General features: G+C 34.8%; 34 protein-coding genes, 4 long non-coding RNA genes, 6 other non-coding genes and 3 pseudogenes across 65 annotated transcripts; 20 read left to right on the forward strand and 27 right to left on the reverse strand.

Moving 5' to 3' along the window:
• Positions 1-1699: 1699 nt before the first annotated feature.
• Positions 1700-2776, reverse strand: LOC125585621. Its single transcript, XR_007322611.1, has 3 exons — positions 2638-2776; positions 2178-2547; positions 1700-2088 (listed from the first exon to the last, which is right to left on the reverse strand). It is a non-coding gene; the product is annotated as an uncharacterized LOC125585621 (long non-coding RNA).
• Positions 2777-6744: 3968 nt separating this feature from the next.
• LOC125586219 lies at positions 6745-9557 on the forward strand. The gene is made up of 5 exons (XM_048756064.1): positions 6745-7035; positions 7078-8276; positions 8392-8484; positions 8580-9112; positions 9160-9557. Exons 1-5 carry the CDS (start codon positions 6745-6747, stop codon positions 9555-9557), a joined length of 2514 nt encoding a protein of 837 aa, XP_048612021.1.
• An 18748-nt stretch (positions 9558-28305) lies between these two features.
• Positions 28306-30581, forward strand: LOC106447304 (novel plant SNARE 11). The gene is made up of 9 exons (XM_013889200.3): positions 28306-28699; positions 28808-28994; positions 29087-29124; positions 29203-29297; positions 29410-29489; positions 29586-29642; positions 29722-29814; positions 29941-30015; positions 30128-30581. The coding sequence occupies exons 1-9, from the start codon at positions 28626-28628 to the stop codon at positions 30215-30217; spliced, it is 789 nt and encodes a 262-aa protein (XP_013744654.2). The 5' UTR covers positions 28306-28625; the 3' UTR covers positions 30218-30581.
• Positions 30582-31909: 1328 nt separating this feature from the next.
• On the forward strand, positions 31910-34076 carry LOC106450193 (ADP-ribosylation factor GTPase-activating protein AGD10-like). The gene is made up of 7 exons (XM_048755017.1): positions 31910-32104; positions 32249-32367; positions 32468-32882; positions 32969-33247; positions 33447-33572; positions 33643-33744; positions 33832-34076. Exons 1-7 carry the CDS (start codon positions 32036-32038, stop codon positions 33916-33918), a joined length of 1197 nt encoding a protein of 398 aa, XP_048610974.1. The 5' UTR covers positions 31910-32035; the 3' UTR covers positions 33919-34076.
• A 410-nt stretch (positions 34077-34486) lies between these two features.
• LOC106450378 lies at positions 34487-36013 on the forward strand. Its single transcript, XM_048755018.1, has one exon. It carries the CDS (start codon positions 35129-35131, stop codon positions 35429-35431), a length of 303 nt encoding a protein of 100 aa, XP_048610975.1. The 5' UTR covers positions 34487-35128; the 3' UTR covers positions 35432-36013.
• On the forward strand, positions 35852-35936 carry TRNAM-CAU. Its single transcript is given in 2 exon segments — positions 35852-35889; positions 35901-35936. It is a non-coding gene; the product is annotated as a tRNA-Met (tRNA).
• Positions 36014-37060: 1047 nt separating the features above from the next.
• Positions 37061-38771, forward strand: LOC106447305 (protein HAIKU1-like). Of its 2 annotated transcripts, none has more exons than XM_013889202.3 (2): positions 37061-38463; positions 38541-38771. In XM_013889202.3, exon 1 carries the CDS (start codon positions 37420-37422, stop codon positions 38461-38463), a length of 1044 nt encoding a protein of 347 aa, XP_013744656.1. In that variant the 5' UTR covers positions 37061-37419; the 3' UTR covers positions 38541-38771. The 2 variants fall into 2 exon arrangements, with proteins under 2 accessions (XP_013744656.1, XP_013744655.1); XM_013889201.3 differs by having other exon boundaries at positions 37062-37221; positions 37408-38771.
• A 232-nt stretch (positions 38772-39003) lies between these two features.
• On the reverse strand, positions 39004-40273 carry LOC106447307 (multiple organellar RNA editing factor 6, mitochondrial-like). The gene is made up of 4 exons (XM_013889203.3): positions 39849-40273; positions 39648-39745; positions 39503-39568; positions 39004-39313 (listed from the first exon to the last, which is right to left on the reverse strand). The coding sequence occupies exons 1-4, from the start codon at positions 40229-40231 to the stop codon at positions 39168-39170; spliced, it is 693 nt and encodes a 230-aa protein (XP_013744657.1). The 5' UTR covers positions 40232-40273; the 3' UTR covers positions 39004-39167.
• A 118-nt stretch (positions 40274-40391) lies between these two features.
• On the reverse strand, positions 40392-80373 carry LOC106363055. 2 transcript variants are annotated; one of them, XM_048755020.1, is made up of 7 exons: positions 80262-80373; positions 80104-80175; positions 79740-79886; positions 79428-79592; positions 79258-79311; positions 79022-79168; positions 40392-40936 (listed from the first exon to the last, which is right to left on the reverse strand). In XM_048755020.1, the coding sequence occupies exons 1-7, from the start codon at positions 80331-80333 to the stop codon at positions 40565-40567; spliced, it is 1029 nt and encodes a 342-aa protein (XP_048610977.1). In that variant the 5' UTR covers positions 80334-80373; the 3' UTR covers positions 40392-40564. The 2 variants fall into 2 exon arrangements, with proteins under 2 accessions (XP_048610977.1, XP_013658316.1); XM_013802862.3 differs by lacking the exon at positions 40392-40936 and adding an exon at positions 78407-78855.
• Positions 41021-51575, reverse strand: LOC106448880 (the record flags this gene model as incomplete). Its single annotated transcript, XM_048756542.1, has 7 exons — positions 41021-41025; positions 41093-41234; positions 41484-41537; positions 41669-41679; positions 41881-42040; positions 51118-51264; positions 51498-51575. Coding segments are annotated over 7 exons (597 nt in total), but the record flags the coding sequence as incomplete, so codon positions are not given.
• Positions 55458-57590, reverse strand: LOC106447308 (annotated as a pseudogene).
• Positions 66381-76729, reverse strand: LOC106450195. Of its 3 annotated transcripts, XR_002658127.2 has the most exons (4): positions 75306-75599; positions 67315-67700; positions 66889-66980; positions 66381-66617 (listed from the first exon to the last, which is right to left on the reverse strand). It is a non-coding gene; the product is annotated as an uncharacterized LOC106450195 (long non-coding RNA). The 3 variants fall into 3 exon arrangements; XR_001289389.3 differs by lacking the exon at positions 66381-66617 and having other exon boundaries at positions 66627-66980; XR_001289388.3 differs by lacking the exons at positions 66381-66617; positions 66889-66980 and having other exon boundaries at positions 67147-67700; positions 75306-76729.
• On the forward strand, positions 72715-72821 carry LOC125586597. The gene has a single exon (XR_007323134.1). It is a non-coding gene; the product is annotated as a small nucleolar RNA R71 (small nucleolar RNA).
• A 2897-nt stretch (positions 80374-83270) lies between the features above and the next one.
• On the forward strand, positions 83271-84834 carry LOC111205821 (UDP-xylose transporter 3). 2 transcript variants are annotated; one of them, XM_048755021.1, is made up of 4 exons: positions 83271-83412; positions 83743-84018; positions 84307-84405; positions 84575-84834. In XM_048755021.1, exons 1-4 carry the CDS (start codon positions 83344-83346, stop codon positions 84593-84595), a joined length of 465 nt encoding a protein of 154 aa, XP_048610978.1. In that variant the 5' UTR covers positions 83271-83343; the 3' UTR covers positions 84596-84834. The 2 variants fall into 2 exon arrangements, with proteins under 2 accessions (XP_048610978.1, XP_048610979.1); XM_048755022.1 differs by having other exon boundaries at positions 84578-84834.
• A 157-nt stretch (positions 84835-84991) lies between these two features.
• TRNAG-GCC lies at positions 84992-85062 on the forward strand. Its single transcript has one exon. It is a non-coding gene; the product is annotated as a tRNA-Gly (tRNA).
• Positions 85063-85066: 4 nt separating this feature from the next.
• Positions 85067-85151, forward strand: LOC125586808. Its single transcript, XR_007323336.1, has one exon. It is a non-coding gene; the product is annotated as a small nucleolar RNA snoR114 (small nucleolar RNA).
• A 5266-nt stretch (positions 85152-90417) lies between these two features.
• Positions 90418-92621, reverse strand: LOC106450198 (annotated as a pseudogene).
• Positions 92622-94227: 1606 nt separating this feature from the next.
• Positions 94228-95332, forward strand: LOC125585622. The gene is made up of 2 exons (XR_007322612.1): positions 94228-94816; positions 94933-95332. It is a non-coding gene; the product is annotated as an uncharacterized LOC125585622 (long non-coding RNA).
• Positions 95333-115969: 20637 nt separating this feature from the next.
• LOC106448881 (glutathione S-transferase T3-like) lies at positions 115970-116497 on the forward strand. Its single transcript, XM_013890706.2, has one exon. It carries the CDS (start codon positions 115970-115972, stop codon positions 116495-116497), a length of 528 nt encoding a protein of 175 aa, XP_013746160.2.
• A 2647-nt stretch (positions 116498-119144) lies between these two features.
• LOC106364512 (AT-hook motif nuclear-localized protein 21) lies at positions 119145-120575 on the forward strand. The gene has a single exon (XM_022718861.2). It carries the CDS (start codon positions 119634-119636, stop codon positions 120495-120497), a length of 864 nt encoding a protein of 287 aa, XP_022574582.2. The 5' UTR covers positions 119145-119633; the 3' UTR covers positions 120498-120575.
• A 3473-nt stretch (positions 120576-124048) lies between these two features.
• Positions 124049-124871, reverse strand: LOC125585623 (auxin-responsive protein SAUR77-like). Its single transcript, XM_048755023.1, has one exon. The coding sequence runs from the start codon at positions 124591-124593 to the stop codon at positions 124225-124227; it is 369 nt and encodes a 122-aa protein (XP_048610980.1). The 5' UTR covers positions 124594-124871; the 3' UTR covers positions 124049-124224.
• A 379-nt stretch (positions 124872-125250) lies between these two features.
• On the reverse strand, positions 125251-128116 carry LOC106447309 (protein phosphatase 2C 29). The gene is made up of 4 exons (XM_013889205.3): positions 126323-128116; positions 126128-126241; positions 125754-126009; positions 125251-125664 (listed from the first exon to the last, which is right to left on the reverse strand). The coding sequence occupies exons 1-4, from the start codon at positions 128009-128011 to the stop codon at positions 125537-125539; spliced, it is 2187 nt and encodes a 728-aa protein (XP_013744659.1). The 5' UTR covers positions 128012-128116; the 3' UTR covers positions 125251-125536.
• A 10107-nt stretch (positions 128117-138223) lies between these two features.
• On the reverse strand, positions 138224-138310 carry LOC125586780 (annotated as a pseudogene).
• A 90-nt stretch (positions 138311-138400) lies between these two features.
• LOC125586778 lies at positions 138401-138492 on the reverse strand. The gene has a single exon (XR_007323309.1). It is a non-coding gene; the product is annotated as a small nucleolar RNA Z101 (small nucleolar RNA).
• Positions 138493-138552: 60 nt separating this feature from the next.
• Positions 138553-138631, reverse strand: LOC125586791. The gene has a single exon (XR_007323319.1). It is a non-coding gene; the product is annotated as a small nucleolar RNA snoR14 (small nucleolar RNA).
• Positions 138632-138971: 340 nt separating this feature from the next.
• LOC106447311 (28 kDa ribonucleoprotein, chloroplastic-like) lies at positions 138972-140429 on the forward strand. Its single transcript, XM_013889208.3, has 4 exons — positions 138972-139368; positions 139441-139539; positions 139625-139924; positions 140167-140429. The coding sequence occupies exons 1-4, from the start codon at positions 139015-139017 to the stop codon at positions 140320-140322; spliced, it is 909 nt and encodes a 302-aa protein (XP_013744662.2). The 5' UTR covers positions 138972-139014; the 3' UTR covers positions 140323-140429.
• A 34-nt stretch (positions 140430-140463) lies between these two features.
• Positions 140464-142949, reverse strand: LOC106447310 (RING-H2 finger protein ATL28-like). Its single transcript, XM_013889206.3, has one exon. The coding sequence runs from the start codon at positions 141469-141471 to the stop codon at positions 140464-140466; it is 1008 nt and encodes a 335-aa protein (XP_013744660.1). The 5' UTR covers positions 141472-142949.
• Positions 142950-143183: 234 nt separating this feature from the next.
• Positions 143184-143996, reverse strand: LOC106450199. The gene is made up of 3 exons (XM_013891851.3): positions 143639-143996; positions 143507-143551; positions 143184-143427 (listed from the first exon to the last, which is right to left on the reverse strand). Exons 1-3 carry the CDS (start codon positions 143913-143915, stop codon positions 143288-143290), a joined length of 462 nt encoding a protein of 153 aa, XP_013747305.1. The 5' UTR covers positions 143916-143996; the 3' UTR covers positions 143184-143287.
• Positions 143997-145405: 1409 nt separating this feature from the next.
• Positions 145406-147702, reverse strand: LOC106450200. Its single transcript, XM_022701418.2, has one exon. It carries the CDS (start codon positions 147404-147406, stop codon positions 145550-145552), a length of 1857 nt encoding a protein of 618 aa, XP_022557139.1. The 5' UTR covers positions 147407-147702; the 3' UTR covers positions 145406-145549.
• Positions 147703-147916: 214 nt separating this feature from the next.
• LOC106450201 lies at positions 147917-151111 on the reverse strand. The gene is made up of 2 exons (XM_013891853.3): positions 148594-151111; positions 147917-148467 (listed from the first exon to the last, which is right to left on the reverse strand). Exons 1-2 carry the CDS (start codon positions 148829-148831, stop codon positions 148007-148009), a joined length of 699 nt encoding a protein of 232 aa, XP_013747307.1. The 5' UTR covers positions 148832-151111; the 3' UTR covers positions 147917-148006.
• On the reverse strand, positions 149993-151446 carry LOC111205822 (glutathione S-transferase T3-like). Its single transcript, XM_048756065.1, has 5 exons — positions 151384-151446; positions 151178-151278; positions 150527-150786; positions 150384-150478; positions 149993-150334 (listed from the first exon to the last, which is right to left on the reverse strand). The coding sequence occupies exons 1-5, from the start codon at positions 151444-151446 to the stop codon at positions 149993-149995; spliced, it is 861 nt and encodes a 286-aa protein (XP_048612022.1).
• Positions 151447-152229: 783 nt separating this feature from the next.
• On the forward strand, positions 152230-154246 carry LOC106447313 (probable inactive shikimate kinase like 2, chloroplastic). The gene is made up of 7 exons (XM_013889210.3): positions 152230-152496; positions 152775-152965; positions 153055-153249; positions 153324-153385; positions 153473-153658; positions 153744-153920; positions 154003-154246. Exons 1-7 carry the CDS (start codon positions 152251-152253, stop codon positions 154110-154112), a joined length of 1167 nt encoding a protein of 388 aa, XP_013744664.1. The 5' UTR covers positions 152230-152250; the 3' UTR covers positions 154113-154246.
• Positions 154247-154279: 33 nt separating this feature from the next.
• LOC106447312 (probable inactive poly [ADP-ribose] polymerase SRO1) lies at positions 154280-157870 on the reverse strand. Its single transcript, XM_013889209.3, has 7 exons — positions 157679-157870; positions 157174-157298; positions 155596-156697; positions 155260-155507; positions 154906-154985; positions 154679-154828; positions 154280-154591 (listed from the first exon to the last, which is right to left on the reverse strand). Exons 3-7 carry the CDS (start codon positions 156585-156587, stop codon positions 154448-154450), a joined length of 1614 nt encoding a protein of 537 aa, XP_013744663.1. The 5' UTR covers positions 156588-156697; positions 157174-157298; positions 157679-157870; the 3' UTR covers positions 154280-154447.
• Positions 157871-158007: 137 nt separating this feature from the next.
• On the reverse strand, positions 158008-160542 carry LOC106450202 (bZIP transcription factor 16-like). The gene is made up of 10 exons (XM_048756066.1): positions 159966-160542; positions 159758-159891; positions 159448-159537; positions 159312-159371; positions 159091-159236; positions 158935-158989; positions 158758-158814; positions 158647-158727; positions 158453-158576; positions 158008-158372 (listed from the first exon to the last, which is right to left on the reverse strand). Exons 3-10 carry the CDS (start codon positions 159529-159531, stop codon positions 158245-158247), a joined length of 735 nt encoding a protein of 244 aa, XP_048612023.1. The 5' UTR covers positions 159532-159537; positions 159758-159891; positions 159966-160542; the 3' UTR covers positions 158008-158244.
• Positions 160543-160567: 25 nt separating this feature from the next.
• On the forward strand, positions 160568-162173 carry LOC106447314. The gene has a single exon (XM_013889211.3). It carries the CDS (start codon positions 160568-160570, stop codon positions 162026-162028), a length of 1461 nt encoding a protein of 486 aa, XP_013744665.1. The 3' UTR covers positions 162029-162173.
• A 221-nt stretch (positions 162174-162394) lies between these two features.
• LOC106447315 (serpin-ZX-like) lies at positions 162395-164055 on the reverse strand. Its single transcript, XM_013889212.3, has 2 exons — positions 163606-164055; positions 162395-163269 (listed from the first exon to the last, which is right to left on the reverse strand). The coding sequence occupies exons 1-2, from the start codon at positions 163996-163998 to the stop codon at positions 162538-162540; spliced, it is 1125 nt and encodes a 374-aa protein (XP_013744666.1). The 5' UTR covers positions 163999-164055; the 3' UTR covers positions 162395-162537.
• Positions 164056-173851: 9796 nt separating this feature from the next.
• Positions 173852-175604, forward strand: BNAC04G44480D. Of its 2 annotated transcripts, XM_013891854.3 has the most exons (4): positions 173852-174000; positions 174097-174230; positions 174941-175099; positions 175226-175604. In XM_013891854.3, exons 2-4 carry the CDS (start codon positions 174165-174167, stop codon positions 175478-175480), a joined length of 480 nt encoding a protein of 159 aa, XP_013747308.1. In that variant the 5' UTR covers positions 173852-174000; positions 174097-174164; the 3' UTR covers positions 175481-175604. The 2 variants fall into 2 exon arrangements, with proteins under 2 accessions (XP_013747308.1, XP_022557142.1); XM_022701421.2 differs by having other exon boundaries at positions 173854-174230.
• A 6-nt stretch (positions 175605-175610) lies between these two features.
• LOC106450204 (protein Brevis radix-like 1) lies at positions 175611-179075 on the reverse strand. The gene is made up of 5 exons (XM_013891855.3): positions 177675-179075; positions 176475-176869; positions 176265-176394; positions 175858-176126; positions 175611-175736 (listed from the first exon to the last, which is right to left on the reverse strand). Exons 1-5 carry the CDS (start codon positions 177789-177791, stop codon positions 175658-175660), a joined length of 990 nt encoding a protein of 329 aa, XP_013747309.1. The 5' UTR covers positions 177792-179075; the 3' UTR covers positions 175611-175657.
• Positions 179076-179900: 825 nt separating this feature from the next.
• On the forward strand, positions 179901-180999 carry LOC106447318 (uncharacterized protein At1g43920, Chloroplastic-like). The gene is made up of 2 exons (XM_022701422.2): positions 179901-180602; positions 180712-180999. Exons 1-2 carry the CDS (start codon positions 180447-180449, stop codon positions 180997-180999), a joined length of 444 nt encoding a protein of 147 aa, XP_022557143.1. The 5' UTR covers positions 179901-180446.
• A 170-nt stretch (positions 181000-181169) lies between these two features.
• Positions 181170-183516, reverse strand: LOC106447317. The gene is made up of 2 exons (XM_013889213.3): positions 181578-183516; positions 181170-181502 (listed from the first exon to the last, which is right to left on the reverse strand). The coding sequence occupies exons 1-2, from the start codon at positions 182894-182896 to the stop codon at positions 181274-181276; spliced, it is 1548 nt and encodes a 515-aa protein (XP_013744667.1). The 5' UTR covers positions 182897-183516; the 3' UTR covers positions 181170-181273.
• A 1180-nt stretch (positions 183517-184696) lies between these two features.
• Positions 184697-188420, reverse strand: LOC106447319 (arabinosyltransferase XEG113). Of its 2 annotated transcripts, none has more exons than XM_013889216.3 (11): positions 188001-188420; positions 187245-187544; positions 186955-187160; positions 186780-186885; positions 186251-186507; positions 185928-186158; positions 185791-185844; positions 185605-185718; positions 185322-185528; positions 185152-185238; positions 184697-185055 (listed from the first exon to the last, which is right to left on the reverse strand). In XM_013889216.3, exons 1-11 carry the CDS (start codon positions 188173-188175, stop codon positions 184888-184890), a joined length of 1905 nt encoding a protein of 634 aa, XP_013744670.2. In that variant the 5' UTR covers positions 188176-188420; the 3' UTR covers positions 184697-184887. The 2 variants fall into 2 exon arrangements, with proteins under 2 accessions (XP_013744670.2, XP_013744668.2); XM_013889214.3 differs by having other exon boundaries at positions 187245-187550; positions 188001-188418.
• A 2534-nt stretch (positions 188421-190954) lies between these two features.
• Positions 190955-192534, reverse strand: LOC111205462 (precursor of CEP4-like). The gene has a single exon (XM_048755026.1). It carries the CDS (start codon positions 191557-191559, stop codon positions 191299-191301), a length of 261 nt encoding a protein of 86 aa, XP_048610983.1. The 5' UTR covers positions 191560-192534; the 3' UTR covers positions 190955-191298.
• Positions 192535-195624: 3090 nt separating this feature from the next.
• LOC106448884 (probable aspartic protease At2g35615) lies at positions 195625-198149 on the forward strand. Its single transcript, XM_013890709.3, has one exon. It carries the CDS (start codon positions 196725-196727, stop codon positions 198057-198059), a length of 1335 nt encoding a protein of 444 aa, XP_013746163.2. The 5' UTR covers positions 195625-196724; the 3' UTR covers positions 198060-198149.
• A 27-nt stretch (positions 198150-198176) lies between these two features.
• LOC106447320 (LRR receptor-like serine/threonine-protein kinase FEI 2) lies at positions 198177-202165 on the reverse strand. The gene is made up of 14 exons (XM_013889217.3): positions 201980-202165; positions 201332-201549; positions 201104-201239; positions 200944-201015; positions 200789-200860; positions 200508-200579; positions 200304-200375; positions 200141-200212; positions 199915-200003; positions 199642-199794; positions 199220-199552; positions 198903-199148; positions 198694-198827; positions 198177-198609 (listed from the first exon to the last, which is right to left on the reverse strand). Exons 2-14 carry the CDS (start codon positions 201426-201428, stop codon positions 198391-198393), a joined length of 1767 nt encoding a protein of 588 aa, XP_013744671.1. The 5' UTR covers positions 201429-201549; positions 201980-202165; the 3' UTR covers positions 198177-198390.
• A 2306-nt stretch (positions 202166-204471) lies between these two features.
• LOC106447321 lies at positions 204472-206196 on the reverse strand. The gene is made up of 9 exons (XM_022701423.2): positions 205955-206196; positions 205822-205856; positions 205633-205738; positions 205529-205555; positions 205323-205450; positions 205198-205243; positions 205061-205116; positions 204818-204950; positions 204472-204728 (listed from the first exon to the last, which is right to left on the reverse strand). Exons 3-9 carry the CDS (start codon positions 205675-205677, stop codon positions 204687-204689), a joined length of 477 nt encoding a protein of 158 aa, XP_022557144.2. The 5' UTR covers positions 205678-205738; positions 205822-205856; positions 205955-206196; the 3' UTR covers positions 204472-204686.
• A 9844-nt stretch (positions 206197-216040) lies between these two features.
• On the forward strand, positions 216041-220665 carry LOC106448885. Its single transcript, XM_013890710.3, has 10 exons — positions 216041-216162; positions 216297-216354; positions 216425-216459; positions 216542-216647; positions 216735-216761; positions 216840-216970; positions 217064-217109; positions 217195-217250; positions 217335-217494; positions 217578-220665. The coding sequence occupies exons 1-10, from the start codon at positions 216080-216082 to the stop codon at positions 217602-217604; spliced, it is 729 nt and encodes a 242-aa protein (XP_013746164.1). The 5' UTR covers positions 216041-216079; the 3' UTR covers positions 217605-220665.
• Positions 220666-223781: 3116 nt separating this feature from the next.
• On the reverse strand, positions 223782-236285 carry LOC106409339. Of its 15 annotated transcripts, none has more exons than XR_007322627.1 (14): positions 236158-236285; positions 236010-236055; positions 235837-235924; positions 235592-235748; positions 234188-235503; positions 234017-234124; positions 233591-233654; positions 232368-233424; positions 231632-231875; positions 230934-231544; positions 230785-230842; positions 230572-230708; positions 229689-230466; positions 229353-229616 (listed from the first exon to the last, which is right to left on the reverse strand). It is a non-coding gene; the product is annotated as an uncharacterized LOC106409339 (long non-coding RNA). The 15 variants fall into 15 exon arrangements; XR_007322625.1 differs by having other exon boundaries at positions 232368-233476; XR_007322614.1 differs by having other exon boundaries at positions 230934-230963; positions 231411-231544; positions 231632-231708; ... (1 more) ...; positions 232368-233654; positions 234017-235503.
• Positions 236286-249366: the final 13081 nt, after the last annotated feature.

Consider the following 249366-nt stretch of genomic DNA (forward strand, 5'->3'; position numbering starts at 1 on the left):
CAGGCACTATCAAGGTTTCTAAGATCCATACTTCTCTAAACCCAGCAGACATGCTAACTAAAGGAGTACCTGGAAACAAGTTTGATGTGTGTCTGGGTATCCTTAACGTGATATGAGGAGACAGGGACCTGCGGAGCACTCGGAAGTAGAAGCCAACACCTCACAATCAAAGCAACAAGGACTCGTTAGTATCAATACGGTGGAGTTCTAGGGAGTGTGAGATTCTAATAAAATTATATAAATCAAAAGGATAAGAGCAAGTTTGATTGAGTAATTACCGAGTGTTCTGGAGTAGGTGGAGTATCCGAAGCCGAAGAAGTGAGCATCGGAGGAAGGTTCTGAAATTTGTTGGAGTTTCAGGGACAAGTGTGTAGTCTGGAGCAGAAGAAGTTGTTTCAGACATATAAGAAGCTTGTGGGAAGTATGATATCATCTCGGTAGAAGCTGTAAAAGGCCAAGAGTCAGAAACTATGGTTTTCTGAAAGTTGGGGAAAGATCAGCAAATTGAGAAGGAATCAAAGAGAAAAGGAAGCTCAAAGGTTACCTGAGCTATATGGTCGAAGCCGGAGATAGGCATCGAAGGAGTTTCGAAGCCGGAGATAGGCGTCGAAGGAGACTCGATGATGTTGCTCGTGTTGACGCCGACGAATTATGGAGGCAGAAGCGATCGATCTAGACCTCAGAGGGGAGAGAAATGCGGTTCCTGGCCAGAATCGAAGCTCGTTTCGTCAAGCCTCATCGAAGACGTCAAGATCAGTCTGCACAAACGAGGAAGAGAGATGACGGGTTCAACATGGATCCATCTAGTCTTGAGAGATTCCTCGCAACACAGAAGATGGTGGAGCTCTGAAGAGAGGAACACCGCCGGAGCAAGCTCGAGAAGATCGAGACTTCACAAGGATTGAGAAGAGAGAGAAGACTGCGAGTGAGAATCGCGTCTTCGGACAAGAGAGAGAGAAACACGGAGATGGCATTAGGGTTGGTGGAAGTTGGGCTCAAGCCCACAAGGTGGAGATTGTTGGTTGTAGGCCTAAGCCCAAGTCTAAGTGCATGCTGCATGGGATGGGCCTGTCTCCGTTGTCACCTGCAAAAGCCCAAAAGCAAGAAGTTAGGGTTTATTGTTGCTAGCTATATAAACACCTGATAGACTTTCTTGTGCCGTAAGGTTTTACGTTTACTCTCAGATACAGAGCTTGCATATACACAAGCTTGATCACAATTGTGATCCATTGTACTCTCTTATTCATAGTGAAGTTTGGGAGGACAGTCTCCCACGAGACGTACCAGTTTGAGGCTGGGAACTCGTTAAATTCGTGTGTGTTCTTATTGCTTAGTTTAATCTCTTCTTAAACAATCAACAAGCAGATAAGTAACGTGTTAACGAACTAAGGTTATAAGGAGTTAAACCTTACAAACTTAAACGAGATAGTCTCTCTTGTATGTTGTGTGATCAGGAGAATAGATTTTTCTGGAAGGACAATTCATTACCCAAATAAAAAAAGATCGTAAGACCTCACCTAACTTTGATTAATCGAATAAAAAAGGAAGAAATTTAGCTGCTAAAAATCACAGATCCAAGCGAATTAAGATCGTCCAGGATCCAATGGTTAATCATCGATCACAATATATAATTACAAATCAGCATAGCTCGGAGAAAAAACAAAAACAGTCTGAGATTTCGATCGAGAGAGAGAGAGACCTTTCTGTGGCGGGCATTAAGCTCCTTGGATACGTTGGCCTTCTCGTTCATGGTTGGATAACGGAGGCTAGGAGGAGAATCGCCAAAGACGAGGAAGAGCTGAAGAAAACAAAACAAAATCTGCTCGAAGAGGCGGAGGATATACACGTATGAAGCCAGGGGGATCGAGAATGTCGCGGGAAGATGGAACGGTGGATTGATCGGAGAAATCGACGGCCCATCTCCGGCCAGTACCCATCACTGCTTTGCCTTTGTCCATTCGCTTTAGTTTTTCGATCCACGAGACAGAGATGAACAGCCAAGCAGCAGAAGAACGAGAAGGCGAAGAAGAGAAGGAGAAGAACAACCAATACACAACACCCGTCTCAGAAGACAGTATCTTCTTTCCCCTAATTAAAGATACGTTTCCTATTAATTATGCTAATTTTCTTCTTTTTTTTTTTAATCCAATTAATGGTAAGAGACGGGAGTTGCATACCCAGTTAATGATGCTCTTATTATATCCAAGCTCCAAGATAGAACCCAAGAACTCTAGGCGGCGCCACATCATCTTGAGATAGTCCGGTGTCATGAAGTTCTTCTGGCCGGAAAAGAAAAATCAATAGCAACGGCGGGGATGGATCTCCAAGCACCTTGAGTAAGCTTCCTCGTCCATACATACAAACCACTACAAGGTGGCGGAGCAGTCGCTTAGTCCCTACTCCGACGTGGAAACCCTCCAGAAACAAATCGAACGTTGAGTTAGGCTCAGCCCAAGCCTGGTATAAGGTCGTTAGTATCACCGTTTTCTCCTCCGTCGATGCTTCCAGCAAGACTCTCTGCAAAGCTCCCACATCTTTCGCCATACTCTGGCAAAAAGAAAAATTTTAAACATTAAAAACAATGATTTTGTATATTATAAAATATCTTATACTACTTTAGAAAAAGAGTTAAAATACCTTCTCAGCTTAAGAATATAGCCCAATTTCTTCATAAAGAGTTGTTTGGGATCGAATCCCAATCAGTGTGATTCCATTTACACACTATGTTCTCGACAATTCTTCCTAAGAAACGCATACACGTAGTACTGATCAATGGCTATCTTCTTATAGAACCTTGCTTCCCTCCTAGCTCGGACACCGTGTTCCCCATTATATGCACCACTCCTGCTTGAACTATCTCCCGATTACTATCTTGCTGATGGCTGAACAATTTACCAGTGACCTCCAAGGCTTAAAACTTTACAAAGAGTATGATATTGTGTTGTGACCATATGTAGAGATGCAGAGATGCAGAATTTCTTATTGGTAAAAGATTCAAAACGGGACACTTAAATCAATTGTAGAGTTGCAGAGATACCATATGAATACTCTTCCGGTCTTTTCACTCAGTCAGAGAAATTTATTTTAGAGCAATGGCTTCAAGGTGCTTTGACGTATTTGAAGCTACAGATTTCAAAGAAATCATACTTGGTTGGAGATTTTGTACGCGTCTAGCTGATTCAAAAAGAGTAATACCCAGTCTACCTTTTTGAGAAAAAAAAACTAGCTGATGATGAAAACTAAGGTTATTTTCAGTTAATATTTTTGTTTTAATAGGGGATAGATATCCAACTTAATAATTTATTTACGATAGAATTGCTTCTTGCTTACTTCATCTATTTTGGAATATAAAGATTTTATTTTTAAAAGGAGTGTAAATTAAGACTTATTAAAATGATTTTTATATTATATGTGTTATTTTGATGATAGATAGTATCGCTACGACTAGTGATTTCTTGGACTTGGGTATGATTTTCACCTTGAACTAAATTACTATTGATTGGTCAGTTTGAGTTCGGGTTTCAACCAATAATTAATATGGTGGATTATAACAAAGATCGATTTAATATTTAATAGATTCTAAACTTAAATCTGATAGTGTAGTAACAATTCACTTTTTATCACTAAGTGCTACCGGAATATATGATGTATAAAAAAAAGGTATCGTATCCACGTGAAGGCTGCAAGATGCAGGCATGCACATGTCTGTTGCGTTAAATAATATGATTTTAGTGATTCGAGTGAGTACAATATTAAGATTTTAGTGATTCGAATCAATATACAATATCGAACCTGATATTTTTCGAAAACAGATCCATCAATAGTATTAAAACATAAAGAAGATTTGTGGGACCCAATTTGATTTTAAATAAAAAACTTTATATAAATATATCAACTAAATTTTGTTAAACTTTTAAATATCTATGTTTATGTTTTTTCAATATCTTAGATGTTTAAAAATTTATCACTGATATGTTCAATTTTAAACACTTTTTAGGGAATGCACTGAAGAACAAACTCGTAATTACTAACATGTTCAATATTATGTGTTTTTTTATAAATAAATTCATTTAAAAAATTTGCGTTAAACTCTTTAAGTTCTTCGTACGGTACTGCTCACTATCTACTTGGGTAACATATATATATTTTCTCATCTGAGGGTATCTCATCTGTTTGGAAGAAGAGGTGCATCTCATAGATGGATCTTTTTTGGATATTTAAATTTTGTCTAAAACATAATTATATATATGCATGGCTACACATGGGGTTAATTCGAATCCGAATCAATTAGCTTCCTAGAATATGTCACCAATAAATCATTCATGTGCGGTTGGACAACATGCATATACATTATACACACGTGATGATAATCTCTTCTTGTACTAATTAAGAAACAAAGCCCTCAAAAAAGAGTATTTGGTGTAGTGAAATCAATGAAGTAGTTTGGGATTTATGAAATCAGAATGGACTGCTTCACTGTTTTTATGTGTGGGAGTTCGTTTTGACATTTATGTTTAGTTTTAGAGTTTATGATTATTTAGCCTTTTTCTTAATTTTTTGAAAATTTTTCCTTGTATACTATTTTGTGATAAAAAGTAAATTAGTGATATTGATGAAATTTGCCATTCATATTATTTTATTTGTATTTATAAATAATTAAAATTTACATTAAATATCCAATTATATAGACAGTGTAACTTACTGAAATATGCACACAATTTTATATTATGTACAAGTATTCAAAGAAAACTGTATAAAAGATGATATCATTAGTGGAAGCTGCGGTCATTTTAATAAGTATTCATTAATGTTTATATATCAAGAGGTTTTGATTTCGAGGTCTTTGACGCAAGAAGTACCGTTAGAACTGGATTTCATAAAATAGCTTATGGTGATGTAAATAGACGTGAATCTTAATGTATGTAAAATTGTTGGCTGTATTTTGGTCTATGTAATGTTTTTTATAGTTTGTAATAGTGTAATGTTTTTTATAGTTTGTAATAGTATAAATTACCAACGTTTAAAATGATCAAATTACTTTTGAAAAGGTATTAAAGAAAAACTAGCAGAAATTTGCAATTTTGCATTTATGGTATAACAGAATGATGTTTGTATATATGATTATCAAAGGCAAAAAGTTATATTTAGAACACGCTTATAATATTAACTTTCTTAACATCAAATATCAACTGGCCTTTTTTCTAGAAAAGAACACTCCTGACTAAAATGTTGCAAATCATAGAAATACATAAATTTTACGTTAACTAGTGTCAAGCTCAAGCCATCACTCATTGAATCAAATGTTTCTAACCAGTATCATATAATTTTAAAGATTCCATACAACTTTTTATAAGACATAATGGGGTCTACACATGATGGACCCGAGACTAAAGGTTATGAAATCTCAATGCCAGAAGAAGAAGATAGAGCCCATCCGTCAATCAGCTCTCTCTGCTACTAAAGTAGCCAACATTCAAAATATCAACCAATACAAAAGGCGTGAACAATGTACGACGAAGCCAGCTCATCAAATCTCTCTGTACAACGGATTTGGTTGTCTCAACCTATATACTGAACCAAGTTGCTTTGGTCTAGTGGTATAGGAGCTCCAGCTGGAGTGTCCGCCCCTGGGTTCGAGTCTTGGCCACTGCGGAATTTATATGTGGGCTGCAGCACCCGAGACCGAAGACCGTTACACGGTGAGCCACATGGTGACGCCCTGGCAGCGTCCATGCTCACTTCGGTCTCTAGTCTGGACCACCTCGGTGGGGCCAGAATACTCGGTCAGCAAAAAAAAAAAAAAAAAAACCTATATACTGTCATGTACTGATGCTCACAAAAGATAGGATTTAGGGTTTTAGTATAAAATTATGTAAAGTGATGTACTGAAACGTGTGAGAAAAGAGTAATAACAAATTGTTTTCTTCTCTACCAACTTTTCTTCTTTTGGCTTCTGTTTTTACCTATAAATACACATATATTATAACGACATATTCTCATTGCAAAACAATTTCCTCATAATCCTCAAATAAAAATAAAAATATATTTATTCTTCTCTCCTACGTATACTCATCGTTATGGCTTCGTCGCTTCTGGCATCTCCCCCAATGATCCCCACCATCAGTTCCGCCGTGGTTGTCCGATCAGGCTTAACATGTCCCGTAAATGGGGCGACTATTGACCTCAAACCCGTCGTGGAACGGTGGCCGGAGTACATACCACACAAGCTTCCCGACAAGAATTACGTGCGTGTATTAGACACGACGCTCCGTGACAGTGAACAATCTCCCGGTGGGGCTCTTACTCCACCTCAGAAGCTTGAGATTGCAAGACAGCTCGCAAAACTCCGAGTAGACATCATGGACGTTGGTTTTCCGGTGTCGTCTGAGGAAGAGTTCGAAACTGTCAAAACCATCGCCAAGACCGTGGGAAACGAGGTTATTTCTATCTTCCTTCTATTTATTACATAAAGATTTTTATGTTCAAATATCAAACTATGTAGTTAACGTTTTTTAGGACACTGAATAACGTTGGAACGAATATTAGCATGTTTTACGCAAAAAATACAAGACCCAATGGAGAAATTATCAAAATACCATCAAAAAGATACTATATTAAAAAAAAAGACTATATACCAGACCCAAGGCAAAGGCCCCTTTCAAATTCTTCTCAATGCTTAATGATAACCCAGATTTTGCGCCTCTTATAGCTGAGTGCTGGTCTTCCCTGCCTTTCTATGGCACGATGATGCTTAGAGTTTCAAAGAAACTCAAGGAACTCAAGAGAATTATTAGAGCTTTCAGCCGAGAGAATTACTCGGGAATTGAAAAAAGAGTAACTGAAGCTTTTGAAGAGCTCTCTCAGTGTCAACAGATTGTTTTGTCTTCTCCAACGCCAACGGCGAGCTTAAATGAGAGAATTGCTCATGACAAATGGGTCAACCTTGCTCGGGCGGAAGAGTCATTCTTTTTCCGGCGGTCTCGTGTAACATGGCTTGACAAAGGAGATGCTAACACTACCTTTTACCACCGCCAGGTCAGAACAAGACTATATCAGAATCATGTTATTTTCTTGCAGGATGATTATGGTAATGTGGTTAATTCGAAGGAGGATATTATGAACCTGGTTGTGTCGTATTACGAGAATCTATTTGGCGGTGTCTCTCCTTCCACTGACTCTTCTCTGGAGGACTTATCTCAGTTAATCTCCTACAGATGCTCCCCTTCAGTTAAGGAATCGCTGGAAGCTCCGTTTACAAGCTTGGACATCCAATCAGCTTTTTTCTCTTTACCGAGGAACAAAGCGCCGGGTCCGGATGGCTATCCAGCAGAGTTTTTTACTCATCATTGGAAAGCAGTGGGGCCTGACTTGTTTATGGCTATCCAGGAATTCTTCTCCTCAGGGAAAATGTTACAGCAGTGGAATGCAACCATTCTAACTCTCATCCCCAAGAAGAAAAATGCAGTGCTTGTCTCTGACTTTAGACCAATTTCATGCTGCAACACGGTGTACAAAGTCATTTCCAAGCTACTTGCAAACCGGCTGAAACAAATACTTCCGTCAGTAATCTCGAATACTCAATCTGCATTTATTCTGGGAAGACTACTGGTGGAAAATTTTCTTATGGCCACCGAGCTTATTCAAGGTTACAACTGGAAAAATATTTCCAAGCGCTCTCTTCTCAAGGTTGATCTGAAGAAGGCATTTGATTCTCTTAATTGGGACTTTATTTTGATGCTTCTCAAGGCGCTTTGTTTCCCTGAATCTTTCATCAACCTGATTGCTCAGTGTATCACAACAACCAGGTTCTCAGTTTCGGTAAATGGCGAGCTAGGGGGATATTTTAAAGGTTCTCGCGGCCTGCGTCAAGGTGACCCCCTCTCCCCATATCTCTTTGTCCTAGCTATGGAAGTGTTCGCACAGCTCCTGAACAAGAACTTTGTAAATGGTGACATTGGCTACCATCCATCAGCGAATGATCCGGCTATCTCTCATCTAGCATTTGCGGACGACATAATGGTTTTCTTTGATGGAGAACAGAGCTCTCTTCAGCAAATATCAGCAACCCTTCAGAGCTTTGCTTCTTGGTCGGGCTTACATATGAACAGGGCCAAAACTGAACTGTATGTGGTGGGGTTGAGCCAGACGGAAACCGCAGATTTGGCAAGTCTTGGCTTCTCTCTGGGATCACTTCCTGTCCGCTATATTGGTCTCCCTCTAATGCATCGAAAGCTCCGTATCTGCGACTACATGCCACTTATGGACCAGCTTAAAAGGCGCTTCTCCTCCTGGACCTCCCGTGCTCTTTCCTTCGCAGGGAGACGCTAATTACTTAACACTGTCATTGCTGGTACCCTAAAATTCTGGTTTTCATCCTTTGTTCTTCCGAAGGGCTGTATTAAGGCTATTGAATCCCTATGTTCTCGGTTCCTCTGGAATGGAAACATCACTAGTAAAGCGGCAGCAAAGGTTTCTTGGAATGTGGTATGTCTCCCTCGTTCTGAAGGTGGTCTAGGACTTCGAAACCTCAGCATATGAAACAAAACTCTTTCCCTTAAGCTGGTATGGCTTCTTCACAGTGAGTCTGAGTCACTTTGGGCCTCCTGGACTAAACACCACCGACTTAAAGGACTCAGCATTTGGAGCTTAGATGAAAAGAAGCAGGGGTCTTGGATCTGGAAATCTATTTTGAAGCTCAGGCCACTTGCTGAAAATTTCCTAAGGTGTGAAGTTGGCAATGGGGAGCAAGCCAGTTTCTGGTTTGATTTTTGGCTACCGATAGGCCCTCTGATTAACTTGCTGGGTTTTGACGGACCGCGGCAACTTGGTGTCCCCATTCATGCCAAAGTGGCAGATTGTTGCTCCAACACTGGTTGGATTCTGAGACCAGCAAGGTCTCCGCAGACAGAGCAGCTCCATATCATCTTGTGCTCCGTCCAGCCTCCTTCACATTCATCAGTGCGAGACTGCTACAAGTGGTACGTTGATGACCTCTACTTAGACTCTTTCAACACTGCTAGAACTTGGGAATCTGTTAGAGATAGGTCCAGTACTGTTGATTGGGAATCAGTGGTTTGGTTGGTGGCCACGTTCCAAGACATGCCTTCCACATGTGGGTTACTCACTTAGATAGGTTGCCAACAAGATCTCGCATTGCAGCTTGGGACCACAACGTTGAGAATTCTTGTCTCCTCTGCAACGGGCTGGACGAAAACAGAGACCATCTTTTCCTCCGCTGCAGGTTTAGTGAGCGTCTTTGGAAAATGATCATTCGAAGGCTTGGCTATCAACCCTTCTTATTCCACACTTGGACATCGCTTATAGAATGGCTTCGCATGAAGGATTCTACTTGCCCTCAGACTCTGCGTAAGCTGGCTGCTCATGCAGTCATCTATCACCTGTGGCTTGAGAGAAACAACCGTTTGCACAATGCAGTCTTCTCGTCTACAGACCGCATCTTCAAGGACATAGATCGTCATATCAGAAACACGATCCTAGCAAGGAAGGGGAGGAAGAAGTTCCATTCTCTTATGTGCACTTGGCTGAAATTCTCTTAGCTATGTGTTAGTGCTGTTGAGTTTTTATAAACTCTCCTAGAAAATCCTGTGATGTTTTTTATCTTTTTTTGGCATCATTTGATTTAGTAGCTTTAACCTTTTGTACATGTACAAACAATGTTTCATTTTTATGATAATTCACATACTTATCAAAAAAAAAAAAAAAAAAACCTTTGTTTTGCTAAGGTGGATGAGGAAACAGGTTACGTCCCGGTGATAAACGCCATCGCACGAAGCAAACCAAAAGACATTGAGGCGGCCTGGGGAGGCGGTGAAATACGCGAAGAGACCTAGGATACTCATATTCACATCTACTAGTGACATTCACATGAAATATAAGTTGAAAAGGACTAAAGAAGAAGTCATCGAGATGGCCACGAGTAGTATTAGGTTTGCTAAAAGCTTAGGCTTCGTTGACATCGAATTTGGTTGCGAAGATGGCGGCAGGTCCATGTCTTTATAAAACTCTAATCTATCTCGATAATTTGATTACACCTGTTTTACGGTATAAAATATTAGTCTTACGTTTACATCTACATTTGACGTTAGCGTTTATATTTGGCAAGAATATATATTTTACAATTGAAAAGTGTTTGTTATTTAAATGTTTTCTCAACCAACTTATGGACCTCGTTAGTTGTTACATTTATATTTTTCTATATCATGTTAATGTTACACAGATTTTTTTAAATACTATGTGTCTTTTTATAATCAAGTAGGTTTGAGTTTCTATGCAAGATTCTAGGAGAATCGATAAAAGCGGGTGCAACCACGGTGGGCATCGCGGACACTGTAGGAATCAACATGCCGCAAGAATTCGGCGAACTTGTGAGCTACCTCAAAGCAAACACTCCTGGAATTGATTATGTTATCTTCTCTGTTCATTGTCATAACGACCTTGGTGTTGCTACCGCCAACACAATAACCGTACTATTTTAAATTCCCCCTTTTTCATTTAAGTACAAATATCTATCTAAAATACGTGTAGAACAATTAGTTTACATTATAGTAGGGTGTATGTGCGGGAGCACGACAAGTCGAAGTAACGATTAACGGAATAGGCGAAAGAAGTGGGAATGCACCGCTTGAAGAGGTAAGATATACCAGGAGGTCCATATTGAAATGGAAAATAAGATAATATTTAATGGTTTCGACAGAAGGATTTGATGGATGTGAATTGACTTTTTAATCTTTTAGGCTTTGAGTTGAAAATCCATGACATGCTAGTAGTAGTCTTCATCATCAATTCATCATCAACATTAATATTTCTTTGTTATGTAGGTCGTGATGGCTTTGAAATGCCGAGGAGAATATCTGATGGATGGTGCCTACACAAGAATAAACACACGCCAAATTATGGCTACTAACCAGATGGTAACTTCTTATATATACTAGAGTAAAAAAACGACCAAGCTATATATATATTGCCTTTATATATATCATACTAACTAATAGGCGTAAACTATATATTGAGTAGGTTCAAGAATATACCGGCTTATATGTTCAACCACATAAGCCCATAGTTGGAGCCAGCTGTTTTGTTCATGAGAGCGGCATTCACCAGGTTTGACATATTAAATTAGCTAAATGCCTAAATGTGACATAAAATAAACATGTGATGATTTTTTTAATTAATGATGATTTGTTTAAACATTTGCAGGATGGAATCTTGAAAAACCGGAGTACATATGATATCTTATCGCCAGAAGATGTTGGGGTTGTAATATCTCAAAGTTCCAGCATTGTTCTTGGAAAGCTTAGGTAATGAATGATTCTATATATTTCCTAGTTTTACATATTGTTTTCTTTTTCATATTGAATTATGATTCATATGAACAACAATGGCAATATATATGCAGCGGACGTCATGCTGTGAAAGATCGACTGAAAGAGGTATTTCTTGTGATTTCTTTAATCGTTAGTTACATGTACAACAGTCATACATATATTAACAAGATTACGGGTGTGATTGAAAGGCACATGATAAATTATTAAGAGAAATTCTTGGGTTCACCCCCTAGGTGAACCTCTAGATTCACCTACCAATAGTGTTTGAGTATTTGATATTTGATATCTTTTAAAAAAGGAAACAAAATTGAATTTCCAAATAAGATTATATTTTTGAAATAAAACAATAAAAATACATAAAAATAGTTACAAAAAATAAATAAATAAATATTGATAAACTTTTAGCAAAATACTAAATCCTATACCCTAAATCCTAAACTCCAAACTCTAAATTATAAACCTTAAATCTTGGATAAACCGTAAACCATTAGAAAATTTTAAATTCTAAATCATACATTAAAAACTAAATCTTAATAACACTAAACCCTAAACCCTAATCACTAAACCCTAAACCCTTGGATAAACCCTGAACCCTTGGATAAATCATAAACTCTAAATCAAAAATATTTAAAATTAAACCCTAGAGTTTATGATTTATCCAAGGGTTCAGAGTTTACCCAAGGGTTTAGGGTTTACCCAAGGGTTTAGGGTTTACCCAATGGTTTAGGGTTTACCCAAGGGTTTAGGGTTTAGTGATTAGGATTTAGGGTTTAGTGTTAGTAAAATTTAGTTTTTAATGTATGATTTAGGGTTTAAGATTTTCCAACGGTTTAGAGTTTATCCAAAGTTTAAGGTTTAACGTTTAGGGTTTAGGGTTTAGGATTTAGGGTATAGGGTTTAGTATTTTGCTGAAGATTTAACAATATTAATTAATTTATTTTTTGTAGCTATTTTTATGTATTTTTATTATTTTATTTTAAAAATATAATCTAATTTGGATATTCAATTTTATTTCCTTTTTTAAAAGATATCAAATATCAAATACTCAAACACTATTGGTTGGTGAACCTAAAGGTTCACCCTAGGGGGTGAACCCAAGAATTTCTCAATTATTAATCAAAAATTCTAAAAGCATACCTATCTATCAACAAAAACTCTTGTTATCCTAATTTCTAAATCACAATCTCAAATCTACAATATTTATCAACAAAATGACAACTTTCCAAAAATAGCAGGTTTTGGAAAATTTATTTAAAAACTCTTAAACCATACATACCTATCTATAACCAAAAACTCTTGTTATCCTAATTTCTAAATCACAATCTCAAATCTACAATATTTTCTCTACAAAAATAATAACTTTATAAAAATAGCAGGTCTTAAAAATTTTATTTATAAAACATAACCTTTAGATCAAAAATTACAAAAGAAAACCCATCTATCAACAAAAAATCTTATTATCCTAATTTCTAAATGGCAATCTCAAATCTATAAAATTAATCTACAAAAATGACAATTTTCAAAAAAATAGCAGGTTTTGAAAAATTTATTTAAAAATTATAACATATTGATAAAAAAATTATAAAACCATACCCAACTATCAACAAAAACTATTATTATCCTAATTTCTAAATCACAATCTCATATCTACAATATTTCCCTACGAAAAATGATAAAAAAATTTTCAAAAATAGCAGGTTTAGAAAATTTATCTAAAAGTTATAACATATTGATCAAAAATTCTAAAAGCATACCCATATATCAACAAAAAATCATGTTATCCTAATTTCTAAATCACAATCCCAAATCTATAAAATTTCTCTACAAAAATGATAATTTTCTAAAAATAACAGGTTTTGGAAAATTTATTTAAAAATTATAACCTATTGATAAAAAATTATAAAACCATATCTATCTATCAACAAAAACTCTTATTATCCTAATTTCTAAATCATAATCCAAAATCTACAATTTTTCTCTAGAAAAATGATAACTTTCCCAAAATAGTACCCAACTATCAACAAAAACTTTTGTTATACTAATTTCTATATCACAATTCTATATCTACAATATTTCTCTACAAAAATGATATTTTTTTTTCTAAAATAGCAGGTTTTAGAAAATTTATCTAAAAGATATAACAAATGGATCAATAATTCTAAAAGCATACCCATATATCAACAAAAAATCTTGTTATCCTAATTTCCAAATCACAATCCCAAATTTATAATATTTCTCTACAAAAATGAAAATTTTCAAAAACTAACAGGTTTTGTAAAAATTATTTAAAAATTATAACCTATTTATAAAAAAATATAAAACCATATCCATCTATCAACAAAAACTATTGTAATCCTAATTTCTAAATCACAATACAAAATCTACATTTTTCTCTCGAAAAATGATAACTTTCCCGAAATAGTAGGTTTTGGAAAATTTTATTTATACATTTAAAATTATTGATCAAAAATTCGAAAAGCATACCTATTTATTAACAAAAACTTTTGTTATCCTAATTTCTAAATCACAATCCAAAATCTACAATATTTTTAAAGAAAAATGATAACTTTCCCAAAATAGCAGGTTTTAGAAAATTAATTTAAACATTATAAATTATTGATCAAAAATTATAAAATCATACCTATCTATCAACAAAAACTTTTGTTATCCTAATTTCTAAATCACAATCCAAAATCTACAACTTTCTCTAGAAAAATGGTAACTTTCCCAAAATATTAGATTTTGGAAAATTTATTTAAACATTACATATTATTGATAAAAAATTATTAAACCATACCCATCTATCAACAAAAACTCTTGTTATCCTAATTTTTATATCATAATCCAAAATCTACAATGTTTATATAGAAAATGATAACTTTTCCAAAATAGTAGGTTTTGAAAAATTTATTTAACAATTATAAATTATTGATAAAAAATTCTAAAAGCATACCTATTTATCAACAAGAAATCTTGTTATCCTAATTTCTAAATCACTATCCAAAATCTACAACTTTCTCTAGAAAAATGGTAACTTTCCCAAAATATTAGGTTTTGGAAAATTTATTTAAACATTATAAATTATTGATCAAAAATTATAAAACCATACCTATCTATCAACAAAAACTCTTGTTATCTTAATTTCTAAATCACAATCCAAAATCTACAACTTTCTCTAGAAAAATGGTAACTTTCCCAAAATATTAGGTTTTGGAAAATTAATTTAAAAATTACATATTATTGATAAAAAATTATTAAACCATACCCATCTATCAAAAAAACTTTTGTTATCCTAATTTCTATATCACAATCCAAAATCTACAATGTTTCTATAGAAAATGATAAATTTCCCAAAATAGTAGGTTTTGAAAAATTTATTTAAAAATTATAAATTATTGATCAAAAATTCTAAAAGCATACCTATCTATCAACAAAAACTCTTGTTATCCTATTTTCTAAATCACAATCTCAAATCTATAATATTTATCAACAAAATGACAACTTTCCAAAAATAGCAGGTTTTGGAAAACGTATTTAAAAATTATAACCTATTGATCAAAAATTATAAAACCAAAACCATCTATCAACAAAAACTCTTGTTATCCTAATTTCTAAATCAAAATCCCAAATCTACAATATTTTTCTACAAAAGTGATAATTTTTAAAAATGAGGTTTTGGAAAATTTATTTGAAAATTATAACCTATTGACCAAAAATTCTAAAACCATACCCATCTATCAACAATAGCTCATGTTATTCTAATTTCTAAATCACAATCCCAAATCTATAATATTTCCTTACAAAAATAATATTTTTTTAAAAAATAGCAGGTTTTAGAAAATTTATCTAAAAGATACATATTGATCAAAAATTCTAAAAGCATACCCATATATCAACAAAAACTCTTGTTATCCTAATTTCTAAATCATAATTCCAAATCTACAATATTTATCAACAAAATGACAACATTCCAAAAATAGCAAGTTTTGGAAAATTTATTTAAAAATTATAACCTATCTATCAAAAATTCTAAAACCATATCCATCTATAACAAAAAACTCTTGTTATTCTGATTAATGAATCACAATCCCAAATCTACATTATTTCTCGACAAAAATGATAACTTTCCAAAAAATAGCAGTTCTTAGAAATTTTATTTATAAAATATAACCTATTGATCAAAAATTACAAAAACATACCCCATCTATTAATAAAAAATCTGGTTATCCTAATTTCTAAATCACAATCCCAAATCTATAATATTTCTCTACAAAAATGATAATTTTCCAAAAATAGCAGATTTTGGAAATTTTTTTAAAAATTATAACCTATTGATAAAAATTATGACCTATTGATAAAAAATTATAAAACCATACCCATCTATCAACAAAAACTCTTGTTATCCTAATTTCTAAATCACAATCCAAAATCTACAATTTTTCTCTAGAAAAATGAACTTTCCCAGAATAGTAGGTTTTGGAAATTTTATTTAAACATTACATCTTATTGATAAAAAAATATAAAACTATACCTACCTATCAACAAAATCTCTTGTTATCCTGATTTCTAAATCACAATCCAAAATCTACAATATTTCAATAGAAAAATGATAAATTTCCCAAAATAGAAGGTTTTGGTAAATTTATTTAAACATTATAACCTATTGATAAAACATTATAAAACCATACCCATCTATCAACAAAAACTCTTGTTATCCTAATTTCTAAATCAAGATCCAAAATCTACAATATCTCTATAGAAAAATGATAACTTTCTAAAAATAGAAATTCTTAGAAATTTTATTTATAAAATATAACCTATTGATCATAAATTCCAAAAGCATACCCATCTATCAACAAAAAATCTTGTTATCCTAATTTCTAAATCATAATCGCAAATCTATAATATTTCTCTGCAAAAATGATAATTTTCCAAAAATAGCATGTTTTGGAAAATTTATTTAAAAATTATAACCTATTGATAAAAAATTATAAAACCATACTCATCTATCAGCAAAAACTTTTATTATCCTAATTTCTAAATCACAATCCAAAATCTACAATATTTGCATAGAAAAATGATAATTTTCCCAAAATAGTAGGTTTTGGAAAATATATTTAAACATTATAACCTATTGAAAAAAATTATAAAACTATACCCATCTATCAAGAAAAAATCTTGTTATCGTAATTTCTAAATCACAATCCAAAATCTACAATATTTCTATAGAAAAGTGATAATTTTCTAAAAATAGCTGTTCGAAGAAATTTTATTTATAAAATATAACCTATTGAGCAAAAATTCTTAAATTATACCCATCTATAACCAAAAACTCTTGTTATCCTAATTCCTAAATCACAATCCCAAATGTACAATATTTTCTCTATAAAAATGATAACTTTCTAAAAATAGCAGTTCTTAGAAATTTTATTTATGAAATATAACCTATTGATCAAAAATTCCAAAAGCATACCCAACTATCAACAAAACATCTTGTTATCCTAATTTCTAAATCACAATCGCAAATCTATAATATTTCTCTACAAAAATGATAATTTTCCAAAAATAGCAGGTTTTGGAAAGTTTATTCAAAAATTATAACCTATTGATAAAAAATTATCGAACCATACTCATCTATCAACAAAAACTTTATTTATCCTAATTTCTAAATCACAATCTAAAATCTACAATATTTCCACAGAAAAATGATAACTTTCCCAAAATAGTAGATTTTGGAAAATATATTTAAACATTATAACCTATTGATAAAAAATTATAAAACTATACCCATGTATCAACAAAAACTCTTGTTATCCTAATTTCTAAATCACAATCCAAAATCTACAATATTTCTATAGAAAAATGATAACTTCCTTAAAATAGTAGGTTTTGGAAAATTTATTTAAACATTTTAAATTATTGATCAAAAATTCAAAAAGCATACCTATCTATCAACAAAAACTCTTGTTATCCTAATTTCTAAATCACAATCTCAAATCCACAATATTTATCAAAAAAACGACAAGTTTCCAAAAATAGCAGGTTTTGGAAAATTTATTTAAACATTATAACTTATTGGTCAAAAATTATAAAAGCATATCAATCTATCAACAAAAACTCTTGTTATCCTAATTTCAAAATCACAATCTCAAATCTACAATTTTTATCAATAAACTGACAACTTTCCAAAAATAGCATGTTTTGGAAAATTTATTTAAAAATTATAACCTATTGATCAAAAATTCTTAAACCATACCCATCTATAACCAAAAACTCTTGTTATCCTAATTTCTAAATCACAATCTCAAATCAATAATATTTCTCTAAAAAATGATAACTTTCTAAAAATAGCAGTTCTTAGAAATTTTATTTATAAAATATAACCTATAGACCAAAAATTCCCAAAGCATACCCATCTATCAACAAAAAATCTTGTTATCGTAATATCTAAATCACAATCGCAAATCTATAATATTTCCCTACAAAAATGATAATTTTCTAAAAATAGCATGTTTTGAAAAATTTATTTAAAAATTATAACATATTGGTAAAAAATTATAGAAACATACTCATCTATCAACAAAAACTTTAGTTATCCTAATTTCTAAATCACAATCCAAAATCTACAATATTTCCACCGAAAAATGATAACTTTCCCAAAATAGTAGATCTTGGAAAATATATTTAAACATTACAGCATATTGATAAAAATTATAAAACTATACCCATCTATCAAGTAATACTCTTGTTATCATAATTTCTAAATCACAATCTAAAATCTACAATATTTCCATAGAAAAATGATAGCTTTCCCAAAATAGTAGGTTTTGGTAAATTTATTTAAATATTATAAATTATTGATCAAAATCTCTAAAAGCATATCTATCTATCAAGTAAAACTCTTGTTATCCTAATTCTAAATCACAATTCCAAATCAACAGTATTAATCAACAAAATGGTAACTTTCCAAATATAACAGGTTTTGGAAAATTTATTTAAAAATTATAACTTATTGATCAAAAATTCTTAAACAATATATACCCATCTATAACCAAAAACTCATTTGATCCTAATTTCTAAATCACAATCTCAAATCTACAATATTTTCTCTACAAAAATGATAACTTTATAGAAATAGCAGTTCTTAGAAATTTTATTTATAAAATATAACATATTGATCAAAAATTACAAAAGCATACCTTTCTATCAACAAAAAAAACTTGTTATCCTAATTTCTAAATTACAATCCCAAATCTATAAAATTAATCTACAAAAATGACAATTTTCCAAAAATAGCAAGTTTTGGAAAATTTATTTAAAAATAAAACCTATTGATCAAAAAAAAATTAAAGAATGTCTCCTATCAAAAAAGCTCTTGTTATTCTAATTTCTAAATCACAATCTAAAATCTACAATATTTCTATAGAAAATGATAACTTTCCCAAAATAGTAGGTTTTGGTAAATTTATTTAAACATTATAAATTATTGATCAAAATTTCTAAACGCATACCTATCTGTCAACAAAAACTCTTTTTATCATAATTTCAAAATCACAATTCCAAATCTACAATATTTATCAACAAAATGATAACTTTCCAAAAATAGCAAGTTTTGGAAAATTTATTTAAAAATTATAACCTATTGATCAAAAATTCTTAAACCATACATACCCTTCTATAACCAAAAACACATGTTATCCTAATTCTTAAATCACAATCCCAAATCTACAATATTTTCTCTCCAAAAATGATAACTTTCTAAAAATAGCAGTTCATAGAAATTTTATTTATAAAATATAACCTATTGATCAAAAATTCCAAAACATACCCATCTATCAACAAAAAAATCTTGTTATCCTAATTTCTAAATCACAATCGCAAATCTATAATATTTCTCTACATAAATGATAATTTTCCAAATATAGCAGGTTTTGAAAAATTTATTTAAAAATTATAATCTATTGATAACAAATTATAGAACCATACTCATCTATCAACAAAAATTTATGTTATCCTAATTTCTAAATCACAATCCAAAATCTACAATATTCCATAGAAAATGATAACTTTCCCAAAATAGTAGGTTTTGGATAATATATTTAAACATTATAACCTATTGATAAAAAAATATAAAACTATACCCATCTATAAAGAAAAACTCTTGTTATCATAATTTCTAAATCACAATCCAAAATCTACAATATTTCTATAGAAAAATGATAACTTTCCCAAAATAGTAGGTTTTGGTAAATTTATTTAAACATTATAAATTATTGATCAATAATTCTAAAAGCATACCTGTCTATCAACAAAAACTATTATTATCCTAATTTGTAAATCACAACCTTAAATCTAGAATATTTATCAACAAAATGAAAACTTTCCAGAAATAGCAAGTTTTGGAAAATTTATTTAAAAATTATAACCTATTGATCAAAAATTCTGAAATCATACCCATACATAGCCAAAAACTCTTGTTATCTTAATTCCTAAATCACAATCTCAAATCTACACTATTTTCTCTGCAAAAATGATAAGTTTTTAAAAATAGCAATTCTTGGAAATTTTATTTATAAAATATAACCTATTGATCAAAATTTACAAAAGAATACCCTTCTATCAACAAAAAAAAACTTGTTATCCCAATTTCTAAATGACAATCCCAAATCTATAAAATTAATCTACAAAAATGATAATATTCCAAAAATAGCAGGTTTGAAAAATTTATTTAAAAATAAAACATATTGATCAAAATATTTAAAAGAATGCCCTCTATCAAAAAAACTCTTGTTATCCTAATTTCTAAATCACAACCCAAAATCTACAATATTTCTATAGAAAAATGATAACTTTCCCGAAATAGTAGGTTTTGGTAAATTTATTTAAACATTATAAATTATTGATCAAAATTTCTAAAAGCATACCTATCTATCAACAAAAACTCTTGTTATCCTAATTTCTAAATCACAATTTCAAATCTACAATATTTATCAACAAAATGATAACTTTCCAAAAATAGCATGTTTTAGAAAATTTATTTAAAAATTATAACCTATTAATCAAAAATTCTTAAACCATACATACCCATCTATAACCAAAAACACCTGTTATCCTAATTCCTAAATAACAATCTCAAATCTACAATATTTACTCTACAAAATGATAACTTTCTAAAAGTATCAGTTCTTAGAAATTTTATTTATAAAATATAACCTATTGATCAAAAATTACAAAAGCATACCCATCTATCAACAAAATTTTTTTGTTATCCTAATTTCTAAATGACAATCCCAAATCTATAAAATTAATCTACAAAAATGACAATTTTCCAAAAATAGCAGGTTTTGAAAAATTTATTTAAAAATAAAACATATTGATCAAAAAATTTAAAAGAATCCCCTCTATCAAAAAAGCTCTTGTTATCCTAATTTCTAAATCACAATCCAAAATCTATAATATTTCAATAGAAAAACTTTCCCGAAATAGTAGGTTTTGGTAAATTTATTTAAACATTATAAATTATTGATCAAAATTTCTAAAAGCATACCTATCAATCAACAAAAACTCTTGTTATCCTAATTTCAAAATCACAAATCCAAATCTACAATATTTATAAACAAAATGATAACTTTCCAAAAATAGCAGGTTTTAGAAAATTTACTTGAAAATTATAACCTATTAATCAAAATTTCTTAAACCATACATACCCATCTATAACCAAAAAGCACCTGTTATCCTAATTCCTAAATCGCAATCCCAAATCTACAATATTTACTCTACAAAAATGATAACTTTCTAAAAATAGCAGTTCTTAGAAATTTTATTTATAAAATATAACCTATTGATCAAAAATTACAAAAGCATACCCATCTATCAACAAAAAAATCTTGTTATCCTAATTTCTAAATGACAATCCCAAATATATAAAATTAATCGACAAAAATGGCAATTTTCCAAAAATAGCAGGTTTTGGAAAATTTATTTAAAAATAAAACATATTGATCAAAAATTTTAAAAGATGCCCTCTATCAAAAAATTTCTTGTTATCCTAATTTATAAATCACAATCCAAAATCTACAATATTTCTATAGAAAATGATAACTTTCCCAAAATAGTAGGTTTTGGTAAATTTATTTAAACATTATAAATTATTGATCAAAATCTCTTAACGCATACCTATCTATCAACAAAAACTCTTGTTATCCTAATTTCAAAATTACAACTCCAAATCTACAATATTTATCAACAAAATGATAACTTTCCAAAAATAACAAGTTTTGGAAAATTTATTTAAAAATTATAACCTATTAATCAAAAATTCTTAAACCATACATACCCATCTATAACCAAAAACACATGTTATCATAATTCTTAAATCACAATCCCAAATCTGCAATATTTTCTCTCCAAAAATGATAACTTTCTAAAAATAGCAGTTCTTAAAAAATTTATTTATAAAATCTAACCTATTGATCAAAAATTACAAAAGCATACCCATCTATCAACAAAAAAAAATCTTGTTATCCTAATTTCTAAATGACAATCCCAAATCTATAAAATTAATTTACAAAAATGACAATTTTCCAAAAATAGCAGGTTTTGGAAAATTTATTTAAAAATAAAACATATTGATCAAAAAATTTAAAAGAATGCCCTCTAACAAAAAAGCTCTTGTTATTCTAATTTCTAAATCACAATCCAAAATTTATAATATTTCTATAGAAAAATGATAACTTTCCCAAAATAGTATGTTTTGGTAAATTTATTCAAACATTATAAATTATTGATCAATAATTCTAAAAGCATACTTATCTATCAACAAAAACTCTTCTTATCATAATTTCTAAATCACAATCTTAAATCTAGAATATTTATCAACAAAATGACAACTTTTCAAAAATAGCAAGTTTTGGAAAATTTATTTAAAAATTATAACCTATTGATCAAAAATTCTTAAATCATACCCATACATAGCCAAAAACTCTTGTCATCCTAATTACTAAATCACAATCCCAAATCTACACTATTTTCTCTGCCAAAATGATAACTTTTTAAAAATATCAGTTCATAGAAATTTTATTTATAAAATATATCCTATTGATCAAAATTTACGAAAGAATACCCTTCTATCAACAAAAAAAACTTGTTATCCTAATTTCTAAATGACAATCCCAAATCTATAAAATTAATCTACAAAAATGACAATTTTCCAAAAATAGTAGGTTTGGAAAATTTATTTAAAAATAAAACATATTGATCAAAAAATTTAAAAGAATGCCCTCTATCAAAAAAGTTCTTGTTATCCTAATTTCTAAATCACAATCCAAAGTCTACAATATTTCTATAGAAAAATGATAATTTTCCCGAAATAGTAGGTTTTGGTAAATTTATTTAAACATTATAAATTATTGATCAAAATTTCTAAAAGCATACATATCTATCAACAAAAACTCTTGTTATCCTAATTTCTAAATCACAATTCCAAATCTACAATATTTATCAACAAAATGATAACTTTCCAAAAATAGCAGGTTTTGAAACTTTATTTAAAAATTATAACCTATTGATAAAAAATTCTTAAACCATATATACCCATCTATAACCAAAAACACATGTTATCCTAATTCTTAAATCACAATCCCAAATTTACAATATTCTCTCTACAAAAATGATAACTTTCTAAAAATAGCAGTTCTTAGAAATTTTATTTATAAAATATAACCTATTGATCAAAAAATTACAAAAGCATACCCATCTATAAACAGAAAAATCTTGTTATCCTAATTTCTAAATGACAATTTTCCAAAAATAGCAGGTTTTGGAAATTTTATTTAAAAATAAAACCTATTAATTAAAATTTTTAAAAGAATGCCCTCTATCAAAAAAACTCTTGTTATCCTAATTTCTAAATCACAGTCCAAAATCTACAATATTTCTATAGAAAAATGATAAGTGTCCCAAAATAGTAGGTTTTGGTAAATTTATTTAAACATTATAAATTATTGATCAAAATTTCTAAAAGCATACCTATCTATCAACAAAAACTCTCGTTATCCTAATTTCTAAATCACAATCTCAAATCTACAATATTTATCAGCAAAATGACAACTTTCCAAAAATAGTAGCTTTTGGAAAATTTATTTCAAAATTATAACCTATTAATCAAAAATTCATAGACCATACCCATCTATAACCAAAAACTATGTTTATCCTAATTTCTAAATCACAATCCCAAATCTACAATATTTTCTCTACAAAAATGATAACTTTCTAAAAATAACAGTTTTAGAAATTTTATTTATAAAATATAACCTATTGATCAAAAATTTTAAAAGAATGTTCATATATCAACAAAGCTCTTGTTATCCTAATTTCTAAATCACAATCCCAAATCTACAACATTTCTCTACAACAATCCCAAATCTACAATATTTTCTCTACAAAAATGATAACTTTCTAAAAATAACAGTTTTAGAAATTTTATTTATAAAATATAACCTATTGATCAAAATTTTTAAAAGAATGTTCATATATCAACAAAGCTCTTGTTTTCCTAATTTCTAAATCACAATCCCAAATCTACAACATTTCTCTACAAAATTGATGGCCTTCCCAAAATAGCAGTTTTTATATAATTTATTTAAAAAATGCAAGCTATTGATCAAAATTCTAAAACAATGTTCATCTATCGACAAAAACTCTTGTTATTCTAATATTTAAATCAGAATCTCAAACGTTTATTATTAATTAGCATCAATTATTTCAAGATGTTTAAGAAATGATGGACGAAAAAATAGGATGGACATAAATGATATATGAACTATGAATAGTACTTTATAAAGCTGACTTAGATAACACATCTGCATATCCATTCCCAGATCTTTTTGATGCCTAAACTCAATTTATTCAGAGCAGTTATTCCACAAAGAGATTGTATGAGATATTGTTTTGATATTCAGATTTGTTTTTTTGACTGTTAAAAAGATTGATAACTGTAAAAATGTCTCATATATATATATATATATATATATATATATATATATATAATACTAAAAGGCAAATATAAGCCATGGAGAGGGTGTCCACGTAGGATAGGAAAATCAACCAATCAGAGAGCCCGAAGTTGCCACGTCATCTCATTTATTATTTTTTTGTAAAAATTGAAAAAACAATGAGAATGAAAGGATCGAACCCAGGTTAGTATGACATTCATATAGGGCAGTTACCACTAAGCCATTGAGACTTTCTTGGACACAATACTAAAAGGAAAATATAAGCCATGGAGAGGGTGTCCACGTAGGATAGGAAAATCAACCAATCAGAGAGCCCGAAGTTGCCACGTCATCTCATTTATTATTTTTCGTAAAAAATGAAAAAACAATGCGAATGAAAGGATCGAACCCGGGTTAGTATGACATTCATATAGGGCAGTAAGCCATTGAAACTTTCTTGGACACATATACAAGAATCAACTCTTATGTACAGTTACAATAATATGAATTCAACTTTCAAGACTCCGATACTTTGTTTTGTAAAAAAAAATAAGTAAGTGACTAAGCTAAAATATTCTTTGAAAGTGTGAGAACATTGACAAATATTAAAAAGCATAGATTTTTGTTTCCGTGACAAAATTAAGATTTTTGTAAAAGTCAGTTTAACATATAAATTTTCGTGACAAATATGAAAAAGTATAGATTTTTGTACAATTTTGACAAAACAACTCAAAACATAGTTCTCTAATGTCCTAATAAAATATTATTTAAGGATGCAATAATTAAATATATCAATTCAATAAATTTTGTAATTTATAGACAAAACAATAACACAATAAATTTTGAAACATTTGTTTAACATATCGATTTCTTTTCATGAGAATCCAACTAAACAAGATAAAAAGCAATTAGATTTACAAATATTTAATTACCATTTTATTCAATTTTGATTAATTTCAAATTGTAATAATGTATCTTTTTGAAGTTACAAAAAAAAATAATGTTCTTTCTTTATTACACTAGCATTATATATATATTCTATATACACAAATAAATATAATATAACAACTTAATCTTGTTTTTCCCGATTCATATGAAAACTTTTTAAGTTATCCACCAAAGCAAATTAATTAAATCAATCAAATTGTCAGAATACAGCAAATTAATATATAATTTTATTTTTAAATTAACTTATTTAAAAATTGTATTTTCATTAAAAACAAAATAATAAATAAGTAATACTGATTTGATGGTAATTTTCATGGCATATATATACATATATGTGTGTATATATCAATTATGTGAAAGAAATAGAAGCTTAATATGAAAAAAAATCTTAAATACAAAAAACTCTAAAAATTAAAAAAAAACCAATAAAAATTAAACTATGATATCACTTGAAAGCTTCTTAGAAAATATTAATAAAATATTTAACCGATAATTAGACAAATTTGATTTTTTTTGCCAGCCAAAAGTTTATTATTAATTAGTATGAATTATTTCAAGATGTTTAAGAAAGGATGAACAAAAAAATAGGATGGACATAAATGATATATGAACTATGAATAATACATTGTAAAGCTGACTTAGGTAACACATCTGCACATCCATTTCCAGATCTTTTTGATGCCTAAATTCAATTTATTCAGAGCAGTTATTCCACAAAGAAATCGTATGAGATATTGTTTTGATATTCAGATTTGTTTCTTGACTGTTAAGAAGATTGATAACTGTAAAAATGTCTCCTTCGAATATGATATGTCTATAACCGAGTTCGCAACATGAGACAAGTTTGTTTAAAAAGTAAATAATTTCATTTTTTTATATTATATAATAAATATAAATTATTTATTGATAATAAAAATATAGTTATTCATCTATCACAAATATCTATGCAACGTAATGAATCAAGTACAACAATTAAACAACGTAATGATTTCCACAAAGAATTTTTTTTTAAAAAAAATTATGTTATGTAGTTTTATTTTATATTCTTTAAATAATGTAATACAATATTATACATTATTCTTTTTAGAATTAAGAAATACATATAATATCTTATTGGCTGGACTTTTAAGTTCTTTACAAAAGGAGGAAAAGAGGTGATCATCAAATCAGTGATTACAGCTTTGCCAAATCATGTGATGTCTTGTTATCGTTTACCTAAAGCTACCGTAAAAAAATTGACGAGTGCGGTAGCACAGTTTTGGTGGAGTCCTGGCGGTAGCACAAGAGGAAGGCATTGGAAATCATGGGATAAAGTATGTGTCAGTAAGGAAGATGGAGGCTTAGGTTTTAAAGATATCACTGATTTTAACACATCGATGTTTGGTAAACAATTATGGCGGCTGATAGAAAAGCCAAATACTTTATTTTCTCGAGTTTTTAAAGGTTGGTATTACAGGAATGCATCACCCCTGGAACCGATTCGCTCATATTCTCCATCATATGGTTGGCGGAGTATAGTTTATGCTAGATCTCTGGTAAGCAAAGGACTAATCAAAAGGGTGGGAACAGGATCTTCTATATCTGTATGGAATGATCCTTGGCTCCCAACCACTCGCCCGAGACCAGCCAATAAAAATCAACACAATCTTTACCCAGACCTTACTGTGGATTCGCTTATTGATCCTCATTTGCGAAGATGGAATTCGCCGGCGATTCGGGCTTTGGTGGACCCACAAGATGTGAAATTAATAGAAAGTATATCATTGAGTAGAACTCGGATGGCAGACAAAGATGGATGGCATTTCACAAATAATGGGAAATACACGGTTAAATCTGGATATCAGGTTGAAAGGATATACCCAGATAAAGAAAAACCACTAGTAGTGTTTGGACCCACAGTGGATATTTTGAAGGCATATTGCTGGAAATTACGATGCCCACCTAAGATTAAGCACTTTCTATGACAATTGGTGACAGGGTGTATAGCAGTCAAGAAAAACTGCATAAGCGAGGGATACCCGGCGATATCGTTTGTGCAAGATGTGGTGCTGAGGAGGAATCGATCAACCATGTTTTTTTTAATGTCTTCCTGCACTTCAGACAAGGGCTCTTTCAAAGATTCCAACAAATCCAGCTATGTTTCCAACAAGTTCTCTCTTTGTGAACATGGATCATCTTTTTTGGAGAGTTGTTCCACAGATGGAGGATCATCAATTTGCATGGATACTATGGTATATATGGAAGGGAAGAAATAATAAAGTCTTTAGTAATATAGATGTGGATCCGTTGGACACCCTTAAACTGGCTGAAACGGAATCAAAACTCTGGGCTGAGGCACAAATATTGAATGATAACAAGAGGATCCCACAGGTAGAGGCAACAAATCTTCTGTCAATTCCAGGAAGATGGTGTTTCACGGATGGTTCATAGAAAGAGAATGATATTTTTTCAGGACAAGGATGGTATAGTACTCTAGAAGGATTTGCGGGTTTGATGGGTGCAAAGAATGTTCGGGCGTCCTTTTCTCCTTTTCATGCAGAAATAGAAGCTTTGTTATGGGCAATAGAATGTATGAAAAAATTACGACAATTTCAGGTTACGTTTGCAACAGATTGTTCTCAATTGGTGAAGATGGTTTCAGCACCAGAAGAATGACCAGCATTTGCAAGTTATTTGGAGGATATAAACAGTCTGAAGGAGAGTTATTCCAGAGTAGAGATTATCTATGTACCAAGAACGCAGAACAAAAATGCTGATAGCTTAGGCCGCAGTGCTAGGAAGGAAACGTCTTTTGTAGTTCACATGGATCAAGATCTCTCAGTTTGGTTCACAGAGTCAATATGAATCTGTAAAGTTGATGAAAAAAAAAACTAGATTTATGTTGGGGAGATTTACATAGGATAATAATAGTATTAATATTTGTTTTAAAAATTAAAATGATAGAATTAACTCTACTGACAAACGGCGTCGTGGGCGGGTCCCACTGCTTATCGTTTTTCAAACCTCTCTCTCGTGTCTTCAGCTCTGAGCCAAATCAATGGCAGAAAAAGAGGCGAGAAACTCCCCCAAATTAAAAAAAAATAAAAAACAATAAAAAAATGTCCGAAGGATAACCGGTTTTTGATTTTTTAATTTCTGTCTCTTTGTTGTCGATTTCGGACATCCACATTGGTCGTAGATCTGTAAAAATCTGCGTGTTTCGTTTTTGTGATTTTGCAATTGAGATTCCGAGTTGATTTCGATTTGGATCGTCTTGCTGTTTTTTGCATTCCGGATCTAATCTGAGAGATTCGATTCGTGGTCGACATTGTTTGGTGGTGGATCTGAAGAAGAAGAAGAGATGGATCTATCGGCGGTTAGCGAAGAGCTTGCTGAGATCGAGGGACAAATCAATGACCTTTTCCGCGCTTTGTCGTCAGATTCTCTTTCCCATTTCTTGATCTGTGTCTTTTTTTTTTTTTTTTTTGTCGTGTTCTTGTCCGTAAAGTTTGTATCTTTTTTTTTTTTTTGGGTTGGGACCAGAAATGGATTCCAGAAGCTGGAGAAGATCAAAGATGCCAGTAGGCAGAGCAGGCAGCTGGAAGAACTCACTGACAAAATGCGTGACTGCAAGAGCCTTATTAAAGATTTCGATAGGGAAGTCAAAAGCTTGGAAAGTGGAAATGACGCCAGCACTAACCGGATGTTGAACGATAGACGACAGTCTATGGTACCCTTTTTATTTTTTTACCTTCACTTTGTTTGAATTTTCAATTATTTTTCCGAGTTTTATAATTGTCAAGTGATGTTTTTTGTGTGCAGGTTAAGGAACTGAACTCATATGTTGCTCTTAAGAAGAAGTAGGTGGACACCTTTTTGCTTATTCTTTGTTTTGTGGTGATTTGATGATTAACGAGGGATGATTTGATTGTGCTCAGATACTCATCCAATCTAGCGAGCAATAATAAGCGAGTAGATCTTTTCGATGGTCCTGCTGAAGACCACATGGAAGAGAATGTCTTATTAGCTTCAAGTAACGCTCTTTTTAACTCCATCTTTCTTTCTTTCAAGGATAACAACAAACATAATGTTTATTAATTAGCACATTCCTAGAGTATATTTAATGGGAGCTTAATCATTTTCAGATATGACCAATCAAGAACTTGTGAATAAAGGGAACTCCATGATGGATGACACTGATCAAGCCATTGAAAGAGGGAAAAAGGTCACTACTACTTTTACATATTATCTCTATATCATTGTGCCTCGCCTGTTTGCCATAGCAAAGGAAAAATCTCACTTCCTTTTTTTTTAACAACAGATTGTTCAAGAGACTATAAATGTGGGAACAGATACTTCAGCAGCTCTCAAGGCTCAGGTTTGTATGAATCTCAGTTTTTCTTTACAATATTCCTGGTTGTGAAAACCTAAGGATAGTTTACCTTTTAATTGTTCAGACCGACCAAATGAGTAGAGTTGTCAATGAACTCGATTCTATTCATTTCTCACTCAAGAAAGCCTCCAAGCTGGTCAAGGAAATTGGTAGGCAGGTCAGTCCCCAAGCTCTTCTTATTTCTTCTTTATACAATTCAAATATATCTGCAGCGTCCTCTTGTGTCTTCTTTTGTACTTACTTTCTGCTCTTCTTCTTCTTCTTCTTCTTCTTCTTCTCTCAGGTTGCCACAGACAAATGTATTATGGCGTTTCTTTTCCTTATTGTCATTGGTGTCATAGCAATCATCATCGTCAAGGTACACCTCTCAACTCCTTTCTTCTTCACACTTGCATACTTGTTGTCTTTTCATATTCTTCTATGCTTCTATCGATATCATACTTGTAACTTCGTCTTCTCTTTTGGATTAGATTGTGAACCCAAACAACAAAGACATCCGGGACATACCGGGCCTAGCTCCACCAGCCATGAACAGACGTTTACTCTGGAACCATTACTGAAGACATGTTTCTCATTTCAATGCATTCATTGTTGCTGTAGATGAAACCGCCTCACTTAACCAGTTTTCATTCCCATGGCTCCTGTCTGCTGCGCGTTTGAGAAGTCGCAGAAATCAAATTCCTTTTCATTACAGTCCCAAGATTCAGAAACCATTTTTTTTTTGTCTATGTGCTTGTATAACGAAGACTCTTCTTTGTTATATCATATGTGTCTGTCTTTTTTTAAATGTCGTCTCTGTTTCATGTTATGGTAATAATTTAATCGTTCCTCTGTTTATGTTGAAACTCAGTATGTATCATATTCGATAACTTGTACGACTAGATGACTCCCATGATTTGTGTCTGTGGAAAGTGTATTTGGTTCCTTCCAAGAGCCAAGAGAAGCAAAGGTGTTGAATTAAAAAATGACATGGGTATATGTGTGTGTGTGCTTCTGTGTTTATAAACAAAATGACAAGGGTTTATTTCATACATTTCAATCATTCTCCCTGTGTTTCTTCTTTAAGAGCTATGGACTACAATATATTAACATTTAGCAAGGACATACAAATTTAAGCAGTTTAAAAAGTACACTGACCTTAACTTATACCATCTTATCTTCTGTGGCTCTTGGCTACAAATATTGTTACACATTTTATAGGTTGTTCAGTCTCGAACCAACTCTAGAGTTTTCTTTCTTGTTATGGATTGGGCCATATCATCCGAAGACATTGCACCCGCCTATTGGATCCAACACTCAATCATCATCGACATAGAATTATCCACTCTTCTTTAGCTCCCTTTCCAAGCAACCTCTTACATGGTTGGCACAAGCGAAGCTCATGCATCTTCAACAATTAAAGCTACTCCCTACTGGATTTTTTAGACTTTTCACACATATAAAAAAATAATTAATGCAGCAATACATATTTTGATTTGTGTGTAAAAATTCAGTTTCCTATAATTTTAAACCAATAGTTTTAAAAACCTTTTTTGAATTTAACAATTTGTTCTTTTAACTTAATAAATATGCGTTGGAAACCTAAAAAAATCTAGCTTTGTGAAATTTTTTTTTCTAAAACATTCAATTGATGGAGTATATTTATTTTGTGCATTTACACGGGTATTTGTCGTAAAAATGATGAGATGCATGTATTTTTTTATGAAAGGTTTTGATATATAGAGATTAGTTAGTTGACAACAATCTAGCTAAGGCTCTGATTAATACAATATCATGGGATTTTGTGTTTATTAATTTGTTTTTTGAACGGGGTCGTGCCTGACTATAGGCTGATCAAACACATGCTTGGAGTCCTGACGTGTATAAGTATTTTAAGGGCCAATTTTTTAACAAAGTGTGGTTAGTTTTACTGGTATTTGTCCAATTCTTTCCTAGAAAGGGTTGGAGGTTGAATTTTAAATTAGATTTTTTTAACTACTGATTTCGGAAAGAAACAAAAAAATTAAAGGTAGAAAGCGTTGAGCTCCACGGTTTAAAACAAAACAAAAAGAAAAAAGAAACAAAATGTACAAGGGTTGATTAACTACCTCTCGTAATGAGGTAAATGCAAAAATGGCTCGTTGAGTTAACAACCTCTCGTTACCGTTAAGACTCCTACAAATTAAAACGCGCGAGAGATGATTTTAAAAAGGTTATTTCGGTCATTTCACAATTCCCACATGTCACGCAACGTTCTGTATTTATAAACCCATCGATTTCTTCCGCAACTCTCCAAAACATAAATAAAATAAAATCACTCTTCCTCTTCTCATTAGATTCAAAAAGTTTTCAAATCTCCGGAGCTTTATTTCTGGAGAATAAATAGTTTCCTCCTTACAATGGCGTCAGAGAATCTGAATGATAAGGTTGCTGTCTTCAAGAAGCTAAAATCAAAATCTGATAATAAGGTATCACGTATTCTTTGATCCGATTAAAATCTGGTGCTTGGTCAATTTTTTCTCGCCCAAAATAACACCATTTAATATTTGTTTCGTCCTAAACTGTCACTCCATCATATTTATACTTGGCGCCTTTTTTTTTTATCTTTGCAGATTTGTTTCGACTGCAATGCAAAGAGCCCAACATGGGCTTCCGTTACTTACGGGATCTTTCTATGCATCGATTGCTCTGCTGTTCATCGCAGTCTTGGCGTCCACATCAGCTTCGTCAGGTCATTCATTTGTAACAATGTTCTTAGGCTGTGTGTCATGTGTTCCTTTTGATTTATTCTAGACTTGTATTGAAAATGTAGATCTTCCATCTTTCTTTAGGTCTACAAATTTAGACTCATGGAGCCCTGAGCAGTTGAAGATGATGGTGTACGGAGGAAACAGCAGGGCGCATATCTTCTTCAAGCAGCACGGTTGGAGCGGAGAAGGTAAAGCCGACGCTAAGTATACCTCCAGAGCTGCTGAGTTTTACAAACAGACTCTTGCAAGAGAAGTTGCCAAAAGCAACGCCGAGGAACTTCTTGATGTGCCTCCTTCTCCTGATTCGACGACGACGACGCAAGTGCCCAATGGGCTCTCCACCATCAAAACCACTGAAGAAGCTTCTAAAGAGAGTAATAATAATAATACTAAGGTTCCCGTCTCACCGAGAGTCTCTAAGTCCGTTAAGAAACCTCTTGGTGCTAAGAAGACAGGAAAAACAGGAGGGCTTGGTGCCCGGAAGCTAACTACTAAGGTCAGTAACGTGCTTGACACTCCATAGATTATCTTGTGTGTTTGAGAACTTACATAAGGTTTTTTTTTTTGTTGGGAAAATTGTAGTCGAGCGAGACACTTTATGATCAAAAGCCTGAGGAGTCTGTTGTTGTACAAGCGGCTTACTCATCAGCTAACAGTTCACCATCGGCTAAGTCAGCTAGGTCATCGTTTTCCTCTCGTTTTGATTACGCGGACGGTGTTCAAACAAGAGAGCAATACATGAGCAATGGACCTCAAGTGTTTGGTCATGTAGCTCCACCGAAATCAACAGGCTTCTTTGAGGAGTTTGAGATGAACGGAGGAGGCGGGTTTCAGAAGAAACCAATCACAAGTTCCTCAAGAGTACAACACTCCTTCTTCCCTCTTTTTTTTTAATAAAATAAATTTTATAAAAACAACCCTAAACGGGAATAACAGTTTCGATTACAAACCGACTCGAACAAAATTACTCAGTTTAAAAAAAGAGGAAAATTCTTCCCTCTTATGTCATTAGTCTTAGTTAAACCGTTTGTACTTACCTTCTCTAGCATTTATACCACAGATTCAAGAGACAGATGAAGCGCGGAAGAAGTTTTCAAACGCGAAATCAATCTCCTCCGCTCAGTACTTCGGTAATGAGAATAATTCCATGGACCTTGAGGCCAAGAGTTCATTAAAGAAGTTCCATGTACGTCTCCTCATTTGCCTTAGATAAACACTCATCAGTACTAGTTGTAACAATCTCATTTTAAAAACAGGGTTCAACAGCAATCTCTAGTGCTGAGCTGTTTGGAGATGATGATGGAGATTTTCCTCTGGATCTCTCCGCTGGTGATCTTATCAACCGCCTCTCTCTCCAGGTCTAGCCTCACTTCTCTATCCTTTTAAGTTCAGGCTTATTTTGTAGGTATCAAGTAATGAAACCATATTGTTTTATATTGTGTCAGGCTCAGCAAGACATGTCGTCGTTGAAAAACATGGCAGAGGAGACAAAGAAGAAGCTCAGCTCTGTTGCTTCCAGCTTATGGGTCTGAAAGGTTTATGTTTTAATTATCTTAAGACCCAATCCAGTGCACATTCATTTTCTTTTTCTTATACCCTTTACCATTTCCAAGTCATTTGATTCTATTCTTGTACTAGGGGGAAATTATAACGTAAACTATGTTTTGTTTTGTTTTGTTTTATTGAAAATATCAATATTTTGTACAAATGAGATTATGTTTTTGTAAAATTGTCATTAAATAAAAATATGTGGTGTACATGAACAAAAGTCTTATGAGATTGATGAAACTAAACGTGTTTGACGTTTTTTCTTGGATGTATTATACTTTATTCGGAAATGATTCTTTATTACTCATGTCCAGCACTAATTATAAGCTCCAACTAACATGTCCTTGACCTCTTACAAGGAGTTTATGTCAGCCTTGCCACGCACTAGAATCTTTACCACGGCTCAAGTCACTTTTAAGCTTAAGTACTGACCATCAGTAAAAGTTGTAAAACTTGTTGAAAATGAAGAAACCATGATGTACAAACTCAATATGTTAGATTACTCTTAACTAGTAGACCATATATTTTGCTAAATTCTAAGAAAAGTATGAACGTTACGTCACTAAGTGAACAAGAAGATTTTCAACGTGAACGAATGTAGAGCCATGAAGATATTTCGAAATAAGATAAGATATGAAACATTTAACATTACGTTGTTTAAGAAGGAATAACTCACAACAGCAATAAAAAATTCTTGTTAGCTTTTCAAAGGAAAAGAGGAACAAATCTCTAACATAAAATGAGAAATCATGAGCGATAATACATTTAAATGTTTTCAACAATTAAATTTTTAATAACAAACAAACAAAACATGCTAATGTGTCTCTTGCATATTGATAGTAGGGATCTTTTTGTTAAAGAAATAGAAATCTAGGGTTAAACTTTAAGCTGTAAGATAAAAATAGAATCACCAACAAAACTTCTTTTTGTCCACCAAACGATTAAACACTAAAAATAAGCAAACTCCGACCCAAAAGGCTACATTTGTTTCTATTATCTATCTTTATTTACAACCAAAAAAAAATCTTGTCAACCAAGCAACCAGAAGGTCCAGAACCCTAGAAGAAACATCACCAAAAGGTTGTCATTTAGAATTTTCCCCTTTTCTTATCAATACACAAGCAAATCAAAAACCAGAAGATAACACCTTTCGAAAATCTCATTGTCGATTCTATAACGGCAAGAAACAAAAATATGAGCCTAAACTGCCTTGCCTGCCACATCCTGCAAAGATCAAACTCGGACATAGATTCAAACATTACTGAAAACTTCGTAATTCCAGGATATAAAAAGATGGGAAGGAAAAGACCAACTTTGCCCGTAGTGAGACGGGTCAAAACGGGACATCGCAGGCTACATAGTGCGGAGGCCATTGTCTGTGGGGATCTTGACGAGCCGAAGCTGGTCAGAAGCAGTGGGATCAGAAGGGATTGGAGCTTTGAGGATCTAAAGAAACAAAGAGATCAGATAAGAATTGTAGAGACAATAAAGGAATAAGACAGATATCATTTCCTACGTTTCTTCTAATTAATGTTCTTCTTGTTGTTAACTTGTTCTATTCCTTTCAAATTATAAGGACAATCCGCAAAACGTAAGATTTTGAAAATTGATGTTCTGTTCTCATCCATGATCAAAAGTATATGTTTTAGCGCAAACACTCGTACGGTAAATACTAAACATATGTTTCTGTAAGGCTTTTGTACACGTTTAGCTTCTTCCTCAATTTCAACACCATAAAGGGTCAATGAAATTCTAAAAGCTAAAACACAGTAGCTTTCTCCTCAAAGTTTCAATACCATAGATTGATTTTTTGCAGACCAAAACATTGCCAATCAGCAACAGAAAATAAATACAGATTATTAGCGTAAATGTGTACATGTATTATATATTAGGAAAAAGATAACTATATCATCAAATGGGGTGGTGGCGCAGTTGGCTAGCGCGTAGGTCTCATAGCTATTGAGTGATCCTGAGGTCGAGAGTTCGAGCCTCTCTCACCCCAATTTCATTTTAGTGTCAGCGTTCAGTCAATCATGTTGTGTTAACTGTTCAAATAGAGAAAGTTATGCTAATCTTTTTCCTGTGAAACTCATTTAAAGGGGGATAAAGTTTTCTCTCAGCAAAAAGCTATAAAGCTGTTTTCTGTTTCGTTATTATTTTTATTTTAAAATAATTTCTATTTATAAACCAGAGCATTAATTTAATCAATCAAAACGGTCAATTTCCGTTGCAATAAAGACTGGTATGCAATTATGCATTACTCTCATTTTTGTTTGTAAATGCATCATACATTGTTGTCATATCTAGGATTGGACAAATATTGGTAACTTTTGATTCGATTTGTTATTTGTTTCTGTTCGATTTTAAAAATTCGGATATCAATAATTTTACGAAACAAATCAAATATTAATATACAATATTCATTAAAAGAAGTAAATCAATCCTATTATTTTTAGAAACGAATATCCGATCTTTTATATGCGTATATATATATATATATATATTATTTGAATAATATATTTTATATAAGTTTTACAATTTTTTATTGATTAAAATTATTATTAGTTATTAGAATTTAAAATTAAATAATATGTTTCTAATAAATATTATTTGGATTATTTATTTATTTTTTAATTTTATTTTATTTGTACGAATCGAATCAGATATTCGGTTAAAAATATAAAAAATTTTGGATATCCAAAACATCGAATAGTTATGGATCAAATTGGATCAGATGATAGTCAAACAAAAAGAATCGGATCAAGAATACCTTCAATTTGATCTGTGTCCATCCTTTGTCATACCCTAAAAATAAATTTTAATGAACAGAAAAAGAATTAAAATTTTGAAAATAAAACTACAATAACTGCAAAACCTGATATGGTTTCCTCATAATTTACCTTCTTAAATAGGAATCGAATATTAATTTCATGAAACGAATATATACTTTCTAGATTAGGAGAACGCTCTATTTGAATGTAAAAACAACCTTTATACTTTGGATTTTTTCGTTTGACTTTTTTTTTTTTTGTTAAAGCCAATTAAAAACACACACACACATTGGGACGATCTGGACACGTCAGATCCACGTCACTCCAGACAGAACACGAATTAAAAAATAAATAAGACACGACCAAGTGGAAATCTCAAAATTTTCAATCTCATTTCTTCTTCGTTGACAGAAATTAGGGTTCATTTGAATTATCCTTCTATCCCTCTCTGCTCTGAAGATCTGATTGAAATCAGGCTCCGACCTCTAGTGGGTCTCCTCGGATCCGAATACTAAGGTGAAAGACCTGAACTTTTTTGCTCGTTATCACTTTTCTCTTGGGCAGAGCATTGATAGAGTATCAGAATTGTAGTTCTTTGGAAGTGTTATGCTTTAGTGTCTGCCAAAGGTTTGGACTTTAGCTGATTAAAGATCATTATCCGATCATATTTGGTTTTCTGTTGGATGTTTTGTGGATTGGTAGTGAGGTTTTAAGATGGATAGGCCTCGACAAACTGATCATTTGGGTGTGAATAAGACTGGGAAGAACATCAGAAAGAGTCCCATCCACCAACCCAACTTCGCTGCAAATGCTAATGCCACGGTCCATGCCCCTGCAAGGCCTCAAGCGCAGCCTCAGGTTTACAGCGTTAGCAAGAACGACTTTAGAAGCGTTGTTCAGCAGCTTACTGGCTCTCCTTCGCGTGAAAGCGTTCCTCGCCCTCCTCCTCAGAACAATAACTCACCGAGGCCTCAGAATACTAGGTTGCAAAGGGTTAGACCGGCACCTTTAACGGAGATCAACCGTCCTTCGCTTCCTCTCCCTAACATGCCTTTACAGCATCGTCCTCACAGCTTCGTCCAACCGCCTGTCCCACAAGGCACACAACAACCAGTGATGGGTCATGGGGACCTGTCTTGGTCTAATACAGCTGAGTCTCCCATCTCAGGGTATATGCGTTATCTTCAAAGTTCACTTGGAGATCCAGGTCCCAGTGGTAACCATATTCAGCCAGGTCATGAACAAAGACCATATATACCAGCTCAGTCTCAGCCTCCGCCTTCGCCTCAAACTCAGCCACAGCCACTACAGTCTAGTCAATATCAACCACCACCAGGGTTAGTTCCTAGCCCCGTGCCGCGGAATCTTCCTTTCCCTCAGTTCAATGGTCCTGTACCTGGCACGCCCACTCTTCCCTCTCCAAGGTTCAATCAGATGTACGGTGGCTTTCCTTCTCCTCGGTACGACGGTGGTTTTCCTTCTCCTTGGTATAACAGTTTTGGACCATTACCCTCTCCTACTGGTTACCCGAACATGTTCTCTCCTAGATCACCTTACCCACTGCTATCACCGGGAGTTCAGTATCCACAACCACTTAACCCGAACTTCTCGTTTTCACAGCTAGCTCAACCAGGAAGTCACGGACCCGGTGCAGGTGCAGGTCCTTCTCAGCCACCTCCATCTCCAGGGCTCATGTTCCCGCCATCTCCATCAGGGTTCTTCCCAATCCCAAGTCCAAGATGGGGTGGTGGTTACTAGGTACTCTCTCTCTTCAGGCTCTTGTCCGGTTAATTGAGTTACGTAAATCACTTCATGTTTTTCTCATCTCTCCCTAGGTTAGTAGTCTGTACTATGAAAGGAGCTTAATCTTCAGAGGCTACAGTAGAATAGACACAGCAGCTGCATAGATGTGTAGATCGCTAAAAGGTGATCTTGTAGGGATTTTGTTCTTTTTATAGGTAAATGCTTTACTTGAGAACCTTGGGATGATGATGGTTACTTCTTTTATTTTGTACACACTCTTGGACAAAAGTCAGTTTATATGATTTTGGGAATTTTTAAAGCAAGTTATCTCTGTGTTTTCACTCTAAAAATCATTATTAATGAACTTTCATTCGTCAGAAGAATACTTAATGTTAATGACAAAATAAAATGAGTTAGAATCAATTAAAAAATATTTGGATATAACATTTTTAACTCCACTCGACAATACTCAGCATTTACTATTTTCTAAGTAGATGAAGAAACAGACGATTGATAAATAATACTAAGAGGTACTATTGAATAAGCTTAGCGCGATCGAACAGAAACAACATAATCCATAATACCATCATCACCATGATCACAATTTACATTATTCGTATAGAGTGGAGCAAATAACAAACACCAAGAAAGGCAATACGAACGAAGTTCAAAAGGGAAAGGAGATGTTTAGCAAAAGACTCTTGAGTACTGAAGGTCTCTTAACGCATGGTATCTCTCCGTCGAACATTTCTGGTTTTGTCATTGTACCTCGGTTTATCAGAGCTTCTTTGAGTCGTTAACTCCAGTATCTTCCTCTGTCTCTCTGGTGGTCGCGGAACTACTTCTCCATTCACAAACAACTCAGCTGCAGATTTGATTTGATTAGCTATTGGCTAGAGAAAGCACTTAACAAGTTCAATCATTCATACACATGAACAATGTTTTGCGTGAAAAATAAAAGAGTTCAAAGTTTCATTTTTTTTTTAATGCGATCCGACAAATCTGATGGATTATGACACAGGAAATAAAAGAAATAATCTTTCGATGAACTTACCTCCGTAGTCTTTGTACTCTGGATCAACATAAGAATCCGGAAGCACGAAGAGAACACCAGGAATCCCTGAAAACTCACAACAACCAAGATACATCAATAACACAATCATCTCGCTCCCAAGTTGTGTGTCGGAAATGAGACATACCTTCGAGTTTATTTGATGTCTCCTCATCGATCTCACAACCAAACCCAAAGTACCTCTCGCACGAGACATTATAGATCTTCCTCTTAGCTTCTTCCTCACTAATAAACCAAACCAAAACAAAACTCAAAATGCATTAGTTACTTGTAGTGAATTCTAACGAAACAAAGGATTGTAAGAAGATGGGCAGAAACAAAATCTTACCTTCCGACAATTTTGGCAAGTGTCTGAACATAACAATCGATCATCTGCTGTCTACTCGCGTTTTCGCCGCCGGGCTTCTCCATGACGATGAGCCAATGCTCGTAGTCGCAGCCGGGAAACAGCGGCGCCATCTCCGTAGGTGCTCTGTCGCTGAAATTGGATCCGGATTTGAGCGGGGAATACGATCCACCGGACCTATCCATCCGGGTCCGGATCGTCGTCAAACGGGTTGAAGCATCAGGGATGAATCCCATGGCTTGGAACAGCGCCGGTGAGGATCGACGGGAGATGAGGTTAGAGCGAGAAGGAGCGGCGGCTCTGGAGGTGGAGAAGAAACGATTTGCGACGCGCGAGGCGGTGGAGCGGGAGAGGAGCTTCGCCATTGAGACCGGTGACCTCTCGGTGATGGTGGAGACTAGGGTTTAAGGGAGGGGATACAACATTGTGGGCCTGAAGTTTTTATTAATGGGCCTTATCATCTCTATATATAAGGCTCATTTAAACGAGACAAATATCAAAGTTAATGTATATACAGTATTCGTTTTATGATTTTCCTGTGATGGTTTTGTTTTGTTATTTGGTTACTAATAATGTTCAATGTTTAATAGTTAAACAAAATTTCATTAAGAAAGCAAAAATATTTTAGATGGCTTTTATTATTTATGTTTTAAAAAGTTGATATAAATTGGTTGGTACATACACATATATAGAACTCGTCAATAGCTACATCTGCCACCTGGTCCTCCATAAGAGAAACACATTCCATTAGATCCGATATAACCTAAATATGTAACCCTAAAGCATTCAAAGTAATCAGCGTAAAGTCTTAGCTTTTTTTCTTCAATATAAGCTCTTTTGTAGTTAGAGTCTATAATGAAGACATTTTTAAAGTGCGCCGTCTTTAGAAAATCTGCAACTGGAAAATATCCATTTCCCATCGGAGGGCTTATCTCAGCGGTGGACATAAATGTATTTCCTCCATATATCACCTGAGAAGCTCCTTTGTTTAACTCTGTAAACAGTTCCTTGGGCCAGTAACCAATTACTTCATTATCTAGTTTAAGTCCCCAGTTTCCTGTGGAGATATCCTATTATATATGAAGCAATAACAAACTATTTCAAAAAGCATCACAAAAGTCAAAACAATTGTACAATAGTATGATATAATCTATTCACCCTAAAAATATATAAAAATTAATTTAAAAGTCTATTTAACATCCTATACGAAACGAAGAGAAACTGACCCGAAATATGTGCAGTGTAAAATAAAAGTTTTCCATAGACAGATGATCCCGAAAACTGATTTCCAATTATGGGATTTCGACTTAAAACAACAAAACCAGGACATTGTGTGTTGTAGCACCCAGTTTTACCATAGCCATCTCCCTAAAATGGAAAAAGAAATACATTTGTAATACTATTTGGTCCGTGAATAAAATAGCAAAGACAATCATCGACAGAAAAAAAAAAAGCCGACCAAAAAAAAAAATAGTAAAGACAATCCGGTCATAGTCATCTTGGACTATCTAGGTGTTGATATTTTAATTCTATGTAGGCTAATTATTATTGTCGACAAAAAAAAATGTAGGCTAATTATTATTCATATATGAATAGCAATAACTATAATTTACTCACAGTCCAATATATTGTAAACCGTGTGACACTGTCACCGTACAATCTTGCATGCACCTAAAAAGTAAACATATAATTAGATATGCATGGAAATTTTAAAATATAAATTTTATTGAAAACATATTTCTTATTTCCAGCTTATTTTCATTAATTATTTTATGAAATATAAAAATAATAAGTTTACTTACCGCCCAACCAGCTTGTATTTTTTTTTTTTTTTTTTTTTTTTTTGATAACTCTTGTATCTGGGCAGCCACATTCCCAACTATCCCCGTAGAGGATCCAGCGCCCCAACGGAAGGGATGTTAAATCCGATGTGGCCGGGGCTCGAAGTCGTGATGGCGGGCACCTCAGCCGAGGTTCCTTTACCACCAGACCACGAGGCCCGGTTCCAACCGGCCAGCTTGTATACTATTAAGTTGACCTAAATATCCATTTTCTAACCAGATTTGACCTTTACTATATTGGTTATCTTGCAAATTTAAAGAATGAACACTTATTTCAGCCTCGGCTCCTCGATAGATACTTCCATCTAACATACTGGTCTCCATTGTTGCAAACTGTTAGAAACATATGTAAGTCATAAAATAAATATATTATTAGAATGTCTTAAATGAGAATTTGTTACACTACAAGAAAACAGCGGTATTCTGACGGACATTCCGACGGAAAATGAAATCCTCGGAATATCCCGAGGAATTTCCGAGGAAGCACAAAATTGGGTTTCTTCGGAATTTCCTCGGAATATACCGACGGAATTCCGAGGAAATATCTATCCGTCGGAATATTCCGAGGAAATTCCGAGGGAAAATGGGTTCCTCGGAAAAAACCGATGAATTCCGAGGAAATATTATAGCCGTTGGAGAGCCGTTGGGGGAGTTTACAAAATTCCGAGGAAATTCCGACGAACTAGCCTTTTCCGTCGGAATTCCGTCGGAATTTCCTCAGTCTGTCGGCAGGATTTAAACTATAAATACAAGCACTCCTCTTCCTCTTCATTCACTCCATATCTTCATCCTCCCTCTTACTCTATTTACACACGAATTTGATTCATAAAAAATATGTATTCTTCAAATTATTTTCGTTCTTGGATCGATCGACCTCATTTGGATCCGAACACGAGATTGCTTACGGAAGAATACCAACGAGGTATAACCGAATTCATGGGGTTAGTTCATCGACAACCGGAAGAAAAAACAGGTATGTTAAGATGTCCTTGCTCTAATTGTAAAAATAGAAAGGTTATAAAAGAGTGGGATGTTTGGACTCATCTATATTTGAGTGGGTTTACACGAAGTTACAAAATTTGGTATCATCATGGGGAAACTGATTATGAACATGGTAGTACTAGCGAACCTCAGCCAGCGGTTAGATTAGAAGAACCAATTAGAACGGATGTAGATTATGGTGTAGGTACTGAGCAGATGGTAAATGATCATTTTAGAGGGGAAGATTTACCCAATGCAGAAGCTAGGAGATTTTATGATATGTTGGATGCTGGAAAGCAACCATTGTACGAAGGTTGCAGAGATGGTCATTCAGCTTTATCATCTGCTACAAGATTGATGGGCATTAAAACAGATTATAATTTGGCTGAAGACTGTGTGGATGCGATTGCTGATTTTGTAAAAGGTATTCTACCCGAGGATAATGTAGCTCCTGGTTCATACTACGAGGTTCAGAAACTCGTAGCTGGTCTTGGTTTATCGTATCAGGTAATAGATGTATGCAGCGACAACTGCATGATTTATTGGAGGGCGGATGAACAGCGGGTTACATGCAAATTTTGTGGAAAGCCTCGTTATAAAGATACGAGTGGAAGAGTTCCAGTGCCATATAAAAGGATGTGGTATTTACCTTTGACGGAAAGGTTGCAGAGGTTGTATCTGTCTGAACGCACAGCGCAACCAATGAGATGGCATGCGGAGCACTCAACAGATGGTGAGATCAGACATCCTTCAGATGCAAAAGCGTGGAAGCATTTCCAATCAAAGTATCCCGACTTTGCGTATGAGAGAAGAAATGTCTACCTTGGATTATGTACTGATGGTTTCAGTCCGTTTGGCAAGAGTGGAAGACAGTATTCTCTATGGCCCGTCATTCTTACACCATACAACCTACCCCCAAACTTGTGCTTGCGACGAGAGTTTTTGTTTCTCTCGATTCTTGTTCCCGGACCAGAGCATCCTAAGAGATCACTTGATGTGTTTCTTCAGCCACTAATATATGAGTTGCAACAACTATGGGCTCAAGGTGCTGAAACATACGATGTTTCGTGTAAAGAAAACTTTCAAATGCGGGCAGTACTAATGTGGACAATAAGTGATTTTTCAGCATATGGTATGTTGTCTGGATGGACAACGCATGGAAGGCTATCATGTCCATATTGTCAAGATAACACTGATGCTTTCCAACTAAAACACGGAAGGAAAACGTGTTGGTTTGACTGTCACAGGAGATTCCTACCACCTGATCATCCATATCGTAGAAGTAGGAATTTGTTTACGAAGAACAAGAGGGTGTTTGACAGTCCACCTCCGGAAATTTGTGGGAAAGATTTGAAGATACAACTAAGAGATTTTGGTGCAGAAAGGACGCCAGACGTCGGTGGACATGAGCGTTTTCCGGTAGATGCTGTTGGAGAACTACATAACTGGCACAAAAAAAGTATTTTCTGGGATCTGCCATACTGGGAGGATCATCTGCTAAGGCATAATTTAGATGTCATGCATATTGAGAAGAACTTTTTTGACAATCTCATGAACACGATCCTTAATGTTCAAGGTAAAACAAAGGATAATTTGAAGTCAAGACTGGATTTAGTCGATATATGTGCTCGTTCAGAACTTCATGTTGATGAGAATGGTAGGGCTCCTTTTCCCATATACCGACTTGATGCAGAGGGAAAAGATGCGTTCTTTGATTGGATTTCAAACGATGTGGAATTTCCAGACGGTTACGCATCAAATTTGCGTAACTGTATCGACAGAAAGGAAGGAAGGTTTACTGGCTTGAAAAGCCACGATTGCCATGTAATGATGCAGCGCCTCCTTCCGTTCGCCTTACAGGAACTATTACCACGAAATGTTCATGAAGCAATTGCAGGGATAAGTGGTTTCTTCCGCGATTTATGCACGAGATCAGTGACTCTTGAAGGTATTGAAAATTTGAAGACTAACATAGCCGTGATTCAGTGCAACCTTGAGAAGATATTTCCTCCCTCATTTTTTGATGTTATGGAGCATCTTGTTATTCACCTGGCAAGAGAATTGGAACTTGGTGGTCCTGTGCAGTATAGATGGATGTATCTGTATGAGCGGTATATGTTCCATTTGAAAAAGATGGTGAAAAATTTAAGTAGGGTGGAAGGTTCTATAGTCGCACAGATGATCAATGAAGAAACTTCAAACTTTGCCGAGTACTACTTTCCAGCAGAAGTTCAGACCAAAAACAGAAGACCTGCTCGGCATGATGATAGAGGCGAACGGGCAACATATCATGTTACGGTTCCAGACATTTTCACAGACGTTGGACGACTTAGCGGAAAACCAAAGGACCGTCGACTTACTGAGCAGGAGCGCAGTCATTTGCTAACATATTTGGTCACCAACTGCGAAGACGTTCTTCAATATGAGAGGTAAATAAATGAGCTTACAAATTTTTATTTTAACAAGTTGAAATTTAAATCTTAATTAATTACATTATTGTCATCATATACAGGATTTTCATGGCAGAAAAGCGGTTCGAGTATAGATACGCCACAGAGGACGAACTAGAAGAAATGAAGCAGAGATAATTTACTGGATGGATGTTTACTTATGTGAGTGCTTTAAACAAATTAAAATATATTTTATCACATATTTATACTAATTCACATTTATTGATATAACATATATATATGTGCTATTAATAGGTGTCTGCTGGTTTGGCCAGAGGTGAAACATTTGACGATTGGATACGTGAGATGGTCGTTGGACCAAACTTTGTTGTGAAGTCATATCCGAGATTTTGTACTCGAGGATATTCATTCACAACTCAGAAGAGGAGACGTTCGAGTACGACTTATGATGCTGGCGTTTGTTCTGCATCAGGAGATGATGTATACAACGGACACATACATGAGATTTTGGAAATCAAGTATTTGGGCATGGTTGGATTGCGCTGTACTGTTTTCTATTGTGATTGGCACGACAACACTCCAGATCGAGGTGTGAGAACAGATGCATTTGGTGTTACATCAGTAAATTCGAGGCGAAAGCTGCAATATTATGATCCTTTCATTCTTGCTTCTCAGGCCGATCAGGTATTTAAATGTTAATTATTCAGAATGATTCATCATCATGTGTATTAATTTATAATTTTTTTAAATGTTACAGGTTTGTTATATCAAGTACCCCCGGGTGAGGAACAGAGATGATCCATGGGTTACTGTTACAAGACTCAACCCGAGAGGCCGAGTTCAGGGAAGTTTTGAGCTGGAAGACCCACTACAACCAAGCACATCCGGCAACTTAAGTGCAGCAGAAGATTTAGCTGGAGTTGGCCTTGTAGTCGATTTAACCGACTTTGGAGAGGAAGCCGTCGTTCACGTAGAGGATGAACCAGTGATTGGAGAGTTTCACCAAGATCCAAATTCAGATTCATCTGGTGATGATGACTCGGAAACAGACTACCATTGATTTTTTTTTTTTTTTTTTAAGAAATACCGAGGAAATTCTGAGGGGATGAGAGTTGGCCTAGACCCATGTTCTGGAATAGCCCTTCAATGTCTGCTTTGATTCCCAATATTTTCATCGTCTCAGGACATGCTAGTTGTGTAGCCGGAACGGCTACCTTCTTCATGTTGTTATAGTGGGTCGTATCAGACTTATCTCACTTCTTTGGCCTTTGCGTCTCTCGCTGAGACGAACCCTCTTCTTGTGTGTTCTTCTTTGCTGATGTTTTCGTGCGCTTCATTCTCTACAAAATAGAATCATTGCTCTCAACATGGTTATAATCAATTAAGAACTCAATCCCTAAATCATCTCAATTGTGTTCCAAACTCGTTGATCACAGACAATTGTGTTCTATTCCATGTTTAAACATCTGTTTCATGCATATTTGATCAAGGAATCAACAAGGAAATAAGAAATTCACAAAACCCAAATATTGCTCAAGAACACGATTCCAGAATGTGGAGATTCGCGGAGTATACCTGTCTTAGGGTGAAAACGAGTGTAGGAATCAGGTAGAGCTCGAAAAATCAAGGGGAATAGAGCCCAAAATTGTTCAAATCGGATGATTATAGAGAGAGAAAGGGGGGCGAATTATAGGGGAAATCGGAGGGGATGAGAGTTATGAGGTTTAGATCCAAAAAAGGTCGGGTTTTGCCTTATAATTATGTTTCCCGTACACGCATCGATCGATGCGTTTTTGTCCAAAAACGGATCGATCGATCACATTCTTACGCTTTGGTCCATCTTAGTGATCGATCGATCCGTTTTTGGACATATATCCATCGATCGATCCGTTTATAAAAAAACTTACAAGATTTTCCGAGGACATTCCGAGGAACATTTGAGATTCTCGATCGATCGATGGGATAATCTCATCGATCGATCACATTCTTACGGTCCGGTGCATCTTAGTGATCGATCGATGCGTTTTTGGACATATATCCATCGATCGATCCGTTTATAAAAAAACTTACAAGATTTTCCGAGGACATTCCGAGGAACACTTGAGATTCTCGATCGATCGACGGGATAATTTCATCGATCGATCACATTCTTACGGTCCGGTGCATCTTAGTGATCGATCGATGCGCTTTTGAACATATATCCATCGATCGATCCGTTTATAAAAAAACTTACAAGATTTTCCGAGGACATTCCGAGGAACACTTGAGATTCTCGATCGATCGATGGGATAATCTCATCGATCGATCACATTCTTACGGTCCGGTCCATCTTAGTGATCGATCGATGCGTTTTTGGATATATATACATCGATCGATCCGTTTATAAGAAAAATTGACGTATTGAAACCCCAAACACTAGTTCCTCGGAATTTTCTCGGAATATTCCGAGGAAATTCCGAGGAAGAAGAGGGTTTCCTCGGAGTTCCCTCGGAATAATCCGAGGAAATTCCGAGGAAATATGGTTTTTAAACCGAAAACAACGTTTTGCGGTTTGAATAACACCTATATAACCCTTATTAAGTGTCTTACGTTCATTATGAAGTCAAATATTTGTTCCTTACCGTATAATTAACACTTTTCCGATTGTATGAACGAAATCCCACAACATAAGAGAAACACTTATACCTTTTAATGAACGGTAAAGGGAATACTTTCAATAAGTTTTGAAATTTGTTATTTCATGGTTTATGCTCATCTATACAAAGAATCCTCAATGGTATGCATTACAATTGTATAAGAAATGAAATACGGCAAAAAAAATTGATGTTTTGAAACCCCAAACACTAGTTCCTCGGTATTTCCTCGGAATATTTTCATTTTACCGGGCAAATATTTCGCGAAAATTGAAATTAGAATTCCGACGGAATTCCGACGGATATTATCCGTCGGACCCTAGGTTTTATAACCACGAGCCGCTTCTTCTTCCCCATTTCTCTCTTCTTCCTCTGCGCGACTCCTCTCTCCTTTCCGGCGATTTCCCCCTGAAATCCGACGATATCTCCGGCGATCTCCCCCTTCTCTTACACAAATCATGTAAGGACCCTATCCCACTCTCTTAGGTTCTATTTGTTAGGTTTTTGTGTAGTTTTGATAGATTTTTGTTAGGGTGATTGGTTAGGATTGTGATTTGGTTGTATAATAGGTTTATAATTATGATTTGGTTGAATAATTTGTTTTGTTGAATTGATGAAGAATTTTTTTATAATTGTTTTATTTTTTTGTATTTATAAAATCGATTTTTGTATATAAAATCGATTTTTGTATTTTGCAAATCGATTTTTCTATATAAATTCGATTTTTTGGATTTTACAAAAAAAATTTGGTATACAAATTCGATTTTTTTGGATTTTACAAAACATTTTAAATATCTATAAAACTTTTTTTGTGATTAAAAACTATTATTTGGGATTTAAAAATATTTTTAATATATATATATATTATTAAAACTATTTTTTTTTAATTATTAAACTATTTTTATTTATTAAAACTATTTTTTGTTTATTAGAACTATTTTTATATATTTATTAAATATTTTTAATATATGTAAATCTTTTTTGTCACTATATTATTTGGGATTTTTTTTAAAAACAAAATTAATTTATATATTTCTCTATTTAGTAAATATATTTTTTTAATTTAGAGGTCTCATGATGATCAGACCCGGCCTCGACAGCGTCGTAGTCGTGGTGGTACGGGGAGCCAGTCTCGGGATTCCAGCCATTTTCAGGATTCCCCTGCGCCCCACAGCTCCAACCATACATCTCCCTCTGCTGCACCCGCTCCTGCTCCTCTCGCTCCCGCTGTTGCATCCGCTCCTGGTCCTCCGGGAGTGATGCGTGTTGCGGAGTTGGTTCAACAGCCCGGTCGTGACCATCTTCCGTATCTCACTCCGTATCCACATGGACGGGGTCAAACATGGTAATTAAACATTTTTTTCTTTAAATTTGGATTCATTATTAACCGTTTATTCTTTTTATTAGGTTCAACCGATCCGGGAACGGGATCAGCGCATGGATCAACCGTATGATGTACTCGGCCCTCGACAGTGGACATCCGACTTTCACTCACTTCCCTACCGAGAAGAAGGTTATGTGGTTTCGTCAGTTTGCGGTAAGTATTCTAATTTTTTACTTATATTTTTAATCTTTAATATAATTTTTCTACTAATTGTGTTTTTTTTTCAGCAAGAGTTCAACTGGAATTCCGATGAGACGCTCTTTATCTATCACCACTTCGTCCATAAAGTAATGGACAGCTATGGGAAGCAGATCCACGAGTGGAAGAAGAAGTGGGAAATCAATAAGGTTCGATTTAATTTATTAAACAATTTTTAAATTTATTAAACTATTTTTTAATTTATTAAACTATTTTCTTTTCTTTTTTATTAAAAGGTCCCAAAGTCGATGAACGACACGGTCTGGAAGGAGTTGTGTGCGCATTGGGATAAAGAAGAGACGAAAGAAACTTCTTCCACCAACTCCACCAACCGCAGGAGCGACCGTAAAGGGAAGGGCATCTACAAGCATAACTTGGGTGCTCAATCTATTGCCACTCTGGGAGATCGCTTGGTAAGTTCAACCGTTTTTTCTTCAATTATTTGAGTTTCAGAATTTTAATTTATTGTGCATTTCTTCTAATTTCTAATGTTTCTTTAATTTATGTTTTTTTTCAAGGCGGAAGAAAATGATGGCGAGCCGGTTGATGATCTCGCCCTAATGAGGAGGGCGTATACCAACAAGAAGACCGGCCAGATTGATGACGGTCTTGTGAGGGACGTGGTCGACCTGGTCCAAACTCAGGTGGTAGACGAAGTGTCTCAGCTTCAAACCGAGGATGACGCTTCGACGGCTTCGACCAACTTGTCCCGGTTTCGAATCAACGAAATCGTTGAATCCGTAAGTTCTTTTTTTTTTAAAGTTCAATTCATTTATTTCTTGGTTTAAATTTGTAAATTTGGCTATTTTCTATTCAGTCGGTTCCAAAGAAGAAGGGACATTTGGTCGGTTTGGGTCGTCGCACCCGGTCGGTTCCTCCTTTTTCTGCACCACCGCCCTTTGTTGATCCAGAAGTGCTTACGGCTCAGTTGAAGGACAAAGATGATCGTATATCTTTGTTGGAGACCCAGATGGCGGCTCAACAGGCGGGCTATGAGGCACAGAGGAGGCTGAACCAGCAAATGATGGAGATGATGCAGAGGATGTACCCGAACGAGGTCTTCCTGGACGTGCCAGACCCGTAGTTTTTTTTTTTTTTCCAAAAACTCGGAATGTTTTATTTTTATTTGTGAAACTTTGAATATTAATTAATATGATTTCATTTTTAATTTTAATTTCATATTTTCGAATTTAAATTTCAGAAATTTTATTTTTTTAAAAAATTAATATTTTTTACATTCCGAGGAAATTAATTATATTTTTTACTCGATCGATCGATGCGTTTTTGGACATAAATCCATCGATCGATCTGTTTATAAAAAAACGTTCAGAATATACCGAGGGAAACCTTTCCTCGGAATATACCGAGGGAACGGTTCCTCGGTATATACCGAGGGACAAATCCCTCGGTATATTCCTAAAAACGCATCGATCGATGTATATATGCCTAAAAACGCATCGATCGATGAACGTCCGAGGAAGTATCCCGACGAAGTTCTCCCTCGGTATATTCCGAGGACCTTTTCGACAAACTAGTGATCCTCGCAATTTCCTCGGAAGTTTATTTCCTCAGAATTCCGTCGGAAAATTCCGAGGAATTTCCGAGGAAAGAAGAAATTTCGAGGAATTATTTCCGACGACTTGTTTCGTCGGTATGTCGTCGGAATAACGATATTCCGACGAAATTCCGACGATTTTTTCCCTCAGAATCCTTGCTGTTTTCTTGTAGTGTTAGAAGGAAAAAAAAACGTAAATGAGACTTGTGTAACTCTTTACAAAAGCAAATAAGAAGTGGAAAATATACATGTTGACCCAAATGATCGGATGTGTTCAAATGAAAGCTCTCGGATCCATTTCGTTGTCTTAAGATTGGAACCGTTCCCTTTGGACAATGGTCTTTCTTTTCATAGTTGTCGCTTTTTTCATGATCCTCATATGAGCTGAATGTTTCCTATATATAGTATCCCAGAAAAAAACAAAAGAAAAATAAGATTCTTAACAATTGATATTTCTAAAAGGCCTATAAATCAAATTATTTTCAACAAAATTTTAAAACTTCTTTGTATGAAGGCGGATCCAGACTCTTAGATCTGAATAGTAAAACTTTCGTATTCTATCTTTAACTGGAACAAGTTTCGTATCTCAATCTCACATATATTTACCATGCATAATTTACTATCCCACCTGAATCTTGTGATTTTTCAACAATGGATGTTGGAAAGCCGGTTGTTTGTATATTTCAACACAATCAAAATCCTGCAAAACACAATTAAAGAGAAATTATTAAATTAAAAAAAATGAAATTGATGATAGAACAAACAAAAAGTTGGATTCTCACATTAATACTTCCTTCTGCACCTTGAGTAAACAGCAGATAAACACATAGACATAACGCTAGGCGTAATGCCATTGATAAATTTTCCTTATTTGATCTCAAATTATATCTACGTTACTTTTCAGTGTATATATAAGCCAACTGAGGTCAACATTAAAACACTTTAGTCATTCTTACCAAAAATTGATATGCGTTTTTTTGGTCAATATCTTTAGTTACCAAATGAATAGTAAAGAATAAAACCAATTTTGTTTATTTGTTAACTATTCATCCAGAAATAGTCAACTCACCTAAATTGGTGAATAAATAAGATATGTATTGTAATTTTAAATAAAATTATTTTAGCGAATTAACTAAAACAATATATATTGGCTATTATATCATACTATTATTTAAGAACACGCTTAAGTGAAAACATTATAATTTGATTGGATCACTATTTCACAATGGTGACTCAGATAATTTCACAATAGTTATATGACTTTAATCATTATGCATCCCTAAACTTGCTGACATGACATGTGATTAAACAAAAGCTTTGATTTAAAAATAAATAAATAAACGTCAACTAAATCTAACTCACTTTCATAGACAACTCAATATATTAGTCAATACTATAAAATAGTCAAATCACTATACTATTATTATATACAATCTTATCGCTACTTTTATAACATTATTAACAAGCAATTTTGTACTAAAATATGATTTTATACAATTTTATCATATTATAAAGTATTATATGATATTTTATATGTGAGAAAATAACAAATTTATATAAACTATATAGTTTTATGTCAAATTATATAATAAATAACTTTATATTGTAAAGTTTAATATTACCAATTTATCAATAATTATCATATGATTAATCATATTATAAATTGTATATACAATATATATATACATATATTAGATTCATAAGTTATAGTTTTAGAAATTTTAGTCAATGTATTATATTAAGATATGATATTTGTAAAAAAAACTTTATATGATTATTTTGTTAATTCAAAAGCATGTATTTAATATTTAAATATTTATAGTTGTCAATCAAAGGTTGTTGCAATTTAATCCCTATATTTATTTTCCTTATTATCAATATTTAATATTTGAATCTCTATAGTGGATTTGTCTTATCAAAAATCAGTTGCAATCAATTGACGAGATATCTTCTCTCTTAAAATTATGCATTTAAAATTTAAATATTTAAATTGAAACTTGTCAACAAAAATTCTGGTGAAATCTATATACGAAATATTCTCATTTAGCTTTATCAACAAGATATTCCAAAAATAATATTACATTATAAGCATAAATGTTTTTGAGAATTTATTAGAAAATATTCTACTTATTAGCTTATCATGCAAGCTAAATCATTGAGAAACGTTAACCAATTCACAGTAGAAGAAACGAAGTAATTGAATTTTCTATTCTGAACTTTTTATGTTGATATTTTTTTTATTATTTTAGAACATTAAGCTTTTATATATATACATATTTCACGAGAGCTGATTTTTCTTTTGGTTTATATGCAGATGCTCTGTTATAACGATTCCTCCGCTGAAGATATATATGATTTGATCGTACATTTCAATAACATCTTTTGTTCCTCAATCTGGTAAATAGTTGTGTCACTCTCAACAGAAACTAAGTTTTTTTATGCTCTGAAATGTTTGTTGCTTTTGATTTAGCTTTATACTAGAGCTGGATCCGCGCAACCGCGCGGATGTTTATTTTAATTTTCTTTGTGTTGTACTTATATGTTTTTCAACATGATATACTATATACTTCATTTGTTTCATAATAAGTGTCATTCTAACATTTTTTCTTGTTACACAAAAAGTATCACTTTACAATTCCAATGCAAATTATACTTACTTTCAGCTGAAAATTAATTGCAAACTGCATTGATTTTATAAATAATGTTATTTATCTCAAATATTATTGGTCAGAGAGGTGCAATTAATAACAACTTACATATATTTCAGCAACTTTCTTAATATGTGTGAAAAATGTCATTGTGACACTTATTCAGAAACGGAGGGAGTATAAATTATAATACAAATTTATATATTGTCATTATATATAAATGAAAACAATTTATTTTCTATATTTACTAATATTAATATTCATCTGTAACTGTCAATTGTATAATAAAATTTACTCAATTAAAAAATGTCATATAAACAACTATGAGTTTGTATTTTTTTAAAAAATTATTATAAAATTATATTTTAAATTTAAAATAAGCACAAAACAAAATAATAAGAAAAACTAATTCTGAATTCTCACAATATTTTTTTTTTCTGTTATCATTCTCTTCATTTTCTTTAAACAACATAGTGAAAGTTCATTAAAAATACAAATTTGTAGTTTATTTAATTTATGTATATCAAAAGTTTAATTATTTTATTAAAAATGCAATCAGTTTTTCTAGATTTTTATTAGGTCAACAATATCGTATCGTGGGTTAATAACGATTTTTTTTTTGTTGGTTTTTATCATGATTTTTATGAATAATTTTTTCATTAAATCAAAACCAGATTATATTCGGGCACCAGCTTTACCGAGGATTGGAACGGATATGAAAACATTAATTTTTACCTATCACACTATTACACAAAAACAAAAGAACTACAAACTGAAAGATGTAAACCTTCCAAAACACGATAGTAAATACAAGTGAAAATCATTCATTCATGAAAGAAATATACTACAATATTCTATAAAAAAAAATTGACATCTTCTTCTCAGATGAGAATGTAAATGTTTATAACTATAGAACTAAACGTTTGTTAGCATATATGTTGGTTAACATCCGATTTTTAGTTATATGATCTAACGTTTATAACTTTTATTTGCAAGGTGATTAGATACATACTTTCTGTAAAAAGACTTACATGGACAGTTTAGCAAACATGGTTCCCATTGGAGAATGGGAAATATGTCGAGAGTATGACTACATGTGGAAGTATATACAGTAGAACCTCTACAAATTAATAATATTAGGACTTTGAAAATTTATTAATTTATAGATATATTAACTTTCAAAAAAAATTTTATTTAGATTTCTTATTTTAAGATATATTTATTTCAAGATAAGAAAAATATTCGATTTTAGTGTATAGACATTAATTGTTATTTTTTGAAATTTGATATTTATAGTAATTTTATTATATTATTTGGTGTATATAATATAAATTGCATAAAACTTAAATGACGTTTTAGATATAATATTACTAATTCTCATAAAAAATATATTAAGTGTTAGGACAATATAAAGATAATTTCATTGTGAATATAAAATAAATAATATAATAATAGGTTATTACTTATATAAAAATATGTATTCATATAAATTATTAATTTATAATTTTAATGGGACCATATATTTACATAAAAATTTATAAAAAAAATATTATCTTATTATTTTATCGATTTGTGTCAAATTTTGAACTGGTCCAAATTGGGACCGGTAAGATTTATTAATATATAGAGTTTATTAATTTATAGAAGTTCTACCGTATAGTGGAGATTTGAAATCCTAGAGTAGAGAGTATCTATTTAACCACCTTTGCAAGGCATATCACGATTGCTTTAATATATAGAATATTCTGACTATTTTTTTTTTTTTTGACAAAATAGGAAAGCTTAAGATTTTACAGTTGTTTTTTCGAATATTCTGTCCCTTGATTTATTCCTTAGCTGATTTGAATATGATATATAAAATTGTTTGTTCCCCAATTCAAGGGAAAAAAATTATAAACAAATTATCTGATTTAGGAGTTATTGTTGGTTTTTTTTTTTTAACCGTAAGAAAATATTATTCATTTGAACAATTCTTACATAGACTTGTAATGTATACCCAGACAACTCCATTACAGTCTAGGGTATAGGATCTGGTCTACACATAATAAATTTGCCTATCGGTGTAGCTATGAGAGCTCAAGTGCTCGAATAAACGGAAGAATGGAATCAGGATCAGATGATGAACAGAAAGACGCCGAAAGGTCCGAACAAATGTTGTGAACAAGAGATGGAGACACCTCTTTGATCCATTTCATATGTTTGATTCCAACCTCAACCTCTTTCGCATCAGCCACACATTTCAACAACACTACATGTGCACTTGTGTGTTCCAAATGTTCTCTCTCGCGCAGCAGCTGAGACGCCTCACCAAAATGGCCGTTGCTGCATAGATTTAAAACAAACGTGATCAATACCCTTCTCGCAACTATTTGATCCCTCTCCATACACTTTCTGAAGACTTCCAAAGCATCCTCAAGTTTTGTATCCTTGCATAGGCCTTCGATGAGAGACGTATAAATTGTTTCATCTAGTTCTATCCCTTTCTCAAGCATCTTCCGAAACAGCCTCAAAGACTTATCTACCTCGCCTTCCTCCGACAATTTCTTGAAAAGTACATTATACGTCGTCAGATTCATTCTGCATCCCTCTACGAACATCTCATCCCACAGCTTCTTTGCTGGCCGGATCATTTCCGCTTTGCAACAAGCTTCGATGAGAGCGTTATAGAGTGAAACGTCTGGATCAAGCCTTTTCTTCTTCATCTCGTGCAGAGCACTGTACCCTTCTCTGACTCTCCCTGCCTTGCACAAGAACGATATCATCAGACTGTAACTTTCAGGCTCTGAAAAACATCCTCTGCTTGATAAAACCTCATAAGCCTTTATCAGAAGGTCCCCCTTCTCGTGCCTGCAAAGATTCTTGCTCAGAGTCCGAATCGCAGGCAGTTTCCCTGTGTTTATCACCATGTAATTCAAGAATCCAACAGCAGAATCTGGATCAACCGCAGAGACAGATCCAATCAACGCGTCTAGGACATCATTATCAATGGGGAAGTTTCCACTCACAATCACCTCAGCCACTTCCTTAGCCTCAATCAAACGTTTAGCAGAGATCAAACCCAAGATAAAATCTCTGTAATCACTACTCCTCGGTGCTACTCCGAGCTTTCTCTTCTTCTTTAAGACAACCTGTCTCTCGTACAGATTCCCAGTCGCTACAAACGCTTCAGCTATGATTCTATACGCCATAAAATCCGGTTTGCAATCAATGTTTCTCAGCTCTTCCAAAATGTAAAAAGCATCCAATTCTCTCGAACATTTACAAAGACCATGGAGAATCAAAAGCGCGACAATGGATCCATTGATGTTAAAGTTACTCTTTTTAACCTCACCCACAAGTCTCAATAGCTGATCCGTATCGAAACTCTTACAGAAGCTTCCTATATAAACACCAAAGCCAAGTGTATTGAGAGAAACACCTCTCTCACGCATTTTAACGAACAGCTTCTGGGCATAATCAGGATACCCATCAGACGTTAACGCAGCCAAGAGACGGTTGCACACATCGTGATGAATCTCCCGACCCGTCGAAAGAGCTTCTTCCAAAACCCAAAACGCGCTCTGAGCTTTCTTACCCAACAGAAGCGCGTCGATGAGGGAGCGAGGAGGATTCTATGGGTTTTGACCTGTTTGAAGAGAGCGTCCATGGCGGAGAACTGTCTAGAGAGCGAGAGGGTTTTGGAGATGGAGTCGTGGGAGTAACCGGGCTGCTGGGCGGCCCAGTTGAAGAACCCGAGTGCTAAGGAGGAACGGGTCGATGACTCGAGAGACGAGCGAAGGGCTTATTGGGTGACGAAAGCCGAGACTGTGAAGAGTTTGGTCCATCGATGGACTCCATGTCAGAGGTGACCGAGAGGTTGCGGAGACCTTGAGGAGCTCACGGCCGATCCTGACCGCAGGTCTCATGACCTTGAGGAGTTATTGTTGGTTTACCAAATAGTTTTTCGAAGTCTAAATAATTTTAAGGTTAAATTAATATTTTTTTTATTTTGTGTGGCTTCAAAGTGTTATGAAAAAGGGTTGTTACAGGCTATTACTGCATGAGGTGCATTCTTCATAAAGGTAATATAACCTTGCGTATGATGCATGTTAATTCAGCTAATGGTGAGGAATAATATATTGTGGACTACTTTTTTTGAAGATGCGACGATGATTAAAATATAAACTCTTGTGGTGTTGATTAAAGACTTTCTCTTTTTGCTTTTAAAGTTACTACATCTTTTAATATATTTAAATTTGTTACATTTATCATTTTTATTTGTATGTGAATTTTGTATATTAAATTATATATAACTAATTTCTAAATTTGATTTTTTTTTTATATTTTTAGTTTGAAGTAAGTATTTCCATTATATGTAACACAATTAACTAATAAAATATGAAGAATCAAGTTCGAGATTTTAGAGTTATGTAAAAAAGATATAATTATGTATAGAACATAAATTATCTTAGTTTAAAAGATCGTAATCTCATCTCGAATAAATTCACGGAAAGAAAAAATACTCCAATAACCTACTTAAAATATAAAACCCCATTTTTTTTAAAAAAACGTACTTAATAATATTTTTTTACGTGTAATAGTTGAAAACTGACAATTGAATATCGATTTAGAATATTATTCTAATATATCTAATGGTAAAATATTAATTGTAATAAACAAATTTTAAAATTTGTAATATTACATGAATTAGAAGTCTTTAAAATCTAAAATCTATTTTATTAACATAAAATATTTTTTATTCATTTATTATTTTGACATTACAAATATTGCTTTAGTTTTATTTGTATATTCATTTTTTAATAATTTAGTTTCTTTTTAAGTAATTTTAAAATTATCAAGAATATAATATATTTAAAACTATTTATTTAAATATATCCAAATATGATGTCTCATTTTTATGTGTGTTTGCGTTGAGCATATTTAATTTGTAGTTTGTATATTTAATAACACCTTGTTGCGTGCCGTTCTATGATTTTAATAAATATGTTGTCATTTCATTTTTATTATTACTAACATGATTTTTTAGTGATCAGTGATAATGTATTTTTAACGTTATGTATTATATTTTATCGTATATTTTCTAACTCTTCATGCTGACACTTTTTTAAAAATCATTTTAATTAGATAATAGGTTTAAAGATGTAAATAAAACTGTGTATGTTGTAAATTTAGACTTTAAAGTGTAATTGAGCACTATCAATTATGGAAATAATATTATGATTTTATTTTACTAAATCTTTCTTTCTCTGTATTTTTTTGTTTTATTTTGTATTTTTACAATTTTATTGTCATATTCTTTAATTGCAAATAATTGTTATTTACAATTTTTATTTCATATACCTTAAAAGTCTTCGGTTGATTTTTGTTTGTTTTCTTTCTCCAAATATAATGTACAGTTCGACTGTTTCTTTTTTTTGGATCAAACTACTAATATCATCAGATAGAAAAGCTTAAACTCCAATAATCGAATGAGTATTTGTGCTAGAGAAAACTGATTTAGCCACTAATATAGTGAGATATTATAATATTAGAAGGTATGGAAACTTTTCTCTGTTGTCCTACGCTAGACATAATTAAGTTGTTGTCAATTGATTCTATATTTGTGATAACTGGAAATACATCTTTATGTCTTCCTTACATTTTTCTTAATTGGTTTGCGGTTCGACCATTTCTAATATACTGAGAGTAACATAATATTAGATGTTGATTATCTCCTTCCAATTAGGAATGCACAGAATGAGAGAAATTCAAGGTGATACCACTTTACAATTTTGTCCTCATATCTATATATAGTTAGTTTATAGATTACTCTATCTGTTTTAAAATGTAATCAGGTTTAACTAAAATCTGTAATATTTAAAAGTTATTATTTTAGAAAACTGTCATTTAATATATAAATTTAATCAATTACACAGTAATTTACATAATTTAATTGGTCACACAATATCCAATAAATATAAAGCTACATTCAAATATAAAAACAATTTATATAGTGAAACAAAAAATATTTTTAAACCATTATATTATAAAACAAAGGGAATATTCAAATTATTTTGAAACATTCAAACACTAAGAATCAGAAAAGCTGAAATCTCAACGTCGGCCATGCCTTAGACCATCTCCAATGTATTCCTCTATTTTTTTTTTCTAAAATAGAAGAATTTCATAATAGAGATGGATTTGTCTCCGATGTATTTTTCTATTTTCTCTCCTAAAATAGAATATTCTTGATATATTCTTTTCTAAGTTTACAAATAATATTTTTTATTTGTGAAAGTTGAAAACCAGCCCAATTTATTTTAGTATTTTATAAAATTATGATATTATTTACACTAAATAATTATTTACAAACTATTATGTAAATAAAAATAATAATTATATTTATATAAATAATATATTTCACTTAAAAAATATTTCGGTTATAATTGTTTAAGTAAAAAGTTGACGGATCATTTTGTGAAAACAAATAGAGGAGGCGACATGGCAAAAATATAGTTTCCCATTGGCCAATTATTTTCGCATACGTGGACACTCTATCTGAGGCTTATATCCTCCAGTTTTAATTAAAATCTGTAATTTTTAATAGTTATTACTTTAGAAAACTGTCATTTAATATATAAATTTAATCAATTACACAATAATTTACATAATTTAATTGACCACACAATATCCAATAAGTATAAAGTTACATTGAAATATAAAAACAATTTATATCGTGAAACAAAAAATATTTTTAACCCATTATATTATAAAGCAAATGGAATATTCAAATTATATTGAAACATAAGAATACTAAGAATCAGAAAAGCTGAAATCTCAACGTCGATCATTTACGTCGGTCATGCCTTAGACCATCTCCAATGTATTCCTCTATTTTTTTCACTAAAATAGAGAAATTTCATAATAGAGATGAATTTGTCTCCGATGTATTTTTCTATTTTCTCTCCTGAAAAAGAATATGCTTGATATATTCTTTTCTAAGTTTACAAATAATATTTTTTATTTGTGAAAGTTGAAAACCAACCCAATTTATTTTAGTATTTTATAAAATTATGATATTATTTACACTAAATATTTCTTTACAAACTATTATGTAAATAAAAAATATAATTATATTCAGATAAATAATATATTTCACTAAAAAATATTTTCGGTTATAATTGTTTAAGTAAAAAGTTAAAGGATCATTTTGTAAAAATAAATAGAGGAGGTGACAAGACAAAAATATGCCGATTATTTTCGCCTACGTGGACACTATATCTAATGCTTACATCCTCTTTTTATTACTTGTTTGATGTTTATAATAGCACTAGGTGTTTTCCTGCACCTTGTGCAGTAAAAAAACTTAAAATATTTTTTAACAGATAAATATAAATTATATTTTAAAATAAAATTTTATTAATATTGTAAATTTTCTCTTTCGTATCAATATTTTATAATAAATTTGATTTAATTAAACATAAAAATTATATTTAAGAATATGCATGTATATATTTGAAATTATAATCTTAGATAGATTTTTCTATCTATTTATTTTAATTAGATATATTAAATAAATTTGTAAAAGTTGCATAATTACCAAATATTAAAATTAAACAATATTTATAAAATTTGTAGATATATATGAAAATAATGATTTTACGATTAAATTTTTCTATTTTTCTAAAAAAATTGTATAAATATTTGAAGATTTTAGTAATAAAATTGCATAATTTAAAAATATATAATTAAATTATATTTTGAAATTTATAATGCCATATTTGAATATATTTATTTTAATGATGATTTATGAGTTATTCTCATACTCTAAAAAAATTTCCAAAAATATAAATTGACATTAAATGTAATATATGAGTTATTATCATATTTTAAAAAGTTTACCGAAAATATAAATTAACATTAAATGCAATTGTCCATATCATATTAAACTATAAGATATGTCATCAATTTCAGTAGTCGTGTCATATTTGTTTTGTGAAATTGATCGTAAAAATGACATGTGGCAAAATCACTTCGCATATATAATCTAGGGGATTGATAATGACAGACGAATTCTCGCTGAAATGCAAATTGAGGAAAATATATAGTATATATTATTGTTGACGAAATATTTATTAGTTATAATTAATTTAGGAAATGATTAAATATAGTAAAAAAGACAAGAATTATTTAATGATAGGATTATTTAATCCTTTAGTAGCATTGAATTATATGTTTTAAGATTAGATTGTTTTGAAGTTATGCTTTGCTGATTTTGATTTTGTTTTATACGCAGATGAACTGTTATAAATTCAAACCTCTCTCTCCCTACGAAGGTATTTATGAATTGATCAGTGTTTCTACGAAGGTATATATGAATTAAATCTAATCTTACTTTAGTTTTCATTGTTGATATTTGTTGTAGATTTACCTAAATATTATAGCATGGTACATATGATTATTTTGTTACTTCGAAAAGTTGTTGCAGTATATATTTTTAGATTCTTTTTTTGTTTATTATTATATTTAATATTTAAATAGATATAGTAGCATTTGTCAATCAAAATTTTGTTGTAATCAAATCACGAGATATCTTCTTCCTAATATCATGCATTCGATATTTAAATATTTATAATAAAATAATTCAATCAAAATTCTGCTGCAAGTTACTTCCGAGATATTCTTTTTACCTTAAAATCATAATATTCTTTTAATATTTATTAGAGAGTATTTTACTTCATAGCTTATCATGAAAGCTAACTTCCACCCGTTTCAAAATGTTACATATTTAAAAAATTTTACACATTTTAATAAAACACATTGAATTTACCTTTTTTGTGATTTTCTTTGTTCCATAATTTTAAGCCAATAAAAATCTAATAAGTGCAATTAAGTTTTTTGAAGTTTACAATTAGTTAATAAAATATGCATTGAAAATGCAAAAAAAAAATAGATTGTTTGAAACAATTTTTTTTCTCTAAAATATGTAACTTTATGAAACGGAGGGAGTATATAAATAATGCATTCTCAACACAAAACGAAGTGACTGAAGGGATGCTCTGGACAACCAAAATTTAGTCTAGAGCTATATATGTCAACCAATCGAGCTTTTCTTTCCTTAAAAAACTCACAGCAAAAAAATCCCTGAAAAATCAAAATATGGCTGTACAAAGCTTTATTTTCAGAGCAAAAAATTAGTGTTTTTGAAAACTACAGCAATGAAAGTTACAATAAATAAATCTACACGTTAAATTTTACAGCAAAAAATATAAAGCTACAGCCCTTATCAATCTTCCGCTGAGTTTTTTTTTTGTGCTGTGCATACTTGTCTTGCTTTTGATTAGTAGATTTCTATTATTTTTTTTGAATGTTAAGCTTTATATATATATATATATATATATTTGGTTTGCTGATTGTGATTTTGTTTTATATACAGATGAACTATTATGAGTTTTTTTCGGAGAAGAGATTTGAGGTATTGTGAGATGTTGTTTTGATGTTGTTACTGTCAAAACTGAATTATAAAAAGAAAATTCAGAACTTTTAGTATCATTCTCTCTTTCCAATTTATTTTCTGTTTTGTATATTATATTCCTTCAGTTTCAAAAACTAATGCAACCAATAATCAAACTAATTATAAAACATAATTGGTCACATAATTTATAATAACACAAAATTAATATAAAAATACCAAAACATCTTGTATTTTAAAACATCAAAAACTTTTCAAAACATCAACTATTTTAGAACAAGAATATTATACGCAGAAGATCAAGGTCTGAATGTTACTTTCCGGTAATTTAAAAAAGGAGTCGCTCAGTTTCCGATATGTTCCTGTTGCCTTGATACCGTCAACTATAGATGTTTGTAAAGACTTTGCAATTTTTTTTTGAAACTGTAGACTTTGCAATTTCCTATAATGATTAAATTATTTATGCACAAAGTTATGGTTTTGGCTTCTTATGCTTAAAGTAAGGCCGATGATGGTAGGGAAAAAAACCCCCTTCTTACCATCTACTCATATTATGTATTTTCATTTGTAAATTACATTCTCGAATAAGTTTATTATGAAAACCAAACTCGACATGCGATTTAAGAGCTATCATAAATAACTCGCCTAGATATAAAATTTAAAGAATCAAATAGCCCATGTTTTTCTTAGCTTTACTAGCCTAGATATAAAATTTAAAGAATCAAATAGCCCATGTTTTTCTTAGCTTTTCGTGTAAACACATATGTATTGGATTGACTCATGGTTTACACGAGTTCTTTTTACGCAAGCATTTTTATATTTATAAACTAGGATCGGCCTGCCCTACGGACGAGAAGTTATTATAAAAATTATTTTTACATGAATTTATATTAACTTATGAAACATTTAAAATTATTATGTATTAAAAATAATATTATAAACAAAAAAATAATGGAAATAGTTCTGAGATCATATTGTTATTGTTAATAAATATTTTTGATTTGAATTAAAACGACAACAACTTTCATTATTCTCTATCGTTAAATAATACAATATTAACAAAAATAATTAAAAAAATGTAATAATAGAAATATTCTTATTATTTCTATTTCAATTTGACATAGTAAAAATATAAAGTTTATACAAATAATACTATATTTATTTTAAGAAGCTTCAAATTTTTAAAAACATTAACATAATTTTTTTTCTAAAGAACCCACAGTCCAGTAAGTAAAGAGCGTCGTACTGCTGCTGTATTTTTGGCTCCCACACATTTATAGTTACTTTAGTTCCATAGTATTTATTTTTCCCCTTCCACATAAGATATAACATTCTACAGTTCCAAAAACCAAAACAAATAACACATCTCAGATTAAGAAACCAAAAAAACTTTTAACTCTTCTGATGACCACTTTGGTTCATGAGGACACGTTCCTCAGATTTAGGAAACGGGAAACTTTTATACTTTTTCATGCCATATTTTTTGTTTGAACTTTCTCTCCAGACAACATTTTCCTCTGTCATGGTTCCTTCAGCACATTTACCATATCAATGACATAACTGAGGGATATGTATGTCCTTCTATTTTTGACTTCGTAAAGACACTTTGTTGTTATCAAAGAGTCCCTCATTAGGATACAATTTTTCAATTTTTTTTGAGATTATACAACCTTCTTCGCAAAGACAAATTATTTCAATACTAAGATATGTTTTAAAAACAAAATATCTTAGAATCAATAAAAAGCATGTCAATTTTCCAGAAACTGAGCAACCTCGCCTCTAAGGTGGAAGAACAACCCATAATTCAGATCAGTAAGTCGAACAGAGGAGTTAACTATTATAATGAGAAAATATCGAATGCTATTGGATTTGTGAGGATGATTTTCAAGAGATGAAGTTTTACCTTTTTATAGGTGGAGATTCATTGCTAGGAAAAAGGGATAAAGCAAGATACAATGAATGAGAAATCATGGAAGCATTTATGAAGGTTGTTTCGTAACGCTTCAGAAGATTACAACAGAAGACGAAAAGACGCAATTAAAGCTTGGCACAGAGGTTTTTCACGTCGATTTGATTCACTCAATTTATCATATATCCTCCATAGCTGGTGTAGATCGAAGAGGACACGAGCCTTAATTTTTGGTCACGCCATCGGGGAAGACAACCTCTCTCCGTTAGGCCAATTAAATGTTTAGAAGCCCATTAACATGTGAACAAACGAAACATAACTCGATTAAATGAAACGCAGAGTTTTACTTATATGAACACGTGTCAGCTCCAGAACGCATGACTTTCTGACGTGGCATCCTAGGTGGCAGCATAGGAGAGAAGCAAACATATATATATATATATATACTAGGATCGGCCCGCCCTACGGGCGGGGTGTGAATTATAAAATGATCTTGAAGCTAAAGTATTAATGTATTTAACCTTGGTTGTTCATATGTCTCATGATTTTTTTTGTGGTTGGAGGGAGGAATGCATGAGAGTTTGATGGTTTGTCTGATTTTTGTTATACGTTGTTAAGTAATTGGTAGATATATTAAATTTAGGATTATGGATGTCTGGACAATAATAGCAACTACTGCTTCAGTTGTACAAATTAAATAGTGTTTCAATGGTAATAACTAAGGAACATATACTATGTGTTTTTTTTTCTCCTCCGGATGAAATAATCTAATTTTAATTGTTTCGTTGGAATGAATTGTTTAATGATCTATGTATCTATCAATATTATGTGTGTACTGTTTAGTGTTCTGTTCAGGAAAATTGCTACTATATTTATCCGTGTATGTAACATACCAGTTGCTTTGTCTCATTTTAAATATTAGGTTAGTACATAGATCACAAAGAACCGTGGATAGGGTCAGAGGACGGGCGGCGGTATATAATTTAGTTGTGATATAGTTATATATAAAGATTAAATAACACATATTCTTCATATAACAGATAAGAATCACAAAATAAATATTACTTTTTAAATTTAACATTAAGTTGTTATATATAATAAAGATATTGTATATTAATGAAGTTTATTGTATATTTTCATTGAAAACCTTTTTGTTTTATTTATTAGATTTTATTATTTATTTTAGATAAATTTCTTTATATATATAACATGTTAAACTATTTTTTTACTATAACTTTAGATTAACAATATTTACTCAACAAAATTAGTTATCATGCAAAAAAACTAACCTTGAAAATATGAAAGCTAAATATATTCTTACAACCAATTTGTTTATAACATAAAATGGCAAATAATATTTTATATTTCTTTAAATTAATTTTATGTAAACTTAATTATTTAGAGCTAAAGAATATATATATATATATATATATATATATATATATATTTTTTGGACCATATATATCTTATTATATAATGTTGATAGAGAGCCGCTAACATTTGCAGACTTAATTATCTATGTTGGTTACAATATCCTTCCTTTTCTTCAACTATAACAACTAACAGCTTTGAGTGTCAAAGATCATTATATTTTTGGTAATTACATAGTTTTGTAAAAGGCTATAATTCAATTTTAAGAAAATGTATGAATATGTTTGATAAAATGTTGACCGATGGCGCCTAGTCTTTACAGATAATAGATTTAGAATTTCGTTTGATGGGGGTACCATCAATCCTTCACTGCCAAAAAAAAGAATTACAAATATTTATTTGTATGAATAATTAGAGAATGTAGTATTAATTAGCAAAAAGTCAATAGCAAGCAAAGGACCTGAGAGAAAATCATGAGAAAAAATGAAGATGGATGACAAAGGAGATGCCAAAAAATATAAAGGGAATTTCAGTTTTTGATCACTCTTTTATCTCATTCCAACCATGCCGAAGATCATTAAAATTCACTCACAATAAACATATGTCACAGTAACAGCTAAGCACATATTAGTGAACTCACCAACTCAACACTGAGATCTCCATGGATATACAAAGTACAGCATAATCTTCTTCTTCTTCCTAATCGACGTCCACCTCACGACGTCTCTGGGTCTGTAAACACGTTCGAGACAACTTAATGGTATCGTTAAACTCTGAGAGCAACTCTTATTGCTTTAATAACTTGAGATTTCTGGAGGATAGTGTGACAGCGACTTTGGTCTGGTTGATAGTTTGTTTTTTTTATTTGTTCCAGCATTGTTATATAAGCCGCTCCTCAGAACCAGTAAAAACAATGCAATAACTTTCAGATGTTTAACATTCATATAGTGTCAGCTAACTGAGCACAAAGCTATGTTTTGTTTTGCTCTTGGTCTTCTACTTAGAATGAAAAGAGAAAAATGTAAATGTATGTCTGAATTATAAAGTCCATGGCATAGGTCAGTACCTTTTCGTGATTTTTTTTAGGATAAACTACACGATGTTGTTTACGTTGATCCTCTGAAAAAATTTCCGCTTCATCTCATCCTTCTCACAAAAATTGTGCTGCTTCGTTGACTTCCTAAACTTGCTCACATACTTACTGCCTTTATTTTCTTGTAGATTGCAGTAAACTATCGCTTCGTTGTTCTTGGATTGTGATCCCTCCCATCCTTACTGCCTTTATTTTCTCATCCTTCTGCTTCTACTTATGTGTGACCCACCGCTGCACCTCTCTCTTGGTCATTTTGCCTCATGTCCAGGCTCAACAACTTCCTATGCCCGGCTTCCTATATTGCATTTGCAAGTACACTTTTTTTCGTCTCTCTGTTATTGACTATGCGTTGCGACTGCCTGAATCAATGAGAATTTTAAAAGATTTAAAAACGTATATGAGTCTTGAGTTATGAAAAATACAAAGATGATGAGAACAGAATAGCTAAGTCGAGGATGACTGATTGTATAATTTTGAAAACAAACTTAAAATTACCTGAAATTAAGAAATGAAATTGATGTTAGGAGTTTTCAAGGCTCCTAAGACAAATGTTATAGTATAGTGATTGTCGAACCAGTTCTGAGGGATATCAAAGCACTGAGAATGCAAGTACTCACTTAATCTAAGTGCAACCAATGATTTAGATGGGTTTTAAGCTATGACTAAAACTAGAAAGCAATAACAGAATGATACTTCTTGACTAAGAGAAAAGAGAACTCATGGGCATAGGGATTAGACCTTGGGTGATCAAGCATCGAACTAAGGATGGCAAATGATCAATCAAACTATCAACCTTAAGCCTAGACACAATTCTAAGCAAGCTCTATGTCTAGATGAATGCTCATTTGCTAACATATCTCAAACATCAAATGTCTTTGGTTGAATAATATGAAAGCAATCATTACGAGCAAGTCTATTAGCTATCTTAGCATCTTTAACAACAAATGTCTTTGGCAAAGTATACTAAAAGCCTAGGAGAGTTGTCTCAGGCATTTCATCAAACACCTTTTGGGTGGGAAATGCCTATTGATCAACTTTTGAGTGGCCAACTCAGAAGATGCATTATGAATACTCTACTAGCAAGGAACAAGAATGATCTACACTAAAACATCCTAGAACTAACCTAATCACCCTTGATCTCCCTAACCCATGAATTCAAAAGGTGATTACTCACTAATCTCCATGATTCCTCTTAAACCCATATTGGATTTCAGATTAATCATGTAGAGAAATAGATAAGAAATCAACAAGAACACAAGAACATAACAATCAAAATCCAAGAGATGAACTTCTCAAGAGAGTTTTTGTGTATTTCTCAATAGATCCAAAGATAATCTCTCTGGTGGCTACCAAAGATGTTTAAAACATAGGTTTTAGAAATGTAAAACGTCCAAAATAAATTGCAAAAAGGTCCTTGAGAAGTCATGATTTTCGGCAGCAAAATAACGCGGAGCGACTTGCAGGTGTCGCTCCGGAAGGTCGCTCCAGGGCCGATTTTTGGTGTCTCCGGGCGAGAGGTCCCGAGCGACTTTGGTGTGTCGCTCCAACGGGTCGCTCTGGATCGGGAGCGACCTTGATAGGTCGCTCTGAGAGGTCGCTCCAGGGTCATCTAAGACTGTTCGGAGTGACGAGAACGCGAGCGACTTCATGGCGTCGCTTTAGGAGGTCGCTCCGAGAGGTGTGTGAGATGCGAGCGACCTCGGCGCGTCGCTCTGGGCAAGTCGCTTCACGGGGTGAGTATGGCGAGCGACTTCACGGGGTCGCTCCAGCTAGGTCGCTCTGAGAGGTGCTTTGGAGCGACCTCATGACGTCGCTGCGGAACCTCGCTCCCCTGCTCTGCTCGTCCAATGATCACATATATCACCTCCTTTGAGCTCCAAATGCATCCAAATAGCCCCAAGAACTCCATGTGGCACTCCAACACCTGATAGAGACTCATGTATGCAAAATGTAACCTAAACATGACTAAATCCTAGTCTATATGATCAAAATGCACATGGATGAATGGATAAGATAATGGAAATATGCAAGATATCAACTCCCCCAAACTTGTTCTTTTACTTGTCCACAAGTGAACTTTCTAGAACTCATAGGGAGAGAGGTTTGAAGGTGGGAGCTCATAGCCAAAAGAAACACAACTAGTACTCGATTCAACATCTAATCCAGCATGAGCACACTCTCTTATTACACTCTAGCTTCTCTAGGCCTATCTCAACTCTTTTTGCCCTTACACTCATCATCAAGCATCCACACATTCAAATCAACCAACTCTCACATTCATTAAGCACAAAACATCAGGTGAATTCTTGCAAATGGTCAGTTGGTCCAAGTCATTTGGTTGGGTGAGGGAAGGCTTTTATTCAAGTGATTCAAGAGGTTTGAAACATAAAATCTTTAAGGTGGTTTACTCTCGAAACAAGTAGCCTTGACATTGCACATAATATATCTAAGAAAGGGATCAACTCATGCATACAATGCTCAATCTCCATTGTTCTACCCTTTTCCCAAACATACAATTACACAATCATTCTCAAATGTCAAACCCAACTCACATCTCTCACCAAAAGATCCTAAGAACATTAACTCCTTCTCTTTGAAATCTACAAGGGATTTTTCACAACCTCAAAACATTACTTAGCTCCTAACAACTTTGCTAGCCCCCTTTTTCTTTCTTTTTCTTTTCTTTTCATATTTTATTTTTTTTTTTTTTTTTTTTTTTTTTTTAAATGGGGGCCAAGACTTTTCATAACTTGAGCTAGAGGTTTTTCTACTTATCCCAGTAAGACAATTCACTTAAACACAAAGAGTCATTTCTTTTCCTTTTTCATTGCTCCCAAATCATAATCACAACTCTCACCCCCCACCTATAGCTAGACAATAGAGTGCCCAATCTAGCAAGAATGAAGATCAAGCATTGTCGTTCCCGATACTCTCAACATTATGCACATGTAAGACTTTCCGAAGAAGGCCTCACTCATCAAACAATGAAAGCTTAAAAGAAGGGAAAGGTTTTGGGAGTGGTCTACCACTAGAGTTTGTCAAAATAAGATTGGCATAAAGGATGTGACAACTCAAGTGTGTATAGCCATGACTCAGTACACAAGGGACCATGAGCAAGAAGCATTAAGTTCGTTCAGTTCAAATAAGGTTGTAGTTGGCTTCAAAGACTGAGTTTCAGCAATCAACAAGTTTCAGGAAGAGTCTTCAAGGCTCGAAGCATACAAGTGTTTTTGAGAGGTGCATAAGCTATTCAGGTGCAAAGTAATGTTCTTTACAAGGCATTTCAAATCATTGCTCCCAATGCAAGTAAATGCAACCTATATGCTCTAGACTCTCCTAGAAATGCCAATGATGCAAACTAAATGAATTTTTTTTTATGCAAATATATATGTATAATGCAATGCATGAGACTCAAAATCATCAAAGCAAACGTGATCAAATACTTGGTACCTCCCCCAAACTTAAATGACACAGTCTCTGTGTTGTCAAGGAGAGAGAGATACCCAAAAAGAGAAAACTAATATGCAAAAACGAAATGGTATATACAAGGGAAAGTAGTGGGTTACCTTCTATGGAGAATGAGTAGAGGGAGATGCTCCCTCCTCGTCGTCCTCAGGTGGTAACTCTTCAAGGTGCTCATCAGCAAGAGTGCCCATCTCTTCAATGTAGAAGGCTTGCCCGAACACAGTTGGTTTCTTCATTTTCTCCTTGATGTCAAAGTGGAGAACATGCCCTTTACCCAAATGGAGATCAATCGTGCCCTCTTTCACCTTAACAATTGCTCCTGCTGTAGCTAAGAATGGCCTTCCAAGAATCAATGGGTCTTGAGCCTCCTCACCCATCTCAAGCACCACAAAATCTGTAGGTATCTCATATTTTCCAATCTTCACAGGTAGGTCCTCTAAGATGCCCACAGGGTACTTCACTGAACGATCAGCTAACACCAGAGAGAGTTTACACTTCTTGTACTGAGTGAATCCAAGCTTCTTTGCAACAGACAAAGGCATCACGCTGACACTAGCTCCCAAATCGCAGAGACATTTCTCAAATACCATAGGTCCAAGAGCACAAGGTAGTGTGAAGCATCCTGGATCCTCTAACTTCTCTGGAACATCAAGCCTTTGGATGATGGCACTGCACTCATGGGTAAGAATCATCATGCTTTCCATTTCCTTCTTCTTTGCAGCTACAACATCTTTCAGGAACTTGTTGTATTGAGGAATCAACATGAAAGCATCGATGATGGGCATTGCAACCTGAGCTTCACTCATTTGCTTGTCAAACAAAGCCTTGTACTTCTCTAGCAGCTGCCTCTTGAATCTACCAGGGAATGGTAGTTTGGGTTCATAGGGAGGAGGAACAAAAGAATTCTCACTTGCTGGAGCAAGAACTTCACCATCTTTCACTGTTTTCTTCGCTTCCCCAACCTTTCCTTTACCCTTGGCTTCCACAATCTTCTCCAAGATTTCATCATTGATTTTCTCATCAACAATCACCACTTCATCATCTAAGTTGATGGCCACCTCTTCACCTAGTTTCTCAGCATCCCTGGTGAGGGTTGTAGGAGGTAACTGCTTACCACTCCTAAGGGTGATAGCTTTGGCCTCCTTGGGGTTTTGGTCAGATTTTCCAGGTAGAGATCCTTGCTGGCGAGTCTGGTGAGTGTTCATGGAAGCAAACTGATTCTCTAAATTCTTGACTGTAGAAGCAAGATGTGAGAACTTGTTGTTGAGCTCATTGTAGCTCCCATCAATCTTGGAATGAAGGTTTTTCAACTCATAACCAACATGCTTCTCACTTCTAGTCTGAGACTCCAAGATTTGTTTCAGCAGGGTGTCAGTGCTGCTCTCTTGAGGAGCAGAGGAACCAGATGAGGGGTTTTGATGAGGTTGATAGCTGCCTTGCTGGTTGTTTCGAGGCGGATAACCACTCTGTTGGTTGTTGGGATAGGATTTCTGTTGGTAGTTGTTGTACTGAAAGTTGGGCTCTTTTTTGTACCAGCTACCATTGTTGTTGATGAAACACAGCTCTTCCTGACCTTCCAAACCCTCAACCTCATGGACAACAGGTGGTGTATCTTGGCTTGGGTTACCAACAAAGTGCAGCTGCTCTTGTGTGGCTTTATCAGCAAGGAGGATGTCTATCTTATCCTGTAGAGCTTTCAACTCCTTCCTCGTCTGCTTATCATCTGTTCGACTGCTTCTGTCGTGGTCTCCACTGTAGACTGCATCACTCTTTACCATGTTGTCAACCAGCTCCTCTGCATCTTCCTCAGTTCTCCCCAAGAAGAACCCATTGCTAGCTGTATCCAGTCTGGCCCTGTACTTAGGAAGAGCACCACGGTAGAATGTGCTCAGCAAGCTCTCCTTAGAGAAACCATGGTGTGGGCATTGAGCTTGGTAGCCCTTGAATCTCTCCCAGGCTTCACTGAATCCTTCCAAGTTCTTCTGTTGGAAACTGGAGATCTCATTTCTCAGCTTAGCAGTTCTTGAGGATGAGAAGAATTTCTCCAAGAATGCTCTCTTGCACTCATCCCAAGTGGTGATAGAGTGGCTGGGTAGAGACTTCTCCCACTGACGTGCCTTATCCCCCAAAGAGAAAGGGAATAGCTTGAGCTTTAAGGCATCTTCGGACACACCATTGGTTTTTGACAACCCACAGTAGCTGTCGAACCTATCCAAGTGATCAAATGGGTCCTCCAGAGCCAAGCCATGATACTTGTTGTTCTCGATCACGTTGAGGAGTCCTGACTTGACCTCAAAGTTGTTGGCTGCCACAGCTGGTGCTCGGATTCCGAATCTATGACCATGTATGTTGGGGCGGTCGTAAGTGCCAATGGGTCGAGCTGCCCGCGGTTGGTGTTCTGCCCCTTGCGGTGGATCTGCCATATCAATATCCAAGTGGGCCTGGTGTTCTTCTTCTCTTCTAGCTCTAGCACACTCCCTCTCAAAAGCTCTGATGTCTGCTACTATTGGAACTAGGTTTGATGGACCCCTGCTCCTCAAGTTCATACACCTGAAAGTGAAAGGTAGGTGAAGAAGAAGAATCAGTAACAAAACAAAATTAAAATGACTTAGTCTCAAGCAAGTGACTAAATCTCAATGTTTAAATCTACTCAGAATTTGGCAACGGCGCCAATTTGATGTTAGGAGTTTTCAAGGCTCCTAAGACAAATGTTGTAGTATAGTGATTGTCGAACCAGTTCTGAGGGATATCAAAGCACTGAGAATGCAAGTACTCACTTAATCTAAGTGCAACCAATGATTTAGATGGGTTTTAAGCTATGACTAAAACTAGAAAGCAATAACAGAATGATACTTCTTGACTAAGGGAAAAGAGAACTCATGGGCATAGGGATTAGACCTTGGGTGATCAAGTATCGAACTAAGGATGGCAAATGATCAATCAAACTATCAACCTTAAGCCTAGACACAATTCTAAGCAAGCTCTATGTCTAGATGAATGCTCATTTGCTAACATATCTCAAACATCAAATGTCTTTGGTTGAATAATATGAAAGCAATCATTACTAACAAGTCTATTAGCTATCTTAGCATCTTTAACAACAAATGTCTTTGGCAAAGTATACTAAAAGCCTAGGAGAGTTGTCTCAGGCATTTCATCAAACACCTTTTGGGTGGGAAATGCCTATTGATCAACTTTTGAGTGGCCAACTCAGAAGATGCATTATGAATACTCTACTAGCAAGGAACAAGAATGATCTACACTAAAACATCCTAGAACTAACCTAATCACCCTTGATCTCCCTAACCCATGAATTCAAAAGGTGATTACTCACTAATCTCCATGATTCCTCTTAAACCCATATTGGATTTCAGATTAATCATGTAGAGAAATAGATAAGAAATCAACAAGAACACAAGAACATAACAATCAAAATCCAAGAGATGAACTTCTCAAGAGAGTTTTTGTGTATTTCTCAATAGATCCAAAGATAATCTCTCTGGTGGCTACCAAAGATGTTTAAAACATAGGTTTTAGAAATGTAAAACGTCCAAAATAAATTGCAAAAAGGTCCTTGAGAAGTCATGATTTTCGGCAGCAAAATAACGCGGAGCGACTTGCAGGTGTCGCTCCGGAAGGTCGCTCCAGGGCCGATTTTTGGTGTCTCCGGGCGAGAGGTCCCGAGCGACTTTGGTGTGTCGCTCCAACGGGTCGCTCTGGATCGGGAGCGACCTTGATAGGTCGCTCTGAGAGGTCGCTCCAGGGTCATCTAAGACTGTTCGGAGTGACGAGAACGCGAGCGACTTCATGGCGTCGCTTTAGGAGGTCGCTCCGAGAGGTGTGTGAGATGCGAGCGACCTCGGCGCGTCGCTCTGGGCAAGTCGCTTCACGGGGTGAGTATGGCGAGCGACTTCACGGGGTCGCTCCAGCTAGGTCGCTCTGAGAGGTGCTTTGGAGCGACCTCATGACGTCGCTGCGGAACCTCGCTCCCCTGCTCTGCTCGTCCAATGATCACATATATCACCTCCTTTGAGCTCCAAATGCATCCAAATAGCCCCAAGAACTCCATGTGGCACTCCAACACCTGATAGAGACTCATGTATGCAAAATGTAACCTAAACATGACTAAATCCTAGTCTATATGATCAAAATGCACATGGATGAATGGATAAGATAATGGAAATATGCAATATATCAGAAATACATATAGTTCATATAACTCAATGGTCTATTTGGCTGGTGGGATCTCCACACTATGAATTTGATTAATGGAATTCTGAGAATTGCTCTGAAATATAATAAAAGCTGAATCCTCTAATTACTTTATCTATCTGAATCTGATTCATGGAAGTGGAGACTTCACAAACCCTAAAACAATCAATTCTTGTCTCTAGCCCTCTCTTGTAAATAGAGAATAGTCGCTGTTCGAATAAAAAAAAACAAATCTGGAAATATATGAACTTTAAGAATATGTAAAACCACAGGTTTAGATCTCTTACCAGTTCGCCGAAGAAATCTCCAGTGATGATGAAGGAGACGTAGACGGAGTAACGGAGGCAAAAGGTAAGGATGAAACCGCTGAGGACCGCCTGTAGCTTCATCATGGATGCCCCTGGGAAAAAAGAAAGAGACTTTTAGGTTCGTGTAGATCGAAGATTGTTTCAGGATAATGAAAAAAAAACGCATAAGAAGAGTTGTTCATATTCTGTGGTTCTTTGTATCGATTTATCAAATTTGAGGAAGTAGAGAAGAAGTCTATAATAGCAATATTACGTTTTCAATTTTGTTTCAAAGATTTCAACTTCTTCTACTTAATATACAACGCCAATCGAACAAAACCCATTATGCCATCAGACTTAATAAAACGGTGTGTTTAGTATATGGGGAGACGTGTCACGACGTGGTGAACTAAATTTGTGACATGGACGTTGATGTGTCTCTCTAAGGAGAGAGCAAACTCTTTTTTATATAATAAAATATGTATTGGATATATACATATTAGCTACTAAGATTGACTCATGGTTAGACGAGTATTTTTTATATTTGTAAATGTATTGGATTATAGTCATATTAGCTTTTGTATCATTTTATCAATATTTGTGTACACGATAAAAAAACGGGTGGAAGCAGCGTAGCCTAGTGGTTAAGGTTTAAAGGCTTCTACACCCAGGTATGGGGTTCGAACCCCAGACTATGCAATTTCTTGCATATTACAGGAAATCCAGGTTTCAAGTTTCGGAGAGAGTGATTTATTAATGCAGACTATAGAAGAAATATTTACAATAAATCTTCAACATGGTGCAAGTAAATCTGGTCAGGAATGGATCTTCATAGGACGACTCAGATGATGCAGTTAGGCGTAGATCTTCATAAGGCAGGTAGTATTATCAGTTGTCGAATCGTCTATGTAATCTTTCTTATAAATGTAATGTCATAATAAATCAGCGTTATAAAAAAAAACGGTTGCAGTAAAAAAACCAGTTGCAATTAGTTGACGAGATTTCTTATTTCATAATATCATATATTTAATATTTAAATATTATTAATAAGATTAGTCAATTAAATTTTTGGTGTAAACTACTTTCTGGATATTTTTCTCTTTATTATTCAAATATACATTTAATAACAAGACATTCCATTTATAATCTTAACTTATAGGTATAATATGTCTTATAATTAATTAGAGAATATTCTGTTAAGCTTGTTGTGAAAGCTAGATCATTTAGTATATTCTTCTGAATGTTAAGTTTATGTATATATTTTTTTTCTGTTTGCTGATTTTGATTTTGTTGTATATGCATATGAACTATTATATGGTTAGTTACTCATTTGAAGCCATATATGATTTGATCAAGGTGACATACAATTTATAGTTGTTTAGTTGACAATTATAGTTTTGTACCTATTTATGATCTTCAGTTTCAGTGAATCTGAAATTATAAATTATTTGTACAAATTAACCTTCACTTGAGAGAGAGAGAGAGAGCTAGGGAGACTAATAGAGACGAAATGAGTGAAGTGGAAAGAGAGTAGAGGTTGAGGTTGAGAGAGAGAGAGAGAGAGAGAGAGAGAGAGAGAGAGAGAGAGAGAGAGAGAGAGAGAGAGAGAGAGAGAGAGAGAGAGAGAGAGAGAGAGAGAGAGAGAGAGGAAATGAGTGAAACAGACAAAAATTAAAGGTTAGGAGAGAGAGAGAGGGAAAAAAACTAGATGAGTGAGATAGAATGATACAATGAGAATGAGAAAAAAATACTCTCTATGTTCCTAAAAGATTCATATTCTAGTTTTTTCACACATTTTAATAAAACACATTAAATTTGCATAATTTTTTGTGTTTATCTTCTTTCCACAATTTTAAACCAATAAAAAATTAATTAGTGCAATTAAGATTTTTGAAGTTTGCAATTAGTTAATAAAACATGCATTGAAAATGTAAAAAATGAATCTCTTAGAAACAAAATTTTTCTCTAGAATATGTATCTTTAAGGAACGGAGAGTTATGATCTACTTATACACTTATAATAATAACTATACATACAATATATGAATGATAATGGCGGTCCACCTAGTAAAACAATATATGCGATCTTGGTCTGGATCTTCACCTCCCACAACGGACAGGAGATGACCCGAGGATCTCTGTTTCAGGAACATGTCTCATCGGCTTACTTGGCTGAGGCGTTAGCGATAAGGAGTGCTCTCCAACACGCGATCGATCTCAACCTCAATTTCATCTGGCTTCGTTCAGATTCACAAGTGCTCATCGGAGCTATTTCTGCGGGACGTACTCCGACCGAACTCTACGGAGTGCTTTCGGACATCGTCTCGCTCTCCCGATCACCGTCTTTTGTGTCTTGTCATTTTTCTTTCATCAAAAGAGAGCTTAATGGACCCGCGAACTTATATGCTAAGGCTTGCTTGCATTCTGGCCCAGACCCATGTATCTCTCGAACATTATCCTTTAATATATCTCTTGAGTTGACCCAAAGAAAAAAGTAAAACAATATATGCAATTAATTTGCATGATATTAAATTTGTGAATCCTTTAGGTTGTTAAAAAAATATTAAATTATTTTTTAATATATTCACCAACCATAATATATTACATAGATATTTACATATAAACTAAAAATATGTACTTTTATATATAATATACTAATAAATAAATTTATGGTAACATACACCAACAATCATAAATTATGTGACATACCATAACATATGAAACTATCTTTGATATCTTATATTAGTATTTAATTAGAAATAGGAGTGAAAAGATTTATGCGAATGATGAAACATATATGAAATTTGTCTTCTTAAAAAAGCATAGGCATATTCCTTCTATCAATTTTAAAGACTTCTTCTTTTTATTATAAAATGTCTAATATCAATTAATATTTGTTAAAAGCTTTCCTCTATAATATAAGCTTGTCATTTTGTTGAAAAGGCATAGACTTCAATTATTTACTATTGCTGCAAGATGTGTCCTTTTATTTTATGTTTGATTAAAATTCACAAATAATACGATAACGTATGCTTTGTTATTTGGTTAGTAATAATGTTCAATGTTTAATAACTATACAAATTTTCATTAAAATTAAAAAAATATTTTGAATGACTTTATTATTTATATTTTTAAAAGTTTACATAGTTTGGTTGGTATATATATATGCATAGACCTCATCAAACACCACATTTGCCACCTGGTCCTCCAAAAGAGAAAGACACTCCACTAGATTTGCTATAACCCCAATATGTAACCCTAAAGCATTCAAAGATATCAGCATAACGTCTTATCTTTTTATCTTCAACATAAACTCTTTTGTAGTTAGAGTCTATAATCAAGACATTTTTAAAATGTGCCGTCTTTAGAAAATCTGCGACTGGAAAATGCGCATTTCCCATCGGAGGGCTTATTTCATCGGTGGACATAAATGTATTTCCTCCATATCTCACCAGAGAAGCTCCTTTGTTTAACTCTGTAAATAGCTCTTTGGGCCAGTAACCAATTACTTCGTTACCTAGTTTAAGTCCCCAGTTTCCACTGGAGACATCCTATTGCACATGAAACAACAACAAACTATTTCAGAAAGCATCCCAAAAGTCAAACAATTGTACAATAAAATGATATAACTATTCACCAAAAGTATTTATAAAAATATATAAAAACTTAATTTAAAAGTCTGTTTAACATTCTTATAAGGAACGAAGAGAAACCGACCTGAAATATTTGCAGTGTAAAATAAAGGCTTGTTTTTCCATAGACAGATGATCCTGAAAACTGATTTCCAATTCTGGGATTTTGACTTAAAACAATAAAACCAGGACATTGTGTGTTGTAGCACCCAGTTTTACCATAGCCATCTCCCTAAAATGGAAAAAGAAAATTTATAATACTACTTGGTGCGTGAATAATTATTATTCATATATGAATAGCAATAACTATAATTTACTCACAGTCCAATATATGGTAAACCGTGTGACACTGTCACCATACAATCTTGGATGCACCTAAAAAGTAAACACATATAATTAGATATGCATGGAAATTTTAAGAATATAAATTCTCCTAAAAACATATTTATTATAATAATTTTATGAAATATAAAAATAATAAGTTTACTTACCGCCCAACCAGCTTGTATACTATTGAGTTGACCTGAAGGTCCATTCTCTAACCAGATTTGACTTTTACTATATTGGTTATCTTGCAAATTTAAAGAATGAACACTTATTTCAGTTTCGGCTCCTCGATAGATACTTCCATCTAACATGGTCTCAATTGTTGCAAACTGTAAGAAAAAAAATATGTTAGTCATTAAAGAAATATATTACTAGAAGGTCTTAACAACTAAATGAGAATTTGTTGAAAGGAAAAAAAAACGTAATTGAGACTTTTGTAACTATTTACAAAAGCAATTAAGAAGTGGAAGATATACATGTTGACCCAAATGCTCGGGTGTGTTCAAATGAAAGCTCTCGGATCCATTTCGTTGTCTAAAGATTGGAACCGTTCCCTTTGGACATTGCTCTTTCTTTTCATAGTTGTCGCTTTTTTCAAGATCCTCATATGAGCTGAATGTTTCCTATATATAGTATCACAGAAAAACAAAAGAAAAATAAGATCCTTACATTTGATGTCTCTCAAAGGTCTATAAATCAAAGTATTTTCTACAAAGATTTTAAACATTTTTTGTATGAAGGCGGATCCAGACTCTTAGATCCGAATCGTAAAACTTTCATATTATATCCGAACAGGTTTGTATCTCACATATATGTACCATGCATAATTTACTATCCCACCTGAATCTTGTGATTTTTCAACAATGGATGTTGGAAAGCCGGTTGTTTGTAAATCTCAACACAATCAAAATCCTGCAAACACACAATCAAAGAGAAGTTTTAAATTAAAAAAAAATTGAGTTGAGGATAGAACAAACAAAAAGAAGTTGGACTCTGACAGCAATACTTCCTTCTGCACCTTGAGTAAACAGCAGATAAACACATAGACATAAAACTAGACGTAATGCCATTGATAAATTCTCCTTATTTCTCTCAAATTTTATCTAATTATATCTACGTTACTTTCAGTGTATATATAATCCAACTGAGGTCAACGTTCAAACACTGCAATTAATTCAACTTTGTATACATACCAAAAGTTGATATGCCTTTTTTGGTCAATATCTTTAGTTACCAAATCAATCAATACAATAATGACACAAGAAACTCTGCAAAGATTGACACATAAGATTTTAAAATGATTGTGGCGGTTGCCATGCTAATTAAATGAAAAAACTTTAAAAGCCAATAAAAACAATTTAAGTTTACAAATAAATTTTAACCATACGATAATCCGAGTTTTTATAATAATGTTTGTTTATGAAATGATTTTAACATTTTGCAACACTACAAACTTTATCGATTATAAAATGATGAATACAAATGTTGGTCTCTTAAATATATCTTCGTTGTTGAAGAGTTAACGTACTACATCTCATTTTAATTATTTTTAAGATTTCATATGCACAAAAGGAAATTAAGTTTTCCGGCTGACACAAATCACCAAAACCAAATAGGCAACATCGATTGTATAATGACGAAAGGAGATTATATTTTCTGCTCTCAATTTGTTTACTATTGACTCTCCGTAAATGATTTCATTTTCTACCTCTATAGAATTGTGCTTTCGTTTCGTTCTCGTCTTTGTTTCATTGATATGAGTTAAGTTTCTTTTTTAACTTCTTTTATGAATTCAGTGAATTAATAAGTGTCAATTAAAAAAAATGGACATCTGTAAAAATTAGTTTCACTCCATATACATATCTAAGAATCAATATTTTGAAAAAAAGCCACCGGCAAACTATATTAACATGTTAGTGTTCAAATCTAATATATCAAGTTGTTATAGAATATAAGTGCAGACTCGAAATATAAATGTTTGTCTAGTATATATTCACCAGCTCGGTCTAAAAATCATCTAATTAGAACAACAAAACAAATTACTTATTTCACCAGTTCGGGTAATATCTGAATCCGAACGGGTAATATCAGAACCCGAATGGATATCCGAAGATAACCAAACATAAGTATACTTAACTCTATATTTCTAGTTTATTTCTCTCATTTTATTCAAAATATTTATATTAATGATTCTTATTGCTCAAAATTAGAAAATATACATATATATAATTATGGATAATGCATTTGCTACCCACTTAAAATACATATCAAGTTCTTGTTTCTTGCATTAACAAAAGTTGCATCTAAAATTTCAAAACAACAACTAAATTAGTGTCTTTCTATTTTTTAATTTTTTATCTCCAAACCTATTAATAGTTTAATCTTTTAAAAAATTTTAAAAAATAGTTAAGTTAAAATATATTTTAAATACAGAAAACTTAAACAATGAATAATTTATTTATTTTTTCTTCAAAATTTAAATATCCAAACCCGACCCAAAATATCCGAATCCGAATATAAAATACCCAAACCCGAGTCGAAGTGTAGAAATACCCGAACGGGTTCTATACCTTTATACTGAAATATCCGATACAAACCCGAACGTGTATCCGAATGCCCACCCCTATGATATATGATCATTTGTATCTTGCTTGAACAAATATAAAAGTTAAACCATTGATCACAAAATTTTTAATGTGAGACTTTTACCATTTTTAGTAATTTATAGTCGTTTTTAAAAATTCAAAATATAACATATAAGAAAAAATCTAATAGTTTTTATTATATGTTTAATGTGATTATTTAATTTCTTTTAGTGGTACAAAATTAAACAAAAAAGATAGAGGTTATAATTTTTTTATCAAATATGTATTATTCATAACCATTAATTGTCATATATATTTTAACCATATTAGGTAATTCCGTAGCTTTTATTTAAGGAAATAAAAAATATTTTTTTGTCTACTATTAATTAATTTGATAGTTAGTTTAATAAAAAGCATAGTATATGTTATATGGACTAACTTATTATTCTAACAATTCTAAGAATCATTTTCGTGATGACACGTGGCTACGAAAATATTTTGTAATGTTCCATGATTAATATATAGGGGATTTAAACATCACCGGTAATCAATTTACTTGTTCCCTTATGTATTCTCCCTTCGGTCAAACGTAATCAATTTCAATCAATGGACTATGCTAAAGCGTTTACACAGAAATCCGTTCATATAATCATTTTGTTTCATTGCGAGACATCCGGTGGAGTATAATTGGATAGACGGAAGCTTTAGAGAGACATAATAGAACTTATGATTCGTACCATTGTCAGATTTATCGTCCATGTGATGCCTTATTAACCTTCAGTGGAGAACGATTGGGATCTCCTTTTTAATCACTGCTAAAGTAACTCTTCCAACAATATTCTTCATTAGATTTTTTGTTCATTTGAATCTCGCAATTGATAAAGAGATCAGAATTTCAGTTCTTTTATTATTTTGTTTTGAACAGATCCGGGAGGAACAAACAACGACGCTACGCATCAAGATCATCTCACTTCTTCGACGACTCGAGAATGCGTTGCTGCTCATACTCACCATATCCATACTAGCGGTTCATACTCATCTCCACCATACTATCACCGTATTTATTCAAATAGAAAAAATATAACATATTCCAATATGTTTGGAGAGTAACTAAAATGATATGGCTAAGTTGTAAAATTCATCAACCGTAAATAACGTCGGTCTTGCCACCGTGGCTGTAGAATGCTAAAATAACAAAACGATGGCGAGAAATTTGTAAGTTTTACTGGCAAAGAGCTTGAACATATTAAGAAAACAAACATGTATGTTAGAATTGAACTATATTTTTTGTAAATCGTACTAAAAATATAAAGTGCTATCAAATTTTTCTTCCAAATATATGAAATTGTTGGAAGAAACAATGAAGAGTTAGATGATATGTGTCTTTTTATTAGATTTTCCTTTGGATGCTTATAGCTTCTGTTTTTTTTTTTAATTTATATTTGGTTGAAGAAGACAGATGAGTGTAAAAAGATGCCGACTTTAGCACACTGGAATGAGCATTACTGTTCTGGGTTTTTGGTCCAGTGACATTGATGAATTCAGCTACAACCATTTACACAAGGTTGGTAGTTCTCCAATTTCTTATTAGTAGATTTTCCAAATGTACAACATTGACATTCACCTCTGATTGGATCACTGCCTTTGAGCTTTTCCCAAATGAGTGTTTAAGTACTTATTATAGTTGTCGTTGATTTGCTAGAATATATTTTGCTTGATTTTATCTAGAAAGTTTTGATCTTGGATTTTATTGTTATATGCTGTGGACTCGGAAAAGACCCAAAATATGTGTATTTGTAATGATATTTGATTCTAATTCAAGATAGGTGCTTAATCACTGGTCTTCTTGCTTCCGTGTACATATATTTACACGTGCTTCTTTTGTTTACTGCAGTTCTTCATCGTCCTGTCCTGCCTCATATCAGTCTCTGTAAACTTCAGCACTTTTCTAGTGATTGGAAAAACGTCTCCGGTCACATATCAGGTTCTTGGACATCTTAAGACATGCCTGGTTCTAGCGTTTGGCTATGTGTTGTTGAAAGACCCATTCAACTGGCGCAACATTCTCGGTATTATGGTGGCGGTGATTGGAATGGTTGTGTATTCCTATTTCTGCTCGATTGAGACTCAGCAGAAGGCAAGTGAAACATCTTCAACTCAGCTGCCTCAGGTATATTTCCTCAAGCTAATTAGGAGTAACCTACTTTCTCTCGTTCGAAACCATCTTCTCCTTAAGAAAGTGGTTTCAGTCTTGTTGCTAAATCAATGGTACAATAAAAGAGCTGTGTTATGATTTGCCTAAACAAGAATTCTTGAACAGCGAACAACCAGAATAAACAACAGAATCTTAGGCATTGTTTTGGTTGGTAAAAAGGTCTATGCTGAATTTGTGTGATGTTATTATTGGTGTCCTTAAGTAAAGAAGAGAGAACAAAAACTAATGTTAGTTTGGGTTTAGCAAATGAAACAGAGCGAGAAGGATCCGCTAATAGCAGTTGAAAATGGAAGCGGAGTGTTATCAGACGGTGGTGGTGGTGTGCAAAAGACGGCGGCTCATGTATGGAACTCAAATAAAGAATTTTAAGCCTAAAATCTGAACATCGTTATATTTTTTTATATATATGTCAACTCTCTTTTGTATCAGTTTTGTCAGAGAGATTTTTTTTTTTTTTTTAACTTGCTTAATTCTCTCTTTTGTTTGTTTGTTCACTTTTACAATCGCATAGCAGAGAATTAGGGGAGACTGAAAGAAAACAACAGCTTTCCACACCGTATGGGAAAAGGAAGAAAGCAGAGTGAGAGGGCGGACACAGCTTTGATGATCCAACTTTACTATACAGAGCAGTTTTTTTTTTGTCATATTTGGAACTAGTGATACAACTGTATACCAAGGTTGTGGCTATATTCACCAATACTGGAATTTGGATACTTGTGTTTGATTTTCATGCTCCTTTACATGGATTATATACACTCCTCACTTCTTGTTTTCTTTTATCTCATGTTTGATGTTGTGGCTGTATTCATCAATGCCGGAAACGTGTGTTTGATTTCGGACTCCGTTACATGGATTATATACCGAGAATCCCACCCTTTTTTTTTCTTTCGTTTATGTCATTTTATATATAAATATATGAAACAACAAAGCACCAGTGGTCTAGTGGTAGAATAGTACCCTGCCACGGTACAGACCCGGGTTCGATTCCCGGCTGGTGCATTCTGAGCTGTGATGAAATTGTGGCTTAAGCGATGGTTGGGTCCTTCGCAATCTTCTGATTTCCAGATGACATCGCCGCACTTGAGCTCTTCTTTCTTTTTGGTCAGGGGCTCAGTGCATGAAAACACTTTTAGTTGCTCTTTTGTCACTCTCTATCTAGTTTGTTGGAGACACTGACATGAAACTAAGCTTTTCTAGCTTATTTGCCGGTTTACTACTTACTTTACGCCTTGACGACTGTCATTACAATGATTAGGTTGCACTTTTAGGTTTCATTTTATAGGACCCACATTGTCAAACCATCTTGATGAAATCAAATATTCTGCATGCATGCTGAGCTAGCTCGGTGACAATGAATATGATTTTATAATCTCGAAATTGAAAACCAATTTTGTTTGAACTCTTATATACAGTTTTAGAGGTTGTTTCCCAAAGCGAGACAGGAGCTCCTCAAGGATTGACAAGCCGCTCTGTTTGAGCAAGCTCGCAAAAACATGCGCTGTAGAAACCCATAAAAAAAAAAAAAAAAAAAAAGAGAATGGTCGAGTATCTTTTGGGTGGTCGAGTCGCGGATGATCATATTGTTCTTGTCTGAACCAAGAGTCAAGTATGCCACTAGACAATGGTTAGCCAATGTGGTAGATTTATTCAAAGGACGTTTGAAGCATGACACTTTTGGAAGCACAACAGCAAGACCGGAAATTGGGCGAAAAACCCTAAATTTCTGTATTATGGAATTTTTCGAAGAAGCCGGAAGCTCGGGAAATATTTTCCCTCAGGTCAGGATTCATTTGGAGTTTATTAAAAATACTCAGAGCATCAGAACGGACGTAGAAAAATATTTGAGATTGATCGCGGGACGAAAAATTCACCGGAAGGCCGATATCGAACAAATGACTGAGAAGCTCGAGGTGGCTTGATGAGTGTGTGTTCAGGACGTGGTGGCAAGCTCCTGGCATTGTGTGTGTCAAGGGAATCATGAGGTGCTGCAGTACATGCAACCTGTACATGCAAGCAGCCATGTGGAGCACGAGGTGGATCGGCCAAAGCACGAGGTGTTGCGATGCATGCAACCAGGCCATGCGGCCAGACATATGGAGGATGTGGTGTCTCCTTGCATGGAGCCAGGCCTTGCATCCAGACAGGTAGAGGGCATGGTGTCATATTGCATGTGAGCAGGTCATGCAACCAGCCATGTGGAGCACGAGGTATCGCCGCGCATGCGTCCGGAGCCATGCGAAGCGACACACGGGCTGCCACACAGCTTGTTTCTGATTGGTTGCTGATTATTATAAATATCCCACGACCCCCTCCCATTTCTCCTCATCCAGAACATATCAAAGTCAGTTCAAAACGTGAGAGAGAAAGCAAAGAAAGAAAGATCGAGTTTCGATAGTTTTCGAGCGATTTAGGCAGTTTTCGAGAACAGTTACTCTGCCGATTTTGAGTCAGCACCTGGAGAAAGTTCTGTTCAAGTGAAGAGAGATCAGTTCTAGTGGAGACCAGTTCAATATCAGTCTAGACGTGGGTCTACTTGAGAAGGTCGAGGAAGGGTTCGGATCGTAGAAGTCGGGTTTGGGGTCAAGGCCACGGTCAACCAAAAACAGTGAGTTATAATCAATTGATTGCTTAGTTGTTTTCATGCAGGATCCCGTTACTTGGAAGTTGGATCATGGCAGGAGGCCGGGTCTAACTGAGTAACGGTTTGACTAGTTAATAATTGAGGTTATGTTGATTGAGTTGATGGCATGCTTGTTATTGCTTGAGAACCGTAGTAGCATGCTAATGGTTAGGTTGATTGGTTAGTTAGCGAATGCGGAATCCTTAGATGATATCGCTAAGTTGTGGATAGTTAGGTATTCTGGAATTAGTCTTTATGCTAGATTCTGGAATATGATGGATTGTGTTAATTTGCGATTAATACTAGGAACCTTGTGTTATTTTTACCGGGTTAGTATTAATCATATATTGGCCATATAGCATTTGTGTAACCCACAATGCTAGGCATGTTTGAGGTGAAATGTGTTGATTGTGTGGAGATTAATACTAGGAACCTTGTGTTATTTTTACCGGGTTTAGTATTAATCATATATTGGCCGATAGCATTTGTGTAACCCACAATGCTAGGCATATTGGGGTGAGTTAGTGTTCCTTCAGACCTCGTACCCGGCGGGTTCAAGGAAACCCCTTATTCGCTGGATCAGGAAGATTCAGATAGACGGGGTCATGGCCTATGGCTGAGTGATTACACGACGGTGTAATGTGGCAGTGACCCGAAGGACTGTGGGCTGTCTCGCGGTGACCCGAAGGACTGTGGGCCGCGATCGGTTGAAAGTTCCTTCTTCCGGCCTTTGTGGTAGGAAGATAGGATATTGCCGATAGTGAAGGAGGAACCTAATGTCACCAGGGCCCGAGTTTGTTATATATATATTATATCTTGTTTTGGGTTGTTAAACCCTGGTTTATGTCGAGGTTGAGTTTGGTGATGAGCTAGTAATTAGCATATTGCTAGTTATCATGCTATCGTTTACCGCTGCGTATTTCTGATATTGCTTATGTTATTGTATTGTGCTATTAGGTGAACCTCTCGCTTTAGATTGTTTGGGGTGGGATAGCGAGGGGTTGTATTTGTTAGTTGGGGACTGTAACTCGCTGAGTATTGCTTATGTTATTGTATTGTGCTATTAGATGAACCTCTCGCTTTAGATTGTTTGGGGTGGGATAGTGAGGGGTTGTATTTGTTAGTTGGGGACTGTAACTCGCTGAGTAATGCTAGATTACTCACTCCTCACTCGTTGTTGTTTCAGGTGACCAGTAGCGAGCTTGTAGAGGTCGCGGGAGGCTAGGCTGGCTGGTGTAGATTTGCATCTTTTTGCTTGTATAATATTTTGTGTATTGTAAACCAGATATTATATAAATAAAGCGAATGTTTTGTGCAAATGCCTTGTTGTTCTGATATTAGCTTGTCTGAGCTAACACAACGTCAGATTGGAGTACGGGTTGAGAAGCCTTAGGCTTTGGTCTGACGGGACGTGTTAGTGAGCGGCCTGGCCTAGTCACGAATTGCACTTTTTGTAACTTTGGCTGGATTGCCCGTTAACCCGTCTTATAGCGCTCCTGGACCTTGGTAGACGGTCGGGCCGTCGGTCATGTTCTTGTTTGATTATTGGCCGGTGGTTCGACCTATGCTTAGAATGGTTCGGGGGTGTTACATGCGCAGTTCCAGATACAACGACCTACTGCTTGAAAGCTTCTCGCAGATTGTTTCGTATGGGAAGTCCTTCCAACAAAAATGATCCACAGGAAGTCTTACATGCAACAGATCAGCAGCCTCAAAAGTTTAAAATAACTGTAAATCAGTTGTTTGGAACATATGTATACGTGAGTTGCAAGAGCCCTCCGTAAATCAAAAGATTTAAGTAACTATAAAATTAGCTTTTTGGCTCTTGCAAGTATTTGAAACTCCGTGCTCGAGACAGGGAACGTGAGTTTAGGATGAAAATTGTTCTTCCTTCAAGCTTCATGCAAGCTTCGCTGAAGCGAGACAAAATTATAATTCCACTTCTTCTTTCGCTATTAAACTACTCTACAGCTGATGTGTAAACCGCTGGAAGAAGATAGTTCCAAGCGAGAGTCGAAGTGATCTGATTATATATGTGGTGGTGATAGTTAAATAGATCTCGTGTTAAGAGTTTTGCTGTCATCGGCTTGATTTGAATTTGTGCTATATCGCTAAATATAAACATATCATAGGCTTAAATCTGAGCTTTAAAACAGGGGGCTTAATAGCCGTAGCAGCACAACTTTCGTTTCTCTAGCATTCCGTGTTTTTTCTTACGCTCATTGAATATGGATCAACAAAATTTACAGCTATAATACGTGAGTTTATCTTCAAAAGTCTATAAAACTGATTCAAAATATTATTGAATTATATGAAAACTAATGTTTTTATAATAAAACAATTTAAAATACTAAATAAATATGTAAGAATATTTTAAAACATATATATTATTAATTAATACATATCACATATAACTATTTTCTGATAAAAGAGTGACACGAAAAATTGTATAAAAAATTCCAAAATGATACCAAATCAAAATAGCAAATTCTAAAACAAACCCAAATTCAAAAATAACCGAGTTATTACTATATTTCTTGAATTGAAAACCAAAACTCGCAACCGAATCGAAACCAAACCAATAGTCAAATACAATCTGAACGTGAACCAAAATTTATAAAATATCATCAAATCATAAAATTTTAATTTAAAAATATAAATTATATATAAATATAAACAATCTCGCGCAATCGCGCATGTTATAATCTAGTAATATATTAAATTAGAATACTCTTACATTTCCTCCCACAATCTACCAACTACAATCTAACGAAAATAAGTTATTAAGATGGGCATCACTAAAATTTTCAGTTGTCAAGAAAATAAAAAATCTTCTAAATATATGCTTTTGAAGCGTGTTTAAAGAAACATTGCCTTTTTTAAAATACCGAAATCAGATAAAAAAATTAATGTCACAAAGAAATAATTTTATACAAAACTTACGACTAATGTTCTCTACTTTTTAATAATTTTTCTATATTTTTTAAATTGTAAATATATAAATACAAAACTTACGACTAATGTTGATATATTTTTTATTTACATAATAAAAATGATTTATCATATCAAACAATATATAAATTAAAGAAGAAATCCGGCAGCGTAGCGCGGGTAATTTACTAGTGAATAGTAAAGAACTAAAGACCAATTTTACTGATTTGTTAATTAATCATCCAGAAATAGTCAACACACCTAAATTGGTGAATAAATAAAATATGTATTGTAATTTAAGATAAAAGTATTATAGCAAAATAACTAAAACAATATATATTGGCTATTATATAAAAAAATATATGAAATTATTTCTTTATGATATTAAATTATTTTTTAAAATGATAAATATATTCACCAACCATAATATATTACATAGATATTTACATATAAACTAAAATTATGTACGTTTATATATAATATACTAATAAATAAATTTATAGGATAACATACACCAACAACCATAAATTATGTGACTATACCATAACATATGAAACTATCTTTGATATCTTATATTAGTATTTAATTATATATAGGAGAGATGTGAATGATGAAACATATATGAAAACGGTCTTCTTAAAAATGCATAGACATTGGGTTTGATCACAAATATGGAGGTCTCCAACAGAGATGATCAGATATTTTTTTCTTTTATACCATAGAGTATAAAGTTTATAGTCTAGAGGTTGAGTTTGTATATAACAATTTTTAACTGATCAATAAATTTCAAATTTCATCAAAAAAAAAATGCATAGACATTTTCATTCTATTAATTTTAAAGATTTTTTTCATTTTTTAGTATAAAATGTCTAATATCAATTAATATTTTTTAAAAGCTTTCCTCTCTAATATAAGCTTGTCATTTTGTTGAAAAGGCTTAGACTTCAATTATTTACTATTGCTGCAAGATGTGTCCTTTTATTTTATGTTTGATTAAAATTTACAAATAATACAATAATGTATGCTTTGTTGTTTGGTTAGTAATAATGTTCAATGCTTAATAACTATACAAATTTTTATTAAAAGTAAAAACTATTTTGAATGACTTTATTATTTATATTTTTAAAAGTTTACAAAGTTTGGTTGGTACATATACATAGAACTCATCAAACACCACATTTGCCACCTGGTTCTCCAAACGAGAAAGAATCTCCACTAGATCTGCCATAACCCCAATATGTAACCTCAAAGCAATCATAGACATCAGCATAACATCTTAGTTTTCTATATTCAATACTATAAACTCTTATGTAGTTGGAGTCTATAATCAGACATTTTAAAAATGTGCCGTCTCTAAAAAATCTGCTACTGGAAAGTGTCCATTTCCCATTGGAGGACTCATTTCATACGTGGACATAAATGTATTTCCTCCGTATCTCACGATAGAAGCTCCTTTGTTTAACTCTGTAAACAGCTCTTTGGGCCAGTAACAAATTACTTCATTATCTAGTTTAAGTACCCAGTTTCCACTAGAGACGTCCTATTACATATGAAACAATAACAAACTATTTCAAACAGCATCCCAAACACAATAATATAATGATATAATTTATTCACCGAATTATTTGTAAAGAAAAATATAAAAACTTAATTTAAAAGTCAGTTTAACATCCTTACAAGGAACGAAGACAAACTTACCTGAAATATTTGCAGTGTAAAACAATGGCTTGTTTTTCCATAGACAGATGATCCCAAGAACTGATTTCCAATTCTGTGATTTCGACTTAAAACAACAAAACCAGGACATTGTGTGTTGTAGCACCCAGTTTTACCAAAGCCATCTCCCTAAAATGGAAAAAGAAATACATTTGTAATACTATTTGGTCCGTGAATAAAATAGTAAAGTCAATCCAATCATAGTTTCTTATTTTAATTCTACGTAAGCTTAGTATTATTCATATATGAATAACTATAATTTACTCACAGTCCTTTACAAAAGAAAACAAAATTACTCAGTCCAATATATTGTAAATCGTGTGACACTGTCACCGTACAATCTTGGATGCACCTAAAAAGTAAACATATAATTAGATATGCATGGAAATTTCGAAAATATAAAATTTCCTAAAAGCATATTTATTATTTCCAGCTTATTTTCACATAATTATTTTATGGAATATAAAAACAATAAGTTTACTTACCGCCCAACCAGCTTCTATACTATTGAGTTGACCTGGAGGTCCATTCTCTAATCAGATTTGACTTTTACTATATTGGTTATCTTGTAAATTTAGAGAATGAATACTTATTTCAGCTTCAGCTCCTCGATAGATACTTCCATCTATCATGGTCTCAATTACAGCAAACTGTTTAAAAACCAAATGAGAATTTGTTAGAAGGAAAAAAAAAACGTAAATGAGGCTTGTGTAACTCTTTACAAAAGCTATTAAGAAGTGGAAGATATACATGTTGACCCAAATACTCGGTTGTGTTCAAATGAAAGCTCTCGGATCCATTTCGTTGTCTAAAGATTGGAACCGTTCCCTTTGGACATTGCTCTTTCTTTTCATAGTTGTCGCTTCTTTCAAGATCCTCATATGAGCTGAATATTTCCTATATATAGTATCGCAAAAAAAAACAAAGGAAAAATAAAATTCTGATCCAGACTCTTTGATCCGAATCATAAAACCTTGATATTCTATCTTTAACCGGAACCAGTTTTGTATCTCACATATATGTACCATGCATAATTTACTATCCCACCTGAATCTTGTGATTTTTCAACGATGGATGTTGGAAAGCCGGTTGTTTGTATATCTCAACACAATCAACATCCTGCAAACACACAATGAAAGAGAAGTTCTAAAATTAAAAAAAAATGGAATTGAGGACAGAACAAAGAAAAATAAGCTGGACTCTCACATCAATACTTCCTTCTGCACCTTTAGTAAACAGCAGATAAACACATAGACATAACGCTAGATTTAATGCCATTTATAAATTCTCCTTAATTTCTCTCAAATATATCTACATTACTTTTCATTTTTCAGTATATATAAGCCAACTAGGGCTGGGAAAATTTTCCGTAAAATTTGATCCGATTTGTTATTCGTTTCGATTTGATCTGAATATTCCGGATATCCGTCAAGGTTCGAATCAAATCAAATAACAAAATGTGATATCCGTACAAAACAAAGCAAATCACAAATATTATTTTTTGGAAAGCCGGATGTCCGATCCGTATATTTAAAAATATCTAATGTAATTGTATATACAAACTATTATATCTATACATATTTTATGATATAATTTGGTTAATTTTTTTATTTTAAGTTGTTTTTAAAAAAAAATGTTTTGAGTTATTTCATATCCAATTTAATTTTATGTTGACTCAAATTTTAACATATGAGTTTTCTTATTAGGCTTGTTAATATTGAATTTTTCTTTACAATTTCCGTTAAAATGTTAATTTATTCGTATGATATTATTATTTTTATTTTAAATTGATATTTACATGTTTTTATTATTTAATTTTAATGTTATATATATATATATATATATATATTTAATATAATTGGCGGATCGAATCGAATAATCTGCAAATATTTTTAAAAAATTCAGATATCTGAAAGTTCAGATATCCATAATTTTGTGGATCGAATCAAATCACAAACATATATATTCGTCTGGGACAGACGGATCACGGATATTGCGAATTTTCCGGATAACCGCTTCGTGCTGAAGCCTAAAGCCAACGGAGGTCAACAACCATATGTAATGCCACTGCAGTTCATGTCTTTAATTATAATCTTACCAAATTTTTATATGCGTTTTTTGGTAAATATCTTTAATTTTTATTTTGTCAACGGTCAATATCTTAATTTACTAAGTGAATAGTAAAGAACTAAAGACCAATTTTGCTGATATTTTTTTTTTTTTTGATAACTCTGGTATCTGGGCAGCCACATTCCCAACTATCCTCTCGAAAGGGGTCCAGCGCCCCAACGGAAGGGATGTTAAATCCGTTGTGGTCAAGGCTCGAACCCGGGTGGCGGGCATTACAGCTGTACCTCCTTTACCACCAAGCTACGAGCGCTTTGTTAATTTTGCTGATATGTTAATTAATCATCCAGAAATTGTCAACACACCTAAATTGGTGAATGAATGAAATATGTTTTGTAATTTTAAATAGAAGTATTTTATCGACTTAACTAAAACAATATATATTGGTTATTATATATAACGATATATGCAATTAATTTTCATAATATTCAATTTTTATAAAATGATAAATATCTTCACCAAACATAATCTATTACGTATGTACATATAAACTAAAATAATTGACTTATATATATTATACTAATAAATAAATTTATATGATACCATACACAACCATAATTTTGTGACCATACTATATAACACATGAAACTATCTTTGATTTCTTATATTTAGTATTTAATTAGCTATAAGAGTGACAAAAATATGTGAATGATAAAACATATGTGAAATTTTTCTTCTTAAACAAGAATACACATATTCCTTCTAGCAATTTTATAGACTTATTTTTCGCATAAAATGTATAATATCAATTATATTTGATAAAAGCTTTCCTCTATAATATAAACTTGTCATTTTGTTGAGAAGACAGAATTCAATTATTCACTATTGCTGCAAGATGTGTCCTTAATGTTTGATTAAAATTTACAAATTATAACGTATGCTTTTAAATTCATTTATTATTTTAAATTACTAAAATAAATAATAATGATTTTTTATAAAAAATACACGGCCGTTACTTCCGTTGGGAACAGTTTTTTATCCCGCCCAATGTTATCTCTATGTGTCAGAGACTGATTGGTTACAAAGATATGCTTCATCTACATCTGAATCCTCCTATCATGCCTCTAATGGTTTTTTTTTTTTGCTAAAATATCATGCCTCTAATGTTGTTAAGAATTAGTTTTTTTTTTTTTAAATGATGTATCTGACTAAGGATGAAGTTGTGAAACTATCACCGCATGCACGGGCATCAGAGATGTGGAAGATGAGGAACTAAGATGCTTTTTCTTCGGAATGTCACCTTGACATCTTTCTTTTGTGATTGCTTTGTACACAGCTTGGTACGAGAAGAGACAGATGAAAAATATGTACTCTCCCCTCCTAGAAGGACTATTGGCCCTCAGTATTGAATAGGTTCAGGTAAAATCTTCGGTTCGCTTTGGTTTGGTATGCAATGGTTTTGGTTTCAGTTGGTGGTGATATGCTTTGATAGATTTAAAGTGTTTTCTGCCTGACTAAATTCTTGATGACGCAAGGTATATACTCACGATCACCGAAGAATGTTACGTCGGAGAACCGAACGGATTAGATCGAAGACCACTGATGAACAGTTTTAATCATCTCTAGATTATTAATTGATGGGGATAGTTTTGTGTGTATTTCTTTGGTATGGGGTCGTATAGTAATTAAAGAAATTAGGTAAGACCACTTCCTTAAAAATTAGACAGCTGCCACATTATACAGTAGAGATCTTACATATACATAAGCCTGTAATTTGTTCCTCACGTAGTCCTAGTGAAGTTTAATTAAGATCAATAAAAAAATTTCCGATAAACCTTATCGGATCCGGTCGGTTCTGAGAGGAAATGTAATTAGTGATACAAAGTGGACTATTCCGAAAGCGTACCACACTGCATAATCTGAATTTGAAATATCTTCTCACTCTTTCCACGGAGTGAACGAATCGTCTGTTACATGATATTAATAATCAAAGCTTGAGTCTCTCTTCTTTGACTCATGTTTGTTTAAATGGAAAAAGCAAGAAATCAGAAGACCATGAAGCCTTCCTCCTTTTTAGCGTGTATGCCTTTAGTCACAAATATTTAGGGTTTAAGATAAATGTTGAAGTGTTAATATATCTTGTATATTAAAACAGAAGTCACAACCTTGATTCATGTGTCATATTCCTAGAAAGTCATGTTACAATTAATATATAATCTTATCATTTAAATTTTGGGCATACCAGAAATTTTTATTGGGCTATCAATAATATTAATTGGATTTAAACAATAGATGATCCATTGGATTTATAGATAGTATAAATTAAATAGATATAATTTAATGTTGTAATACTATACCTCTATATGCTAAATATTTAAATGTTTGTCAATGTTAACTTTTAAAATTATAATTTTTTTTAAATAACAAAAATCATATTATATAACAATGATTAATCTTTTACTACCTTAAACCAATGAAAACAAATTTTAAACTATATAGTTTATTTTAAAAATTAAACAAAAACTAAATGTTTAATTATTTACTCGATAATATAAATCTATGAAACGAAAAGTTTAACTTTTAAAAAAAATTTAAATTTGTGAAATGTTACAATATCTTTGAATATGACAACAAAACAATATTTTACTAATATTTATATATATAGTTACGATTTTAATAATAAAATAATAATCCGAAAAAATATATATATATATATAGAAGAAGATACAAATACATGTGAAAGTTTGAAACAATTTATTCAATGAAAAAAATATACAGTAAACTTATTATGTTTTAAAAATTGATAAACACATGTATATTATAATATATACCAATTTAGAATTGAAAACAAAACATTTATATAAAAATAAATGAAAACAAAAATCCGCGCGGTTGCGCGGATCGAGATCTAGTTTAAGGTTTAAGATAAATGTTGAAGTGTTTACACTACCCGCTCGATACTTCGAGTATATAGCGTAATTTGCAAATAATATTCTTTTGTCGAATATCTATCCATGTTCATTTATTTTTATCAACAGGTTTTCGGATCACTTTAACGAAATGAAAAGCTTTTCAAATAGAAACAAGCTACAAGGGAATATACGGACGTAAATATGAACTCGATGCAATTAATCAATAATTTTGGAGTCCGAAGATTGGTCGACCATCGGCATAGAAGGTTTTAAACTCAGGTTCACACGCTTCCCAAAACGAAAAAGGTGAACTCAGGGTTTTGCAGGTTCACGCGTAAGAGACGGATTCATAACTATTTCGCGGGCCCCACGACGCGTAGCGGTCCGCGATTGGTTGGATTTTTTTTTTTTTTAAGAAATCAAACAAAAAAAGAAAATAATAATAAAAAATTAAATTGGTGAACTCCTCTAAAGTTTCACTAATGCAGATGCCCTAAGCCTCCAGTGAATAATAATATAAAGTTTATGAACCCCGAATGGAAGGGAAATTGATAAATTAAATATGGACTTCAGACTCCTTGACCATGTCATTTTATTTTGTCAATTGAATATGTAGGCTTTGGCGTTCGGATACCCGTTGACATTCGGGTCAGATTTTTTGGGTTTTCGGATTTTCGGGTTTACGCTTCTAGGTCCCATACTAAAATTTTATTAGTACGGTTCGGGTTCGGATAATAACACTTCGGGTTCGGTTCAAAATTGTATTGCATCATAAAACCCATAAAGTAATCATATATCGTACGGATTCGGGTTATATCGGTTCGGTTCGGATATAACCAAAGTAAAACAAATTTTTTGAAGTAAAACATAAAGAAAAACATCTAAATTAAATAAAAATTAATCTATCACATATAAAACTGATAAAATAACAACAAAATATTAAATCAAGCATGAAAACAAACATCATTTGTAAACAATACACTACAAGAAAACACATGCTTAACGACGAAAATTAACGAGGAAAAACAATCCTCGTAAATTTGCGTCGAGTTTACGACGAATTTACGTGAAAAACTAAAGTCATCGTTATTTCCTCGTAACGTAACGACAAAACTGTTTCGTCGTAAAGTGGATGTAACTTTACGAGTATTTTACGAGGAAAAACAATTTCCTCGTAAATACGACGTAAACTTTGCGTGGTATTTACGAGGGAATAGTTTACGTGTATTTAGCGAGGAAATTTTTGAATCCACCAACTTTATAGGTGTTACACGTTTTTTTGGCCCACCTAATTAATTTTCGTCGTAAATATATAGCAAAATTACAACTACCAGATTCGAAGAAACATTTCCTGGTATATCCACAAGTGACGTAGACAAAAGGAAAGATCATCACTTCATTAAGTGGTTGCGGAATCAGGTATTAACTAAAACTTTTTTTTCATACATTATCTGTATTTCATTAACATTCTCTTTATTTTTGCAGGTTGATTATGACGACGACGATGCAGATTATCCTAAGTGGTTACACGAAGTAATTCAATCTCCACTTGTAAAGGTCACCACATCACAGATGTATTTCACACGAGGCTATACTTTTCATACATATGACTATGGTAGACAGCGGGCGACCAGTAACTATGGAATATGTGTGAAAGGGGAAACAGATTTCTACGGGATCTTGACGGAGATTATTGAAGTCGAATTTCCAGGGATACTGAAGCTGAAATGCGTCCTCTTCAAATGTGAATGGTTCGACCCCGTCGTCAACAGAGGTGTTCGGTCTAACAAATTCGGTGTAGTTGATGTCAACGGTGGAAGAAGGTACAACAAATTCGAGCCTTTCATCTTAGCTTCACAAGCAGACCAAGTTAGCTTCCTTCCATACCCTCGGATGAGAGATTCAGGTATAAATTGGTTAGCAGTGATCAAAGTTACACCTCGAGGACGAATCATCAGTGGAGAAGAACCACCATTGCAAGAAGAACAGATAAATGAAGTCGAGGAACCTGAACAAGAAATTGATGACATCCTTCTCATTGATCCGCATAATCACGAGTACGAAGATCTTACCGATGATGCCACAGACGAAGCTGTTGAAGACGAGTTTAATGAAAATGATGATGTTTCTAGTGATGACGAGAATGTCGATGTATCCGATTGATGTATTTGTTTTATGAATAAGATGAGGGAGTTTGTTTTATGAATAAGATAATGTGGGGTTTGTTTTATGAATAAGGTAATGCCGAGAGTTTGTTTTATGAATAAGCAAATGTGGGAATTGCGGTTTGGAATGGAAATAAAGATGGAGTTTGGAATATATGAAGTAGAAAATAAGGAATATGGGGTTTCGGGTTTTTGGTTTCGGGTTTCGGGTTTTGGGTTTTGAGTTTCGGGTTTGGGCTTTCGGGTTTCGGGCTTTGGGGTTCTAGGGATATATATATGAAGTAGAAAATTAAAGATGGGGGTTTGGAATATATGAAGTAGAAAATTAAAGATGGGGGTTTGGGTTTCGGGTTTCGGGTTTCGGGTTTCGGGTTTCAGGTTTGGGGTTTCGGGTTTCGGGTTTGGGGTTTCGGGTTTAGGGTATGGGGTTTGGGGGTTGGGGTTTCGGGTTTCGGGTTTCTGATTCTAGGGATTTAAACATAACACTCGTTAATTCCACGTAAGCACAAATCGTCGTAAAGTCCACGCATGATTAAATCGTCGTAAAGTCCACGTAGGATGAAATCGTCGTAAAGTCCACGTAGGATTAAATCGTCGTAAAAACCACGTAAGACAACGAGGAAATAACGACGAAACCTAAAATTAAATATGGGGTTTGGAATATATGAAGTAGAAAATTAAAGATGTGGGTTTGGAATATATGAAGTAGAAAATAAGGAATATGGGGTTTGGGGTTTCGGGTTTCGGGTTTAAGGTTTCGGGTTTGGGGTTTCGGGTTTCGGGTTTCAGGTTTCGGGTTTGGGGTTCTAGGGATATATGAAGTAGAAAATTAAAGATGGGGGTTTGGAATATATGAAGTAGAAAATTAAAGATGGGGGTTTGGGTTTTGGGTTTCGGGTTTGGGGTTTCAGGTTTGGGGTTTCGGGTTTCGGGTTTGGGGTTTCGGGTTTAGGGTTTCGGGTATGGGGTTTGGGGGTTGGGGTTTCGGGTTTCGGGTTTCTGATTCTAGGGATTTAAACATAACACTCGTTAATTCCACGTAAGCACAAATCGTCGTAAAGTCCACGCAGGATGAAATCGTCGTAAAGTCCACGTAGGATGAAATCGTCGTAAAGTCCACGTAGCATGAAATCGTCGTAAAGTCCACGTAGGATTAAATCGTCGTAAAAACCACGTAAGACAACGAGGAAATAACGACGAAACCTAAAATTAAATATGGGGTTTGAAATATATGAAGTAGAAAATTAAAGATGGGGGTTTGGAATATATGAAGTAGAAAATAAGGAATATGGGGTTTCGGGTTTCGGGTTTGGGGTTTCGGGTTTGGGGTTTCGGGTTTCGGGTTTGGGGTTTAGGGTTTCGGGTTTCGGGTTGGGGTTTCGGGGTTGGGGTTTCGGGTTTGGGGTTTCGAGTTTCGGGTTTCGGGTTTGGTGTTTCGGGTTTCGGGTTTCGGGTTTCGGGGTTGGGGTTTCGGGTTTCGGGTTTGGGGTTTCGGGTTTGGGGTTTGGAATATATGAAGTAGAAAATTAAAGATGGGAGTTTGGAATATATGAAGTAGAAAATAAGGAATATGGGGTTTGGGGTTTCAGGTTTCGGGTTTCGGGTTTGGGGTTTCGGGTTTCGGGTTTGGAGTTTGGAATATATGAAGTAGAAAATTAAAGATGGGGGTTTGGAATATATGAAGTAGAAAATAAGGAATATGGGGTTTCGGGTTTCGGGTTTGGGGTTTCGGGTTTCGGGTTTGGGGTTTCGGGTTTCGGGGTTGGGGTTTCGGGTTTCGGGTTTGGGGTTTGGGGCTTGGGGTTTGGGGTTTCGGGTTTCGGGTTTGGGGTTCTAGGGATTTAAACATAACACTCGTTAATTCCACGTAGGATGAAATCGTCGTAAAGACCACGTAAAAAGATTTAAACATAAATCACGTTAATTCCACGTAAGCACAATCGTCGTAAAGTCCACGTAAAGAAAAACACGGGCCTTTGTGATTCCTCGCCATTTCCTCGTAAAAAAAAACACGGGCCTTTGTAACTGCTCGGTATTTCGTCGTAAATTTACGACGAATTTGCGACGATATGTAATCTTATATATACACCCGACCGCTCACTCTTTCTTTCCTCTCTACTTTCTCTCTACTTCCTCTCCATTTCGTAGCAATGGTAAGCCTCTCTGATTCCTCTCTAATTTGGTTAGTTTAGGATAGATTAGGTGGTTAGTATAGGAAATTTAGATAGGTTTGCGGATTTTATGTTATTTAGTGTTGATTAGGTGGATAATGTTGGAAAATATATTGTTGATGTTAATTTTAAAAATTTCATTTTTTTTTCCAGGTTCGAAAAGGAAGACTTACTGCCCATTACAGAGAGATCTTCGGTGAGCCGGGTAGTCGTTTAGACCCGGCCTCTTCTTCCGCTCCCAGTTCTTCGGGCCAGGAGACTGTCCCCGAGACTCAGTACACTCAGAGAGTCTCTGGGTCTACTTCTTCTAGTGCACCATCGGCTCCTCATGTGCCTCCTCCGATGCCTCCTCCTGTGCCTCCTCCGATGGCACCTCCGATGGCCGCTGATATTCATCCTGATCTGATGGTGCCTCCGAGTGCTCCTTACTCGCAGTACACAGTAGAGGACATTCTCAGTCTGCCAGGCAGAGAAGGTTTACCAGTCATCGACCCAGACCGACCGGACGGAACGTTGTGGTATGTTGCATTAATTTTTTTAATTCGTTTAAATATCTTTTATAACATTAAAAAATAATTTATATTTTAAATTTGTATTTTCCAGGTGGGGGGTTGACGGATGTCTTGCATCGGACGTAACCGACACGATCAAGGGTTACTTCTCCATGGCACATCCAAACTGGAGTAAGACGCCTCACTACGTCAGAAAGACGTGGTTCAAAATTTACGCTGTAAGTTTCTATTAATTAATTATATATATTTTAATTTTTTCATGATTTATATATATACTTTCTAAAAAACTAATTGTTAATTTATTTTTTCCAACAGCAAAAATATAATTGGGCTTTGGGGATCACTGAGAGGGTGAGGAAGAAGTTTAACGCGAAAGCGAAAGTTCGCTTGTTGGACACGGTCTCCAACTGGAAGGGTGACTGGATCGTGAAGGGGTATGAGCGTGGCAAACCCGCTGAGCTCACCACGGACGTGTGGGATGGCCTCATCCGTTATTGGCGCCTTCCTGATTCGATTAGAATCGTCCAGGCTTGCTCTAACTCCCGTAACACGGTCGATGAGCACGGGAACGGGCCGATGCTTCACACTACGGGCCAAAAACCCCACGCCGGTGTCCGTTTGGAAATGGTAATTAAATATTTTATTAAATAATTTTTTTAATAATTATATTAATTTATTCTAACTTTCTTAACTGTTTTTTAGGCCAAAGAGACGGGAGATGTCCCGTCTCTTATGGAACTTTACGAGAGGACCCACAAGAACAAGGCGGGCGTATTTGTAGATGGCAAGTCCGAGCAAATCTACAACAACGTAGTTGCTCGGGTTGAAGACCGCCAGACTCAGCTGACCCAGCAGTCTACCGACGGATTACCCGTCACCTTATCCACACTTGAAGTGGATAAGATTTACGAGGAGGTAAATTTTCAAAAAAATTAATTTTTAATTATTCATTTAATTTAACTTTAAATATTTACTTACAATATTTATTTTTTGTTTTTAAGGTTGTCCCTAAAAAAAAGGGACGGACGTTGGGTATTGGTTCCGTCAACGATGTTCCGAGAGCGACATCGTCTTATGGTCAGCGACGGGATGATGAAGTCACGGAGCTGCATAGAGAGTCCGCTCAGCTGCGTAACGAGTTGACCGCGACAAAATCTCGTATGGGTGGAGTTGAGGGCTTCTTGGACGTTATTGCGGCCACAAATCCGGAATGGGAGTCCATGTTGAGGAACATGCGACAACAACATCCCATTCATGGCGAGTCATCTAACGACGTACATAACGAGGCGGATGTTACGAGGAGGAGTGATGAATTCTACCGGGCGATGAACGACCCTTAGTTTTTTTTTTGTTGCTGTATTATATAAATTCAAAACTTATTTATTTATAAAATATTTTTATATGAATTTATTTTTATTTTGAATTTTAATTTATTATTAAATTAAATAATTTTAATTATTTTTTAATTATATTTTAAAATTCTGTAAAATAATAAAAACGAAGTAAATTCGTAGCTAATGTACGACCTCTTTACGTGGAAATCTTACGAGGAAATGACGAGAAACAGTTTACGAGTATTTTACGAGGAATTATTTACGAGGAAATAACGAGGAAATGTTTACGACCATTTTACGAGGAAATCATTTCGTGGTTGTTACGTGTATTTTTCGAGGAAAATCTTTCAAGGTATTTACGTGTAGATTACGAGGAACTGTTTTCGAGTTATTTACGAGGAATTGTAGCGACGTCCTTACGAGGAATTGTAGCGACGTCTTTACGACGAATCGTTTTACTTCGTCTTTACGACGAAATATATTCCTCGCTAAGTTACGACGAATTAGCGAGGAAATATGTGTTACGACGGACGTATAACGAGCAAACGCGTTTCCTCGCTAATTCGTCGTAAAGACTCTTTTACGACGAAATAACGAGGAAAACCGCCCTCGTTAAGATTATGTTTTCTTGTAGTGATATGTATTGCCTTATAGAGAGTAGACTTTTTATTTCAATGAGTAAATTATAAAATACTTATTTATAACTAATTGTGTACTTAAAGCATTTATTAGAATTTTAATATTTATTATTATATATAATATTACCACAAATATTGAATTTAATAATTGGAATACTTATATATATTTCAAAATATTTATATTGACTATTAATTTCGGATTTTTCGGATTACCCGTTCGGATTCGGTTATTAATATTTCGGGTTCGGATATTTTTTCTACCACCCTACAAAATCCGTTCGGATATTTTTACGTTTCGGGTCGGATAACGGATCGGGTTTTTCGGTTCGGATTCGTTTCGGATTTCGGGTTCCGGATTTTATACCTAGGTCTATGGATATGTCATCTTAATACTTTCAATTTTAAAAAGTTATTTAATTTATATAACACGACAAAAGAAGGTGAGTAGTCGATAGCACATGTTTAGGAACAAACCTTATTATATTGGTAAGAAAAATATTTAGATAATATTATTTTGTTCTTTGACGTCCAGTTGTATCATTATACTCAAAATCTTCTAATAACTGTTTTCTGTTTAAATAAAAATATGTTTATCTATTTCTTATGACAAACTAATGAAATAAATCTTTCTCTGAAATATCGTCTCCAGATTACTTTTTCATAAATACAAAATGTGTTGTATTCCACATTAATTAGAGGTATTGGCTTAGCTTATGGATTGATCTTCGTTGCAGAGTGTAATTGCAATTTTCACAAACTCCATTATATTTTTGCTGAAGAAACTCAAGCATACTGCAAACTAGGTCCTCCATCAAGGTCTTATATATCACGGATTGTAACAGATAATTTAACATCCTTATCTTAAAACATACAATAAATTAATATGCTTTAATACTTTGTGTATAGTTCAAGGTTGTTTGTGTGTCATGTATGATGTGTCGAGTTTTAACCCGATTATCTAACTGCAAGTGCACAGTAAAGTACGCAGTAGTAATACGGGATCGAATCCACAGGGACCGATGATCACACGTAGAGTTGCAGTCAAGTTAATAGCTACAGCGAATCAAGATATAATTTTGATGGTTTTTATTTAATTTTCTCTAGTGTCACAAAACATAAACAAGCTGTAAAAAGATGATTTAAATGATTTGAAAACTATTTTAAAACAAACGTTGGGCATTGGGAATTCTCAGGGATTTCTTTTTAATCAAGATACAATTAATGGCAGACACAAGGATATATTAAGAACCGTCTAGAACTCAAACACGATATTAGAATTAACCTACTTCCGTAGCGCTAATTCTCTATGTTATAGAAATCTCCACACTAACTTCCGCTGAGTTTCAATTTCTAAACAAGCATTAAGAACAGGTTCAATATGTTCACAAAGCGCAATAACATCAACTTCCGAGGGTTAAGGACACTTTGCTCATCTAAAGTATTTTCGGAAGTTCAAACAATCACTTTCGGTGCATCAAACAATCTGAAATCATGAACTAAGTGATCAATTCAGTTCAAGCAGTAAGAAATCCATTAGATGAAGAACCAAAACGTAATCCCTTAGTCTACGCACGTTTTATGAATCAAAACATCAAAAAATCCCCTATGAGAACCCCTAAACCCAACTAGATGACTACTCACACATAACTAAGCAAGAACAACACGATTTTAATGAAGAAAACATGATAAGATTGTATTAAAACAGAGGAAAGGTTCAGAAGATCTTCTCCAAATGGTTTTGAGATGAACTCCTTTACAAATCTTCACAAATCACACAAAACAAGTACAAAACTCTCAAATCTCTCTCAAGAACTTGTAAATCTCCTTCTTGGTCGTCTCTGGTCTTTTCTGAGTCCCAAAGGTCGAGTTCTTCTCTCTATTATTGAGGGGAGTGGGTAAAAAGGAGTGAAAAGCTCGTTTGTGCGTGTGGAGCCCGTAGAGCGTGGGATCGGTCGATCCACATGGACCGGATCGGTCGATCGATTTCTGAAACCGTGGATCGGTCGATCCACATTGACCGGATCGGTCGATCTGTGGCTCTGTGCGATCAATACTTCTCGTTCGGTCCATTGTTCGGTCCATCTTGCTTCTGAATAAATCCCGAATGCGTTCTTTTCTTTCAAGCTATCTAGTAACCTGCATATTACACTTAAGAACACCAAAACGCATCAAATAGACCAAACCATTAATTAAAACCGACCATTTAATTGCTCCAAAACGAGTTTAAAACCGTTAAAAATACGGAATATCAATGTACAGACTACAGTTATATCTAACTAATACTAAAAGGGTTATATGAGGAGTAGAGAGGGTGTCCACATCATATTAGAAATTCGTCCAATCAGGTTTTAACGTTTTGCCACGTAATCAAATGATTTCGGATATTGGGCTTAACTTTTTTAACGAGCCGGCAATTTAATCTTAATGGCCCAGTAAGCCCATTTCGTAGAAGGCATTGTCACCTTAATCTTCACCGACGCGAGACACGAGATCTGCTTTTTCATTTTGTCCAAACCCTAAATTTTGTGAAACCCTTTGCTCTTCTCCTTCTTCTTCTTCGTTTCTGTTTCACGAATCTGTTGATCAATCAATACACTTTCCACTTCTTTTTCCCTTTAATCTCATTTATGGCTTCCTTTCGCATTCCCCCTCGATTTGTTACATACAAAGATATACTCTCAAGCGATGAATTCCATCAGCAAATCTCCTGTTTCCGGCGATCTTACCTCGAAAACAGATGGTTCGTAATTCTCCTCCTTTCACCGTAAACACATCTTCAGAAGCTTAATTTAGTGTTTCTCTTCCAGATTTTTTTCCCGGAAGCTTCTTAGAGGTGTCAGACGTCGGCAGCCATGGCGATTATCGAGCACCAACGTTCAGAAGATTATGACCCATCCATTTGTACGTTTACTTGGATCTTCTCTATTTCATATAGTTGTTGTTTGACTACTTTTGTCTCTCTCTATTCATTGACATAATTCAGTTTTGTTGTGGTTTCAATGCATCTAGAACTTGATTTTCTTCAAAATGGAAGCTTAGAACCACTGATTTTAGGATTGTGGTACATGCTCTGATCCATGCTCTATCCATTTAGTATTTGTGAAGCAGAAAGCTCAGATCCATATTTGGCTATTTGAGCAGAAATGAGGATACGAAAAGCTCAGATCCAGATTTGGCTATTTAAGCAGAAATGAGGATACAGAAGAATTAATGTAAGCAATCATATTTTCTTCTGTGCTACACATTTTCCAGCGACTAATCTGTTGTTAATGACATAAGTATGAACTATGTAGTTTCTCAGTTAGTTGTCTTGGAAAATCGAGTTTGAATACATCAACACTATGACTAACTCTCTAATTCAGTTTTTAGAAAAGAATGGGTCAGTTACTTAATTTCACTTTCTTACGGTAGGACTCCTACCTTGCCAGGTTTGTCAAAAAAATTCAAGGATTGATTGTTTCAATTTTTTTTTGGATTGTTTATATTTAGTGTGTTGGCGTTTGGATCTAGAGAAAACATTGATCCTTCCGAATATCAAGATTCTTTGCTATATTAACTCTAATCTGTATTTTGTCGGTTCCATAATGTGTTCAGTTGTTTCCATTGATTAAACATTTAGGCTATCAAAAGACTTTTCATCTGGCTAATGTGAAATTTACTAAAGGTTAGATGAATAGATTTTTTTTGTCTGTTATTGTTTTTTCCATTAAAATTTCTACTTAAATTCTGTTGTGTTAAGGTTGGACTTTTTGTGATCCCTAGGAAATATTTCTGTGAGACTTTCGTAAAGGAGCATCTTAAGGAACCAATATATTGCTACTTGCTGTGAGTGGCTCCTTTCACTTTGAAGGTTCTTTTATAACTTAGCTTTTGATCTTGAAAGGCACATTAACGTTGAATTTGAACGCAAAAACAGGTTAGAAAATCTATGGGACAATGCTGCAGATGCAGAAGAAGACACTTTATGTTGCTAAGGCTGAAAAGTGCAAAGTTGGCTATGAAAACAACATGAGAGATTACAACAGATTATCTGGTAAAGCAAGTGTCAATCGAGTTTCAGTTTATATATTGGTTATTATTTGAGTTGTTGACCATATCTGATTTGTTGTTACTCTAATGAAGAAGGTCGAAAGGAAGATGAGGCCTTCTACCAATACAAATCTAGAACGACCGTCATACTCCTCCTGCCATGTTCAGGCTGCATGTTTCCTCTTCTATGTGACTCTTGATTTCCTAAGCTTTCATTCATGTTCTTGCGTTACAGTAATAACTCCCCTTATCCAAATGTTTCATGTGTTGCTTTTCAAGTTTAACTTAAAAGCTTTCTTCGCATATACCTTATTTAACATTATACATTAAAAAACCATATGTTAAATGCTTGAAAAAAATCTCACAAAAATTATATTACGGAGGAATTCAATGCAGCAAAATTAGTTATAGATCTAAAGATTACTTTGCAAACAATTTACTAATCAAACCAATGTAAGAAAACAAGAAAAGGACCCAAATCTAATAACATAATTTACCAAAACAAATTAACCTTACCATCATATAGTTAATTCATTACAAATTTACAGTATCTTCTTTTGACGGTACTTATTAGTAAATTTTTTAATTTATATTATGAAAATTAATCAGTAACATTTTTTTTGCCAACTAATCAGTAACATTTATTTCAAAAATCATAATCAGTATATGATAATATGGTTTACTTGAATTTCAAATATAAAAATAGAAAAAGTTATATCAAACGTGTAAATTTTTATTTTCGGGGTCAAATATATTAACTAAATAATATTACATAAATAATTTTATAATTAATTATACATTTTAACTCAAACTGTCGCACAAAAAAAAATTTAACTCAAACAAAATTTTAACAATAATCTATCGTAAAAACTAAATTTAGTAAAAACATGAGATAATCCACTTAGGTATATAAAATTAAAGGAAAAATATGTGAAATTTATTTACAAGTTTGTTTTTTTCTACTAACAAAAAAGAAACATATCACAGGCTTTTTATGGTCATCCAATTCCAAGAATCACAAGAAATGATATAATGCCACATCCAATTTTTAATATATAATTAAAACATAGATAACTAAACAAAAGAAAAGTATCTTAAACATTTTAACAAGAAAAAACTAAAATCATATTTTGGAAAATAAATAATATTTATTTTCAAAAATTATAGCTAAAATTTTAAATAACATGGTTTATTTAGTATTAAAATATAATATCATGTACAAAATTTAACTAATTGCATATTTTACTACAAGAGAATACGCATGTTACTTTAATTATTTAAATTATTTGTTAATTTTTATCCCGCCCGTAGGAATTGAAAATAAAAAGAAGTTAAGATACATAACTGAAAAGAATAATAGATCCAAGAAAATCAATATGGAATACCAAATAGATAAATGTAAGTCAAAATCATATATTATCATATGTTAACTGCACCATTCATATTTTCCATGCTCCTTTAACATTAATTGGGAAAGTTGTGTAGAATCAATACGACTTATAATTAGACTACTGTGAAGAAAATCTTAAAGGTCGGTGTAGTTTTCAAGACTATTATTAAGTTTGATATTAACAACAAATCAAAGTATACGAGGACTTCTCATAAGTTGGTAATCCAATTCACATATAAAATTATGGGACATTAGCAAAACTTAATGAAGCAGTCAGTTAACACAACACAGAAAAAAAATCCAAAAGAATTTTGGTAAATAAATTAAAGAATTTTGGTAAATAAGTTACCATTGAACTTAATTTATAGGATATATGAAAAATACAGAATCCAGATTTTTTGGGTAAATAGATTATTTGAATTTTATAATAGAAATTCAAGAAACACCGACCATAAAATATCATTTGAACACCAAAGAAAAATATATGCGAAGAATACTCAACACATATACATAAAATAGTTAAATTAAATTCAAAATTAAAATTATAAATTTCAAAGACAAACAAACCGCGCGTAGCGCGGTAAAATCTCTACTATTCATAATTAGCATAGTTACATCAAAGACCAACTATAACGGGACTATTTAGTTATACTAGGGATCGTTATCCGCGCCAAGGCGCGGAGTTTTTGCATTTTAATCTATTTTTGTCTTTTGCTTACTAATCTAGCATTCAGTTTTTCAATGCTTTTTATCTTCACATTCTCCTCTTGTCTTGTTTACATTTGTTTTCACGTTCTATCGTTTGATTTGTCTTAGTTTGGCTTGTGTAATAACTTAACCCTGCTCATTCTTCTTTCATTCTTTATTGATTGATATTTTTATCTCGCTTAGCTCTGTGTTGCCACTAATTTGCTCGAATCATTTTTCATCATCTGCTTCGTATTCTTTTCATATTCATTAACTATTGTCTCCAATCTCTTTAAATCCTAAAAATCCTACATGTTTTTTTGTTTATTAAATCACATATTAAATATTGTTGAAACTGTTTATTTATTCTAATAAATCCTTACGATTATAACTAAGATGATCTGGATAAAAGACTGATTATAATTTAGTTGAAATTAAAGTCTAAAGTAGAAGTTATTAAACTTGCAATCTTTTTTTTGTCATCCAAGATAGCTTTAGTCAAATCAATTATATTGATTTAGAAAACTCATAAGCTATTTCAATCCCAAACAACCAAAAAACAGACGCATTTGTTAATGACCCTGCGGCGGGTTTCCTTTACTATAAATATAATTGTTTGTCACAACTGTTAATAAACCCAAATGTGTTTACAAAAGCTACCCATATAAGAGTTTCATACTCATTTCTCTTTCTCTAGTCATCTCCTATGTTAGTAGCTATCATAATACAATCATCAAACAAATGACATATTTCTTGGTTCCATATAGAATATGCAAAACGACTGTTTTCTGCAGACTCCATGATCACTGAGTATTATAAATATCAAACTCTGTCTATGGTCTATTTATATGTTGAGGAAATGCCTCGAAATGTAGCTTCCAAATAATGATTTCCAGGTCAACACATTGCATGTTAACCTCCACAATGGGATCAGCGGATCTGTAGATACCACTACATGTCGAGTCGAACGCAGCTACACATATGTTCCCTGCTTGTGCCTTTCATTCACAATCTGCAATTCTCCCAAGAACCAGAATCAATGTTAAATGAGGTAAAAGTTTTAGAGTCACAACAGACTTTGTATAGCCAAGCCAAATAAACCAAGCACCCAACGTAACATCTCCACTTGCCTATTTGTGCAGAAAATGACTTGATCATTATATAGTTGCACCGAGAAGTTAGATGGAGAATGAGGTATGAATGCAAAGTAGACAAAATAGTTAAAATCTTACTGATTATGGGAAATATAAGAAATCAATTCTCTTGAAATGGCGTATAACTGTCCAGTAGCGTGACAGAAGTACTTGTTCCTGTTCTCACCAAACTTCTAATTCTAAATGTATATATAAATCTATTAGAGTTATTGCCAGCGCTCTGTTGCGATATTTGTTAGCTAAAATAATCCATCCAACATAATAGGAAAAAGAAACCAACGAAATTGTAAAGTTAACCATCAGCTGAGATGCTTTTGTTGTCCTGACACATTGCAAGTTTAGTGATTTCACTGTCAAAAGCAACAAATTAAGCAGTCATATACATCCGAGACATTTATTTACAAACGATTCCTAGCACACAAAAAAACATATTATTATGTTACGAATGATAAGTTTGATGCATAAATACAGTTTATAATTTTTTTCAACTGAACATTTGTGCCTACTGAATTACCTTACAACACCCACTGCATTGTGATTTTGGCATGTTAAAGTTGAGAATCAACATTGGAGCTTGCGTTAGCATTTAGAACATGAAATATAGCACCATCAATTTTCAGTGTTAATTCCATTGACAATAGCTGTGCAAAAGAACTCTGCTAGTAAGGTAATCGTGATTAGTAATTCTTTACATCTTAGTGTCGTACAACTTCAAAATGATAGACACTTACAATCGACGGCTCTCAAAGATTGACCACAAACCATCTAATGATATGCTTACCTCGTCGTATAAGTAATTCATGTCACTTCCCCCCCACGGGTAACGTTGCTGGTGCAGATCAACTCTCTCCACCTCTTCCTCATCATTAGGATGCTCTGCAATATATCCTCTGTAAGGTTCAAATTTATGTCGCTAGAATTATCAGAGAAAGAAATATAAAGTACCCTCCAAATTTTCAGGAGCATCGACATTTTCTTTATTCAATGATCTTCATTCAACCTAACAACCTTCAAAATAAAAAGGAATGTTAGGCACATAATCTTCAAAATCTAAGTTTAATGAATGGAAAAAAAAACTCAGGAAGACATAAAATGTCAAACACTCACTGGCTTCTTCTTCTTTTACTTCTTGGCTCCCGTGAATGAACTGTCAAAGCCATCATTATTTGCAGGAAAAAGATTAAACAAAGCAACTGATGAAAAGAAACAAATATGTTTCACATCACATAAACTCTTCTTGAACAATCAGGCAACGAATAGTATGTCTCCCGTGTGACTCAGCTGAGTCCTCGATGGCATCCTGAACGACAAATGTCTTCTTCTTCTTCTTGGTTAGATCAAAGGGTGCAAGCTAAGGATGACCAAAGAAAATTAAAACCACACAATCATGATTTATCAGGCAAAATAAAAGAACCGATGATGAATTTATTAAAGATGGGGAGAACTAAAGAAGAAAAACTGATTCATGAAACTCAAAGAGCCAATCTGTGTTTCTTAGATGAGTCATGAACCGATGATTAAAATTTGAAAGCCCTAAACTTCCATTGAAAAGAACGCTTACAGACCAAAAAGGTTTATTGGGCTTTTTTTTAACGAATCTCATTTCAAAACGTGAATTATAAAGTATTTATTAAATCATTAGATAAAATAAATAAGTGTGGGTCCCACAGAGAAAACCGAAGAAGCAAAGGTTTCCGACCTTCATAAATATATATTTGTTTCAACCATCAATGTACAAATAATCTTTTAGCTTAGTGGTATAAATGTTGTTGTTTAGATCTCAATAACCCGGGTTCGAGTCATAGACTTGTCACTTTTTCACACTTTTTAAAAGTGGGACCCACATATCGCTGACGTGTCGCATCAGGAGTGATGAAACTGCCCTATTATAATGTAGATTCTTAGAGCATCATTATCCCTGAAACCCCAAATGGGGTTTCTTAATTTTTTTATTTTTCTTTTTACTTTTTCGAATTTAGAAAGAAAAAAAAAACGAACCAATCGTAAGCCGCCACGTGTTAGTGGGGCCCGCGAACAGTGTAAGAAACCTTTAAGAACCGACAACTATTTAGTAGTTTTTGTAACCTATTTCTTTAAAAAAGTGGGTCCTACGCGGGACCCACACGCTAAGAAACCGTCTAGTATCCCCGGATAAAGATGCTTTTAAAGCTATTTGTTGGAACTCTAAGAATACACATTGTTTTTTTATATTGACAGTATGTTGGGCTTAACAGAACATCGGAGACGATTCCAAAAATCGTCGGTAGATAAGATGCTTGCGTCCGGAGTTTTTGTTAAACTAATAACTGTTCACACTTACTGTCTTGTTTTTAATTTCTCTTATCATCAAACCAATCTATATAGATAGTGATACATATTGTGTACGAGAAAGTATGTAATGAATGGTCTCAAATCTGTCAAACAATATATATGGCCATTTCTTTAGAAATATATATATTTTTGCTTAACTTTTCTTTAGAAATAGTTCCGATCGTGTTTAAACTATAGTTTATATGTCGTTAGCTAAAATGATTAACTGACTGTGCTGTTATATCAGCTTTTCAATCCATGATATATTGTTTTATTGGTTGAGAATCTTAAGATTGTTGATGTGTTTCATGACGCTCGAGTCGATACGTTGTTTTGTTTGATAATTAAATCTCAAATTTCGCAATATTTTTAATTTCAGTCAAAAACATAAATAATTTTTTTCAAAAAATAAATTACTTAAACAAGCAAAAATAAAACATTTGGGCAGTGACACACTTGCAACTTTGCTATCTGTTAACGGGAATATTTTTACAGAATTATATTGCTAATATATGATCGGCATGTATGTATCGCAAAGACCAACACAAAGCACTTACAGACTGTTCAATAATAAAATTTAAATATTACTAGACGCGAATATATATACTCTATAGACTGATAAACTAAATATAAATCCAATATAATAATTAGTTAACTCACATATTGCATTAGCGTTGGTGGAATCATATATGATTATAAAACTAATTGGTCATTGTTAGTGAAAATTGGGTAGAGCAGACTTTTTAATTTACAATGCTAATTAAAGATTAGATGGACGGTTTTTATTTCTTATTAAATTTCGTGATCCATCGCCACATTCGCACAAGGAGCCGTCACACGTTGTCCGTCGTTGGTCAGTCCATCCCTTTCCGTTTAAAGCGGTTTTTTCTAATATGTATTATCTTTATTATATACTCCAAAATACAGTGATTTATCTATAAAAAATCAATTATTAAAATTTATAATAATGCTGACTTAAAATTTAAACTGTAAAACCTAGATAAAAACTATACAGAAACAAACCAAACTAGATTCAACTCGGTTTTGATTAATGATGTGTTTGTTTAGCAGAGAAGGCTGTACCGTACACATTTTTTTCTTGTTTGAACAGTTGTTTTAAGTTTTAACCAAAAGGGCAAGCTAAGAGCGCATGAATCTCCGTCACTTGACCGCCTGAATCTCCGCGATGCTTCCTGTCTGTTTAATGTTTCTCCCTTTATTTTAAAATCTGATAAAGAACTTCAAGATGTGTTAACCATAGTTAATCGTTAATAAAGAACACAAAACATAGCTAATTGGTCAACTTTGTTAACTAACTATAGTTTACAATTGAACTAATCTCATCCACTTCGTATTTGATGCCCTAGACAATTGTATATTATACCAAGTTGCCTACGCGTTATAATAGGGACATAAACTTTGAATGGTAAACGCAGCTAGCACTTAATTGTATATGCTAACTTTTCATTAGTTAATGACTTGATGTCTTGGTCCACAGGAAGGCTGTCTTCATCTTTAGCAGTGTAATTAATCGATTTATAAAAAACACATGAAACAAGATCAAACAAATTATATATTGTGTCCAGTGATTTATTATGCGAGAAGACACACACTAGTACAATTGTAGATTCTTCAATAACATATACATTTAACAAAATCTAGAACCCCATTAACGTTTTTGTTCATCTCGACAATATAATAAGAGACCTATATATGAGTAATTTAGACTCGAATTCGATTAGTTTATAATTTTATACATCTACAACACTACATTCACAAACAATAATCTAATAATCTTAGACCATGATTAACGCTGTCCCTTAAGCTGGTTCTTAAGCATATTTTTCATTAAAAAAAAAGAATAAAGCAGCCATTATGTTAAGCGACGTCGCCTAATTAGGGCCAAATAGATACGGGTCTTCTTGGACACGTGTCATGGCCTGAGAGATTTGGGAGGAAAAAGCCGAAGGGTGGAAAAACTATCTTTTATTTACGCGTTTTTCATCTTCTTTCTCTCCTCGACGGCGAAGTGGAGAAAAGCGTCGTCTCGTTTCGTCGACGAACCAAATCGATGAAAATCGATGGTTCTTCTCCTCTACGAACCGATTAAAGTCCCTGTGTGGTCTCCTCGATGAAGGGAAGCAACGAATCCGGTTGAGATCCTCGAGGAAGAGAAGAAACGAAACTGGTTGCGGTCTTGGGCGAAGAAGCGAATCGAAGCAAATCGAAGGTGGCTCAGCTCGAGGACGAATCTTATTGGCGGTTGCTCCTCAGTCGAATCCAAAGGTAAAGGTCTTAACTTTTTTTCCTAGTTTGAAAGTCGAATCTTCAACGGTTCTGGATGTCTTTGTTTGTGGTCTTGTTGTTCGAATCTTCCTAGGGGTTCTGCATGTATTTGATTGTGGTCTTGTTGTTCGAATCTTCTAGGGTTCTGCGTGTCTGTGATTGTGGTTCTGTAAATGATTTGTGTTTATGTTAATGAGATGTCTTTTAGAGCTTTCATTTGTATTGATCGTTTGATCTTCTAGGTGTTGTTGATGAAGAGCTTTCACGTGTATTGATGGGTTGTTGAGATTGAATAACTTGTTGAGATTGAATCTAACTATATTTTATTTCTTGTTCTTATTTGTTTAGATGAGTTGTTGAGATTGAATAACTTGTTGAGATTGAATCAAGTATATTTTATTTCCTGTTCTTATTTGTTTATCACTTGATCAGATTGAATAACATGTTTCTGTCTTTTCTCTTATGGTTGGAAAATAGAATGAGCCACTGTCGGCAAGCAAAAGGAGGTGAATAGCAACAGAGAGAAGAAGAATGCGACAACATCAACAGAGGTAATACATTTCTCCTTCACCAGTTGGGTAATAAATGTATTGTTCCTGATTGATTATGGTTGAGACTTGAGATAGGTAATAAATAGAAAGTGATAAATGGTTTTAGATAAACGTCTAGTTGGTTGAGATAGGTAATAAATAGAAATTGATTATGGTTTGTGACTGTGAAATGAATATGCTTGTGATGAATGTGTGTAGATAAACGTCTAATTGTTTGAGAAAGGTATTAAATAGAAAGTGATTATGGTTGGTTGGTTGCTTTTATCTTCCATCTATAAAAACGTCTAAGCTGTTCTTCTCTTCCTTATCCTCTTGTGTTGTTCTATTTCTTTGGATCTTCAACGGCTAAGCTGTTCTTCTCTTTCTTATTCTCTTCTGTTCTTCTCTTCCTTATTCACTTTCTGCTCCCTTCTCTTCTTTGTGATTGTCGGATATGGATTCCTATCCATATAATAACCAGAATACAAATTTTGTTGACCTCCTAAATAGTCAACAAGATATCGTCTTCGGTTTTGGACAAGATAATGCCGAGGTATCTTCATCCCAAGTGCCTTTTTTCGGTGGAAATTCAACTGCAGAACGTAAGGAACGAAGGACGTGGTCACATACCGATGACATAGTGCTCATCAGCTCGTGGTTGAACACGAGCAAAGACCATGTCGTGGGCAATGAGCAGAAGTCGGGTACATTCTGGACAAGAGTCCCGGCTTACTTTTCTGCAAGTCCGAAGCTGGCCGGTCGTGAACAAAGGGATAGCAATCACTGCAAGCAGCGCTGGCACAAGATCAATGATCTTGTAGGGAAGTTTTGTGGAGCGTACGAGGCTGCCACCAGAGAGAAGAGCAGCGGCCAGAATGAAACTGATGTGCTCAAGCATGCTCATGAAATATTTTTCAACAACCACCATAAGAAATTCACACTTGAGCATGCGTGGAAAGAGCTGCAGAACGACCAGAAATAGTGTGATCTAGCAACTTCTAAACTCGACAGAAGCTCTAAATGGAGGAAGTGTGACGAAGGTACACAATCATCAACCTCTCAAGCCACAGAAACCAATACTAGTGAAGCTGGTCAAGCAACTACTCGACCCCCGGGTATGAAGGCTTCAAAGGGGCATGGAAAGCATAAGAACAAGACTGAGACCCACTCGCCGGCTGGTTTTCAGAGCATGTGGGACTTCAAGAAAGAAGATTTGGCTATCAAAGAGAGGGTCTCGAAGATTAAGCTACTTAAAATTCTTATTGCTAAAACGGAACCATTGGCTGACTATGAAGAAGCATTGAAGAAAAAGCTAATTACTGAGTTGTTTACTTAATTAGTTGATGTTGTTCAAGTCTTACTCGTTGTTGTTTGTCGGCTTAATAAGTTTATGTCGTTGTAGTTGAAGTTTATGTCGTTCTAGTTGAAGTCTAGTTTGGGTTAAACTCTATCAAGTAGTTGGTTCTTATATTTGTACTCTGTGTTCTTGTTCTTGTTTGATAATGAAATATTCTATTATGTTTGTCCAACTTGTTAATTGATGTTTCTTGTTCTGTGGATTTTTGTGAGTTGTTCTGTTTGTGGTTCTTCACGCTCATTACTTACTCTCTATCTTTATTTGCAGGTCAAAGTCACGGGCGGTAAAGAAAAAGTTGTTTCTGTCACACGATTGAGTGGAGCATTTGGTCACGGGCATGAGAGTTTCGTGGTGCTCTTCTGCCAGTTCTTGTATAGTGTAGGTCACTTGTTCTCTGTCTTGAGTGAAGCATTGTGTAGTCTTCCTTCACGTGTTTTGTTTAGAAGAGTGTTTGTAGTGTATTGTCGTGGTTGTAGTGTATTGTCGTGTTGTGTCATGTGAATCATGTGGGTCTTGTAATCATGTGTCACGGGCAGAGTATGGAAATCGTATCCACTTGTTGTGTAATCTCTATATATGAGTTTATTAAGCTTGTTCAGTTCATCAAACAATTAACTCTCTCGCAAAGTCTGTCTCCTCCTCCTCTATCGCAAAGTCTTTCTCTCTGCCTCTCTCTCAGTTCATCAAACAATTTCCTTTCTCGCCTCCTCTGTCTCACAAAACCACCAAACAATTTCCTTTCTCGCCTCCTCTGTCTCACAAAACCACAAAACCACCAAACAATTTACTCCAAACAATTCTCGCCTCCTCTCAGTTCATCAAACATCACACATGCCCTAAAAAACCCATTAAACATTTCCCTTTCTCTCCTCCTCTGTCTCACAAAACCATTAAAAATCATCCTTTTAATCACATATATCACATATATGGCATCTTCTTCTCATAACACTTTTGAGGAAGAAGATGATGAAAGTTTTGATAATTATTTTGATCAATATTTTGATCAAACTTTCGAGAATTTAGCCATTGATTATGGTGCTAAAAGAGAGGAAAAAAAGGATTCATATCGAAAGAAATCGTGAAGAAGGTGATCAACGTTTAAGGAATGATTATTTCAGTGAAACTCCAACATATCCACAAAATCTGTTCCGACGACGTTTTAGAATGAATAAGCCATTTCCTTGCATATCGTTGATCGCCTCTCCAATGAAGTTGAATTCTTTCGACAAAAAAGAGATGCTCTCGGAAGGCTTAGTCTCTCTCCACTTCAAAAGTGTACAGCAACCATTCGTCTATTGGCATATGGTGGTGCTGTTGATATTGTTGACGAGTACCTCCGGCTCGGTAGAACAACTACTCGGTCATGTTTGAAACATTTTGTGGAAGGAATAATATTTTTATTCGGCGAGCAATACCTCCAAAGACCAACACCGGCTGATCTTCAACGTCTACTTGATGTTGCTGAACATCGTGGATTTCCTGGGATGATAGGAAGCATCGACTGTATGCATTGGGAGTGGAAGAATTGTCCAACAGCTTGAAAAGGTCAATATTCACGTGGTTCGGGAAAACTGAAAATCGTTTTAGACGCGGTTGCCTCGTATGATCTATGGATATGACATGTCTTTTTTGGACCTCCAGGTAGCTTAAATGATATCAATGTTCTTGATTGCTCTCCTGTTTTTGATGATATAATAAAAGGTTGAGCTCCACAAGTCAATTTCTCCGTCAATGGAAGATAGTATCATTTGGCTTACTATCTCACTGACGGAATTTATCCGAAATTGACAACTTTTATCCAATCTATTCCAATACCACAAGGGCCGAAAGCGGTTTTATTTGCTCAACATCAAGAAGTTGTCCGCAAAGATGTCGAACGTGCTTTTGGAGTCTTGCAGGCTCGCTTTGCAATTGTTAAAAATCCATCACTTTTTTGGGATAAAGTCAAAATTGGGAAGATTATGAGAGCATGTATCATACTCCATAATATGATAGTAGAAGACGAACGAGATGAATACACTCAATGTGATGTTTATGAGTTCCAACAAGGAGAAGACATCAGAAGTTCACATGTCGATCTCACGTATTCTACAAATATTCCGACAAATAACGCCAATATAATGGGTGTTCGAACTAGAATTCGTGATAAACAAATGCATCAACAACTGAAAGCTGATTTGGTTGAGCATATATGACGTAAATTTGGACGTGATGAAGACAACAACTGAGCTTGAATTTTTTTAACAAAAAATTGTCGTTTAATTAAGTTATCTTTGTTTTTATGTTTTTTTTTAATTCTATGTTTAAAATGTTGTCTTTTATAATGTTTTCATTAATAAATAAAATTTTCTTTTATTTAAAAGTATTTAATATTTTTTTAAGTAAAGACCCCAAAATAAAAGACTACCATTGGAGGCCCAAAATCATAGTGTTTCTTAATCTATTTCTTAATTGCTTTTAATTAGTAAAATAATGATTAAGATACCATAGGAGTATATGGGTTAATCATGCTCATATAATAATAATTGTCTCTTGGGGCCATAGGGTGAAGACTTGGTCTTCTACTTCTTCTTCCCCTTTCTCTACTTCATTTCTAATTAGCTTTCTATATATTTTCTTCTCTACTTTTTATAAATTTTCCGCTTCTCTGCTATCTCTTACATTAAATCTAAACCTAAATCATTAGAATCCCTAACTAAGCTTTAATAATCCCTAATCCTCCGTTTAAATATATTTTGTTTTTTTTCTCTTTGCTATTAGCATGTCTGCAGGTCTCAATATGGGGACAACCTCTCGCTACGTCCATAACGTCGACGGCGGAGGTGCTGGCCAGTTCTCCACCGACAACCACCACGAAGATGACGGTGGTGCTGGAGGAAACCACCACCATAACCTTCAGAACCATCACCAAGGTTTAGATTTAATAGCTTCTAATGACAACTCGGGTCTGGGCGGCGCCGGAGGTGGTGGTGAAGGAAGCGGCGACCTCGTTATGCGGCGGCCACGTGGCCGTCCAGCTGGATCGAAGAACAAACCAAAACCTCCGGTGATAGTCACGCGCGAGAGCGCAAACACTCTTAGGGCTCACATTCTCGAAATCGGAAGTGGCTGCGACGTCTTCGAGTGCATCTCCACTTACGCGCGGCGGAGACAGCGCGGGATTTGCGTTTTGTCCGGAACTGGAACCGTCACTAACGTCAGCATCCGTCAGCCGACGGCGGCTGGATCTGTTGTGACTTTGCGAGGCACTTTCGAGATTCTTTCCCTCTCTGGATCTTTTCTTCCGCCGCCTGCTCCTCCAGGAGCGACGAGTTTGACTATATTCCTCGCCGGAGCTCAGGGACAGGTCGTCGGAGGTAACGTTGTTGGAGAATTGGTGGCCGCGGGGCCGGTCATGGTCATGGCGGCGTCTTTTACGAACGTGGCTTACGAAAGGTTACCTTTGGACGAGCATGAGGAGCACTTACAGGTCCAAAGCGGCGGTGGCGGAGGAGGGAATATGTACTCGGAAGCCAACGGAGGTGGCGGAGGCTTGCCGTTCTTCAATTTGCCGATGAGTTTGCCTCATATGGGAGTTGAAAACTGGCAGGGGAATTCCGCCGGCGCTGGTAGGGCTCCGTTTTAGCTACTTTATAAAAAAAAAACTGCAATTTGTTATTCCTCTTTTTATTTTCACAGAATTTATGAAATTGTGACTTTTATCTTTTAAAGTTTCGAAAAGAAATATTCCACTTATTAGTGACTAGCTCATAGATAGAATCGTTATATATAAATTGTTGTTTGATTTTTTTTTGGTTAATGTTTTATCTCCATATAATTTCACATAGGTTCTTTTGTAGCACACACTCAACGGGATTAATGTTTAAAACTGTCATAGAATAGATATCCAATAACGACATACTCTAAACGCACTTTTATTACATATGTTGACTAACAGACACACTTTTGTACCCAAAATCACGAACACACGAAGAAACATTAAAAGATAACAGAAATTGATCTGTAACACTTTAATGTAAGGCTCAAAACCAAGTTGCTGTTTCGGGCGATGGCAAACATATCGTAAGAGGAGTAATATATCACTGAAACAATACTCTTTCTGTTCCTAAAAGTAAGATTTTCTAGAGTATGCATGCTTATTAAGAATTTAATAAATGTTTATAATTTAATTTATTTTTTACTTTATTATACACTTTCCAATAACTTTCCACCAATGAAATTTAATCGATTCAAATATTCTCAATTAATGTTCATCAAAAGTATAAAAAAAGTACCTTAACAATATAGAAAATCTATCTTTGTGGAACAAGAAAAAAATCTAAAACATCTTACTTTCGGGAACGGAGGTAGTATATTCTAGTGTTTTGAATTTACATATTGAAAAAATCAAAAGGGAAACATTAACAATCATTTAGGTCGCTAGGGTTTTCCAAACACACATGAGTGAATATTTCGGCTTTTTCGAAGTTTGAGGTTTCCAATAAGGTGTGCTCTTATAAATGACGGGAAATAGTAAACGACAAAGAAGATTAAAGTAATACTATCTCCGTTCCTGAAAGTAAGATGTCTTAGATTTTTTTCTTGTTCCACAAAGATAGATTTTCTATATTGTTAAAGTACTTTTTTATACTTTTGAGGAACATTAATTGAGAATATTTGAATTGATTAAATTTTATTAGTGGAAAGTTATTGGAAAGCGTATAAGAAAGTAAAAAATAAATTAAATTATAAACATTTATTAAATTCTTAATAAGCATGCATACTCTAGAAAATCTTACTTTCAGGAACAGAAGGAGTACTAGTAGTAAAATATACTCTCTCGGTTCATATTTAGAATAATTTTTATGTTCCAATATATAAGATGTTCTCATTTTTTTAGGTAACTTTAAGTTTATCAAAAACTGTGTAGCCAATCAAATTTAATAGTTTTATTTTGTAATTGGTTGAGTAGTTTTTTGTTTATAATTTTAATGATACTTTCTAGATAAAAAATACTCCATCTGTTCCTAAAAATAGGATTTTCTAGAGTTATTGTTTGTTCCAAAATAATAGATATTCTAGAATTTTAAGGTACTTTTAATAGTTAATATTGATAAATTGTATGTTTTTAAGAAAAATTAATTGAAAATATTTGAATTGATTAAATACTATTGGTTGATGGTTGTTGGAAAATGCATAGTGAAATAAACAATTAATTTAATTGTAAATATTTATTATGTTCTTAATATGCGTGAATACTCTATAAAATCTCTCTTAATATGCGTGAATACTCTATAAAATCTTTCTTTCAGGAACATAAGGAGTAATTTTCTTAATAAATTACAAAGATGGAGTACAAAGGATTAAAGGAAAGTGCAAGTGGAGTGCTAATTAAGAAATCAAATTATTAATCTAACCAGTTCAATTCCCATAGTGCCCTTAACTGCTCAACCCATTTGATGCTAAGCTGTCAAACACGCAATTATCTAAAGCATTTTCGTCACAGAACATTTAAGTACTATTGATCAATAATCATTACATTATTTACTCGAATTAATATTGCTAATAGCTTGAAGTAAACAAAAGAAAATACTGTCTCACCGATTAAAATCAACACGAGTATAGATTCTAAACTTAATAAAGTGCTCATTTGCTGTTATGGTGAACTAAAACAATAAAATATATGGGTATTTTCACTTTGGTGTTTCTATTTCCAAAAAGAATTATGATTTCAGCCCTTAATATTATAGACCCCAAACAAACTTTGACAATATTATTGATGGTTGTGATTGTAAAAGTAAAACTCTCTTTAATAATTGTTCGAACTAATAATTTAGATAACCTATTTTCTGTATTAAAAGGAAATATACAATTGTTAGATACTTTTTCACAGTGAAATGATCTTGTCCGGACATAAACTTATCGTGGTAGTAAAGTAATAATAGTAATGATCCATATAGCCATGCAAATACAAAATTAGAGATAGATATATACATTTGCTGGTTTTCGATGGGGATGAGATAGTAGTATATTATTTCAAAATTATACTATGATGCACTTACTTTTTTGTCAATAATATACCTACATATGAAAGTGTGATATATAAAATGTGGGTAAAGAAGAGACAGCCATAGATTTTTACCAAGTACCACGGATCTCTGCTCCTTCTTCATTGGACGTTGTATATAACAAACTTTTAGAAAATATTTGATAGAACACAATCATTCTATAACAAGCTAATCAAACTTTCTTTATATAAAGTCCATAAAGTTGCAAAAGGTTACTTGCTAACTATAAAACCATATGCATAATAATGATTAGTAAACCATTGTTCAAACCATCACATCCGGATGCTTGACCACTAATATTTCTCTGTTCATTTGAATAATGTAATGCTACTTGTTAATTAACCTAGATTACATTTGACACACTAGTGCTTATCATTTAACAAAGACTGTATTTCCTTTTATTTTCAGCATTTGAGGACTAAACTAAACTGCATAAAATATCCCATTTGTAATTTTTTTTTACTAGTTGAAAACTAGTTGGAACAAAACGTATAGAACTTTTAATGTTGAGTCTCTTAAAATGTAACACTAAAGCATATTCTTAATGGATATTTTAAAAAATTTAAAACCAATATCAAAATCTCTCAAAAGTATTTTATAAACTTTAATGTGGTTAAAGATATACATATCAATTAAATAATATAAATTTTAGTTTAAAATTTTAAGAAACTCTACATGAAAGACTCCATGATTAAATTTCAAATAAAACAGTTCTTTTTTTACTAAAAAGAGAACAGTTTTGTTGGTTCATCGTTTATCTAATTTCAAACTAATTAATACTGGGACAGCTTTAAAGATCAACGTGTGTAGCAAATATTCAATGGACCTTCTCGTTACAGCAAACAGTTAATATAGCCGTCTAGTGCTCGAAAAAAAATATTTCCGTTTAAACAAATCAAACCATGCAATCCGATCCAAGATTAACAGCAAACTATAATATCTCTTTAACAGCAAACTAAGAGCATGTTTATTGAGAAGTTCTTATCGGAATATAAAAACTCGTCTTTTAACTCTAAGAATCTCCCATTAAACATGTTCTAATCTCCCCCGGTATCTATCTAAAAACAAATACTAAGTAAACAAGAGGTATTTCATTTAACATACACCTAAAAACTGAACCAAACCAAAATAGTATAAGGTCATGTGATGTAGATTCATTACTTCTTTAAAAAGACCAATAAATAGTACAAGCTGTTTTGGACCTTTGGTAAGTTGGTATCAGTACTAGATCTTACCATCACAAAATACACGTGTTAATGCGAAGAAACAACACTTTATTATTCCACGTTAGATCAATTTCTTTCTCTAGCAATCTTGAGAATAGAACTCAATGATCTCGACGACATCCATATCCGAAAATGTAGATGCATCGTTACGAAGAAGCCACAACAAGTGCTCGAACAAGATCGAGTCGATATGATCAAGCCATACAACACTCCCAGTCCGGTTTAACCGGGTCTTGGTACGATCCTTAACCGAACCAATCAAGATTCTAAACGGCGCCTCTTCGAGTACGTACGGTTCGACCATGAACTCCTTCTTCTCTTTCCCTACGACAACCCTTACGACCGAATCCTCTATATCCTCGCCGGTCAGATTCCGGTATGCAAACCGCCACGAATCAGTTGAAGATAGACGACGGAGTTTCATTACAGGAGAAATAAAGCAACCCATCTAAGAGAAGAATCAGAGTTTTCAATTACAAGATAAGAACAGATTTTATAAAAGAATATCAACACATATCACATATGCATGGTTCGGTTTTATTTATAAAGAAACCTTACGTACAGACACCGGACGGTAAGCGTCGGTTACGTGGCGAACTACGTTTGGTTGGTATTGCTGCGATGTTATATGTCAAGAGTTCGACGGCCCGCCCACAGACTAAACTTTCTTTCTCCATCCATATGTTTCTAGGAAGAAAACGATGTTACTCGTATATATGATAATTTTGTAGCTAAGTACGAAGAAAAGAAATTTCCTAACAAATTATTCACATCTACGCAAACTTCGCATTTATAACCTAACCAAAAGGTATTCATCTTGAACGAAAATGATATGTAACGACGAGTTGTGTTGGCTTTGAGAACGATAAAGTTTTGATATACTGTTGATTTGCCCACATTACCATTGATTTAGATCTTTAGAAGGCCCACTAAACATGTTTGGGCCCGTGGATGAGCATAGAGTTGCAACAATATGGGCTCCAGTTCCAGAACGAAAATGTTTTTTTTGACAACACCAGAATGAAAATGTTCTATGTACAATACTAGGATTTATAATATTTATATAATCATATATAAATTTTGAATGGAAAAAGAACCACAAAAGAAGAAAAAAAATGTTTTTAAGATTTTTCTCTTAAATTTTTCCCAGGAGGAAAATGTTCTATGTATTACCCCTTTTTGGTCCCCACCCTTCTTCTCTATTCCAATCTCTACCCTATTTTCAAACAAAGAAACAAAAGTACCCTCCTAATCTGACAAAAAGAACATTCCTATAGAAACAAACATAAGGAAACAAAAAGCAGACCAAAATTAAACAAAGTTTTTGCCACGTTTTGATCTTTGAAGCATTTTGAGTTTCTCTGTTTTCTCAACTTGTAGTTTATATGGTCTCAAAGATACTTCCCTGATGACTTCCAGATCCTACTTCCTCCAAGTGCTATCACTAATACAGTGCAATCATCATGATACTTTCTTCTATCTCCTTGCGGTATGTCCAGGAGCTCATGAAACCCCATTCCTAACAATCATAATCATTAATCACCAAACTCACAAACCTATTACTATCAATTAATCATAAAAAGGAGAAATATGTTTTTTTTATTTTACCAGCCTTCTTGGCTGCACGGACTAGAAGTTCCTGTATAACATGCTGAGCAGGATCTCCATCTGGAAACTTCTCCATAGCAAGAGAAACAACTTCCTCATTGCTCAGGTATTGATACAAACCATCAGATGACAGAACCATAAACTGATCATTTTCTGTTAGCCTGTAGTGACGAAGAGATGGTATGCATGATATGTATGGATCCGTCCCAATGTACTCATTCCGAAACATTTCCAGTAACGAATCGTTCAATTTAGGCTGCAATATCAAACTTCCTTTGTAAGAATTACTGAATAAAAAAAAAAATATATATATATATATATATATATATATATATATATATTGAGAATTCAAGAGTGTGAATGTTTTGTCTAACCTGCTTCAAGAACCCGGCTCCAAACGCTCTAGTCACCTTAAGCCGTCCTTTTACTCTGTCGTTCACTATGCATTGGTTGTCATCAGGATGTTCGTTTTTTATTCTTGTTACTTCCTGAGTTCATCAATGTAATTTATCACATGACATGAATATCGCAAATCAACGCAACAAAAAGATGGTCAATTCGCTACTTACATCTTCGATGCTCGTGCTGTGATCTGTTGTCAGCTGCAACGCAACCAGTTTCATGTTCTGCGAAGGTGCTTCATTGTTCAGTGTAGTATCTTCATCACCCACACCTGAAAGCTCATTGTTTGCATCATCATTGTCTAAATCATTGCATCGATCTTCTACTCTTCCTGTCTCAACACTCACACCCGTTTCTCGAACCTGATACTGCGCAACAAGAGCCCTACTATCCCCTATATTCATCACATACACATCATCATCTCTCATCAGCGCAACCAGCAAGCAAGAACCCATCAACGCAAGCTCAGGGTTCGTTTCCAAAACCTTCTCAGTCATCTCCAAGAACGCTTGCTCCGTGGCTTCAAGACCATTCGACATCGCCTTCAAAACCAGCTCGTGATCAACCGTCCCCGCCTTTCGTCTCTCCCTCCTCTTCTCAACCGGTTCCTCTACTCTAACGTTACCTACTACCTCCTCCGTTTCATCACCCTCCGCACCAAGCTTCCATGGGAACAACAACTTCCTCCCTGAAACTCCTTGCTTAGACAAACCCTGCTTCAGTTTCGACAACAGCAACCATCTCTTGCTTCCTACAGACACAGCATTGTCCTCCACTGAGAATGCAAACCTGTCGGAACCTGAAAGATCCAACGCGTCTTCTGCTTGCGCCTCTGCGAGAAGCTCATGCAGCTTTTTCCTCACTTTAACTTCTTCTGCCGCTGGACAGCTCGAACTTGCTTTTAGCTCTGCTTCTTCCTCCAGTTCCCAGAATAAACCTTGTAACTCGCTATGAACCGCACGGTAGAGGTTAGCCATCAGAAACTCCGGCGCGTCGGGACCGTTGAAGCCGTCGTAGATTCCGGCGAAGAGCCATCCCTGCTTCTCGAAGACAGCTAACTGCACCCTGTCCTCACCTGCTTTCCCCAACGCCCACTGTAAATCGTTCTCCTCTCCGGTTGATTCCGCCGTAACGCCGCCGACGTCGGGTGGTTTCACGGTGTTCTCCCTTTTCGCACCGCCGACGAAGCTCGACACCGGAAGAACCCACGGTCGCTGCTTCGTGTGCCAGGAAAGACTCTTCTTCCTTTTCCGTCTCTTCTTGCCGCCGCCGCCGAGCGGCGCCGAGAAATGCGCGGCGGCGGAGTCGGATCTCGAAACCTCCTCTCCGGGAAGGTCCAATGGGCCTGAACTCGCGCCTCTCTCGATGGGCCCAGACATGAAGAGGCCGGTTCGTTCCTCCACGTGACCACCTAACGGCACGGTCTGTAGCGGGAGAGCGCTAAACGACGACGTTCCTTCGAAGCCGTTAGCGTTAACGACGCTGCTCCTCACGCCTCCGCCGAAAGTGTTAACAGTGGCATCGTCGTAAATATCTTCAAGTTGGAAAACAGTTTTGGAATTGGATGTGTTGGCGCTAACCGAGGCGCCGGAAATGGCTCTGAACCCGGTTTGGAGCTGGTCGGATGATCCGGGGCCCCGGATCCGACCCGGAGATAACCGGAACGAACCGGGAGGAGAGACGAAGCGATCGGAAGGGAAGGGAGAGAGGAAGCGGTTAGAAGATGGGACGTAGCAGTAAGAGTGGCCTAGACTCTCGTCTAACGGCTCGGAGTGAGTCGGATTCTGAGGGTGATGGCGGCGATCACGGTGACCTTGGTTGAAGCAAGGTAAGGCGGAGGAGAAGCTACTTCCCATCACATTTGATTACAACACACTTTTTTCAATTTGTCAAGAAAAAAAAAGCAACAAAAACAATTCTCGGCGATTTTTGAATTTTGAGAGAGAGAGAGTTATGTCTTTTTCTTTCTGATTTAAATATGTTTTCCTTTTAAAGCTGAGACGACTTTAGTAGTTTTGAATTAGCGGAAACATTTGACTCTTTTTCGCTTTTTTTCTTGGCTCCATAACGTAAATACCACCAACAGTCACTCTTTATTACAAAATCACCCTTGTAATATTCTTAGAGCATGATTAAGAGTTTAAGACCATGATTAACTCGCTATGAACAGCACGGTAGAGGTTAGCCATCACCATCAGTCACTCTTTATTAAAAAAAAAAAATTTGGCAAACGGTTATAGTAAGTTGATTATTAAGTCAAAACATAAGAAATACAAAAACGCATTCCTAAAAAGACAAAACACAATAGCACAGTTGTGCTTCTAGACTCTCTTTTATTGTTTTCAACATTTTTTAAATTTTTTGTCACTACAATTTCTTTTTTATAAATCGTAAATTCAGATTATAAATTGTTTTGACTTTATAATCAACTTACTATAATCGTTTGCCAAATTTTTTTTTTTGTAAAACGAATAAATTATAAACTTGCTATAATTAGAATAACTCGATATGCTTACGTTATTCTTTTCTTTAGTTCAGAAGACGTCAGGTTATAAAGTACTGAACTGATCATTTCTTGGAGCTTTAGATATTTACAGTATATAGTTTTACAGTACTAAAAACTAATCTGAAGAAAAGAATCTCCTTTGGAAATATTATTCGTTACTTTTATATTGGGTCATGGAGAAAAAGAAAAGGCGAAGGGTCAAAATGGGGAGATCGAGGCTCGGGTTTAAAGGATTCTTGTATAAGAAAACCTTTTATATTGTTTGTCATTTGCTTTGTTAGCGCTCATCGGTCTCTGGGACAATGAGAATTCGCATTTAAACCATGATAAAGCTCCTACGTACTTATTTTAAAAATAATTATGATGGATATCACATTGCACGAAAAATGGCATGTTTTCATACGAAAAAATAGTTCCGTGTATTCATGTCATGTCAGTCTATGATTTTCTTAATGAAATGTCTGCTACTTAATTAGATGAAAGGTAGTAATAATGGTGACTTAATTACGATTAAGAAACGTAAGGTCCACGGAGGACAGGATCAAAGAACAATAGTCAGCGAGGTGTTGACAAGTGGATCCCACCTCGTAGACTCCTTTGCTGGAACGATGTCATACTTGTCGGATTCCCTTTCCCGCTAAGACTTCTTGTCTTGTTCCCCTTTCGTTTAAAATTATTATTTTACTAGTAGTATTCGCCGGGTTCGTATGTTTTGCTTTTAATAAATTTTAAATTAATTTTATGGTTTCAGTAAATAAAATATTTTTAAATATATGAAGATGTAAATATGTTGAAAGAGAATAATAATTTTCTGATCCATTTGATAGTTGTTAGCGATCGTAGTATACAACTTTGTTTTGAAGTTAGTTAGGTCAAAGAAGAATATCATAAGTGGTTTTCACTGATCGATTCAATAAAAATAGAATAAATAGTTGATAGTTGTAATAAAGTTAATATAGTTGAACTTTAAACATAAAGTAAAGTTGATGTTCGAAAATGAAAAATGTAGATCTAGACAAATAAACCGAATCCGATCCAATAAAAATGAATCTGAACTATTCTGAACCCGACATAAATACCAAATAGATATTCTTTTATGATATTTTGGATTATGGGTTTTATCCAAACCGAACTCGAACCTAAATGGATATCTGATAGAATTCGAAATATTCAAAATCCCAAAATGAACTTATACCAAACAGTTTAAACATGATTTCAGTTCCTAATATTTATCCAAAATACACTATGATATTGAACATCTAAAATAATTATCTATTATTTAAATGACACAAATTTCATTTAATATATATTTTTGGTATTTGAAAAATATTAATGTTTTTATTTTTGGCAATTGCATTTGAAATTCGTTAGTGAATAAGTTTCTTGCCTAAGTTTAAACAATAATTATCTTGGACGTTTCAAGACTGTTGGGTGTGCCTAATTTATTTAGTGTAAGTGTCTCTGTAGTGGCTCAACTTTATGTGCCTTAGAAGACGATCAACGAATATGTTCATCCAAAACATACGCAGAAGCTGAATAAAAAAATTGTTATCTTTTTATCTAAGGGAACTTATCCAATAACCGGTGAGATCAAAGGGAGGAGGAACCAGAGTGAGTCCAATTTCCAATCAACTCAACCATGATCAGTCCATAACTGGGAACTCATCCAATATGTTGATCAAGCGGACGTTCTTCTAGGGGATCCGTTAAGGAGCAAGCACCTGCTAAGCGGACCTAATGTATTTAACTGTAATCAACATCTTACTTATCTATAATTCCTTACCAAATGCATTGTGTGACTGTTTGAATGTATATAAAACGATTAAGGTTTAGACGTTAGTCATTGTTATTGTTTGATCATCAATGAATCAGAGGTTTTGTTTCCGTAGTAATATACTGCGTTGTTCCGAATCGTTTTTGTAAGACTTGATATCAAGTTTCTGGCTAAGTAAAAGTTTAAAACAATTTTTCATATTTTCTCTTATGTGTAATGGACTCCTGAGTTTGGGCCATGTTTTGGGTCCATTCTCTCTTTTTATTATTAATGAAATTTCTGTGACAAAAAAAAAACTAATAGACGATAAGCTTTTATAAATGGGTTTTATAAAATAAGTTTGCGACCAAAAGGTTTCTGGATGACCTAGCCAAGAAAATAGAAAGCAACAAAAAGAAGACCGAAATAAACCATAGAAAGGAGTTTGTAGACAATTTATTTAAGCTAAGAAGATTTAAAAAAGGAAAATCAGTAACGGGCATTGAGCTTGGACATTCCCAAAGCTGGGAAGCTAACCATTGCATGGTTTTTTACGATGTCAACATCCTCTGGAAGTTGTGCACCGTCAGCTGTGACTCCACCCGAAACAGGTTCTACAACACTGCAACTACTCGCCCCTGTAGCTTCCTCTGTAACGCTACAAGCAACCATACCAGTGTGGTTTAGAGGGACAACGTTAGTAACATTACTGGAGAGCTGAGCTTTAACTGCTCCAGCTCCTGGCATATCATCGCCAAAGTTATTGGCACCTCCCTGCACAAAGACAAGTAAAAGACTTAAGTCCTAGACAATATAAAAGGCTGAAGACCTTAGAACAATAACTTTTAAACATGTTTACCAACTGCTTAAAATTACGTTTCCAGCAAAGTTTAGGAGTGGAGGACGTTGGTTGCTGTCGAAGATCCTTGATATGTGAAGGGCTGATGCTTTGAAAAGAAGTTGAATGGAGAAAGCTTCAACCGGTCAAGGTGATGCCAACTAAATTCTTTAAGCGCTGTGGCAGAGGTCTCTAATCTGGGTCATCCACACCTGGGTCATGTACAAAAATGTAGGCTTGATTATTCTACAAACATGAACTTGCGCAGAAAAATCGTAGAATTTGGATTAAAAAACTTGGAAAAGGTCATAAAAATGAAAAACCTTGAATTAATACAATAACTATTTTTTCACTTTTATGTATTTTTTGCAATGAAATACATTGAAGACAAAATAGTTATGGAAATAAATATCAAGCAAATGTTAACTATGAATTTAAGTAAATAAATGTATTTGTTACCATAAGTTAGACAACCTCTGAAGCTTGCATCTGTGAGCCTGATCATCTCACCATCAAATGCTACGAACCCAGCAGATTCTGACCCATCTGACACAGAGAAGTGAACATGAAACCTGCAGAAATCACAACGTCGAAATCGTTCAGTGGTTGTTACTTTACAAACGCAACTAAGATGTGTACTTCTAAGAGACCCAAATAGCGCCAGTCTATGCATGATCACCTGAGAACACCAACATCGTTGTCATTATAGCAAGCTGCATATGTGAGTATTATAATCCGCTGTGAAGCTTTTTATAGAATTTTAAGCAGGAGGTGTAACACCACTCATTAGTGATATCAATACTATCAACTTCACCGGCACAGAGGAACTCCACATACTGTGGTCAAATAGATTAGAGAGCATTTTAGTTTACAGACAAGAATCAACAAAAGACGAAGACTGTTAAAATAGCACATGTGGCATGTGGGTCAGAGTTAAGGACATAAGCTTTAAGCTCAGCAACAGTGATGGTCTCAACTTTATGTACACCTTCGTATTGAACCAGAAGAAGTAGCGATATCATGGGAAATTTTTTTGTTGAATCCAAAGTTTAAGAAGGTGAATAGGAAAACATGAATTTAGTTAAAAGAACAAATAGAGGGATTTAATCTTACTCTTCATAAATACTTTGGCATCACACTTTGTTTGTCGTAGTGGAAATGGGTGCGTTTAGGATGAGACTACCTGCCATGAAATTAAAAGTAAAAACTTTAGGAGCCACGTCATGAAGTTGATGATTAACAGGATTAAGTTGGCCAGAAATCCTAGTACCTCCAAACACCTTAGGCTCAACACATGAGGCCACCAATTTCTCATGAAGGAGAGTGACCATCCCATCGAACACACTTAAACAAATAATCGGCCCCTGAAGATTGGTACAGGTTTGTTATTTCATAATTGATAAAACAACCATAAAAACCAGTGCATCTAACCAAAATTTCCAAGCAGTGAGGCTTTAACTTACTGTGGTAACTGAATGTTAACCATAAAACTCTGAATACTCTGGAGTTCACTGTTATAGGTGGTTTTGAACCACATGACTTCACATACAATATCTAATATGAAACAGTGAATAAGTAAATCATTCCATCGTCAAACCAATGAATTTAATCTAACCAATATGGAGTGAAACTGTGGATAAATAAAACATTCTCATCGTCAAACCTATGCATAAAGTTCATACAAAATGGAGGAAAAGTTTATAAACTGACCTGGAAAGTAGGTGTTTGTGTTGGCGAGTAACATCATCTCATCATAATTATCTTCAACTCAGAAAGAAGCTGTTGAGGATTTGCCATGATTATAACTTCCTTGCAGATTTTTACTTTCTTAGGTATAATTGAACACTGCGAGACGACAAGACGCACAAAGGCGGAGATGGTAAATAGCTATGAGATTCAAGAGTTTTGTGAGACTAATTAATGAATACTTAGTTGAGATCCATGATTGAAAGACATAATGGTGTTAAATAACCGAGAAGTCGTTTCAAATTGGGGATTCGTAAAGCTTGACAGAGAAAATGTAGATGAGAAGACGATGAAAGCCAGAGGTTAAAGAAGAAATCGCTGAACATATTAGGAGGTTAAGACGTTACGGTGAGTTCATTGTCGATTAGTTTTCTGGAAAAATTGACCGTCAGCTACGAAGGTTGTTGAATGCGAAAAAACCTCTAAGTTTCAATGGGCTTGACAAAATGATTTATAAAAACTCAAACGAAACTTCAATCTAAACAGCAAAACATACACTAAGCCCATGATAAGTTTACAATGACATCCATAGTTGAAATTTTTTAGTTGCCACATGTCCAAAAACGCTCTTAGGTCAGTGATGACGTCGACGCATGAGGAGAGACTCAACCTAACTTTATTGTATAAGATATACTTTAATAAGTAGTACTTGTTAATCAAGATTTTCAGACTTTGTTTCAATTTAGGTTACAGATATTCAAATTTATCCATTATTCAGAATACTATTAATTTTGAAATAATTAATCCTAGTTTTGCTAATGTGTTAAACTCTTCAAACGTCTATATATAATTCACGGATGAACAATTTTAATGTAATGTAATATAAATTATTTGTAGATAACCGATAAGTCTGACTTGTCCAAAAACTTTACGTGCCGTCAAGAATTGGCAAAGTCGCTACTCCAACTACCACTCACTATTCATAAGTCACAGCCAAGAAAACCCTTTACAAATGTTTATCATACAGGAAAATGAAATTCTAGGTTATATTTTTCCTCACAATATCTAGAAAAGCAAATTTATTTGATTTTAAATCGGAACCGCGTTTTACTTTAGATGTATAATTTAAAGGACATGACTTTTTGTGTAACAGTTAATAACTAGATATTTGTCCCCGCTAATTGCGCGGGTTGGTTAATTCATAAAAAGAAAACAAATCAACTATATATTTCTAAATCAATATTTGAGTTACATGTAATAAAAGTGTTTCAAAAAAAAAAGGTTAAGCGTGACTTTTTGAAATTATACTGAAAACATAGGAAACAACAAATAATTGGATTTATTATCATCTAAACATGAAAAATCATTTTATTTTGGGAAAATTGCCAAAAGAGAACAAAAAACAATCTTGTTGTTCCAATGGTATAAAATAATTTTTGGCCATTTTTTTATCTTTTTTCTCCTTTTTATTTCTGAAAATTAATGAAATAAAATAGTTTTGTGAATCAAAAAAAATATTAAAAATATAAACAATGAATAGAACACCCATATACACAAGCTGGTAATTTTTTTTGGTTCAAAAACTTGATAAAAAGCTTTTGAAAACACGTTCTACTAATAGTAGATTGCGTCTTCTACAAAAAATGAGTTAGTAGAAAACGAATTCCAGAATAAACATGTTCATCTACTTTTTGTAGAACGCACTTTCTACTTTTTGTTTAATTTCTAAACTAGAGGAATGTGAATTCTACTAATCATAAAGATAGCTATTTTTATTCCGAATGCATGTTCTACTTTTATTAAGTATTATAATATTTCGGGAATGCAAAATCTACTATCTACTCTAACATCTACTTGAAGTAGAAACTGCATTCAGGATTTTTATCATTGTTCTAAACTTTTAAAAGACACCTTCTACGGATAAGCTTACTTCATTTTTTTTTTGCAGAAATTAATGAATTTCCAGTTAAAGAAATATTCTAAAAATCTCCTAAAAATATTATAATTTCCTAAAACGTGGTTTGCCTTTCTAATGTGTTTTCTTTTTCTTTTTCTTTTTTCATTAACCTTTTTTAAGTTCATTAATACTTCTACACCAGGAGGTCTGGGGTTCAAACTACAGAAAACGAAAATTATGCAGATTATGGAGAAAAATGGTTACAAGAGGTCCCCAGCATGGTGCAAATGCGTATCATCGAACATGGATCTCAGACGTGCATTCTCATATGATGGTAGAATTGTCGGCTGTAAAATCGTATATGTAATATTTTTCATCGTTGTAATAGCATAATTAATCAGACGTCAAAAAAAAATTAAAATTTTAAATTTTGTTTAATTTGATTAATTAAAGGGTTAGTTTTGGGATTATGAAAAATATTATACCATTGAAACAACTTCATGTTGGTTTTATACCATTGGGACAACAAGGGTGTTTTTTTGTTTTTTTGGTAATTTTTCCTTTTTTACTTTTAAATCAAAGTTTTGCAACCGATCAATTGTACAAATAGCCATATTTATTTTCCAGAAACGTAGAGTTTGAAAGAGTTACATATGAAAATACATTTTATCAATAAATTAGATTGTCTGAGTATATATTGTTCCCGAGTGTAATATATATATACTTGTGTCTTGTCTAAATAAAGCCATAAGTGATGGATAATGTATCTAGGAAACCGTAGCAATTTGTATATATTTTTTTGGAAAATTTGTAACAACTTACAGTTATAATTAACTAACTAAAATACATCTATTAGCAATTGGCCTAATCTCATTCCCACATGAGCACCTATATGCCATTTTCACGTTTCTCAGTGGTAAGATAATCGTCTAGCTTTTTACCAAAAAGATATTCGTCTAGCTTTTCTTTTGTCCTATAACCATAATAAACCAAAATTTCCCGCTTTCAAAAAACATGTTCAATGGTTACCTGAAAGAAAAGTGTTAAAATACTCACATTCATATTTAAATCGAATTATAGATGTGATGTCTTAAATCTATATTCCCAACCAAAAGAAAACAGATTTGTTAATAGTTCATCTTTTGTTTTGTTGGTCAAAGAAAAAAAAAGATAATCTACCCCAAAAAAAATTATATAATAAAATTTGCGATACTGATTATTACTTTGACAATGCTTTGGTTTTTAATTTAGGGTTGTTTAATATGGCAAAACCGAACCGAACCAAACCGAAATAGATAATATGGTTGGATTTGGTATATACCATACAAACCGAATGGATATGATTTAAAAAAACCCGTAGGATTTGGATATGGTTCGGTATATAACCGATAAAACCGAATAAACCGAATAAAACCGATCAAAAAATAGAAACATGTAAATATGTATATATTTTATAATAACGTATGAAAATCATAAGTTAATTTTTTTGCTAATAACTATTACCATATTTTTCACAGTAATAAAATAGTCCTGATTTGTAAAACACTTGAACTATAATTAAATAACAATTCATCGCAAACATGCTTCTTATTTTCTTAGTCTTCTTTTGATCATTTTGCTTTAGCATTGACTAATTAAATTGAAATAAAAATTATAAATTTGATGATAACAATTAGTGGAAATTCTTCACAATTTTTTTATATCTATAAACGAATAGAGTTTCGTGTTTAATAGAATAAACATGACTTTGATGAATACTAAATATGAAAAAATATAATAATTTATTTTTTGTGCTTCGTGCTTCTGTTTTATTTATTTTTTTTTTTTTATTATCAAAATTTTGAGCTTTGATTTTAATTATAGATTTGATTATTTTATTAGATGATAGAAACATTTTTTATTTGTGTTCTTTTATTTAAACTTATAATATTTTTTAATAAATGAATGTGTTGACAACAAGACTCTAAAATTCATATAATATGATCCCAAAATAAAGAATTATGTTTTTTGGTATAAAATAGAATAAACCGAAAACCGACGGTATATAAACCGAACCGAACCGAAGTAAATATGGATTTAGAATGGTAGTTATATTTTACTAACTGAAATACCAAAAAACCGAAAAAACCGAACCGAAACCGAACCGATATCCGGATTGAACACCCCTAGTTTTTATAAAGATAATGCTTTGATTATCTAATAAAGACAATGCTTTCTTAGTAGTGTTTGAAGAATGAAGCTTGAGGACTCAATTGAAAATTTAATGTGAATCATGCGAAAATTTGTGAAGAATAGAAAATTTAACCTGGATAAAAGTAGCTACAAACCTGTATCGATTCTTTTGCCATACTCGAAACCTGAAAATGATTAAAAATGAGAAACTACGAAGAAAGAGAGAAGAGAGGGAGAGCAAATAAATTAAGTAAATTGAATTATTAAAAGTTATATAGATGATAAGCAGTTTGAATCGTGTCATGGTATGGCAGTTTGATGGTGGTGGTAATGCTTGAGAAAATTTAGGGTTTCAAAATTGTACAGCAACAAAATATTATAGAGCTTTTTTTATTTAATTATTTTTAGATATAAACTAAATGTAAAAATATGATTGGTTGAGTGATTTGCGATTTAGTATATAAGAGATTTACTCCTAATTCCATACTTGGCATACCCTACTTTTTTTTGAGTTTATTTGTAGATTCGTGAGGCAGGGACATTGTCAAAACGCGTCGGCTACCCACTGAACCACTAGAGAAATTTTGTTGGAGTTTATTCACACCCAAGGGTCATCAAGTTTGATGGGACCAAAGTTGACCTAACCCTTAATTTCACACACATAATAGTAATATGACAGAAGTACAATTTCATACATATTTTAAATATATATAAATGTAATAAATATCAACATTCTTGTACAACACTGACCACGTATCATGGAATTAAAAAGATTAGATCTCATGTAAAGCAGTAGGCATTTTGGTCTCTAAGTGCTGTCGTGATTGTGTTTCGTGTCTCAATTTGATGGGGCAAAAACACTGATCTTTCCTTTTGGTTGCATACTGCGCATAAATTATATTCTAACCGAACGTTGATGTTAATTTTAAAAAGCAATCCTTGTATCTGGCCTGCTCGTATGTCCCGGTCTATACGTTCGGTGAGTTCAAGAGATACAGCACATTTACGCGAAGCCTAGGGTCACAACGCAGATACAATACCCACGATAACAAACTGCCACCGTTGGATCGACGCAGAACAGCTTACTATGATAATCATTTCTACATTTGATTTTGGAGCTTACTGTAAGCTTAAACACGTTAGAAATCCACTTGAGTTGATAATATACTATTTTCTTGATCTTGAAACAAAAAGATTTAAGTATAAGAAGTAAACTTCTGGGCATCAGCTTCTCATTAAAAATAGCATCAAGAAGATTCAGACGCAAATTACCCATGAAATATGATTTCATCATTTGCCCAGCTAGATTGAGTGAACTGTTAACATAAAAAATTCTTTAAAACAAAAAAAAAAATTGGAATCTACTCAAGAATTTAAAGTACAAAACTCTGAATCTGAGAATCAGTTCTCCAAGGTGAATAAACATCAATATAATATCAGTCGCAAATTACCCATTTGTTTTATGAGATTCATCATCATCCCAGATTCAACTATTTTAGATAAACAAACAAAACAGTCTAATTCAGAAAAATGTAAAAGGCTGAGTCGATCAGAACCTGTCGAGATATCACAATAACATCACACAATGTTTCAGGGACTAGTGAATTTTCTATCGTCACCTCGACTCAAACCAAACAAAAAAAAGAACTCTTATTTTCTGTACTGAAGAAGAAAAAAGGATTTGGAAAAAAACTCATATCTTCGTGTAGGCGCAAATAAAGAACATGTCTATTATATGACACGAAACACAACCTGCTTCCTTTGTTTGGGCTATTGACTTTTGAAGTTGGTTGTGTTATATATATATATATATATATATATATATATATGAATCAGTTGAGACGAAGAAGACGCCCTAATTATTTGGGCTTTTATTGGGCCTTTTAAATGCTTAGATATATATAATTAATGGGCTTTTGGTACAAAGAAAAAAACCAAACCGGTACAGAAGAAAAAACTATCCTTTTGTTTCGGTCTATCCACTCCTATTGGCTGCAGAAGTTAGCAATGGCGGTTCTCGAAGCTGCTCTCTCCATCCTCTCCTTCGCTTCTTCTTCATCCTCAAAACCTCATCTCTTCTCTAGGCAAACTAAACCCACCTCCTTAAGTACTCAAATTCCAAGTAACCTCACTTCCGTCTTCCCTCTCAGTACTCCTCTTCGCGCCGGCGGCGATAATAACTCTCGGCGGCTCGTCTCCGTATGCTCTTCCGTCACGGAGGAAGAAGCATCTCCTCCGACCGAAGAAACCCAGAAGGAGAATCTCAAAAGGAAGCTCTTTGTATTCAATCTCCCTTGGTCCATGAGTGTCAACGACATTTCCCAGCTCTTCGGACAATGCGGGACTGTCTCCAGCGTCGAGGTTCTTGTTTCTATTTCTTGAACTCGTACAAGTTCTGTTCTTGTTTATTAAAGTTTGAAACTTTATTATCAGATCATAAAGCAAAAAGATGGGAAGAACAGAGGTTTCGCTTTCGTAACAATGTCTTCTGGAGAAGAAGCTCAATCCGCTGTTGAAAAGTTCGATTCTTTCGTAAGTTATATATCAAATGTTTTCTTCTGTCTTGTCTTGTTTTGTTTTGTGTGTTCTTTTGATTATATGTTACTTTGTTTATCAGCAAGTCTCGGGGAGGATCATAAGGGTAAGCTTTGCAAAAAGGTTCAAGAAGCCTACCGTGAAACCTCCTAACGCTCTTCCTCCTTCTACTCAAGAAACTCGTCACAAACTCTACGTGTCTAACCTCGCTTGGAAAGCGAGATCAACCCATCTCCGTGAGTTCTTCACTGCTGCAGACTTCAACCTTGTTTCAGCTCGTGTTGTTTTCGCAGACCCTGGAGGAAGAGCTTCTGGCTATGGCTTTGTCTCGTTCCCTACTAGAGAAGAAGCTGAGGATGCAATCTCTAAATTGGACGGGAAGGTATAAAGTTTGCTATCTTTCTCTTAAACAATGTTCAAGAAATTGTTAGGCAGTGATTAGAAAGACTTATAAAAAAATATTGAATAGGCGGGTACTTAGGACAATTTTTTGGAAGTCTAGACCGATTTTTTTAAAAAAAATTGTTTTGTTTAGATCCAATTTACGGACTAATTGGGCGCATAGGTGCCACCTAGACCGATAAGTATATTGAGAGAGTTCATTACTGTTTTGTTTGCCTGTAGGAGCTAATGGGCAGACCCATCAGTCTAAAGTTTAGCTTGAGAAGCGCTGGTGAATCTGAAGATAGTAACACAATAGAAGACAACAATACTTCTGAAGAAGAACCTGAAGATGGTGATGACACAATAGAAGCCTCTGAAGAAAAACCTGTGGAGTGATGACTCTTATTCTTTCTCAGTTTATTCTTCACTACACATCTTTATTACAAGTTTTTGAATATCTACTGCTATCAAGAACACACAAAAAATAGAAATTTATTCGCAAACTAGACTTCAAATAATGCTAATTGTAATGATGAATCACCAAGCCATACCGTATCCTGTAGCTTCATCATACCTAGTAAGTTCATCAAACGAGGCACAGCTTCCTGTTTGGTAATGTCTTCCTTTGATCTTCATAGTGACATCCCTCGTCTTACCCATGAACTGTCCTGTAGAATATGACCTCGAAAATCGCCAAGCCGAGGCTTCCATAAGCCTTTTGCTTGAGCTAGTTGTAGGATTGTTTTCTTCAAACATGACACTGCTTCCTGTCTGGTAATGTTTTCCTTTGGTCTTATCCATCGTCTTAACCATGAAATGTCCAGTAGAATGTGACCTCGAAAATCGGCAAGCCGATGCTTCCATAAGCCTTTTGCTTGAACTAGTGGTAGGATAATTTTCTTTGAATTGGTAATGTTCTCTTTTGGTCTTAACCATAAAACGACCTGTAGAATGTGACCTAGAGAATGGCCAAGCCGAGGCGGCTTCAGGGAACCTTTTGCTTGAACTAGTGGAAGGAGGATTCACTTCTTCATAGTTTAAGTCTTGAATAGTAATTGTAACCGTGTTGTGCAAAGACTCATGGCTTCCAGAACCAACCACTCCGGGGTCTAACTCACACCGGCAAACAGGGCAAGTCTTGTGTGACTCAAACCAAGAATCAATGCAAGTTGAATGAAATCCATGACGACACACTGTTATTAGCCTAACGGTGTCTTCATCTGAAAACTCTGCCAAGCAGATGGCACATTCAGTACATTGGTTTCTCATTGTTGCGGATGAATAGAGGATTACAGGAAAGGACTTGATGATAAATGAGTCGAGGCCTGTGTTTTCAGGGGGAGTGGTGACGTGGATTAGGTCACCGTAGGGTGTTCTCTGAAGGGTCCAAGCTGAGGACAAACGGTTCAGAAGACATCTCCAGAAGAAGAGGGTGAAGAATCCGGCGATAATTATAAAGAGAAGACCGCCGGTTAAGATTACTGTGATGGGCATGGTGATTGTTGGGAAGACATCAGGATCTGGTATTGTTGTTGTTGACGCCATTTGAGGATTGGTACGGCCGGATATGAAAACACTCCGGCTGTAACTAGTTTTGTTTAATTGATTGGGAATGAAGAAAGGTTTTGTTCTAAGAGTTGCTTGTGGTGAAAGAAAATAATGTAATAACTAACAAGTGAGTAGAGAGAAGTGAGGAGAAGGAAGTGGCTATGTTAAATATATATCAGTGGCTTTGCTTAGCAATTTGAGCGAGTCTTATGTGACAGTTTAAAACCAAAAGTTAGTGTCTTAATAAATATGTTTAAATGTTAAAAATAGGACGAGAATATTTTCAAGTTTGTTGTTGTTGTTGCTTATGTTATTTTTTTTAATGCATGTCATGTATCTTGCGGATTCCTTAGCTTTTTTGTTTGCATTAGATTGTTCTTGTTAATGTCCAGGTCCATCTTTTTCTTTTTACTTTCCTATTTGCTTTGATAAGTTTGATTTTATATCTATGAGGCTTTGTTCTTTGCTTACTTTAAGTGTATCGAGATATTTCAAACAATCTTTGGTTAGTAGCTTTGTTAGTAACTCAGACACATTGTCAGTTGTAAGTTGTTATATTCACTAAAAAGGTAAAAACATAGTCAGCAACATAGACACATACAAACAAAAATATCTCAGACTTTACAAAATATCTCAGACTTTACAAAATATCTCAGACTTTACAAAATACAATACAAACATAGACACATATTAACTGAACACGTCTCTGATCATGTGAGTAACAAATGCCATTGGTACTAGCCTCAGACAAACTAACTTCACAAGGAATCTTTTAGAAGTTAGTCAAAACAAATGTCAGTGTCATTTGCATCAAACTGATGGGATATACTAAATAAATTAATCACAAATTATGCTTAGATATCTCTAAGAAAGCGAATCCTATGACAAAAGTAGACACTATTTGCAGACTTAGGGTTTAAGACTATTAATCCCACTTTAGAAAAACAACAAATAAGATGAGGTAACTGCGTCACCAAGATATAAAAAGGTAAATGAATTCAACCAAATGAGCCAACGCCGTATTGGCACGTATGCAGGGAGAGCGTCACGGACCACGGTGTCGATGGTGGGCTAAAGTGGACAGTCGTCACTATGACAGACCCCGTGGCATCGCTTATTTTTTCTCTCACCAAATGACTTTTTTTTTTCTTTTAATCTGATCAATTTATCAAGTGGACCCTTATGATAATGTAGTCGGACACATATATAATTGGCATTAAGTCACAGATTTGACACCTGCACTTTTTTGGATTTTAGTTCATCGATAATTTGATTGATTTTGGATATTACATTGAACCGATGATTGTAAGTTTTAACTACACAACTAAAAATATCTGGACTGAGCGATCTCTCTTTTAGACTTCTTATTTCTGTATGATTATGGAATCAATCGATATAACTAGAATTTTATATCATATGCTATAAACACTTTTCAGTGAAAACGAAAAGTATATGAATTAAGAGTGAAATTAAACTATTGTTATGCAGAGGAGATTGGTGGTGGCTCTAACTCCGAGTAGTAATAAGTACTAATAAAAAACTCAGCACGAGGCTGTGTAACGGTCCAAAAATCCAGCTGGATAAGGCGCACTCTAACCTACTCTACTTCACTCTAACCTACGCTTCACATTCACAGCGCAATCTAGCATGACTTTTACTTTATCGCCGGCCGGTTTTGTTGTTAACCGGCGAGGCGATTTCGATTTCGATTTCGATTTTTTAAAATATCCATTAGTTATAACAGAAACGAGAATCGCGATTTTTTGAGTTTCAATGAACAAAACCACAAGAAGACGATGTGAGTGAAAAAAAGCTAGAAGTCAGCTGTTTTCCGGTGAGAGGTTCGGCGGCGGGGAAGCGATTCCGTCTCTCTCAACTTCCTTATGCTACTCCGGATAGCCGAAGCGTCGGTACCGATCATCAGCCCAGAGATTTCGCCATCTTCGTCGGATTCTAATCGAGGAAAACAACAATCAATCAGAAATTGAATTCAAAGTACGAGAGACCGAATCGAATAATCTGCATTGTATACCTAGACGCTTTGATGAACGCATGAATCCGTTAAACTGAGCCAAATCTGAGAAAAAATTTCAAAACCCGATCAGAAAATTAAAAACACGTTGATGAAGAAGATTCGTTCGGGATTTGGATCGGAGAAGGGAACCTGATTGCGACGGAGCGTGAGAAGAGAGGTAGAGGATGACGAAGCAGATTAGAGTGAGGACGGGGATGAAGTGGACGAGGTTCTCGCGTTTCTGATGAGGCGATTGCAGCGACGATAGCCGTCTGAGCTTAACGTCCTTGAGGTCGTGATCGTCGTAATCTGGAGCGGACGATGACGAAGAAGGAGGAGGAGAGGAGAGTGATTCTTTCCGATTGGAGTCATTGATATCGTAGCTCTGGAGCTTCGAAGCTGATGCGTCTATGGAAAGCCTTTGCATCGCCGACGGAGAGAGAAAGGAAGAGGTATAGAGAGAGAATCTTGGCGAAGGTTTATAATGAGTGAGTATGAGTAACCACAAGAAATAAATAAATATATGCACACTGATTATTATCGTATTAAATACGAAATAATTACTGTGATGATGAGATTATATTTCTTTCTAAACTCTATTAGCGCGGTGGTCCACGCGGAAGTTGTGTTACTCATTTACTCTGGAATCTAAATACTAAACAGAAAACATAAAAATATTTAGGCGGTTAGAATGTAAATATTTTGATATTTTATAGTGTTAAGAAATCATTTTACAACAGATTCTTTTAAGGGCAAATCTCCAAAATAACATTTTTCTAAGTTTATATCACAAAATAGCACTCAAAAACTAAAATGACCAAAATAGCACTTTTTTAAGTTTATCCTTTGAAAATTTTAATTTTTTTATTTTTCAAAATTTGAATCTTATCCCCAAAACCTCATTTCTCAACTCTAAACCCTAAACCCTAAACCCTAAATTCTAAACCCTAAACCCTAAACCCTAAATTTTAAACCCTAAACCCTAAACTCTAAACCCTAAACCATAAACCCTAAACCCTAAACTCTAAACCCTAAACCCTAAACTCTAAACCTTAAACCCTAAACCCTAAACCCTAAACCCTAAACCCTAAATCCTAAACCCCACCCTTTAACTCTAAACCCTAAGTTTGTGACTTTTGATAAAACATTAAGTGCTATTTTTGTGACTTTTGACCTTAAATACTAGTTTTGGAAATAAAAACTTGATTTAGTGCTATTTTTATCTTTTTCTTTTCTTTTAATTTTATAGTCATACAGATTAAACAGAAAATCTTTAGTTATATTTATCAGAATATTTTGGAGGCTTCAAACGGGACCGGGGACCGGGTGGGAGTCGAGTGATCTGACGGACTGACACCAAAATGGTAGAACAACAGGCATTTTCCAGGGTGACAAAAGCCCATCCTAGCCCAGCCCACTAAGACTAGTGTCCGTATGTAATTAATTGAAATGTTCTCTTTTTTACACTGAGAAAAAATTGCTTATTTTAAATACTTGAAAAATTAAACAAGATTTTTAACATTTGTTCTTTCTTTTTTAGACTGAGAAAATATACACATACATACAAACCAATATCTTTAGTTTTGATAGAATATCACCGGTGAAAATTTCCTGATTTGGACAAGCAAAAAGTAGAGTGAAATTGATCTCCACCTAATTACAATGAACAGCACCGTAACATATGATATGAGACTAAACTGGAATACAACTTTTTGGCCAATGTCCATGATAAATTATAATGATTGTAAGAGTAGCTATTTCTTCTCCATTTCAAATAAAAATTATGGGATAGCTTGGATCTATCATCCGAACACTATCAAAAACGATGATTGTGAAGAGCTAGTTTAACTAACTTCACAATTTAACCATGTGATATTCACTACAAAGAACACAAAGTATATATGAACACCGTGAAACTAAAGTAAGAAAATAGCATTAAAGTCGAATCTAACAAATGAAAAGAGTCAAACATCAATTATAAAAGTAAATAAATCACAACTACATAGATTTATAATACATCTCACTGGATAGTCTGGATTCTTATATAATTTTAATGAAAAATCAAAGATTCCGAAGAACACATCTCACAGAACATGCTATGAAGTTGTGTCTCTTAAATATTTTGTGTTGACAACGTTGTTTGCAAGAATTGCAAAATGGCCGAGAAGTATTACTTTTGCGAAGAACTTGAAACTTTGTCCCATCTACTTCGCATTGTTGACCAAACCTCACATATGGGTCATGACCAAATAAACATTCTACATGAAAAGTGGTGCAGCACTCGTCGCATCCATAGACCACACATGTGTCTATATCTCTTAAATAGTGTTCACACACTTCACACCAACTCTCTCTAGATTCAGGTTTTTCCAACATAGCTTTGAGAACATGTTTGTCATGCTTATAACTTATTATGGATGGTAAGGTAATGCATATGAAGCATATATCAAATCTGCAGGTGATGCAATTTAAATGTCTTCCACACATCCTAAAGCATACGCTACACATGGGATTATATTTTTTTTCTGAAGCAACGTACAAGGGATGTTGATGATCTTGGTAATCAAGCGGCTCAGAAATTGAAGCACACAGTATATCCAGATTGAAGTGGCATTCCTCTAAATCACAAGCATAAACAAAGCCACCAGAGAAACGCCCACAAGCATCACACATGAGTAAATTGGACTCATAAAGACTCATAAGCTTCAATGTAAGTAAATGAGGATGTAATGCATGTTGTATCTTGCGGTGAGACTTTGCGCATGTTTCATGAAGGATGAAATCACACTCAATGCAAGAATAAAAATTACCTTCAAAGATAGGCAGAATACAAGCTTGACAAAATTTGTTTTCGTCATATGCTATGCTGACTTGGAGGTATAGATGATGGACATGAAGAAAATGAAGTATCTTTCCTTCAGATATCATATCAAATGGTCCAACATCTGGTGTTATATCATCTTCTTCTGATACATTTTCGAGATCTTTACCATCCCACTCATATTTCCCTAGAGCACATATTGAGTGAACAACATAATCACAACACTTGTCACAAGTATATGCACCATAATCACCATCAATATTTTTGCGACAAACTCCACAAGACCATTCACCAGACGGGAGAGAAGAAGTGTGAAAGATGCGATGGGGATGACGTGATATCTTGATGATGCGTGGAAAATTCATACAATCATTGTGAGCTACAAAGTTGCATTCAGCACAAATGTAGGTGGGATAAAGTTTTCTCAACAAGCCACAAACGTTACACGTTAACGAAGCTTTTCTGTGAAAAAAAGTGAGAGGATGGTCATGCATTTTTGTTTGGTATATAATAAAAGGTATTGGTTTCATCGCACATATTGGATGCATGCAAACTTCACATATGCTACAATAATATGCTAGACGAGATACTGATGTTCCACAAAAGATACAATTGAGACTGTAATAACCACCATGAAGTTGGAGAGCATGCGCAGGGTGATAAGGGTGTTTTATTTTAAGTGGGGACTGGACGCATTCTCTATGATATTTCTTATCACAGAGGTTGCAGAAATAATAACCTGAGCCAAAATCATGGTATTTGCAAGCCCTGCACCCACCATCATCGGCATCGAATTCTTTGTTGTTGCACCAAAACAGAGGGAGTACTGAATGATTATAATAAGATTTTCTAGAGAAGAGATACTCCGGGGAAGAAATGAGCGGGAAATTGTCTTCATAAAAATAAGGCGAGTCTCTACGCGATTTTGCTTCAGCAAGATTCGATCTTGCATTAGGACATAAGAAAATAGGCTGCTTGTTGATGGATTTTTCACCGGAGGAGGATGGTCTTTGTATTTGTGGTACGGGATGGTATTTGGGGTGGTGATACACTAGAAATAGTTTTTTCTCCTTGTGGAATTCACCAACGACATCCATGATATTTTCAGTTTTTCTTTATAATATTTTTGGTAGTTTTGTTTTTGGCTTAGAATATTTCTAATCTGTATGTGTTATACAAAGCTGAAACTATTAACGATTTATAAGTTTTTGAATCCAGAGTCTTTAATTTGACAACTTTTAGTTGTTGGATCCTTATCTTCGAACGATAAAGACTATATTCTTTTCTTTGATGTTGTTGTGAGAATCTTATTTTCTCACAAATAGAAGGAAAGAATCAGCTCTTAGGCTGAAACTAGAATAACCAACAAAGAAAGAGAAGTAGCTAATGAGAAGAAACACGAGCACGTCGGCCACGTTTACCTCTTACTTAGAGCAACTCCATCCATTAGAACCCCTAAGAGATTCTAATGATTAAATTAATTGGAAAAAATGTGATTTGATAAGTTTAGAACCTTGGTTAGTAAAACTAATTTTTTCTTCCTCCAATGGTAGAATCCTATAGAGGTTCTTAATTTTTTTATTTTTATTTTTGTTTTATTAGAATGATTTAAAATAAAAGCATACATAAATTTATTAATAAAAATTACATAAAACATATGAAAGGTACAAATACAAATCAAAAACGAGAAAAGCCGATTAGTAGAAATCTTGATTTGTTCCAAATTTTTGCCAAATATGCTCAACCAAATCAGCTTTCAATTGTTGATGTATTGTTTTATCACGAACTCGATTCCGAACGCTCATCATATTGCCGAGATTTGAAGGCATATCTGTAGAATACGTGAAATCCACTTGTGAACTACGGTTTGATTCCGGTTGTGCGAAAACTGATACATCAAACTGAGTGAACCCATCTCGTTCGTCTTCTACGATCATATTATGTAGAATGATACATGCTCTCATTATCTTGCCAATTTTTATTTTATCCCACAAAAGAGCTGGATTTTTTACCATGGCAAATCGAGCTTGCAAGACCCCAAAAGCACGCTCGACATCTTTACGTACAGCTTCTTGATGTGTAGCGAATAAGGATGCTTTCGGACCTTGCGGAAGTGGAATAGATTGGAAAAAAGTAGCCCATTTTGGATAAATATCATCTGTAAGATAGTAAGCCAAATGGTACTCGTGTCCGTTGACAATGTAATTAACTTTTGGAGCTCGACCTTGTAATATATCATCAAAAACCGGTGATCGATCAAGAACATTAATATCATTTAATGTACCTGGAGGTCCGAAAAACGCATGCCATATCCAGAGACCTTGTGAAGCTACAGCTTCTAAAACAATGGTTGGCTTTCCTGATCCACGTGTATATTGACCTTTCCATGCAGTCGGACAATTCTTCCACTCCCAATGCATACAACCAATGCTTCCTATCATCCCGGGAAATCCGCGTATCTCTCCAATTAATATCAAGTAGTCGTTGAAGATCTTCTGGCGTGGGTCTTCGTAGATACTCATCTCCAAATAAATTTATGATTCCTTGAACAAAATGTTCCAAACATAAAAAGTGCGGTGGTCTCACCAAGTCGGAGGTACTCGTCGACCGCATCAGCTGGGCAACCATATGCCATCATACGAATTGCTGTCGTTGCCTTTTGTAACGGAGAGTGACCGAACCTTCCAGTAGCATCTCTTCTTTGTTGAAAGTATGGAATTTCAGCGGAGAGTCGGTTAACAATACGCATGAACAAGGACTTGTTCATTCGAAAACGGCGTCAAAACATGTGAGAAGGATATGTTGCATCTTCACTGAAATAATCGTTCCATAACTGCATGTGTCCTTGTTCTCGTTGTCTTTCAATGTAGGCTCGTCTCTTTTTTTTTGATGTGATGCTTGTTGGTGATCTTCATTATGATTGAAAAGATTTTCGAATTTTTGATCGAAAATTTGGTCGAATCTTTCATCCATCATTTCTTCAAACTCATTAGAAGAAGAAGAAGCCATTTAGAAAGAAAAAAAATTTGGTAAGAGGGAAACCCAATATTTCTGAAAGAGAAAGAAGGAAACAAAGAAAGAGAGAAACAAAAAAGGTTTGTTGAAATGGTAAGATGAAAATGCAATACATTCGTTGGCTTATAAAGAAAAAGAAAAAAATGGTTTGTTTAAATGGTAAGAGCAAAACACAATACACTTGTTGGCTTATAAAGAAAAAAAAACAGAACTTGTCCGTGTTCTTCTTGTTCTCACAAGCTGTAAAGCTTCTTTTTCTTGTTGTCCTCTTCTGTCACATGTTGTCTGCCACCACTTACAAGCTGTAAAGCTTCACTTTCTCTTCATGTTCTTCACTTTCTTATAGTCTTCTTCTGTCACATGTGGTCTGCCAACACTCACAAGCTACCTGCAAAAAACAGTTGAGAAACGTGAATCATATTGAAAAAGAAACAAATAAACTCAACTTCAATCAAACTCATAAACGACATTAAACTTCAACTTGATTAACTTGAACTTGTATTACAACTCATAAAGTCAGACATTAAAATGAACAGAAACAGACTCATACATTAAACTGAAACATAAACAAACTAAGACATTAAACTGAAACAGAAAAAAACTTAGATATTACAATGAAACTTAGACTCATACATTAAACTGAAACAAACTTAGTCATTAAACACAACCTAACTTGCTAACATGTCATTAATTAGCTTGTTCTTCAAAGCAATTTCAGTCTCAGTAAGTGGCTCTATCTTCTTAATGAGGCTATCAAGTATTTTTTGCTTGTTAAGCTTGTCTTTCATAACATAGTCTCTCTCTCTTATCTCCCACATCTTCTGAAAATCCACTACTCCTTCCTCCTTGCTCACAGAGCGTTTGTTCTTCGCCTTTGCCGCTTTAACACCAGCTGGCCGACCAACTGCTTCTTCTTCCCCAACAGGCACACTGGTTGATGATTGTGCAGATTGATCATCAATCTTTCTTCTTTTAGACTTCAAATTTTCTTTAGAAACTCCACACCATTTCTGATCATGGCGAAGCTCTAACCATGCATGCTCAAGTGTGAATTTTTACCTTGTGGTCATTGAAGAAAATCGCATGTGCCATCTTCATAACATCATCCTCACTTTGGCCACTGGATTTTTGTTTAACTGCAGCTTCATAGCAGCCTACAAACTTGCACACACCCTCATTAATTTTCCCTCACCTTTGTTTACAGTTATCAGGCTCTCTCTTTGACAAACCGACAAGCTTGGGACTTGATGCAAAATAAAAAGCAATTCTCTTCCAAAACGCTATGGCCTTTTGCTCATTACCAATTACAGGATCTTTGGAAGTGTTCAGCCAAGCACTGATGAGAACAAGATCTTCTGTTGGTGTCCACTTACGCCTTTCTTTACAGTCAGTAACAAAGTGTGCATCTTGGGCCCATTCGCTACCGAAGACAGAGACATCGGAGGCTCCAAGTTCATCTACACTAGTTGACGGATGAGGGTTTTAACTGTTTAGAAGGTTTATAAAGCCTGATGTATGGCCGTATGAATCCATAAGAGAGTTTTAAAGCTAGAAGGAAATAGAGAAAGTAAAAGGAATGTGCAAAGGAGGAAGGGTGAATTCATCATATTTAAAAAGAGAGTTTTTGGTTGTTGAATTTATGTCTAACTAATACACAGTTATTGTAAAGCACACCTACCATAATCACTCTCTAACAATTGACACAATACTGGCTCGGACACAATTTATGTCTAACCAATAAACAGTTAATGTCCATTTAACTCAAACTCAGACACGACCACATCACACTAAAGTCCATTTTAATTCCAAACCTAAACCGTTTCTAACATGCATTAAAAGACAAGTATACTAACCACTTGCCAGTGACACGTTTGGACTTAGCTTGATGCACTTGGTACAGAGTAAAGGTGGGATCTTTGGCAATTTGCTCAGCCAATTCCTTGATGCTTGGATCCTGAAAGACAAAACAAACAAAACCCAGTTCAACTATAGAATCAAACAATACCCAAAACCAAAAAAATAAAATATAAATAGGCTTACATTGAGATAATCATCAAACGTATCTGACTAATGACGTGAGATAAAACTCAATACCACGATTGTTGTCTGAACTTGAAGCCATCGGATATCACGTTAATCCATATTAATTCACAGACAATTAATCAGAAAATCTAAAAAGAGAAGATCTTCATATTGGAATTGAGAGATGGTCCTTAAATCAAATGTACACAGAGCTCAAATCAAATAATTAATTCACTATCAAAAACTCAAAAGTCTAAAAAAAAAATGTAGATCGAGAACAATCCAGCACCCGTAGCCTTGAGATCGAGAGAGATGAAAATCTTACAGAGAGAGCGTCGAAACTGTGTGAGGAGGAAGAAGGACAGAGATGTGGAAGAAGAACTCGTTCTCTCTCGATCTCGATTGCTTTCTCCATTTTTTTTTTTTTTGCTGATTTCGGCGAATAAGGGTAGAGTCGTTCCCTTGCTGATTTTACCAATCGATCGCCGATGAAGAGAGCTACCACCGATCGACCGCAGATTTCGGTGATTTCATCCACGGATTTGGAAGAGGAGGAGGTAGCTTGGATCGATCGCCAAAGGACATGCATGAAAAGAAAGCGATCAAGAGAGAGACGGGTTTTGGATTCCTTTTCTCTTTTACAAGTACCCAATACAAAACCGCCGCGTAGGGGTTATTACCAATTCTAAAATGCCTCTGTTTATAACCGGTTCTGTGCTGTTTATAACCGGTTCTGTGCTGTTAATTCATTTTTCATTTATTTTTTTTGTGTTATACCTTCCATTCCAAAATATTGGTATATGGGCCTATAATTGGACTCTAACGTTTGGGCCTAGGCCCATATCAACGATCAGTCTTCCTCTCTTTCTCTTATCCGCGTAGTAGTTTTGAAATCACACCATCAATGGCTGCTTTACCTTCTTCAGCTACAATCTTCTACTCTCCTTCCCTAACCCCTTTCACCGCCGGTCAACGGTCCCTCTCTTCTCCCACTCGGATTCGTTCCTCGCCTCGCGTTCTCAGGGGATTTCATAGCCTTCGACACCGTGAGTTCCATTGTTTCTCTCAGAATGCTACCGCCGGCGGCAGGTTCAATAGCTTCTCGTGTAACTGCTTATCCGCCGTATCCACCACCACTCTCGATTACGAGGTGATCTTCGGCGATTGAATTTTGATATGATTACTGTTGCTGATGGTTGTTTAGTAATAGTGCTTATAGATTGACAATGTTCACTATTAGATATGGTTACTTCTGGTTTACTATGGTTAACTAAATAACCACACTGGTTTAAGCTTCCCTTTACTTAACCGGTGTATTTATATATACGTTGATGTAACAAACTTTGGTTAATCAATCAATTCATTTCACTTTATTCAATATTCACCATGATACTGAATCAATTATGTTTTTTTGAGAGTATAATGCAGTTCACAGATGGTGGCAAAGAGGTGGAGCTGAGACTGAGGTTGAAGACAGGCGAGACGCTTTCTCCAAAGGATATATCTGTGGACGCAGATGGAACATCTTTAGATGTTAAAGAGAAGCGTAACGGCTTGCTGATAACGCTTCTCGAGACTAACCAGCTATTTGAAAAAATCATGCCCTCCGAAACCATATGGTAAGTAAGATCTTGTATTTTGAGGTTTTTTTCTTTTTTTTTTTTTAAGGGATGAAGTTTTGATTTTTTTTGTTTTTGTATCAGAGCAGGTACATAGATGAAGATCAGTTGGTTGTGAACATGAAGAAGGTGGATGGGGAGTTGAAGTGGCCTGATGTTGTTGAGTCTTGGGAGTCTTTGACTGCTGGGATGATGCAGCTTCTTAAAGGGGCGTCGATCTACGTTGTTGGGGATTCAACTGAGATTAACCAGAAAGTGTGTCGGGAGCTAGCGGTTGGTCTTGGGTATGGATCAAGAGCTTGAATTAGTGTTGTGACAGATGTTTATAGAGTCTTATATAGTTAGATGTGAGGTGCAGGTATAGTCCTCTAGACTCAATGGAGTTGCTGGAGAGCTTTTCGAAGCAAACAATTGATTCTTGTGAGCCTCTCTGCCTTTAGAATATGATTATCTTGTTGTTTTAACTCACTTCTCAGGACCCTTTGTTTTGTGTTCTTTATTTTTTAGGGATTCTTGCAGAAGGGGTGGATTCTGTAGCTGAAGCAGAGAGTTCTGTTTTAGAAAGCTTGAGCAGCCATGTCCGTACTGTTGTCTCAACTTTGGGAGGTAAGCATGGAGCTGCTGGGAGAGCTGATAAGTGGAGGCACCTTTACTCTGGATTTACAGTCTGGGTATCACAAACTGAAGCTACAGGTCATTTCTCTCTGCATGTGACCCTTAACAACAACAAAACAGAATGATCATTTGCTTACACATCAAAGATTGTTTCTGAATGTAGATGAAGAATCAGCTAAAGAAGAAGCGAGGCGAAACAAGCAAGAGAGGGAGATTGGCTATTCAAACGCAGACGTGGTGGTGAAGCTCCAGGGTTGGGACCCGACGCATGCCAAGAGCGTGGCTCAGGCCTCATTAAGTGCACTCAAGCAACTGATCATCTCAGACAAGGGACTTCCAGGTAAATAAACAGAAGAAACAAATTGTGTCAGTTTTGATGATTAATCTGATAGCGTTAAATGGGTGGTTATGTTTTGTTGAAGGTAAGAAGAGTCTGTACATAAGGCTAGGTTGCCGTGGAGATTGGCCCAATATAAAACCGCCGGGATGGGATCCGTCGTCTGACACCGGAGCTCACCCAAGCTTCTCATAAAGCATTCTTAAAACAATGCTCTTTTGTTCTCTCTTCTATAAAAACCCAGCAACAAGCGTTGTAAAGAGTTAACACTTTCATGTCATTGATAATTTGTGTAGAAGAAGTATATGTGATGATTTAAGTTTTGACTATTTGAGTAAAGCCAGGTCTGATGACCAACAAAGAACATAAGCTGTTGATCAATAAAGACAAATTCAAATTGAGAAAATATCAGAACAATGGAGATTCTTTTGACAGAGAAAACTAAGCGGAACAAGTTCCTTTTGTCTTTAAATCTTATTATAAAGTCAGACAAGCACGAAGAAGTCGACACATTTTTTCTATCCCCATCTTTAACAGCCACCTGTGATCAGTTCCATTTTCACAGCAGTGTGTGGCAAGCGTTGAAGAGCTGTAATGGTGGTTTTCAGAAGATGATCATCTCCAACAATCATCCGCAGCTTCTTCGAGAATCCCTCTCGCGATATCTTCTTCTCCTGCCAAGATCACACAGATTGGATAAAAAAAACAATGACATGGGTAAAAATAAAAGCAAGGACTCGAATAGTTTTACTGCTACATACCCTAAGTTGTTGGTAATAAGCAGTGATCAAGTCCATGTCTTTCTGAGCAATTTTGCTTGAGATTGCCTTAAAGAGCAGAGAGTAAGGCATCAAATTAGAGCTGGGCCTCCTAGTTCTGGAACCTGTACTCTTGTTTCCACTTCCTAGCTCCTGCTTCAAACAAACAAGCCGCATTAATGTTTTTTAAGTCTCAATACACACTAACCGCTTAAGACAATGAAACTCACATTGGAGAGAGAACCTTTGGCTCCTTCCAAGGTGAGCTCTGAACTCTCATGCTTACTCTGAGCAGCAGAAAGTAAATTCCCTGCAAAGACAGTATATGTAATCTAGTTTTGACTACTGCATAAAACAAAAAAATGCAATGGTCGAAATACTCATATGCATTTAGCCATAACCATCTCACTGGACCGTGGACCCCGGGGACGATGAAATATGCTACCACCCCCAGAGGTCACAAGATGACACGGTTCAGAATAGCTGATCTTGCTGCAAGATCTATATGCTGTCTCCCCTTCAATGCGTCATCAGTAGATTTTTTTTTTTTTTTTATGGAAATGATTATGTGAAGGAGAAATCACCTTCAGCATTGGGGATAGACAACAGCTTGAAGCTAACTACAAATTCTGGATAAACATGAGTGTTCATATTCATGTTCCAGACAACATAATGCTTCGGACTCGAGACATTATCAACTCCATTATCATACCCTTCTCCACCAGTAACGAACTGCGCTCTATCGCCACCAAGTGGCTCCATGTTCCCCATTATCACACGGCACAAAACCATGTGACGCACACCGTTTTCATCAACATCACAATGTGTAGCACTGTTATAACAACATCTTACACATTTGCTTAAACAGAAAAAAAAAACTAAACAATAGCAACAGAGATAAGAGGGAGAAAGAAAAAAACCTGAAGTAAGGGCAGTTTGCAGCAGCTAAGTGAACTCCCACACCATACTTTGACTTTTTGATTAGATCTCCACAGACTCCAAGTCCATGCATCATCACTTCAGATAACAGTTCCTTCTTCGCAGGAAGCCAAGCGTATCTAACGTTGGCGTCTCCTCGGCTTAGCTTAGTGATGTCAGCTTGTTTCTTGAAAAGAGATTGACGATCTTTGGCGACGTCACCTGAGAACCGATACGCATCAAGAAGCTCTACATGTCCTAGAGCGGCCATACCCAAAACAAACTTTTCTCTGACAGCGTCTACATCGAGGTCTTCCTCCTCAGCAGGCTTGACACCAGAGAACATACTAGCTTCTGTCTCGTCGTCCCACCTCTGGACATCATCTTCATCAAGCTCAAGGCTGCAGCTATCCGCACTGTTCAACTTCAGCTTCGGTGATTTCCCACCGTTGATATCAATCTCAAGGTGCAGCTTGATCTCACATTGACCATGTTGTTCAAGATCTTCTCCTCCCACATTGTCAGGAAAAAAGCATTTTCCAGCAATGTCAATCCACGCGAGGTGTGTTTTCACACCAGTTTCCAAGTCCAGTCGATGCATGTGTAAGAAATCAAGAACGAAATGGCGACCGGAACAGTTCACCTCAATAGCAGCTCTCTTTGCTTCAAGATCATTCCTGATGGCGCAAATAATACTCTCAGGCAAATCGATCCATTCGCCGTTCTCGTAGAGCATTACACGCTTTGGCACTCCCGTCTTCTTGAAGTAAGAGTAGTATCTGACCAGAGCCTTCCCAGAGTGATTCTCAGAAACATTAACTTCGTTTCTACTTTTATCAAGTTTTCCGGTTGAACCGTTAGGTGAGAGTACGCATTGCAGCTTAGCAGTCGACCTTCCAGAATCATATGAAGTATAGTACGAGGGATGCTTTCTTTTTTTTCCAAGTCCATCTTTAAAACTACTATCCGATACCTTGACGATGTTGGATTCCATTTCTATCTGCTAGCAACGCTGAACTTAAAAACTTGAACAGTAACTCAGCTAACAAATCTAAATCTCTAGCAGTTCTGAAGACGGCAACACAACAACATCATGGAAAAAAGCTGCAAGGAAGAAGGGGTGTGCGTCAGATATGAAAAAAAAAAAACAGTGACCGTATATAAGTATCTAAGGTTCACAAGGAATATAATCTCAAAGTAGAGTAAAGAAGCATAAAATAAAAAAACTATCATCATGCAATAACCCAAGTCGCAAACACACACCATCAGAAAGTTAACTATATGAAATGAGTTTTCCAGCAAAGCATCATGCTCAGTAGAAACAACAGTATTGATACAAAAGGTAAGTACAACATGAGGAGAACAGATAGAGTATGCAATAACAATTAGAAAAATGGATGATTCTTGCTTCTACCAGCAAAATCCCCTTACACTCTCAGGCCAATCAAATATATCCAACAACCATAGAGATTACAAGAAAGGAAAGAAGTCACAATAAGAGGATGCAAAATAGCAAATACAATAACTAATCCAGAGTACATAGATCGGTAATAAGCTCATCAGAAAAGCTTGAGACTAACCAGGCTGACTTGTCTTCATCTTTGGTGCCTTGACTCTTAGAAAAGTAGAAGTAATCACAGAGAACAAATGTCACCGTTCTTCTCCAGTTTTTTTTTTTTTAATTTTTTTTCCACAAAACGTGTCCCTGCACGACAAGACAAACCCAAAAATTCAAACCTTCAATAGCGTAAACAGACCAACATATAAACAGGACCTTTATCCAAAGCTGTCATGATTATGCAGTCTTAGACAAAGCTTTTTGTGTTCGTGTTGTAACATTTTTAACCAACAACAAGTACCATTACAGAAGACTAAACAAACAAACAAAAAAAAAAGCAGATCCTAACTCTTAACACACAGTTTTCCAAAGTACACAATTTTCTTTTTTTTCCTTTTCAGAATATAAAACGAAACAATTCTACTCAAAAGCAAAGCAATTTTCTTCAATCTCGACTAAAAGAAACACCAAATTCACAGGATTATAGATAAAATAGAGGAATAAAGATTTAAAAAAAAAAACTTAACCTTTATGAATTCTTCGATGAGAGGGATGGTGGGGGCAAGGTAAGGTGATCTCTGAAAGTAAAAGCCGCAGAAGAAATACGCTAAACCAACGAAAACCCTAAACCGGCGACGATGAAGAAGAAAGTGTCTCCAAGGAGACGAGCTTTATAATATATATATATAGGTCTCCGGCGAAGAAGCTTATAATTTGCGTGGACAAAAGGCTTGATTAATTTTGATCCTTTTATTACGAATATTGATTTTTTTATTATTCCTCTTTTTTTTTTTCAACTTTGCCGGTTTGACCTACGCGGTTCAAGTATTAACCGACTTTTGTTGTTGACCAATAATAGGTGAAACGACATCGTTTAAAGATTCGGACTTGTAAGGGTTAGGCTCAAGCAGTCGCATGTTTACATTTGATACAGACAAAAGCTACTTTAGTACTTACACATTACACATTACTCTCTCTCTCTGATACCTAAAACTCCTACAACCATCTGTTAGCAAAAAACCGCCGAGGGTTGTTGTTGTTGCTGCTGCTACTTTTACATTGTGTTAGGAATTGGTTTTGATGTTCCCTTTTTTCACTTCGAGTCTTTGTAGGAATCAGCCTTTGTCTCTGCGACGCCTGTTTGATTGGTGTCTGGTGGTTCTTGCTCGTCCTTGTCCATGTTAACGCCTTCAAGTGTATGGAATGATAAAAGTTGGTCCTGCAAGAACCAAACCAATACTATAAACTTAGTTACTGTTTGGTTGATTGCCTCTAACTTAATTTCTTTTTATACCTTGAGTTGAGAGAGGTATTCTCAGAGGTGAGCTCTTCGCACTGGCTTCTCAGCTTGTTGATCTCTTCTCTGAGACTTGCGTTTTCTTCATTCAACACCTCCGCGCGTTGTGCAAGTTCATCACATTCGGCCTGAAACACACACAGAACCATGTCCATGATTTGCTCACATGGAGGTGATTTAAGTTTTGAAAAGCGATACCTGTTTGCGTAACCTGGATCTTCGAGCAGACTCCCTATTAGACTGCTTCCGCCTCTGCCGAGACAAGCAGCTTTCAAGGTGCTAGTCACATGATACAAATGAAGGAGAAACAAAGAAATGATCATAAAACCAACCATCCTTCCCGTCGTGTTGTCCAGATCCAGAGTTCTACAAGGATTCAAAAGCAAATCAGAATCACAAATCATAATATAATCATAGCACTTATCAACCGCAACAAACCATGATATTTTTTACTAAAATATGAGTATAATGAAAAAGGCTGATTACATTTTGAGTGTTTGCATCACTTCCTTCACTTGAACCATCAGAAGCACTCTCCCCACTGTAACCAGAACAAAAATAATAATCCTACTTTAACCATGAGTTTCGGAGTCTTCCATAACCCTTTAGATTGGATCAATTTTCAAGCAAGTTACATGTCACCTTTTAGAGTAAGCTCCATTAGCGGATGCTCCAGAGTTTTTTCCTGTAATCATGTTGAGACTTCCCAAGCTTCCTCTTGATCTTTTGATCGGCAACTTTTCCTTCACTTCAGATTGTTTAGTAGCATCACCCTCACTCGTATCCCCCTTCATAAAAAGAACCTCTCAGTTATGATCCCACAATAAAAAAATAAAAATAAAAATTATGAGACGCAATCTCACAGAAGCTTTCGGCCATTCCATTTGGAGACGACATAGCATAGGGGCTATATTGATAAGACCCTTGATACAGAACGAAAGAAATGATCAACAGTCACACCATTTCAGTAGATAGCTCATAGAAATCAAATATCGTTACCTGAGGAACTGAAGGATGGCCGTACATGCCACCCGGGGGATACATTGTAACGTACGGATGAGGTGGAGTTCCATAAGGAGGCATCACATGCTGCAAAAAAAAGTTCACATACAGCAATCAATCAAAGCTACAATTGATAAAGAGCTGGACTCAGAGCAAGAACAGTTTCCGAAGCATGCAAATATCAAATCAAACGCTAGAACTCATGTAAAACAAAGTTCAATTAGCCATTTTTCAACTTACAAGAAATCTAAAAAACTGATATACACATCAGGATGAAAGCCGATGAAAGTAGAAACAGAGAGTTTACCTGAACCCCCCCCACATGTAAGGGTGAGGTTGGGGACTTGATGCTACAAAACCATGAGGCGGCATAGAAGAATACGCCTGTCAACCAGACCAATCTGGAGTAGCCACGCCAGCACTCACAGCGGAAGAAGGTTCCTGCAAAGACAGAATGTTGCAAATTAAAGTAAGTTTTCTTATGATGTGGAAGTAGAGAAGGGCAATGGCAAAACCTGTGAAGGAGGAGGAGGAGGAAGCGTTTTAGGTTCCTTATCTGAACTTGATTTCTGCATCTCATTGCTAGCCATTTTATCACACACTCACACCAATTTTATAAACAGCCAGCGAGAGTTACGTTACCTACAAGATGAACTGAACACTCAGCTAGCTCACGACAAAGATCTACTTTAATGCATAAAGTTGAACTGCTATCAACAATAAGTTTATGGTTAGGAAAAATATATTGATAGAATTATATTCATTGACAAATAGGTAAGCAAATGTTATTTTTTTCATCAGGATCGACATAACCATTTTAAATATGTATAATCTATATACTATTATTGCAAATAAACTATATATAGCTGGAATTATATATATCTTATGTAAGTGAATGAATACTTGTACTAATCTAGAAATTTCCAATTATTAGGACTGCATATGGGTTAACCCAAGAAGTATATAGGCTTAGGAGATAAAATTAAAACTAAGAGGGTGAGAAATATAAATAAAGAAAGACATAAGGGTGAGAAATGAAATAAAGAAGAAACAGAGCTCTGTTTTAGCCCTCTTTCAAAGTTGAAAGTCTTTGAAGGCAGTCTCCGTCTCCACCGCAATGGCTTCTCCGGAACCAGACCCAGACACCGTAAACGAAGCGACACACCACAAAACCCTAGCGGAATCCTCATTCACTTCCGGCGACTTGACATCAGCCCTAAACCACGCGCGCAAAGCCCTCATCTTGTCTCCGAACACGGAAGGCGTATCCTCCATGGTCACCGCCTTCGAAACCATCATCTCCGCTTCCGGAGATGCCCCGGAGTGGTACAAGATTCTAAAGGTAGATCCTTTCTCTCATATGAACGCCATAAAGCCACAGTACAGGAAGCTAGCTTTGGTGTTGCATCCTGATAAGAATCCGTATGCTGGGTGTGAGGAAGGGTTTAGGCTTGTGAATGAGGCTTTTAAGGTTTTGGAAGATAGGGTTAGGAGGAGTGAGTATGATATGAAGCTGAGGGTTAGGATTCAGGGCGAGATTGCTACTTGTGGTGAAACGTCGACGTTTTCGGCCGTTTGTACTTCCAAGATTATAACTTATAGTAGGAAGAGGAAGAAGCGTGTTGGTGAGGGTAGTGAGAGTCTAAGAGGAGTGCGGGTGGAGGAGGCAGAAGCTTTGGATGCAACTAAGAGTTTGGATGAAGGGATGATGACTTTAGCAGAAATGCAATCAGTGCTAAAGAGAAATAAACAGAAAAACATCATTACAGAAGCAAAGATGGGAAGGGAGACGCAGGAGATCTCTTCAGGTGATGAAACTTTGATGGAGATGAGTACTAACAAGGAGAATGGTAAGCGAGAAGCTTTAAAGAATAAGAAGAAGAAGAAGAAGAAAACAAACCACAAGGAGTTAGGTGAGATAGTGGAAGATGAGGATTCTGAATTGTATGATTTTGATAAAGAGAAGATGCCGAGGAGCTTCAAGAAAGGGCAGGTTTGGGCGGTATACGATGACAACGTGCCTCGGTGTTACTGTTTGGTAAATGAAGTCGTCTCTGTGAACCCTTTCAAGGTGTGGATAAGCTGGTTGGATTACGAGAGCGAGAAACTCATCTCTTGGATGAAGAACAGCTCTTGTGGGAGGTTCCGTGTTTCAGAGAAAGCTTTGATCGAGCATGTGAAACTCTTCTCTCACGTTGTCAACTGCGAGAGGGTTGCACGAGAAGTATACCAAGTATATCCCATGAAAGGCTCGGTCTGGGCTGTCTACTCAGAGACAGATACAGGTCAGAAGAGAAGAAAGACTAAGCACTATGAGGTTGTCGTGTGTTTGACTATGTATAGCGATGCGTACGGTTTGAGTGTGGCGTATTTGGAGAAGGTTAATGACGACTTGTTCAAGAGACGGGACTACGGGTGTAATGCGGTCAGGTGGGTTGAGAAAGAAGATGTTGCGGGCTTGCTCTCTCATCAGATTCCGGCTAAGAAGCTGCAGGAAGATCAATGTGGAGCTGGTGTGAGAGAGTCTTGGGTTCTTGATCTTGCTTCTGTTCCTCCTGATTTGGTTTCTGCCACTTAGTAAGAACATAGATGTTTTTTTTTCTTTTGGATCTTTTCATCGTGATAAAAGAGAACAAAGCAACTCATGTCAAACATTTTTATCACCAAGATTATTATTTAGTTGTATATTCATATATGCCAAAATTTAAATATTTTACAGCAAAGTTGACATTTTGTCTTAAACCTTGTTTTATTACAGAACACATCTAAGCAGATGTCCTAATAACATTGCACTTTTCTCAAGAGTAAGTTTTAAGTTATGCTTAAAAGAACGTAGAAAGAGGATGAATGGCTTTTCTTTTTACGGTTTGGTGTTTAGATTCATTTTGGTTTCTCTTAAAAATTGTGAAAGATTGTGAGATCATGACGTAAGGTACAAGTAAAATAAAGCAGTTCAGAACTAAATAATATGGATCATCATAACCATGTTCTTGAACTTGGATGAAACTATTGGAGAGGTTTTCAAGATTTGAGACACCCATATAATATTTATTATTATTTCATATCAATAGTACTTTGGTAACAAACTTAATGCATAGAAGGATCAAGAACTTGACCAAGGAACAGAACCAGGCCGCTTCTGTACTCTTTGACAAGGAAGAGAAACGGATGGTCAGCCACAAAGTCGTACTTTTTTTGCGGACGTAAAATACCTCCACAAAAAGATACAGCGGTAGCAGCTGCAGCTTTCGTTCCCACTTCGTCGACCTCAATGCAAGCCTTGTGGACAATCTTCTCCAGCGGCGTCTCCAAGCCTAAACCCTTGAGAGCCTTTGAGACATCGAAATCAAAACCGAATTTAAACGTTGGAATCTTGACTTCTCCAATACTTACACACTGGCCAGGAATATAGCCATTCAAGAAACCACGACAAGAAGATAGGCTCTCCAGCATTGCATGCAACCCATCTTTGTCATCAGGCAGACAGATTTGCATCGAGAAACGATTGTCTTCTAAATAATTGCTTCCTCCTCTGTATGGTAAATGAAGGACTTTGAAACCTTGGTAGACTTCAAGACGGTGTTTGTAAGAGGCGTATGCGGACATGAAAGGCACGCGTAGTTTAGTTCCATCAAGACGGTGAAAGTCTGAATCTTTTGTTAGCGATGGATTAAATTCTTCATCCCATCTTCCATGGAAGAAGAGAGCATTAGCAAATATGAGATCAGTCTCTGGAGAAGCAAAGCTTAGGAGATCAGTGATGAGTCCTCTTGTCTGATTCTCGACCCATGCATTTACTTCTTCAACCACTTCATCAGCCTTTCAAAACCAAAAACAAAAACATAGAAAAGCTAGCTATCAATATATGTGGTTTCAAAGGTGGGCAAAAAATTCAACCTGTATTTGTTTTGATTCAATCCCAAAAATCCAGATATCAGAAACAAAACAAATAGTAATTCCACAAGGCCTGCAGCATTCACATATCTTACCATTTAAAGGAGCCAGCTGGTGGCCAGTTGGATTCGAAACCCGGGTCCGCATTGGGGCCGAAGCTCCCTCAAGACCACTGGGCCGTCCTAGCTAGTTGGTTAAACTGATTTTTAGAAGACTAGTTTGGTTTCAGACACTAGAGTTAGGTTGTGTGAAAAGTTATACCTTTGTGCCAAAATCAACTTGGTTGAAATTAGCCTTGTACGTATTCTCTACGAGACTTGTGAAACAAGGCTCGACAGGGAGAGACTTGTCCATCCAGACGCCGTTAGCCACCGAGATCGTTGGACCGCCGGTTGCGGTGCTGTCGGCTAGGACGTCAGTTATGACCTTGGAAGAGACGGCATTAAGCTCAGTAATAGAAGAAGCTTGCAGTAAAGAGAGAATATGATTTGCAGTAGATCCGCCTGACTTGACAGCGAGGAAGCTGAGGATGACATTGATTGACGCAGGTGAAAACACGAGGTTGGAGGTTTTCGCGTCAGTGGTGGCGATCACATGCTTAGCAAAATTCAGAACGATCTCGTTTTGCTTCCCTACCGATGTTTGCAGGTCCATATTTTTAAGGCGTGGTGAGACGGTAACTACGAAAGCAGAGGTTAGGATGAAGGTAGGTAAAAGACTTATCTTCCACAATCTTATTTACATAAAGCTTGTAATATAGATTTCCAAATTCAAAATAGTTTACTTAAAAACTTAAAAGGAAAATTGTTTTTTTAAAGGAAAAAAATCTTAAATAAATATTCACTTCCTTTTTATTCATTAAATAGGGTTAATAATAAGTTAATAACATTAAAAAAATAATCAAAATTTAATTTAAATGAATCTTAACTTGAAAAAATTTAATTCTAAACTGGAAATATAAATTTAAAGCCAAAAATAGTGTATCTTTTTTAAACAGAATCAGCAGAAATTAGGAATGCTAAACTTAACTTGAGAAAATTAAATTCTAAACTGGAAATATAAATTTAAACCAAAAGTAGTCTATTTTATTAATTTGAAAGATTTATACTATCTTAGTGAATAAAATAGTGAAAAGATTTATACTATCTTAGTGAATAAGATTTTCTTAATTATCCTAATGAATAAAATAATGAAAATATTTATTAATTTGAAAATATTTATACTATCCAAAAGATTTGATAATTTGAAAGATTTATACTATCTTAGTGAATAAGATTTTCTTAATTATCCTAATGAATAAAATATGAAAGGATTTGGATTTAAAGCAAACAATTTACAAATTTTTAAATAACAATTAAAATTACATCCATAATTTATATATTTTAAATTTTATATAATTTTATTTAAAATTTTCTTCCTTATTTATTTTAATTAAATTTCTAAAATTTAAGTTTTGATTTTAAAAATCCAATCAATATTCTATATAGATTTTTTAATTCAAATATTGAAAACTTAGATAAAAATTATTTATGAAAAATGTCATTTTTATTTTTGTTTCATGTGTATAAGTTTATATCTATCTTATTAAAACTCAAGTACAAATTAGGTTTGTTTGAAAACATGTATAGCAATTTTTTTAAAAAAGTTTGTTTGTAAACATAGATTGTAGTTTTAAAAAACAGTTTGTTTGGAAACATGGATTGCAGTTTTTAAAAAGAGGTTTGTTTGGAAACATAGATTGTAGTTTTAAGAAATATGTTTATTTGGAAACATGGATAGCAGTATATTAAGAGAAAAAAAAGTAATGGACTTATATTTTTAAGAAAATTTGGAAGTCCATTATATTATGAGAAACTATCTATCTGATACCTAATCGGGTTCGGTTCAGGTCTGTTTGGGTTTCGGGTATCGGGTTTCCGGGGTCATAAATTTCAGCCTCATTCGAATATTTCTAAATTTCAGTTCGGGTTCGCTTCAGATTTTTGCGGGTTCGGTTCGAGTTCGGATAACCCATTTAAATTATTTTTAAAATTCATTATATATTTATATACTTTAAATTTCTCAAAAACTATAAACAAAATAATATATTAAGTATAAATTTTAATAACATATGTCAGAATACTTAAACTTAACATATAAAATATTTTAGTTCAAATATTTGTATTGAGAATCAATAATTATTTTATAAGTATTTTTGGAGTTTTAAGTATACTTTTACTATTTATATATTTACTACTGATTATTTGTATATATTTTCAAGTATTTAAACCATCTTAAAAGTATCATATATATTCTAGATGTTTTTATATATTAAATCTAAAAATAATAAATATATATAAATATATAAATATATTTCGGATACATTCGGGTACCCGGAATAGTTCGGTTCGGATCGGATTCGGTTTCGGTTCTCCAAAAACCAAAATTTTGAATAATTCAGATATTTAATCAATTTCGGTTTGAGTTTGGTACTCCTTTTTCGGATCAAGATCGGTTCGGTTCTTCATATTCGGATATTTTGCATATCTCTTATATTATTGACATAAAAACAAACATAAACATATTTTTGAAAAATATAACCGCGCGAGTCCGCGGGTCAAAGTCTAATTTAAGTTTTAAATTTCAACCATACAAGCATGGTCTAGTGGTATTGTGGGCTTGGAAAGATGCTAAGCACCTGAGATTCAAAACCTACCAAACTCAAATTTAACCCATTTGTGTGGCCATGCCACATGGATATCTAATTCTCATTGCCAAAAAGATGTTAATATATTCATATTTTACATCATATTTTGCATTTGTGAAAGGTAACAAACGGTAAAAAATAGTTATGTTCAAAATTTCAAACCTATTTATTATGGTGTGCCCCATGTTGCAATGCTTGCTAGATTGCATCATTGCTCTCTCACCAAATTTCGGCCAAAAACTTGCCGGAAGATCAATCTGAAGCCGGTGTGAGAAAGTCTTGGGTGACCGATCTTGTTTATGCTCCTCGTGGTTTGCTTTCTGCCACTTAGTAAAACATACATGCTTCTTCTTTTCTTTTGGATCTCTTCATCAACAAGCACCTCATGTCAAACATTTTTATCACCAAGATTATTTAGTCTTTTCTTTTTGATTAATTGGGGTATCACATGCTTATAAAAGGTTCAAACTAATTCTGAAAAAAATGCAGTTCATGAAGAATTTTTCTTCAAGTAATTAAATGGGACGAAAGTATATTCTTTTTCTTTTAGTTTTTCTTAGTTGTATTTGCCAAAGTTAATTTAAATGTTTCCAGCAAATGTAGTTCTATTATAAAACACACGTCTAATCACCACGCGCATGTGAAACAGGTTCAAGAAATAGTCGAAAGCAGATGTCCTCATGATATTGAGTAACTTTTATGTTATGTGTAAAAGAAAGTAGAAGAACATGAATGACTTTTCTTTTACAATTTGGTGTTTAGACCATTTCGGTTTCTCTTAGAAATCTGAAAGATTATGAGATCAATGACGCAAGGAACAAGTGACAAAAAGTAGTTCAGATCATGTTCTTGGACCTAGGTAAAACTATTAGGAGGGGTTTTCAAGATTTGTGATATCAATACAACATTTATTATTAAGTCATATTTGATTGTTTTTGAAAACTTGGGATAAAAGTTTCAAATGGTCACTGGAATCCACAAAAGAGTAATAATAATAGTACTTTCGAAACAAACTTAATGCATAGAAGGATCAAGAACTTGACCAAGGAACATAACCAGGCCGCTTCTGTATTCTTTGACAAGGAAGAGAAACGGATGGTCAGCCACGAAGTCGTACTTCTTTCGCAGTTGGAAACGACCGCCATTAGCGGATGCTCCAGAGTTTTTTCATGTAATCATGTTGAGACTTCCCAAGCTTCCTCTTGATCTTTTGATCGGAAATTTTTCCTTCACTTCAGATTGTTTAGTAGCATCACCCTCACTCGTATCCCCCTTCATAAAAAGAACCTCTCAGTTATGATCCCACAATAAAAAAAAAATTAAAAATTATGAGACGCAATCTCACAGAAGCTTCGGCCATTCCATTTTGAGAAGGCATAGCATAGGGGCTATATTGATAAGACCCCTGATACATAACGAAAGAAATGATCAACAGTCACACCATTTCAATAGATAGCTCATAGAAATCAAATATTGTTACCGGAGGCATTGAAGGATGGCCGTACATGCCACCTGGGGGATACATTGTAACGTACGGATGAGGTGGAGTTCCATAAGGAGGCATCACATGCTGCAAAAAAAAGTTCACATACAGCAATCAATCAAAGCTACAATTGATAAAGAGCTGGACTCAGAGCAAGAACAGTTTCCGAAGCATGCAAATATCAAATCAAACGCTAGAACTCATGTAAAACAAAGTTCAATTAGCCATTTTTCAACTTACAAGAAATCTAAAAAACTGATATACACATGATAGGCCATTACGTGTATACACAAGGAGAGCGAGAAGAGTAAGGCGTGAAGATATTGAAGAATGAAGGAGTTACTTGGAGTTAAAGAAAGAAGATATTTTCATTAATCGAATAATAATGTACTTGGGCCTTATGTATAAAAGGACCCAATAGGATTACAATACGGTTACGCATACATTTGGTAGTGTCATTGGCTTGTGATCTCAAGAGAGATACAAGATTATACTTGGCTTAATCCTCCGCCTGTGGAGATTAAGAGGGGTGGTTGGGCGGTTATTCTTGAATATACACCAAAGTTCTTATCAAATTGGTTGCGGTGAGCGATCTGGAGAGAACGATCGCGATGAATCACGATGACGAGACCGACGATTCCGTCGGGGAATATCGACGTGCTCTCGGCGCAAGTAGCGGAGCAACGCGAGACGAGCGCACAGATGAGAGGAAGTATCGAAGAGATTCGATCTTCGATGACCGAGCTAGAGCAGAGACTGGATCTGAAGTTTGAGGCGATCTTGAAAAAGCTTGATAAGCGTCCGATGGAGGAGGTGATCACACATCAGAGTCCGATCGTCCTTTCACGAGAACATCAGGTACCGATCTCTAACTTGGAACCTGGCCGTAGCTATAGAGATTCGGAGGGAACGGTTAGATTTCCGATGATGGATAGTCGTGAGAGTGTATTGAGGAAAATAGAGCTTCCGATTTTTTCGGGAGAAGATGTTTACGGGTGGATCGCTTTGGCGGAACGTTTTTTCCGAATTGGGGGTTATGGTGAGCTGATGAAGATTGAGTTGGTTTCAGTGAGTCTGAGTGGTGATGTTTTGAGTTGGTTCAACAGTGAGATCCTGCAGAGTCCGTTTGTGAGTTGGAATGATTTCAAAGTTAGGTTGATTGCAAGGTTCAGTAGAGTGAAACTGCGTGATCCTAGTCAGCCGTTCTTTGCAGTTCAACAGACGGGGACTGTAGCGGAGTACATACATCATTTTGAAGATTTATCTACACAAGTAGTAGGAGTGACTGACACGCAAAGAGAAGGTATTTTTATGAATAGCTTAACACCAGAGATGAGAGAAGTGGTGACTATGTGTAAGCCAATTGATTTACCTGATATGATCTCTACGGCTTATCAAATGGAATCAAGCTCTTTATACAGTGTGGTGCAACGTGAAATGAAGAACAAGATGTTTGCTTCGTAGAAGTCTCAGGAGAACATGAGTAAATCGTACTCCAATTTCAACACTAACATTGGGTGGAAACAGAAGACTCCACCAGTGGTTCAATCAAGCCAAGAGAAGCAGAAGCTGAATCCGAAACCTCAGTTCAGATTGTTTGCAGAACAAATGGCAGAGAAGAGGCGTCTGGGTTTGTGTTATACTTGTGATGTGAAGTGGTCAAGACAACATAAATGCCCAAATGCTTCTCTACGAGTCTTAACGGTGATCGATGGAGTGGAGATGGCTGTGTTGGATCAGTGCGAAGCAGAGTTGGAGGAAGAGGATATTGTTTGGCAACCTGAACTGAAGACAATATCTATCCAATCGTTACTGGGGTTAGATAATCCGACTACTACCAAACTGAGAGGAGTAATCAAGAAGACGAACGTCATTGTAATGTTGGATAGCGGTGCTACTCACAATTTTATCTCTCCAACGGTAGCAAGTCAATTGAAGTTGATGCAAGATACAGACAGGACGCTGGATATTCTTTTGGGAACATGAGTTTCTGTGAAGGGTTCTGGTGTTTGCAGCAGAGTCCAGATACAGTTGCAAGACTTAACTTTTACTGTGGACTTCATTATGTTGGAATTGGGTAATGTGGACGTCATACTAGGAATGCAATGGCTGAGAACTTTGGGAAGATGTGAGATCGATTGGGAGAAGCATGAATACAATTTTTGGTATGAAGGAAGGAAGGTATCTTTGATGGGTGATCCTGTGTTACACACACCAGCTGGGCTGTGTAAATCAATTCAGCCGGTGGAAGACATTCCGTCACTGCTACAGGAGGTCTTACAACATTTTCAACATGTCTTTGAGGAGCCAAAGTCTCTACCACCTCTTCGCGGTCGTGAGCATGCTATTAACCTACAACCAGGGATGGGTCCTATAAGTGTGAGACCATATCGTTATCCTCAGGCTCACAAGGAAGTTATGGAGAAGAGTGTGCAGGAAATGTTGAAGTCAGGGGCTATTAGACCAAGTCAGAGCCCGTATTCTAGCCCGGTTCTGTTGGTGAAGAGAAAATATAATAGTTGGAGGTTTTGTGTGGATTAGAGCAGTGAATCGTGCAACAATTCCAGATAAGTTTCCAATACCAATGATTGGCCAATTACTGGATGAGCTGCATGGTTCTAAATGGTTTTCCAAGTTGGATTTACGGTCCGGTTATCATCAGATAAGGATGCAGGAAAAAGACATTGAGAAGACAGCATTTCGAACTCATGAGGGCCACTATGAGTTTATGGTCATGCCCTTTGGGTTGACTAATGCTCTTGCAACCTTCCAAGCACTAATGAACGAAGTCTTCCGCAAGTTTCTCAGGAAATTCGTGCTTGTATTTTTTGATGATATCCTTATATACAGTTCGACCTTGGAAGAACATCAACGGCATTTGGCTGAGGTGTTACAAGTCTTTGAAGATCATAGTCTGTTTGCCAACAGGAAGAAATGTGCGTTTGGGCAACAGAGTATTGAGTATCTGGGTCACATTATTACGAGGGAGGGCGTACGCACTGATCCACAAAAGATTGCAGCAGTAGAGAAATGGCCTAAACCGAGAACAGTCAAAGAGTTGAGAGGGTTTTTGGATCTAACTGGGTACTATAGGAAGTTTGTGCAGTATTACGGCATGATTGCTCGACCGCTAACAGAGTTATTGAAGAAGGAAATGTTTGCTTGGTCGAATATGGCTCAGGATGCGTTTGTGGCATTGAAGAAGGCGATGATTACAGCACCTGTATTGGCACTTCCTGATTTCACCAAACGTTTTATCATCGAATCTGATGCATCTGGTTTTGGGTTAGGAGCAGTGCTAATGCAGGACAAACACCCTATTTCCTATTTTAGTCATGCGTTAACAGAGAAGGCACAGATGAAACCCATATACGAAAGGGAATTGATGGCGATAGTGATGTCAATTCAGAAGTGGAGACATTATTTGCTGGGCAGAAGGTTCACGGTCCGAACTGATCAACATAGTTTGAAGTATCTGCTCGAACAGAGGGAAGTTACACTTGATTATCAGAGATGGCTGACGAGAATAATGGGGTATGATTTTGAAATCGAGTATAAGATTGGCAGTGAGAACAAGGTAGCAGATGGCTTATCTCGAATTGTTCAGCCAGATTTTCAGGCAGATTCTTCTTTATTGATGGCCTTGACAATGCCAGCGAATTTACAGATTCAGGATTTGTACTCAGAGATTGATGGAGATTCGCAGATACAGGCGATGTTGCAGAAGCTTAGGAATCAACAACCTCTTAAAGCTGGTTATTCAATAGGTGCAGGAAGATTGTTTTACAAACAGAGGTTGGTGCTACCTAAAGGGTCGAAGTTTATACCATTGATATTAGAGGAGTATCATGATGGTTTGTTGGGAGGACTCTCAGGTGTGTTGAAAACACTGAGTCGTATCAAGCGGTTGTTTTACTGGTCTGGTATGCGTGCAAGAGTGCAGCAGTATGTGTCTGAATGTGCAGTTTGTCAGACGCATAAGTATTCTACTCTATCTCCAGCTGGATTACTTCAACCTATTGAGTTGCCTACAAGGATTTGGGAAGACATTTCAATGGATAAGGATCAAGAACTTGACCAAGGAACAGAACCATGCCGCTTATGTACTCTTTGACGAGGAAGAGAAACAAATGATCAGGCACGAAGTCGTACTTCTTTTGCGGAAGGAAAAAACAGCCATTCATATTTACAGCGGTAGCAGCTGCAGCTTTCATTCCCACTTCATCGACCTCAATGCAAGTCTTGTTGACAATCTTCTCCAATGGCATCTCCAAGCCCACACCCTCCAGATCCTCCGAGACATCAAAATCAAAACATAATTTAAACCTTGGAATATTAACTTGTCCAATATCTGCACATTCCCCATGAATGTCTCCATAGCCATCTTTGTCATCAGGCAGACAGATTTGCATCGAGAAATGACGATTGTTTTGTAAATAATTTCTTCCTCGTATGGTAAATCAAGGACTTTGAAACCTTGGTAGACTTCAAGACGGAGTCTGTAAGAGGAATAGGCGTACATAAAGGCACACGTAGTATAGTTCCATCAAGACAGTGAAAGTATGAATATTTTGTTAGAGAGAATATGTTAAGCTCAGTAATCGAAGAGGCTTGTAGTAATGAGAGAATATGATTTGCTGTGGATCAGCAAGACTTGGCGGCAAGGAATCTGAGGATGACGTTGATCGACGCCGGCGAGAACACAAAGTTGGAGGTTTTCGCGGCCGTGGTGGCGATCATGTGCTTAGCTACACTAAGAGCGAGCTCATTTTGCTTCGTTACTGAGTTTCAGAGGTTCGTATTTTACTACGTGGTGAGACGGTGAATATGAAAGCCAAAGATGTGAGGGTAGAGAAAAAGATTGTCTCCCACAATCTTATTTATAGGGATACTAGTATAAAAATTTCCAAATTCAAAATAGTTTACTTATAATTGAATAAAGGAAAAGTCTGTTTTGAAAAAAAAGAATAAACTTCAATAAAAATTTATTTCCTTTTTTACATTAAATATGGTAAATAATAAGGTAATAACTATATTAATACTGAATAGGAAAAAAACTAATGCTTTAACAAAATAATATAAATTTGAATCCTAGATCTTAAAATTCTACATATGCTTAAAAGGTACTTGAAATCCCAAACCTTAGCTTCTGAAAATTAATTCTTAACCCTGAAAAGTTTAAACCCAAAGTCGTGTATTTAATCTATTAATTTACGATCATATTTTTTATCTACCATACAAAAGTTTATGTTAGACAATTCATGAGAAACTTAACTAAACAATCTAAATTTATTCATATATGATATTTTCATAACAAAAACAATATACATATAAACAATAACATTTCTAAGAAAAGACAAATATATTTCCATTAGGCAATTATTGTTTGATTGTTTGTCATGTTTAATCTAGACCATATTATATATATATATATATATATTTCAGTAATTAATTTTGATATTAAATAGTATAGCACAATTCTTTTTAACATTATCATATTAAATTTTTATAAAAAATAAATAAATAATAGTTTATTGGTTGTAACATTTTATGTTTGATTTTATAGTAAAAATACAAACACCAAACTGAAATATCATATACTATACAAAATAATATTTTTAAAATATATATTAAATAATTTAATTTAGTCACACATAAAAATTTTGAGAATAAAGTTTATAAAAAAATAAAATTTGTATTAATTCATATAAAAATAATATAAATTTAAACTATTAATATGGTGTTGCATTTTTAAATAAATAAAAAATACTACGTTAATATATGATTTGTACAATTTGATCAAAAACAATTTTCAACAAATATAAAATGTTCAAAATAGTATTATATACATAAAAATGAATATTAAATATATAACTTTATAACTTATTTTATATTTTAAATGTTATTTTAGAATCAACAATATATTCGCACTGGTTAAAATCTAGTTTCTTATGAATTTAAAAGATTTTAGTCTATTTTTAATCAAGATTTTGTTCTTAATCATCCATTTATCCTAATGAATAAAATAATGAAGTTAATCGGATTTGACCACGTGACAGGTAAAAGATTCCTTATGATTTTTGGGAATTAGTTATTGTAAAGGCAATCAAGAAAAAAGAATACGACAGAACAGTGTCAGACGTAAGTTAAAAACTCTTTCTAAATTATGATTTAAGATACGTTAAGTTAACCCAACGACTAGTTTGATGTGTAGCTTTCTCGATGTGAATTAATGAATACTTTATTCTATAAAGTTTAATATAGCTGAACCAGAAAATATGGCAGCTTTTATAAAGCCAATTAGGGGATTATATCATTTTTATAAGATCATCAATAATCTCCAATTTTCAAAGCAAAGAGAAGTTGGAGGAACACTACAAAGAAACCATAACCAAGAGAATCTGTTGAAGCCAAGCAAAGCTTAAAGCTTAAAGAGCTAAGAGAGCATTTATCATCAGGCCACTTCATATTCTTGAGACTTAAAGAAGTTAGCTTTGTGGCTGCTTTTGTTTATTCTGCTTTGGTGCTTTGTAGAATCTATACTCTTAGCACAAGTTTCTTTACTATATTGTTTCCTTTTCAGTATTTCAGAAAAAAAACAAGTCCAAAGACTCAAGTTTAAGAAGGAATCATCTTTTCAAATTCAGTACGATGGTTGGTATTTTCTCCAGATTTTCTGTTGGTAGAAGTGGCCATAGAAGAACTCAGAGTGCCATCGTAAGCTCTCTCTCCTCTATTTGCTTGTCTTATTCCAGTACATGTTTCATGTGGCTCTTGAAGGTTAAGTTATATGGAATATGAGCTTGTTGTTCTGTTAATTGTGGTTGAGCTTTATGTTCAAAGCGATTGCTTCTTAGTATGATGCTTCTCCAGTAGATTTGTTTTTTTCTTTTAGTTAAGCTGCCTCTAAGATTTACATGCTTATATAGAGTTGCTTGTTTTCTATTTTTCAAGTTGAATCTTTAGAGGGTCCTTTCATTTGTTCAAGCCAAAACATTATCTTTGTTCATAATCTGCTTCTGTAACATAATTCATTTAATTTATTTTAAGCTATAATTGAATCTAGGATTCTTTATTGGACAATTCTCTTAAATGGACATTTTTAAGTTTTTGTTACAAAAATAGAGGTTAAAAATTAAAATGACTAAAATAATATTTTTTATTTTGAAAATTTTAACCTTTTTTTTTATTTTTAAACCCTAAACCCTAAACCCTAAACCACACCCCCTTAACTCTAAACCCTAATATCTAGATTAATTAACCATAAGAGTATAAATGTATATTTACGGTAAAACATTTAAATCTATTTTGGTCATTTTTATTTTTAAAGTCTATATTTGTGACAAAAACTTTTTTAGGTCTGAGGAATTTATCTTTTTTATTTTTTCTTATTAATACAGATGACATTAATCTTGTCTTATGATTAGGATATGAGGGAAGCATTGCCATCAAGTACTACTGATCTTGTTGGTTCAACTCATGGGATAGAAGTAGCAACAGAGTTTAAACCAGTGGAACACCCTATCGAGCCCTTGGACATTGATCAACCGATCCAATGTCCACTCCGCGAGCCATCCATTCTCAATGTATGATCTTCATTCACATGTTTCTTGAAGTTCCAAGAAAATAAAATAGTTATGGTTTACTAATGCAAACATAAGGAGTGTTATAGAGAGCTTTACGCTCTTTTTGTGATCGTTTTTGTTGCACAGGATGGGATAATATGGAAAGAGAGAGTGTCGGCGTCCATGAGGAGACGAGGCGACTTGGACATTGCTCAAGATGGAACTGATGTAGTAGAATCTGTTGGAACCAGCTGTGGTCCCACAGAACCTGATGGCTTTATGACAAAACCGTCGGTAACTAGCCAATGCAATCCCAAGCGTCGATTCTTGCCTTCGCTCAGTGCACCGGAACGTCACATGCTTAATCTACTAGAAGAATGCAAAGCATCCGGTACTATCTAAGAACCAATGCTGGTCTGGTCTACGCACTTTTTTATTCTGTGTAAGAACAAAAACCAAATCATATTGAATGTTAACACTGTATCTTGCGTCACAAGCTACACAAGTTTCCTTCATTTCCAAGTTACCTTACCTGTGTTAAAGAAGATCAAAAGTGGACTCTCTTTTTCCCTCACTTAGTTAGAGATATTGTGTTTGTATCCTGTCTCTGTTCTGCTCCCACCATGTCTTAGCATGCACTTCCCCAAACCGTTCCCGACTGCAAACAACCGGTTTAGTTTGGTTAACGTTTAGGGTTAAAAAGGAACCGGTTCTCTAGTCTAGTGATTGGATAGCGTTAACTTGCTGATCAAGTTATCATCTAAAAGAGTTAGGTTTACCTGAATCTGACACGGCGTAACTCTCTGGTTCCGTCTGGTAACTGTCTGATGGTAACGTAAACCCCAGGATCGTCCTCTTCAATCCACTCTGCTTGCATCTCACTAGCGTTACTGAGGGAAGGCGGTTCGTCTCGTGCTGCGTCCATTGAAGCTCCGTAAAACTGATGTGGGATGCTGCTACCACCTGGAGGCCTGTAGTTGTTTCTTGGAGTCCAGTCTCTGCTTTCTCTTGCTGATTCGATTCTTGTGTAAGTTGAATCTCTCTGCGACTGAAGAAGAAACAAGTTGAGATTTTACTCATAAACCTTCTCATTCGTGGGCCTCAAGAAACATCCACACAAGCACATTCTTGTCTGAAGAACAAGTAATGTGATCATTACAAATCTATATGAGATTGATGATTTTACCTGGTCTTCGGATCCACCAGGGGTTTGAAGGGCTTGCCGGTTAAATCTCTGAACATTGTAAAGCTCAACTATTCTATCGTAGTTCTCACCCCACCACCTCTGAGCTTGCCACTTGTCAAACACATCCCGGCTTCAACAAAGACACAAGTAAGTGTTAGCTTCATTCGAATCATTTTATGTCATGAAATGAAGAGAATGTAATTCATATACCTGAAACGTATCCGTTTAAGATCATTTCCTCCACTAGGAAGTGAGACGAATGTAATGTGAACACCAGGCTCTACTTGAGCCACCCACTCTTTTGGCTCGTCATCCTCTAGTACCACATCACACGACTGAGCAGAGACTGAATCGCGTTCACCGCCATACATTGATGTGAATCTTGAATCTGCCCGTTCAACTTGATGGTGAGAGGAGTTTGGGAAGTCCCAAGCAGGAGTGGAACTTGTGCTTCCACCACCCATATAAGGGTATGGAACACTATCAGATGCAGCGTCGAAATCCGGATACTTTCTCTGTTCTTTCCTCAAGTTGGTGCTTGAGGAGCCTGAGGGTGGCTTGGATTGTTTAGAGGTACCAGAAAATTTTGACGCCATGTCTTTGATCTGCATAGCATTCGTACCCAAGAAGTCAATTAAAGTAAAATCTTAAACATATTGTTGGACAGAGCATCAATAAAGCTAGAAGATCTAATAATAATTTTAAACATAAAATATAGTTCATCTTGTCTTCTCCATGAATAGAACATCATCATCACAATATCTGTTTTTTTTTGGGGTTATTTTAATGTATACTATATAGTTTCCCCACCATAATATTTTTCTCATGTCTAGGTAAGAAGCCACTTGAGCTTATAGATCAATCTTCAAGAACAAGCAAAGATCATGTTCAACTAGGCGTGACTCCGTTAACCCTTTCCTATCAATCTTAGTAAAATAGCACCCACACAAAGCATCAGCCGTAATACTATTATTCAGTGTGAAAATATGATTCTGAGATTTTGCTAGATTTGTTTTGATTATTGTACTAACTGTTGCTCCATTTTATGTCTTGTCACATACAAGGGAAAGAAAAAAACACTGACACACCTATTAAAGATAGATTTGTAAGAGTATCTATAGGGAGGTCATGTAGCATCAACACAAAATCTTGTCAAAAGACCCGGATATTATCTGTAACATGCACAGCCTTAACAACAGTAACCGCTAGCTATCTTGTGAACTCTATGCTCTATACTTTTTGTACTTGATAGCCTAATATGAACTCTTTAACAGTAAAAAAGATTTTTTCAAACCTCTTTTTTTACCACAAGTGTTAAACAGTTTAAGGCCCAAAGCATTATAACTTAATCAGTAAAATAAATTAAGTTAAAAAGAGCACAAGGATAGATCTTTAGATGGGCAGAGAGACCTGTGTAGTTAGGCTTTTAACAGCTTCTTTGGTGTTGGGAGTAGTGCTCCCACGGGCTACATCTTCATCTTCTTCATCTCTGTCTACCATTTTTGTACAGTTTATGCAAGTAAACATCTTTGCACTCTTCTTTATGCCCTCTGCCTTTTAAGCCCTATATACCATATAAACAGTGTGTTACAAAACATCACAACTAAACACCATTACTCATAGATAAAGATGGATATACATACTTATAAAACAAAGTTAAGCAATGCTAGACAGTAGTTACCAACAATCCGATATCAATAAGTGTAGGGCTTAATTAATACATTAGATAAGCAACTCAGCTAATGGAAAGTTGGTGAAAGTTCAATAATAAAAAGGGCCATAGATGTAGTAAACATTTGAATCGAATGGTCCGAATCATGAATACATCATATGGATAAATTATTTAAAGAATTATGTTCTGATCACAACCACTCGACACAATGATTTTTAATGTAGTTTAAACTTTAATCCCCCCCCCCCATTAAGATTAAGAAATAGTATTCTTTAAAATATTTTCAAGAAATTAAGGAACTCAAAAGGATACAAGTTTTAAATGTACTGTATATTATTCTAAATTAACAAAAAAAAACAAGATATGAAGGTTCATTATTAGGGGCAATAATCTTGATAAAGACAAGAGTGGTCGAAGATTAATTAATTTGGAGACCGGAGGAAAGGACCCCCAAAGACGAAGAGAAAATTATAGGATTGTCCCAAGCACCAGGGTAGATCAATTTTTTGTCTTTAGAATTATAACAAAATAGTTTAAAGATGAACTTGATAGAGACAAGCGATGGTCTAAAAAAATATAAATATTTAGTTTCTGCTTTTTAGTAGAAAGTGGTCTAATAAAGAGGGGTAAAGACCTCACCTCATCCTTCCTCCCACACAAATCAAAAGTTTCAAAGAATATTTGTTTTTGCGCAGAAGTTTCTGACATTTAAATATATATGTCTCTATACATATTTAGGGAACACATAAGGAAAATATAAGATAGTGCTATAACTAAGAAAAAAACAAATTAATATGTTTTCTCCTGATCCTCTCGTGGTCATTTAAAACCGAAGAAAGAGACACTAGAGTTTCTTACAACCAGAAGTAAAGAAAGTTAAACTATTTGCAAAATCATCACAGTGGAATCGTTACCAGTCACGTGTTTGGAGACACACCAAAGAGCTAAAACACCAAGAAAATAAAAAGAGTTAGCTTCAATTGATGAAACAATCTTGATGCATGTCCAGAAAAAAAGGAACCGAGTCAAAAGAAAAAAGAATGTGAAGTAAGAATCGAAGAAGAAAGGAGTGTCAAGAATTAACTCTTCGTCTTTAGTTGTTTTCAATCAAAATCTCAAATGAAATGTTAAATATTTCTCAGATCAAGTATAATCATTCAATGAAATATTAAAAATTGAAATAAGAGGTTATGATATAGTTTGATCGAAAATTAAAGGTTATGATAATATTAGTGTTACCTTTTATATCGATCTCTGCAGGTTAAGCGTGTCTTTCTGAAACTTGTGGATTTACTTTTACTTTATATATTGCTCTTGAGTTATGTTCCTATAAATAGGCCATCAAAGACTCAGAGATTTAGCAGCGTTACAGGCAATGAGGAAGCAAAAGGACGACGTAACTGATGATAAATGTCTTTTTTATAATCGACAAAATTTTCCTATTTTTCTGTCGAATAATTGGAAAAGTAAAGTATGAACAGTTGTCACTACCAAAAAACTTCGGAATCGACAAAACTTTACACACTCTTTCAGGAAAAAAAAATGGTTTTACGATTCGTTAGGAGTGTTCTGGTCAGTATAATGGAGGAAAAGTTGTTTTCATGGTTTATTTAATCGCCATCAATGTAAAGAAAACGACGGTTCAAAAATCTATCAATATCAATGGGCTTAAGAGATAACGAAGGAGAATGCAACTGTTAAAAAGCGCCAACAAAATAAATTATTTGAATGATTCATAACCTTAAAAAAAATATTGAAACAAGTGATAAAGCTAAGAAAAACAATTCAATGGAAAATTTATCAATATCAATGTGGTTTAAGAGATAACGAAGGAGAATGCAACTGTTAAAAAGCGCCATGAAAGAAACTATTTGAACGATTTTCAGAACACACACAAAAAAAAAAGTTTGAAAGAAGTGAGAAAGCTAAGAAAAACAATTAAATGAAAATCCTTTTGAATCATACCTTTTTTAATGGGAAATCGGCCAAAAAAACACTGAACTTTGCGGGAATTGCCAAAAGAAACCTGGACATATGGGCTAGCCAATAAAATCCTGAACTTTTGTTGACTTTTCGGGTTTATTAAGAAACTTACGATTGACTGACCAGATAAACACACCGTTAACCGAGTTAACTGATAATTAAGCGGACGTTAATTTTGGGTGTTAAAGTATACGACGTCGTTTCATCACTTTGTCTGATTAAAGACAAACGACGTCGTTTATATAGCTGTGTTATTAAAAATATGTGTTTCCTACGGCTCGAACTCGTGTACTCGGGTTTAATGGTAGGGGTTTTTGCCACTGAGCTAGTGGACTTTGCAATGGATATACGAACACAGTTTCTTTTATTCTCTTTGAATCCGAGTTAAATGAATCAAAAAGAGACGACGGTTTTCTCCTCCGATTGGTATAAACCCTAAATGGGCGAAATCATGAATCCAGTTCGCGATTCTCTTCGATCTCGTCCTTAAGAATCTCGATTCTCATCTCTCCTTCTTCGAGTATCGCATGATGAGTTCGGGTTGTGAGGATTCGTCTGTGAATACGATGGGAATTCGTGGTATCCCGGAGCAATGCGGTTGTGGTCGAAGAACTGGGATATACACATCAAAAACGAAGGTCAATCCAGGAAGAACTTTCTTTAGATGCCCAACGTTTCAAAATGTAAGTGTTTAATTTGATTGTGTTTAAGATAAGAACATAAGATTCAATGGCTAGGTAGTAAGTGAGAAATTGTTTGAATATAAAGATTGTGTTCATGATTTGTGTCTAGGATCACTTGTATAAATGGGTAGATGAAGCTGTCTACGAAGAGGTTCAAGATGCATTGCCAAAAGTTGAATGCTTTGCATCAGATGTTATGAAAATTAAAATGGAGATCGAAAGCATGAAAACCGTGGAGGAAGACTTGAAAGAAGATGTCAGGAAGGCGAGCAATGAACTTAAGAAGCTGAATGTGATCATGAAAGTGGGTTTTTCGGTGGTTTGTTTAGGCGTTGTGATATGTCTTGTGTTGATCATGTTTGACAAAGCAGATGGGTTGTCTATGAATAGCTACTAAGAGACTGTTTATGTAAGGCTATGTTTATGTAAGAATCATGGTTCATGTAAGGCTATGTTTTAAGACAATGTTTCAGTAATGTTTATGTTTTACTTCTTGATTGTTTATAGAAGGACAAATGCACCATTGAACAGACCATCAAGATAAACAACATGATGAAAACACAAAGATAATAACCAAGACTATCTTCATTGAGAGTTTCAAATTAAAACAGCAGGAAAAGAAGAAAGAAAAAGGTAGTTCTTGTTCCAAAAGCATTCAGACAGAGACACCATCATAAACAACAGACAACGAAAGCATTCAGAAAGAGACCATCATAAACAACACACAAGCATCTAAAACAACCATCTTCCCCACGATGCTGTCTGTGATGCTTCAGCTTGTGAGGATTGACCTTCTGAAGATTGAGGAACTTCCCATGGTGATGCTTGAGCTTGTGAGGATTGATTTTGTGAGGTTTGAGCTTCTGAGGATTGAGCTTGTGACTCGCCAAAGTGTAGTCCCTGCAACATATAAATGAATTGTTAGACACATTACCGAGAGCTAAAAAACAATGAGATAGAAACTAAGACCCTAACCTGATATTTCCTTGGTCTGCCTCTTGGTAATCCCAGATTTTATCAAAATGCTCCTCATGGGTCTTCCTCCTTTCTTTCATCACCTTCGTCTTGGCCTTAATGCATGAGTTTTCTAAAACTTCCATCTTATACTCCCTCAATATCTCAGATTGTATCTCCTTTGCCGTGAGCTTAGGATTCAGCCTTAACCTCTCAGCAAATAGACTTGCAATTGCTGACCTCTTAAGTATCTTCGAATACCCTGTCCTCTCACACTTATGGTCATTGACGTATGTCTTTACCATCAACTTCTGTTTCCTCCTATCATACGAACAGTAGACCATCCAGGGACAAGGAGCCTCATCATCTCTCATCTCAGCGGCACATTTTGCACCCATCTTCAAGCTACTGGATCTGTAGTACTTGATGTTGTATCTGGTTTTCAGGGTATACCTCAGACAAGCATGTTTGAAGTCCTCAGCATCTGAAAATGTCTTGCCTAGCTGAAGGAGCTCCTCTGGATCAGTGTCTTCTCTGTAAGCTTGCGCAGGTCTCATCTCCTCTTCATTCTCATCATCTGATGACAGAGGATCAGGGATTTTATCATCATCCCATGCATCATCATCGCCTTCGTCTTCATCAACCTCACAGTCATCATTTTTTGCTTTATCACCAAAATAAAGACTCAAATCTGTACAACCAACTTCCTCAATGCCAGCAATACCGTTCTCATCTTCCCTACCATCATCACCTATATCCCCAAATTCCTCAATCTGGAGAAATTCTTCTCTGTCATCACCATCATCACCTAGACTCCTCTCCGAGTTTACCTTCTGCTTCTTCGATTGTCTAGGAGACACAGGCGACCCGCCAGATGAAGTTCCCCGCCTTGTCTTCTTCGCAACTGTTGATGCCAACATCTCAGTCTCTGGCCATTCTTCTCTGTCATCACCAGAAGGAGCCACATTTACCTTCTGCTTCTTCGAAACTCTAGGAGACAGAGTTGAACCACGCCTCGTGGCCTTCACCGGAGATGACGCAGGCGACCCATATGAAGTTCCCCTCCTCGTGGTCTTCTCCGGAGATGACGCAGGCGACCCATATGAAGTTCCCCGCCTAGTCTTCGACGCCTTCGACACCTCTGTAGATGCCAACATCGATATCCCTTCAACGCTTTTACGAATCCTCGATCTCTCCAGCGATGGCAAACTCACAGAAGCATCGCGTTCTCCACCCTTCTTCGACTCTTGAACCGCTTCGTCACTCCCGTAATCGAAATTCCTCATCGCTCCGAAAATCATTACCTCCTTTCCATTCCTTGTGAACTTCGTCTTTACCATCTCTACAAGAGAAATCCCCAAATCGATTTGAGAAATTAGGGTTACGTTCAAACACGGGTTTCATTTTGTTTGATTGCAATCAAACACATCTTTTGATCAATAAAAATAAACATGTGTGATAACCTTCCGAAAAGTCCACTAGCTCAGTGGCAATACCCCCTTACGACCACGAGTGCACGGGTTCGAGTCCAGGCAGCAACAACAATTTTAATTAAGCAAAACGACGTCGTCTTGAGATTTTGTGTTTAACAAAACAACTGAATGAAACGACGTAGTTTCACTAAACGGCAATAATTAACGGTGAGTTAACACTGTCTTAACTGTCGGTTAACGGTGTGTTAATTTGGTTAGTCAACCGTAAGTTTGTGAATTAACTAAAAACGTCAACAAAAAATCGGGGTTTTATTGGTCAGGTTCGAGTACAGGTTTCTTTTGGCAATTCCCGCAAAGTTCAGTGTTTTTTTGGCCGATTTCTCCTTTTTTAATACGAGAACAACCCAAAATATTCAAAACTGGTACGAAGCTCCTGGTTATGTTTGGAAGAGACAGAGGACAAGACACATGGAGGACCGTAGGTTATTTATAAGTGGAAGCATAATATAGAATATGACGGCGTTTAGAACGTTATGACTCCGTGAGTTGACGGAGCACATTTTGAGCGACGATGAGATTTGGTCAGCGAGGGCCCAAGGTGTTTGCCGATGACGGAGAATGAGAGAGGATCACACGTCTTACGTGTGCATGAAGTAGTTTACGTGGCCTTCTCTAATCGCCTGATGTTCGCTCAACCGGGCTGGGTTACCGGTCAGGAATCCCAATGTATTTGACAGGCCCATGTAACGGTCGCATCACATCGGAGGCCCGTGAATAATTAAGGCTTCTGAAGTTTTTTTTCGTGTCAACAATAACTAATCTAAGTTTATGGTAGACAGATGTCAAAAAAATAGTTTATGGTAGGCACCAATATTCAGAATACCAAATCAATATTTTTTTCTCGATAAACCCTATCGATTGATCCGGTCCTGGAGGAACGTACTTAGTGATACCGAATAGACTAGCTACCACACTGTTTGATCCGAGTTTGGAATACGTTCCGACCAATGCCAATACCCGATCATCTGTTACGATCCACCGTGTAAACCACTTGGGCCGAAGCCCAAGTCCAGATTGACCGAATGATGATAATTTATTTCCCAGTGAAAATCAACTAGTACTGATGTGGTACGTACCAAACTCCAAAAGGCAAATCAATATTGCATATATAAACATATAACCTAGCAAAAGAAGACTTTGAAAGTACAATCCTATTCGTCATTAATTTTTTTGTGCCTTTGTTATATGTTAGATTGTAAAACTAGGAAATTTTTTTACTTTGTCTAAATTCCTCTAGTATTTAACATTTACACCATTTTTACTAATTGAAAATAGTGAATTGCAAACACCATTTCTAAAATTTATAAAGTCTTCATGCATTTTATGGACCACATTAAAGCTTCACATACTGCATGTAAGGCTGAAAACTTCGTCTGATTTTCATAACTCCCTTCATCTGATTATCTGAGCCACCACTGTTATAGAACCACCCTTAACCTAAATAAATATCATTTTCTTTCCGCACTCAATCAATGTAGCTAGCATCTTCTTATATCTCTGAATTGAGAATGTGGACATAGCTTTCTCCGTAAGCTTTGAATCTTTAATTTGAGCTTCTGGCTATACCGCTCTTATAGAACCACCCTTAACCTAAATAAATAAACCGCCACGAAATAAACCGTTTATTGGAATAAAACAGATAAACTATATGAGAAAATGATTTTCTGTGTCCAAACCTATTGTTAAAACATGATTATACATTTGAGTTTCAGTTTTACAGTAGTAAAAGTCGTGAGAAAAGAAGTGAATAAACAAAACTATGTCTCCTTATTGTGACCGAAGAAACCGAGAATAGCTTCTGCTTCTTAAAGTTTCTCTTGCGAGTGGTCATAGTATCATCAAAGAGGAGGATGATCCTCTTCTGGTGTCTGTGGAGGAACCGGTTTCCAACCAGGTTTCTCGTCCCAATACATGTCGTAATAAATATGTCCTGGAGTCTTGTTCTCCTCACAACACCATATCCCCACATATCTCATTACTCGTCTTCTGAATCTCTCTTCTCTCCCCTGAACGCAGAACCATATATATATATATATAAAAGATCAAAACGTTCTATCAACATGTCCGAATGTTTCACGGTTCAACGATCTATACTCACTCACCTTGTCGGAGAACCCAGTGAAAGCATCTTCAACTGAAGAGAACTTGATCACTTTAACATCGTTGAAGGTAGAGAAAATCGCCTTGAACTGAAGTGTAGCCCCAAAAACAAAGCAATGAGGCTAAGGTAGTCATGTTTTTTTTTTTTTTAAAACAAAGAGATCTTAGTTACCGTATCTTCATTGCTCCGCTTTGGGAACTTAAGAGCCCCAGAGGAGCTTGTGATATTCGATGCCTCGCATCCTTGACAAAGCTGAACATCAAGCCATGACTCTTTAACTTGTTTTGGTAATGATGGATTATCTAGGAAAGAATATTCTCTGATACCAATCCCAGGACCAAACTCTTCCTCAGGCATCTCCTTTAGCATGATATTAACCTGTAATTAAGATTCTTCAGGGTGTTATGAGGCACTTGCAGAGAAGGAACAAGAAAGTATATATTGACATCATTACCTCAAATACATGATCAAGAGGGCAGATGAAAGGTTGCCGTGTCATAGATCCCTCAAGAGTACCAGGATGTCCAAACCAAAGCCTATCTAACCTGCACCATATTGGTGGCATCACCTGGTAATACCATAGGTAAGAATCAATTGATATCACCAGGAAACACGCATATAAGCTGTGGACAAGACTCACCAGTGTACGGTTTAGTAGAGACGCAATAGCTAATGCTGATCTGATCTGTTTCATCTGCCAAAAGTGGACAAAAGGTATAATTAGAAAGTGTCCAAGTTAGCATATAGCTTCCCCAGGGACAATTAGTAGATGCCTACTTGGTGGTTGGCGAGTGTAAAATGTGACTCAATGGTATGATTCCCGTCTAGTAACATGCTCTTTGGAATAGACGGTTTGAACGAAATGAACCCTCCTGGTGCATCGTAATACTCTGGTGGGTCAAAGAAAACCATCCCCTCACGAAGCCTATGGCGTTTTCCTTCAGTACCTGCGTATTGAAACGTTGTATGCAACGCATATGGTTCTAGCCTGAGCTGTTGATACATAGCCTACATTAAAACAGAAGTTAACTATTGAGAGTGATAGCCACAAAGGAAGAAGATAAGATAGAAACCAAACGCAAGAACAGAGAGGTTGTTACCTGAACAAAGTAAGTGTGACCACTGCAGAAGATGCTAGCAGGCAAGATCCCAACCTTGAGATTACCATCATAAGCGTAGAAGAGTCCACTGTCACCGTCCACTGATGGACCTAGCTGTCTCCTAACGATCTCATTGAACCCGTTTTGATCCCAAACCTTGTCGTCAGCTATGAGAATGTCTTTCCATTCCTTAGCCAGCTTTTTGGCAGACTCTGTTGGACGCCAATGGAAGATTCCTATGTTGTATGCCCCGCTAACTTTCAAAGTCCAAGAAAAAGAAGAATGAACAGTTACTAACTAGAAAAGAGAGCAATGCATGTCTCTATCTAGGACTCCCTCCGTTTCAAATTAGTCGCTTAATTTTTCGTTTATGATTTCAATGCATTTTTTTCTATTAATTTATCTCTTTGCTTAATTAAACGAAGATAAATAATAAATGTATAATTTTAATGGTCAAACAAGGACAAATTTGAACATTTAACTAGTTTCTTAACAACGACAACTAATTTGAAACGGAGGGAGTATTTACCTTGTTGCCATATATCCAAGCTGTCGTCTACCACCGTAGGCACAACTTGATCGCTTGATGTCAGAACATCAGCATCAGGGTACCGAGCCAAGTAAGGCAGAGGGTTCTGTCAACATAAGTAATCATCAGGATCAATGAAAGATAACAGGAGACACATAAGAGTATTAGTTAGTACCTTAAGCCAGACCACGTCAGTGTCACACATTAGAAGCTCGTAACCAAAAGGCAAGACAGAATCAATGAGAATCACTTTCTCTCTTCCCATTTTGTGAAACGTTGGGGAGCCCCAACCTACATCAACTGTGCTCATATGGCTCCCCATGTCGAAAACCGGAACTCCTTTCCAGTACAAAGCCTCTAGTAACTTTGTATCCATCGCACCTATGAATCCCCCACATAACCATAAAGTTAGTAACTTGACAATAATAAAAACACATAGATAGATATTAGTAAGTGTAAGCTCACCAACTAGAATGTTGGAGAGATCTAAATCAGTCAAGTGTTTAACCCAAGTCAAGATGAAATCCATGAAAGCATAGTTCCCAAAGGTGACTATTATCACATTGTCCTTCACTCTTTCCCCAAACAGCTCTTTAGTTAGTTTAAAGGCTTCAAGCGGAGGCATCTTCTTGTCTTTAGGAGGAGACACCCAGATTTTACCCAATGATGATTTGCCTTGAGCTTCTTCCTCCGGAGGTGGCGGTGGCAGTGCAACTGGTAGTGACTGAGACGTTGCATTCTCTTGCGAAAGTTTATGAATACGGCCTGCAGCTACAAATACATGGCATAATAAAAAAGAACTAAACTTTTAATCTCTACTGCTTAGTGAGATTGATGTATACTCAAAGCAAGATCATTTAGTCTGATACCATGAACCCTTGATTGAACTAAGACATAGCGTCGGAAAAATAAAAAAAAAAGACAAAAACTTTGCAGACATACTAAATGCAGATCCAAGTATATTGGTTTTAATCACTTGGCCGGACACAAAAGCTGTGATGTGAATCAACTAAAGTGATCGATTAAGGTCAACGGTGAGCTGGAACTAGAGTTTCGAACCTAAGCTTCAGATAATCCCACCTAAAGTTCAGACATCAACTCGATTAGGGAATCAACACAGTAATCAAACTCATAACAACAAAAAAAAAGATCCAAACTTTGAAGCAGAGTAACCATTTGCCACCACAGTAAAATGCATAGAGGGGAGAGAGAGTGTGTTACTGGAGAGAGGAGGAGAAGAGAGCCAGGAGGTGGAGCCATTGGTGGGAGAGTAAACAGCGGAGAAGACATAGAAGGAGGAGACGAGAACGCCGATGATCACCGTAGCGTAGATCGTCACGAACAGAGGCTTCGAATTCGTCGCCTCTCGAAACCCATTTCGCCAACCCTCCACCATTTTTCAAATCTCTTCTTCTTATTATTCCTCAAATCTCCATTATTACAGAAAAGCTTTGTTCTTGTCGGAATTTCTTTTGTGGGGTTTTGTCTTCTTCTTCGATCGATGTGATCGTTAGGTAGTCTGGTCAACTTCTTTGAAATTTATTTGTTTATTATAAACTTTGAACATTGATTCCATTCCAGATACACAGTGGAGACGACGTGTATCAATTCAAAACAGCATCTTTTTATAGTTTGAAAAAAGATGGATCGGTGGTCTTGAATCGAAAGCTGAACCAATCTTTCGATCTTGAGGAAAATGCGTATATATTTACCAAATATAATTGAAAGCGTAAATAGGCGGTTTACCAACTCCAAAATGGATAATTATAAAGAAAATAGGGGTGATGAATACCAAAAAATGGGGTTTGTTATGTTTACTTTTATTTTTTTGGCAACATATTTATATGTTTACTATTTTGTATGATTTAGGGAAAAGAAAAATGAAATACGCTAAAAAAAACAAATATCTTAATGCAATGTCCGAGCTCGTTAACTCTTTTTTTTTTTTATATAATCCGAAAAAGTAGATAGCTGTCATATTTAAACTATTTTAATAAACTTCAAAATTTTCTAGTGATTTTTGTAACCGGTCAAGTGATACACTGTTCACGTGTTCGACTCTCCTTAGGTGGAACAATCTGTTAATGTCAAACAGAATTTGGTTAAACAAAAAAAAATCTTTAAAAAAAATGATCTTACTTGTAAGGAAATTGTCCCAACCTTACTTGAGATTATATAATTGCTCTACTTTGACGACAAATACAGTAACTAAAATATCGTCCATACAAGAAGAAGCGAGCAATATGGCTTCAGAGTTGAGAGGATGGTCTGGCCGATGTGCTAGCATCTATTGCAGCTGACTTGCGGCCCATTTGCGTTATATTAGATTATTCATTATAGCACAAGTCCAACAATCTCTAATCCTGTTTATAACTTCCCTATAACTGTGATTATGTATCAGGATCATGGCCATCCAACAAAGATTATCTTAAGGAATATAATTTACAATTTTGAGACAAATCTCATGATTATCGTAGAATTTTGTCAGAGAGAGAGAGTCATCCCCCAAACAAAGCATTGATGGAATAGTGCATGTCAATATGAATAGCCTTGTATGTAATACCAAAGAGATTAGTTACTAGGAAAGGGTTATCTGTAGATTATAAAAAGGCTTCTAGAAGTTAGTTTGTTAAACTAGTTTTGATACACATGCAAGATGCGATGGTGGAATGCATTGTTGAAATAGAAAGATCTGGTAGGATCAAACACCTCCAGAATCAAAGCTCCCAAATGGAGAGACATAAAGCTCCAAACAAGCAGAAACTTTTTTTTTTTTTTTAACAAGCAGAAACTTAAAAACACAAGCTGGAACTTCACAAATAAAACTGATAACACAGAACTAAATCCAGGAAATATAATAGAAACGGAACTAGAGAATAAGCTTGAGAAAATTACAATCCTCGCCCAAATTTACTAACGAATATAAAATTGATAAATCGTTTAAATCCATCTTCATTTCGCGGTCAATATTTCTTTATTTATATATATCCTCTTCCACTGAAAAGCCGAAAACGCAGACCCCCACATGTCTTGCATATAATAAAGAACCAACGCACAAGTCCAAAAGCCTCAACTATCTTTTTACATATTACAAACAGCTCGAATATCAAAAGTAAAAAGTTTGTCATAATCTTATAAATTTTGATGAACTTTTAAATTGAAATATTATATATAATCTCAGTGTTAGTTAAACTATTATATAGTTCTCACCAACTTGTTAATAACCTAGTACAAGTTCCATTTATGTATCACATCATTACTAACCTTTTGCTAAATCCAACTTAAAGAAAAAAGGTTACATACTTGCATCCATCGACCACCTCGATCCACGATAAGTTAATCTAAAATATCTTCTTCTTTTTTCCAACCATTATTATTTTTCAGTTCCATGCATTGAACAGAAGGTACCAGCCTTACCAGGTCCAACTAGTATACTAACAAGTTGATATTTTAGTTCATTTATGTTTGATCCACTGGTGCTCTTTTTCGTTTTAGTATATATTGATGGTTCATTCGCATTTCTGTATCATTTAAATATCTTGTATGTGCTTGTATTGTATAACAGTAATATTAATGTTTATACGAGTAGCTACCAAACATATACACAAGAACTATATGTATACAGCTCAATTTTGTCGAGAATATTACCCTTTCTACTAAAACATGTTCTTAGCACTTTTTAAGAAAACTTATGTTAAACCTAAAATTCGACGAATAACACTAATAATTCCCACTGAATTTAAATAGAGAAACTAACTAGGCTATGCTGATATAAAACTACGATTAACCTAGTTCAAGTGTTATCAAATATGAGAATATTTTTTACTCAAACGGAACCGTTGTATGTTGCAAGTTTCTAATAATCTAAAGATAATCTGATGGATTTCTTCGTGAAGCATATTTGAAGGTAACATCAATAACTTGGGACAAATACAAATAAGTAGTTTTTTTTTTGTAAAAACAAATACAAATAAGTAGTTGAAAATTAAACGAATATCATAAGGATGCGTATATCCAGCCAGCAAACCTTATATTACTACACACACACACACATATATATATATGTTATAATGAAAAATTCATATTTTCATAACCATATTTTGTAGCTATCAGATTAAAATTCTTATAAAATAGAGAAAAAAATATTTAGCTGCTTGATAGCTAAAAATGCCATCAATTATTAATTTCATTTTAAACGAGGAAAACTACATATCTTCTAAAAAGAATTTACATCTCAAGTCTCAACGTAGAACAACAACACCAAAATAATAAATACTATAAGCAATGGATGGCTTCATAGACTTATCTAAAGGATGAAGTATATATCAATTTTGACAAAGAAATTCTGAAATCATTTTCTTGTTTGATTCCCGTTCATGTCCTCTTCACAAGAAACTGGTATGCAACTTCTTCTCTTCTTCTTCTATTCTTTTACGTAACAAAAGCACACAAAATATTAAAAACAAACGCGAACTCTGAGCGACAAAGTGGTAAGTTTCTCCAAAACCAAATGGGTATTTTAAGAAGCACCAGGAGGGCTCTTATGTCCGATACCTTGGCTAGGCCCTTGGTGAGTTGGTCTGAACGCATCTTGTTCTATGTTCTTGAAGCGGTTGATCTTGTGGTACCAGACAAAATCATCTTTAGGCGGCTCAGGTGGTGACCAGGAAACAACAGGGGCATGTCGAGCTGCCGTTGTGGTCTCAAAGTGTAGTTGTACGACCAGAAGAATTATAAGAGAACCAGACAAAATCGTGGTTGAACAGCCACGATTCACCATCACTGAGAACTTTGGGTTTTGGTTATAAGATCTTAGAACCGTTTAGAGCGTATGCTTAAGTGGTTGCTTTCTTCTCACAAAAACAAGAGAGAAGTGTGCAATTTAAGAAGGATCCAAAGGGTGGAGGACCCCACAAAACCGTATGACTCGGCTCAAGACTAATGTTAAGAACATGTTATACTTTGCATGTTTTAGTTTTTGGCTTGAAATATAAAAGAGTATTCGCCCTCGAATATTTCCAAAAATGGAAAGTTCTATGCTCCATGATAGCATCTTTTCTTAGCCATTCATCAACAGAAACGTAGTCATTGTTCTTTTTTTTTTTTTCCTTTTTCTCTTTTGGTTTTAGCAGCAATGTTCTTGATTAGACTGTATAGATTTAATATTAATCAGGTTCATGCGGTATGCATATGTGTTTAATCATGTAAATTTTTTATTACTCGATCCGTTAAACCTACTCTGATTAAAGTGTTTTTGGTATAGCATTTGCCTTCTGTCTATATATTAAACTATTTGCTAAGTAAAGCAACCTGGAACTTTTAACTCTACCGGTAAAGCCTTATGTCTTACACATGTGGAAGTGCTAGGTTCAAATAAAAACATCAGTTTAGAGTGTTCTACGTACCTAGGTATTCAATGATGGTGACATTTCTTTTTTGCTGTATGTAAGGAATTTTTAAAATTTAATATATAACACAGTACGTTTAAGCAAATTCATTAATGTTATTCCATATTGATTTTAAATTAAATACATACATGCATGTAAAATAGCTTTGAAATCATTGATCCAATCATTATCAAGGAGAACTTTTAGTTATGCTGAGTCTGAATAAACTTCTCAGACATGAAAAAAACAATTTAAGGCTTAGCATGAATAGATTTGTTGGACATGCATGGTTGTTTGCATGATGTCTGAAGTTCCACTCCTATTCATTTTTCATTATATTGCCACAACAAATAAACACGTATGCATGCAGATATTTGTGTATTCACTGTAGAAACTTATGAAATTAATGCATGGTATAAAAGTATTATTTTTACCATAATTATTTTAACAGGTAGTTTCTAATTAGAAAGAAAACACCCGAGATTATGCAGAAGCTAGATCGTTGATGTCTTCGAGTTCATCTTAGTTTATTTCGGCTTTTTAAAACTTTCGGAATATTTTTTTTCTATTTCGGTTTGTATGAATTTTAAACTTTCTGAATGTTAATTTTTTTTCCTATTTCGGTTTGTATGAATTTAAATTATATAATATTATTAGTTTTAAATTTCTGATTTTTTTAATTTATTAATATCAAAAAAATATATAAAAATGCAAAATCAATTCGTTTTTAAAATTGGTATATACCGACGGACAGGGTCGTCGGAATATACCGACGGATATATATCCGTCAGAATTTACCGACGAACCACATTTCGTCGGAATATACCGAGGAACACCCTACGTCGGAATTGTCCGAGGAACGTTGTCCGTCGGTACGTAGTTTTTCCGATGAACTCTGGTCTCGTGTGTCCGCATCGTAATATCGTCGGAAGTTCGTCAGAATGACGTTTCTCGGTATTCGTCAGAAAGTCGTCGGAAGTACTGACGAAATTCCGACGAATTTTTTTTTTCCGACGAAACGATACCGACGGATAGGTTCGTCGGAAATTCGTCGGAATCGGGCTATTCCGACGAATTTCTGACGATTTCGGCCATTAGAATCCCCCTGTTTTCTTGTAGTGTAAGAATCAGATGGTTTTGTCAAAGATGCGTAGAGTTCTACATACGCTAGAGTTCACTTCGAGCTTTGAAAATAATTAGTTTTTATAGTATAAAATGAAAAATGCTAAAAGAGAAAAAATAAAGGCAGATTCATTATATATAATACTTAAATTAAATAAAAACATCATGCGAACTTTGAATTCCAGCCAGTCAGAATAAAAAGGAACTGGAAGCTGTCACCATCACAAGATTAATTCTTTTTCGGTTAAGGAAACCCTTACCTCAAATGGTCTACTCAGAGGAACCCTCACATCAAAGCTAATAACTAAGTCGCAATATATATCGATCATATATATTCGATTTCGCGTACGTTTTATATTCACGAAAAACTACTTTTCTTAAAGCCAGTGCTCTTAAGTTTAAAATTTTAGCTTAACATAAGATACGGTCTCTTAACGTAATATAAGATATCTGCTCTCTTAGAGATATAAGAGATATATATTACGTTAAGAACCCCAACCTAAGAGACCTGTAATAAACATGTTCTTATGCGCTTTATCAGAAAAAAGAAAAGACTACTCTTCTGTATTTCGAACTCTTATAAAATCAGAGTAATTATTATTTTTCCTTTTGTACACAAACCATAACTTCATTTCAAACAAGTTAAAAATTCATGTTTGTACCATTTGTTTCTCGAAATCTAGGGTTGAATCTGTTCAAAGATTATATCTGCCCAATTGCCCCTTGATACTTTAGCATAAGTACTCATAGTCACATGTTTCAGTACTAATTTAGTTTTACCATATTCTATATGTTGCAGGGAATCAAGTTCCATGGGTCCCGTTCATTAGATAAATTTATCTTGCAGATTAAAGGAAAAGATGGTGTATCTTTGGAAATTAGAACATCAGTATGACATTTTCCAAAAACTTTCCAACGTTTACATCAGCGTTTTCGATCGTGAAATTTGGTTATTTTTTCAAATAGTAATAGAAGAAAAAATAGGATGAATCTACGACTGGTTTGAAGAGAAAAGATTCACGGCGTGCCCAACTATTTTTTTTATTTATGAGCTGTTCTTTGGTAAAAGTGAGAGATCCAAAGATGTTTCCATAAAATGACAAGATAAAAGCGTTTGTCGTATATAAAGCGAGAGAGTTCTGCTCTTTTAGGAGTACCCAAGAACTCATAAAGTCAATAAGAAAGACTATGTTACTTAGCATGAATCCTGACCAGGGATCGGACAGCTAACAAGATAAAACATCATGTTCTCGAATTTTTAACCACTATTGATGCTTGAACCAATTAGCGTGACTATACTACATAGTGTCAAGGGTGCAAATGGAAGATGGGTAAACCCATCATGACATCCTTTGTAGGAACATGCCAAACCTCTCTAAAATTGGCCAATGAACCCTAGAATTAAGGTAAATTTGACACTATAAAACTAGACTATACAAAGACGTGGCGATATTTTTTTTTGTAACACAAACTTTCATTCATTCATAAACTTAAGCTCCATTGTCCAAAGAAGCTATTACATAAGATTCATTCAACAAGGCTTGTTTAGCAAGGGCATCTGCCTCCTTGTTGTTGCCACGTTGAATCCAAGTGAAAGAGATACAATCAAAAGCAAGAGATAGACTGATAATATCAGATACCACACCATAAATTTCGGGGCTTGGGGAGCCTGAGTTTATAGCTTTGATGAGTTGTAGGGAGTCAGATTTACAATGCACTCGACGGAAACCCTTATCGATACATGTTGAGAGTCCTTCCCTTACTGCCAATGCCTCTGCTACCAGTGCTGAGTTGACATAATGACAATGAGCCATATATGTACCGTTGGAGCTTCCCGTGTCGGTGATCCATCCAAGACCTGCAAGCCTACGTCCTGAGTGAGACGTGGCGATATTTATTTAAATATAAATACACATGATACTATAAGTAATTCTCCTAAATTTTAAAAGATGATTTTTGTTAGATTAAACGCTATATTTCGTTACCAAAATTTACTATTAGAGGTCTATTATATTTTACATTTAATTTGATTTACTAAAGTATTTTACTATGTTACTTTAAGAAAAGGCTAAAACGGTATTATTTTCAGTTTTAACAACAAAATATCCCCTGGTCATGCAACCTGCTATTCTGACGTCGAAGCCATAAAGGAGAAGTTTTCAAAGCTATATAACTCGGTGAAGATGTGACGGGAGAATGCAAGGGTGTGCAAACCGCTTTGGCTATATCAAACGCTATAACACATCTTGCCAGTATGTTAAAATATTTCTGTAAAAAAGTGGATGGTATATGATGAAATATGGTATCACTACTTCTTTGTTAACTACTGAATTACTTGGATTTGCAGCCTCAGTATTGGGCGTGCTCTAGAAGCTGGAACCTTTGTCTGAAGACAACAAGCAGAGATGGAGAAGAGAAATGGATTGGTTACTTTCTATAACTAATCGCATGATTGAGCTAGTCCCATCAAGCTAGATGGAAAAAATGGGAGATCACTTGAGGTACATAAGCTAAGTTGTTTTGAAAAACATATACACTCCACATTTCAATAAAAGAACCTGAACTGGATTTCTTTTATATGAATCTGCCCCGCTCTCAGGAAACTGGACTCCATGATTATTGAATGTTCTCCCTTCTCTTTGATCAAGTGTTCAACTTCTTTGTTCTTTCTCCTAATCTGATGAATGCACATGAAACACTGGACTCTGTGGTAAATACAGAGTTTTGGTACTCAGAAGTAGGTCGTAAGGCAAAGGGAAAGAACAAGATTGCAAGGGAGAGCAAAAGATGATATATGACTTCCATCTCCTAAAGTTTTCGATCCTTCTAACACCATTTTGGAATCATGTATAATTTTGAAGCATGCAATATTGTTCAACGTGTAATCATCCAATTCATAGTTTAATCTTGTCCTCATGATTACATAATATATATGAGATTCTGCATTAACAGTATTTCCTTTGTGTTACATGTCTACAACACCAAATGATTAACCTATAAATAAAGTGTACGGGAAAAAAATATTAAACTAAAAATCTTTAAACTGTGAGCAAGTCATTGACCCCAAAACTATATTAGTCTTTAAGTAAATAACTAAATGATTATAGCTTGTGCTATAAGGTAATACATAACATATAATCACACAAACATACTCAAAGATGATAAATATCTAAATCTCCCAAGTCCCAGTTTAAAGACGTTTTCATAAAATCAAGATAGTAATTCCCTTACACCCCCCACTAATCTCAACTTAAATGATCAGCCATAATGAAAAAAATTAAAAGCTAATCACATCGCCTTTCAGACTTTCACCTCCAGCTCACATAGCTATGAACTCCTTAGACCGTTTCCATCTCTTCGCTTTCTCAATCTCTTTGTATATAAATACTCCTCCTCCACCACACTCTATCCATCACAATCTCTCCAAACTCAAGAAATGACAACCCTAACTCTCCTCTTCACTTCCTTCTTCTTCTTGATGACTCTCTCTTCATCAACCAACCCAAGAAACTTCACCGTCGAGCTGATTCACCGTGACTCTCCCCATTCCCCAGTCTACAACCCACAAACCACCCCCACCGACCGCCTCAACGCAGCTTTCCTCCGCTCCATCTCTCGTTCCCGCCGCTTCAGCCACCACTCCCAAACCGATCTCCAGTCCGGTCTAATAGGAGCAGGAGGCGAGTTCTTCATGAGTATCACCCTCGGTACTCCACCAATGAACGTCCTCGCGATAGCCGACACAGGAAGCGACTTAACTTGGGTCCAATGCAAACCGTGTCAACAGTGTTACAAAGAGAACGGTCCACTCTTCGACAAAACTCAATCCTCTACTTACAAGAGCGTTCCTTGCGAGTCACGTAACTGTAACGCTTTATCTACCAACGAACGTGGATGCGACGAAGCTAAGAACGTATGTAAGTACCGTTACTCTTACGGAGACCAATCGTTCACTAAAGGAGACGTTGCGACAGAAACTATATCTATTAACTCTGCTTCAGGCTCTCCTGTCTCTTTCCCCGGAACTGTGTTCGGTTGCGGCTACGACAACGGCGGTACCTTCGACGAGACTGGTTCTGGTATCATCGGTCTCGGTGGCGGTCAGTTATCACTAATCTCCCAGCTCGGTTCGTCGATTTCTAATAAATTCTCTTATTGCTTGTCGCACAAGTCAGCTACCGTAAACGGCACAAGCGTCATAAACCTAGGAACCAACTCGATACCTTCCGGTCTTAACGAGGCTTCCCACGTGATATCAACTCCTTTGGTCGAAAAAGAGCCGAAGACTTACTATTACTTGACGCTGGAAGCTATCTCCGTCGGCAAAACCAAGATTCCCTACACCGGGACCTCGTATTACCCTAACAACGACGACGTTTCGATGAAGGGAAACATCATAATAGACTCTGGAACGACGCTGACGCTACTCGAGTCAGGTTTTTACGACGGGTTTGGCGCGGCGGTGGAAGGGGCCGTGACTGGAGCTAAGCGTGTGAGTGATCCCCAGGGGCTTTTGTCGCATTGTTTCAAGTCGGGGAGTGCAGAGATCGGTTTGCCGGAGATAACCATGCATTTCACCGGAGCTGACGTGAAGCTGAGTCCTCTCAACGCGTTTGTGAAAGTGAGTGAAGACATGGTCTGCATGAGTATGATTCCGACCACCGAAGTTGCTATCTACGGGAACTTTGCTCAGATGGATTTTCTAGTTGGCTATGACTTGGAGACCAGAACGGTCTCGTTTCAACGCATGGATTGTACAAATACCATATGAGACCAATGTTATAGAGATTATAAAATCATAATCAAAGTTTAAATAAATGTCACACTATTTTCTATACTCTCTCTTTGATATTGGGACTTGAAATAGCTAAAAACTACAAACATGGAGAATATAATTGAAATTATTATTCAGATTCTTCTTAAGAAAACATAACAGTGTTTCTACAATGGACATATACATTTTAGTTTCATATTCAGATCAAATGAAAGAGTTTAACCAATTCCAGAAAACGTACCAAAAAATACAAAAAGATGAATTGCCCGAACCTTTTGATGTGAAACAGGAAATCGAATTGAGAAGAAGAAGAGACTTATGAATGTTATCAATCGGAGCTGGAATCGTAGAACTCACTAGGGCAAGGAGTCATAACTTCGGACTCAAGTAACTGGACGACTCTATGCATTGTGGGACGCTCGTCTGGACTTGAAGAGACACACTTTGTTGCTATGGATAGAAGAGCATCAAGAGACTCTGTCTCTACTCCTTGACAGCTTCTATCAACGATCTCCCGTGCACGGTTCTCGCTGATTAAGAAGTTTAGCTGCAAGATTTTATGAAAACAAATTAAATCTTTCACTTAGTCAAAATATTGTTTAGTACCAAAGCTGGACCTCGTTATGCTTACCCAACCAACAACGTTATAGCCTTTCTCGATGAAGGAGGTATCCGTGGGGAGTTTACCGCTCAAGACTTCCAGAACCAAAACTCCGAAACTGTATACATCTGTTTTCTCTGTAGCTCTACCACTTTGCATATACTCTGCAACCACCACTCATGGTTAGGTCATATGACAGAGTAGAAATCATTACTGTTATTACTAGTGCAATTAAGTACCTGGAGCCAAGTAACCGAATGTGCCTGCAACAATGGTTGTAATATGAGATTCTTCGTCTTCTAACAGCTTGGCAAGTCCAAAGTCTGATACTCGAGCCTCAAGATTTCCATCGAGTAAAATGTTGCTTGACTTTATGTCACGGTGTATAATCCTAGGAGAACAATCATGATGCAAGTATGCTAACCCTTTCGCTGCTCCTATTATTATATTTACTCGTGAATCCCAATCCAGCTGCTCGCCTCTCTCTGCACATTTAAAAGATTTTCACTCAATAGAATCATACTTCTTGGGTGAAGATGAAGGCTGAGGATTTTACCATGAAGAGCTTCATCAAGGCTACCACCAGGAAGGTAATCATAGAGGAGAAGTTTTGATGTGGGTGAATTGCAGTATCCACGTAGATTCACGAGGTAACGGTGTTTGATGCTTCCAAGAATCTCAAGCTCCCTTTCGAAAAACCTATCAAACCCTTCGTTTAACTTTACTATTTTCTTCAGCGCAAAAACATTGCCATCCTCCATGTCGAGTTTGTAAACTGTTCCAAAACCTCCACACCCTATTATATGCTCTTCGTTAAGAGCTTCCAGTTTCTTGATTATGTCTTTAGAAGCATATGGCAGATCTCCATGGAACATCACGATAGACGCACCTGTATAAACAAAACCGTCTCTCATGGTGTCAAGTTTGAGAGTAATATATATAACCGAGTTCCAAATTTTTTGAGGCTGCATGGCTCACCTCCACTGACATCTATGGCAAGGCTTTTACTCTCAACTCTTCCAAGCTTTTTATAAAGAAAGCATCCCCAGAAACCCATGAGCGCCACTAGGAGCAACCCACCCACAGTAGCTGATGCACTTATAAGCAGCTTAACGGTTTTACCTCCTTGGCCTATATATGGGAGACCAAAAAGCGAATTCATGTCACAAAAATTTCTACAGAATAGTAAAATCTAAGCTATAATTCATATACCCTGACAAGCAAATTGATGAAAACACAGCTAATTTTTACCTGCCGTAGACCCAGTAGAAGAGTTTCCCCTGTCATCTAGGCACACCACATCAATTTGTTTTCCACACAAGTTAAGATTTCCAATGAAGCTGCAGAGAGTAATGCATTCAATTCAAGGTTCCGTTATTTTCAAAGCTAGCAACATGGTGCTGTTGTGCAGTCACGAAAATATAACTGTTTTGCCAGATCAACAGAAGAGAAAGAGGTAAAGATGAAGTATACTTACGAGTCCTTTGAAAATCGGGCGAGTAAGCTATCAGAAGGTATTTTTCCCTCCAGAAAATTGTTTGAGACATTGCTTCAAAAGAAGAATCAACTAGTTAACAACAATGACACTAGAAAGATATACACATGGCTGCAAATACGCAAGTTAAGTCTAGCTCACTCACAAAGTAGTCAGCTTCTCCAACTGCCCAAATGAAACAGGGATAGCTCCATTGAGATTGTTGTTTGAGATGTCCCTTTATAAAAAGAGAAAAAATCAGTTTAGTAGTTCAGAAAAATTCAAATCATATGCCCATTTGATCTGAGTGAAGCCCTAGCATAAACACTCATCATTATATTCTAGAAGGAGAGGGAGAAAGACTGCGTACAGATCTTTAAGCGCAGACAAGTTTCCCATTTCGCTTGGGATTGTCCCAGTCAAGTAATTGTTCTGCAAGTATCTGCATGCAAACAATTTCAAACAGGTTTCTGTAAGCCAGCTAAGCTTTTAACTGAAAAATAAATAGGTTCATCACCACTCACAAGACAACAATCTTATACACACAATAAAGTCAGTTGTCACGAAAATTCTATTAATTTAAGAAAACAAAAAAAAAATCTCAGAAATGAAGTGTAACTAGCATAAATATTGTTATGGGAAAGCACTTACATTCCCTCCAATGCTGTGCAATTTCCCAATGCTGCAGGTATTGAGCCATATAAAGCGTTGTTATGAAGCATTCTGCGATACCAAGGGAATACAGAAACGTTATGCATGGGGGATACTCTAATCAGAAATAAAATTTAAATAAGGTTGGCACATACAAAAGCCTCAACTGATCCAGCTGTCCAAGCTCAGGAGGTAAAGGTCCCCTTAACGTCTGATGATCAAGATTCCTGCGCACAAGAAACATTAGGGATGAGCAAAAGATGCAGCATATACTAACGAAAAAGTAGTTAAAACCAAACAAGTTTCAAAACTTACAAGGCTACAACTCTTTTTGTTTTAGAATCACAAGTCACTCCCTTCCAGTTACACGGATCAGGATCCTCTGGTCTCCACTGACTGATGCCACCATCAGATTTAGAAACTCCACTTCTAAAACTCACAAGCGCCTCACCTAGTAAAAGAAAGGAACACAAAAGATTTATTATAAATTATTGTCAAAACACAAACTACGGAAGAGATTTGAAGGAAACAAATCGGATGTACCATCAGGACTAAGCGCGTCATTAACAATCGTCAGTGCACAAAGAAAAGTGATGAAAAGAAGCCTTGAGCAGCAGTGGTTCCTCACACAGATGCCCATGGCAGCGTTCAAGCATAGTGATTGCCAATCATCTGAAAGAACAACCTTCAGAATCCTCCCCTCGTATCATATACTCAGTGATGCTCTTTCTTTCTTGAAGAAACACAAAGAGACTCGACTCCTGAGGATAAAAGTATCATTAGATTGTATAACAACAATAACAAGCAGAGCCCACCCCTTTCAGTAACAAGACTCAATCAAAACAAGATTCCAGATTCTTCTTCTATTGACCTCAATTACGCATCAAGCTTCCCACAACATCAATTCAAAGATCATTGCATGGCTCTCTCTCATCTACATCTACAGCACTCAGAGGCTGCAACAGTGAGGTAGTCCCAAATCGGATCAAATCCATCTCCCAATTTTCCAGAATTAGAAATCGAAATTGCAATTCTAATCAAATGAACCTAATAAACTCCCTCCCTCTCTAACGAGAAGCTAAAATCTGACTATCATCGCAGTCACAGCACAAGTAGAACTCTAGCCGTAGAAACAATCTTAAAACGAAATCGAGATCGATTCACACACTCTTTTGGGAGATCAACACGAACCTGAGAATGGATCCGCGAGGAGGAAGGAGGAGGAAGACGACGAAGTTGAGCTGTAAAGCAAACACTTTACGACTTCACAAAAAATAATCTGACTTTTTTTTTTTTAATTTAATTTTAATGAGAGAGAGTGAAGAGAGAGAGTGAAGAGAAGGAATCGGCTGGTTACGTACGACCCAATGAGAGAGGCGAAGTGGAGTTCACACGTGCTGAGCCGTGACTTCCCGCACGTGTCGACCGACGCTTTCTATGGAAAACCCAATAATGTTATTCTTCACGGGGCTAGAGCTTGTTGGGTTTTGGGGGGGGGGGGGTGGGTCTGTTAAGTATAATATGGGCCCAATAAGCCCATAATTATAAAACCGGTTAACAATAGCAACTAGCAACCGAGAAACTGAAATATTAGAATTTAGAAATGGTTTTCCTGTTAAAGTGACAAAAAAAAAAGTGTGCGACTCTTGTGCACAAAAAAAAAAATGTGCAACTCACATTTTTGTATCTTAAATTTGAAAATTTTTTCTGTTAGATGACAAATTATGCGACTTTTTTGTTTGAATTCTAATTTGTCTCTGTTAGCAGATAAGTTGGCAAGAATATCATGATTCTGGAGCTCTTGGTTTTGCATTCGCTTTGTATTGTAGGTGATTGAAATCTGGCGATGTGTTGGGAAGCTTACAAAAGCTCAAAAAGAGTACATGCTTGATGAAAAAATTAAATGGACCTAAACTCCTGCTTCATTGTTGTATTTGTGAATTTTGTTTTCATCCTATAGCACATATAATTAGTAGTTGCAAATCAATTGGAAAACTGAATAACATGGATTTTAGATAGAATCTAGCAAAACCATAAGTCTAAACACCAAGAGAGACATCATATATAACACACAAAGAGCCAGAGCCAAAACCACCAACAAATTATCCAACTACATATAGTCACAAGACTCTCTTATTACAAAATCGCAAGACTCTTTATCTTATTACAAAAGAAAATCTTCTTCATACGCTCTAGCTCTTCCTTGCAAGAACCTGACAAGCAAACCAAAAAAAAAAAAAAAATTAAGGAGACTGTTTGAAGCATTTATCGAACTAAGGAACCCGAAGTATTTAAGTACAAATTAAAAAAAAAATAAAAAAAATAAAGCTACAAATTAACCTCAGCTAGTTTTTCCTCGAATTTTAGCAATTTGTTAACGAGGTATTTCAGCTCATCCTGAGTCAAATCCGCGACGTTGATGCTAGCCATAGCCTTCGTGAGAGACTCAACTTGCTCATCAGCACTGGATCTACCCATCACATAAAAATGTTGTGTTTATATACCTGAGAGTAGGGACCCTTCTATTTATCTCACTGTTAATTGGTTTTATAATTATATGCCCTTATTTGTTACGACCCAACAGACTAGTTTAGAATGATCGTCCTCAACAGACCCATATTAGGAGGATTATTCTTCAAGATCCTGGTTAAGATAATCCTCATGATATTAATGGTTTTCTTCATTAGTTCGCTTTGGACATTTGGGGTTTCAATCGGGTTTCGGTTTTATCCAATCGGATTTCGGTTATTCGGGTTTATAAAAATCAGTCCCATTCGGATTATATGAAAGTTAACCGGTTCGGGTTCTATCGAGTTCAGGTCGGGGTTAGTAAATCTTCAAAGAACAAGTACAACCCGATATACTTTCGGGTTAGAGTCCCAATCGATTATTTGGTTTAAAAGTACCTGATTTATACTTAATTTGTAACCAAATATAAGTAAAAACGGTTCTTCGGTTTTAAAGTACCTGATTTGTACATATTTTATAATTAAGACATAAGTAAAACCGATTCAAAATAAGAAAGAAACATCAAACGTGATCATTTAAAATCAAACGAAAAGTAAACATATTTATTGATTAAAAAGAAAAAACCAAATAAATAAAAGTATAAAACGAAAACTAAGTTCTAATGAGCTGAGAAACGTTATTCAATGAAAACAAAACTAAAATCTAAAATTTATCTAAAATTTCAATCCTCAACTGTGACATTCAACTATCAACCTTCGTATAATAGAAAATTATTTTAGATGTTCAATAATATATTGATCAAAAAAATAAAATAGGAGAAAAAAGTAGGAGTCGTACTCGTTTGAAGTATATCTGTGTGGATTGACTTGATTGATAGAATTCTTGTTTGTTTTGATGTTCTTATATTCTGTTCATTTTGATCAAAAAAAAATATATATATTATGTTCATCAGGGGACTGTTACCCCTAATCTTCTTAATCTTTTTGATTGGTTGTTATACATTTATTACTGAAAGCTGCAAGCACGGGCAATGATGGTCACAGTTTTTGCTAAATATACTAATTAAGGACTCCAATAAGGTGTAACGGTTTAAGATATCACAAGGACGATAAAAAGATTTGATTTTTGTGAGTTTAATCTGCTGGAGGCTGGTAGAATTAAATATGTGGATTTAGACTTGAAGATTGAGGGTATTTTAGGCAAGAACAAGTAGATGGGCTTGAAGAAGCAGATATCTTTTAAAAACTTATAGCTTATAATCGTAGTTTGCAAACTGGAGTCTAGAGTCTAGCAAAGAGAACACAAGTCTGTAGATATAATCACATCACCAGAGATTTTAAAACACAAGCAACCATAAGTACATAGTCTTATAATTATTCAAGAAAAAAGAGTCAATCTCTGTCCTGTGCCCCCACAAGAAGGATTATGTTCAGTCACAGAGAGCCATGGTTGTGTCCAAGGAGATTGATTCCTAGATGATCCAAGAAAAAAAAAAGTTGTCAGAAGAGTAAAAAAAATTCAGAATCAACACAGTGGATAATAAAATATATATTTTTCTACCTTGCTGACTCGGGCGGCATGTTTTATCTTGTCCATCTCTTGCATTACGTTCATAAGAGCACGCGTTATATCAAAGCCCAACACATACAGCTCAGCGTAACTCATACCGTCAAGCTCTTTACCAATCATTCGTCTGTAATGAGCACACACACACACCCAATCAGTGAAAAAGACAGGCACAAGCAGCAGAAAATAATATATTTAAAAGGAGGAGGGAGGGGGAATGAATGTTTGTTTACATACTGGCTCAAAAGCAGCAGTCTCTTCTTCTCGATCTTCAAAGACTCGATGGTTAACATCTGCAAGAACATCAGACAATATATGAGAGGCGACAAGACATGAGAGGTGAGAGAATATGGGCAATGAATATCGATACTCACCAGTTCTTCATGGTCATGACTATGCTCCTGTTGGCTGTCTTGAGGGCTGTATCCACAAGAAGATCGGTGATGATTTCATCTTTAGGAAAGAAAATTTGATAATAGCTCTAAGCCTACTTAATTACCTGAGGCGGAGTTCTCTAGACTTGTTCCTCACAGCTGTTCTTCTTCTTGACAGACGCGCTTGATAGGCCAAATCCTCTTTCTCGAGTTTGTCAGTCCAATCCATCCCCATAACAACGCTCTCCACAATCTGAAACGAGATGATGATGTCAAAATCGGTATATACAACAAACAGAAAAAAAAAAAACCAATGATCAGAGATCTATACCTGCATGGTTGCGAAGTCATAATAGGCCTGAAACAAAAGGTAAGGAGGGCTTATTAAAAATCAAACCTATATGATTGGGAAAAAAAAATAATAACAAACACAACCTTGTCGGTTTGTTCTTCCACAACGACTAAACCCTGGTTTAGCATGTTTTCAATTGAAGATAGCTCAGAGTAGCTCAGACCATTGAGCCCCTCACCATTCAGTTTCCTATAATGGTTTTCCAATAAGTCAAAAAAGAAAGGGGAACCGAACAAAAAAAAAAAAAAAACAAGGGGTTAAAAGAGTCTTACTCGTTGGGAATCTGTAACAACTTGATCTCCTCCTGCTGTAAGAACACACGCAACAAAAAAGATTCTTGTAAGAATGAATTAAAAAAAAAAAAAAAAAAGACAAGTCTTTTGTAATTGAAGGTCGAGTGCATACCAATTCTTGGATAGCTTGAATATACTGGAGCCTTTGTTGTACAGAGGTGCGTGTACATCTGTGGAAGAATAAGAACAAAAAGTCAGTCTCAATTGAATTATCTGAGAGCCAAATCAAACCAAACCCTAAGCTAGGTCAGACTCTAGGATCGAAACCAACAACAAATAACTAATTCAGACAAGTCTTTTGTAATTGAAGGTAACGATGTTTGATGCTTCCAAGAATCTCAAGCTCCCTTTCGAAAAACCTATCAAACCCTTCGTTTAACTTTACTATTTTCTTCAGCGCAAAAACATTGCCATCCTCCATGTCGAGTTTGTAAACTGTTCCGAAGCCTCCACAGCCTATTATATGCTCTTCGTTAAGAGATTCCGGTTTCTTGATTATGTCTTTAGAAGCATATGGCACAGTTATTTTTCCCTCCAGAAAATTGTTTGAGACATTGCTTCAAAAGAAGAAAGACTGCGTACAGATCTTTAAGCGCAGACAAGTTTCCCATTTCGCTTGGGATTGTCCCCGACAAGTAATTGTTCTGCAAGTATCTGCATGCACACAATTTCAAACAGGTTCCTGTAAGCCAGCTAAACTTTTAACTGAAAAAAAAAAATAGGTTCATCACTCACAAGATAACAATCTTATACACACAATAAAATCAGTTGTCACGAAAATTCTATTACTTTTAGAAAACAAAAAATGTGTGAAGTGTAATTAGCACAAGTATTGTTATGGGAAAGCACTTACATTCCCTACAATGCTGTGCAATTTCCCAATGCTGCAGGTATTGAGCCATATAAAGCGTTGTTATGAAGCATTCTGCGATACCAAGGGAATACAGAAACGTTATGCAGGAGAGCATAATCTAATTAGCAATAAAATTAAAAAAAAAGGTTGGCACATACAAAATCCTCAACTGATCCAGCTTTCCAAGCTCAGGAGGTAAAGGTCCCCTTAGTTTGTGATGAGTAAGACTCCTGTGCACAAGAAACATTGGGGACCAACAAAAGATGCAGGATATACTAACGAAAAAAATAGTTTGAACCAAACTTACAAGGCTATAACTCTTTTTGTTTGCGAATCACAAGTCACACCCTTCCAGTTACACGGATCAGGATCCTCTGGAAACTCCACTTCTAAAACTCACAAGCGCCTCACCTAGAGAAGAAAGGACCAAAGATTATTTATAATTATTGTCAAACACAAACTATGGAAGAGATTTAAAGATAAATATCGCTGTACCATCAGGGCTAAGCGCTTCATTAACATTGGTCAGTGCACAAAGAAACGTGATAAAAATAAGCCAGCGGTTCATCAGACAGGCGCCCATCATGGAACCGTACAAGCACAATATAGTTACTGCCAATCATTTGAAAGAAGAATCTTCCCCTCGTATCATATACTCAGCTGCTCTGTCTATCTTCAAGAAACAAAAAGAGGCTCCTGAAGATAAAGAAACTTCTATCATTAGATTGTATAACAAGAACAAACAGAGCCGTAAGAAACTACACTGAACTATATAAGCTTCCAGATTCAGGATGACCATTTCAAATCAAGATGTGGAATCCTTATAAGTTTTCAACATTAGCCGAAACCAGACTACTAAATCCTCAATTACACATCAAGCTTTCCCACAGTATCAATCCACAACCATTGCATGGCTCTCTCATCTACATCTACAGCACTCAGAACAACAGTGAGGTAGTCCCAAATCGGATCAAATCCATCTCCCAATTTCCAGAATTAGAAACCGAAATCGCAATTCTAATCCAATAAACCTAAACTCTCTCTCTAACGAGAACCTCGGGGCAGCTAAAATCTGACTATCATCGCAGTCACATCACAAGTAGAACTCAAGAGTCAAAACAATCTTAAATCGAAATCGATTCACACTGTTTGGGAGATCACACGTAAAGGAACTTAGAAGTCTGAATGATTTCTTGTTATTGAATGAAAACGATTACAACAGGTTTTATAGAAGCTTAACAACTTGAAATAGAAACTAAAGGAGAAATACTAGGAAACAAACTAAGAACGAAACAAACTCATTCAGCTCCGATTATTACGCTTGACTTATTCAAACTTCAGACTTCGTCAATATCCAACAAATCCTCCCCTTAAACTGACAAATCTCTCACCGTCAGTTTAATCTTCAATCCTTCGAACTCCAAGCAGCATCCTAAGTTTCTCGAACTGGTCAAGCTTGATAGGTTTAGTCAGAACATCTGCAACTTGTTCTTTTGTTCCACAGAAGACCAGCTTCATGACTCCTTCATTCGACAGGTTGCGTAAGTAATGGTACCTCACATCAATGTGTTTGGTTCTTCGATGCATAACTGGATTCCTGGACAACTTGATTGCTGAGTTGTTGTCACACATAATGTCCACGCATTCTCTACTTACAGCATTCAGCTCCTGCAACATGCCTCTTAACCAGACACAATGACACGCTGCAGACGTTGCGGCTACGTACTCTGCTTCAGTAGAGGATAAAGTGACAATGTCTTGCTTTCTTGAACTCCAACAGATTGCTGCTCCATTCACCATGAACACATACCCGGAAGTACTTTTTCTGTCGTCTGTATCCCGAGCATAGTCGCTGTCTGTGTAACCCAGTAGCTCCATGGTTGATGATCTTCCATAAAAAACTCCATACTCCATCGTCCCCTTTAAGTACCTAAGTACTCTCTTTCCAGCCATCATGTGTTCTTCTCTAGGGTCTGCCATGAAACGTGCAATCAAACATACTACAAACATCAAGTCAGGTCTCGTTACCGTAAGGTACATAAGGCATCCCACGAGTTGCTTGTAGAGTGTTGCATTGACTCCTCTGCTTCCTTCTTTTGTGATAATGGTACCAGGAACCATTGGATTCTTGACTGAGTTACAGTTCCACATATTGAACCTCTCAAGCACTTCCTTGGTGTATTTCTTCTGGCAAATGTGTATCCCCTCACTGCTTTGGTTTACTTCAACTCCAAGAAAGAACTTCATTTTTCCCATATCAGTCATCTCGAACTCTTTCTGCATCGATGACTTGAACTCTACGCATAACTCCTCATCATTTCCAGTGTAGATTAAGTCATCGACATACACACTTACCACCAGAAACTTGTTTGCTGTATGCTTGAAGAACATGGTGTGATCGTAGTTGCTTTTCTGAAACCCAGCCTTCTTGAAATAGCTCTCGATGCGACTAAACTAGGCTCGTGGTGCCTGTTTTAGGCCGTATAGAGCTTTCTTCAGGCGATAGACTTTATCTTCCTCCCCTGCTTTGATAAACCCTTCAGGCTGATCGACGTAAACTTCTTCCTTGAGCTCACCGTATAAGAACGCGCTCTTCACATCGAGCTGAAAAACGCACCAACCTCTTTGAGCAGCCAGAGCAAGAAGACTTCGTATTGTATCCCAACGAGCCACAGGCGCAAAAACTTCAGTGTAGTCGATACCAGCCGTCTGAGAATACCCTTTGGCGACTAAGCGAGCCTTGCATCTTTCTACCTTTCCTTCTCCATTCAGTTTCGTTTTATAAACCCACTTGACACCGATCTTCTTGGCTTGAGGTGGCAAATCCACAAGTTCCCATGTGAGGTTCTTCTCGATGGATTTAATCTCTACTCTCATAGCTTCCCTCCATCGTTCTTCTCTCTCAGCATCTTGAAAGAAGATAGGGTCATCGTTGCTTACATAAAGCGCAAAGTTTATCAAAGCATCTTCATCACTGACTTCTTCTCCACTCACACAGTTTTCCATCCAAACCGGTTGCCTTCTTGCCCTTCTTGACTGTTCTCCAGGTTCATTCACTTGAACCACATCTCTTGGAGTTTCTTCAACCTCCTCTGTTTCTACCTCTGCTTCAGTCTCTGCAGTTGCGGGGTCTGCTTCATCATCAGTTTCATTTCCTTCAGCGGCTCCATCATCTCCCCAAACAAGCCCTTCTTGTTTTGATGTATTCAGGTTCCAGTCCCATTTAGCACCTTCTTCAAATATGACATCTCTGCTGATGGTAATCTTCTTTGAGACAGGATCATAGAGCCTATATGCTTTGGATTCCTCGCTTACTCCTAGCAGAATACACTTGTGGCTTCGATCGTCAAGCTTTATTCTCTTCTGGACTGGGATATGAACGTGAGCAACTGATCCAAAAACTCTGAAGTAACTGATCGTTGGTTTGGTTCCCGTCCATCTCTCTTCTGGTACACTGCCCTTTACTGCCTTTGTCAGACTTCGGTTTAGAATGTGTGCAGTCCATCTCGCTGCATCAGGCCACAAGAATCTTGGCAACTCCTTCTCTGAGAGTAAGCAATGTACCATATTCATTATCGTTCGGTTTCTCCTCTCCGCAACGCCGTTCTGCTGAGGAGTGTACGCTGCAGTCAATTGCCTCTTGATGCCGTTGTCCTTGCAGAATTGGTTGAACTTGTCAGAACAGAACTCGCCTCCTCTGTCTGTACGTAACCCTCGAATCACTGTCTTAGCCTCTTTCTCAACCAGGTTCTTGAAGACTTTGAATGTTTCAAAAGCTTCTGATTTCTTTGTAAGGAAGTAGATCCAAGTTTTTCGTGAGTAATCATCAACAAGGACCATCAAGTACCTTTTCCCACTTTGAGAGGTTGGAGTGACTGGTCCGCATAAGTCAGTGTGAATCAGCTCCAGTTTTTCAGTCGCCCTCCACTTGCTTTTCTTTGGGAATTTGCCTCTTTGTTGCTTTCCCACGTTGCAGACAGTACACACCTTCTCTTCATTCTTCATGTCCGGTAAGCCTTTCACCAACTGCTTCTTTTGCATAGTTTGAATGGACATGTTGTTGAGATGTCCTAATCTTCTGTGCCACAGGGAAGCCAAGTCTTCTTCCTCCACCTTCAGACACTTCTCCGAGACCGACTTTCCCTTTGCATAGATCAGAAACATCCGGTTCATCGTCATCTTTGTCTCTACGATCAGACCTCTCTGGCGGTGATAGATTCTACAGCTCCCATTCTCAATGATGAACTTCAACTTCTTCTCCTGAAGTTGCCCAATGCTTAGCAGATTGCTGGTAAGGTTTGGAATGTAGTAAACATCAGTTATGACTTGTGTGATCCCTTCGACTTCGATTCTGATGTTACCCTTTCCTTCCACCGCCAGTCTTGAGTTGTTTCCCAAACGAACCGAGTGTTTGAAATCTTCTTTCAACTCTGTAAACCATGATTTTTCACCCGTCATGTGGTTAGAGCACCCAGAATCAAGGAACCATACCCTTTTTCCTTCGGTCTTACTCATGTCTGCATGTGCCATCAGCAGTAGCTCCTCCTCTTCATCAAACTCAGCGTAGTTTGCCTTCTCGGTGCACTCAAAGGAGTAGTGCCCCAGTTTCCCACAATTGAAGCAGTCAATGGCTGATTTATTCACATAAGATCTGCCTCTCCCACGTCCTCTGTAGCTGCTTCTTCCTCTCCAATTTCCTCTTCCTCGAGCTCCTCTAGGCTCGTTCTCCACTTTCAAGACTTGTTCTTCACTCTTCTTCTCAGTCACCTTGCTCTCATGTATCTGCAACGACGCCTGCAACTCATCTACCGTGAGACTGTCAATATCTTTGGATTCTTCGATTGAACAGACCACGAAGTTGAAATTTTCGGTGAGACTGCGAAGGATCTTCTCAACAATCTTGACATCATCAATATTTTCTCCACAATTCTTCATGTCATTGGTCGTCTCCATGACTCTTCCAAAGTAACAGGCTACCGTTTCTCCAATCTTCATCTCCAGTATTTCAAAGCTCTTCCTGAGTCTTTGAAGTTGTGCTCGCTTCACTCGAGCACCTCCCTGATGCTTCACTTTCATCGAATCCCAAAGTTGCTTAGACGTCTCCTTCTGAGTGATGGTTTTCAGAATGGTCTTGTCAATTGATTGAAACAAGTAGTTCTTGGCTTTGAGGTCTTTGAGCTTTGCTTCTTCAAGGGCTTTTTGTTGTGCTTGATCAGGGGCAGCAACGCTTCTCAGATCCTCGTATCCTGGATCAATGACACACCAGTACTCCTTGGAGCGCAGAAGGTTCTCCATGAGCAAACTCCAGTGATCGTAATCTCTGTCGAACTTTGGAACCGATGGTGTGGTGAAGTTCTTGTCTGACATCGTCTTGGTAGTGTTTCTCTCTTTGAACACTCACTGTATTTGCTCTGATACCAGATAAAGGAACTTAGAAGTCTGAATGATTTCTTGTTATTGAATGAAAACGATTACAACAGCTTTTATAGAAGCTTAACAACTTGAAATAGAAACTAACGGAGAAATACTAGGAAACAAACTAAGAACGAAACAAACTCATTCAGCTCCGATTATTACGCTTGACTTATTCAAACTTCAGACTTCGTCAATATCCAACAACACGAACCTGAGAATGGATCCGCGAGGAGAAGACGGAGGAAGAAGACGAAGTTGAGCTGTAAAGCAACACTTTACTTCACAGAAAAATAATCTGACTTTTTTTTTTGTAATTTAATGAGAGAGAATGTGGAGAGTGAGAGAAGGAATCGGCTGGTTACGTACGAGTGTACGACCCAATGAGAGTGGCGAAGTGGAGCTCACACATGCTGATCCGTGACTTCCCGCACGTGTCAACCTACGCTTTCATTAAAAGGAAAACCCAATGTTATTCTAGATGGGGTTAGACCTTGTTGAGGGTTCCGTTAAGTATCAATATGGGCCTAAAAGCCCATATGTATAAAACCGGTTAACCGTAGTAACCGGGAAAAATTAGAAGTGGTTTTCCTGTAAATGACAAAATTAAAAAATTTAACTCACATTTTGTATTTTATTTGAAAATCTTTCCAAGCATATTTAAAAATGCCTTATCTGAAACCAAATCCTGTTAAATTACAAATTATTTGACATCTCTCTTCTGTTTGAATTCTAATTAGTTTCTGTAAGCAGATAAGTGGACTGATGAAATATTTGAATATGGTTGCAAGCAAGGTTTTGAAAACCGGACCGGCCGGTCGAACCGGTCCGACCGTGACTCGTTAAAGAAGCCGAGTCCGGTTCGGTTTAAAACCCGGATTTGATAAAAACCGGTGAAACCGGCTAAAAACCGGTAAAACCGGTGATCCGGTTCAACTTCAAAATCCGGTTCAATAGTAATCAACATATAATTAAGATATTTTCAATTTTTATTAAAATATAATATTTCATAATTAATTTTTAATTTTTACTATTTAATTTTTATTAAAATATAATATTTTATAATCTGTCCAGTGCTACCTGATGGTTCTCGTAGTCGACACCCACATGTCTAAGGATCTGAGTAATCACTGCACCAAACCCACATGCACTGTTCTTGGATTTGGTTATTTTCCCTTTGTATCCTGCTAAGTTTGCGGCCAGCACCGCTCCCATGTTGAAGGCAGTAGCAGGTGGGAATGTAGAGTTTCCAAATGCCGGTAGCAAATGCCTCACACCTTGGTACAGGAGGCACAACTCCCATTGCGTGACTGATGCGGCTGTAGTTGTTCCGTATAGCAATGAGCCAATGAGGCGTGTGGCATATCTCAGTACCGGATTCCGGATAAGTGATTCCTTTGCGTGAGAAGATCTATAAACCTCTATGCCAATTGTTTGCCAGAAGTCCAACAGCTCCGAGGTCCAATAAATGCCACATGTTCTCTCCCCTGCACTCAATCCAAACTAATCCAAATAGCTTTAAACTCTGATTAGTTATACAATTAACACATTTTATTTGATAGATTATTACTTTCCTCTTGTTAATCTAATATTTATCCGTCTTAAACAACTATTTTCCTTTTGAGTGCTACTATCTTCATCTGCAGATAAATCTGCAAATCTAATAACAAAAAAAATATATTTAAGAAAATCACATGTATCTTAGCACTATATAACAGAAAAGTGCATAAATGTAAATCGATTAATAGTCTTTTCAAAAAAAAAAATGTAAATTGATTAACAGTAATATAACATGTAAAATGACGTCAACATATAAGACAGAAGAGTGATAATTTGCATAATAATTATTATGATTAACTAAAATAGTTTTATTAACAATTGACATTAATCTAGTTATCTATGTCATTTTCACGTTATTCAGTGGTAAGAAGATGACCTAGCCTTTCTTTTGCCCTATAATAAACATAATAACCAAAACTTCTCTGTGAATAAAATTCAACTCAAAAAGATTGAAAGTTTTCTGAAAGAAAATATCAAAATACTCACGTTCGTTGTCTATTTTTTCTTCGTAAGAATAAGCTATTGAGCCAACAAAAAACAGATTTATAAGTAAGCAATCTCTTTTCTGTTTGTCAAAGAAAAAAAGTAATAATCTACTTTTAAATCATTTATATAACATAGTCTGTAAAAACTTATTATTATTTTTTTATTATTATTTTTTTTTTTTGTAAAAACTTATTATTACCTCAACTGTTTTTGACAATGCTTTGATTTATATTCGTTTTTTTTGAAGAACTAAGCTGAGGAAATTCAATTGACATCTACACTGTAAATCAAGCAAAAAAGAGTAATTATAAAAGTGTATCAGTTTTCTGAACTTAAAGTGTGTACATTTTCATCAAAGTGTATGTACCTTTTCATCCATTAGGATAGCTTTCATCCCGAGAAAAACTTCAAGTTTATGTTTGGGATAGTAGTCCCAGATCCGAGAGACCGTACTCTGATTTTCCATTTTTTAGATGAATTGAATGACATCTTCAACCTGAGTTCTGCACAAAGAGAGAAAGGATTATTTATTAGAGAATAAGAGAATAATTATTCTAAGAAAATTGATAGAAAACAAAACATAAACCTGCAGCAGAGGTTTTAGAATTGACGATAGTGAAAAGAGAGAGAGAGATGAAACAATGGTAAAAAAAGAGAGATGAATTGATGGCGAAAAAGAGAAAGAAAATAATATTTAAACTAACTTTGTTCAAGAAAAAATAATATGTAAACTAACTTCATGGTTGATCGTGTGATGATGATGATGATGATGATGATGGTGGTAAGTTGAGAATAATTAGGAAATTACTTTGTGTGATAAAAACGTGGGTAATTTATCCATGTTTTTTTCTTTTTATTATTAAATTAATTTATAGCAAATATATATAAGAATTTTTAAAATATAATTGACAAAAACTCGTAGAAAGATTGATATCAAAATTCATATTAATAAGCGTAGAAAAGGTAATAATAATAATTGATTATGGATACACATGGGTGAAAGTAGTTCTTCATAAAAACGTGACGTATATTATCGTTGCAGGAAAACTAAGATCCATAACAATGGAACTCTTACTTTTTTATTATGTGCTGTAGACACGATGCAAGAATGCAATGATTGTTTGTTTTATGTAAGCTTTGCCCTGGGCACAATTTAGAGAAACACTAACCTTGAATTCTTGATCGTAAAATGTCAAAATTTAGAGAATTCTTTGAAGATACGATACTTGTGTCACATATACAATATATAGAAGAAAGTAGATTAATTTATGTAGGAGATAATAAAATAGTTTCAAAAATTGTAAGTTAACGTGAGTTTAAAAAAAAAAATAGAAATATAGGTAGTTGAAGATTTACATTGCAGAAAAGTAGGAAAAAAGAAATTTTAGTTTTAATAAGACTTCGCGTGTGAGAGAAAAATTCAATTGTTTTGTTTTATTATTTTTGAAAAATTTTCCGCATGTCAATTGTTTTTTAAATTTGTTTCTAAAACTTTTCCACATGGCAGTATCTGATTCGCCAGGCGACTTGCGCTTTAATATATAAGAATACCTAAAAGTTTTAAGTTTTGGATCATAATTTATATATATATTTTAGGTTTTAGATTCAGAACCAATTCGACCGCTTTACTTGCTCATGCTATTAGACAGTCATATGGCTATGTCATTGTTATAGCATGTCATGTCACGTTAATTTGGTGAAAATGATTGTAGAAAAATATGATTGTAGAAAACTTTGCAAATAATATCTAGAAATTTTTACTGTTGGTCATGGATATCTGCTTGATTCTAAATATTCATCTATCTAAAATACTTGTTTCTTTTCTAATATTGCTTTTTCATTTATTTTCTTGACGGAGAAATGAAATAAAATACAAATATAAAAATAGGGTTTGAGAGATACTTAGGGGACTTAACTTAGGGCATTATGCGAAAGTGGAAGGGGATCGTGAAGACTAAACTGATTGGGAAACGGAAGCTCGAGACGAGAGAGATGTCCACATCCTTGAGGTAATCTAATCTCAAATCTTTCTCTAGCTTAGGGTTGGTTTCGTTGTTGTTGATTTGGTTATGGTCTGGATCCTAGAATCTGACTAGCTTAGGGTTTGGTTTTGTTCTCACCTGACTCATTTGTTCATGTACAGAACTACACGCGGCTCGGAACAACGAAGGCTCCAGTGTCTACAAGACATCCAAAAATTGGTAACACCTGACTCGATGATGTTCATTTTAAATTATTATTCTTACAGTATTTCCTGTGTCATTCTTGCAGCAAGAGGAGATCAAGTTGTTACAGATTTCAAACGAGTACGACTCCTACTTCTTTCCCTCATTTTTTTTTCCGCTTCTTTCTTGAAGCTTATAGAAACATTTATTATTATTATTTCAGGAAACTGAATGGTGTCGGTCTCGACGATATGAGCTTCACCGAGCTGGCTTCACTTGGAAGTATGTTGGATGAGGGCTTCCGCATTGTGGACGAACAACTAGACAATGTTGGGGTTTTTTTTGTTTTCTCCAATTCATCTAGGTTTGACTACGTACTCTTGTTTAATAATAACCCTTCCTTCCTTTTGTTTCAGGCACACGAGGAAATAACAACCAAGCAGGTAAAGATAATCATCTTGAGTTCAAAGTTTTAACCCTTTTTGTGTGTAATATATCGATTTTGACACCCTCCATTTCAGCTTTTTGAGTACGATCTTATGGGGGGACCGGACTGGACTCAAAGAATAGAGAAAGAAGATTTGGCCTACCAATCCCTTCTAGCGGGGAGAAGAGTAGCTTTGAGGAACAAGGCTAGAGAATTCCGCCTCAGGTAAATGATAAAAAAAAAAAGAGGCTAGTTTTGTTTATGATGCCCCCATGCATGTTCACCTCTTCTTATACATATTGCTTCTTCTGGATTCAGCCCTCCAGAAACCCAACCTTGGCGTAGCGATGACCCTGAAAGATTGGTGAGTTTATATGCCCCCATATTCTCACCTCAATGTCCCTCTGTCCCTCGCCTCACATTAATTGCGTTTTGTCTTGTTCTTGCAGAAGTTGGACATCGACTCTCTGGAGATGGAGAAAGAGAGACTACGTCTTTTCAACCAGTATGTGAGAATTTTCTTTAATTTTTTTTTTTTTTTTTTGTTCCTGCTTCTGTCTTTTTCATTGTTGGAAAGTGCTCATTGCAGGAGAATGCTTGGTAAAGAGCTTGACGGTATGAGCTACTCCGAGCTGTTCGTGTTTAGCTTTGAGATATCGGGCGCTAGTAGGAAAGTTGTGTCGATGAAGAAGATAAAACGTGACGAAGAGATGGGGAAGACAAAACGTCCAAGGCCGTCGGTCAACAAGGTTTATCGGCTCTATTTTTTTCTGAATTGTAAAACTGTATCTCTCCTTCTTTCCCTGACTATTTCTTTTTCTTGTTCACAAAGGAGCCAATCTCCCCGGGACAGATATGATGGTGGTGGCAGGTTCTCTTCGCTCGTGACAACACTAAGAGATTGGATATAGTTTTGTTTAATATGTCTTGTGACGTGGCTACTATTATGTACTTGGATAAATTTTTATGGTTAGTTCTGTCACTTTGTGTTATGTCTCTATGGTGATACGATGAAACTAAAGACTTTTGCTAGACGAAAAGGCGAAATTGATAGACATCAGTGGAAATATATGATAACTGTGGTAATGAAATAGCAATGAAAAAAATAAAATCCTGAAAAGGTAAAAAAGGTTATAAGTTGATTTGGTAACTGTTCACTTGTTTCGCTTGAGTGAAAGATTTTTTTTTATTTAATTACACTTAAATATATAGAAATAGATTGTTAGAGATTTAAGTGATTTTTTACAACATCTAAATGATCATTGCAATTGTTTGGTGAACAATTACAACTAATTAAATGAAACATTCCAACTATTACTACAAGAAAATAAGCATATTATGACAAATTGTGAATCATCACAATCTTTGGTGATGAATCTTTGCAATCTTTAGTGATTAATCATTGCAATTGTTAATGATTGTGGTTTTTAAGTGATAAACCATTGTAATTTTTGGTGTTAACCATTGAATCTTTTAGCCAAGCATTTCAATATTTGATTGTCAACCATTGCTTGCAACTCTTAGTTCTTTATATAAAGAGTGGTGAACACTAACAAATCACAACTAGAAAACCACAAAAACTATAAATAGATCATCAAAAATCTTTGCAAAACACATATAAAAACAGAGAAATCTATTTATTATTCTTATATCTTAACCTATGAGTATTTATATCTTAATAGAACATCGACTTCAAGAAATAACTATTAAAAACCCAATAAATGACATCAATGAGTTTTAAAAAAGGTAAATCCATAATTTATCAACTTAATTAATTTTATTTAATCATTATGTTAGTTTAATATAATAATTGTTAGAATTTTATAAGAATTTTTCCAAAGAAAAAGAAAAAGAGCTGGTATGAGCAGACCCTAGAAGAAGAAGAGACAATGGATAAAGAGATTCTAAACAAACCTGATAAGCCCATGGAGAAAGAACGGAGGAGGATCCTGATGCAGAAAAATTCTAGAGGATTTCTCCTGATAAGCCCATGGAGAAATCATACTTCTTGGTTATGGAATGGAAACCTATAAAGATGAATGTTGAGGATTTACCATGAAAAGCTTCATCAAGGCTACCACCAGGAAGGTAAATATACCGAGAAAGAAAGTTACTTGTAGATGTTGTCAACATCAACATCAATATACTAATTTTTTTCTTTTTTCCTTATATTATGCTCAAAAAGTGACATTTTCTTGTATATTGGTTTTATCTCCTTTCATTGATCACTCTTTTATCACAATCGGACATTAAAAGAGTTAAATAGATAATACATCTTAAATTGAATTATAGATAGAACATTTAAAAGCACTAAACAAATATAAATGAAAGATTTAAGAGATATATGAAACATACTCATCTTAGTCATCAGCTACAAACATCAGTCTTCAAGCGAAATACATTATTTTAAACATTTCAGCTTACAAACAACAATAGTCACTCATCTTATTTTTCATATGAAAATAAATTATTCTTTAATACTTTCAACTACAAACCTCGACCGCTATCTAAGCTTGATTATTATTAGAAAGTTCATCACCGAATCTTAGCAGACTGTTGCATAGAGCTTTAAGCTCATTGTGAGACAGAGTTGCCAAATTTATGTTTGTCAACACATAAATTTTTTGAAACATATGATCAATTTTGGTAATGAAAAGATGAGTTGTTGTTGTTTGTAACGGAAATATTTGGAATAATATGTTTTATTAGATTACAATATTTGTGCACAAAAAACGACTAAGATGAGTACTCGGTTATTAATATATATATATATAATCAAATGTTTGATCTACAACTCTATTATCTTAAAATTGTCATCATTAATATGCTAAGTTTTCCCGCCCGTATAAATTTATATATAACCACCTCTCTCGCATGTCTAAATTTATATAAATTCAACGCTTAAACTCATAGCGACTTGTTTCTTCTTCTTCTTCCCCAAAGCAAATCAAATACCACTCTTTTCTTCTTCTCCATTTCTGTCTCTTTCTCAACCATGAGCAACGCAGTGTTTGGTCAGCACACTTGTTAACAAATCTGTCAAAGTTTCCATCTTTCATCTGACTTTCACTTTTTTTTTATCAAAGTTTACATCTTTACGGTTTTGAATCTTAGGCTTTTTTTTCCAGTTTTGTTGAGGTCATAGACAGATTTGTTAACCATCAAGCTGAGGCCCCAATAGTCTCTCTCCACAGAGCTATTGCTTTGGTCCAGCTTGAAGGTGTGAATGAACTGCAGATGAGTGTTCTCCTCAACCGTGTGAATGTACTCCTCGCTGACATTCATTACATACTTACAATGATGCTTGAGGTTTCTTTTTTTTTTTTAATAGTCATTTTGAGACCTGTTAGTAAGCTGTTTGAGACTATGTTGTTTATTGTTTTCCTAGTATGCTTACAAAGATACAACTCTTATGCTCTTATATGATTACTATGTTTATGAGTTTACTAAAGTTCTCAACTTTCACGATAACTTTCCGCCAGAAAGTAAAAAAAAGATTAAAACTTCCTTTAGAGCTTAACAGGAAACGCTGAAGAAAGAACGAATGAGCAAATCATAAGCAACAACTATTCAGAAAACCACTACTCGATCGGTTTCAGCTTTAGCTTTTGCACAAAGACAAAAACTTTAATTAGTCTATCAGGATCCAAATCCTACTAGAAACCCTAATTAATCAGTCAATTTAGAGAAAATCGCGTTCACTGTTTACAGCACCGAATAGACATAGACCACTGGGATGTTTTATCTAGGAATCATTAAGTCTTGTAGTGTGCTTACTTCTGAAAAAGGGGTATATTGAATATTAATTTCGTTAGATAGTTTACCTAAGTGAGCAGCTTGGTTCATTTTCCTTTAATTTGTATATGATGTTTAGTGGGTGCTATAGCTACATGCTACTGAACCAATCAACTTCAAGAAGCCTCTAACAGCTAAGACGTGGAGTTATTTTGGTTGTATCACCCGTATTTAATTTTAAACTATATAACTATATAAGTAAACTTATATTAAAATAAATTCACGATTAATCTAAACTAGACCCTGACCCGCGCGCCAGCGCGGATATGAATTTTTGGTTTTTGGTTATTTATTTAACTAAATTATGTATTTGTAATATTTGATGTATTATATTCACCAAGTAAATAATTTTTTTGGCATCTTAAACCATCTATTTATGATGAATATTCGATATCATATACAAAATTGAACAAATAGACGTAATTAGAGGATTGTAGACGATATATAAAAACAATGGTTATTAATGTAAAATATGAAAAAATATTATATCATGACTTAGTATGGCATAAAATATTATAAATTAGTTATACATATTTACAGAAAATAAAATGATTTTTAAACTTCTATGAAAAAATTAACATATAAAAAAAGGGTGACGAATTAGTCATCAAACTGTAAATAATTTCATAATTTTGTTAATAATAAATTATTTATAGTCTTTGTTTTTCGTCAAGATAATTATTAAATGTCCATAACATTAATATGTTAAAAGGCCATATTATGAAAGCCCATGTTGTAACCGTTTTTTTTCGGGAAGTGTAACAAAAAAAAAATTATCTTTAACTCTTCGTTTTATTTAAGTTCTGTGTCGATAAAAGATTAAAAAAAATTTCTCTATCTTTTTCAATGTTCAATTTGAAGCTTATTATGCGAAAATCATACGCAAATATAGACAATTGGTTGAAATGTCTATATCTTTATATTCTTCTAAATTTTAAATTTATTGTTTCCTCTTCTGCAAGCAAATCAATTACCGAAGTAATAGATCAATTGGTTGGAATCAAATATATTCTTATAAGTAGTGTAATTATGGTTACAGTTTCTATATTTAATAGGTACATTAAAGATACGACATTGAAGATATTATGTTTTGATTAATAGAAGATATTTGATTTTGAGTTTGTATTTATTGATTTGTTTTTTATAAAGCTTAGAAAATCAGTGGGATGATTGGTTGGTTAATACATCCTATAAAGAAAACGAAAACTATAGGTGGTTTGACTATTGTACATCGATAGATGCATGATGTCAGTTGACTATATAAAACTTGAGCATGATCATTTCAAACTAAAGTATAGGTAGATTATATGCATTTGTTATATTGTAGTTAATATATTTTAAATATTACATAAGTCAAGTGATTCACGTTTTCGTAAAAATAAAATTAAAGTTCATTATTGGGCCATACTCGTCCGTAATAAGCTACGTTAAATATGATGTATTTTTAGGTTCATTTAATGACATTAAGTTTAAATTTCATTAAGGAAAACTCATTAATTTAACTGGAAAAGACAAACATTAAAATAGGTAGGTTCATTTAATGACATTAAGTTTAAATTTGATTAAAGAAAATTCATTAATTTAACTGGAAAATACAAGCAATAAAATAGGTAGTTTAATTTAATTCTCAGTGGCATGGAAGTGTAAATAAGTTAGAAAATTTAGGGGTATTTTTTAATGGGTACTTCTTTTTTAATTATATAGATGGAAGTTCTCACGACAAATTGAATTTCTTCCTCAGATTCCTAAAAAATGGTCAAAACCTCCATGTCTAATGACCAACCATAAGCCAGGACCCCAAAAACAATTATCTGCAATCGACTTAAATAATCAGATATATAGATCACATATTCACACAAAGCCGGTGTCGTAGCTCTTCCGAAAATGAACGAGCCACAGGTGCAGGCCATGCGGCTGCGCACCCTCATGCTCTGCGAGGAACTCTCACTTCCGTGGATACGTCATCTATTTACATTCCTCTCTTTTATCAATCATTTCATGCATCTTTAAACCCAAATTAAATAGGGAAAAAATAACAAATCATTTCAATCATCATTATCAACATATAAATCTTTCCAAGCCCTTTCCAACTCTATATATTTCTCCCTTTTCAATTTTCTTATGATATTCTCTTTCTCAATAAACCTATGGTTTTCGGGTAAATTTTGATTTTATAATGCTGAATTTTTTGTAGCATAACTTTGTTGCAGAAGAATATCTAACTATATCACTAACTGCAACTTAATTAGAAAATGTAAAATTGAACAGTTACGTTTTGTTTTTAAAAGTGTAATGAGATTTTAATTATTTTTAGTTCGATCATCCCGGTCAATAAGATCTCTCTTTTCTTCTTCAGTCTTTTTTTATGCTTGACTGTAGTAAAAAATCCATTCAAACTTATGACTTGCGTCTTCAAATGTTTTTACATGATTCAGGGTTAAAGGTTGAAGATGGGTCTTAAGTATACTCCTATTTCAAAACTCAATTCTTCAAAAAAAAAAGATCAGTATGTCGTAATCTATTACATACAAATTTATTCGACTGTTTTACAAATCTGTTTATGAGTATTATATACAAAGTGACAATTTTATGCAGGTTTTTTTTTTATCTTTGAAGTTCCAAGTTGTGTTGACGACGGTAGAAGAAGAGGAAAGTGAAAAGAATCCTAAAATGTAAGTTCAAACAAAATATCCTAAATGCATATTCTTTTAAAAAATTAGTTTGCCATTTATCTTTCTACTGCATTGATATACTAATTTTTTCAATAATATTTTAATGGTTTTCATAATTTATTGTTGGTTCACTGTTTATTATATCTAAAATAATTAGATTGATATTTAAAAGAAGACTTATATATAAAAAATAGAAATAAAATTGAATGAATGAAATGTCAAATTTTTAAACTATATTTAAATGCTTTATAAAAATTGTTATCTCTATTCGAAAAAATTACAATAGGTGTTTTAACCCTTATAAGTTCTAACTGTTGTTTGGATGCAACACTTCTAATTATAGGTGTCCATTTTATCCAGCTCTAGAATGTGACCAGAATAATGTTTAGCTTTGATCAAATAAAATGTTAGAATTTATAAACAAGATTATTTAAATGCAAGCAAAAACTGATCCGTGCTTAGCACAGGGTGATAATACTAGTTTTATAATAATTAGTCAAGTATATAATTTAAAATACTAGTATGATCATCCCAGTCAATTTTTGCTTGCAAATTATTTTTCATATATAAATTGTAACGTTTTTAGTTTTTAATGAAAAGGGATCCATGATTATAGTCACATATATGGATAGCACAGGAAAATTCCGTATTTTCTCTATTCAATCATTAACAAATCCCGGTCAATTTTAGTTCGATCATCCCGGTCAAATTCATTTGATTCATCATCTTCATTTCATATGTATCCGGTGGCTCAAGACAAGTAGTACTGATAAGTGGTCGATTGAAAGTGGGGAAGAAAATTCTTGGTACGCAAGCAAGAGTGGATGGTGATCTCATTTGCTCGGATCTCAACATCGGTGGCTTGGTACGGCTCATATGATAACGGTGTGGATCTCCAATGGATTGTGAAGATTCCAGCGTTGAGTGATGATGAAGAGCGGCAGCTCCGACGTCGCTTTCTCCTCCACATCTCGGTTCTGCTACAAAACACCAACAAGAGTAAAGGGACTCTATCACTCTATGGACAACAAATACAATGAATCCGGTGGTGATTGGTTTGCAAGAGGCAGTGGTGGTAACGATTGGAGACGAACGCAACGTCCTTTCCGCACACATGAACGGAGAGGAAGATTTGAAGAAAGAACCAAGAACAATGCAAAGACTGAAGGAGGGGAAGAAGAGAAGATAAGAAAAAAGAGGTGGTGGTGAGAAGCATCAGTGATTGCCACATAAAGAAGATGGGGGCTTGGCTTTGGGTAGAATGAGATAGATATACCTATATATTTTATACACAGGTTAGGTTAAAGTGAATAAAAGAATTGAGTTTTGATTTGATAAAAAAAATTAATTAGACAAACCAAACCGGTTTTAGTAAACCGAGTTATTACAATTTATTACTAAATTGATGATATTGAAGACCATATAACATGACACTATTAGGGATCATAAGTAACATTCAAACATGCAGAAGACCACACATCCACAATCTACAATTCCATCGGGTGAAGAAGCCACAAATAATCACCCGATGTTGAGATTATTTGATGAGTTGGTGAGCTCAAACCGAGCTGAGACTTCCTCAAGAATGATTCCTTTTGAAACTCAAGAAGAGGTGGTCATACTAGCTCTGGTTCTAACTGCTAAGAAGAGCCGGTCATACTAGCTCTGGTTTAATTCTGATGCAGATGGTCAGTCTCATTCTTAAAAGTTTTTTTTTTTGAAACTGATTTCATTCTCAAAGTTGGTAGCCAAGTTCATCAAAATGAAAGAGCAACTACATCAGCAAATAAAGAATGCACAAACATTTACGTGAAGAATTTGATCAAAAATATAACATAATATATTCTACATAAAATATTTTTCAAAAACCAATACTAATATTGGTGATGGAGAATATTTACTGCAATCATTTTACAAAATATATTTTTTAACAAAGGCTAATTATTTAATTTACTACAATGTTTAATTTTAAATTTGGTGAACCAGAAAAGCATAAGAAAAGAAATGAAATGGACTTCAATCCTTAAACTTAAACTTAAACTTAATTTTAAAAATAAATAAATGATAAAGTATTTTTCAAAAACCAATACTAATATTGGTGATGGAGAATATTTACTGCAATCATTTTACAAAATATATTTTTTAACAAAGGTTAATTATTTAATTTACTACAATGTTGAATTTTAAATTTGGTGAACCAGAAAAGCATAAGAAAAGAAATGAAATGGACTTCAATCCTTAAACTTAAACTTAAACTTAATTTTAAAAATAAATAAATGATAAAGTATAAATATAAAAGTGATCTACAAAATAAATTAGCGTATATCATTTAGTAAAAATGATAGAATACGAAATCGAAATAAGAATCAAATACATAAGTCTGGTTATAAGTCGGCTATCAAATCTCTATAATATTATTTGAGAAGTCAGTTTCCTATGTGTCACTCTCACGTTAACTCTCACGATGGTTGATTACACAGATACCCTTAATGAATTAATCTACTTTTAAAATACTATTTTTTTTAGTTTTCTTTTTAAAAATTTCCAAAAAATTTACACATATAATAAAAAAGGAAATTTATTATAAAGTTAAAAAAAAAAGAGAATTGAAAAACGAAAATATATGTAAATATAATATGATTTCATAAAAAAAAGGAAAGTTCACAAAATAGTAATATTACATTTAAAAAATATTTTTAAATAACATAAAATATAATTTTGAAATAATAAAATACTTTCTTTATATTTATATTTTCTTAGATGAAAATTATAAATTTCTATATAATGTGATTTCATTAAAAACAATTTACACCGATAATCTTGATATTAGAAAAAAAAATATTATTTCTTTTAAAACATAATTTTAAACAATACAAAAAAAAAATCAAATTAATAAAAATATTTTTATATATCTATATATTTTCTTAGATGATTACATAAAATAATTAAGTAACATAAACTGATATATGTTTAATTGTCTAAAGATAGTTTATAATTAGTAATATTCAAATGTTTTTTTTTTCATATATTTAGTTGACTATAATATCTTTCAATTACAGAAAAAAAAATATTGATAATATATATTTTGCTTATATAATATTATTTTTAAATACAATCACAATTTTTTTTATTGCTTATTTTTAAGAGATATTAAAAAAAAACTAAAAATAATTTTCAAAATAAACATCGTTTGATCAAATAGTTACAAAATAGTTTAATGAGGTAGATATATTATATTTTATCATTATTAAATTTATTTTTTTCTTAATATTAAATTTGCTTTTAAATTTCTTTTTTTTATGTTTGTAACTTAATAGAACCATAATCAAAATACCAAAGCAAATCAGAATTCTCATTTTTAAGATTATTTAAAATAAATTTTAGTCTCCATTCAATAAATCAAAGGCATAAAGTTATTTAAAATTTATAAAATATTTTAATTATTGTAAATATTGATATGTGCTCATGAGCTTTCAAAATGTATCAGCTACTTACGCATGTAACTTCGTATTGATCATCGTTTTATTTTTGAATATTTTTTTTACAAACATCAACATATAATTTGACAATTATTATGAAAATACATGCACATTTAACTTAATTATAATAAAAATAATTATACTTTATTTTGAATTTGAAAGAATATATGTAACTCAATATACTTACAACGTGAGTGATTCGACTAATCCAACTTATATCTAAAATCATAGATTTAACTACGATAAGAATATATAATTTTATAAGAATAGTAATTTATTTTATAAATATAAATCATAGGACAACTCAAAGCATATTAAAAATGAAAATAAAATATTATTCAACTGTTACAATTTAGTTCTTTTGTAAAATTTATATATATGCATGAGACTTCAAAATATTATCTTTTCGTTATATTAATTTATATAATTTGGAATCAGACACTTCAGTTTACTTTTTTTTATTTCATTCTAAGCATAATATATCTTAAGTTATACATAATCTTCATAAAATATATTCACATATCTAAGACAACAACCACCTAAATGCAAATAAGAAATTAACCAAAATTTTAATATATGGAATAAAAATATTACAGTTGAATTCATAGATGCAATCCAATTTACCCAAATGATAACTAAATCGACTAAAAACAACAAAATCGATTAGATATAACATTAAAATATCATATGTATAATTAAAGTAACATAATATTATTAATATAAATGATGCATATAAATTATAAATTAATTAAAATTAAAAGTAAGTAGCAATCAATTTTTATAATATATTTACTTTAAAAATATTTATATTCGTGCATGAGTCCCCTAGTACACATATTAAGTCTGGTTATAACTCGGCTATCAAATACACATATTAAGAAAATAATTAAGTTTTCTATATTACTTTATTAGAATTCCACATTATTTGGATCAATAAATAAGGTAAAGATAAGGATTGAACTTATTTTTAATATATAAAATGTAAAACTGATATTCATATTGAAACAAATTTTAAAATACAAAATACTTATATGAAACAGAAGGAGAATAACTAAAGTATTTTAGATCACAAACTGAAAACTAAAACCCTAAAAAATTAATAGAAAGACAGTAAAATTTAACACCACAAAGAGAAAAGGTGCAAAAATATTAACTTGGAAGCTAATTTGCTAAAGATTAATATCAAATAAATAATTATCATACAATAACCAAAATATAGAAAAAATACAATACATGTCTAGATTATAAATTTTTAGATACAAAAATTATATTAATAAATGAAATGGAGAAATACCCTTAGATAGCCCTAAAATGTTTTTGTCACTAATATAGCCCTTAAGAATCAAAATAATCAAAATGTTTCATTAAAGAGATAAATATACACTTATACATACAAGGTTAACTATTCTAGATATTAAGGTTGAAAGTTAAGGGGTGGAGTTTAAAATTTTGAAAATTAAAAAATAAATATTAAAAATATTTTTTTATAAATAGTTTTAAAAATCATTTTTGAATTTCAAAAATAAAATTTGAAAAAAAAATAAAAAGTTCAAATTTGAAAATATATAATTCAAAATTATAGAGTTTTTTTTATATATATATTAGGGGTAGAAGTGTCTTTGGCTATTTAATAAAATTTATTTTGGTAATTTTTCTCAGCAAAGATAACAAGGAATTTAGATAGAACTAGTGTTTGCCCTGTGCTGCACACAGGAAATATTCTTTTCTTACTAAAATAAAGGTTTAGTTATATATAGACATACTTTTCATGTGTAAAACTTAGTTGAAAATAAACACACTAAATATCTACACATTTATCATTTATTAACAGTAAACACAAAAATTAAAATATTAGTTTAAAGGTTTCTTAATTATTTTGTTTGTGTTTTGAACATTTTATATATGTGCTTTTCCAGTAATTCATCCATCATGTAATTAATCTAGTGATTCATTGAGATTTTAAAATAAAAATTTGTGCTAATTTTGAATTAGGGTTTTAAATGGAGGGAGTAGGGTACACTCATACCCAGTTTTCGATTTAGAATTTCTTGTTTTTTTTTTCTTTTTTTTTCTAGACATCAGATTATGAGTTTCTTTGTTATTTGTTGTCAAATTTATGAAATATAGGATAAGAGTAAGAGAAGAAAAGATCGTGGATGAATAAAAAATAGTGGGTAGTTATATTTTTTTCCTTTTTCTAATCATTATTTTGCTTTTAAGAACTATTTTGTTTTAATTATTTTTTTAAAAAAATTAATCAAATCTCTTTTAAATAATAACATATACACCAAAATATAAAATATAGTTAAACTTTATCTCATCCACTAACTTTATTCAATGATTTCATACATAATAAAAATTACTTATTTTAACATAATATAAATTTGGATGTAATGAATCTAGTTACAATTTTATTGACTGTTTTTATTTTATCTATAGTTTTAAATAACAATTTTGTTGACATTTCTTGGTTAATTACCTTTTTTAAAAAAAAAGTTCACACTAAAACAAAATAAACCTACATTGGTTCTTTCGATAGTTTGTTGAATTTTCAAGATTTTTCAAAATAAACCTAATTGTTAATATTATAAAAATAATAATCTAAAAGGAAATTTTTTTTTTTGAAATAACACATGATTTTGACTAACCAACATTCACCACTTAAATTGTCAAAATTAATTTTCAGCATCAAAGATCAAGGTATGGCTCCATTGTCAAAAATATGTTAAATGGCCTTAATTTTTTAAGGACTATAAAGTAAATAATTATTTTACTTTCTAGTTGTCAAACTTTTTGCATCACCTTTGTAATCCAGCGTCTTCAACCTTCTCAAAGTTTACTGTAGAGCAGATCTGTCCAAAAAATTTTCTTATCCTTCATATATGGTTTTATTGAATCAGTTTTTATTTCTTATACCAAACTGCACTGCAGTAAGCAAAAATAATTTGTAAACTAAACAATTTTTTTTTGTAACTGAAATTTTTGGTATTTTGTTACCTGCAAATTCTAGAAGCCTGCAACAAAATTAATCTCTCTCTGTCGTGATTTAAACTCAACCGCCAACCAACTGTTGCTTTGAGAAAGGTTCAAAGACGAATGTTTTCCACTGTCTGATCTGAAAAATGTGATGATCATGAACTTTTAAGTAGTAATCCAGGTGATGAATAAAAAAATTGAATTGGTATAGACATAAGAAAGTAGATATGAAAAAGCAGGTCGAGAACTTGAGATCAAAATTGAAAATTTAGAAGAGATGAAAGGATCTTCGATTTTGCATGTTTGATAACAGAGAGAATAGAAAAGTCAGAAAAAATAAATAGAAAATAAATTTGTTGATAAGAATTTATATAGGGGAAGAAAACAGTTTTTAATCGTGATCAATTTACTTTGAACGTGAATGCAATATTATGATAGAAATTATAAATGAATTGCTGAAAATTAGGGATCCGAATGTTGATTTTTTAGTTGATTATTTTTTATTATTTGTAAAGCATTTTCTACTTGTCAAAATTTGATTTGTCAAGTGATTTATGTATTAAACTTTAATACATAAGGGATATAGCAAAACCATATCGAGTCAGTCTTTAGTTTAATCATATCATCATATCACCAGAGAGACATAACACAGTCAGGAAAACAATAAAATTATCTTTAAGTACATAGTCACAAAGACTCTCTTTATTAAACAAAACGATTCCAACTCTCTTAATGTCACGAGCCAAGAACCTGGCCACCTATAAAGTCACGATCATATCTGTACCGGGGAGATTGGTTCCTTGGTGAAAAAGAAAAAAAAAATTGTCAGGAAAAGAAGGAGAGATAGTTTTAACTTTTAAGCAATTCTAGAAAAAAACAGAGTGGATAAAATAATATATGTTACCTTGTTGACCGGCCTTGCACGTTTTATCTTCTTCATATCTCCGGCTTTCAACAAACCACGCGTTATCTCAAAGCTAAACACCGACAGTTCAAAGTAACCCATACCGTCGAGCTCTTTAGTCTTTACCAATCATTCTCCTGCAATGAGCACCAAACCCCAACAACAATGAATAAGACGGACACAGAAAAAACCTTTTTAAAAAAAATTTCTCACCAAATCTTGGATAACTTGTATATATTAGAGCCTTTGTTTTACAGATCTGCGTGTAGTTCTGTAGAAGAACAAATAAGTCAGGTGAGAACCAAAATCAAAAACGAACGAAACCAAACCCTAAGCTAGAGAAATATCTGAGATTAGATTACCTAAAGTATGTGGACATCTCTCTCGTCGGGCTTCCGTTTCCCAATTAGAGCATGATTAACCCACAAAACCATTAGAGTCTCTTAATGAATATTTTAGTAATTAAACGTAACTAAGAACTCTAGTTAAAAGATACAATGATTTTTCACTCTGATGCTAGTTTCTTATTTAGGGTAGAAACAAAAAACAGACAAGAAAGCAAATTAGAAACAAGGAAGTTGCAGAAACAATCTCAAATGAAGTTACTGCAGCTGAGAATTGCAGGAAAGAGTATCCTAACATTTTACCATAGGTGAATGATTAATCGTCTCTACATCCTAGCTCCATAAAACTAATTGAATCTACTGGGATTACTTCTTATTATAACTATGCTATGATGGAACTACTAATCTAGATGATGATTCTAAACTCTAATGAGAAAGACCAGTGCTCTCTGTAAACAAGATAAGTACGAGAGCAAACATAATAACTCAAGATACCTTTTATCGATACAATCTACACAAAAGAACTCTCTTCCACAACTCAAACAGCTAACCAAATCCTCACATCCTCTGGTTCCACACCAATGGCACCTCTTTTTGGCCTTAACCAATTTTCCATTGAAAGGAACCACCTTTACAGAAAATCACACAAAAGCAAAATTAAGAAACTAAATGTGTATACAGAAAAGTGTAAAGCTTTAAGTTTTTTTTTCAATTACCTGCATTTTCCAAAAAGGTATAGGTTCAATATTCTTAGACCTGAATCTTCTCTTAGTCAAAGAAACAGGTTCTTCACCTACTCTAACATCACAAGGAGAAGGAGATGACACATTGCTTGTAGTCGGAGAAGGTGGAGAAATAGCCAAATTAAATCCCTACCCTTTAAAGCCATTGGCCATTCCTGAGCTTGTATTGGTGTTGGCTCAGTAAATCCCAGCTAAGCAATTGCGTTGAAAATGTTATCTATCAAACAGATAATCAAAGAGATAAGTCCACAAAATTAAACCACTAAACCAGGAACAAAATAATCATAACTAGAGAATTTTAGGTGAACAAAGCAGCATACTTGCACTCACTAGAGGGAAATAGCATCGAGAATCTTATCTATCAAACAAATAATAAAAGAGATAAGTCTACAAAACACAACCACTAAACCCACAAGACATGAACTGAGAAAAAGTGTTAAACAAAGAAGTCTATATGTTTGATAAAACAAAGCTACCAGCTCGGATAATCCATGAAAAGATACAACCTTTACACAAAACCCTAGCTTAATAGTGATAAAACATGCAATCTATGAAACTATGAGATCCGAAACAAGAGAAAATTTTCCCAGATTAGAAAATCAACGATCCAATCAAAATTCTCCAGAAAATAAAAAAATCAATTGAAGTCAGGATTTGAGGATATATAAACAAAAAGATCTCACAAAGAATATACAAAATCGGTACTGACCAGTTTGGCGTTGATATTCTTGTTTCCAGTGGTGCCCATGTTTGTTAATCTGAAGCTCGGGAAATCGAAAGAGGGAGAAGATAGAGCTCACAAGAGACGTCGCTTATGTTCCCTAATTAAGAGCCGTAACTTATGTTTATTGCCATTTTTTTAATTCTTATTAAACGAAGATGGTCTTAGTTTCGTTTTCACGATCCCCTTTCACTTTCGCACAATGCCCTAAGTTAAAGCCCATTAACTTAAAATAAATGAAAAAAAATAATATTTGAAAAATAAGGATTTTAGACCATCTCCATTGGTTAGAAACCCATTTAGGTTCTAATGAATAAATTAGTCTTTGATTGTATGATTTGACAAGTTTAGAACACTTTTTAGTCTAATTAATTTTCGGATGGTCCATTGGAAGAACCTTGGTGAGGTTCTTAAAATTTTTTTTCTTTTAAATTTGAAAGATTGGATATCATAACATTAAAGAAAAGCATACATAAAAATTAAAATAAAAATGACATAAAAACATATTAAAAATACAACTACAAATCGTAAACGAGAAGAAATGTGAAGAGATCAAAAGCTTGGAAATCAACCAAGAACCAAGAAAGATGAGAAGAGAAACAATTTCATCTTGCGACTTCCCACGAACTAAAGAACATGAGTTTCAAAACTCTAAATCATTGGACTGGAGCCGGAAAAACTCAGCCAAAAACCTGTGATTAGAAACTATCAGCTGAACCGTTACACCAAAAACCAAGATAGAACACTCCTACTAAGCAGAACTCCCTTAACACGACACACAACAGCTTAAACTGTCACACAAGGAACTGACCACAACGAAGACATCACCGCCTCTGTCCACCACGGACTGAAACAAAGCGAGAGCAACAACGGAGTGCTTCACATCTCCAAACACCAGCAAAAAGAAAGAATACCGCCGATATAGAACACTAACACATGAGAGAGCCTTTCTCGAAGTCTCCAGAAAACATCAGAGACGGGATGGTCGTCACCTCGAGGAGGAGCAAGAATCTCATAACCACGAGTGACGCCAACAGCCACACATCTGCCCGGATAAACCACCATATGACCGGAGACAATACATCAACTGCTGACGACTAGACAATACTTAACCAAAGGTTTGATGAACACGTTCAAGTGTGATCACACGAGAGACAATACATCAACAGCCACACGTCTAGTCATTAAACAACAAAGTAAAAGAAGCATACCTGACTCTTCAACATCCATTGAATCAACATGGCAATAATCTTCAACAATCTCTTTCACCTTTGTCTATGCAAAAATTCCATAACAAAAATTAGCATTGACTTTTCTCTTTGTTTCTTTTGTTCTTGGTTCAACAAACAACTTTCCATTAATCTAAATCCGAATACAACTCAGCATATTGTTTAACCAAGAATTGTCACCATAGAATAAAGCTTTAAATAAGATAAAGTTAACAGCTTTATCTTGCTTTCGAGTTATTGATTAAAAACTGTTTTTCTTTTTGGTTGTCGTACAGAACACAGAAAACGACATAAGAAGGAAACTCTGGTAAGAAACAAGTGTGGCTTGGGTCGTCGCGCCATAAACAATTATTCTACAGAGATTCAGTGAAGAAACAAATCTAAAAGAGTTTTCAAACTCGCAGTTACCTCAAGCTGAAGAGCATAATCTTGGGCCAAAGCCTCGAAACCGCAAGGAATCGATTCTCCAGATTCGTCTATGCAATTACGGTGACGTACTCGAGCTCTTTCACGCGGCTGAGAATGGCGAAAAAAATCAAGGAATGAACAAGAAGAGAAAGAGAGAGGAGAGATAAAAACCTGTGAATCTCTTGAAGATCGAAGGATTCGTCATGTGGATGAACTTCCATGGCAAGAAGATCAAAAGACTTCGACAATATCGAAGAAATAGAGAACCGACTGAAGAAAGAAACACAAAAAAAATTTCCCTTCGTGTGAAACCAACAAGCCAATACCATATTGCCACGTATGGGGTTATTACCACTTCTACAACCTCCACATTTGGGACCGGTTCTCTCTCTTTATTTCATTTCTCATTTATTTTTTTCTCTTTTTTCATTTAGAACCCTTCACTATATACTCCGATGGACTTGCTCTTAGATAGATGAAAAAAAGATGGCTAACTAAGTCAAAAGTGATAGCTACTACCTAGGTCACGAGTAGGACCGGTCTTGGGCAAAGCCTAACGAAACATTGATTTTAAGTCCCCAAAATTTTTGGAAAAAATTACACAAAAAAAACCTCTAAAAAATTTTTTAGGCCCCTAAATTTGCCAAAAAATATTTTAGCTGAAATCTTTAATAAGTCGCTTATAGAGGGCCCTGGGGATAAAATATTTTAACTCCTTGTTGAACAAGAAATAATGTCAGAAAAGAAGAAGAGAGAGAGGTGGAGAATTCGGACATCTCTCGCCTTGTTTAGTGGAGATGATCATTCTTTTAAGATGAGAAGAAAATTGATTCTTTCTTTCTGTGTTTACTGTTTATTTTCATTTTGAATGGTTGTTTTGATCTTTTGCAAAGAAATATAATCGTAGTTGTTAATCAATTGAAAGCTATACAGTAAGATGGATTTAGATTGTATTTTTTTAATATGAAAACTTGGAATCTAGCACAACAAGCAAACCATACCAAGACTTGAAACTATAGAGCATTTCCATTGTGGAGATCTCATCAGTTATATTAACAATATATAAAATAAAAATAATCAAAAATAGAAAAGAAGATAAGAAAGAGTTCTCAAATGAAAACTTGGGAAAACATTTTAATTCAGTAATTACAGTAAGTTAAAATCTTATAATTTATGATCTAGAACTTCAATACAAAAAATTTACCATTGGAAGAAATGCGCTTGGACTTTTTGAAGTACCTTCTAATATATCTTTATGGTATTACGGCGAAAATTCAATGGAGATATGGTATTGTCATTTTCATCCTTTGCTCATGGGTTTTATATAGAATCTAGCAAAACCATAAGTCTTTAGTTTAAACATATCACCATAGAGACATAACACAAAGTGCCAGAACGAACCATAAAACTATATCCAATCTCTTAGTGTTGTCACGAGCGAAGAGAACCTGCCACCACCATCATATCTGTCCCGGGGAGATTGGCTCCTTTGTGAACAAGAAAAAGAAATAGTCAGGGAAAGAAGGAGAGATACAGTTTTACAATTCAGAAAAAAACAGAGCGGATAAACCTTACGTTGACCGACGGCCTTGGACGTTTTGTCTTCCCCATCTCTTCGTCACGTTTTATCTTCTTCATCGACACAACTTTCATGATAGCACCCGATATCTCAAAGCTAAACACGAACAGCTCGGAGTAGCTCATACCGTCAAGCTCTTTACCAAGCATTCTCCTGCAATGAGCACTTTCCAACAATGAAAAAGACAGAAGCAGGAACAAAAAAAAAAAAAAAAAAAAAATTAAAGAAAATTCTCACATACTGGTTGAAAAGACGTAGTCTCTCTTTCTCCATCTCCAGAGAGTCGATAGTCTCTCTTTCTCCATCTCCAGAGAGTCGATGTCCAACTTCTGCAAGAACAAGACAAAACGCAATTAATGTGAGGCGAGGGACAGAGGGACATTGAGGTGAGAATATGGGGGCATATAAACTCACCAATCTTTCAGGGTCATCGCTACGCCAAGGTTGGGTTTCTGGAGGGCTGAATCCAGAAGAAGCAATATGTATAAGAAGAGGTGAACATGCATGGGGGCATCATAAACAAAACTAGCCTCTTCTTTTTTTTTTTTTTTTTATCATTTACCTGAGGCGGAATTCTCTAGCCTTGTTCCTCAAAGCTACTCTTCTCCCCGCTAGAAGGGATTGGTAGGCCAAATCTTCTTCTCTATTCTTTGAGTCCAGTCCGGTCCCCCCATAAGATCGTACTCAAAAGCTGAAATGGAGGGTGTCAAAATCGATATATTACACACAAAAAGGGTTAAAACTTTGAACTCAAGATGATTATCTTTACCTGCTTGGTTGTTATTTCCTCGTGTGCCTGAAACAAAAGGAAGGAAGGAAGGGTTATTATTAAACAAGAGTAGTCAAACCAAGATGAATTGGAGAAAACAAAAAAAACCCCAACAACATTGTCTAGTTGTTCGTCCACAATGCGGAAGCCCTCATCCAACATACTTCCAAGTGAAGCCAGCTCGGTGAAGCTCATATCGTCGAGACCGACACCATTCAGTTTCCTGAAATAATAATAATAAATGTTTCTATAAGCTTCAAGAAAGAAGCGGAAAAAAAAAATGAGGGAAAGAAGTAGGAGTCGTACTCGTTTGAAATCTGTAACAACTTGATCTCCTCTTGCTGCAAGAATGACACAGGAAATACTGTAAGAATAATAATTTAAAATGAACATCATCGAGTCAGGTGTTACCAATTTTTGGATGTCTTGTAGACACTGGAGCCTTCGTTGTTCCGAGCCGCGTGTAGTTCTGTACATGAACAAATGAGTCAGGTGAGAACAAAAATCAACAACAACAAAACCAAACCCTAAGCTAGTCAGATTCTAGGATCCAGACCCTAAGTTAGTCAGACAACTAATTGAAATTCAATAGCTCTACCTGACAATCAAATCAACAACAACAACGAAATCAAAACCAAACGTAACTAGACATCTCTCGCGTCTTGCCATTCGCACATGCCAATCGCACGCGTTACGAGCGTAATTTTGAATTTTGAACCAAATCAACAACAACGAAACCAAACCCAAGCTAGAGAAACATCTGATATATTACCTAGGCATCTTGCTCTCTTGCCTCGCGCTTGTTTTGTCTTCACGATCCCCTTTCAGCCTTTCACTTTCAGGTAATGCCCTAACCCTCTCAAACGGTTCGAGTCAAACCCTATATTTATTTTGCTCCACTTCTCCGTCAAGAAACGGAAAAAAAGAAAAGAAAAGCCCATTACGGGAAAGTTACAGATGAAAGCCCAATAATTGGAGGATTTGGACATCTCTCTCGCCTTGTTTGTCTTGGGCTTCCTTTTCCCAATTAATAGAGCCAGGGTTATTGGAAGATGAATTTGTATAGACTTTATAATTTTAACGGTTGATAGATTTAAAAAAATCATGTAGATTATGAAAATTTATATCATTAACTTATGAAATTTGATCATAACCTTTTTAGATTGGCATAGATTTTCATGAATTTGCATTACTTCTTTTCTATCATTCTTTTTGAAAAGTAAATATATAATATTTTTTTATAAATAATATAGCATGATTATTTATTTTTTTCTTTCCAATTAAAAATAATAATAGTGATACATACAAAATTGAGCAATTCTCTTAAATAGTTTCTTTTAAGTTTTTGTTACAAAAAGAGCAAAAATGACCAAAAGAAGTTTCATTAAAAACAAAAGATTATTTACCCTTTGATTTATAGATATATAAATGATAAAATAATAAAAAAAATTAAAAAATCGAATAATATGCTTAAAATTCGAACTTTTTATAATTTTAAAATAATTTATTCGATTTTTCAAAAAAATTGTCAAATTTTCCTTTTAAAATTTTATTTTAATTTTTTAATATATATAAATATAATTATTTATTCAAAAGTGATAAAACAATATAAAAATAATTATATATATATATATTCAAAAATGTAAAAGTATATAAAATGTAACAAATTATAGTTTTGGACATATAATTTAGATTTAAAGTGCAATATATATTTGGTAAGTATAACTATTTTGTTTTCTATTTTTTTATCACATGGATTTTGAATATCATATGGATACATATGATATTTTGAAAGTTGAGTCTTATGAGTAAAAATGGATAAAATTCATCACCCAATAAGACCAGATTTAGTTAGAATTATAAATCAATGATAACTATACTTTTTGAATAACAAATTGAATGAATTTTGAAAATTCTTAAACCAATAATAATGGATTATATTAAAACTTTTGAAATCCAAGAACCAATAACAATAGAATCTCAAAATTTTCAAAGTCATGAGACAAAAATTCTTTTGAATGGTTGTTTTGATCTTTTGCAAATATAATAGTAGTTGCAAATCAATTGAAAGCTACAGTAACATGGATTTAGATAGTTTTTTTTCATATGAAAACTTAGAATCTAGCAAACCATAGCAAGACTTGCATCTAGAGCATTTCCATTATGGAGATCTCATCTTTTATTTTATCAATATATAAAATAAAATAAATCAGAAAGAAACTAAGAAAGAGTTCTCAAATGAAAACATTTTAATTCAACAATTACATTAAACTAAAATCTTATATTTTATTATCTAGAATCTCATTTTTAGAAATTTACCATTGGAAGAAAATGCTCTTAAAACTTCTTGAAGCTTTGTTACTAACAACGGCCCCATGACAAAGCTAAATATAGATTCACATCACAATGTGGATTATGATTGAAACATGGTCTTTGTATTGGAAGGCAATACAAATGTATAGTTGTATTGATACCTTAGGCAGCACAGCAACATGACCTCATTTATGGGGACTCACTATATACAATAAAATTCTATAAATTAAAAATGTTTGGATTATAATATTCTATTTATTAATACAGTTATTGATTAATGTAGATTTCTATATTTTAAAATAAACTTATGTAAAATAAAAATAATAGTTTCTTTTATGGTTTATATATTTAATTAAATTTTATGATTTTAGTTTTTATATTTTATTAAATTATCTTGCGTATAAGAAATAATGTGAATGTGTTCTTAAATGAAAATTGATACAATAATATCAAAATGTTTGAAGTGGTATAAAAATTAGAAATAAACTTCATTCCGATGAAAAAAAAATATAGTCTTAAAATAATCTAAATTCTATTTTCTTAATATCTTACTTATTTATGTAACTTATAAAAGTCATTACATTTTAATCAAATTATTATGTTTTAACCAAGTCATTATTCATGTTTTAGTAAAAGGTGGAGTGTCAAAAAATGAACAATATAAAATTTAGTATGACTGGATATTTAACTTTTAAAATTCATTATTTTTTATAAACCATGACACTAGCCGTAAGTGTTTCCACCCAATGAATATTTTGAGAAAAAAAACTGATGAAATTTCAAAAACTTTCAATGTTGAGATCACCATTATATGCTATCTTGCATTGAAGATCTTGGTTAGAACATTTATTCTCTTAATCAAACGTTGGCGACAGTTAAAATGTATGATTTGTCTCATAATGAGTTGAGAGGTCTCCACACCTTGTTTGCTTAAATTCCACAAAGACCTTGCTCAAAATCAAGCTTTGATGACTAATATGAGTGGCTGATGTTTGTAGCTAATATTGAAAATAATATATCTTATTAGATGACTAAGATAAGTGATTGTTGTTTATAGATGAAATATAGGAGTAATATTTAATTATTTCAAATGTTTGATCTACAATTGTATTATCTTAAAGTTGTCATTATAATTATGAGAATTTATCTTCAGAAATTGAAAGTAATTCTTCTAGTTTAATTATTTTGTTAAATAATCTACTATATCACACTTAGTAAGTAAATGTCATACATATTATGATTTACAAAAGATATCATGCTTCTCTTAGCGGAAAAAAATCGTCATAGAACATTTGCATACATTTTGCTTATATTTTGCTTACATTTTACTTTTTTTTTTGTCAAAGCTTACATTTTACTCACATTATGTGTCGGAGAACCAAAAAGAAATTAAAACCATTATCATTTTGCACTATAGTCTGACAACAAGCTTTACTGATTTTTTTTCATATCATGATTACTATAGATTAAAAAATTGAACACTTAATTTATTCCATATTATGTTTTTGACTCTAACATCATGATATCCTAACGGTAAAGTATCAAATCTCTGAAGTATGTAATGCCGAGTTCATCGTTGTATGCTTTCCTACTGACAATGCTATGGATGATGATGATGTTGAGTGTAGCAGTGAAAGCTTCCCTATCACTACAAGAAAACAGCGATATTCTGACGGACATTCCGACGGAAAATGAAATCCTCGGAATATACCGACGAATTTCCGAGGAAATTCCGAGGAAACACAAAATTGGGTTTCCTCGGAATTTCCTCGGAATATACCGACGGAATTCCGAGGAAACTACAGTCCGTCGGAATATTCCGAGGAAATTCCGAGGAAAACTGTGTTCCTCAGAAAAAACCGATGAATTCCGAGGAAATATTATAGCCGTTGGAGAGCCGTTGGGGGATTTTACAAAATTCCGACGAACTAGTTTTGTCCGTCGGAATTCCGTCGGAATTTCCTCGGTATGTCGGCAGGATTTAAACTATAAATACAAGTACTCCTCTTCCTCTTCATTCACTTCATATCTTCATCCTCCCTCTTACTCTATTTACAAACGAATTTGATTCATAAAAAATATGTCTTCTTCAAATTATTTTCGTTTTTGGATCGATCGACCTCATTTGGATCCGAACACGAGATTGCTTACGGAAGAATACCAACGAGGTATAACTGAATTCATGGGGTTAGTTCACCGACAACCGGAAGCAAAAACAGGTATGTTAAGATGTCCTTGCTCTAATTGTAAAAATAGAAAGGTTATTAAAGAGTGGGATGTTTGGACTCATCTATATTTGAGTGGGTTTACACGAAGTTACAAAATTTGGTATCATCATGGGGAAACTGATTATGAACATGGTAGTACTAGTGAACCTCAGCCAGCGGTTAGATTAGAAGAACCAATTAGAACGGATGTAGATTATGGTGTAGGTACTGAGCAGATGGTAAATGATCATTTTAGAGGGGAAGATTTACCCAATGCAGAAGCTAGGAGATTTTATGATATGTTGGATGCTGGAAAGCAACCATTGTACGAAGGTTGCAGAGATGGTCATTCAGCTTTATCATCTGCTACAAGATTGATGGGCATTAAAACAGATTATAATTTGGCTGAAGACTGTGTGGATGCGATTGCTGATTTTGTAAAAGGTATTCTACCCGAGGATAATGTAGCTCCTGGTTCATACTACGAGGTTCAAAAACTCGTAGCTGGTCTTGGTTTATCGTATCAGGTAATAGATGTATGCAGCGACAACTGCATGATTTATTGGAGGGCGGATGAACAGCGGGTTACATGCAAATTTTGTGGAAAGCCTCGTTATAAAGATACGAGTGGAAGAGTTCCAGTGCCATATAAAAGGATGTGGTATTTACCTTTGACGGAAAGGTTGCAGAGGTTGTATCTGTCTGAACGCACAGCGCAACCAATGAGATGGCATGCGGAGCACTCAACAGATGGTGAGATCAGACATCCTTCAGATGCAAAAGCGTGGAAGCATTTCCAATCAAAGTATCCCGACTTTGCGTATGAGAGAAGAAATGTCTACCTTGGATTATGTACTGATGGTTTCAGTCCGTTTGGCAAGAGTGGAAGACAGTATTCTCTATGGCCCGTCATTCTTACACCATACAACCTCCCCCCAAACTTGTGCTTGCGACGAGAGTTTTTGTTTCTCTCGATTCTCGTTCCCGGACCAGAGCATCCTAAGAGATCACTTGATGTGTTTCTTCAGCCACTAATATATGAGTTGCAACAACTATGGGCTCAAGGTGCTGAAACATACGATGTTTCGTGTAAAGAAAACTTTCAAATGCGGGCAGTACTAATGTGGACAATAAGTGATTTTCCAGCATATGGTATGTTGTCTGGATGGACAACGCATGGAAGGCTATCATGTCCATATTGTCAAGATAACACTGATGCTTTCCAACTAAAGCACGGAAGGAAAACGTGTTGGTTTGACTGTCACAGGAGATTCCTACCACCTGATCATCCATATCGTAGGAGTAGGAATTTGTTTACGAAGAACAAGAGGGTGTTTGACAGTCCACCTCCGGAAATTTGTGGGAAAGATTTGAAGATACAACTAAGAGATTTTGGTGCAGAAAGGACGCCAGAAGTCGGTGGACATGAGCGTTTTCCGGTAGATGCTGTTGGAGAACTACATAACTGGCACAAAAAAAGTATTTTCTGGGATCTGCCATACTGGGAGGATCATCTGCTAAGGCATAATTTAGATGTCATGCATATTGAGAAGAACTTTTTTGACAATCTCATGAACACGATCCTTAATGTTCAAGGTAAAACAAAGGATAATTTGAAGTCAAGACTGGATTTAGTCGATATATGTGCTCGTTCAGAACTTCATGTTGATGAGAATGGTAGGGCTCCTTTTCCCATATACCGACTTGATGCAGCGGGAAAAGATGCGTTCTTTGATTGGATTTCAAACGATGTGGAATTTCCAGACGGTTACGCATCAAATTTGCGTAACTGTATCGACAGAAAGGAAGGAAAGTTTACTGGCTTGAAAAGCCACGATTGCCATGTAATGATGCAGCGCCTCCTTCCGTTCGCCTTCAAGGAACTATTACCACGAAATGTTCATGAAGCAATTGCAGGGATAAGTGGTTTCTTCCGCGATTTATGCACGAGATCAGTGACTCTTGAAGGTATTGAAAATTTGAAGACTAACATAGCCGTGATTCAGTGCAACCTTGAGAAGATATTTCCTCCCTCATTTTTTGATGTTATGGAGCATCTTGTTATTCACCTGGCAAGAGAATTGGAACTTGGTGGTCCTGTGCAGTATAGATGGATGTATCTGTATGAGCGGTATATGTTCCATTTGAAGAAGATGGTGAAAAATTTAAGTAGGGTGGAAGGTTCTATAGTCGCACAGATGATCAATGAAGAAACTTCAAACTTTGCCGAGTACTACTTTCCAGCAGAAGTTCAGACCAAAAACAGAAGACCTGCTCGGCATGATGATAGAGGCGAACGGGCAACATATCATGTTACGGTTCCAGACATTTTCACAGACGTTGGACGACTTAGCGGAAAACCAAAGGACCGTCGACTTACTGAGCAGGAGCGCAGTCATTTGCAAACATATTTGCTCACCAACTGCGAAGACGTTCTTCAATATGAGAGGTAAATAAATGAGCTTACAAATTTTTATTTTAACAAGTTGAAATTTAAATCTTAATTAATTACATTATTGTCATCATATACAGGATTTTCATGGCAGAAAAGCGGTTCGAGTATAGATACGCCACAGAGGACGAACTAGAAGAAATGAAGCAGAGAGAATTTACTGGATGGATGTTTACTTATGTGAGTGCTTTAAACAAATTAAAATATATTTTATCACATATTTATACTAATTCACATTTATATATATATATATATATATATATATGTGCTATTAATAGGTGTCTGCTGGTTTGGCCAGAGGTGAAACATTTGACGATTGGATACGTGAGATGGTCGTTGGACCAAACTTTGTTGTGAAGTCATATCCGAGATTTTGTACTCGAGGATATGCATTCACAACTCAGAAGAGGAGACGTTCGAGTACGACTTATGATGCTGGCGTTTGTTCTGCATCAGGAGATGATGTATACTACGGACACATACATGAGATTTTGGAAATCAAGTATTTGGGCATGGTTGGATTGCGCTGTACTGTTTTCTATTGTGATTGGCACGACAACACCCCAGATCGAGGTGTGAGAACAGATGCATTTGGTGTTACATCAGTAAATTCGAGGCGAAAGCTGCAATATTATGATCCTTTCATTCTTGCTTCCCAGGCCGATCAGGTAATTAAATGTTAATTATTCAGAATGATTCATCATCATGTGTATTAATTTATAATTTTTCTAAATGTTACAGGTTTGTTATATCAAGTACCCCCGGGTAAGGAACAGAGATGATCCATGGGTTACTGTTACAAGACTCAACCCGAGAGGCCGAGTTCAGGGAAGTTCTGAGCTGGAAGACCCACTACAACCAAGCACATCCGGCAACTGTAGTGCAGCAGAAGATTTAGCTGGAGTTGGCCTTGTAGTCGATTTAACCGACTTTGGAGAGGAAGCCGTCGTTCACGTAGAGGATGAACCAGTGATTGGAGAGTTTCACCAAGATCCAGATTCAGATTCATCTGGTGATGATGACTCGGAAACAGACTACCATTGAACTTATTTTTTTTTTTTAAGAAATACCGAGGAAATTCCGAGGAACACTTGATATAACCTCTTTCCTCGGATAATAGTTATTTGGTTTATCTAGCAAGGCAAAGCTGAATACGAATTAAAAGCTACACAAAACACAACCAAATAAAACAAAGAAACCATGTAAAAGAAATACGAACTCATAATTAAGAAACCTAAAAAAAACTCAGTTCAAAATTAACAGAAAATAAGACCATAAAACGTTAGAATAGAAAAGAAAATAAAATAGCCGGTGATAGCTCCTACTCCTCGTCTCCTGCTCCAGATGTTCCTGCATCGTTGGGTCTCTTGGACCTCTTTCTTACCCTGTGTGTACCACTCGAACCCGAACCAGAGCTGGATGGAGAGTTGTCCCGATGAACTACATCATCCTTTTGGCAACGACACGGCCTGATACGTGAAATGGCAGCCCAGATCTTGTGTAGCATGTCGTTGTTTGTCTTTATGCTCTGATCTCTCCAATGTTGTTGCTGGCGCGAAGTGGCGTTCGGTGGAAGCTCTTGCAGCTTGTACTGGCTGGAGTCTGATGGGAGTAGCTGATGGGGTTGTGAATCATCTGGAATGGCTTGTGCAGCCTCATCTTGTCCTTCTTCATCAACCACGCCCTTGCCTTTGGTCTGATATTTTGGCGTGAAGAAGGATGGCTTGTCTACTAGTGCGGTAGCAGGGGGTAGGAACTCAACTGCAGCCTCTGAAAGTAGAGCAGTCAGGCCGATCTGAGGCAGGTGGCAGTAGAGTGTTTTCTTCGCTCGGTCCTGGAATACGTAGACGTAAGGACCATCCCGATCGATCCTCGAGTGGGGACCAGCTATGAACTCCTTACTTACTAGAGAAATGACATCCAGGTAGTTCCAAGCAATGTTGTTCGATCTGTCCAGTGCTACCTGCTGGTTCTCGCAGTCTACACCCACATGTCTAAGGATCCGAGTAATCACTGCACCAAATCCACATGCATTGCTCTTGGATTTGGTTACTTTCCCCTTGTATCCTGCTAAGTTTGCGGCCAGCACCGCTCCCATGTTGAAGGCAGTAGCAGGTGGGAATGTAGAGTTTCCAAATGCCGGTAGCAAATGCCTCACACCTTGGTACAGGAGGCACAACTCCCATTGCGTGACTGATGCGGCTGTGGTTGTCCCGTATAGCAATGAGCCAATGAGGCGTGTCGCATATCTCAGTACTGGGCTCCGGATAAGTGACTCCTTTGCCTGAGAAGATCTATAAACCCCTGTGCCAATCGTTTCCCAGAAGTTCAACAGCTCTGAAGTCCAATAAAGACCAGATGTCCTCTCCCCCACTCAATCCAAATAGTCCGCAGAGGTCTGTGAAAGATACCTCATAGTATACTTTCTGCACTACGAATGCCAGAAAACCTTCCTGATGGCTATCATCGGGACGGGTGACGTATGCGGATGCTATGAACTGGCGTACCAACTCCGGATAAGTGGGTTCCTTGAGGTTGCATAGTTGGCCTAGACCCATGTTCTGGAACAGTCCTTCAATGTCTGCTTTGATTCCCAATATTGTCATCGTCTCAGGACATGCTAGTTGTGTAGCCGGAACGGCTACCTTCTTCATGTTGTTGTAGTGGGTGGTATCAGACTTATCCCACTTCTTTGGCCTTTGCTTCTCCAGCTGTGACGAACCCTCTTCTTGTGTGTTTTTCTTTGCTGATGTTTTCGTGCGCTTCATTCTCTACAAAATAGAATCATTGCTCTCAACATGGTTATAATCAATTAAGAACTCAAAGCAACATGAAAATGAAAAGCGAAATCGAGTTGTGATAAAAAAAACGAAATTGAAAAAAATTCTCTATCCCTAAATCATCTCAAATCATGTTCCAAACTCGTTGATCACAGACAATTGTGTTCTATTCCATGTTTAAACATCTGTTTCATGCATATTTGATCAAGGAATCAACACGGAAATAAGAAATTCACAAAACCCAAAAAATTGCTCAAGAACACGATTTCAGAATGTGGAGATTCGCGGAGTATACCTGTCTTAGGGTGAAGACGAGTGTAGGAATCAGGTAGAGCTCGAAAAATCAAGTGGAATAGAGCCCAAAATTGTTCAAATCGGATGATTATAGAGAGAGAAAGGGGGGGCGAATTATAGGGGAAATCGGAGGGGATGAGAGTTCTAAGGTTTAGATCCAAAAAAGGTCGGGTTTTGCCTTATAATTCTGTTTTCCGAACACGCATCGATCGATGCGTTTTTGTTCTATAACGCATCGATCGATCACATTCTTACGGCCCGGGCCATCTTGGTAATCGATCGATGCGTTTTGTTCTATAACGCATCGATCGATGCGTTTTTAAAAAAACATACAAGATTTTCCGAGGAAATTCCGAGGAACAATTCAGATTGTCGATCGATCGATGGGATACTCTCATCGATCGATCACAATCTTACGGCCCGGTCCATCCTAGTAATCGATCGATGCGTTTTTGTTCTATAACGCATCGATCGATGCATTTTTAAAAAAACATACAAGATTTTCCGAGGAAATTCCGAGGAACAATTCAGATTGTCGATAGATCGATGGGATACTCTCATCGATCGATCACAATCTTACGGCCCGGTCCATCCTAGTAATCGATCGATGCGTTTTTGTTTAAAACGCATCGATCGATGCGTTTTAAAAAAACATACAAGATTTTCCGAGGAAATTCCGAGGAACAATTCAGATTGTCGATAGATCGATGGGATACTCTCATCGATCGATCACAATCTTACGGCCCGGGCCATCTTAGTAATCGATCGATTTGTTTTTGTTCAAAAACGCATCGATCGATGCGTTTTTTAAAAAAATTACGTTTTGAAACCCCAAACACTAGTTCGTCGGAATTTCCTCGGAATATTCCGAAAAGAAGAAGAGGGTTTCCTCGGAGTTCCCTCGGAATAATCCGAGGAAATTCCGAGGAAATAGGGTTTTTAAACCGAAAACAAACGTTTTGCCGTTTGAATAACACCTATATAACCCTTATTAAGTGTCTTACGTTCATTATGAAGTCAAAATTTGTTCCTTACCGTATAATTAACACTTTTCCGATTGTATGAACGAAATCTCGCAACATAAGAGAAACACTTATACCTTTTAATGAACGGTAAAGGGAATACTTTCAATTAGTTTTGAAATTTGTTATTTCATGGTTTATGCTCATGTATACAAAGAATCCTCAATGGTATGCATTACAATTGTATAAGAAATGAAATACGGCAAAAAAATTGATGTTTTGAAACCCCAAACACTAGTTCCTCGGTATTTCCTCGGAATATTCCGAGGAAATTCCGACGGATATTTTACTATCTGTCGGAATTTCCTCGGAATATTTTCATTTTACCGGGCAAATATTTCGCGAAAATTGAAATTAGAATTCCGACGGAATTCCGACGGATAATGTCCGTCGGACCCTAGGTTTTATAACCACGAGCCGCTTCTTCTTCCCTATTTCTCTCTTCTTCCTCTGCGCGACTCCTCTCTTTCTCTCCGGCGATTTCTCCCTGAAATCCGACGATATCTCCGGCGATCTCCCTCTTCTCTTACACAAATCATGTAAGGACCCTATCCCACTCTCTTAGGTTCTATTTGTTAGGTTTTTGTGTAGTTTTGATAGATTTTTGTTAGGGTGATTGGTTAGGATTGTGATTTGGTTGTATAATAGGTTTAGAATTGTGATTTGGTTGAATAATTTGTTTTGTTGAATTGATTTAGAATTTTTTTATTATTTTATTATTTTTTGTATTTAAAATCGATACAAAAATCGATTTTTGTATCGATTTTTGTATTGATTTAAAATCGATACAAAAATCGATTTTTGTATTTTACAAAATGATTTTTCTATATAAATTCGATTTTTTGGATTTTACAAAAAAAAATTTCTATATAAATTCGATTTTTTGGATTTTACAAAACATTTTAAATATCTATAAAACTTTTTTTGTGATTAAATACTATTATTTGGGATTTAAAAATATTTTTCATATATATATATTATTAAAACTATTTTTTGTAATTATTAAACATTTTTATTTATTAAAACTATTTTTTGTTTATTAGAACTTTTTATATATTTATTAAAAAAATTAATATATATAAATTTTTTCTGTGATTAAATTATTTGGGATTTTTTTTAATAAAAAAAATTAATTTATATATTTCTGTATTTATTAAATATTTTTTTAATTTACAGGTCTCATGATGATCAGACCCGGCCTCGACAGCGTCGTGGTCGTGGTGGTACGGGGAGCCAGTCTCGGGATTCCAGCCATTTTCAGGATTCCCCTTCGCCCCACAGCTCCAACCATACATCTCCCTCTGCTGCACCCGCTCATGCTCCTCTCGCTCCCGCTGCTGCATCCGCTCCTGTTCCTCCGGGTCCTCCGGGAGTGATGAGGGTTGCGGAGTTGGTTCAACAGCCCGGTCGTGACCATCTTCCGTATCTCACTCCGTATCCACATGGACGGGGTCAAACATGGTAATTAAAATTTTTTTTCTTTAAATTTGGATTCATTATTAACCGTTTGTTTTTTTAATAAGGTTCAACCGATCCGGGAACGGGATCAGCGCATGGATCAACCGTATGATGTACTCGGCCCTCGACAGTGGACATCCGACTTTCACTCACTTCCCAACCGACAAGCAGGTTCTGTGGTTTCGTCAGTTTGCGGTAAGTATTCTAATTTTTTACTTTATTTTTAATCTTTAATATAAATTTTCTACTAATTGTGTTTTTTTTTTCAGCAAGAGTTCAACTGGAATTCCGATGAGACGCTCTTTATCTATCACCACTTCGTCCATAAAGTAATGGACAACTATGGGAAGCAGATCCACGAGTGGAAGAAGAAGTGGGAAATCAATAAGGTTCGATTTAATTTATTAAACAATTTTTTAATTTATTAAACTATTTTTAATTTATTAAACTTTTTCTTTTTTTTTTTAATTAAAAGA

Source organism: Brassica napus, chromosome C4 (assembly GCF_020379485.1).
Source record: "Brassica napus cultivar Da-Ae chromosome C4, Da-Ae, whole genome shotgun sequence".
NCBI lineage: Eukaryota > Viridiplantae > Streptophyta > Magnoliopsida > Brassicales > Brassicaceae > Brassica > Brassica napus.

What these genes read in the sequence shown, in the direction of transcription:
- LOC125586219 (XM_048756064.1), top strand. Translation starts at nt 6,745, where the DNA reads ATGATGCTTAGAGTTTCAAAGAAACTCAAGGAACTCAAGAGAATTATT. An exon ending in CAAAGGTTTCTTGGAATGTG is followed by an intron (nt 8,485 to 8,579) that starts GTATGTCTCCCT and finishes GCTTCTTCACAG; the next exon opens with TGAGTCTGAGTCACTTTGGG. An exon ending in CCAAGACATGCCTTCCACAT is followed by an intron (nt 9,113 to 9,159) that starts GTGGGTTACTCA and finishes CTCGCATTGCAG; the next exon opens with CTTGGGACCACAACGTTGAG.
- LOC106447304 (XM_013889200.3), top strand. Translation starts at nt 28,626, where the DNA reads ATGGATCTATCGGCGGTTAGCGAAGAGCTTGCTGAGATCGAGGGACAA. An exon ending in ACGATAGACGACAGTCTATG is followed by an intron (nt 28,995 to 29,086) that starts GTACCCTTTTTA and finishes TTTTGTGTGCAG; the next exon opens with GTTAAGGAACTGAACTCATA. An exon ending in TCAAGGAAATTGGTAGGCAG is followed by an intron (nt 29,815 to 29,940) that starts GTCAGTCCCCAA and finishes TTCTTCTCTCAG; the next exon opens with GTTGCCACAGACAAATGTAT.
- LOC106450193 (XM_048755017.1), top strand. Translation starts at nt 32,036, where the DNA reads ATGGCGTCAGAGAATCTGAATGATAAGGTTGCTGTCTTCAAGAAGCTA. An exon ending in CCCGGAAGCTAACTACTAAG is followed by an intron (nt 32,883 to 32,968) that starts GTCAGTAACGTG and finishes GGAAAATTGTAG; the next exon opens with TCGAGCGAGACACTTTATGA. An exon ending in GTTCATTAAAGAAGTTCCAT is followed by an intron (nt 33,573 to 33,642) that starts GTACGTCTCCTC and finishes TTTTAAAAACAG; the next exon opens with GGTTCAACAGCAATCTCTAG.
- LOC106450378 (XM_048755018.1), top strand. Translation starts at nt 35,129, where the DNA reads ATGAGCCTAAACTGCCTTGCCTGCCACATCCTGCAAAGATCAAACTCG.
- LOC106447305 (XM_013889202.3), top strand. Translation starts at nt 37,420, where the DNA reads ATGGATAGGCCTCGACAAACTGATCATTTGGGTGTGAATAAGACTGGG.
- LOC106447307 (XM_013889203.3), bottom strand. Translation starts at nt 40,231, where the DNA reads ATGGCGAAGCTCCTCTCCCGCTCCACCGCCTCGCGCGTCGCAAATCGT. An exon ending in CTTGCCAAAATTGTCGGAAG is followed by an intron (nt 39,746 to 39,848) that starts GTAAGATTTTGT and finishes TTGGTTTATTAG; the next exon opens with TGAGGAAGAAGCTAAGAGGA. An exon ending in AGAGTACAAAGACTACGGAG is followed by an intron (nt 39,314 to 39,502) that starts GTAAGTTCATCG and finishes TCAAATCTGCAG; the next exon opens with CTGAGTTGTTTGTGAATGGA.
- LOC106363055 (XM_048755020.1), bottom strand. Translation starts at nt 80,333, where the DNA reads ATGGCATTACGTCTAGTTTTATGTCTATGTGTTTATCTGCTGTTTACT. An exon ending in GTGCAGAAGGAAGTATTGCT is followed by an intron (nt 80,176 to 80,261) that starts GTCAGAGTCCAA and finishes GTGTGTTTGCAG; the next exon opens with GATTTTGATTGTGTTGAGAT. An exon ending in GTATACAAGCTGGTTGGGCG is followed by an intron (nt 79,312 to 79,427) that starts GTAAGTAAACTT and finishes TTTACTTTTTAG; the next exon opens with GTGCATCCAAGATTGTATGG.
- LOC111205821 (XM_048755021.1), top strand. Translation starts at nt 83,344, where the DNA reads ATGAGCATTACTGTTCTGGGTTTTTGGTCCAGTGACATTGATGAATTC. An exon ending in GCTACAACCATTTACACAAG is followed by an intron (nt 83,413 to 83,742) that starts GTTGGTAGTTCT and finishes TGTTTACTGCAG; the next exon opens with TTCTTCATCGTCCTGTCCTG. An exon ending in CTTCAACTCAGCTGCCTCAG is followed by an intron (nt 84,019 to 84,306) that starts GTATATTTCCTC and finishes GTTTGGGTTTAG; the next exon opens with CAAATGAAACAGAGCGAGAA.
- LOC106448881 (XM_013890706.2), top strand. Translation starts at nt 115,970, where the DNA reads ATGGATTCCTATCCATATAATAACCAGAATACAAATTTTGTTGACCTC.
- LOC106364512 (XM_022718861.2), top strand. Translation starts at nt 119,634, where the DNA reads ATGTCTGCAGGTCTCAATATGGGGACAACCTCTCGCTACGTCCATAAC.
- LOC125585623 (XM_048755023.1), bottom strand. Translation starts at nt 124,593, where the DNA reads ATGGGTTGCTTTATTTCTCCTGTAATGAAACTCCGTCGTCTATCTTCA.
- LOC106447309 (XM_013889205.3), bottom strand. Translation starts at nt 128,011, where the DNA reads ATGGGAAGTAGCTTCTCCTCCGCCTTACCTTGCTTCAACCAAGGTCAC. An exon ending in ACAGCACGAGCATCGAAGAT is followed by an intron (nt 126,242 to 126,322) that starts GTAAGTAGCGAA and finishes TGATGAACTCAG; the next exon opens with GAAGTAACAAGAATAAAAAA. An exon ending in CCGTGCAGCCAAGAAGGCTG is followed by an intron (nt 125,665 to 125,753) that starts GTAAAATAAAAA and finishes TATGATTGTTAG; the next exon opens with GAATGGGGTTTCATGAGCTC.
- LOC106447311 (XM_013889208.3), top strand. Translation starts at nt 139,015, where the DNA reads ATGGCGGTTCTCGAAGCTGCTCTCTCCATCCTCTCCTTCGCTTCTTCT. An exon ending in TTGAAAAGTTCGATTCTTTC is followed by an intron (nt 139,540 to 139,624) that starts GTAAGTTATATA and finishes TTTGTTTATCAG; the next exon opens with CAAGTCTCGGGGAGGATCAT. An exon ending in TCTCTAAATTGGACGGGAAG is followed by an intron (nt 139,925 to 140,166) that starts GTATAAAGTTTG and finishes GTTTGCCTGTAG; the next exon opens with GAGCTAATGGGCAGACCCAT.
- LOC106447310 (XM_013889206.3), bottom strand. Translation starts at nt 141,471, where the DNA reads ATGGCGTCAACAACAACAATACCAGATCCTGATGTCTTCCCAACAATC.
- LOC106450199 (XM_013891851.3), bottom strand. Translation starts at nt 143,915, where the DNA reads ATGCAAAGGCTTTCCATAGACGCATCAGCTTCGAAGCTCCAGAGCTAC. An exon ending in TCACGCTCCGTCGCAATCAG is followed by an intron (nt 143,552 to 143,638) that starts GTTCCCTTCTCC and finishes ATTTTTTCTCAG; the next exon opens with ATTTGGCTCAGTTTAACGGA. An exon ending in GCGTTCATCAAAGCGTCTAG is followed by an intron (nt 143,428 to 143,506) that starts GTATACAATGCA and finishes TTCCTCGATTAG; the next exon opens with AATCCGACGAAGATGGCGAA.
- LOC106450200 (XM_022701418.2), bottom strand. Translation starts at nt 147,406, where the DNA reads ATGGATGTCGTTGGTGAATTCCACAAGGAGAAAAAACTATTTCTAGTG.
- LOC106450201 (XM_013891853.3), bottom strand. Translation starts at nt 148,831, where the DNA reads ATGAGTATCTACGAAGACCCACGCCAGAAGATCTTCAACGACTACTTG. An exon ending in TGCGTTTTTCGGACCTCCAG is followed by an intron (nt 148,468 to 148,593) that starts GTACATTAAATG and finishes ACTATCTTACAG; the next exon opens with ATGATATTTATCCAAAATGG.
- LOC111205822 (XM_048756065.1), bottom strand. Translation starts at nt 151,446, where the DNA reads ATGGCTTCAAGTTCAGACAACAATCGTGGTATTGAGTTTTATCTCACG. An exon ending in TCACGTCATTAGTCAGATAC is followed by an intron (nt 151,279 to 151,383) that starts GTTTGATGATTA and finishes TTTGTCTTTCAG; the next exon opens with GATCCAAGCATCAAGGAATT. An exon ending in AAACGTGTCACTGGCAAGTG is followed by an intron (nt 150,787 to 151,177) that starts GTTAGTATACTT and finishes TCCGTCAACTAG; the next exon opens with TGTAGATGAACTTGGAGCCT.
- LOC106447313 (XM_013889210.3), top strand. Translation starts at nt 152,251, where the DNA reads ATGGCTGCTTTACCTTCTTCAGCTACAATCTTCTACTCTCCTTCCCTA. An exon ending in CCACCACTCTCGATTACGAG is followed by an intron (nt 152,497 to 152,774) that starts GTGATCTTCGGC and finishes AGTATAATGCAG; the next exon opens with TTCACAGATGGTGGCAAAGA. An exon ending in GAAGCAAACAATTGATTCTT is followed by an intron (nt 153,386 to 153,472) that starts GTGAGCCTCTCT and finishes TTTATTTTTTAG; the next exon opens with GGATTCTTGCAGAAGGGGTG.
- LOC106447312 (XM_013889209.3), bottom strand. Translation starts at nt 156,587, where the DNA reads ATGGAATCCAACATCGTCAAGGTATCGGATAGTAGTTTTAAAGATGGA. An exon ending in GCAAACTGCCCTTACTTCAG is followed by an intron (nt 155,508 to 155,595) that starts GTTTTTTTCTTT and finishes TTGTTATAACAG; the next exon opens with TGCTACACATTGTGATGTTG. An exon ending in CCAAAGGTTCTCTCTCCAAT is followed by an intron (nt 154,829 to 154,905) that starts GTGAGTTTCATT and finishes TGTTTGAAGCAG; the next exon opens with GAGCTAGGAAGTGGAAACAA.
- LOC106450202 (XM_048756066.1), bottom strand. Translation starts at nt 159,531, where the DNA reads ATGCCTCCTTATGGAACTCCACCTCATCCGTACGTTACAATGTATCCC. An exon ending in GTGATGCAAACACTCAAAAT is followed by an intron (nt 158,815 to 158,934) that starts GTAATCAGCCTT and finishes GAATCCTTGTAG; the next exon opens with AACTCTGGATCTGGACAACA. An exon ending in GATCCAGGTTACGCAAACAG is followed by an intron (nt 158,577 to 158,646) that starts GTATCGCTTTTC and finishes TGTGTGTTTCAG; the next exon opens with GCCGAATGTGATGAACTTGC.
- LOC106447314 (XM_013889211.3), top strand. Translation starts at nt 160,568, where the DNA reads ATGGCTTCTCCGGAACCAGACCCAGACACCGTAAACGAAGCGACACAC.
- LOC106447315 (XM_013889212.3), bottom strand. Translation starts at nt 163,998, where the DNA reads ATGGACCTGCAAACATCGGTAGGGAAGCAAAACGAGATCGTTCTGAAT. An exon ending in AAGTTGATTTTGGCACAAAG is followed by an intron (nt 163,270 to 163,605) that starts GTATAACTTTTC and finishes TGGTTTTGAAAG; the next exon opens with GCTGATGAAGTGGTTGAAGA.
- BNAC04G44480D (XM_013891854.3), top strand. Translation starts at nt 174,165, where the DNA reads ATGGTTGGTATTTTCTCCAGATTTTCTGTTGGTAGAAGTGGCCATAGA. An exon ending in GAAGAACTCAGAGTGCCATC is followed by an intron (nt 174,231 to 174,940) that starts GTAAGCTCTCTC and finishes TCTTATGATTAG; the next exon opens with GATATGAGGGAAGCATTGCC. An exon ending in GCGAGCCATCCATTCTCAAT is followed by an intron (nt 175,100 to 175,225) that starts GTATGATCTTCA and finishes TTTGTTGCACAG; the next exon opens with GATGGGATAATATGGAAAGA.
- LOC106450204 (XM_013891855.3), bottom strand. Translation starts at nt 177,791, where the DNA reads ATGTTTACTTGCATAAACTGTACAAAAATGGTAGACAGAGATGAAGAA. An exon ending in TTAAAAGCCTAACTACACAG is followed by an intron (nt 176,870 to 177,674) that starts GTCTCTCTGCCC and finishes AATGCTATGCAG; the next exon opens with ATCAAAGACATGGCGTCAAA. An exon ending in CTGGTGGATCCGAAGACCAG is followed by an intron (nt 176,127 to 176,264) that starts GTAAAATCATCA and finishes TTTCTTCTTCAG; the next exon opens with TCGCAGAGAGATTCAACTTA.
- LOC106447318 (XM_022701422.2), top strand. Translation starts at nt 180,447, where the DNA reads ATGATGAGTTCGGGTTGTGAGGATTCGTCTGTGAATACGATGGGAATT. An exon ending in GATGCCCAACGTTTCAAAAT is followed by an intron (nt 180,603 to 180,711) that starts GTAAGTGTTTAA and finishes ATTTGTGTCTAG; the next exon opens with GATCACTTGTATAAATGGGT.
- LOC106447317 (XM_013889213.3), bottom strand. Translation starts at nt 182,896, where the DNA reads ATGGTAAAGACGAAGTTCACAAGGAATGGAAAGGAGGTAATGATTTTC. An exon ending in GCAGACCAAGGAAATATCAG is followed by an intron (nt 181,503 to 181,577) that starts GTTAGGGTCTTA and finishes TATATGTTGCAG; the next exon opens with GGACTACACTTTGGCGAGTC.
- LOC106447319 (XM_013889214.3), bottom strand. Translation starts at nt 188,175, where the DNA reads ATGGTGGAGGGTTGGCGAAATGGGTTTCGAGAGGCGACGAATTCGAAG. An exon ending in TTACACTCGCCAACCACCAA is followed by an intron (nt 185,845 to 185,927) that starts GTAGGCATCTAC and finishes CACTTTTGGCAG; the next exon opens with ATGAAACAGATCAGATCAGC. An exon ending in AGCGGAGCAATGAAGATACG is followed by an intron (nt 185,239 to 185,321) that starts GTAACTAAGATC and finishes GCTACACTTCAG; the next exon opens with TTCAAGGCGATTTTCTCTAC.
- LOC111205462 (XM_048755026.1), bottom strand. Translation starts at nt 191,559, where the DNA reads ATGGTGAATCGTGGCTGTTCAACCACGATTTTGTCTGGTTCTCTTATA.
- LOC106448884 (XM_013890709.3), top strand. Translation starts at nt 196,725, where the DNA reads ATGACAACCCTAACTCTCCTCTTCACTTCCTTCTTCTTCTTGATGACT.
- LOC106447320 (XM_013889217.3), bottom strand. Translation starts at nt 201,428, where the DNA reads ATGGGCATCTGTGTGAGGAACCACTGCTGCTCAAGGCTTCTTTTCATC. An exon ending in TGACGCGCTTAGTCCTGATG is followed by an intron (nt 201,240 to 201,331) that starts GTACATCCGATT and finishes TTCTTTTACTAG; the next exon opens with GTGAGGCGCTTGTGAGTTTT. An exon ending in TTCTACTGGGTCTACGGCAG is followed by an intron (nt 199,795 to 199,914) that starts GTAAAAATTAGC and finishes TCCCATATATAG; the next exon opens with GCCAAGGAGGTAAAACCGTT.
- LOC106447321 (XM_022701423.2), bottom strand. Translation starts at nt 205,677, where the DNA reads ATGCTAAACCAGGGTTTAGTCGTTGTGGAAGAACAAACCGACAAG. An exon ending in TCTAGAGAACTCCGCCTCAG is followed by an intron (nt 205,244 to 205,322) that starts GTAATTAAGTAG and finishes TTGTGGATACAG; the next exon opens with CCCTCAAGACAGCCAACAGG. An exon ending in GTCATGACCATGAAGAACTG is followed by an intron (nt 205,117 to 205,197) that starts GTGAGTATCGAT and finishes ATGTTCTTGCAG; the next exon opens with ATGTTAACCATCGAGTCTTT.
- LOC106448885 (XM_013890710.3), top strand. Translation starts at nt 216,080, where the DNA reads ATGCGAAAGTGGAAGGGGATCGTGAAGACTAAACTGATTGGGAAACGG. An exon ending in TTGTTACAGATTTCAAACGA is followed by an intron (nt 216,460 to 216,541) that starts GTACGACTCCTA and finishes TTATTATTTCAG; the next exon opens with GAAACTGAATGGTGTCGGTC. An exon ending in AGACTACGTCTTTTCAACCA is followed by an intron (nt 217,251 to 217,334) that starts GTATGTGAGAAT and finishes TGCTCATTGCAG; the next exon opens with GAGAATGCTTGGTAAAGAGC.